This window comes from Erythrolamprus reginae, chromosome 2 (genome assembly GCF_031021105.1).
Source record: "Erythrolamprus reginae isolate rEryReg1 chromosome 2, rEryReg1.hap1, whole genome shotgun sequence".
In the NCBI taxonomy this organism is placed as follows: domain Eukaryota; kingdom Metazoa; phylum Chordata; class Lepidosauria; order Squamata; family Dipsadidae; genus Erythrolamprus; species Erythrolamprus reginae.
In genome coordinates, this window is record NC_091951.1 from 56,135,718 (window position 1) to 56,424,075 (window position 288,358).

The 288,358-nt window shown below is 41.1% G+C and overlaps 1 protein-coding gene across 2 annotated transcripts; it reads right to left on the reverse strand.

The window, feature by feature from the left end:
• Positions 1–2,754: 2,754 nt before the first annotated feature.
• On the reverse strand, positions 2,755–194,032 carry LRIG1 (leucine rich repeats and immunoglobulin like domains 1). Of its 2 annotated transcripts, none has more exons than XM_070738181.1 (19): positions 192,823–194,032; positions 115,763–115,834; positions 100,598–100,672; positions 68,889–69,026; positions 64,760–64,903; positions 60,936–61,079; positions 58,526–58,669; positions 55,412–55,555; positions 51,155–51,235; positions 40,347–40,418; positions 35,891–35,962; positions 33,483–33,646; positions 26,441–26,761; positions 21,611–21,892; positions 16,757–17,176; positions 13,662–13,787; positions 11,112–11,243; positions 9,501–9,785; positions 2,755–6,414 (listed from the first exon to the last, which is right to left on the reverse strand). In XM_070738181.1, the coding sequence occupies exons 1-19, from the start codon at positions 193,017–193,019 to the stop codon at positions 6,245–6,247; spliced, it is 3,183 nt and encodes a 1,060-aa protein (XP_070594282.1). In that variant the 5' UTR covers positions 193,020–194,032; the 3' UTR covers positions 2,755–6,244. The 2 variants fall into 2 exon arrangements, with proteins under 2 accessions (XP_070594282.1, XP_070594283.1); XM_070738182.1 differs by having other exon boundaries at positions 6,362–6,414; positions 9,482–9,785.
• Between the last annotated feature and the right edge of the window lie 94,326 nt (positions 194,033–288,358).

The window sequence follows — 288,358 nt, forward strand, 5'->3', positions numbered from 1 at the left end:
CAGAATTCCCCAGCCAGAAAATGCTGGCTGGGGAATTCTGGGAGTTGAAGTCCAGATATCTACAAGTTGCCAAGGTTGGGAAACATTGCTCTAGAGCAATGATGGAAAACCTATGGCACAGGTGCCACAGGTGGCATGCGGAGCCACATCTGCTGGCATGCGAGCCATTGCCCTAGCTCAGCTCCAATGTGCATGTCTGTGCTGGCCAGCTGATTTTTGACTCATACAGAGGCTATGGGATGGTGTTTTTGGCTTCCAGAGAGCCTCCAAGAGGATGGGGGAGTGGGTTTTTACCCTCTCCAGGCCCCAGGAAGCCTTTGGAGCCTGGAGAGGGTGAAACACGAGCCTACTGGACCCACCAGAAGTTGAGAAAGCAGCCAGATCCTGGCCTTCAGAAAGTGTCCAGGGGGCGGGGGAAGCTGTTTTCGCCCTCCTTAGGCATTGGATTATGGGTATGAGCACTCGCGCATGCACAATACTGCATGCCCACACTCTTTTGGCACCCAAGGGAAAAAAGGTTCGCTATCACTGCTCTAGATGCTTCAGAGAAGCTTCCCTGAAGGCAAAAAAATTATCCAAAAAAATCCTCCTTTGGGAAAATGCACTTCCGTTTTGCCATTGTGCTGTTTTTTGCATTCTGGCGGACCCTCCAGAGTGCAAAAAACCCAGCACAATGGCAAACCAGAAGTGCGTTTTCCCAAACTTCCAGTTTGTCCATTGGGGGGTTTTTTTTTTGCCTCTGGGGGCTTCAGAAAGGGTTGTGTGCCTGCACAGGGGGGCAGCACAGGCAGGGTGTGCATGCGTGGCGGGTAGGAGTGTGGGCATGTGCACGCATGCTAGCACACCCACACACACCCCTTTTGGCATGTGAAGCAAAAAGGTTCACCATCACTGTCTAAGTCATAGGGTTGTAAGGTTTTGATTGCATGCCACCATCAGGGCTATTTTGCATTGCATTTTAACTCCAACATATGAGGCTGATGGTCATGATGGTGCACCCCAAAGAGCTGTTCACCCTAGATTACTGTTATCTGCTTGGGTTTTGCCTGATAGGTCTACTTCCAAACCAAGCATTGATTTGTTGCCATTCCATGAGCAGGGGTGGCAAAGTGGTTAGAATGCAGTAGTGCAGGTTATTTCTGTTTACTGCTGGCTGCCAGCAACTCCCTGAAAAACAACGCTATACTTTTTACTGAAAAGTGGGCACTCTTCAACTCACGCCAATCTTATTTCCAGCCCAGATGTTACAGAATTGGACCTAAGGTATAAGTTGAGACTGTTTTTATTGCAAGGAACCACCGAATTTATGAATTTGGTGCAACTTTCGTGTCATTCAAATGAAGTCTTCAAGCTCAGCTCAACTCTGGACAGTGTTTTCTGTTAATGGGTATCTATTGTAATCTTCCAAATTAACACTTAAAAACCCCCCACCAGTTTATCTTACAGTCCTAAATTTTCCAAATACTGTACTACTGCATTCAAAGACTAATCAGCTCTGACTCTTTCAATAGGAACTGGATGATTCTGGCTGAAATCAGAATTAGAGACAAGAAAGTGGGACATTGGCTAAAATTGGCAATTAAATCGCCTCAAACTGATTAAAAGTAATATGTATTTCATTGAACTAGTGGAGTGAATGAATCAGAAATGGGCTATGTCCATAATCCTAACTGTCAGGTCTTTGGTGCTCTCCTTGATGTAAACCCTACTCATTCTTATTGTTGATGGGTTTTTTTTGCACCTTCTACAGAGTTTAAATGTCTCTTTTGAAGTGTGGTGACCAGAACTGAATACAGTACTCCAGGTGTGGTTGGACCAGGGCGTAGTAGAGTGGTATTAAGACTTCCCTGGTCTTGGAGTGTATCCTAAGCTGCATTAACAGGGGAATACACTCCAAGACCAGGGAAGTCTTAATACCACTCTACTACGCCCTGGTCCGACCACACCTGGAGTACTGTATTCAGTTCTGGTCACCACACTTCAAAAGAGACATTGAAACTCTGGAGAAGGTGCAAAAAAGAGCAACCAAGATGATTAAGGGATTGGAAACCAAGACTTACGAAGAGAGACTGAGGGAACTGGGCATGGATAGCCTAGAGAAAAGGAGGGCCAGAGCGGACATGATAGCAGTCTACAAGAATACGAGGGGATGTCACAGAGAGGAGGGGATCACTTTATTCTCCAGGGCACCAGAGGGCCGGACGAGGAACAACGGCTGGAAGCTGACCAAGGAGAGATTCAACATGGAGATAAGAAGGAACTTCCTGACGGTCAGAGCGATCAACCAATGGAACAACCTACCAGCGGACGTTGTGAACTCCAACACTCTGGACATTTTTAAGAGAAGATTGAACTGCCACTTGACTGGTGTACTATAGGGTTCCTGCTTGGGCAGGGGGTTGAACTGGATGGCCGTCATGGTCCCTTTCAACTCTAACAATAAATTAAATAAAATTAATTAATTAATTAATTAAATAAATAAATAAATATAAATAAATAAATAAATGTTGCCTAGTTGGGTAATAAGTAACTAGAAGAAAGCATGAAGAATCCCATAGTTTAACCCTGAATTATGGCCATTCAAATACAAGTTCCATTTGGCCACCCTAACCCATTATTAGCAGGTTCTGAAATAGTCATAGCATTTTAAAAAATCTTCAAAATCTAGGAATCATAGCAATGCAGAATTTCAATTTACTTCTCCCCAAACCAAATTATTAAAAAAGCGCAGATCAATGAATCAAGGCAGAATAATTGGTATTATAAATGAACCTTTATTAAAGACACTTAAATGCCATTTGTTAAACACTTGCAATATCTTTACAATGTATTCTCAATGTACAACATTGTACCACGTTAGTCTAATAAATAAATAACTTTTTACACACAAAAAAATTAATACTTCCTCTTTCACATTGCCTCTCAGAAGCAGCAGATTCACATATTTAGTGGAAGTAACATTGAAACAACTGTGTATCTAAAACTAAAATCTCCAAAATGTTAATATGGCAAGTGTGCTTAGCAATTCCAATGGTGATACTTCCCCTCCCCTATGCCTTTACCCATTTACCTTCATCTTTACCTAGTAACATTGTTCACCTAGTAACCAAACCTTTACAAGTTCACTTTTCTTTGGAAAGCACATCACTTTTTCTCTCTTTCTTTATGAACAAGGGGAAAAAATTACCCTGGATATGTTTCCCTTTTAGCGGCTCTGTTTTACCATCACCAAATAAGCCACAAATTGGCACCTTATATCATTGGACACCTATTCCAAAGTGCAAGTGTGTTTATTGTCTGGAGATAGGGGGGTGGTGAAATTATGCATTACTTCAGAAAGTCCAGCTTTAGCTAAAAAGCAGATGGCAAAACTTGTCTTACAAAGTTATAGGTCTCCCGCCAATTGAAGGAGAAGGAACAGTAATTTAATGGCATAGGAATCAGATATTTAAAAGCTCTCTCTTACTTAAAGGGAGAGAGTGTGTTTTACCACAGGTTTCCCTCGCCTCACAAAATTATGAAGAACACAGTACACCAAAACCTCTGGTTCTTCTCTCTCTCCCGTTGCTGTAGCAAAAGATACTAAACCTCACAACAGAGAAATAACCTGTGCCAGTTGGCCTTCTAATGTCTATTTAGAAAAATCTGGTTGTTAATGTTTCATTTAAAGTCAAACAGTCTGGTTAATGTAAGAACATACCAAAAAGCTTTCCTTGGTGTTTCAGAGCAGATTAAGTCTATTTGTCCCTTCCCACAAAGAAAGGCTTTCCTACATTATGTCCCTAATACGAACTAATATCCTAAACTAAATCGTGTTTCCTATCTTTAATTCTCTGAAACTGGCCTTTAAGTCAAGGTAAAGAAACTAAGGAGAAGAACAGACAGAACCTGATGCTGCCCTACAGACAGAAGTGGGCTGCTTCTGGAATGACTAATTGTGTGCAACTCTGTGGCTCTGGAACACGAGTGTGGGATCAAGCGCAATTTTGATTTTATTTATTTATTTATTAGATTTATATGCCGCCCCTCTCCGAAGACTGGGTGACCGAAGATTTCCGTACCTGTGCAGGTACCTGCGCAATCTCGCCCAGGGACGTGCATTTTGGCGAGATTGCACATGCGGGGAAGCAAAAAACGTCACCAAAATGTGCCCGCACATATGCCCCTGTGCGAGATTTTGCTACCTGCACAGGTGCGGGAAACAAAATGCGCTCGATCCCACACTTGCGCTCCAGAGCCACAGAGCTGCGCGCAATTAGCCGTTCCGGCAGCAGCCCGCCTCTGCCTACAGAGTGTCCTAACCTATGTTTACCAACTTTAAGGCAGCCTGAGCTGACTTAAAGAGAATGACTTTTGGGAACTACCAAAGCTACATAGGCAAAAATATCAAGAGACCACAAAAATTAAAAAAAAAAAAAACACAACCCCACTCTTAAGTTATAAAAACAGTTTTCATGTATGTGTTCACATTTGTGTCGAGGACTTAACTGAACTTAAAACAGTGTATTAAAAACTAAAGCAAAGTAGCCTAAGGTAATTCGTGCTTTTTAAATGATTTCCCTTGCTTGATAGATCTTTAAATCAACAGTCTCTCACAACACAAAAAAGACCTTCGGAATCGGAGCAACTATCTATGAACCTGAATTCTAAGTCTGGCTTGAAAAGGAAACTAGGTGTGTGTGTGTGTGTGCGTGAACGCAAATGGATTATTCATTGTGTCAGGTTACCGCATAAACAATATTAGCAATACATTTTGACATCTCTATAAATGGTGTCAAGGTGCCAAAAGAAAAAAAAACACATTACATTCCCACACATGAGGATGTCTCCTCTATAATCATCTTGCTCCTGGCTGCTTTTTCAGGTGACCTTTGCCATTTAATGTTTATTTATCTATCTATTTATTTATTTATCAAATTTCTAAGCCGCCCTGCTCCAGGGGACTCAGGGCGGCTTATAAGGTGGATGTTGTTCCACTAGGATCATTGCTAGTGCAATGAACATTTAATATTTAAATAGAAGTTGGGCTTTGACACAAGGTTGCAGGCATCTAAATTAAGGTTGACATTGGATAGATGGGCAAATATTCCAAAAGTCGCGAGGATGCTTCAATGTGCTGTCCTAAAAAAACCCCTATTGACTGCCACTCCCTTCTCTAGCGCAGGCCCAATTTACATCAACTAGAACCTCTGCCATTGATTCAATCAGGTTTCAAAAAGTAGGTACTGAAGATATTCTTGGACCATCTGGCTCCCCTCAACGTTAGAAGAGTTCAGTTTGCTTTTTAAGCTCAGAGCAGCACAATCGGGTGGGCTACTGCCCGGATGTGGGGGGGGGGGGGGACGGCAATGGGATACCGAAAATGGAGCTCCACTCCAGAGCACCCAATTTGCACTGAAAGACGTTGAAAGAAAATGCAGGGCGTCCTACATAAGCCATATCCACAGTGTGGTAGTAAAAATTTTGGTAGCCCTTCAGTATGGATTCACTAGGGAGCAAATCTACGGAAGACACATACTCTCAACAGAAATGTCACTTGTGCGTGCACATTTTTTGAAGGTGTAAATGTTCAGCAGTTGATGGTGTGCTGTGTAGAAGACTTCTCTCACACAACAGCGGGGTGACATAGAAAGGCCATTTTAATCAGTGTGATCTTCTCTATGGAAAGTTTGTGGTCCCAACTTCAAAGTTTTAACTGACATCAGAACTATTTGTCTTGGAGATGGCTGGGAAGGATTTTAAAAAGAGGGGGAAAAAATCCTTAACAATGAAAAAAAAAAGCGTATTGTCAACATAATTTCACTCAGTCACACATGCACCAAGGGATAAAACAATCTCTGTTAAAAGAAATATATATATATATATTTATATATTTATATATATATATATATATGAAAACTCTTATGTACACATTTGTTATCAAATACTTCTTTACATCGTAACATTTTGCATTCCTGTGCTTTATCTGCAAGCCAACGTGGAGCCACTGATCCTTCTCAGGGAAGTTTTAAAAACGATTTGCATGCGGGCATCTCAGAAACAGGGCTCTGTTCCCTTTACTCAAGCTTGCTTCTCGCACCTCACGGGGTTGTTGACTTTTCCTTTTAATTTGCAAAGCTGTCCATTCAGACTTTGAGGTAGAAGTAGCCTAGATAATTCTGTGCAAATTAAGTGGGAGAGACAAGAGGGAGCACGCTCCGTTTATTCGCACCTCCCCAAGTTTCCTGGGTCCCTTGTCAGCATTTCAGTGGCTGGACAGAGGGAGAGAGGTGGGTGACCTTGTCAAATGGCCATTGGAGACGAGCCGTGGCTGCACTTCTCCCCCAGGTAATGCTTCAGATAGTTCAGCACTTCCTTTTGCCTGTAACCGAGAGCCTTCAGCAGGCAATAAACAGTCACAAGGCTGTGAAGGACCTGCAAGGCAATAAAAAACAAGAACTTTTAAGGACAAAGTTTCTCAAACCGTGATGTTACCTCTACCACCCCCTTCTCTCTCTCTCTCTCTCTGTACAGAAGCCTAAGTATACAAACCGAAGGGCATTGGAAACCATTGTTTGGACTCTGTTTAAGTCTCCAAAATGTGTTTGTTTGTTTGTTTATTGTATTTATATGCCGCTCATTCCAAAATGGCCTCAAAGCGGCTAACAAGTTATAAATACAACAATAGTAAAAAAAAAAACAGAAAAAGAACAATAAAAGTCAACAATGTAATAAAACAATAATATATATTAAAAAAACCTATGCATACATTACAATCACTCTAATTCCCGGCCTGCCGGAAAAGCCAAGTCTTAACAACTTTCCAGAAGACCAGTAGGGAGGAAGACCAGTAGGGAGGAGATAGTGTGGATCTCTGAGAGCAGTTGATTCCACAGAGTCGGAGCCACCACAGAAAAGGCTCTTCCCAGAGGTCCCGCCAACCAACATTGTTTGAGGCTATTACATTGTTGAGGCTTGAAGTTAGTGTACCAACCATTAAGGCCAGCTTGGAGCAGGATTAACATCACCCTTTAGAAACCTGCCAATTTTGTGGATATATCAGACTTGCATAGAGGAATTACCTGGTCTCAGCTTTTCTCCTGAATATGTAGGCCAACTAAACCTTATGGAGGTCAAATCAATGTATTAGGACATCGATCATCAGTTTCTGAATTTTGTCACCAAATGTTAAGTTGCCCACAAGATCTCTATTGTAGGTTATTTGCACAATCTAACCACAGATAAATAGAGAAGGGCTTTTTCTACAGCCTGTTTTAATGTTCTTCCTTCTGCTTTATTGCACTTCTTACAGTGTTCTTACATAAAACTTCTTACATGATATCCCGAGAAATGCTTTGCTCTCTCTGATTATTTTCATATTTGGGGGTCAAACATGAACATTTTATGTTCCCTTTTTAAAGGAATGTTAATTCTTCATTTACAATCCAGATTACCAAATACTTTTTACAGAGCCATGCCACTACACAAAACTTTGACTTAGATTTGTTGTATTGTTTTATGATAATTTCTGGATAACAGGTTTACTATGGCAGTTCTTGTATTCCTTGCCAGAAATATTTTGGCTTCTACACTCCAATAGTCCTCCTGAGCAAAAATGCTGACTAAAAAAAAAGAATAAAACAACAGGAGCCAATCTTGATTTTCTATTTATTTTCCAGAGGGTTTCTATGTATTGCTAGAATAAAAAACTAAATATAAGATAACAATTCCAAAGGGAAAGGGATGGACCAATCTGAAAAAAAGTTCCAGGGCTACCATATCTGGCCTAGAAAAGTCCAAATGGTCACTAGATGGCAGCAAAGAGAATACGTAGTCATACCTAAGTTTCTGTCTCCCTCACCCATCTGCCATTTTAAATGAAAAGATATTTATTTGCATCACCTTTATTTTTTAAAATAACTTAAGACAGAGAACATAACTACCGTATATACTCGAGTATAAGCCGAGTTTTTCAGCCCCAAAAATTGGCTGAAAACCCCGACCTCGGCTTATACTCGAGTCACCACAAGAGGGCGCCCCGCCAGCAAGCTAAAGCCTCCAGACGGAGAGAAAAGCAGATTTGTTACAGAGATTCACTTGCGGCAGCAGGGGAAGGAGGAGGACGACAGCTCTTTCCTTTCCTCCTCCTCCCCCGCGGCTGTGGGCTAATCAGGCTCTCCTCATTTCCCTGCTGCCGTCCCAAGTGGATCTCTTTAGCAAATCTGCTTCCCTGCACAACACATGGGGCAATAAAGGGAGACAGAGGAGAGAGCCAGCAAGCTAAGGGGGGGGGGGGGGACCGGGACGGCATGAACCCTCTCCAGGCTTTAGAAGCCTCCAGCTGGAGAGAGAAGCATATTTGTTAAAGAGATCCACTTGGTACGGCAGCAGGGGAAGGAGGAGAAGGAGGAGGAGAGCTCTTTTCTTTCCTCCTCCCCGCAAGCTGTGGGCTATTCTGTCTCTCCTCCTCCTCCTTTCCCTGCTGCCGTCCCAAGTGGATCTCTTTAGCAAATCTGCTTCCCTGCACAACACATGGGGCAATAAAGGGAGACGAGGAGGAGGATCAGGGATGGGAGATCCAGCCAACGAGCCAACCAGCAAGCTAAAGTGAGGGGGGGGGAGAGAAACAGCATAAACTCTCTCCAGGCTTCTAAAAACTCAAGTTTAAAGACCCAGGGGTTAGGGTTAAAAATGCAAGAGTCTTCAAACCTGGAAAGATTAAGGCTTGTGGACTTCAACTCCTACTCCTGAAGTAGCATGGCTGGTGCAGGAATTCTGGGAGTTGAAGTCCACTAGTCTTAAAACTGTCAAGTTTAAAGAGCCCTGGGTTAGGGTTAGAAATGCATGTCTTCAAACCTGGAAAGATTAAGGCTTGTGGACTTCAACTCCCACTCCTGAGGTAGCATGGCTGGTGCAGGAATTCTGGGAGTTGAAGTCCACTAGTTTTAAAACTGTCAAGTTTAAAGACCCCTGGGTTAGGTTTACAAATAGGTTTTAGCCTGGTTGCTGATTGAGCTACTTTTTTTTACTTTTTAATTGTTTACCCTCTTTTAAATTTACAGAGCTAATTTACTGGTTTTCTTTAAAATAAATATTCTAAAACATTTAATCTACTGATGTCTCAATTAATGTAATTTTATTGGTTTCCATTTTTATAAGTTACCAGTAAGCCACTGCATTTTCTAACCTCGGCTTATACTTGGGTCAATAAGTTTTCCCAGTTTTTGTGGCAAAAACTGGTGCTGCCTCGGCTTATATTCAGGTCGGCTTATACTCGAGTATATACGGTAAACTAAACCTCTATTGTCACCATCACAATAATCTTGTGAGGCGACTGGCTCAAGATCACCCTGCTGGGCTTTCACACCAGAGATGGGACTAGAACTCACAATCTCCTGCTTTCTAGTTGGGTGCCTTCGCCTTTAGATTTAATGAGAGAGATGAGAGTGACTGTCTTACAAAGCTAACCTGGAAAGTGTGGGAGGTATTTTAAGAAACATACCCTCAAAACAGGTGCATACCTTTGCTGTCTTCTAGCGGTAGCTTGCTTGGGCAAGCCGCTGACATCCTGTCATGATTGCTAGGATAAACAGTGCCCCTGACAACGGAGTTTCTACTGTCCGTATTTAGAGGGCTGGAACAGTTCGCCGTCAGCACGCCATCATGCTTGTCGGAGTCTTTGCTACTGGGAGTATTTGGAGTCATGTCATCTGCAGCCAGAGAATAGTAATCTGGGCTCTTGGGATAAATGTTCTTGATGTCCACACTTCCATCGTAGTCGGTACATGCGGCAGGCAAGCTATAGGCTTGAGACAGAAAGGAGAACAAATGTAACAAATTGGAATTTTATTCAAGTAGAAGAAATTTGTTGTGAGCCGCCCTGAGTCCTCAGAGAGGGGCGGCATACAAATCTAATTAATAATAATAATAATAATAATAATAATAATAATAATAATAATAATAATGTCAGTACAACACAGCAAACGAGATCACTATGCTGGATTTCGTATTTCATCACCAGTTGGGCGCTTCCCAAGCACCTAGGACTGCGTGATGTAGCGGCGAATTATGTTTGCCGATCCTAGTAAAGCGGCCTTTTACAATTGACAGATGGAGGATTTGGTTCAATTCCAATGGTTTTCAAAAGTCCGCTGAGATCCTTTGGTACTGCGCCCAGCGTGCCAAGTACCACTGGGACCACTTTCACTGGCTAATGCCAGAGTTGTTGCAGCTCGATTTTTAGATCTTCATATTTCACTAATTTCTCTTCTCCTCAATTCTGCAGTATTCCTATGGTCACGTGATCAAAATTTGGATGCTTGGCCAATGGTTGTGTATGGTTGAAGTGCCCTGGGGTCATGTGATCACCTTTTGCAACTTTCTGACGAACAAACTCAACAGGGAAGCCAGATTCACTTAACAACGATGTTACAAATTTAACTGCAGTGATTCACTTAACAACTGTGGCAAGAATGGGAGTAAAATGAGACAAAACTCACTTAACAAATTTCTCACTTAGCAACATATATTTTGGGCTCAATTGTCAAAGAATACCTATCTAAATTGGAAGGTCTATGGGTCAATACATTTAATTAAAATAACGAGTGGCTATGAATATCAATATCAAAATCCACCTGATTCAATACACAGTATCGCTGACCCTTTTTGAAATGACAGGATCCACATATCACACAACATTTCCACATGTCTACTCCTCATTTCTACTTTAGCAACTCAACTTCTATTTGTCAATAATAATCCTTAAATAAGGATGGGGTGGAGCCTCTATTGGTTCTAGCACCTTGCTGGAAACGCTACAATATGTTTTCTTATTGTTGCTTTTCTGGTTGTTGTGAACTGCACAAGATCGTTACGTGTGTGAGAGACAGGCAGCTCCATAGGCTCTTTATATAAGTAAACAACGTTTAAGAGAACGTGTAAATTATACAACTGCAGTTTTCTACAGTATAAAGATTATTGGCAGTCTGCTATTTAGCAAAACAGCTGGAGAGAGCATTTCACTGACAAAAAAAAATGTGTTAAGACGAACGTTTTCCAAAGTCAAAACTGTTGCTAAGTTTGCTTTGTGTCTGTTTATGAAAAAAAATATTGAAGTGGCCCACTTCGCATACCTGTGTTGTCTGTAAGAAGCATCCTGTCGGGAACGTCTTCTTTCCAAGACTCTAAGCATATCCTTGGCTGTCGGTAAATGACAGAGTGAGTATCGCCCTCTGAATCCCTTCCTCTACTGAGCTGGCAAACACCTGTAACCAAATGATAAAGATGTTGTCAAACTGCAGGCATGGCTAACTTTTATATGAAGGTGATGGTTTGTTCCCGGAGCTTCTGCATAAAACGTATCAGGGAAGACTTAATGAACTCAATCTGTATAGTCTGGAGGACAGAAGGAAAAGGAGGACATGATCGAAACATTTAAATATGTTAAAGGGTTAAATAAGGTTCAGGAGGGAAGTGTTTTTAATAGGAAAGTGAACACAAGAACAAGGGGACACAATCTGAAGTTAGTTGGGGGAAAGATCAAAAGAAAATATTATTTCACTGAAAGAGTAGTAGATCCTTGGAACAAACTTCCAGCAGACGTGGTTGGTAAATCCACAGTAACTGAATTTAAACATGCCTGGGATAAACATATATCCATCCTAAGATAAAATACAGGAAATAGTATAAGGGCAGACTAGATGGACCATGAGGTCTTTTTCTGCCGTCAGTCTTCTATGTTTCTGGGTTGGTTTCAGAACATTTCGTTACTAGGCAACGTTTAACATCTTCAGCAGAGTTTAGAGGATGTCAGTGTTAGCGTTCTGTTTACAAGGGCTTCAGGTATAGGTAGTGAATCGCTATACAAGGACTAACTGTACAGTATTTATGTGATTATAATCAGCTTTACTGCCCCTGACGTCTTTCATGTCATAAGTTGAGTATTAACAGGATAACACAGTTGGAAGGAACCTTAGAGGTCTTCGAGTCCAACCTCCTGCTTAGGCAGGAAACCCTACACCACTTCAGACAATATCTTCTTAAAAACTTCCATTGTTGGTGCATTCTGGAGGCAAGGTGATTATTTTTCTAACTGTCAGGAAATTTCTCCTTAGTTCTAAGTTGCTTCGCTCCTTGTTTAGTTTCCACTCATTGCTTCTTCTCCTGCCCTCAGCTGCTTTGGAGAATAGCCTGACTCCCTCTTCTTTGTGGCAACCCCTGAGATATTGGAACACTGTATCATGTCACCCCTGGTCCTTTTCATTAAACTAGACATGCCAGTTCCTGCAACTGTTCTTCATATGTTTTAGCCTCCAGTCCCCTAATCATCTTTGTTGTGCTTCTCTGTACTCTTTCTAGAGTCTTAACATCCTTTTTACACCGTGGTGACCAAAACTGAATGCAGTATTCCAAGTGTGGCCTTACCAAGGCCTTATAAAGAGGTATTAACACTACATGTTAGAGGTATAACAAGCAGGAAGAGGGAGATTGTGATCCCCTTATATAGAGCGCTAGTGAGACCACATTTGGAGTACTGTGTTCAGTTCTGGAGACCTCACCTACAAAAAGATATTGACAAAATTGAACGGGTCTAAAGACGGGCTATGGTGGAACAGGTCTAAAGACGGGCTATCAGGAAAGACTTAATGAACTCAATCTGTATAGTCTGGAGGACAGAAGTGAAAGGGGGGACATGATCGAAACATTTAAATATGTTAAAGGGTTAAATAAGGTTCAGGAGGGAAGTGTTTTTAATAGGAAAGTGAACACAAGAACAAGGGGACACAATCTGAAGTTAGTTGGGGGAAAGATTAGAAGCAACATGAGAAAATATTATTTCACTGAAAGAGTAGCAGATGCTTGGAACAAACTTCCAGCAGACGTGGTTGGTAAATCCACAGTAACTGAATTTAAACATGCCTGGGATAAACATATATCCATTGTAAGATAAAATACAGGAAATAGTATAAGGGCAGACTAGATGGACCAGAAGACACAAAAAATACAGGTAGTCCTTGATTTACAACAACTGAGCCCAAAATTTCTGTTGCTAAGTGAGACATTTGTTAAATGAGTTTTGTCCCATTTTATGACCTTTATTGCCACCATGGTTAAGTGAATCACTGCAGTGGTTACGTCAGTAACAGGGTTGTTAAGTGAATCAGTCTTTTCCATTGACTTTGCTTATCAGAAGGTCGAAAAAGGGGATCACACGATCCATCGTCCAACCATCATAAATGTGAGCCAGTTGCCCAGCAGCCAAATTTTGATCACGTGATCATGGGGATACTGCAACGATCACTTATTTTTAGTGGCATTGTAATTCTGAACAGTCACTAAATGAACTGTTGTAAGTTGAGGACTAACTGTATATATACAGAAATGATCTGACGATCAGTGATAAACTCTACAGATTTAAGGTTTTTTCCTCCTTAGGCAAAACTGCAAATATAGGCTGCTGTTTACTTTACCCTACCTGTTTTCTTCTCTTTGGTTATGTGTCAGCTACCTGACAGTTGTCTAAGCCCTTTGAAGAACAGAAGAAACTGCTGAGGTTTTTTTCTGAACAGAAAAGCAATTTGTAATAGTTTTAATAAGTTTAGTTATGAGTTTTTGGCCTGTGTTTCTTGCAAAAAAACCCAAAACAACAGTGATACAACACTGTTTCCCTCCCCAAAACATACCATTGCTCTGGATTTGACCATTGGGCTGCTGGCCGTTCTCCACTCTCCCAACTATTTCCTGATGGTCTGAAAGTGTTCCCTGGGAGGACAGATAGCTTGGCACGTCAGGGGGTACAATAGTCTCATCTTGAAAAACAGGAAAAAGAGAGAAAAGTAAAGAATCAATGTCACAATGTTAGCAACAGTGTTGGAATTCAAAAACAACAGAAAACACGCTGGCTCAGGAATTCTGGGAGCTGAAATCCACAGGTCATAAAGTTGTCATAAATATCTAATCCTGATCTAAACAAACTGGGATTTGTGTAGAGACTGGTTCCAGGCACCATTATATTCCCAAATACAATATTACCGTATTTTTCGGAGTATAAAAGGCACCAGAATATAATATGCACCTTACTTTGGGGGGAGGAAAATAAAGGAGGGGAGAATCTACCCACCAGATATTCATCTGGTTAGTGTCCTGAATCTGTTCAGCTTCAGCACATTATTTGATCCCTGGTTAGGGCTGAAAAAACCTTTTTCAGAGGGAGCAGGAATGAAAACAAGCAGAAAAAACTGATTCAAATGGAGTAGCAATAAAAATAAATGCTGCAAGTCAGGAAGATTGTTAGCACCACGTTAGGGCTGAAAAGGCCTTTTTTCAGAGGGAGTAGGAATGAAAGCAAGCCTGCAAAGACTTGGGGCAGGAAAAAACCTTCTTCTGAAGGAACAGGAAGCTGGGAAGATTGTTAGCACCCAGTTAGGGCTGGGGGAAAAAAGCTTCCGAAAAGCTACATTCGGAGTATAACATGCACTCAAATTTTCAGCCCCTTTTAGGGAGGAAAAGGGTGCGTTTTATACTCTGAAAAATATGGTAAATGATGTCTGGATATGACATTAACCAGGAAAGCCTCTTATAGGTTACAGAAATAAGTAAAGCAGCATTCTGGGGGCTGTCCTAAACATTTACTCCTGTCATTATAAAGTTAAGTGAGATATTCCCACTGCATCCCTAATGAAGAGAGGATGCCACTGATTTGCTCTTAACTTGCTAGCCCAATCATGTGTCATAAAAATGAGCTGAGGGATGACTCATGGTTATATTAAGAAATAAGGTGTGCATCCCCTTTGGAGTCACATTTCAAGAGCAACAACTCTTGCCTGTACCAAAGGACTACAAGTTATATATCACATAACCAACCCAAAAAACACGCCTTCTCTTTTACGGTTCTGAGATAGGGCAGTTTTCATTTTTAGGTAATATCCCCTCTTGGTTGGCAAGTAGATTATCTTTGATAGAGGTGAGAGCACAGGGATTAACAAGCATCAGATAGTGACAAAGCTTATGTTCAAATGATTTCCGAACTGACCAATTTTATGGGAAAAGAGCATCATAGCAGGTATTTTAACAGCACTTCAATTTTTGAGCAAAGAAGCCTTTCTACAAAGCTGCGCTTCAAAATATCTTTAGCATAATAGCCAAAACTGCTGGTACACAAAGCGAAGCTTAGGGAATGTGCAAATCTCCTGGAGGGATGGGTTGGAATGTGTGAAGACAAACCTACAAGTTACGCAAATACTTAGCAATTCCACTTGGAAACACCCACTATATATGCCAAAGGACAAAGTTGCTTTTCAAGCATGGAGATGAAGCATCAGGGAGGCCATCTGGCCAGTATCAAACAGACAACAAGTGGTCAAAATAGGAAGCACCATATCCACCCCCGTCCCAGTTAAAAGCGGTGTTCCCCAAGGTAGTGTACTGGGACCAACGCTCTTCATTCTCTACATCAATGACCTTTGCGATTACATCACAAGCAACTGTGTCCTCTTTGCCGACGATGTAAAACTCTTCAACACCACCGATAACACAACTACTCTCCAAAAAGACCTTGACGCTGTTTCTGAGTGGTCTAACACATGGCAACTCCAAATCTCAACTAGCAAATGCTCTGTCCTACACATTGGGAAGAAGAATGTGAACTCCAAATACGAACTGAATAATCAAATTATCACAGATAATCCCCACTCGGTTAAAGACCTTGGTATACTAATAACAAAAGATTTAAGTGCCAAAGCCCACTGCAACAATATAGCCAAGAAGGCTTCAAGAGTTGTAAATCTAATCCTAGGTAGCTTCTGCTCTGGCAATCTCACACTACTTACCAGAGCTTACAAAACTTTTGCCAGACCCATCCTTGAATACAGCTCATCTGTTTGGAACCCATATCGCATCTCAGACATTAACACCCTTGAAAATGTCCAAAGATACTTCACCAGAAGAGCCCTTCACTCCTCCACTCGAAATAGAATACCCTATGAGACTAGACTTTCAATCCTGGGCCTAGAAAGTTTAGAACTAAGACGCCTTAAACAAGATCTAAGTATTGCCCACAAGATCATATGCTGCAACGTCCTGCCTGTCGGCGACTACTTCAGCTTCAACCACAACAACACAAGAGCACACAACAGATTTAAACTTAATATTAACCGCTCCAAACTTGACAGTAAAAAATATGACTTCAGTAACCGAGTTGTCGAAGCGTGGAACTCATTACCGGACTCCATAGTGTCATCCCCAAACCCCCAACACTTTACCCTTAGATTATCTACGGTTGACCTATCCAGATTCCTAAGAGGTCAGTAAGGGGCTAGTACAAGTGCACTAGAGTGCCTTCCGTCCCCTGTCCTATTGCTCTCCTATATCTCCTATATACCTTTCCTCTATTCCTATATCTCTTCTTCTATTCTTTCATTGATATATTCTATTCCTATATCTTCTTTTCTATTATTTCTTAGATATATTTTACTATGAGTATCTCCTCTATAACCTTCATCATGTATTTTACTATGTGTATATTAATATATACCCACTAAAACCCTCATTGTGTATTGGACTTTTATATCCTTTCTTTATATATAATAATTCATGTCTATCCTCTTCAATATGTATTGTGCATTGGACAAAATAAATAAATAAATAAATAAATAAATAAATAAATAAATAAATAAATCATTAAAAAAAAAAGAATCAGAAGAAAAACCTCAGTGGAGACGAGAATGTTATTTCTTATGACGTAGTGTCCTTGCAACCGAAAACAATGTTTTGGACTAACCTGTGTTAGTGACGCTGTATTCTTCACTCTTCTTTCTGGTCTGATAGATGATGCAGACCCAAACCAGAGACGTTAAAACGATGCTACAGACGACAGCAATCGTCATGATTCCAAAAGTGGTTCCGTCTTTCCGGCAGCCAATTGAAGGCAAGACGCTCACTTGGCTGTGCGCCCGCTCGGTTCCGACCGTATTTGAGATTTCACACGTGTACTTCCCAGCATCTTCCAACACCACATTGCGGACAATAAGCAGCTGGTTGCCTGGAGTAAAGTGATGCCTGTCGGTCACAGTCAGGGACTGGTCACCCTTCAGCCAGTTAATGCGTGGGGGTGGGCTTCCGGTCGCTTTGCATTGCAGGACCACCGTTTCACCGACAGACACCACGCGGTCTTCCAAGGGATGAGCCAAACTCGGAGTCTCTGCAAGATTATCAAAAAGAAATGATACTGTATAAATGACATCATCCTACTTCTGACGACATAGGAAGGACCATTCTGACATTCAGGGTTCTTTTACAAAGATACACACTCTTCCATTCTGAACTCCAAGTAGTCCTCACTTAATGACTAGTCACTTAGCTGACTTAACAGTACTTGTAACCTAGTTCCAGAATTACGATGGCTAAGTCTCTCCCCCCTCACACACACACCACCTCCATCACAAAATCAAAATCATCTTCAGCCTCATGCATACCACGTACGGTCAGGTCCCACAGAGTTGGCCTTCTCCAGGTCCTGTCAACCAGGCAATGCCGTTTGGCGGGGCCTAGGGGAAGAGCCTTCTCTGTGGTGGCCCCGGCTCTTTGGAATCAATTTCCCCCAGAGATTCGTACTGCCCTCACCCTCCCAGTCTTTCATGAGGCCTTAAAAACGCACCTCTGCTGGCAGGCCTGGGGCTAGTGAAATTTTAACATCTACCTTGACATTTGACCGAACGATGGGATGAATGTGGATCATTGGCTTTTTAAATATATTGGGGTTTTATAATGTAAATTATATGTTTTGGTATTTAAGTCTTTTAGAGTATTTTAATATTAGATTTCTTACATGTTTTGTATTTACTTGTCCTGAGTCTCAGGAGAAGGGCGGCATAGAAATCAACCAACCAACCAACCAACCAACCAACCAACCAACCAACCAACCAACCAACCAACCAACCAACCAACCAACCAACCAACCAACCAACCAACCAACCAACCAAATAAATAAATAGATAAATATACTGCTCAAAAGATAAAGGGAACATTCAAATAACACATGCAAGATCTGAATGAATGAAATATTCTCATTGAATACTTTGTTCTGTACTAAGTTAAATGTGCACAACAGAATGTGAAATTGTCAATCAGTGTTGCTTCCTAAGTGGACAGTTTGATTTCACAGATGTTTGATTTACTTGGAGTTATATTGTTTAAGTGTTCCTTTTATTTTTTGAGCAGGATGGATAGATAGACAGATAGACAGATAGACAGATAGATAGAGACAGACAGACAGACAGACAGACAGACAGACAGACAGACAGACAGACAGACAGACAGACAGACAGATAAATTTTGGATGCTTGGCAAATGCAGGCATTTGTCCCGTATCCTATCCTTACCCACTTGATTTATTGCTCCTGATTTTTAAATTTTGCCTCCTTAAATTTCATCCTCTTAATTTTCAATCTACTTCTCTAGGGCAGGGGTGTCAAACTTGCGGCCTGCAGGACAGATACAACACGCACTGGCCATGCCCCCCTCCCCGGTTTTAGCGAAGGGGGAAAAAGTGGTGATATATCAGGTGGCAATGTGACAACGCGGGTTTGAGATCCCTGCTCTAGGGGATCCTTTTGGAAATACAGTGATCCCCCGCTCGTTGCGAGGGTTCCGTTCCAGGAACCCCCGCAACGAGCGGGTTTTCGCGAAGTAGCGCTGCGGAAGTACAAACACCATCTGCGCATGTGCAGATGGTATTTTTACTTCCGCAGCGCTAGCGAGGAGCCGAAGATTGAGGACTCAGCTCGGAAGCTGCACGGGTGTTTTAAAAGGTCTCCGCCGGCATGGGGGGCTTCTTAGCACCCCCCCAAACCCGAGTTGGGGGTTCGAGAGGTGGTAGGAAGCCCCCCATGCCGGCGGAGACCTTTTAAAACACCCGTGCAGCTTCCGAGCTGAGTCCTCAAGCCAAGCGCAGAAGTTAGCCTTGAATCCCTTTGAATCCCGCCGCTTCTGCTGGATACGGGCGATGGGGGGGGCGAGCTGCCACAGCCCCTGGCTTCCACGCTGCTCGTCCCACCCACCGCCCGTATCCAGCAGAAGCTGCTGGATTCAAAGTGCTGCTGGGAGCCGCAGGCGAAAGGAGCTCGGGCATCGGAGCGCGGCGCCAGGCATTGTTCTCCGGACCCCGCCCGCTCAGCCCCGCGGCGGCCCTTTCCCTCTCCAGGCTGCGGGCGGGGTCCGGAGAACAATGCCCGAGCTCCTTTCGCCTGCGGCTCCCAGCCCACCGCCTGTCTCCTGCTGCCCGGTTTAGCCAGGACACGAGCGGCGAAATGACTTGGAGGAATGTGAAGCTGAAACCATTCCTCCAAGTCATTTCGCCGCTCGTGTCCTGGCTAAACCGGGCAGCAGGAGACAGGCTTTGAGTTTTGGCTGCGGGGGGAGAAGTAGGACTTTCCTAACTCCCTCGCCCCGCAGCCAAAACTCAAAGCCTGTCTCCAACGCGCGCTACGATCTTCCGGGCGAGCCAGGCTCAGCGGATCAAGGCAGCCGCTTGGGCCGAGAGGAGCCGGCCTTGATCCGCTGAGCCTGGCTGGCCCGGAAGATCGTAGCGCGCGTTGGCTGCACCGGCGGCGAAATCGCTCGCCGCTGCAGCCAACGCGCGCTACGATCTTCCGGGCGAGCCAGGCTCAGTGACGGAAGGCAGCCGCTTGGGCCAAGAGGAGCCGGCCTTGATCCGCTGAGCCTGGCTGGCCCGGAAGATCGTAGCGCGCGTTGGCGGATCAAGGCCGGCTCCTCTCGGCCCAAGCGGCTGCCTTCCGTCACTGAGCCTGGCTCGCCCGGAAGATCGTAGCGCGCGTTGGCTGCACCGGCGGCGAAATCGCTCGCCGCTGCAGCCAACGCGCGCTACGATCTTCCGGGCGAGCCAGGCTCAGTGACGGAAGGCAGCCGCTTGGGCCGAGAGGAGCCGGCCTTGATCCGCTGAGCCTGGCTGGCCCGGAAGATCGTAGCGCGCGTTGGCGGATCAAGGCCGGCTCCTCTCGGCCCAAGCGGCTGCCTTCCGTCACCTGATTGCTCTTCGCCGGCGGGATGCAAAGTGCTGGGGTGGGGGAGTGTCCTGACAGCCCCCCCACCCCAATGCTTCACCTTCCGCCGGGCAAGAGCGCTCGGGTGGCAGCTTCTTCTAGATACGGGCAATGGGCGGGACAGAGAAGCGGGGAGAATCAGGAGGCTCCTTTGGCAGCTGGGGGCTGCCCTGCTTTGTTGTTTTGGCTGCAGCGGGTGACAGGCAGCCTCCAGCCGCCAAAGGAACCTCCTGATTCTCCCCGCTTCTCTGTCCCGCCCATCGCCCGTATCTAGAAGAAGTTGCCACCCGAGCGCTCTTGCCCGGCGGGAGGCGAAGCATATGGGTGGGGGGGGCTGTCAGGACACCCTCCCACCCCAGCACTTTGCATCCCGCCGGCAAAGAGCAATAAGGCAGCAGCTTCTGCCGGACACGGGCAATGGGCGGGACAGAGAAGCGGGAAGAATCAGGAGGTTCCTTTGGCGGCTGGAGGCTGCCTGGCACCCGCTGCAGCCAAAACAACAAAGCCAGGCAGCCCCCAGCTGCCAAAGGAGCCTCCTGATTCTCCCCGCTTCTCTGTCCCGCCCATTGCCCATGTCCGGCAGAAGCTGCCTCCCGTGCCGATGTTCCCCGCCAAGCCCAGTTCGGCTTCCCTGGCTGCTTGGCCGGAGGGGGGGGGGCTCGGCCAAAAGGGGCTGGAGACGCAGCGATTTGCCTCCCGCCCCTCGCCCCTGTGCCACCGGCACGTCATCTTCCCTCCCAGACAAAAAGGCCGGCCTTTGGGGATGAAGGGGTGTGTTCAGCTCTGTGTCTCCAGCTCCTTTCGGCCGAGCCCCCCCCCCGGCCAAGCAGCCAGGGAATCCGAGCCAGGCTTGGCAGGGAACATCGGCACGGGAGGCAGGAGACGATCGGGCGACCGGAGCAGCAGCCAGGGAAGCCGAGCCGCGTATGGCGGTGACGGCGGCCGTCTCCTGCCTCCCGCGCCGATGTTCCCCGCCACGCCCGGCTCGGCTTTCCTGGCTGCTTGGCCGGGAGCTGGATGCTGGTGGTGGCGGAGGAAGGCGAATGCGGCTTGGAAGCTGGGAGGGGGGCAGAATATGGGAGGAGAGAGGCTTGCAATAGAGGGTGGAGGAAGCGGCCATGGGAGGGCGAGCTGCCTCAGGGAGGAGGATCGGGCGGGACCAGGTGGGGGCTGGAATTTCTCCGCCAGGGCGAAGGGCGGGCGAGCGGGTGCTGGGGAGGGCTTCTCGCCCTCCCGACAGCAAGAGGGGGGAGCGAAGGGCGTGGGCAGGCGAAGGGCGGGCGAGCGGCAGCGAGGAGTTTGCGTGGGCGGTGGGGAAACTCCTCGCTGACGCCAGCAAGAGGGGGAAGACCCAGGGAAGCCGCTGCCATCTACGCATGCGTGCCCGGCACGCATGCGTAGATGGTATTTTGACTTCCGGGTTGAAAAATCGCGAATTACCCTGTTCGCAATGGTCGGGGACGCAATAACCGGGGGATCACTGTATTGTTCTCCCCTCCCCCCCCCTCCACCCCCCCACCCCCCCCAGTAAAGACAATCGGCACACTTTTCTTTGATCCATAAGCATTACTTACCCAGCACGGTCAGGGTGGCGTTGGCTGACACAGAACCGGCAGAGTTCTGAGCGGTGCAGCTGTAGACGCCCATGTCGTCTAGCTTCACATCGGTGATGAAAAAGACGTCGTCGTCGGGCATGACGTGCATGCGACGCTCTCGAGCCGCAGGGAAGTCTGTCCCTCCGTCCTTCTGCCAGGCAATCTGCGGAAGGGGATGCCCGCGAGCAGCACACTCCAGCCGAGCCGTTGTTCCAGTACGGGCCGCAATGTCATAGGGAGTTTTGAGGAAAGTCGGCAGCACTGCGGAAAATAAAGAGAGCGGTTGTATCCTCAAGATGGTGAAGAATATTGGCTGGGCATCTCGAGTGCAAATAGGGAGTGGTGTAGCGGCTCTTGCCTCACAATCAGGAGGCTGTGTGTGTTTGATCCTAGGTAGAGACAGGTATTTCTCTCTCTAGGTACACTGGGAATGTATCTCGTGAAACAAACTCCACATTGGTAACAGGAAGGGCATCCGGGCAGAAAACACTCAGTTCCATTCAGTTGCCCACACTCTGCCCTGCAAGGGATTTATTTATTTATTATTTATTTATTATTTGGATTTGTATGCCGCCCCTCTCCGAAGACTCGGGGCGGCTCACAACAAGTGAAACAAATCATAATAATCCAATTAATTAAAATATTTAAAGATTTAAAAAACCCCATATACTAACAGACACACACACAAGCATACCATGTATAAATTAAACGTGCCCAGGGGGAGATGTTTCAATTCCCCCATGCCTGACGGCAAAGGTGGGTCTTAAGGAGTTTACGGAAGGCAGGGAGAGTAGGGGCAGTTCTAATCTCTGGGGGGAGTTGGTTCCAGAGAGCCAGTGCCGCCACAGAGAAGGCTCTTCCCCTGGGGCCCGCCAACCGACATTGTTTAGTTGACGGGACCCGGAGAAGGCACACTCTGTGGGACCTAATCGGTCGCTGGGATTCGTGCGGCAGGAGGCGGTCTCGGAGATATTCTGGTCCGATGCCATGAAGGGCTTTAAAGGTCATAACCAACACTTTGAATTGTGACCGGAAACTGATCGGCAGCCAATGCAGAGTGCGGAGTGATGGTGAAACATGGGCATACCTAGGTAAGCCCATAACTGCTCTCGCAGCTGCATTCTGCACGATCTGAAGTTTCCGAACACTTTTCAAAGGTAGCCCCATGTAGAGAGCATTACAGTAGTCGAACCTCGAGGTGATGAGGGCATGAGTGACTGTGAGCAATGAGTCCCGGTCCAGATAGGGCCGCAACTGGTGCACCAGGCGAACCTGGGCAAACGCCCCCCTCGCCACAGCTGAGAGATGGTTTTCTAATGTGAGCTGTGGATCGAGGAGGACGCCCAGGTTGCGGACCCTCTCTGAGGGGGTCAGTAATTCCCCCCCCAGGGTAATGGACGGACAGATGGGATTGTCCTTGGGAGGCAAAACCCACAGCCACTCCGTCTTATCCGGGTTGAGTTTGAGTCTGTTGACACCCATCCAGGCCCCAACAGCCTCCAGGCACCGGCACATCACTTCCACCGCTTCGCTGACTGGGCATGGGGTGGAGATGTAAAGCTGGGTATCATCGGCATATTGATGATACCTCACCCCATGTCCTTGGATGATCTCACGCAGCGGTTTCATGTAGATGTTAAATAGCAAGGGGGAGAGGACCGACCCCTGAGGCACCCCACAAGGGAGAGACCTCGGAACCGACCTCTGACCCCCCACTAACACCGACTGCGACCGGCCAGAGAGGTAGGAGGAGAACCACTGGAGAACAGTGCCTCCCACCCCCAACCCCTCCAACCGGTGCAGAAGGATACCATGGTCGATGGTATCGAAAGCCGCTGAGAGATCAAGGAGCACCAGGACAGAGGATAAACCCCTGTCCCGGGCCCGCCAGAGATCATCCATCAACGCGACCAAAGCGGTTTCCGTGCTGTAACCGGGCCTGAAACCCGACTGCCGGGGACCTAGATAATCGGCTTCTTCCAAGGACCGCTGGAGCTGGAGTGCCACCACCTTCTTGACAACCTTCCCCATAAAGGGAAGGTTGGAGACTGGACGATAGTTATTAAGTACGGCTGGGTCCAGGGAAGGCTTCTTGAGGAGGGAGCGCACGAGCGCTTCTTTATAGAGTGTTGGAAAAACTCCCCTCCCCAAGGAAGCGTTGGTAATCTCCTGGGCCCAGCTCCATGTCACCTCCCTGCTGGCCGAGACCAACCAGGAGGGACACGGATCCAGTAGACAGGTGGCGGAACGCACAGCTCCAATGGCCTTGTCCACTTCATCAGGTGTCACCAGATCAAACTCTTCCCAGACAGGTGGACAAGTACGTGCTCCAGTCACCTCGACTGACTCATTGTCAGTCGACTCTGTTTTACAATTGGAGTCGAGGTCGGCCCAGATCTGAGTGACTTTATCAGCGAAAAACGTGTTAAACTCCTCGGCACTACTCTGCAAGGGCTCCCCAACTCCCCCCTGGTTAAGAAGGGAGCGGGTCACCCTAAACAGAGCGGCCGGGCGGGATTCCGCTGATGCAATCAAGGCGGCATGGTACGCGCATCTTGCCGCCTTGAGCGCCACTTTGTAAGTCTTAATAAAAGCTCTTACAAGTGTTCGATCAGATTCAGACCTACTCTTCCTCCATAGCTTCTCTAGACGTCTCTTTTGGCGTTTCAACTCCCGGAGCTCCTCGTTGAACCATGGGGCTCTACGGGGTCTAGCGCCACGGAGAGGTTGCAAAGGCGCAATCCAGTCAAGAGCCTCTGCAGCAGCCGTGTTCCAGGCCTCCGCAAGAGACTCCGCCGAACTGTGGATGAGGGCCTCTGGAATAACCCCAAGCGCCGTCTGAAAGCCCTCTGGGTCCATCAGGCGTCTGGGGCGGAACATCTTCATTGGTTCCGCCTCCCTGCGGGGAAGGATTGGAGCCAGGAAGTCAAGCCGTAGTAGAAAATGGTCTGACCATGACAAAGGCAATGCTTCTAAGCCCCTTAGTCTCAGACCATTTCTCAATTGCTTGGAAAGGAATACCATGTCAGGTGCATGCCCTCCCTCGTGAGTCGGACCCTGTACTACTTGAGTCAGGTCCATGGCTGTCATGGTGGTTATGAACTCCTGTGCCAGCCCAGAGGTTTCGCCGAGTGACGGCAGGTTGAAGTCCCCCAGGACAATGAGTCCGGGGAACTCCACCGCCAACCCGGCTACCTCCTCGAGTAGCACAGGCAGGGCTGTTGACACGCAGCTGGGAGGCAGGTACGTGAGAAATAAGCCCACCTGAACCCCTAAGTCCAACTTCAGCAAGAGAGACTCGGAGCAATGAGTCCACGCAGGCATAGGCTCTCCCTGGCTATAATAGCCACTCCTCCCCCCCTTCCCTGGGGTCGAGGTTGATGCCATATCTGAAACCCGGCTGGGCAAATTTCAGAGAGAGGAACACCTCCCTCCGGGCCCAGCCAGGTTTCAGTAATACAAGCCAGGTCGGCCTCCTCATCCAGGATCAGATCCCGGATGAGGAGAGCTTTATTTACCACCGACCTGGCATTAAGCAGCAAGATTGTGAGGTGGTAGGTAGGAAGGAAGGAAGGAAGGAAGGAAGGAAGGAAGGAAGGAAGGAAGGAAGAGGAGCGAAGGAGAGAAGAAGGAAAGAAAGAGGAAGGGAGGGAGGAAAGGAAGGAAGGAAGGAAAGAGGAAAGGAGGGAGGGAAGGAAGGCAAGAAATAGGGAGGGAGGGAGGAGGGAAGGAAAGAAGGAAGGAAGGAGGGAAGGGAGGGAGGGAGGGGAGGGAAAAGGAAGGGAGGGAGGGAAGGAAGGCAAGAAATAGGGAGGGAGGGAGAAGGGAAGGAAAGAAGGAGGGGAGGGAGGGAGGAAATTTATAGGGGTGCAATTTGACCACAGACCTCAACCTCTTCATTCAGTGGAGCTTAAAGACCCTATGATGTTATTCAATTAAAACACAGGACTCCAAAGGAGTGTTTTGCGTCAATATAAGAAGTGTCAGACTAACACTTAGATGAAGGCAATGGGAAAAATCCCAGTGAGCCAAACCAATGTTTATAAAGCTGATGCATCTTAAATCTCACCACTTACGCAAGAGAATAGTTTTTACACAATGGCAAAGCAATCCTTTGTGCCATAAATTAGAAAGGAATTATTATTCGTGTTCACAACACTTTGGAGTCATTCCCCTTTTTGTTTAACACATTGGTTTTCAACCTTGACAGTTTAAGATGTGCGTACTTCCACTCCCAGAATTCCCCAGTCAACAATTCTTGTGAGTGGAAGCCTACCCACAACTTCGAGTTTTCAAGGTTGAGAAACACTGCTCTAATATTTACATCTAGAAGGAGAGAGGCTTAGATCACTTTCTCCAGGTTGGGTGCCTCCAGAGGTATGTGCTTTTAATGCTCAGAAACTCATCAAACCCTAGCTGGAGAATGTCAGCTACTCGGAGGTTCACATACCTGCAAGATTTTTGAGATAAAAGAAGCTGCTTCACAGCATTATAGTAAGAATAGGAAAAAAGTTAATTTCTCTAATGCAATAGCAACAGCATATACCAGTAGCAACAGCATATACCACTTCATAGTGCTTTTACAGCCCTCTCTAAGCAGTTTACAGAATCAGCCTATTGCCCCCAACAATCCGGGTCCTCATTTGACCCACCTCGGAAGGATGGAAGGCTGAGTCAACCTTGAGCTGCTGGTGAGATTTGAACTGCTGAACTACAGCTAGTAGTTAGCTGAAGTAGCCTGCAGTGCTGCACTCTAACCACTGCGCCACCCCAGCTCTTGTTCAAGCCACATTTTTACCCCTCACTCACCATTAACAATAAGCTGAGCTTTCTGAGAATAGGTAGAGCCAAAATGGTTGGTGATAATGCACTGGTAGCGTCCCTCGTGGGAAAAAGTGACATGGCGCAGGTGCAGAATGGTAGTGTACTCTATCACCACCCCGTCCCTGGCACGGACGTGGGCAAAGTTCTCCATCTCGGCGTGGTGCAGAATCTCACTGTCCTTCTTCCAGGCAAAAGTCATCGGAGAGCTGCTGCTACTGGCTGCGGAGCACGTTAGGCGGATGTCTTTGCCAAGGACAGAGATGGTAGTTTCCGGTTCGACAATAATTTTGGGTTTGGGAAAATCATCTGGAAAAGAAATAAACCGTCTCTTCTTTAAAAGGATGCAAGGCTATCCAAACATGCCAGAGAGCTTCCATTGGCTATCATTAAGAAAAGCAATCCATTTCAGCTAATCTCCGACAATGAAATTCAAATACAGTGGCACCTCTACTTATGAACTTAATTCATTCTGTGACCAGGTTCTTAAGTAGAAAAGTTTGTAACAAGAAATTTTTACTGTAGGAATCAATGTAAAAGCAAATGATGTGTGTGATTGGGGAAAGCACAGGGAGGGTGGAGATTCCTAGAGAGGCCCCACAGAGGCTTCTCCCCACCTTTTCCAGCCCTGTTTCCCCCCAGGAGATTCCTAGAGAGACCCTACGGAGGCTTCTCCCCACCTTTTCCAGCCCTATTTCCTCCCAGGAGATTCCTAGAGAGGCCCCACGGAGGCTTTCCCCCGCCTTTTCCAGCCCTGTTTCCTCCCAGGAGATTCCTAGAGAGGCCCTACGGAGGCTTCTCCCCACCTTTTTCAGCCCTGTTTCCTCCCAGGAGATTCCTAGATAGGCCCCACGGAGGCTTCTCCCCACCTTTTCCAGCCCTGTTTCCTCCCAGGAGATTCCTAGAGAGGCCCCACGGAGGCTTTCCCCCGCCTTTTCCAGCCCTGTTTCCTCCCAGGAGATTCCTAGAGAGGCCCTACGGAGGCTTCTCCCCACCTTTTCCAGCCCTGCTTCCTCCCAGGAGATTCCTAGAGAGCCCCCACAGAGGCTTCTCCCCACCTTTTCCAGCCCTGTTTCCTCCCAGGAGATTCCTAGAGAGGCCCTACGGAGCTTCTCCCCACCTTTTCCAGCCCTATTTCCTCCCAGGAGATTCCTAGAGAGGCCCCACGGAGGCTTTCCCCGCCTTTTCTGGCCCTGTTTCGTCCCAGGAGATTCCTAGAGAGGCCCCATGGAGGCTTCTCCCTGCCTTTTCCAGCCCTGCTTCCTCCCAGGAGATTCCTAGAGAGGCCCCATGGAGGCTTCTCCCTGTCTTTTCCGGCCGTTTCCTTCCAGGAGATTCCTAGAGAGGCCCCACGGAGGCTTCTCCCCACCTTTTTCGGCCCTGTTTCCTCCCAGGAGATTCCTAGAGAGGCCCCACAGAGACTTCTCCCCACCTTTTCTGGCCCTGTTTTCTCCCAGGAGATTTCTAGAGAGGCCCCACGGAGGCTTCTCCCTGCCTTTTCCTGTTACAGTTTCAGAGGCTAGGGTTTGTAAGTGGAAAATGGTTCTTGAGAAGAGGCAAAAAAAATCTTGAGCACCCGGTTCTTATCTAGAAAAATTCGTCAGTAGAGGCATTCTTAGGTACCACTGTATAGTACACTTTATCTCAATCCCTGTTCTCCATCTCCATTGCATTTTATAGAACAATGAAGGCAAACCTTTTTTGCCTCGGGTGCCAAAAGTGAGCCCACACCCACAATGCAATGCCCTCACCCCATGCCTGCATACAACCTCTCCAAGGTCCCTTCCAACTCTGTTATTTTGCTACATTACTTATGATTGCATGATGGTGTTTTTGACTCTGAACAACCAGCTCAAATTTAACTTTCCTGCTAATTATTTTGGCAAAATCCACCCATTTGGGAGAATAGATTTGCTTAAACAATCACATGGTTCATTAAATGACCACGTAATTAACAACCAGATGCTTAGTTTAATGACTTCCTTTATGACCATAGTAAAAATGGTCATAAAATCAAATCGGGTCACATGGTGACATGTTTAAAAACCACAATGACTTATGAGTAAAATTCCAGATACAATTGCAGTTGTTAAGTCAGGATTACATAGAAGATTGACGGCAGAAAAAGACCTCATGGTCCATGTAGTCTGCCCTTATACTATTTCTTGTATTTTATCTTAGGATGAATATATGTTTATCCCAGGCATGTTTAAATTCAGTTACTGTGAATTTATCAACCACGTCTGCTGGAAGTTTGTTCCAAGCATTTACTACTCTTTCAGTAAAATATTTTCTCACGTTACTTCTAATCTTTCCCCCAGCTAACCTCAGATTGTGCCCCCTTGTTCTTGCGTTCACTTTCTTATTATTTTCCTATCAGTTTCCTAATACATGCATTTACAATATTTGTATTTATGTGACTACTACTGCTTGTTTCCCTTTGCGTGAAGTTAAGTTGAACAGTAATAGACTTTCCGAAAAATACCAGAAGGAAGTTGAAACAGGGGATACAGGCCCTAAGAAACAACTGTGGGATAACTTACAATAAAATAGCCTATTGTAACCAAAAAACATATTACAAAATTACAATGTTAAAATCCTTTTTAAAATCTAAAAACTACTTTTCCATGACTTACCACTAATTTAATAATTCCAAGGCATGCAGAAAAATGGTGTGTGTGTGTGTGTGTGAGAGAGAGGTGTGGTATACATATAAGAGATACACGCATCTCTTATATAAAGCTACACAGAATGTCAATTCAGTAAGCAGCCAAATGAAAAATTATAGTACAGTGATCCCCCACTCGTTGCGAGGGTTCCGTTCCAGGACCCCCCGCAACGAGCGGGTTTTCACGAAGAAGCGCTGCGGAAGTAAAAACACCATCTGCGCATGTGCAGATGGTGTTTTTAACTTCCGCAGCGCTAGCGAGGAGCCGAAGATTGGGGGCGGCGCGGGTGTTTTACAACGTCGCAGCCGACATGGGGGGCTCGCTAGCACCCAACGAACCACCAACCCGGGTTTGGGGGGGTGCTAGCAAGCCCCCCCATGTCGGCGGCGACGTTTTAAAACACCGGCGCGGCTTTCCAATGAGTCCCGAAGACAAACGCGGAAGTTTGACGTTTGTCTTCGGGACTCATTGGAAAGCTCCGATCGTTTTAAAGCAGGCGCGCCGTTCTCCGCTGACTTCTAAAGCGGGAAAGTTCGCTAGGAGTCAGCGGGGAAGTTCGCTAGGAGTCAGCGGAGAACGGCGCGCCTGCTTTAAAACGATCGGAGCCAGCCGGCTCCGATCGTTTTAAAGCAGGCGTGCCGTTCTCCGCTGACTTCTAAAGCGGGGAAGTTTGCTAGGAGTCAGCGGAGAACGGCGCGCCTGCTTTAAAACGCGCGCCTGCTTTAAAACGCGCGCCTGCTTTAAAACGCGCGCCGTTCTCCGCTGACTCCTAGCGAACTTCCCCGCTTTAGAAGTCAGCGGAGAACGGCGCGCCTGCTTTAAAACGATCGGAGCCGGCCGGGCGAAGGGCGAAGGGCGAGCGGGTGGGCGAGCGGGTGGCCGGGCGAAGGGCGAAGGGCGGGCGAGCGGGTGCTGGGGGGGGGCTTCGCCCTCCCGCCAGCAAGAGGGGGAAGACCTAGGGAAGCCGCCCAGCAGCTGATCTGCCCGGCGCCATCTACGCATGCGTGCCCATAGAAAAAAGGGCACGCATGCGTAGATGGTATTTTGACTTCCGGGTTCAAAATTCGCAAATTACCCTGTTCGCAATGGTTGGGGACGCAATAACCGGGGGATCACTGTATTTCCCTTCTTTAATTACAGCCTTCCAGACTGCAAGAGGCTCTGTATAGGGGAAAGGATCCTTCACTTGGGAAATCCACATGTCAAAATGAAAGCAGGAGTTTCTCAAACATGGCGCCTGCCATGGGCAGCCTTGAATGACCATCCACGGAAGACAGGCATTCGTGTTTAAATTTGTGCCTTTACATCGGCCCAAGAGGTGACAACGATCACTGGTGCATTTAGACCAGGGGTAGGCAAAGTTGTCTCTTCTATGACATGTGGACTTCAACTCCCAGAATTCCTGAGCCAATCATGCTAGCTGTGGAATTCTGGGAGTTGAAGTCCACATGTCATAGAAGAGCCAACTTTGCCTACCTCTGATTTAGACAATCTGGCTTCCAATTTTACTAGTAGCATGGCTGGTTCAGGAATTCTGGGAGTTGAAGTCCACAGGTGATAAAGGGGCCATAGTTGCTCACCCGGTGTCTAATCAGGGGCCGATTCCCATTCACTTTTCCTGTGTGTGCACAGGTGCCCCAGTGTGTTTTTGCACACACTAGGGTTGCACGCACACTCAGGAGAATAGAAGCTGCATGCACAGTGGAACTTTTTCTACTGGTGGGACGTCCTCATTGGTATTGGTAGCAACCCAATACTGTGTCTAATATCTGGGAGGTGAGACTGCACCAGGCTGTAACGTTGGGAGAAAAAGGGGGTTGGTATCAGATGGATACAGTGTATAAGCTGGGCACAGCTAAAGCAGGGGTGGGAAATTTATAGTATCCCAAAGCCAAAACATCTGTGCCTCTGAAGAGGGCAGGCAGACAGACAAGCAATACTATACTACCTTCTAGCACATTCCATCCATGAGAGGGGGAAAAAACCGCATGACTCAGCTGCTCTGCCACAACCAGTAGCTCTCTGGCTTTGAGTGACAGGAACAGCCGTTTGTCCCTGCCCCTCACCCCTCGAAGAGAGGCAGTACATGGTTGGGGGAAGTGACAACTCCACAACTGCCAGTTGTTGCTAGACCGAGAGATTTTCCACAGCTTTGTCTAGCCTGTGGTTACCAAACTGCCATTTTTAAAATAAGATTAAGAAGGTGACCCCCAATAATAAATGTAGTTATTTTGGCATGCCGCTTAAGGAATTCTGGGAGTTGAAGTCCATGGATCCTCATTCTGCTGAGGTTGAGAAACACTGCTCTAATCTCATGCAGTACACAAGAGGAGGCTACAACCACTGTCAAATAGGATAATTGTCAGGCCCAAGACATTGTTTTGAGTTAGAGATTTGGCCTGCCACAAGTGAAATAGTACTGTGGTTAATTGGGGAGGGGTGGTTGCATGAGAGTGAAAGATACTAGCCACGACAAATTCTTTCCAGAAGATTTAAGGTCATCCTTTGTTCAGCACTAGCTGGAAGCACATGGGAGGAACGGGACATTGAGGGAACCGGAGTGGTCCATGTAACAAACTTGTGGCTGTGGGGATGAGGGATGAACCCTAACCTGGGTGGAGAACAGTAGGGCAGCGTTAGTATCGGAATAACTACAGTTTATAACCAACATGGCTCTGTTAATAAATCAGAACTTGGAAGAAGGCCAAGGTTTGGACTCTGATTTATTTGGAACGCTGACAATCTGGTTCCCTCAACATCCCATTCTTCCCATGTACTTCCAGCTGGTGCTGAACAAAGGATGACCTTGAATCTTCTGGAAAGAATTTGTTGTGGGTAGTATCTTTCCCTCTCATGCAACCACCCTTCCCCAATTACCACAGTACTATTCTAACTGTGGCAGGCCAAAGTCTCTCACTCAAAATGATGGCTTAGGCCTGACAATAGTTTCTTTCTTTCTTTCTTTCTTTCTTTCTTTCTTTCTTTCTTTCTTTCTTTCTTTCTTTCTTTCTTTCTATTATTATTATTATTATTATTATTATTATTATTATTATTATTACTACTACTAGTAGTAGTAGTACTATTACTACTATTACTACTATGGGTTTTTAAAAAAAATAAAATGTATCCCTCCTCCAAAAGAACCCCCCAAAGCCCATAGGTGACAGAATAATATTGCGTTCTTGCAAAATGGAGAAGATAACTTTTGATTCAATTGGGATATTTTAATCGGGGTGATTAATTGTATCTAATATTCTATCTAATTTCTTGCTTAGGTTTTATCTTATGAATATGCTTTGGGAAGGTTAAAAGTCAATGCTGAAAAAAAAAAGAGCGCTCTGATGTTATTATTCTCCATGCAAAACTGAAAAGTCTTTAAAATTTTAGTTCCGCCCCAAGAAATTCCTAGATCCACCCCCTTAAGACCTTCACTGCTGGTTCTTGAAAATTGTTAACGATCTTTAGTTTTTGCTTACTTCCTCACAGGAACTAATTGATACCAGTCCCATACACAAGTTGAAACCCCATCACCCCAAGAGCACCTGCATTAATTGTGCTGTCTAATTTGGAGCTGATGCAAGAAACTTTACCCTTAAAATCCCAAGTAGGCTACTGAAATAGGTATCAGATGAGTCTGTCTCACGACTAGCTCTGAGCTGCCACAAAATAAGATGCAAATTATTCTCCCATGCTTGTAAGGATTTTATTTTCTCTGGTATTGGCTCTCAGGCACTGGTACTGAAGCCCATTTTATGAAGTCAGCTTCCTTTTTTTCTGATGTCCTGTATTGATCTGATAATTCCTACTTATCCATTAAGATGAGTTAACCATGTTTTGAGTCCTCAAAACATTTTTTTTTTAAACCTAAAGGAATACACAAATAACAAATATAAGGACAACAAAAAAAGCTGGGAAGAGCCTTCCTTTAATAAGAGCAAATAGAATCATTGTTTTGTTTTGTGCTGGATGAAAAGTCAAAAAAAAAATCAAGAAAAAAAATCAGTGGCTGGTGCAGTCAAGGCAACTTCAACCAAGCTGGAACCCAATTTAAAACGAATCAAAGCAAGATATGCTATTCACAAAGGCTGTTTCTGCTTTCTCATCCAAGCTCTAACCCCTTCTATCATCAAATTTCCCTGACCACCAAATGAGTCCCCAAGCTCATTTGGGATCACTGCTCCCGATAGATGTTGTGAATATGATTTGCAGTTCTTCTCAATGATGAAGGCAAACCACAAAAGGAGATGCTACACTCCACTGCCTATGAAATAATAAGCTGACCACAAAATACATAGTCATTCCTGCGTCAAGGCTACCCTCCAAAGCAACCTCAAAATTACCATGCGGCAGCGAAGACTCACCACATACAAAACTTTCCGGGACCACTTCAAGAATACTTTTGCCCTTTAATGATTCCGGGTGGGCACAGGTGGCTTCCACAAACAGCTGTTGTTTTTTCTTGGTTAACCAAAGTGGCAACCACTTGAGCTGACAATCACAGAGGAAGCTCTCGCTGTTGATGCGGCTAGGAGAAAGCAAAGACAACAAGAAAAAGAACCAAGTGTTTCCAAAAGAACTTGCAACAGAAGTGTTAAAAATGTTCATAAGACAAGTGTGTGAAGATGATCTGCATTAGTTGCTATATGAATTATCAGCCTTGGACCAAATTCAACTCAATTCAATTTATTAGATTTGTATGCCGCCCTTCTCCGAAGACTCTGGGCGGCTCACAGAATAGATATAAAACAAAGCATATAGAAGAAATCTAAATTATTCGATATTCTATCTCCATGCCAATCCAACACATCTTTTTTTTTACCTGTACAGAGAAGGCTTTGTTCCAAATTCATTTAGTTTTCAAAACTGATTCATTTAAACATCTGAATCCAAACAGATTTATACAAGGCTACTGTCTGTAATTTTAATTTTACTTGGAAAAGGAATTTTAATTTTACTTGGGAAAGTGTCATATAAAGATATAGGTCCCAATTTAAGGAGACCATGGTCACATCCAGCAAGTGCTCATTTGATTGTTTAATACAATGTTTACATTTATATTCTGCAGTAGATAACATCCGGATAACCCCAATCTAATAGGCAAGTAATAACATTTCTGAAAGGGAGAAGTTCAAAATTTAAAGATGAAAAGATTACAAAAATAAAGTGTGTGAAATTCAGTATATAAGGAAACTAGTTTAGTGATAACCGCATATATATTTAATCCAGCATTTTCCTTTCCACAACAGCTATCAGAATTCTTTGGGAAGCTCTCAAGCACAGCATAAAGTATTGGGTATTTTGACAAATAATTTAGACTTTTACTGCATAACAGCTGATATGTATTAACAGGACAATTAGCTTTTTGAAAAATTCCCTAATTTACAGCTATTCATAAGTTTACCTATTCTTCATTAAGCTTTTAATTTATACTTAAAACCTAGCTTAGTGGTCATCAATTTCTTCTGAGGTAAATTTTCCAAATTACTTTGGAATAGCTGTGCCAATACTTGAAATGAAAATGGATATGCCCTTTAAATCTACAAATATCAGTTATTTGATAATCATGGGTTTACCACATGAATAAACTACCCCTGCCTATATTTAAATACAATAAAGATTAAGTGATTTGTGGTTGATTTTGGACAGAGCCATTTATGGATGTGTGTGTCTCCCTTCTTCAATAATGAACTTGTAAACTTAGCTTCTGGACATCTGTATAAACCACACACTATTTTAAAGAGAGGGAAAGGACAGAATTATATATGGCAAAAGAGAATGCGACAAACGAGATTCTGGCATAGTTGAAGTGACAAACCTGCTAACCTATTTGTAACTTTGAGTTTCACTGTTTCCTTGCAAATGTTTCATTATCCAACAAGGTAACAACATCAGTACTAGCAGCTGAGTAATGAAATGCCTGTAAGAGGGCAACCAATTTCCGAGAGCACCAAGAATCCAAGTTCATTGCCTAGTTACAAATATTCTCTTCTGCTGATAACATTTGTTAATTCTCCCCTTCTAAATGGGTTCAAGGGTCAAATTCAAAGACAGCTTATTACTGAAATTTCATCATACGGATATAAATATACTACAGTGTTCCCTCGATTTTCGCGGGTTCGAACTTCGCAAAAAGTCTATACCACAGTTTTTCAAAAATATTAATTAAAAAATACTTTTCGGTTCCCCCCCCCCAATACCACGGTTTTTCCTGCCCGATGACGTCATATATCATCACCAAACTTTCGTCCACCTTTAATAAATATATTTTTAAATAAACTTTAATAAAGAAACATGGTGAGTAATAATCTAAATGATTGCTAAGGGAATGAGAAATTGCAATTTAGGGGTTTAAAGTGTTAAGAGAAGGCGTGTGATAGTGTTCATAGCCAAAAGTAGTGTATTTACTTCCGCATCTCTACTTCACGGAAATTCAACTTTCATGGGCGGTCTCGGAACGCATCTCCCGCGAAAATCGAGGGAACACTGTATATGGTGTATATGGCCAGAGGATGGGAGTTTGGACTTCCTGAACACAATGCGAAAAGGCAGAGCTACAGCCCAATGAAATCAACCACAAGGAAGATCTAATTTCACTAGTTATGGAATTTTACTATTTGACATCTGCTCTCCTTCAAAAATAGCTTGTAAGAAGAAGATTGCAGGGAACAATGGAATAATTGATAATATGGGAAAGAGCTATTGGAGGGAGGAAATGCCACAGAAATGGACCAAAATACACAGCAAACACTTATTAGGATTCATTCCTTACAGTTCTTTCAGATTTTTCAGCTTTGTAAAGGCATCCTCTTGAATGGACCGTATGGCGTTATTCCCAAGGTTCCTATAGAAAGTAAAGCATTTATTTTAATTTATAGATGTACCGTGGTGTTACAAGAGTAACTCTGTAAGTGTAGGTTCTTTTAGTACAGCACTTTGTGATTTTTTCCACTTATTCGTAATATCTCTGATCCTAGTAAATAGAGGATGTGCAGAATTAGGGCCCGAATGCCTTTACGAATCATACTAACTTTAACAAGACATGTCATAGTAAATATCTCACCTGTCCACTTTCCCTTCACATCCGATTTCTATTAATTTTTTTTCATTTTACTAAATCCTAATGGTGATTAATAAAAAAAGGTCAATTTTATTATACAGACGGTCCTCGCTTAGAGATTGCCCTGTTGAGCAACCATTCAAAATTACAATGGCGCTGAAAAAGTAAACACTGGTTCTTGCATTTATGATCAGAGCAGCATCCCATGGTCAGGTGATATTTTGGGATTTTGCAGTCTTTATAACTTTCCAGTGTTCTGTGGTCACATGATCACATTTATGCACTTCATAGCCAATTTATGAGTAGCAGGGTCAATAGAGAAGCTGGCAGTAAGACCGAAAGTCGCAATCACATTATGTCTTGCTTAATGACCACAGGAGATTGCTTAGGGCAGGGGTGTCCAACTTGTGGGCCCCAGACCAGATGCGTCATGCACTGGTCATGCCCACCCCCATTTTAGCAAAGGGGAGAGAGTCGCAATACATAGAAACATAGAAACATAGAAGTCTGACGGCAGAAAAAGACCTCATGGTCCATCTAGTCTGCCCTTATACTATTTTCTGTATTTTATCTTAGGATGGATATATGTTTATCCCAGGCATGTTTAAATTCAGTTACTGTGGATTTATCTACCATCATGTGATGACATGAGTTTGACAGTCCTGTCTTAGAAGTGGTGGAACTGATGACATAACTCTATTGAGGTCATATAATATCTCGTTAACAACCACATTATTTATAGTTAAGCACAGACTCTCTGCATAGTTTTTTTGTTAGCCAGTTAAAATACCAATAGCAATAACACATAGACTTATACAGTGGTACCTCTACTTATGAACCTAATTCATTTCGTGACCAGGTTCTTAAGCTTGTAAGAAGAAGCAATTTTTCCCATAGGAATTTATAAATAAAATAAAATAAAATTTTATTATTATCAATGTAAAAGCAAATAATGTGTGTGATTGGGCAGTCACCACAGGAAGGTGGAGGGCCTGTTTTCTCCCAGGAGATTCCTAGAGAGGTTCTCCCCGCCTTTTCCATCCCTGTTTCCTCCCATGAAATTCCTAGAGAGGCCCCACAGAAGCTTCTCCCACCTTTTCTGCCCCAGTTTCCTCCCAGGAGATTCCTAGAGAGGCCCCACAGAGGCTTCTCCCTGCCTTTTCCGGTTACAGTTTTGGAGGCCTGGATTTGTAAGTGGAAAATGGTTCTTGAGAAGAGGCAAAAATATCTTGAACACCCGGTTCTTATCTAGAAAACTTCATAAGTAGAGGCGTTCTTAGGTTGAGTTACCACTGTATTCACAGTGTTTTACAGTCCTCTCTAAACGAATCAGCAGATTGCCTCCAACGATCTCATTTCACTGACCTTGGAAGGATAGAAGGCTGAGTCAACCTTGAGCTGGTTAGACTTGAACTGCCAAACTGCTTGCTGCCGGCAGTCAGCAGAGATAGCCTGAAGTACTGCATTTTAACTACTCTGCCACTACTACTCTTATAAGATACAGGTTAACTGCATATTATGCCTTGGAGGTACGTTATTCAGCACAAAAGAAATAGAATTTACTGCAGTTTATTCTTAATGTTATATATGAACTGGCCCATGAATAGTACTATTTTCAACCCATTATTATTTTAATAGCTTTAGGTGGATTTTTTTTAAAATAGTACATCTGCACACATAACTCCATTCCAATTACTTAGTAAATCTGCCAGCATTTTAAACGCAAATGTTTTTAGCATTTCATCTGGCCAATTGCTGAAAAACTGTACTTGAAGCAAAGAACATGTAGTATTTTAAACTTTAACCCCTTCCACCCACCTCTTTCCAAAGGAACCCCACTCCTCCTTCGCAATAAGATTTGGATAAGATAGAAAGAACAGAGGGAAGAGGATTTCAGAACTTCAGCCAACTACGCCGGGGGAAAAACAGCAAAGAACCAACTCCAACGTCTACTTCATATACCGGTAAACACACATTACAATTAAACTGTCTTTAATTGGCTGGTCCCCAAGTAAAGATGTCTTAGTTGTAATTTGTAGTCATTTGCACATGAGTAAAAACAGCAAGGATTTGGAAAATGAGCAGACATTTTAAAACAGGATCCAATCTCTGAAGAAGGATCATCCATGCCGTGGGGAGATTTTTGCAAAGACAAAAATGTAGGGAGAGAGAAAGGGGCTTCAATGCCAATTCTCTAATTCACTCTCTAGCCTGCCCTCTCTGTTCAAAAATAATTGTGTAAAAAAAAGTAACAGAAATGGCTCTTCTAAAATGGTGTTCTCCCTCTCTGGATTTTGCAAGTATGTGTTTAAAAAATTAGCAAGTACAAAAAAACAAGCAAAATGAACAATCCACAAGCAAACTAACCCCAGGGGTCTTTAGGACTCTTAATATTATAGACTTATTTTCTACCAAATTCTATCCTTAATGCCAGCAGAGGGAGTCAAAGTGAGGATGATGGAAGTAGAACTGATCTTGATCAAATTTGCCATCTATGTAAGTGGCAATATTTAAGGAGAAGAGATGTAAATCTTCTGATATTCGGCTACCTTTCCTGCCACTGTAGCCTAATTTATTGTAAATACATTCAGGCAACAGCATAGAAGAGCAATTGAAAATGCAAAGGTTACCTTTTTCCTCCCATCCTGCTAGCAAAGATAATGGTGAGATATTTTGACCCCCAACTTTTTTGTAGATAGCCATAGCGTTTAGATTTATATACCACTTGTTGTGGTTAGCTCTGGCCCTGCTCCTGCCCCAAGGACTGTGGATGTGGGGGAGACATCCACATGCTGCAGGCCTGCTTTGCCCCCCCCCTCCGGTGGAATCTGCTGATGAAGGCTCCTTTGACCAAGAAGACATGAGTGACAGGGAGGAGGAGAGTGTGGCAGACAGCTCAGAAGGAGATCAATTATCTAGCTCCTCCTTGGATTCAGAACAAGAGTTAATGATACAGCCACGCATGCGGAGAGCGATGCATAGGCAACAACAACTGAGAGATTATTATCAAAGAAAATGAGGCCACCTGTGGTTGGGTGGGGCTGTGGTAATTAGTGAGGCTGCTATAAAGAGCAGCCTGTGGGTTTGGCCATTGTGGAGGATTATCTGATCGTTGTGTTTCGTGACTGCTTTACTGACTTTGACTTTTTGTGTGCTGATTTTTCCCCGCTTTGAAATTAAACCAGAGCAAAGTGTGTGTCACTTTGTGAAAGAAGGACTGTGAATTACCTCACAGCTGCAAGCTAAGTATCACAGAACTGATAAGGGACTTGTACAAATTACCAGTTTGTTTGGAGACGAGTGCTCTTTGCTATACCAAAAGAGGGCTTGGTTTAAGTGCAGTTTCATGATAAAGAACATTGTTTTGAATTTTCAAACGTGTGTGTGTCTGAAATTTGTACCTGTGAATTTTTGGGAGGATTCTACCAGAGAGCCCGACAGAACGCCACTTCATATTGCTTTTACAGCCCTCAGAATCAGCATATTGCCCCCAACAATCTGGGTCCTCATTTTACCCACCTCGGAAGGATGGAAGGCTGAGTCAACCTTGAGCCGGTGGTGAGAGTTGAACTGCTGAACTACAGCTAGCAGTTAGCTGAACTAGCCTGCAGTGTTGCACTCTAACCACTCATCTAAGAGTAACATGAATATAAGCCCATTATTCATCCTGCCAAGCCCATAAATTAGCCAAACAAGGGAAATAGAAGTTGTGTGGCAAAAAGTACACTTGAAATAAAGAAAAGGGGTTGTATATGTACTGCGTCACCCCAGATACCACTAAGTGGCAAAGAAGAACAGAGCAAAAAAGATGCAATTTCAAACTTTTGGGAAGGGAGAATAATTTCTCAGGAAGGTTTAGATTTTTGTAAATAAAAGAGACATTTCAATATAAGTGGGGTTTTTTTTTTTAAAAAAGCAACATCATGTAACTGGTCATGTGTTCTACAACTTTCTTCCTAGCAGGGGTCAAGAAATAATTTTTTTAAAAAAGCAGAGCCAAAGTTGGAACTGACTTATAATGAGAAGGAAGCAGCTGGCTCTCAGGAAGGGAGCTTCTCAGCTTACAAAGATGCTATTAAATTGCTTGCAGGCCGTTGCAGCAGCCATTCCTGGCAAGCCTCCCCTTTCCCTCCCTCTCCCAACCTGCAAAGCCTTGTGGGTTACTCACAGGTGTTCCAGGGCCTCCAAGCCGGAGAACGCCTCCTTGGCCACAGACTTGATCTTGTTTCCAAACAGAGTCCTGCAGTTGCCAAACACCCAGCAAGCCAGATAAGCAGCAGACAGAGGAAGAGGAGGAGGAGGGAAGGGGGGGAGGGTGGTAAGAGAGGGAAGAGGGGAAGAAAAGACCCCAATTAGCGAGTGTCTATCTGATGAACCATCTCCATGTAAGGCGCTGGAAATACAATCTGTCGAGATTAAGGAAGCATACTCTCTCCCTTTCCCTGAAATTAAATACCTTTATCTTTATTAGAGCTTAAGAGTGATGATAGCTTTATCCAGGGCATTCTTTGTTGGGGTTAAGAAGTGCAGATTTGCAATGGAAAGTGGGGGGAGGCCAGTCGGGATGTGAGCTGACCTTGGCTTATCAGCCCAAACACCATTTAAACAAGACATTGGATTCTGCCACTGGGCAGTCCACCCTCGATCTTTTCCCAGTTTGCAATAAGTGGTTTTCAAAACAGTCCATGAAGTTTCAGACTTTTTCAAAGTTTCAAACTACACTTGGGAACAATTTGTAACACAATTTCTGTTGAGTTTGATTTTTAAGCTTTTTGATAGTTAATTAGTCATGCTGGTTTCAAAACTGTAGTTCGTTTTTTCCTACCACGTCAAGTTTTTTTCTCTACACTTTATTTATATATGTAATACAGTTAATTAGGCAACATGAGCATCAAATTGCATTTTTTACATAGCTATCCTGCTAACTTCCTGGAAAATCTTGGTGCAGTCAGTGATGAGCAGGGTGAGTGATTCCACCAAGATTTGAAGGTCATGGAGGCACCATATCAAGGTAGATGGGATGTACATATGATGGCTGACTATCGTTGGAGCATCAAGCGAGAATGTCCACAGATTAAACACTCCAGAAAAAGCTATAAGCAATTTTTTTACCTTAATATGTATAATTACCCTTTGATTAAAAAAAACAACTATTTGTATGAACACAATTTAACTTGCAGTAACTATGTATGAATAAAATTATTCTTTGTAAACAGTATATTTGGTTTTTACTTTACTTTCCTTTATATGCACAATTTGTATGACTTTTGAGGATATCCTGTAACTTTAAAAGTTGACATGATAGAGAAAAAATGTGGTTATTTTTGGATCCAGAGGCAAAAACTTCGTTGGAAAAAAGTCACGGATTTAAGACAACAAAATTGCTGTTCCCAAAATTGCTATAGATGGATCTTCTCCAGATCCCACTTTGATGCTGTCCTATGAGCTCTACTGGCGAGAAGATATCATAGGATTCCTCATTTACAGAGACTTTGCCGGCATGGATTTCCAAATACAAGGGCCATATGCGGTATCAGTTTCCTACCAGTATGTTTGAGAACACTGCACCGGTAGTAAAAATAGAGCTGCGTGCAGAGCTCTGGGTATCCTGTGGGCCCGTGTGAGTCCCAGCGAGATTTTGCTTCTACACATGTGCAGAAAGCAAAATCTCGTGCATGTGCGGAAGCAAAAAAAATCACTGATAAAAATCTCGCTGAGATGCATGCAGCCACCTGCCAGACATCTGGGGCTGCACTTGCAGGCACTGGTAGTGGCAGCAGCAACAACCCCCGCCTGGCCATATGGATACATTTTATATTTATTATTTTTAAGGGATTATTATTATTATTTATTATTACCAAAAACCAAAAAACACACCAAACAACACATTCATACCAAACATAAAACAAAGTATTAAAAAAGCTTGGGGGAAAGGTGTCTCAACTCCCCCATTCCTGGCGCTATAAGTGAGTCTTGAGCAGTTTACGAAAGACAGGGTGCATGGGGGCAGTTCTAATTTCCGGGGGGGGGGGAGTTGGTTCCAGAGGGCCGGGCCCGCCACAGAGAAGGCTCTTCCCCTGGGGCCCGCCAAACGACATTGTTTAGTCGACGGGACCCGGAAAAGGCCAACTCTGTGGGACCTTATCGGTCGCTGGGATTTGTGCGGTAGCAGGCGGTTCTGGAGGTACTCTGGTCCAATGCCATGTAGGGCTTTAAAGGTCATGACCAACACTTTGAATTATGACAGGAAACTGATCGGCAGCCAATGCAAGCCACGGAGTGTTGAAGAAACGTGGGCGAATTTTGGAAGCCCCACGATGGCTCTCGTGGCTGCGTTCTGCACGATGTGAAGTTTCTGAACACTTTTCAAAGGTAGCCCCATGTAGAGAGCATTGCAGTAATCGAACGTCGAGGTGATGAGTGCATGAGCGACTGTGAGCAATAATCCCATACTCACATATCAGAAGAGCATCATCAAATTATTCAACTGTGCAAAACTGAAGATTGCTCCACAATAAGCAGAGCAAACAACACAGCAAATTGAAGAGCCACCAAGGAGATTGGCCTTTTGTAATTCCTCCCTGGATAAGGAGATGACTTGGGCTTGGCCACAAGTGCTCCAGACAGTTGCTGCTCACAAGGGGGTTGCAAAATAGTGACCTTAGCATTCTGAGAGATGAAAGAATAGTCATTTTTTAAATTCAAACTGTGGTTAGAGGATACTATGTTCAGATATTTCTTTTTTAATCATGTTTGGAGAATGTGTCTTAACTACTTTTTACCCATTAGGCACCTTTGGGCTGACAAATTTAGGAATTTAAATATATGGAGGGGACAAACAGCAAAAAGATGAACTTAATGGATTTTTTGTATAATCAGGACTGAAATGATGTTTTTTATGCATTAGTTTATCAATAAGAGATGAGATATGGAAAGAGGTTTCTGGTATAAAAATGTGGTAGTATGTAATTTAAAATGTTTATAATCACATTAATTTTGTAATGAAAAAGCAAATTGCTTCCTTGTATATTTCCTTTCTTTTTCTTCATTATATTCTTATTTTTTCTTTCTTTACTGTTTCTTTCTTTTCTGCACCTTCTATTTTCTATTCTTTTATTTCTTTTAGTTTACAACTACAACAACAATAATTAGTACAATCTTTAATAACTTCCTTGCAATATATATTAAGTAAGAAGTGTACTTTTAAAGCAAAGGTAATGCGAGTCAATTCTAGCATAGCGTTTGGCTCTGCCTTCCTCATAAAGAAATCGCCGCAGAGAGACATTCAAATATTCTGGTCATGAAATCAAATCTGATAGATACTTGATTCCTACAATGCAAAAAATGTTCTGCTGGCGCTCCATAGCTTTAGCTAAATTGGCCCTGCAGAGCTTGGTTTTGGATAATATTGACAGTATTATTCTGTTACTTATCTGATTTCTAGCATTTTCATTTCTTCTTTTTTAAAAGTGCAATATAGCCCATCCTGAATCCTGATGACAGAAGAGATTAAACCTCTGCAACAAATTAATTCAGGAGGATACAGTATGGGGACTTTTGGAATGCTTCTTTAATTTCAGCTTTTTGTTAATTCCTGCAACTCTCCCCTGAATAAAGACACGAATAAAGCACAATTAGAACCTAGGAAGGTCAGAGCAACTGTTCAAATCCTATACACTATATTCAATGTATTGTGATTGTCCATAAATATTGAGATAGGTCTTCCATTAAACGGTACTCTTCGATGTCTATTTGGATAGCTCTATCATAAAGAAATTCGTATTCTGTACTTTTCTTGACAGTTTAAAAAAAAGAATGGAAAGAATTAAAATATTATAAAGGCATATTATAAATATTAATATTTTAATTCTTTCCATTCTTTCCTAATTTTAAAATTATTAAAGGCATATTATAAATATATTTATAATATGCCTTTAATAATTTTAAAATTAGGAAACCATGTGTCAAAATTTGAAATCTTTATGAGGAACAAGCTAAGTCACCTGCTAGTGACTTAAGAACACCATTTTTCACACCTATGAACATTGCCACATTCTCATGGTCATGTGATCAAAATTCAGAAACATGGCAACTGACTCATATTTATGACTGTTGTAGCGTTCCTGAGTCATACGATCATCTTTTGCGACCTTCTGACAAGCAAAGGCAATAGGAAAATCAGATCCACTAATAATTATGTTATGAGATTAACAACTGCAGTGATTCACTTAACAACAAAGTCCATAAAACGGAGCAAAACTCATTTAACAAATGTTTTGCTTAACAATAAAAAGTTTGGGCTCAATTGAGGTTATAAGTCAAGGACTATCTGTATACTGAGGAATGGAAACATTTGGCAAGTAATCTGTAGGAAAAGCAAAATATTATTTCAGTGCTTTATATAAATATTTATTTTATTTTATTTTATTTGTTTGTTTTGTTCTGTTCTGTTTTGTTTTGTTTTGTTTTACTTTACTTTACTTTACTTTACTTATTAGATTTGTATGCCGCCCCTCTCCGTAGACAATAACTTTGATGGGTGGATATTTTTGGCAAGAAGATACTTTATGTCTTCTTTGGTAAATCCCAATAGTTGAGAATGACTGATGATATAAAAGAACGGAGGCCAATTGGAGAAGTAAGCTATCCCAAATAAATCAGATTTCCTTAGCTGAATGTTGCTTTTCAATATAATCAAGAAGCAGCAGCAATTAGGTAAAAAAAGAAATTACAAAACAAGTTTGTACAATCTGTTTTCTGTGACAGATGCATCATCTGTAATCTAATCTTAAATTCTTACATACATGAATGTGTGTCTCAGAAAAGTAAAACAAAAAATTCCCCCACTCCCCAAAAAAAATCAGTAGTGAGAAGAAAGAAGTTACTCAGGATTTAAATATTTGAGGACTTCATAAAGATGCTTGGGACCTCTGACCGGTTTTTATAGATTAGGGTTAGAATATTCTTCGTGTTCCACAATTAAGATGTGTATATAATCCCTCACTACTTCGCAGTTCACCTTTTGCGGATTTGCTGCTTCACGGGTTTTCAAAGGGGTCTTAAACCCATTAAATGCATTGAAAATTTTAAATCCATTAAAAATTCATAAAATTCTTCTACAGTACTATTGTACTCTATTAAAGAAACTGGTAGGTGATAACATGTAGTTCCAGCTGAGAAACATTATAGAATGACTGTTTAATGCAAAGATGGGTTTTAAAAATCCAAATACATAAAAATACACAAAAAACTATCTTTCCTCTACTTCATGGAAATTCGTTTTTTACGGGTGGTTTTGGAACGCATCCCCCGCGAAAAACGAGGGATTACTGTAATTAGGTCATGTCTTGATTTAATTGTCTTGGTTTTACCCACAACTTGTAGATATGGCCATGTTTGTTTGTTTGTTTTGGGTCCCTAAGAAGAATGGAACTAAAAATCAGTCCCACACCTTTTGCTTTTTAAAAACTGCAAAGAAATACAATGTCTAAATAATTAGGGTTATTTCTAGACGTCACTTTTTGCCAGTGTAATGTTTTGATTGTTCTTTTGAGGCAATGCTTTAATTTAAGCTTGCTCTCTCCTCAGTGGAAAATGTCATCTATAATTCAGAGAAGGCTAACGTCTTTGCTTGTCCCTTGGTCTCCTGTTAACACCTCCAGTATGATGAACAAGGTGCTTGAGTACTCACTGCAATCTCCTTTCAGTAGCCTGTCCACACAGATCAAAAGAGGAACAGCTCTTAAAACTGTCTCCGAAACACTGAAGCAATTATTAATTCATGTGGAGGTTTCCTCTTAAGTGTCTCTCTCTCTCCCTCTCCTCTACCTATGTGTCTTTATGTTAATGCAGTAAAATGCTTCAATCTGACAGTTTAAACACGGTAGCCAGCCTATAAAAGTTTGTTTTGATTATTTTTCAAACAAAAGATGTTATTCATTTATATTTAAAAAAGTATATAACGACCACTAAAAATAAATTGGCTGATGTATACTTTATATTAAAAAAAATACATCCTGGAAAAAACATTGCATAAGAAGAGCACTATCATATAGGAAGATTCAAGAATAGATAAAGGTTGTTCCATAAGGACAAGGATAAATCTATTCAAGAGAGGGCAGACGATCAACTTCCCAGATCCTGACAGCTGTCTAAAGAACCAGGCATAGCAGTAGTTTCCAACCTCTTTTTGGCCATGCTCCACCTAAGCATCTCTAAGCCCACGTTTCTGCAACACTGGCTGCCGATCGGTTTCCGGTCACAATTCAAAGTGTTGGTAATGACCTTTAAAGCCCTACATGGCATAGGACCAGACTACCTCTGGAACCGCCTTCTACCGTATAAATCCCAGCGGCCGATAAGGTCCCACAGAGTTGGCCTTCTCCGGGTCCTGTTGACCAAACAATGTTGTTTGGTGGGCCCCAGGGGAAGAGCCTTCTCTGTGGCGGCCCCGGCCCTCTGGAATCAACTCCCCCCCGGAGATTAGAACTGCCCCCACCCTCCTTGTCTTTCGCAAATTACTGAAGACTCACCTTTATTGCCAGGCATGGGGGAACTGAGACATCCTCCCCCAGGCTTTTATATTTTATGTTTGGTATGTATGTGTTGTATGGTTTTAAATTGTTGGGGTTTTAGATATGTTTTATTTTAATATTAGATTTGTCTCACTGTTATATTGTTTTTGTATTACTGTTGTGAGCCGCCCCAAGTCTTCTGAGAGGGGCGGCATACAAATCTAACAAATAATAATAATAATAATAATAATAATAATAATAATAATAATAATAATAATAATAATAATCTCTAAAATCTCGGTGACATATAATTCTTACTATTCAAAAAGTGAACTCCTACTCATGTGGAGGAATCCTAAAAGGCCATTAACTTGGTTTAAACATTGCCCCCCCCATTAAAAATCAAGTTGCCCCCTGTGGGGCATGGGCCCCACATTGGGAACCACTGAGGTATATCATGGAGCCAATCTACAAGTGCAGAGCTCTTACTACAGAGTACCTATCTACCTTTTTTTAGATTTACAGTGGTTCTCAACCTTTCTAATGCCGCAACCCCTTAATACAGTTCCTCATGCTGTGGTGACCCCCAACCATAAGTCTAGCGCCGATTCTCCCAACAGAGCTTTAAGCTGATTGGCAGGAAGGTCAGAGGGACACACTCCCTGTAAACGCCTGATTGGTCGGATTGTAAAAATATGTTCCAAGGTGCCAGAATAGAAGCTTTAGTTCCTAAAACCATGGGAAATTTGTCTTTTCCCATGGTCTTAGGCGACCCATGTGAAACGGTCATTCGACCCTCAAAGGGGTCCCGGCCCCCAGGTTGAGAACCACTGTTTTAGAAGCTTAATAGTGTCCCAGATAAAAGGCATTCCTCCCATTCCCTACCAGCACTGATGATATTACCTAGTTTGGTAATGAAATGTCCACACGAAAACAACCAAGGTCAGGCTTAACTGAGTATGAATAACTTTCTCTCCTCTTCTCCAACCAAACACATGCGTGTGAGAGTATAGAAACATAGAAGACTGATGGCAGAAAAAGACCTCATGGTCCATCTAGTCTGCCCTTATACTATTTCCTGTATTTTTATCTTAGGATGGATATATGTTTATCCCAGGCATGTTTAAATTCAGTTACTGTGGATTTACCAACACGTCTGCTGGAAGTTTGTTCCAAGGATCTACTACTATTTCAGTGAAATAATATTTCCTCACGTTGCTTTTGATCTTTCCCCCAACTAACTTCAGATTGTGTCCCCTTGTTCTTGTGTTCACTTTCCTATTAAAAACACTTCCCTCCTAAACCTTATTTAACCCTTTAACATATTTAAATGTTTCGATCATGTCCCCCCTTTTCCTTCTGTCCTCCAGACTATACAGATTGAGTTCATTAAGTATTTTCTGATACGTTTTATGCTTAAGACCTTCCACCGTTCTTGTAGCCCGTCTTTGGACCCGTTCAATTTTGTCAATATCAGTATGCATAACCATAGTTACTAGCTCATGGGTTTTTTTCCAATTCCACAGCCCACCCACCAACTTTACTCTGTAGGGCATGTTCTGAAAGGAAAAATCTGCTCCCTCTCCCTCTTCAGAAGACACACACATACAAACACATCTCACAGAATTAAGGAAACTGATCAAACTAAGTTCTGATTTTTGTTCGCTGTGGCCTCTTCCTAGCTAGCTGCCTAGTATGCCAATTAGAGGGCACGGTGCCTTCAACAGACATAATGTTAACGGTAAAGGGGCATCAAGTGAGGGCCACTCTCACCTTCACGCATCTGTAATCATGTGAGGCCTAATATCGGAACAAAGCTAAGCTTTTAGTCAATTTCACAGTGGGCCATGTAATGGTCTCCTGCAGGCATATCATAGGATTAGAGGGAAGCAGGGATCCTCTACAGCTTTTCAATAAAAAGTAATCATCACTCATACATTTGGACACTTATTTAATGGAAAAACATTTCACGTTTTCCTTCAATTTTCCAAGGTTACATATTTATCTCAAATCACTTCTTAAGTATTTTTCTGGACAACTATGGCTCACAGTTTTGGGGCTTAAAACCAAATTAAATTACCATGCTATATTGGAAGTCATTTTCTCTTTTACAGAACAAAATCTTTACTTCACTGATGCTATGGATCCATATCTTCCTGTATTAAAAAGTACAAGACTATCATGGTTTTCAATTTTTCTTGTATGGTTTTACTACCTTTCCCTCACAAAAAAATAAGACATACCCTGATAATAAGCCCAAACAGGTTTTTGAGTGTATGGCAATAAGGCCAAGGGCTTATTTCAGGGATCAAAAAAATATAAGATAGAGTCTTATTTTGGGGGAAACACAGTATGTTTGTAGAATGGTGTCTCTTAATTCACAGCATCTTCCAGTTTTCAGTCTGTAAGTGGTTTATAGAATCGGCCTATCGCCCCCAACAATCTGGATCCTCATTTTACTGAACTCAAAAAGATGGAAGTCTGAATCAACCTTGAGACAGCCAGGATTGAACTCCTCGCAGTGGGCAGAATTTGTCTGCAATTCTTCATTCTAACTACTACACCAGAACGTCTGGGAAGGCATGCAAGAAATGTGACCTCAAGAAGTACAGCACAAGTTGGGAAGGAAGCACAAGAGGTGTGGCAGGCTTGGGCAGGTTCATGAGGGTATGTGAGAGGCCCCATTTCTGGTAAGATACATGGCACATGTTGGGTGTATGTGGGTATAATGTGAATGAGGCAGGCGCACAAGTTGGCATGGTTTCAGTGCAGAAGGGATAGGGGAAGCTAGGTGGTTGCGGGAGACTACCATAGAAACATAGAAGACTGACGGCAAATTATTTTATTTTATTTTATTTATTTTATTTATTTTATTTATTTTATTTATTTTATTTATTTTATTTATTTTATTTTATATTTTATATTTTATATTTTTTATTTTGTTTTATTTTATTTTATATTTTATTTTATATTTTATTTTTTTTATTTTTTTTATTTTATTTGTTTGTTTGTTTGTATTTGTATGCCACCCCTCTCCAAGGACTCGAGGCGGCTCACAGCATATACAAAAACTGAACATTAATATAAAACCAATTGATACTACATTTAAAAACAACTATTAAATTCAATTAAAAGAAAGTAAAACCTATCAAACCAATCATTCAACACTCATACTTGATGGCGTTCATGGTCCCTTTCAACTCTAACAATAAATAAATAAATAAACAAACAAACAAACAAACAAACAAACACTTAAAACCTTCATTGATCAGGGGGAAGATCTAAAAGTCCCAAGCCTGGCGGCAAAGATGAGTTTTTAAGCTCTTTCGGAAGGCGAGGAGGGTGGGGGCAGTGCGAATCTCTGGGGGGAGCTGATTATAGAGGGCCGGGGCCGCCACAGAGAAGGCTCTTCCCCTAGGTCCCGCCAGCTGACATTGTTTGGTTGACGGAACCCTAAGGAGGCCAACTTTGTGGGACCTCACAGATCGCTGGGATTCGTGCGGCAAAAGGCGGTCTCGGAGATAATCTGGTCCTATGCCACGAAGGGCTTTATAGGTCATAACGAACACTTTGAATTGTGCCCAGAAACGGATTGGTAGCCAATGCAGTGCGCGGAGTGATGGCGAGATGTGGGTATTTCTTGGAAGGCCCAAGACTGCTCACGTAGCTGCATTTTGGACAAGTTGAAGTTTCCGAACACTCTTCAAAGGTAGCCCCATTGCAGTAGTCGAACCTCGAGGTGATAAGGGCAATTTGCTATATTCCTCACTGATTTTATAGGGAAGTTAACAAGGAAGATTGCAAATGGCAATCATATGATTATAGAGAGCTTGGCAACCGACTGCAAATGTGAATGGGTTACCAAGCACTCAAATTGTGATCAAGGTACTGCAGGGGTTCTGGAAAGGCCAGAACTCTGAGGACTGGTCACAACTGCCAATTGATCAGCAATATTATAACTTGAAATAACTGCGGATTAAACGGTCATAGATCGAGGACTACTTGTACCAGCAGTATAGTCTCCCCTGGAACAAAAGCCGAGTGCATTTTTTGTTTAAAACATCACCATTTGAACACAATGTAAAGAAAAATCAAATGGATGCCCCTCATTTTCCCTGGAAGAAACAAAGCATCAGATGCTGAGAAATTTGTCAAGAATACAAAGCAAAACAAATTTATAATTTGAGGTTTGTAAAATAAGGCGTCTCTCTTTTATTCTCAACAGAAAAAAGCCCTCCTAAGCAGGGGGCAAAAGTATAGCCAGAGTTTGAATTATGGCCATGTGAGCTTCTAAGGCATGTACTATGTACTAGTATTAAAAAATATTTGCCCTGCACATAATAGATGTTCAACCGATGTCCCACTTTCTCCCATCCCACTCCTAATATAAACAGAGAGCTACAAAGTTGTTAGGAAAAAAACAACTTTTGTTTTCCAGAAGTAAAACCTATCTGATACTCACAGCATGCTTAAGTTTTCCAGGCCCGTAAATGCTCCACTGGTGTCTTCTATTGTCCCCGAAATCTCGTTATGATCCAGATTCCTAGGGAGAGGATGACAAAGGAAAGATCACAATCAATTTCCCAGTTTGTGAGCCCACCATTCAAAGAGGCTCACAAAGGCCAATCTTTAGGAAACCTTCCCCTAAAGACACTGCCTTTTGTTCCTGTAGCATAAAAGCTTTCGTCTGAAGCATTTGTGGAAAAACAGTAGTAATTTACTCTAGTTGATTAGACCTGGCCTCTTCCATATTGTTTTCTTTGAAAGGAAAATCCCACAAATCTATTCTCTGATTCTCTTCAACTGAGTTAGGGCGTTATTTCTCCTGGTGTTAAAAAGTGCAAGAAAAAACTTATTTCACACCTCTCAGAGTCTTCTTGGAATTGGGCAGTGTTAATAAATTCCATAAAAATCAATAGCTTAGAAATAAGCCCAAAGATGCTTTTATTTTAAAAGCAACTGGACTTTCTGGTTTTTCTGTAAGACGTTTCACTTCTCATCTCCTCTCCTCTCAAAAGCTTCTTCAGTTCAGCTTCTTCACAATTTCTTAAATGAGAAGCAAAATATATTAAAGAAAAATCAGAAAAGTCCATCCTGTCTTTAAAATAAAAGGACCTTTGAGACAACCGGGACCTAGATCAGAGGTCTTCAAACTTAGAAACTTTAAGACTTGTGGAATGGAAAATGCTGGCAGTTGAAGTCCACAAATCTTAAAGTGTGGTCAGTGTGGTAGGAAAAGCAAGTAGGATGCTTGGCTGCATAGCTAGAGGTATAGCAAGCAGGAAGAGGGAGATTGTGATCCCGCTATATAGAGCGCTGGTGAGACCACATTTGGAATACTGTGTTCAGTTCTGGAGACCTCACCTACAAAAAGATATTGACAAAATTGAACGGGTCCAAAGACGGGCTACAAGAACGGTGGAAGGTCTTAAGCATAAAACGGGTCTTCCCCGCCGCCCACGCAAAGGGGAAGACCCAGGGAAGGTTCCTTCAGCCGCCCAGCAGCTGATCTGCTCGGCAGCGCAGCAGCAGCGAGCAGACGAAGATCGGGGTTTCCCTGCCGCCCACGCAAAGGGGAAACCCTGGCTCCTCGCTGATGCCCCCGCTTGCCCGCCCGCCGCCCGCCAGCAAGAGGGGGAGAGATAGAGAAAGAGAGAGAAGGAAAGAAAGAGATGAGAGAGGGAGGAAGAGAGTGTGAGAGAGGAAGAAGCAAGATAGAGAAAGAGAGAGAGAAAGAAAGATGAGAAAGGAAGGAAGAGAGTGACGTCATCGGGTGGGAAAAATCGCGATATAGCGTTTCGCGAAGATCGAGATTGCGAAAATCGAGGGATCACTGTATTCGGGTTTCTTCCCGTGTAGGATTTGGAAGAAACGCGAATATACCAAGACCGTCATATTGACACATACAGATAGAATTGTCGGCTATCAATAAAATTAACTGCCTTGGAAATGGCCCTGGGTTGGGCCGAGAGGCAAATAAGGAGCTGTCATGTTCCTTCAATACACCAGGGTGATTCGACACAAAAATATGTAACCCTTCCCTGGTGCAGAGCTGAAGGGATTGGATACTGTAGCCTAGAGGATAATTCTCTGCCTTACAAGGCAAAGGTTGCAGGTTCAAGTCCCAGTGGGTATGGCTAGCTGATGAGGCCAAAACAAGGCCAAAATAGATCTATCCTAGTCTCCCTTAATTTTCAAATTCAGAAAAAAAAATGTGACACACACACACACACACACACACACACACACACACTAAAACTCTCATTGTGTATTGGACAAAATAAATAAATAAATAAATATTCCAGTTCAGTTTTCTTTGCATTCACTTTGCCTTTCTCACAGCCTCTGTTGCCAATTTCCTATTCTTTCTGGCTGGCTGGCCCTGAAAGCATACTGCCTTGTTAATCATTCTGCTGTGAGGTCCCTGGGACTGACCTCTATTTGAATAGCTTCTCATTTCAGCAGTTTCACACCCACCAAAGGCTTGTCAACAATAGATCCGTAATTAAAGCATGCCCAGCTCTTTTTCACCAGGTGCAGGGGCTGATGGGCCTTCCTCTTGATTCAATTAGAACTTGCTCTCCCACCCTCTTCCCTCTCTGTGCACTGGACACAAAAGGAGACCGGAGAATTAGCTGCAATCCAAACACTCTTTTCAGTTTGGGAAAGTCCTCCATCCCTTTTCTGTGCCAGCTGCCTAGGAGAAAGGCAAAGAAACATAAAGCCCATCCTCACTTCAATAAAAGGAATAAATAACTGCACCGTGCAGTAACCAAGGGGGGAAAGCCTGTGTTTCTTTTCCATTAAGCTCCGACTTCAAAAGAGCTTTGGAGAAAAGAATTTTAAGTAAGTAATTTGGAGAACTGTTCATTTGGTGGAAGGACATTATTTAAACACACACACACACACACAAGGTTTCTATAAAGTTATTCTGGTTTTCAGTTAAAGGTTTCACAAAACCAAAGTTATCAACAATTCTGCACATAGAATGGCTAGTCAGTAAAAGCAGAGATTCAATTAAAGAAGAAATATCCCCTAAGTACAGGGGTAAAATGACTCCTTGAACAAAACTCATGGCACTTTTCTTCCTTAGTTGCCTCTGGAGGCAATATCTACTAGACTGGAAGTTTCCCAGAAGCTCTTAAATAGAGAGAAGGTCATCCCCAGTTAATGTCCTCTCAGTACCAACAACTACAATGGTACAGTTTATCCACACTGTGTCAAATTTGGGCTAGACATCGTTGTCTAAAATTCTATGGAGATTCTCAGTCATTCAGTCACAAAGATGCTTTTTCCAAAAAGCAAGTGGACTTTTTGGGGGGGGTTTTCCCTTTAAAAACTTCTCATTCAAGAAGTTTTTCAGTTCTAACTGGTGGGGAATGGAAGGGTTCGTATCCTTTGCAGTCATCTGGTCATTAGTACTCTTCCTTTGTTTGAAACAGGAGTTAAAAAAAGCCATCTACAGTGGAACCTCTGGACACAACCATAATTTGTTCCCAAACCGATTTGGTCATCACCCAAAACTAATTCTGGAAATTTGGGGTTTACACACAAAAAAAAAAGGTGCAGAAGAGAAAATTGACCGTGGTGTGTGTGTGATATTTTTTTATTTATTTATTTTTGTTGGAACCCAATTTGGTCATGGTCAGAAGCATTTGTGACCAGCGGTTCCACTGTATTTCAAAACTGAACAGTCCTCTCTCAACAAAGAAGAAGGAATATGACACTATCTATATCCTATGAACTCAATCTGTATAATCTGGAGGACAGAAGGAAAAGGGGGGACATGATCAAAACATTTAAATATGTTAAAGGGTTAAATAAGGTCCAGGAGGGAAGTGTTTTTAATAGGAAAGTGAGCACAAGAGAGAAGTTAGTTGGGGGAAAGATCAAAAGCAACATGAGAAAATATTATTTTACTGAAAGAGTAGTAGATCCCTGGAACAAACGTCCAGCAGACGTAGTAGATAAATCCACAGTAACTGAATTTAAACATGCCTGGGATAAACATATATCCATCCTAAGATAAAATACAGAAAATAGTATAAGGGCAGACTAGATGGACCATAAGGTCTTTTTCTGCCATCAGACTTCTATGTTTCTATATACAATTAAGAGGCAAGGTGGTGCAGTGGTTAGAATGCAGCACTTCAGGCTACTTCAACTAACTGTTAGCTGTAGTTCAGCAGTTCAAATCTCACCATCAGCTCAAGGTTGACTCAGCCTTCCATCCTTCCAAGGTGGGTAAAATGAGGACCCAGATTGTTGGGGGCAATCTGGGTCCTCGCTTAGAGGGGGCTGTAAACTGCTTAGAGATGACTGTAAAAGCACTATGAAGCGGTATATAAGTCTAAATGCTATTGCTATTGCTAATCCAGTCCTTTCAGCAGTCCCAAGAATGTTCCATGCCCATTTTGTGTTTTAATTCAGGTGACTTTGAGGATTCGGATAAACTCCTAGTCCCCGCCAGTCAGCATTGCTTAGCTGACGGGACCTGGAGAAGGCCAACTCTGTGGGCCCTAACCTGCCGCTGGTATATATGAGGCAGAAGACGGTCCTGTAGGTAAGCCATGTAGGGCTTTATAGGTCATAACCAACACATTTGAGGTATTCATTGCCTAATTAAGAGAAGGCAAAAGCAAACATCAGACCTATTATCCCTTTTATTGTGCTCAAGAGTTAACCTGACAAACAAATAGGAAAAATGTAAAACTCTTACAGAACACGTAAGCTTTTGAGTCCCTTGAATGCTCCTTCTGCAATGTGACTGATGGAATTGTGACTCAGGTGAAGGATCTCCAGGCTTCCCAGATCTGCTAAACTTTCTTTATCCAATCTGGTTAAGTTGTTAAATGACAAGGACCTGAGGGGGTGAGGAAAAGAGCAAAATTTCAATCTGAAGCATTTATTTTTCCTTCTTATTGTCCTGCAAAATAATTTAGTTCATGAATATCCTAAATGTGTATTCTATGGAAGGAGGGTCAAGAATATCTAAGTCAGGTAAAGAATTTACTGTAAGGGCAAAATAAAGCCAGAAGCTAATTTATTTGATTTAACCCAACAGCACTTTCAAGTTCTCAGAATCTATTCACAGAGTTACGCCCAATTATTCCATTTAGTCATTGGCAAAATCAAAGCGTGCTTGCTTTCAGAGTGAGTTATCTTCAAGCTAACTGCAGGATCTTGGTTATACTACCGCAATCCTGCCAAAACATGGAAAGAATTGTCCATTTTTCTTTGAACCAAGTAAACAGGCATAAGACAAGATTCTCTATATCCTTCCAACAATTCGGAAGGTTATTAAGACTTGGCTTTTCACTAAGATGCTGGCATAGGATTACATAGACAGATAGTATGGAAGGACGGTATCTGAGCCTGCAATGAGGCATCCCATGGAGACAATTGTGACAAAGGGTTTTTGTTTTATTGCTTATTGTTTTAGAGTTGCTTGATTTATTGGGTTAATTGTTGCAAGCCACCCAGAGTTGCTTCAGATGGGCAGCCATATAAAGATTTTAAATAAGATCATGGAACTCAGGAAGTGCATAGAATTGGAAGAATTGCAAATCAGGGGCTGGCATTCTGTCATCTGATCTCAGTCCCAATAAACCATCAGTTCCAAAAACTTGTTATGTAAGTTGCTCTTTCCTTTTCCCAATTTTCTTCTTTCATGCATCAGAATAGGAACATTTGGGTGGAATTCCTAAGATGAACTTACCCCTTACAGAGGCTCAAAACTCCCTACCCTTGATTTGACTTGTTTCCCATTTCCCTTATACCTTTCTTTTAAAGTTCTCCAACTTCCTCTAATTTCAGCTAATAAAAGGTACATGGAATATGTACCTATGGCTTCAGCAGGAGGCTGAGTTGCATTTTAGTCTGTGAGCAACTTCATCAAATAAAAGCAATCTAAAATAACTATTTTTTATTTGTACCCTGGCACTAATTTTTGTGGAGTTGAGACAAAAAAAAAGAGGGAATGAGGCAAAAGTGCCAACTATTTCTTCTATTCAGTTTTAATAATATAGGCAGACCTGAACATATGGCCAAAATTGAGCCCAAAATTTCTGTTGCTAAGCAAGACAGCTGTTAAGTAAATTCTGCCCCATTTTATGACCTTTCTTGCCACAGTTGTTAAGTGAATCACTGCAGTTGTTAAGTTAGGAACATAGTTGTGAATTGAGCCTGGCTTCCCCATTGACTTTGCTTGTCAGAAGGTCACAAAGGGGGATCACCTGACACCGCCCCCCAGCACGCTACAATTTTCATAAATGAGATAGTTATCGAGGGTCTGGATTTTAATCACATGACCATGAGAATGCTGCAACAGTTGTAAGCGTGAAAAATGGTCATAGGTCAGTCTTTTCAATACCGTTGTGACATCAGACAGTCATAAATGAACTATTGTTAAGTCGAGGACTGCTTATGGTGACGTGTGGGATATAAACTTTAATGACATCTGCCAAAACAAGGACAGTCAAGACAGAAACATTTCTAAATTTTTTAAAAAGGGTATTTATTATCTCCTTGGCAAACATGTGGCATGTTTTTTGCAAACGTGCGCAGAGATAGCAATGGTATAACTACTGGTAGGAGCAACGGAAAGCTTTCCAAAAAGGCAAGGGACAACATAATTTAATTCCCAAGGAGACTGTGGTGTCATGTTATGAAGAGATGGCAACCAGTCAACATTATTTCCTCACCTGTGATGAAAGAATTTTTCAAAAGGGGGAACAGGGGGGTTACATAGAAGAAATCCAATGCTAGCAGATAGCGCTAAGCACAACTGTTTTTTTAAAAAAACCTCATAGTTGGCAGCAGGGGTTTTTTGTCAGAACTGTAGAGGCACATTTCTTTTTTTGACATCAACCAGAATTAGCCAAGAGCAAATTTCAAAATAAAGCTTTGCTGTATCCCTGCTGTATCAGCCAGAAAGAAGCACTCACATTTTGTACATCTCCACAGCCAGGGTAGGGAAAGAGGTAGATTTATTTTTTAAAAAAACACATACATTTTAATTCCAGGATTGGAAAGAAAAGCCTCTCCCTTAAGGGATTTGTGAACTCCTTTGTATTCTGCATAAATCTACAATACCTGTACTCCTTGATTGACTGAATGTGTATTCTTAAAAGACATTTTCAATAGTTTTCTTAACATTCCTTATCTGGCTATTTGGATAAAACTAACACAGACGTTAACAAGAGAAGCAAATGCTCGGGTTAAATAAAAAATTTAAAGACCTCTAGGGACATCAATTGATGTTCTCCATAGCATCACCAACTTTTTAAAAACAACATATATGCACGTACAAATGTATAAACATATGTGCATGCATGCAAACATTAAATTCATCTTTTATCTAAAGTTTTAAAAAGATTCAAAACTAAAATAATTATAATAAAAATATACCAATCAACCAAGCACAGTTAGATGCCAGAAAAAAGGTTTAAAAGCATCCAATAAGTAAATACTTCATATTTATCTAGGTTAATAATATGGCTTTTTAAGAGACGTCAGGGACATATAAGGCTTGCTAGTGATGGATGCTAACTGATCAAAATAATTTATCTAGGTGAAACAAACTTTTTGCTAGAAATGGTATTTGGGGAAAAGATACAACATAGTTATTGTGGAAGAAACAGTGCCTTAATATTCCCCAGTCACAAATTTTCTAAATTAAAAAGCAACATTTTAAAAGAGGGGAAAATAATTGCATTCTATAAAACCTGAATCTTCTAAAACTTTTCTCTCTTAAAGCACTGCCTACATTTACTGGAGTGCCCGAGTTTCTATTTTTATTTTCAACGGTTGCCTCCCAAATTAGCTAACTTACAGTTCGTTCAGCTTTTGGCAGAAGTTCCATCCAGCAGGACTGATACTGGATATCAGGTTGTTACTCAGATGAAATTGTTGAAGGGACACCAGGCCATACAAGGAGCCACCATTCACTTCTGTGAGGACGTTGTGCTCCAGGTGCCTACATGAAAAACCAAATTGGGCGTTTTAAATTGCACACAAACTTCCATTTGATTTTTTTTTAATACATTTTTTCTCAGGCAAAATGCTCCAAATCTGAAATTTCTTTATCATATTTAAGAAGAAAAAGCCACAATCCAAATAGCATTCTTATTTGATTTCTAGAATTATAGCTGACACAAAATTCCTTGCATGGCGATCCAATACCCTAACATTCTGTTACTGATAAAAGTAAAGACACCTCCAGGTCAAAACTGACATTTTATAACTGCAGGGAAATGCTCATAGGGTTCTTTTGGCAGTGAGATAGACGTGCTTTGCTGATGCCTGCTTCTGTGGTGTTTTCTGTAGTTTCCCAATGTAACTTAAGGATTTACTTTCTCCCTCCCTCCCTCCCTTTCTTCCTTCCTTCTTCACTCACTGCCTCCCTCCGAGTTCGACTTGGTGCTGCCCGCATCATAGGCCCTGTTTTTGAATCAAACATCTAAACAAGGGGTATATAACCATTTTGCAGTCTAGGTCTGCACTGGAAAAGGTATTCAGAGGCAACATAGCCTTGATTTAAATGAATTAAAATTAACCTAATGTACCATATTTTTCAGAGTATAAGATGCACCTCCCCCCCCCAAAAGAGACTGTAATTTGGGTGCATCTTATACTCCAAATGTAGCTTTTTGGAAGTTTTTTTTTTCCAGCCCTAAGGAGGTGCTAACAATCATTCCGGCTTGCAGGATTTTTTTTCATTGCTACTCCGAAGAAGTTTTAGGACTGCTCCCACCCTCCTTGCCTTTCGCAAACTTCTGAAAACACATCTATGTCGCCAGGCATGGGGAAACTGACATATCCCTAGCTGCTATGATTTACGTATGGTTTGTTTGGATTGTATGATTGTTTTTATAAGGGGTTTTTAAAATTGATTTTTTAAAATATTGGATTTGTAAATGTATTGCTTGTTGTGAGCCGCTCCGAGTCCTGGGAGAGGGGCGGCATACAAATCTTAATAATAATAATAATAATAATAATAATAATAATAATAATAATAATAATAACAACAACAACAACAACAACAACACAACAAAACAACAACAGCAATAATAATTACTATTATTACTATTACTATTACTATTACTATTACTATTACTATTATTATTATTATTATTATTATTATTATTATTATTATTATTATTATTATTACCTAGCCCTAGGCCTTGATTAGCCCTAAGCCTTTGCAGGCTTGTTTTTATTGTTACTCCCTCTGAGGATTTTTTTTCCAGCACTAAGGAGGGGATAAAACAATGTGCTGACGCTGACCAGAGTTAAGGATTCGAGCCAGATGAATACCTTGGAGGTAGACTTCCTCCCCTATTCCCCCCCCCCCCCACAACACTAAGGTGCGTCTTATATTCTGGTGTACCTTATACCCCCAAAATACAGTAGTTAACATGACTATTGTCCTTGTATTTAATCATTTCCTCTTCCTTTACATTAAGAACCACTACACTATAGCAAAAGTCTATATATGGTCTCCAGTGGTGGATTCCACTTAGCTTCCCTATTGGTTCGGAAGTGTGCATTTTGCAGAGGGAAATGACCCTCTGTGCATTCACAGAAACATAGAAACATAGAAGACTGACGGCAGAAAAAGACCTCATGGTCCATCTAGTCTGCCCTTATACTATTTCCTGTATTTTATCTTACAATGGATATATGTTTATCCCAGGCATGTTTAAATTCAGTTACTGTGGATTTACCAACCACGTCTGCTGGAAGTTTGTTCCAAGGATCTACTACTCTTTCAGTAAAATAATATTTTCTCACGTTGCTTTTGATCTTTCCCCCAACTAACTTCAGATTGTGTCCCCTTGTTCTTGTGTTCACTTTCCTATTAAAAACACTTCCCTCCTGAACCTTATTTAACCCTTTAACATATTTAAATATGTTTAAATATGTATGCACAAAGGGTTCTTTGCCAGCCACTTTCAAGGAGCCAGAGGACCGATTGGTGCCAGCTTGGGGAGCGGGGCAAATTTCTACCACCGGTTCAGGAAAACTGGTACGAATCGGCACCAACTCACCACTGATAGTCTCCCAGAAGTGAACCCACTTTGTTCATACGGACGGCCCAAAATCGGACGTTTCAGGCACCAAAAATCACATATTTGCAACCATGCTATGATGTGGGAGGATGATTTCCTTGGCACCCAAAAGAAAATGTCAAAAGAAATACAGTATTCCTTAAAATCTATCAGCATAACGTATTGACTTACAGAACCTCCATTTTGGCCAGACCCCAAAAAGCTCCATCGGTCAACTTGCTTATATTGTTGCGCTGCAGCTTCAAAACTTCTAAACTGTCCAGGCCATGGAATGTCAACCCTTCTATCAAACGAATACGATTCCGGTTTAACTCTCTGAAAGTGACCAACAACAAAGAAGGATGTTAAGTCAAATATTTCTCAATAGACTGATCTTCCAAAGCCAACAGCCAGGTATAGGTAAATTAGGAACAGGGTAGCACCCACTTATATTAGACCTAAAATATTTTGTTTATTTGTAAAAATTACAATTGAATTCAATGGCATTCCTTAGTGACCTTGTAAATATATCAAAGTTTTCAACCATAAGATTTTTATCACAAACAGAAGGCAGTGTGTATTGTATTTCTTACCAATATAGACATAATTGTATGCTATTAACATGTATTTCTTGTAGAATATGGTTCAAAATATTTGAATGTATTGAATTCTTTGTATACATATAGGACCGCACCCACCTGTGACCTCTTTTCCTTGCCTGAGTTTGTGCCACACACACCAGCATTTATTTATTTATTTATTTATTTATTTATTTATTCAAATTTGCGCAACATTTGTGCAACATGAACTAGGGATTCCCAAGACCTACCCCTCTGCGGCAATCCTACATTCCTTGCCTGGGAATCTTTTCACCACCCACAGAAGGCAGTATGTATTGTTATTTCTTATCAATATAGACGTAACTGTATGGTATTAACATGTATTTCTTGTAGAAAATGGTTCAAAATATTTGAATTTATTGAATTCTTTGTATACATATAGAAGAAATCAATCTAATTTAATTCAAGTTGATTAGAATAAAAATGGTTTACCTGGGACAATTAATAGTACCTGTATAGTCCATAGGTATTTGGCACATAAGGGTAGATTTCTACCTCTCCAAACCTTGGCTGAGATGGCCAATGGGTAGAGATTACTGGTACTATAATCTAAAAACATCTGGAAAACCACAGGATTTCCACTTCTGCCGTGTAACATAAATTTGAGATTTTGACAACAGGAAAAATGAATCTGTGAATCACTTGAACAGAAAAAGTCATCCAAGAGAATAAAATAAAGCTCTACAATTGTATTTGTGCAAAATTAGAAAGCAGGTATCATTCCTGGAGATGAGCAGATAATAAAGAAAATTTTGGACTGCGCTGAAATGAATAGATTAACACCAAGATTAAATGATAAAGCGGACTCATTGAACTACAAGACTTGGGGGAAGTTTTATAGAGGGTCAGAAAATGAATATAAATAAAGCAATCTGAATGTAAGTGAATGATGTAACCCAGATGTAACAAGCAAGGAGGGGATAGGGGAGGAGGGGAGGAAAGAAAATTTTAAATTGGAATTGTATTAATAGACAAACACATAAAGATAAAAGAAACAGATTAAAAAAGTATATGTGGAATAAAATGTGAAAAAAATGTGAGACTGTGTAAAAAGAAATTCAAGGTTACTGGAATACCATCCCAGAAAAATAGAGAAAGTACTGCAAAGAAAAGAGGAAGGGAAGAGAGGATAAAAAGAAAGAAAGAGGAGGAAAGAAGAGAAGAGGGGAGGAGAGAGTGAGGAGAAATGGCAGGAGAGGAAGTAGGGAAGAGGAGAAGGAGATAGGTTTAGAAAGACAAAGACAAAGGGAAGATAGGAAGAAAGAACGGCTGTATGAGATGAGAAGGGAGGGTGGTTAAAAATAGCCACCTTGAACTAACACTGTGTTCTCACACATCCACTGACACCTTCCTCCTCTCTGCTTCCTTGCACTCGTATTCACACACACACAATACCAGTGCCCTCCTTTTCTGAGCATCTCTGGACTTGCCCAAAGGGCCGCACCCACTAGTGACTTCTTTTCCTCGCCTGAGTTTGTGCCCCACACACCAGTCTTTGTGCAACATTCACTGGGCTTCCCAAGACCTACCCCTCTGTGGCAATCATACATTCCTTGCCTGGGAACCCATATGTCTTTGGGTTATGATGACAACCAGGACTGCCTGGATTGCCATTGCTAAGCGATACGGTCACATAATGTTGCCCTTTACGACTGCATCACTTAGCAACGAAAATCTTGATTCCAATTGCCATTGTAATCCAAGACTACCTGTATTATCATGTGAAATCTTACACTAACTATGCTGAATCTAGCCTTTTGAGTTGGGTTCCAAAACTTCAAGAAGGTAGCAAGCAAATGTTGATGCCAAAGGTCAATTATATGTACATAAAGCACTGTCACAGATGCAGATCAAATGCAGCCTAAACTGTACCTTGGCCAAACAAACAATAACATGTGTGCTAGCCATCAAAAGTACCCTATGTCTACCTAAATGCCAACTCCGCATTCTTCCCTCCGTGCAGTTTGAACACTGAATGTGAAAACAGATTGCAAGAAAGCGCTCTCAATTCTGCTTTTCTTTCATTGCATGCCCACAAAATAGAAACATAGAAACATAGAAGACTGGTGGCAGAAAAAGACCTCATGGTCCATCTAGTCTGCCCTTCTACTATTTCCTGTGTTTTATCTTACAATGGATATATGTTTATCCCAGGCATGTTTAAATTCAGTCACTGTGGATTTACCAACCACGTCTGCTGGAAGTTTGTTCCAAGGATCTACTACTCTTTCAGTGAAATAATATTTCCTCACGTTGCTTTTGATCTTTCCCCCAACTAACTTCAGATTGTGTCCCCTTGTTCTTGTGTTCACTTTCCTATTAAAAATACTTCCCTCCTGAACCTTATTTAACCCTTTAACATATTTAAATGTTTCGATCATGTCCCCCCTTTTCCTTCTGTCCTCCAGACTATACAGATTGAGTTCATTAAGTCTTTCCTGATACGTTTTATGCTTAAGACCTTCCACCATTCTTGTAGCCGGTCTTTGGACCCGTTCAATTTTGTCAATATCTTTTTGTAGGTGAGGTCTCCAGAACTGAACACAGTATTCCAAATGGGGTCTCACCAGCGCTCTATATAAGGGGATCACAATCTCCCTCTTCCTGCTTGTTATACCTCTAGCTATGCAGCCAAGCATCCTACTTGCTTTTCCTACTGCTCGACCACACTGCTCACCCATTCTGAGACTGTCAGAAATCACTACCCCTAAATCCTTCTCTTCTGAAGTTTTTGCTAACACAGAACTGCCAATGCAATACTGAGATTGAGGATTCCTTTTCCCCAAGTGCATTATTTTACATTTGGAAACATTAAACCGCAGTTTCCATTGCTTTGACCATTTATCTAGTAAAGCTAAACCATTTACCATATTACAGAGCCCTCCAGGAATATCAACCCTGTTGCACACTTTAGAGCAGTGTTTCCCAACCTGGGCAACTTGAAGATATTTGGACTTCAACTCCCAGAATTCTCCAGCCAGCAAATGCTGCCTGGGAAATTCTGGGAGTTGAAATCCAAATATCTTCAAGTTGCCAAGGTTGGGAAACACTGCTTTAGAGTCATCGGCAAATCAAAGTAAAACCCAGAAAGAGAAAATATGCACATATACACACGCACACACCTGACATAAGGAAGAAAATTTACGACATATATTCCAGTTAACAGATACTCAAACATTTCCCTTCTTTTCTTTTGGTTCTATTAAGAATGTAAACAGAATAGTCAATCCGGGGTGGAGCCACATCCAATTTTTATTTTATTCATGTCACAAAAGACCACTGGAATACGCTTTAATCAACATTTCACACATTCAATCTGAAGGATTGTGTATGGTGAAGTGTCCTTAGGGAGCTAAAGCTTGGCCAGTTATAATTAAACTGCACATTTCTACTCACAGTTGTGTTAGATGGGGCAGTTTGAAAGCTTTGATGGGAAGTTGAACAATTCTGTTTTTATTCAGGCGAAGCGTCAGCAGGGATCTTGACAAGCTGTTAAAAGCCTTGGTCTCCAGGACACTGATTCTGTTGCTCCCCAGGTAGCTGTAATAATTTACAAAAGAACATTCAAAATGGTTGTGTTGGATGTCTTGATTAGTCCCTCTTTATCTAAGCAGGTGGTGACATCAGACGTGCTGTTTTTCCAGAAACCAAATGTCTTCCCACTCTAACAACAATCAAGCCATTTTGTACAATTTATAGGCAGGTGATGATTAAAAGATTCCTCTGATACTGAAGCACCTGTCAGTCTGTCAGAGCTTCCTTTCCTACCTCAGTGCCTTTTGTTGAACCAAAGCTTCCAGAATTTTCTATTGTTTTTCATGCTTTGAGTTCTAGAGTAGGTGTCCAGATGAGAAAGAATGTCTATACAAGAATCAAAGCCAAACCAAAAGCAGAACAAATATACAGTAATACCTCATGATACGAACTTAATTGGTGCAAGGAGGAGGTTCGTAAGACGAAAGGTTCGTAAGACGAAACATTGTTTCCCATAGGAAACAATGTAAAGTCAATTAATCCGTGCAACCAAAAAAAACCCCGCAAAAAAAAGGCTTTCGGCGACTGCTGGGAAGCCGCGCGGCTGTTTTAAAAGGTGACAGCCGGCCTGGGAGGCTTCCCAGCACTCCCCCAAACCCGGGTTCGGGGTTCGGGGGGGTGCTGGCAAGCCCCCCAGGCCGGCTGCGACCTTTTAAAACAGCTGCGCCGCTTCCCAGCTGTCTCCTGAAGCCGAACGCTAAAGCCGAACTTCCGCGTTCGGCTTCGGGAGACAGCTGGGAAGTGGCACAGCTGTTTTAAAAGGTGACAGCCGGGCTTGGGGGCTTCCCAGCAACCTCCCGAACCGAACCCGGGGTTCAGAAAATTTTTGCCTCTTCTTACGAACTTTGTTCGAGTTACGAACCGGCGTTCGGGAGGTTTCTGGGAAGCCCCGCCGCCCGGCTGTCACCTTTTAAAACAGCCGCGCGGCTTCCCAGCAGTCTCCGAACGCCGGTTCGTAACTCGAAAAAAGTTCGTAAGAAGAAGCAAAATTTTTCTGAACCCCGGGTTCGTATCACGAGTTGTTCGTAAGACGAGGGGTTCGTATCTTGAGGTACCACTGTACATTGTACATGTATATTCATACATACCGTGTTTCCCCGATAGTAAGACCCCCCCGATTGTAAGACATATGGGGGGTTTCAGGGGGGTCGGCTAATATTAGCCATACCCCGAAAGTAAGACATATGTCTTACTTTCGGGGAAACACGGTATTGCGGGGGGGGGGAGCCCGATGACCCGCCGAGCAGGTGGGAGAGCTCGGCTGCAAGGCACAAAGGATTTCCCTCGAGAGAGAGAGAGTGGGGGATAGTCGTCGTCGGAGCGCTAAAGACCAGGGCAGAGAAAGCGCGAGCTGCATGCGGGAGAAGCGGAGGAGGAATCAGGCAAGCCGAATGGGAGCCTGTTCTGTGTGAGTCCGGTCCGGGTTTTGCTTACAGCCCCGGGCATTAGCAATAGCAGCGGCGGCAGGAGAGGCAGCCCTTTGCAATGTGGTCCGCCTGTCTCGGCACTTGCAGAGCGAGGATGTAGAAGTGGGTTTGCGGAGGAGTTGCTGGCGGGGAATGGAGCGAGGGAGGGCAGGGGAGGGATTCCCATTCGGCTTGCCTGATTCCTCCTCTGCTTCTCCCGCATGCAGCTCTCGCTTTCTCTGCCCTGGTCTTTAGCGCTCCGACGACAACTATCCCCCACTCTCTCTCTCTCTCTCTCAAAGAAAAGCCTTAATTTCGTAGCCATCGGCCTTCCGAGGCTGGAGTTCATCCTTTTGGGGGATTACGATCGCTTAATCCAAACCACCGCCGCTATCCCCCCCCCCCACGCGATTCCTTGCACCTTCTTCCCAACGTTATATCTGCGGTTCAGCCTCCTTCCCCGTCGAGAGAATTCCGATAGCAATACTAAGTTCTTTCCCTTTAAACACAAGCATAAGCACGCGACCCAAAGTAGAGATGCAAAACTTTTTCCAATGTAAGACATACCCCGATAGTAAGACATAGGGGGGCTTTTGGGGGTAAAAAGAAAGTAAGACATGGTCTTACTATCGGGGAAACACGGTATAATAATCTTTGGAAAAGACACTGGTGCTGGGAAAAATTGAAGACCAATGGAGAAGGGGATGGCAGAGGACGAGATGGTTAGATAGTGTCTTAGGCACAATGAACTTCAACTTCAGCTTCAACCGCAACAAGATTCAAACTTAATATTAACCGCTCTAAACTTGACTGTAAAAAATATGACTTTAACAATCGAGTTGCCGAAGCGTGGAACTCATTACCAGACTTAATAGTGTCAAACCCTAACCCCCAACATTTCTCCCTTAGACTATCCACGATTGACCTCTCCAGGTTCCTAAGAGGTCAGTAAGGGGCGTACATAAGTGCACTAGTGTGCCTTTCGTCCCCTGTCCAATTGTCTTTCCTTTATCTCATATATCATATATATTTTCTTCCTTTCATATATCTTCTCTATTTTTACATATTATTTTATATACAGTGATTTCAACTATTCCTTCTGTGCCTTAAAAAGTATGATACTTGCATCCAGTCAGATTTTCGCGGGTTCAAACTTCGCGAAACGGCTATACCACGGTTTTTCAAAAAATATTAATTAAAAAATACTCCGCAGTTTTTTCCCATACCACAGTTTTTCCCACCCGATGATGTCATATGTCATCACCAAGAGTCACTTCTCTCTCTCTTTCTCTTTCTTTCCTGTCATTCTCTGCTTCAATCATTTTCTCATTTCTCTTTTTTTCTCCCTTTTTCTATAATTTTTCTCTCTCTCTCTACCTTCCACTCTCCCCCCTCTTGCTCTCTCTCTCTTTCTCCCTCTCTCTCTTCCTCTCTGTGAGAACGCCTGTCCCCACCTCTTCTGCAGCCCCCTCGCTGATAGCTGGGACGAAAGCGCTCTCAGCTAAAGGACTGTGAGAGGGGCGGGGTGGGCATTCTCAAAGCGCTCAGAGCGGCTACCGGCCGAATGAGGAGGATGAGAAGCCGTAGCCGCCAGCGCTGCTGCAGGAGGACCCGTGTCCCAAGAAAGCCGGTGAGAGGGGTGGATCGGGCGGGCGGGCGGTAGCGGCGAGGGGTCCGGAGGCGCTGGGGGGGCGGGGGCAGCCGACATTCAAAGCAATCTTTGCCGGCCTCCGCACTTTCGTCGCTCCCTGCCCTAATTTCAAGCCCGGCTCCTTGCGCTGCCTCGAAAAAATGTGCGTGGACGTAGTTTTTGGCTGTCCATAGCCAAAAATTGTGTTTTTACTTCCGCACCGCTACTTCGCGGAAAATCGACTTTCGCGGGAGGTCTTGGAACGTAACCCCCGCGAAAATCGAGGGAACACTGTATATCACTTCATGTCTATTCTTTCCCATATGTATTGTGTATTGGACAAATGAATAAATAAATAAATAAAAATAAAAACTTGGAGTTTTGCAAATTCCAGGAGACAATGGAGGACACAGGGTCTTAGTATGCTGTCAGTCAGGGGTTCACTAAAAGTCAGAAAGGACTTAGTGACAACTAAATATAATATACTGAAAGTAAGACAACTGTATTCCATCTAGATTAAACATTGTCTTCTGGACAAATTAGTTTTGATTGCAACTTTTCATATTAGCTCAATATGAAGAGGAAGAGAGTGAGCAAAAACCAAGTATCTCTGTTCCATTCCTTCCATAATATGACCAATGAAAGAACTGGATATGGGAAATTATGTAAATCAGAGTGTCAAACTCATAGTCTGTAGGCTGGATGTGTCACCTGCTGGCCATGCCCACGCCCAGTTTAGCAAAAGGGAAAAAAGTTGTGATATGTCACATGACGACTCCGTGACAATGCGAGTTTGATACCCCTGACGCTGATGGACATCATTCATTTGAGTTTTAACCCACGTTATAATCGGTAACCCCCTTTTTAAAAGATCAAGGTAACCTGAAAGTCAGTTCTTCTTGTATAAATGAGTGCTTTTCCATAAAACATTTTAAAAAGAAAGAAAAAAGCTTACAGATCCTTTATGGGAAGCCCCACAGGGAAACAGCCACTTCGGATTTCTGTGATGTTATTTGAGCTGAGGTCTAACGTTTCCAGGGATACATAGGGCTCCAGCTGGCTGGCTTCAATGCCATGGATTCGGTTGCGATTCCTGCCACACAGAATGGAGAAAAAGACAGACGTAAATTCGCTTTTTGCCCTTCTGGGTTAGAATATAATAGTACATCCATACAGCAAGACACAGTTCTTTGTAATTGATCTGGCACTTTGCATCGGATGGAGTAAGGGAGTGCAGTAGAATTTAAAGAGTGGAGATAAAACTTGTTATTAGAATGGTAGAAATTGACGTAGATAAGCAGAATAGTGAGGAATTTATCCGGCGGAAACAAAGACCATTTTGAAGCCATACTTTTAAGACTATGATCTACTGACTACGGTATTGTTTATTTAAGCATCATTTGTTGAGTAAACAATAACTGGCTGAACCTATATTTGGTGCTTATCCATAAACTGTGTCTGATCTACTGTGGCTAGATTCACACATCACATTCTAACCAAACCAATACCCATTATGACTTAGCACCACGTATGAACCTAATCAAGAGTCCCTGCTCTTCACCCAGTCATTTACTATACAGTGGTACCTCTACTTAGGAACTTAATCCATTCCGTGACCAGGTTCTTAAGTAGAAAAGTTGGTAAGAAGAAGCAATTTTTCCCATAGGAATCAACGTAAGAGCAAATAATGTGTGTGATTGGGGAAACCACAGGGAAGGTGGAGGCCCTGTTTCCTCCCAGGAGATTCCTAGAGGCCCCACGGAGGCTTCTCCCTGCCTTTTCCAGACCTGTTTCCTCCCAGGAGATTCCTAGAGAGACCCCACGGAGGCTTCTCCCCGCCTTTTCCAAACCTGTTTCCTCCCAGGAGATTCCTAGAGAGACCACCACAGAGGCTTCTCCCTGTCTTTTCCAACCCTGTTTCCTCCCAGGAGATTCCTAGAGAGACCACCACGGAGGCTTCTCCCTGCCTTTTCCGGTTACAGTTTCAGAGGCTCGGGTTTGTAAGTGGAAAATGGTTCTTGAGAAGAAGCAAAAAAATCTTGAACACCCAGTTCTTATCTAGAAAAGTTCGTAACTAGAGGCGTTCTTAGGTAGAGGTACCACTGTACTACGTAAGAAAATTTAAGACAAAAATAACTACACACAGAATGCAAATCTGAGTAAAATCTGTATTCCTGAGTAATGTTTACATTGACAAAGATTGCAGTCACAGGCTGCCTTAGCTGAGATTATAGACTAAGCCAAATCAAAGATGCAAGTGACATTGTACTGCATTACCAAGTAAACAGGTGAGTCCTTGATTGAGTAATATTGAGTGGGAAGGCTAATCTACAGGTAGATATTCTTTGGGAGTACAATTAAGTCTGCTAGTTTGCCAGAGAAGCCAATATTTTCTCATGAATTAAGGCAAATATATGTGTCACAGGATAATGTCCAATCTGGGTCTGTCACCAGAACCAGTAGTTTAGTCTTCCAAGCTTTCGGACTCGTACTGGAGCCCATCCTCAGGGCTACATCAACATAAGGTCAGTGTTTGTCCGGGGGAGCGGGATGGGTGCGGCCAGCTTGATGTCACTCATGTCGCCTATTGAGGCCCGAGCACTCTGCCTGTGAAAATGGGCTCCCAAGCTCCGTTTTCGACTGCAACAGACTCCGGCAATCCTCTGCCAGTGAAAACAGAGCTTGGGAAAGCTGCACGCAGCTCTCCTGAGTTCCATTTTTGCTGGCAGAGGCCCTGCAGGCTGTTTGCTGTTTCCAAGGCGACCTCATGAGCTAGATCTAAGCACCCCATGAGCCAGATCCAGGCCCGATTTTGATACCCCTGTTCTGGAAAGAGCACACATTCTGCTAGAGAGAAGTTCTCTGAGGATGGACTCCAGCATGAGTCCAAAAGCTCAGAAAACTAAACCTCTGGCCCAAGTGACCACCCCAGATTGGATCTTCCTATATTTTCCGTCATCTCCCCTTCCCCTTTTTCAAGGGGGAAATGGGAATATATAGCTGGATGCGTACTTCTTTCTTCTATGCAAAGTCGAACTAAATCCAGCATTTTCTTCTCTTAATAAATTAAAAAAAGAGTGGAACATGAAATAACAAACGAGACGAGGCTTTTCATCCTACACCTATGGCTGAAGTTTTTTCAGTCCAGCTTAAGTTGCCTAAGAAACTGAATTTGGTTTGTCCCCAGAATTGAAGAACCTTTCTAAGAATCACATTAACACTTGCAATTTACATAGAGGCAGGACCTAAATCAGAAGGTAAGGTGTTGATGTTAAACTGCAGTGTGGATGGCGTGAGAAATGACAAAGTAAAACAGGTGGTGCTACTTCAAACAATCCTGGCCTTCCTAGGAATACCGAAGGTATTTTAGATGGTAAGATTATACTTTAACCCTGATGAGTAGACTGCGCTAAGTATCTGTGTGTGAATATTTATTGGAAAATCTTTCAGCAAGTAACATTACCTGGGAGGAGGAAGACTAACCTGAGCATAGAGATGATTAGGCTCCTCCATAATGGAGGCTATATCTGAAGAATGGGAAAGCAAGCTGAAACCATACTGTTGGCCTTCATCTAGGATCATTTTACAGAATTAGTCAGTGATTTTAAAAAAAAAAGTCTTAACAGAGCAAAATTCCACCTTCTGCAAGCAACAAAACCAAGCTTCAAATAACCAAAGAATTCAGCAAAACATTATTTTAATTCTGATGCAATAATTTTTCAGATCCATAGTTCTTCTGTGTATCATACAGTTCATCAATTGAATTTTCAACAACATTGTACTGTATATACATTCATTTCCCAAGAAACATATCACCACAAATGTTCTTATACATTTTCTATGTTTGTTTGTTTGTTTGTTTGTTTGTTTGTTTGTTTCTTTACTTACTTACTTACTTACTTACTTACTTACTTACTTACTTACTTACTTACTTACTTACTTACTTACTTATTGGATTTGTATGCCGCCCCTCTCCACAGACTCGCATAACCAACAGGACATTATACATCACCAATTTTGCATTATTCACTACCCATTTAATTGTACTCAACAATCCTCATGCTGGTTTATTTCTATCACATATTGCTCTTCCCAGCAATCCACAGTAAAAATTTAATTTTACACCTGTTCACTTTGTCATTAATTTTCATTAAGCCAACAAAACACAACTCTCGCTTTCACACATTTCTTAGTGAATAGCTAAACAGCAGAAATCTGATCCACGACCCTATAATTGAGCAGAGAGCCCCACTGCACTTTAAAAATTTCGTTCACTATTGCCTTTCACATTTTTTTTGAATAAAAACATTGACACGCAAAATATACATTCTTGCCCGCATACCACAGCACAATGGTGCATGTTATATATTGAACAAATGCAGGATTCAATGGATAAAACACCAAGAACTTTAAGACAATAATGTATGGAGGTGCAGGGGCTTTCCTCTTCTGTCCTATGAAGCAAGCAAGAACTCTTACAAATACAAATAATCTTAGTCCAAAGATATTTCACCAGAAGAGCCCTTCACTCCTCCACTCGAAACAGAATACCCTACGAAAATAGACTAACAATCCTGGGTCTAGAAAGCTTAGAACTACAGCACCTAAAACACGATTTAAGTATTGCCCACAAGATCATATGCTGCAACGTCCTACCGGTCAATGACTACTTCAGCTTCAACCGCAACAACACAAGAGCACGCAACAGATTCAAACTTAATATTAACTGCTCCAAACTTGACTGTAAAAAATAAGACTTTAACAATCGAGTTGTCGAAGCGTGGAACTCATTACCGGACTCAATAGTGTCAACCCCTAACCCCCAACATTTCTCCCTTAGACTATCCACGATTGACCTCTCCAGGTTTCTAAGAGGTCAGTAAGGGGCGTACATAAGTGCACTAGTGTGCCTTTCGTCCCCTGTCCAATTGTCTTTCCTTTATCTCATATCTCATATATTTTTTCTTCCTTTCATATATCTTCTCCTCTATTTTTACATATTATCTTTATATATATATTACTTCATGTCTATTCTCTTCCATATGTATTGTGTATTGGACAAACAAACAAACAAATAGTATTGATCAGAGAATCCTCAACTTGTTGCTCGAAAAAGTGCTTGTCCCAAGAGTGAATAGCTGAACACAAAACAATTTGTTTTACTCTGATGATAGAATGATCTTTGATCCAACATAAAATTAAGCCTGTGGAAATGGGAAGAAGAAAGTTTCTTCACAATCATGTGTGTGTGTGTGTGTGTGTATGGGGGGGAGAGGAACAAGAAAATTTGTGCCTCCTCTTAATTTAGAAGGTCTTTCAATCAGTCATTCCTGCCCTAATCACCCCAAGACTTGTCGACTGCAGTGTGCTGTGCACAGGGCTAACATAACAATCAGAAACTTCAACTAATCCACCAGGCAGTCAATGATGTAAAGTTGGAGACCACAGAAGGACATGCCATATTGACAAGACAGTTCTGTTCCGGAAGCTGTATTGGTTGTCAGTTTGCTTCTGGATGTGATACAAAGCTATTAACTATAAAGATTTACCTGCCATAGAGTCAGTTTATTTGAGAAATTACCTGTCTCCATGACTTCTGCCTAGCCAGCATGTGCCAACAAAACTGACACAATGAAGGTCCTTTGGACTCGACAGTGCCATCTATAAGAATTCAGAAAGTGTGTCTTCTCTGTTATGGTGCCTGCCTTCTGGAATAAAATCCTACCTGAAACCCATATACCCCCACCCTGTTGATATTCTGTACAGTAATTTTCTTCTTTATTTAATTCACACCTTTATTATTTTTATAAATAACTCAAGGTGATGAACACACACAATACTCCTTCTTCCTCCTATTTCAAACATAACAACCTTGTAAGATGGACTGGGTTAAAGAGGATGTGATTGGTCCAAAGACACTCAGCTGCCACCTTTTGTGCCTAAAGTGGGACCAGAACTCACATTCTTCTGGCTTACTTAACTACTAGGTCAGACTGGCTCTTTGCATTGAAGATTTGGTTGTCCTCCAGGCCTTGAGTTGAGTTGAGCCCTTTGTTGGATGTCTCCTTGTCTATGGCTGTACAGAATGACTGGATTGCATCTTGTTTTGTTTTGAGTTTTTATGCTGCATTGTATTGAGAATCAGTTGGAGTTGGTCAGTGACTGCATGAATTAAATAAATAAAAAAATAAAATCTACAATGGGAAACCTAGGTTTCCTAAGATAATTTACTAATAGTCAAAGGAAAATGGTACTAGCATAGTTTTTTTTGAATGATTTATAGGAAATTCACTTATTTTCTACCCAAACTATTTCAAATAGACAAAAATATGATACATGTGATAGGTTAATGTTTGCGTTTTAGCAAAGATCTCAGGATTTATACCTGGAACTGCCGGACCTAGGGCTAAAAAGCCAGGAAATCTATCTATTTACTTTCTTCAAACTCCAATGCCATTCAAATAGACCAGGTGGAATTGCAATGACCAATGGTACGCCTTGAGAGATTCCAACATTTCAAATGAAGAACAAAATTGGTCATAATAAATCAAGGATAAAACAAACATTTTAACTTCATGCCTACTTTTTGCTGTACAGGTAGTCCCTGGGTTAAATCATCCCTGACTTATGATGTTTTGTCGTTAGGACAACCTGGGGACAGCAGCGGAGCCGAAGCTCCCCCAAAGCCGCCGCTGCCACCTCCATTTGGGCGAGGGGATCTCCGTGATGGGTGGCGGCAGCTGCGGAGGCCCCCTCGCCCGAACAAAGGTGGCGGTGGCGGCCTTGGAAGCTGCAGCAACACAGCGGCAAGAAGGACCAGCTGTTGGTCCCTTGAAGCCACCACCGCCGCCTCCGTTCGGAATATTCTGATTTACAAGGAAATTCGGCTTACGACGCCCCATAAGAACGGATCGACGTCGTAAGTCGGGGACTACCTGCAATTTGTCTTAAAATGGAGAGAAATGCAGGTTGTCCTATGCATGTAATAATGGTTCACAGTAATAAATATGCATTACATTGCATTGCTCCACAAATGACTTCCAGCAAAACTAGGGAAAGTCCATCCTTTGAATCATGTCCTTTGCTTTTATTAATATCTCCAGTCTCCTATATTTTCCAAGGAAATTGCAAAGGCTGGTTGCAATGTGTTCATCAAGCAGGAATGACTATCCATAAAAGCAGGATATACTTTTCTTAGAGGCCACTGAATCACAAGGGCCAAAGGGAACATCTGGTAGATTCTGAAAGCTATTGCCAAAGCCGTTCAGGTACGGCTCAAATGCGTACTAAGAGAAGAACATGTACTCCTGATGTGCTTGGGTCAGCCACTATGAAATTCAACATAAACTGTGTGCACCAGCATCTTAATTAGTAGCAGCACTGGCCCTGGAGTAAGATCGTGGGTTTGCTTGGAAACACAAAGAAGAGGAGAGAGCCAATTCCCCTCCTTGGATTTCCTATCTGCAGGAATTTATGGATGTTTTATTCCCCTGGAATGAAGACCGGCTGCACAGACGCACAACCAATAATCACAACAGGATAAATGTTAAGCAGTGGGGTTTAAAGCAATCCGACACTAAGGAAAAGGTACCACTGGTCTGTGGGTGATTAAAGCAATCTGAAAGCTATTGCTAAAATCAGTGAGCAGCACTAGCGGAGTTTGCTGGTTGATTTTGGGCCAGTCATTCTGTCTTAGCCCAGCCCACCTCACAGGGTTGTTATTGTGGAGAAAATAGAAGCAGGAAGATGTGTTGGATATGTTTGCTAACTTGAGTTATTTGTAAAAATAATAAAGGGAGGGAGGGAGGGAGGGAGGGAGGGAGGGAGGGAGGCAGGCAGGCAGGCAGGCAGGCAGGCAGGCAGGCAGGCAGGAAGGAAGGAAGGAAGGAAGGAAGGAAGGAAGGAAGGAAGGAAGGAAGGAAGGAAGGAAGGAAGGAAGGAAGGAAATAACAGAGACTGAGATAGAATTTTAGTATCACTCTTATATTTTATAAGAATAAAAACCTACTGTTTCTCATCTATATGACCAAGAAAAAACAGATTCAAGAAGAATTCTGACCTGTTAATACAGAATACCATTCAGGGTAGAATATGAAAGTAGACAGGGTATATACTTTTTTAAAGTGTGAACAGTTCCTAAACAACAAAGATATTACCTAGGACTAACAAGAGTTAAGGGAGTAACACTATCATTCTTTCCAGATCAAAAGCATTATTGATTGTATAGCAGAGTCAAAAGAAAGAAAGAGAGAGAAAAAGAGAGAAAAAGTAATAAAAAGAAAGAAAAAAGGAAAGAAAGACAGCAATAAAGATGTTACTCTTTTAAATTGGCACAAGAGATTTTGTAATTTTTGGAAGCAAATAGTTACCCCTTTCAAAATAGATAAACTGGAGCCAAGGTACGTAACATTATTTGTTTGTATTTACATAACCGCAACCTTCCTGTGAGTCCTGACCAATCATCTTTCTTGAGTAAGAATAACAATGGTTCCGCTAAACTGAGAACTTGAGACTGTACGGAAATGAACGTGTGGAGTCAGTAATAATAAATGTGGTAAGCACTAATGGCAACAAGATGACTTAAATTGTGATAGCCAAGAATATTGTGTACTTTCATTTCCTTTCATATTAAAATTTCACAAAACTTCACTTTATGCAATTTTTCACAAGGCTGAATGACTCCAATTTTTCAATTTAGAGGAATTTCATTGGACAATATTTCTTAAGCTCATTTTGTGGTGAGAGGGGTGGCAAACAAATCTAATATAAACAAACAAAACAAAGTGTGTGTTGGGCTTAATCTCTGGCCTTCAGTTTGCACCAACCTGGATCTCAGAACCTGCTAACTATAGCCACTGTTAATGAGAGCAATTGGAGGCAGATGGTCCCAAGGAATTTTGAAAAAAGATTATATATTAGCAATAGCGATAGCACTTAGACTTATATACCGCTTCATAGTTCTTTTACAGCCCTCTCTAAGCAGTTTACAGAATCAGCATATTGTCCCCAACAATCTGGGTCCTCATTTTACTCAGCTCAGAAGGATGGAAGGATGAGTCAACCTTGATCCTGGTGAGATCTGAACTGCCAAACTGCAGGCAGCCGGCAGGCAACAGAAGTAGCCTACAGTACTGCACACTAACCACTATGCCACTGTGGCATATTGGGTTTTTTTTTTGAGGTAATCATTCCAATAATTACATATATTGTACTGGGGTCGGGCGGTAGGAAAAGCAAGTAGGATGCTTGGCTGCATAGCTAGAGGTATAACAAGCAGGAAGAGGGAGATTATGATCCCGCTATATAGAGCGCTGGTGAGACCACATTTGGAATACTGTGTTCAGTTCTGGAGACCTCACCTACAAAAAGATATTGACAAAATTGAACGGGTCCAAAGACGGGTACAAGAATGGTGGAAGGTCTTAAGCATAAAACGTATCAGGAAAGACGTAATGAACTCAATCTGTATAGTCTGGAGGACAGAAGGAAAAGGGGGGACATGATCGAAACATTTAAATATGTTAAAGGGTTAAATAAGGTTCAGGAGGGAAGTGTTTTTAATAAGAAAGTGAACACAAGAACAAGGGGACACAATCTGAAGTTAGTTGGGGGAAAGATCAAAAGCAACATGAGAAAATATTATTTTACTGAAAGAGTAGTAGATCCTTGGAACAAACTTCCAGCAGACGTGGTTGGTAAATCCACAGTAAATGAATTTAAACATGCCTGGGATAAACATAGATCCATCCTAAGATAAAATACAAAAAATAGAATAAGGGCAGACTAGATGGACCATGAGGTCTTTTTCTGCCGTCAGTCTTCTATGTTTCTATGTTTCCCACTCATAAACCCAATTCCTCTGTGGCTTTCAGCCCAAAGCAGCTATCTTGAGAATCCCTGCCTTAAAAAAACACTGATCAACAATGGAGTCCCAACTACATTCTAAGCTGGAATTCAGAAGTTGCTCTTCATTCTTTTATGTGTATGTGCTCATGGGCACACATACAACCCCTCCTCTTTATTTCAAGAATACTTTTTGCCACATGACTTCTATTTCCCTTGTCTGACTAATTTATGGGCTTGGCAGGATGAATCATGGGCTAATATTCATGTTACTCTTAGATGAGTGGTTAGAGTGCAGTACTGCAAGCTACTTCAGCTAACTGCTAGCTGCAGTTCAGCAGTTCAAATCTCACCAGGGTCAAGGTTGACTCAGTCTTCCATCCTTCCCAGGACAGTAAAATGAGTACCCAGGTTGTTGGGGGCAATAAGCTGATTCTGTAAACCGCTTAGAGAAGGCTGTAAAGCGCTATGAAGCAGTATATAAGTCTAAAGTGCTTTTGCTATCTCCAACAGAATGTCCGGCTGAAATATTAACATACATTTTGATGTTTCTTATGAAAGTTAAAGCACAGTATAAATCAGGGGTCCCCAACCACCGGGCCGCGGACCAGTACCGGGCCGCGGGGCATGTTGCACCGGTCCGTGGAGTCAGCAGCTGCCAGTCCTCCTGCCGCCGCCCCCTCCCTCCAGTGCTTCATCTCCCGCTGGGAAAGAGGCCTCAGGAGGCAGGTTCTGCCGGCCACAGGGCGATGGACGGGACAGAGGGGGGGAAGGACCGGGAGGCTCAAGTCTCTTTTGGCTTCTGCCGTGGCATGCCTTTGCATTTTTGGCTGGGGGGGGAGGCAGGAGGGCCGGCCTGACCCCCTCCCTCCAGCGCTTCACCTGCCGCCGGGCAAGAGAGCTTGGGAGGCAGGTTCTGCCGGCCACAGGGCGATGGCGGGAAAGAGGGGCGGGAAGGACCAGCACCCCCATGCTTAATCCCGCCCCCAACCACACCCATTTCCGCCCCCACCGGGCCATAGAAAAATTGCCTTGCTGAAACTGGTCCCTGGTGGAAAAAACGTTGGGGACCACTGGTATAAATCATAGGTGTCAACGTTGCTATCACGTGGCGTTCTGTGATGCTTTCCCCATTTGCGGAGCTGGGGGGAGTGTGGCCTGCATGTAACACATCCGGCCCATGAGCCCCCAGTTTCACAAATGACCCCCGGTATAGATAAATGACCTAAAACAAATGATTGGAATTTCTTGGATGTATTTTGCAGCTTATGGTTAAATAAGGTTCAGGAGGGAAGTGTTTTTAATAGGAAAGTGAACACAAAAACAAGGGGGCACAATCTGAAGTTAGTTGGGGGAAAGATCAGAAGCAACGTGAGAAAATATTATTTTACTGAAAGAGTAGTAGATGCTTGGAACAAATTTCCAGCAGACGTGGTTGGTAAATCCACAGTAACTTAATTTAAACATGCCTGGGATAAACATATATCCATCCTAAGATAAAACACAGGAAATAGTGTAAGGGCAGACTAGGTCTTTTTGTGCTGTCAGTCTTCTATGTTTCTATCAGTATTGACTGTCGCTACCCCAAAAGACTCAAATTACAGAGTATATATAAAATAAAACTATATAACATTGTTCTTTTTCATTTGAAGGGCAAACTGTAAAAAGCCTCAAATTCCAGGTTAAAAAGATATCATAATTCAATTGAAAAAGAACAAAAATCGTCCTGCTCTGGCAATGACGAGTGTACAAAACCAAACCAGTTTCTATTCATTTATATAGCATCTTCCTCAGAGCAGACCTCTACAAATGTTACACTCTCAGTTCTCATAAGGTATGCTTTTATTAACTGACAAAAATCCAATTAAAGGTCGGTTTAATCTAGTTCATGGTGATTGGAAGCACAGTTCAGCCAGGCAACTGACCATTATTTAGCTTGTCCTCTAGAAGGCCCAGGGGACAAAATAGCACCCCTAAGAAAATTCTACTCCCCAAATCTTATAATTAATAAATATATCCATCTGCTTGTTGATCATTGCAGAAAGAGATTTATTATTATTATTATTATTATTTAGATTTGTATGCCGCCCTTCTCCGCAGACTCGGGGCGGCTCACAACAACAACAAAGACAATGTAAGGACAAATCTAATAATTTAAAAAACACTAAAACCCCCATTATTAAAGCAAACATACACACAAACGTACCATGTATAAACTGTATAGGCCCGGGGGAGATGTCTCAGTTCCCCCATGCCTGACGGCAGAGATGGGTCTTAAGAACTTTATGAAAGGCAAGCACCCAGTTTACGGTATTTATTTATTATTTATTTATTATTTGGATTTGTATGCCGCCCCTCTCCGAAGACTCGGGCCGGCTCACAACAAGTGGAACAAATCATAAATAATCCGACTAAATTTAAAATATTTGAAGATTTAAAAAACCCCATATACTAACAGACACGCACACAAGCCTACCATGTATAAATTAAACATGCCCAGGAGGAGATGTTTCAGTTCCCCCATGCCTGACGGCAAAGGTGGGTTTTAAGGAGTTTACGGAAGGCAGGAAGAGTAGGGGCAGTTCTAATCTCCGGGGGGAGCTGGTTCCAGAGGGCCGGTGCCGCCACAGAGAAGGCTCTTCCCCTGGGGTCCGCCAACCGACATTGTTTAGTTGACAGGACCCGGAGAAGGCCCACTCTGTGGGACCTAATCGGTCGCTGGGATTCGTGCGGCAGGAGGCGGTCTCGGAGATATTCTGGTCCAATGCCATGAAGGGCTTTAAAGGTCATAACCAACACTTTGAATTGTGACCGGAAACTGATCGGCAGCCAATGCAGACTTCGGAGTGATGGTGAAATATGGGCATACCTAGGTAAGCCCATGACTGCTCTCGCAGCTGCATTCTGCACGATCTGAAGTTTCCGAACACTTTTCAAAGGTAGCCCCATGTAGAGAGCATTACAGTAGTCGAACCTCGAGGTGATGAGGGCATGAGTGACTGTGAGCAATGAGTCCCGGTCCAGATAGGGCCGCAACTGGTGCACCAGGCGAACCTGGGCAAACGCCCCCCTCGCCACAGCTGAAATATGGTTTTCTAATGTGAGCTGTGGATCGAGGAGGACGCCCAAGTTGCAGACCCTCTCTGAGGGGGTCAATAATTCCCCCCCCCCAGGGTAATGGACGGACAGGTGGGATTGTCCTTGGGAGGCAAAACCCACAGCCACTCCGTCTTATCTGGGTTGAGTTTGAGTCTGTTGACACCCATCCAGGTCACAACAGCCTCCAGGCACCGGCACCTTTGCACTACAGTATTTCCACTCTTGATTTTGACAAAAAGTAAACAAATACTATTTCTAGCTGGGCTAATGTCACTCAGGCATATTACAAAGCTCCTGTTTATTTAATGTGTGGGCACAGATGCTGACTGATTACCTCACTCAGGGCTTACATCACCTTCACCTCAGTCACAAGACATATACAGAGGAAGCCTCAGGTATCTTTCTCACCGGCTGGCAATCCATGTGTTTTTCCAGAGTTGACGTCCCAACCCTCTAGGCAGGCATCTGTGCTTATCCCAGTCATTTTCTCAGCCATCATCTGACCAATATGATGTTTTAACAGCTGCTTGAAACCCTCGACTTTATTTTTAAAAAGAAACCACCATCCTAATGGATAGAGCAGAATGCAGAATCCCTCGGTGATAAAAATAAAAGAAAAAAGAAAAAAAAGAAAAGAAATCCCCATCTAACTCTGTTCACTCCTTGTATGGGACTGTTTTAAGCCTGGTTAAATCATCATTAATCTTTAATTTACAACCCTGACTAAATGACTTTCCCAGAAGAGACGTGACTAATTTTGTTTGAAAAATAGGCCATTACAAATCAAATGCATCAATATAAATGATTCTGATTCAACTGCATTGCTTTTTCGAAATGGTTATTAGCTTAGATTTATGGTCTGCAAAAGAACGGGGAGCAAAGTGTTTAACAGGAAAAAGCAAACTTATATTTTAAAAAAATCCAAATACAAAACTAAAACTAAGAAACACCTTCGACAGAAGTAAATTCTAAAAATCACAATTTCTGAGCCATTTAAAATGCTATATTGCAAATTAATTTTTTTTAAAAAAAATGCTATATTGCAGACAGCCCATCTAGTTTGCCAAAAACTAAAGTCCTAGCCTCAATAGGGATGGTTTCTCCTCTTTATATCAAAGTAGCAGAAATGATAAAGCTTTTACTGAAATAAATTTCTAAAGATTTGTGGAGAGATAAGTGCCTATAATGTGCTATTTTATATTGCATAATTATGTTTTTTTCATTAACATCTTATCATGCTTTTTTAATCCTACAACAGCTATCAGAATAGCTTTTTACAAGTTGGGAAGTCATACAAATTGTTAAGTAAAACAAGATTTTAAATATGTCATAGAAAGGAAAGGAAATAAATTATCTTATGTTGTATATGATATAATCATAGTACAGTGGTACCTCTACTTAAGAACTTAATTCGTTCTGTGACCAGGTTCTTAAGTAGAAAAGTTCTTAAGTAGAAGCAATTTTTCCCATAGGAATCAATGTAAAAGCAAAAAATGCATGCAAATCCATTAGGAAAGAAATAAAAGCTCGGAATTTGGGTGGGAGGAGGAGGAGGAAGAGGAGGAACATAGTCGCTGCCAAAGGAAGAAGGTGAGGTGAATTTTTAAAATCCAAAATTTTAAGGCTAAAAAAAAAAAAGAGGGACTCTGAGCCGAGTTGATCTGGCTGGGGCAAAGCACCCCCTTTTGCCTTTCCATGCCCAGACGCTCCAGAAGGCAACTTCGCGCCGGGTGTATGGGAGGCAACGTGAGGGAGTCACCACAATGAAGTGGTTTATTCCCTCTCCAAGCGCCTAGGGAAAGGAAAATGCTCCATTCGCTCTGGGCTGCCAAAGCCTCCTTAAGCACCAACGAAAGGCTCCTCTGGCAGCCCAGAAAAACCTGAGATGGCCGAGATTAAAGAGGGAATGGCAGGAAACTGGCCAAGCCTTTGTGCCACTCTCAAATTTCCTGGGAAATTTTTCCAGGCTCAGGTTCTTAAGTAGAAAATGGTACTTAAGTAGAGGCAAAAAAATCTTGAACACCCGGTTCTTATGTAGAAAAGTTCTTAAGTAGAGGCATTCTTAAGTAGAGGTACCATTGTATTTTGTTTATCATTTAAAGGGATGGGAATCCTTCTTTAGAAAGATTATTTTGTAGTCTCAATCAATCACAACTTGTCTAGTTGTCTAAGTGCAAAGGAAATTAACATATCAGACTACCTCCTAGACAGAATGGAGCTTGTAGAGATTTAGCCCCGTATTTAACACTTTGTTAATACTTCCATGGTCACTTTAAACTTCTGTTAACACTTTCAAGACATACAAGATAAAAAGTGGAAAAGGTGGCCAGCTTCCTACACTGTTGAAAGCCCTTGTCAGTGACTGTTGTCAGAGAAACCATGAGATAATGCAGGAAGGGAATTGTCCATCTTTATTTCATTTTTACATCTCTCCGATCATGTAGACTTATAACAAGAAAAGCTTTCTGCATCTTTGAGCAAAATAATTGCATTAGCTGAAAAAAGACACAACTTTGAACATCACAAGTTTATTTCAATCTAATCTAATCTAATCAATATCCTGCAAAGCAACTGGGCAAAATTAATTTCTAAAATGGGTTCAAGAAGTTCAGAAACAGAACACACTAATTTACAAAGCAACTTTGTAATAATAATAATAATAATAATAATAATAATAATAATAATAATAATAATAATAATAAAAAATCTCCATTGGGGAGGTATGCAAGACTTCAGAAGGCATGATCAAGCAGGCTAATCCATCACATATTTTTCTGAAATAACTACATACAATCTCTCCTTGAACTGCCTCCTTTTCAAAGAATACAGTACACACATTTTTCTAAAGATATGTACAGTATTTTGAGGAAAGACTATAGTTTATCCATCATGAGAAAACAATTTTTTCCTACAAACTGTGTGCTAAAAAGTTGATTCCCCCCCCCCCCCCACAAGATCCTTCTAATATAAGATCGACCTATTGGACTATTTTTCAAAAACCCAAATGCTTTGTATCCAAATCTTTTTCAAAGATAAGATGAGAGGGTACAAACAGCAAGCTTTTGAAAAACTCAGCATTTCTATTTATGAGTGAGAGGATTGGGATAAAATATCAAAACACGCACACACGTATTTGTGTATATATATATATGTATATCTATATGTATGTATACTGCTCAAAACAATAAAGGGAACCCTCAAATAACACATCCTAGATCTGAATGAATGAAATATTCTCATTGAATACTTTGTTCTGTACAAAGTTGAATGTGCACAACAGCATGTGAAATTGATTTGTCAATCAGTGTCGCTTCCTAAGTGGACATTTTGATTTCACAGAAGTTTGATTTACTTGGAGATACAGTGGTACCTCATCATACGAAGTTAATTGGTTCCAGGAGGAGGTTCGTAAGGTGAAACGTTCGTAAGATGAAACAATGTTTCCCATAGGAATCAATGTAAAATCAAATAATGTGTGCAAATCCTTCAGGAAAATCCCAAACTTTACAAGGGAGCCGAACAGAGGGCAGGGAGGAGCAGCTAAAGGGGGCGGGTGGAAGAAGCAAGGCTAGGCTAAAGGGTGAGTGGGGAGGAAGAAAGGCAAGGGGGCACCCCTCCCTTTTCTTTCTTCAAAAGACACCGTTTCAGTGCCTTTGCAAGCACATTGTTCTCTGCAAAATCTTTCCTACTCCAAGCTGCCCCTCCCTTTTCTTTCTTCAAAAGACACCGTTTCAATGCCTTTGCAAGCACGTTGTTCTCTGCAAAATCTTTCCTCCAAGCTACCCCTCCCTTTTCTTTCTTCAAAAGACACCCTTTCAGTGCCTTTGCAAGCACGTTGTTCTCTGCAAAATCTTTCCTACTCCAAGCAGGCCCCCCCTTTTCTTTCTTCAAAAAAGGGGGGGGAAAGAAACCCCTTCATCCCAGCAGCAGCTGCTTGGGTTCGTAAGGTGAAAATAGTTCGGAAGAAAGTTCGTTAAAAGAGGCATTGGTAAGATGAGGTACCACTATTGTGTTGTTTCAGTATTCCCTTTATTTATTTATTTTGAGCAGGATATGTTATAGTATATATAGTATATTTTTCAGAGTATAAAATGTACCATTTTCCTCCCTAAAAGAGGCTGAAAATTTGGGTGTGTCTTCGAATGTAGCTTTTTCCAAGCTTTTTTCCCCAGGCCTAACTAGGTGCTAAGGATCTTCCCTGCAAAGACGGTTTTTTCCAGCCCTAAGTCTTTGCAGGCTTGTTTTCATTCCTACTCCCTCTGAAAAAGGCTTTTTCAGTCCTAAAATATCGGCTAAGGAAAGCAAAACCTCTACTTAGATATGAAACTTTTTCCCTAAAGCAATCTAAAGCAACTATGGAAATGGATTCTCATCTCAATACGTCAACTGACAAAGAACACCTTTGTTGTAATTCAAACAGCAATTTCCCTTTGAAATTCACCCAGACTATGAGCAAGTTATGGAGGAATTCTCTTTGTGACGCATAGTCCGAAATTGAAGATTAGACTCTTGGGGTTATTACAAACCAAAGAAAAAGATCATTAATTAGAATCAAGTCTTTTGAGCTGCTCAAGACACAGGTATCAAGACTTCCTTTGGTAAGAGATCCTTATGAACATTGTCTATATATTATGCAGATAGGCTCAAGCAATCCTCTCATTCCACTATTAAGAATGATACACTGAATGAAGATAAGAAACTTCCTCAACTGTGGCATTTCAATTAAGGAGGAGACCTGACAACCTCTTAACTTTTTGGACTTTGTGACAAAAATTTGGACTCAACTTATCATCACTGGTTCTTATACAAAAGTACAAAATATGTTGATGTTGATGATGCAACGTTTCTATCATGTCTCAATATTTATCAGTTGCTTTTACATTTCTATCATACACTGATTTTAAATATTTAAACAAAGATCTGGGTAATAATAATGATGATTTTTTTTCCAGCAATTGTGTTGATTTATTAGGCTGATATTTCTGCAGTTCCTTTGTTCTAATTTCCTGTGATTTAAACTAATATTTTGGCATTATAATTGTACGTGGAACGTTTTTTGTGCTTTCCTTTAAAAGAAGGAGCTACTACTTCCGGATATCTAGCAGAATAGTAATTGAGAGACATGCAGAAAAAAGTGACATTTGTAGAATTTTATTCGTTTCATTCATTCATTCAATAATTTTAGCCACTTGGTTCAGAAGCTGCCCACTCCAAAACGATTCTGGCCAGCTTACACAATTCAGCATACAGTGAGCAAGACTTATCTTGGTGAGCATTAAAAGGGTTAGCTGGAAAGTTCATGATTCTAAATTAGATTGGGAAGTTGGGAAAAAAAAGTCCTAGAATAAAGCAATGGCCAACATTTCTTATTATGCCAAGGTTCCATGAATGTGTTTATCTAACATACAAGAAGTCAATCTTGACTTGAAAACATTTTTTTTAATGCAATGCTCCATCTTTCCTGAAACTGCTGGAATTAGGAAGGCTTAATATTTAAATGCAGCATTGCCGACATATGATTGGTTAGGAAATCATAACTATTCTTTATGATGTCACAACTGACACATAAACTTGCACTCTTAAAAGGGAAATTGTTACCAAGCCATTATTAAGAGCATGAACACCTGAGGGACCAGACAAAATCAAGTCCGGCTAAGTCATCCAAGCTGCTCAACTGAACAGGATTTTCATTAAGGTACTGGTCAACATTGTGACATTAAATCGCTGGGCAGAATGCCTCATAGCGCCAAAGAACCCGATCCCATTCCTGTTTCTGATAATGTATCCCAACCTGCCAAGGTTGAATCGGAACAGAAAGAAGGTATTCCAGCTACCAGTGAGAAAACGAATGAAACAGAGAGCGAATCCATGGACGAATTATCAGTATCAATAATAAAGCTATCCTTAAATCCAGATAAAGAGAATAATTCTGATGCAGCTACTGATGACTTAACAGATCAAAAAAATGGTTCTGGTGACTCCTATTGTGAAGGGCAAATATCAGCGTTACCAGCTAATGGAGAACAATTAACAAATTCAGAAGTAATAGTGGACAACCAGCACGCTGACGATAGCACGATAAATAGAGAGCTCCAAGCTATTCTCCAGTGGATGGCTGCTTCCCATCTCAATGTCCCCAGCCTGACATTCATAAATGAAAACGACAATGAATTATCAAAGCTACCAGAGCTAGCTGAGAGAGCAGGCAACAAAGCATACACAGTGGGCGACATTCTCCAAGAGGTGAAGAGATACTTTGTGCAACAACATACACACCCAGCATTGGGAAATACACCTCCTTGTGGACTGCTGGACTGGCTGCTTGCCAACCTGTGAGAACCCAGCTTTTTCGCCTCCCTTTGTATTTCTTCAACTGTGCCCAGGTGCCCAACCACGCTTTTGTAGGAGCAGCAGATACCAACTCAAAGCACCATTGAAAGCTGCAGCGCACTAAGCTCAACTTGTCGCTACAATGGTAGCCGGTCAAGATGATCAATTAAAAACATTAAAAACCCAAAGTTCAAGAGTCTGACTATTTTTTTTGACAACTTTTGAAACTACTGATTAGGTTTTTCCTTCAGGACCTTCTGCAAAACTGGTCCTTTTGGGACACTACAGTTCTAGCTAGTATTGCCAAGGGACTACTAGTTAGGTCAGTATTTTTTGTTGATGCCGATATGTAGTTCTGTGTCATCTATCCAAGGAATCAGTCAATCCCTTTGATGAACTTTAAGTGGGTGGACAAGCTGGAACTAAATCAATATTTAGGTGGGATTGCTAGTCTGCAGGAAATCAGATTCTGAGTCTACAGTTCAACTTTTTTCTAGTAAGAGCTGCGTCAATGCATTCCTTTTTTCTAGAAAGAGTTTAAAAAGCAGGTTCATGGTTTGGAAATGGTCCAAGATCTCCAAATATCCCTCAATTTCCTAATGACAGCAATGGTCAGAAATATTTTCAACTGCGTTTTCAGTCAGAATCATCCTTAAACCAGTCAGATTGATTGCATAGGTCGGAGATCAGGCTATAGGCCGTAGATTGATTGATTGATTGATTGATTGATTGATTGATTGATTGATTGATTTATTTATTTTATTTATTTATTAGATTTGTATGTCACCCCTCTCCGTCATGGCAGCGTCACATGATGTTGCTAAACCGGCCATGGACGTAGACAGCACATGATGCATCCGGCCCATGGGCTGGGAGTTTGACGGCCCTGCCTTAGATGCATAATGGTTTAGTTACTTCAATGCATTCTGTGAGGGGCTATTCTTAGAGAATATCCCAAAGCTTCAAATAATTGAATAAGTTGCAGCTAGACTACCAATTGGCACAGGATCCTACAAGCATCTTATTACTGTAAAAATAATTGTATTGGGCATTTTCTGGACACAGTTCAAGATGTTAGTTTTAAATGGCTAAGGGCTTGACTACGTGAGATATTATTTGGCTATCTACCTTAATAATCTGCCTCTCCCAAGTTGTTTCTATCTGTCCAAATTGGTCCAATAAGATGGGCATGCTCCAGGTCCCATCAGATAAGAAATGACAGCTGGTGAGCCTCAAAAGAAGACCCTTCTCTGCCATGGGGGCCACCCTCTTAAAACCTTCTCCCTCTGGAAATCAGGTTGGCCCCAACCTTGTTGTCCTTTCATAAAGTCTTAAAGACCCGACTTTGTGCCTGAGACTAAGACCTCTACAGTCCCAGTTGTGTTGGTGATGACTGCTATATTTCTCTCAGCTATGTATTTTAACGGTTGTAATTGTGATTATAATTGTTTTCACTTTTATTTTAAATATTGTTTGCCGTGTATTTGTTGCGATAGACAGCCGTATAGACTAACCAAATGTATCTAGGCATGAAGATCATCGAAAGAACTCTTACAGATGCCCTTGTTCTCAAACCAAGGAATGCTTTCTTTCTGGCGTGAGATTTAATATCATGTTATTTAATATTACTTTATTACCAGGGCTGTGGTGGCTCTGTGGTTAGAATGCAGTATTGCAGACTAACTCTGCCCACAGCCTTGAATTTGATCCTGACCGGTTCAAGGTTTGCTTCCATCCTTCCAAAGTTGGTAAAATGAGGACCCAGAATGTTGGGGGCAATATGCTGACTCTGTAAACCATTTAGAGAAGCTGTAAACTTCTAGGAAGCGGTATGTAAGTCTAAGTGCTATTGCTATTTGTATACCATTACCTCTTAAAAATCTGAAGTGGTTGACCACAGATATTCCATTATTTCTGTTTCAAAAAATGCAGCAAGGCCTTCGTTTGTAAAACAAATCCTTTAAGTTGTATTAGCAATTTCATCTCTGCTAGTTTTTTCTTATAAACACAAAATCAAATAATATTTTGTATAAGCAACAAAATAAACCCATTTGGCTGAAGCTAACTGATTTGATACCACCCTTTTGAAGGAATTGGAGTCCTGGAATGGCTTATTTTAGCTGACTGCTATTATGTTTCTCCAACATTCTTGGAATAACTGAATGAAGTGAGGTTACCTTAAAATTTGCTAAAAACAGCCCTATATATAGTTACTACCTCAGCCAGTCTCAACATTGCTTTCCCAAGATTCCCCCTCTGAAAGCTAAATGTTTTTTTTTTAGAAGTTAAAATCAACCAACCAGGAAAGAAATAATCTTGTGTCAGCAGGAAACATGAAATTGGTAATTTTTAATTGGGACTGCATAGCAGGCTGCTATTTCCATTTTTTCTAACCACTGAATGCACTTTAGCAATCATTTTTCTAATTGAAAAACCATTTACAAAATCTATCTTTTTTGCTACAGGTTTTAAAATTCCAGTCTTGCAACTGGCTGACTGTTGTTGGGCTTAAACTGTATTCTGTAGGAAATGAAAACTGTTTTTGTTTCAAGCATAAAACTGTCCCACTTGGGATGTTATGGAACAGATGCATTCCAGTGAACAAAACTCAGCACGTTCTGAGTTCTGACGGAACAAAGCTAGAAAATGTTTGAGTGATTCCAGGAACAGGAAATAATGGGAACCCAGCATATATATTCCTTGCTTCTCCCAAATTTGCTTTTTTCCAAAAGGCAACTGGACTTAGAAACATAGAAACATAGAAGACTGATGGCAGAAAAAGACCTCGTGGTCCATCTAGTCTGCCCTTATACTTTTTCCTGTATTTATCTTAGGATGGATATATATGTTTATCCCAGGCATGTTTAAATTCAGTTACTGTGGATTTACCAACCACGTCTGCTGGAAGTTTGTTCCAAGCATCTACTACTCTTTCAGTAAAATAATATTTTCTCATGTTGCTTTTGATCTTGAGAAAATATTATTTTACTGAAAGAGTAGTAGATGCTTGGAACAAACTTCCAGCAGACGTGGTTGACAAATCCATAGTAACTGAATTTAAACATGCCTGGGATAAACATAGATCCATCCTAAGATAAAATACAGAAAATAGTACAAGGGCAGACTAGATGGATCATGAGATCTTTTTCTGCCGTCAGACTTCTATGTTTCTATGTTTCTAAGTCCAGTTGTCTTTTCCTTGAAGATGTCCAGTTTCTCATCCAAGACACTCCTAAAGAGAGAACTGAAGAAGCTTCTTGGATGAGAAGCGAAACACCTTCAAGGAAAATCAAAGTCCAGTTGCCTTTTGAAAAAGCAACTTCGGGACAACCATGACCTGGATGAGTGAGAATCTCCATAAACATATTCCTTGCTTGGCACTCTACGGCCTCTAGAATACAGTACATGGGCACCTGTTCATGCTAACTGCTATCAGATTCTCAACTTAAAGAAAATTATATAGAAGATGGTTTTTAAAAACATTTCTGAAAATACTAAAAGTATTCCAAAACTGAATTAATATTGGAAAAGCCAGTTACTTAAACATAGGTAACTCCAGGTAGCACACTCTTCAAATTAAGGGCTGTATCAGGAATTAAATATCTCAGCCATACCTTAACCAATTTCAACCATTAAAACCTTCCAATCTAGAGATAATAACCAAATTGTACAGATTTTATCATTTAAAAATACATGGTAAGAATGTGCCAGGTCAAGTCAAAACCAATGGCCCTTGGTTTGGAAGAAAAAGCCTTTTGCAACACAAGACTCTTCAGATATTTTAGGAAAATTTGCTACTAATTCTTGAAGGAAGCAGTCCCAACAAGTGGAAGAGAGTTAGGCAACGAGGACTGCTATGAAGTACCATATTTTTCACTCCATAAGATGTACCTAGGTTTAGAGGGAGGAAAATAAGAACAGAAATATCAAACCGAGCCTATCCTCTCATGTTCCAGCTCCGCCTAATCTCCTGCACTGCAAAAAAGACAGAAGAAGCAGGCAATGACAAAGACAGAAGAGGCGGGGCTCAGCACTGTAAAAGGACCCCATCATCATGGCAAAGGAACGGCACCATTTCCACCCACTTTTTTTGAGGGGGAGCATGTCTTATGGAGTGGAAAATACAATACTGTATATATTCTAGCCCAACAGTGGTGACAGGCCCTTTAAATTTTCCTGGCAATAAAAAATATTAAGCAAATGTACTGAGAACTGAACTACATCTGATTAAACCAGTGTTTCCCAACCTTGGCAACTTGAAGATATTTGGACTTCAGCTCCCAGAATTCCCCAGCCAGCGAATGCTGGCTGGGGAATTCTGGGAGTTGAAGTCTAGATATCTTCAAGTTGCCAAGGTTGGGAAACACAGGATTAAACCATGGCTTTCCTTGGGTTTATTTGTCTCAACCATGCTTGGGTTTATAAAACATATATTTGGGATATTAAACTTTTTGTGTTACTATTCAAAGGCACCACACGTACACTTCTGTGCATCCTGTAAACGGACCATTATATCTACAAATTAAATTCATTCATAGCTTCTCTCTTTTTTTCTGCTCTACCCCATCCATCCATTCCAAAGATTTACCCACCTAAATTAACAGTTCTCAGTTTTAGTTCTCCAATTGTTGAAGCCTTATCCCCACTAACAGTAACTAGCAGACCCATGATCAACAACTGTGAGAGTTTTAGTTCAATATCATCTGAAGAACCACATTTGGAAAACTGTTATTTTCAGTAAATGAAAGTGCTTATTTTTTAAGCACTTTCGTTTACTGAATTATGAATTACTGAAGCAATTATGTATAGTAGACTCAGTTCCTCCTATGATTTATTATCAAATGGTTTTGCACTCCAAATTCTTTGCCTCGTGGTCTATTGAAATGTCTTCCATTTTTCTTTCGGTAATCCAAAAATTTCAACATGGAAGACAAATTAATTTCCATGTATTCTGAAGCAGCAATAGTAGAATATGTAATTTGCAATGCATTGCTCATTATTAGACTAATCTAATTATAATTTAATGTGAATACATCACTATGCTAATGAATCTGTAAAGATCACCGGTGTTTTCCAAGAAAGATTTATGCAGTGTTTAGCAGATGAGTAGCTCTATTGATTTTGCCCTGATGTTTATTATTACAGCATGCTCCTGAGTCCTTTATTAATTATCCAATCTTATTTTCCACTCTGTTGGTAAAAGGAGAAAGAAACTAAATTTTTTAAACTCTTCTTATAACTTCTTCCTCTTCAATGTTTTTGCCTTAACACAACTATTAATAGCAATAACAATAGCACTTTGACTTATATGCCATTTCATAGTGCTTTACAGCCCTCTCTAAGTTTACAGAGTTGGCCTTCTCCGGGTTCCGTCGACTAAACAATGTCGTCTGGCGGGCTCCAGGGGAAGAGCCTTCTCTGTGGCGGCCCTGGCCCTCTGGAATCAACTCCCCCCCCCCCGGAGATCAGAATGGCCTCCACCCTCCTTGTCTTTCGCAAATTACTCAAGACCCACCTATATCGCCAGGCATGGGGGAACTGAGACACACACCCCCAGGCTCCTATATTTTATGATTGGTATGTATGTGTTATATGGTTTTTTTTAACTATTGGGGTTTTACTATTATGTTCTTTTACTATTGTTGTGAGCCGCCCTGAGTCTTCGGAGAGGCGGCGGCATACAAATCTAATAAATAATAAAAATAATAATAATACAGAGCCAGCATATTGCTCACAACAATCTGGGTCCTCATTTTACCAACCTCAGAGAGAATGTAAGTCTGAATCAATCTTGAGTTGATGAGAATTGAAATGCTGGCAGTTGACAGAATGAGCCTGCTATACTGTATTCTAACCACTATGCCATCACAGCTAAGCTGAAAGGGCTGAATAACAAATTTCAATTAACATGTTATGGTGTTTGGAGTTCCAGATACTCATATGTGGAACAACTGCTGTAAAAGGGACCAGTACCAGTACCAGTAACAGGATTAACATTAGGGCCCATGGCAAAGATCACCAAGAGATAAACGGGAGACCGTATGAATGCTAAGAATTCACAGATGACATTTGTAACACTCATTTATTATAAAGCAAATTCTGTTTCAGTGTTTGAAAGTGCAAGCACAGGTACCCTGTTTTTCCCAAAATAACAGGTACCCTGTTTTTTCCCAAAATATCTCCTGATAATAAGCCCAACCGGGCTTTTGAATGTGTAGCAATGAGGCCAAGCACTTATTTCAGGGTTCAAAAAAATATATAAGACAAGGTCTTATTTTCAGGGAAACAGGGTATAAACATTTCTATCTTAAACAGGGTAGCAATTAGTCCAAAGAGAAATGATACAAGAAAATTGGATAAGAGTCTTTTTAGATATTTTTTTCATTGTTCTCTGTTATGTGATTCCTGCAGATTTCAAATAAACAAAACCAAATCGTGATTTGATAAACAAAGCACCTACTCATCTCCATTTTCCTCCTAAATGGGAATGGTACAAGGAGCCAGCCATTCACTTACCTAGACATGTAATAAAATCCTGCAATTATTCTTTGGTCTGAAAACTAAAGTCTAATCAAGAAAGGAAAAATATGTTTTACCATAACAAGGCCTCATGATTTCCCTTAATTAGTCATGGAACAATTGTTTTAAGAATCAGTAATGCACAAAAATAAGCAATATAATAAAACGATCCTACAAGAGAGTAAAGAAAATGCAGACAAATTCGCCAAGTTTGCCTATCTTTCTCCTAAGCTGCTGCAGAAACAGATATTCTCCCTAATCACAATAGTCACTTATAATAATAGAATAACAGAACTTGAAGGGACCTTGGAGGTCTTCTAGTCCAACCCCCCTGTTCAGGCAGGAAACCCTATAGCACTTCAGACAAATGGTTGTGCAATCTCTCCTTAAAAACTTCCAGTGCTGGAGCATGCTGCTGCCTTATTCAAGAAGCAAATGGAGAAAGTTTAAAATATTTTCCTGATTTGCCATAAAATAACATCCTTCCGCCCCAATGATATGGAACGTCTGGCCCCGCAGATGTTTATTAATCGGAAATCCCAACAGTTCCAACGTGGACAGAGTTGAAGAAAGATGAGACCAGCAATTGAGCAATATCTGGAGGGCCACAAGTTCTCCCCACTCATTCTCCTCCTTGAATTCTGGCCTCCCTTTTCCATCTTGAAACCAATCAGTTGCTTAACATATGTAGTTAGTTAACATGTGTCTTTATTGGGGAAAACATCTGTATTGAACTCATCAGTTAGCAGACACTCTCACTGCTTAATGTTGCAAGTGCCAAATTGTCGGAAAAAATATTCTTTACGTGGATTTGTCCTGGAAGGCCTCAGAAATGGAGAAGGAGCACAGGATGAGTGTTATCATTTTAATCCCATTTTCTGGTATTTGTGAAGTCCTCAAAGGAGGCTACATGACTTTTTACTTGATTGTGTCATTGCCTGCTTTGCAAATCTATGGGTTTCCTTCAGCTCCCCTGGCTCACCTGCTAGTAATACAAAATCCTCAGGGGTCCTTATAAAAAGGAATTAAAGGAATTGGAACAATGCATGCCATAGAGAGAATTGTGCTCCTCCTGATCTTTTCAGAAGGCTTGTAAAAAATCCGTCAAGGTTCTACATAACAAGCAATTATTAACTAAGTTACAATGAGATCTATTCCTGGTGCATCTTTGGAATTTGCAGAGTTGTGTTTCAAAATATAGTCTCCACACTTTGAATTTCCTGCATCAGAATCACCACCAGGTTGTTGGTATTTATAATCTCTTTGCAGGTCTGTCTTTGGTTAACTCACGTACAAATTGTTTTCTTCTGTTCCCATAAAATCCTTTCCAAATGTTTGCTAGTGTTGGAGATGAATTTCTCTGGCAATATTTTCAAAGCAGAAAGGAAGAAAAATAAAATCTGTTCCCTAGTGAACAGTTAAACTGTAATACATGTCAGGCTCTGCCTCAATTAACAATATAGTATGAGACTGCTACGTCTAGAACTATGCTGAGATTTTGCAGGGAAGTATCATTTGTATTTTATGCTTTTACTTAAATGCTTTGTATCAACCCTAGGAAAAAGGTCCTCAACATGAATGTCCTCAACAGAATCAAACAGCTACATGTAAAGAATATGCATGAGCCCAAAACTGTAGAAATTTGCTAATCACCAGATGCAGATCTATAACCACTACAACTAAGAAACAACCCATTGTATTTAGTAAATGTCTACATAGCAAGCATAAGCACAAACACAAGGCAAGGAGCAACTGCAATTCCAGGACAGCTTGTGATTCAAGCTGATCATACCACAATTGTAAAGATGTTAGCAGAAGCTATGGTGGCCTTTGAAGGATTTTGTTGCAGGTGTTGGCCTAGTTGATTCTAACTGACCTACTAGGTTAAGGCATTCTGAGTGACTGCACCAAATGGACAGACCTCCCTGTTCTTTGAAATGCATACCATCTTCCCTGGCTGCATGGCTTCAGAAGAGGCTTAAAAACCAATTTTCTTGCTTTCCTTATTAGGATTTTTGCTGCCTTTTTTGGGGGGGGGGGGAGTGCAGAGATTTGATAGTTTTAGGTTGATTAAAGTTATACCCATGCCCTCATCACCTCGAGGTTTGATTACTGCAACACTCTCTACATGGGGCTACCTTTGAAAAGTGTTCAGAAACTTCAGATCGTGCAGAATACGGCCGTGAGAGCCATCGTGGGGCTTCCTAGATTCGCCCACGTTTCTGCAACACTCCGCGGCCTGCACTGGCTGCCGATTGGTTTCCAGTCACAATTCAAAGTGTTGGTAATGACCTTTAAAGCCCTACATGGCATTCGGCCAGAATACATCCGGAACCGCCTTCTACCGCACGAATCCCAGCGGCCGATAAGATCCCACAGAGTTGGCCTTCTCCGGGTCCCGTCGACTAAACAATGTTGTTTGACGGGCCCCAGGGGAAGAGCCTTCTCTGTGGTGGCCCCGGCCCTCTGGAATCAACTCCCCCCAGAGATTAGAATGGCCCCCACCCTCCTTGTCTTTCGCAAATTACTTAAGACCCACCTTTGTCACCAGACATGGGGGAGTTAAGATATTCCTTCCCCTAGGCCATTACAAGTCATGCATGGTATGTTTGTGTGTATGTTTGGTTTTTTATAATAAGGGTTTTTAGTTGTTAATAAAACAACTAAAAACCCTTATTATAAAAAACCAAACATACACACAAACATACCATGCATAACTTGTAATGGCCTAGGGGAAGGAATATCTTAACTCCCCCATGTCTGGATTGGATTGTTACATGTTGTTTTACCATTGTTGTTAGCCGCCCTGAGTCTGCGGAGAGGGGCGGCATACAAATCCAATCAATAAATAAATAAATAAATATTGTTATTTGAAAATTGTCAATGGAGCTTAGTGGCTCATAGTAGTAGTGGCAGCAGTAACTGATATAATTTCACTCAATGTGTTGGTTTCTACCATAAATTCTGTATAAATCGATGGTGAGACCACACTTGGAGTACTGTGTACAGTTCTGGTCACTGCACCTCAAGAAGAATATAATGGAACTGGAAAAGGTGCAAAAAATGGGCAACAAATATGATCAAGGAAATGGAGCACCTCCGTTATGAAACCAGGTTGCAACGCCTTGGTCTCTTCAGCTTTGAAAGACGGTGTTTAAGGGGTGACTTGATCGAAGTGTATAAAATCATGCATGGGATAGAAAAGGTGGATAGAGAAAAATTCTTTTCTCTATCACACAATACTAGGACAAGGGGACAATCCTGAAAGCTCATAGGTAAGAAAGCGAGGACAAATAAAGGGAAATATTTCTTCACCTAGAGGGTCGTTTGTTTATGGAATTCACTTCCAGAAGAGGTTGTGACAGCTGTCAGCCTTGATAGCTTCAAGGCAGGATTAGACAGATTCATGGATGCCAAGTGTACTGGTGGTTATTGAAACAGATGTCCAAGTGTTGGTTGAGGCAGGCAGGATTCCCTTGAGTACCACTTGTTGGGGGTCAAGAGAAAGGGAGGGTCTTGCCTTCTCTTTCTGCTCAAGATCCCCATGGACAATTGGTGGACCACTGTGTGACACAAAATGCTGGACTAGATGGCCTTTTGCTTGATTCAGCATGGCTCTTCTTATGTTCTTATTCCTTCAATTTTAGGACCTTATTTGCCATAGCTGTTAAGTGAATCCCTTAACAATTGCTCAGGGACTCACATGGTCATTAAGCAAACCCAGTCTCCCCATTGACTTTGCCAGTCAGAAGCCAGCTAGGAAGACCTCAGGTGATGATCATGTGACCCCGGGACAGTGCAGCCATCATAAATGCAGGCTGGCTGTAATCTGATCACGTGACTGTGGAGATGCTGTGATAGTTGTAAGTACGAGAACCAAAAGTATGTCCCTTTTCTCAGTGCTGCTATAACTTCAAATGGTTGCTAAATGAATGATCGTAAGTACCTGTACTCTTGTGATCGCAACTACCTGTACTCTTTATCATCCTTAATTTGATACTTAGCAGGGAAATTTTATTCAAATATAATTTTCAGGGTTGCTGGAGTAGAAGACAGAATTTAATCAAGTCAATCCAGAAACATATTGTTCAGGAATGTGTGGATTGTACTTTTAATGAAATTTTAATAGAATCTTCCACATCTGAAGATGGGGAAATACAGTAAAATGAAACAGGGGTCCCCAATCTATGGGATGCAGCACACTACCAGACTGTGGCCTGTTGACCACTGGGCTACATGAGTGGCTGGACAGTGAGAGTCTGTGTGTGCATGCTCACGTGCCCATTCGCACAAGCATCATGTCATGGGGATGCTAGCATCGCCGCTAGATCACATGGGTACTAGTGTTACCGCAAGCACTACCATTACCTGCCCCTCTCTTTCTCTCTGGGGCCAACCCAGAAAGGTTGGGGAACTCTAATATAAATGATTGGGGGCGGGGGAAGCAAATTAATTTTCAACTGAGTTCTGCAAACCTCAGTTATGACCTATAACTCATCTTCATTCCATCTCTCTTTCAGATTACATTTTAGTTATATATTCTAGATCAGTGATGGTGAACCTTTTTTTCCTCGGGTGCCGAAAAAGCATGTGTGCTATCGCTCAGGCACGAGTGCCCACTCCCATAATTCAATGCCTGGAGAGGGCAAAAAATGCCCCCCCCCCCGAGGCTGGAAAAGGCTGTTTCCCAACTTCTGGTGTGCCCAGTGGGCTTGTGTTTCTCCTTCCCCAGGCTCCAAAGCCTTCTCTGGAGCAGGGGGAGGGTAAAACGCCCTCCCCCATCCCCCTGGAGCCTCTTTGGAAGGCAAAAACGCCCTTCCCAGAGCCTCTGTGCTGGCCAAAAATCAGCTGGCCGGCACACACATGCACTTCGGAGCTGAGCTAGGGCAACGGCTCGCGTGTCAGAAGATATGGCTCCGCGTACCACCTTTGGCACGCATGTCATAGGTTTGCCATCACTGTTCTAGATAAAAGGCACTTTTAGAGAAAAAATTGATCGTGGAAGACTTTAGTTTAGTTTAGTCAGATTTGTATGCCGCCCCTCTCCGCAGACTCGGGGCGGCTCACAGCAATAACAATACAATGTAAAACAAATCTAATATTTAAGCTAATTTAAAAAACACCACAAATTAAAACCAATCATACATACTAGCGTACCATGCATAAATTTTATAAGCCAAGGGGGAGGGAACATGTCAATTCCCCCATGCCTGATGACAGAGGTGGGTTTTAAGGAGCTTAGAAAAGGCTAGGAGGGTGGGGGCCACTGTTCCCTGTAGGCTGCGCGGGTGAGCGCGCGCGCACCCCAAAATACCGCCCCGCGCGCCCTTTTCCATGGGCGCGCAGTCCCCATCCCCCTGCCAGCCTGCGGGGGGGCGGGGAGGCGCCGGCAGTAGAAGGCGCTTCCCCCACCCGATCCGCTCCCTTTCCTCCTCTTCCGCCGAAAGAAACGCGCGGAAGCTGCCTGCTTAAGCCTCGCGTTGCTCCACCCCGCTTCGTCCTGCCTGTCATCCTCCGTTATGTTTTCGGGGGAGAGCGGCGGGAAAGCCCTGTGCCGGCCAGGAAAGCCGGCTTTCTTTCCTGCACCTCTTTCCTGGGGGGGGGGGGGGAGTGGCCTCCCCCCCCCCCAGGAAAGAGTTGCAAGAAAGCAGCGTGTTTAAAAGGTGCGCTGCTTTCACGGAAAGCAAACCCAGCTTTCCTGGCCGGCACAGGGCTTTCCTGCCGCTCTCCCCCGAAAACACAACGGAGGTCCAGGATGACAGGCGAAGCGGGGTGGAGCAACGCGAGGCTTAAGCTGGTGGCAGAAGACCTCTGTTGTGTTTTCGGCTGGGGGGGGAGGAGGACCTTCCTGGCTTTCCCGGGCAGCTGGCTTGAGTCTTGTGCCGGTCAGCAAAGCCGGAGACGTGGAGAGAAAGGAAAGAGAGGGAGGGAAAGAGGAGAGGAAAGGAGGGAGGGAGGGAAGGGAGAGAAAAGTGAACGAGAGGGAGAGAGAAAGGGAGGAAGAGAGGAAGTAAGGAAGAGATAAATATAAAGGGAGAGAGGGAGAAAGAGAGGGAGGGGAAGGAAGGAAAAGAGAGAATGAAAGAGAAAAAAGTGGAAGGAAGAGAGAAGGAAAGAAAGGGAGAGAGAGAGAGGAAGAAAGCAAGCAAGAGAGAGGAGTGGAAGGAAGAGAAAGGGAGAGAGAAATGATAGAAAAAAGGGGGGAAGAGAAATGAGAAAATGATTGAGGCAGAGAATGACAGGAAAGAGAGAAATAGAGAGAGAAGTGACTCTTAAAGCATATGGTAAAAGCACTTAAATAATAACAGAGAAAAAAAACCCCAGCCCTCACCTGTTTTATTAATAGTTATGTTTTTGGATTTGCTGGTTGTTTTAGTTTTAATAGTAATAGAGTTTGGTTTTGTTTTATTATTAATTTCTTTTAATAAAAAAGTAGGGATTTTGTTTGTTTGTTTGTTTGTTTATTCATACATACATACATACATACATACATACATACATACATACATACATACATACATACATACTTCTATGGCGCCCAGTCCCAAGGGGACTGCCGCTCAGACACTATACTTTTCCGCCCACCCTGAAAAAAAATTAGACGGAACATTGGTGGGGGCAACTCTGATATCTGGGGGGAGTTGGTTCCAAGGGTCGGGGCCGCCACAGAGAAGGCTCTTCCCCTGGGTTACTTTAAGTACTTTGCAGGTGAGAGCAACAGAGGCCTTTAACTGGATCTTCAACATTTAGTAAGCTCCAGATGGTCAGATAGCACTGAATGTATTATAGCTAAAATAAGAAACACACAGTATACCTTGCACAGATTCTTCAAATTAAAAATATACTCATAAGAATGCTAATGCTGAGACTTACAGGAACAAGGAAGTTATGTGGGCTGAAGCTGCTCCCAGGGATGGAATGGCTGTCAGCTCATTGTTATTCAGTCGCCTGGAGGAAACAATGACAACAATAAAAAACCAATTAATTTTTTAAAATCAAGCATTTTTTTTTTCATTTTTGGAGAATCTTAGGTTGCTTTTCATTGCTTTCCGTCTGTCATTATTATTAACCTAGAAGCCCCGGTTGCATGAAGAAATGTGTCAGTGCGCTTCCTGTAATTCTGTGACTTTCCAGCCATGTCACTGCCAAGAACACTTGTAACAGAAACCCAGCTGCACATTCCATGCCTACTTTAGTTATTGCTAACACATATTTATGGAACAGCAACAAGTGCCAGCTCCCTCCAAGGCTGGGCAAACTACAGATCACGAGACACAGGCAGCTCCTGGGGAGTTCTGAGCAGAGCTCCTGATCTACAACCTTGTGCACAATTTCTTTAGATATATGTATTTTTTTAAATGGATGGCTTGAGGACAAGGAACTTGATTGCTGGACATGGTTATAGCCAAGATCAGGAATAGTAGTGACTGTAACCACAGTAGCTCCTGAAAGAAGGTTGCATCATTAGTTACGATGCAACGCTCTCTACATGTGGCTACCTCTGAAGAGTGTTTGGAAACTTCAGATCGTGCAGAATGCGGCCGCACGAGCAGTCACGGGTTTTCCCAGATATACCCATGTTTCATCAACACTCCACGGCATGCATTGGTTGCCGATTGGTTTCTGGACACAATTCAAAGTGTTGGTGATGACATATAAAGCCCTACATGGTATTGGACCAGATTACTTACGGGACCGCCTTCTGCCACATAAATCCCAGTGGCCGATCAGGTCCCACAGAGTTGGCCTTCTCCAGGTCCCGTCGACCAGACAATGTCGTCTGGCAGGGCCTAGGGGAAAAGCCTTCTCTGTGGCGGCCCTGGCCGTCTGGAACCAGCTCTCTCCAAAGATTCGGACTGCCCCCACCCTCCCTGCCTTTTGCAAGAGCCTTAAGACCTATCTATGTTGCCAGGCATGGGGCAACTAGCATATGCCCCCCCCCTTCTGACCATTAAAAGTTATGTGTGGTTATGATTGTTAATATTGATTATTTGAGTGTGTAATATAGATTGATTTTTAAGATAATGGGTTTTAGTCATAGTTTTAATTATTAGATTTGTACTTATATTGTTTTTATTGTTGTTGTGAGTCACCCCTAGTCTCTGGAGAGGGGCGGCATACAAGTCTAATAAATTATTATTATTATTATTATTATTATTATTATTATTATTATTATTATTATTAATTATTATTACTACAATGAGCCATCCAGAACTATCGTGCTAGGCAGTGGCCTCCAACTTTAGACACCACCATAGTTTCCTGCTTTAGATACTATTGTTAGTACTATGTACATAACTGGTTGGGTTTGGCAATATATAAACACGCTATCAATGTATGTTTAAATGAATTATAATACTATAGCTTTAAGAGTTAGTGTTGCAGTTAGCCATAAGAGGGAAACAGAAGCATCTCTCTCTCTCTCTCTCTCTCTCCCTCCCTCTCTCTTTCTCTCCCTCCCTCCCTGATTATTTTCTGCTGTAGAACTGTGTGTTCAAATGATAGTTAAATATATTTTGTAAGTAAAACTTATAATATTGTATATGTATTGACAGTATTGACTGATGTCCCTTTAGCAATCCAGGTTGGTGCTGTCCATTTTAGTAGGATGCAGACAGAGGGTGTGACTTTGCTTTGTAATTAGCATCTTATGCCATCTCTCTTTCTTCTTCACAATATTCATTCACTCAAGATGGCCTTATGGCTGGTTAGACACCATTGCAACTATTCTGTCTAAATAAGTCCATTAGTCTCATGAATTTGGGAATCTCACTGAATGTGGAGGGAGTTTGGTGTAGAGATTAAGACATCAGAGCAGAAACTGGGCAACTAGGGCTTCTAGATCTACCTTAGGCACAAAGAAAGCCAGCCAGGTAACCTTGGGAGAGTCCCCCCCTCTCTCTCTAAGCCCTAGGAAAGAGACAATGGGAAAACCATTTCTGAAATCTTGCCAAGAAAACTGTGGGACTTGTGCAGGCATTTGGCAAGAGTCAAAACTGACTGGAAGGCATAAAAAAGAGGTGGAAGATAAAAAGAGGTGGAAGCAATCAGTAAATCCCCAGGAGCTCAGCAGAAAGAAGGAATTAAGCAAGAAGAGGGATAAATTTTGCTTTGTTTTGCTAACCAAAGCATACACAACAGCTTAATGTAGAGCCAGACAAATAGCTCAGTTCTCCCAGTACTGGTAGTCTTCTAACTGGAAGGCCTGCCTATCATGGTTGCAAGTCATGATGATCATAAAATGAGTCACCCACATTTTACAACCTTCATTACAGTGATTGTTAAGGCAAACGCTACAGGCATTAAGCAAACCAATGGTTTACCCTGGGCCAGTTTTGCTGAAAAGAAAAAGTAAATGCCATGGGGTGTTTTTTCCCCCTTTGTTTGTTTTTTGCAAAAGTGTCATAAAATGCATTTGTGTCACTAGCAGGCTTAGAATGATAGAAACAGCCCTCAATGTGAGCCAGTTGCCCAGCGCCCAACCTACAGTCATATGACAAGGGAGGATGGTGGGGGGGAGTATGGCCATCAGAAGTTCTGAACCAGGTGATAAGTATCTCCAGGAAGGCTCATCAAACAGTTGCTAAGCAATGAGTCATAGGTTGAGAACTATCTGCTCCAATTACCTGCTCCATCAAATAGAAATTGGAAGGGCTGAATTTGTGATCTTTTTTTTTTTTTGCACAAGCAACGTCCTTTACCTCTTCTTAAAAAGAAAAATAATATACATTGTGTAAAAAAATGATAACATCAATAGTACTTTGATTTCAGCAAAGTATGCCCATTTAAATGTTTCTGTTTATTAATGGCCTTTTAGGTACATGCTGGGTATAAAATAAATACAAATAAGGGTTGACGCTCTAAGATTCAACCTTTTTTAAAGCGAAATTAATAGTGCAATTACAGTGGTACCTCTACCTACAAACGCCCCTACTAACAAACTTTTCTATATAAGAACCAGCTGTTCAAGATTTTTTTGCCTCTTCTCAAGAACCATTTTCCACTTACAAACCCGAGCCTCCGAAACTGTAACCGGAAAAGGCAGGGAGAAACCTCTGTGGAGCCTCTCTAGAAATCTCCTGGGAGGAAACAGGGCCAGAAAAGGCAGGGAGAAGCCTCTGTGGGGCCTCTCTAGAAATCTCCTGGGAGGAAACAGGGCCAGAAAAGGCGGGGAGAAGACTCTGTGGGGCCTCTCTAGAAATCTCCTGGGAGGAAACAGGGCCAGAAAAGGCAGGGAGAAGCCTCTGTGGGGCCTCTCTAGAAATCTCCTGGGAGGAAACAGGGCCAGAAAAGGCAGGGAGAAGCCTCTGTGAGGCCTCTCTAGGAATCTCCTGAGAGGAAACAGGGCCGGAAAAGGCAGGGGGAAGGCTCCGTGGGGCTTCTCTAAGAATCTCCTGGGAGAAAACAGGGCCTCCACCCTCCCTGTGGTTTCCCCGATCGCACACATTATTTGCTTTTACATTATTCCTATGAGAAAAATTGCTTCTTCTTACAAACTTTTCTGTTTAAGAACATGGTCACGGAACGAATTGAGTTTGTAAGTAGAGGTACCCCTGTATTAGATTTCAGCGTTTCACTCTTAATAGTATATAAGGTCTGTATGGAGCTACTGAAAGAAAGGTTACCTAGGTCCAGTGGTGGGTAGCTACTGGTTTGCCCTGGTTCAGGAGAACCAGTAGCGGTGGTGGAAAGCTTTGCCCACCCGCCTGACCATCATCATGGATGATCTGCGCATGTGCAGAAGCACTGCGCGCAAGTGAAGCACACACGCACATCTTTACAGTTCCATTCTGATAGTGAATGTAAGTGAAAGCCACTACTGCTTAGGTCATATAACCTGTTACCTTCAGGATTTGGACACCTTTTTGAATTAGTTCATTAATTAGCATTACATGTTTGTATTGTTGCTTGAAAACTGCCCAATTTCCTGGCCTCCTTGCCTAGCTTTAACCTTTCCAAAGAAGCAGTCAGAAAAGTTATTGAGGCTTCTTGCCTAAGAACAGGAGAGTTTCTCTAACTCTACAAGAAGTACATATAATTAGATCTTGTTTATTTATCCTGTTTTTTGTCTTTCCAAATAGCAAAGATTTCCAAACAGCAAAGATTCAAAATGGTTTGTTCTTTATTTTAATCGTATGATTCGCTATATCTGTAAAGCGCAGAGATGGGGAGAAAATGTTGCAAAATAAAACTAAGATCAGTTGTTTTAGCAAACTCTTTTGTATCATAGCATTTCTGTAATTATGAACATTATCTTTAAAAGTTAAGCAAGGCAAATGGTTACAACTGTTAAGAATTATACCTGATAACCAATGAATTATCAGCAATAGTTTATATCAATAATTTTTCCTTGCCAGCATCCTTCAAATAAAACAGAAGTTACAAAATGCCCGATTTTTGTATTAGCTGCATTCTCTGAGCAATGCAAAAGTTGGACATTTCGTAAACCAGTTTCAGTATTTATTAAATAAATACTCACTACTTAAAAATAAATAAATAACACCATCAAATCTGAAAGATGTTATGTTCAAGATATTCTAGAAGTATATGAAAGATAAAGTGGTATATAAGAGGACATCGCAGAAATGCATGCATCCAATTATCTATTATAAACCAAGAGCAATCAATTACAAATATAAACAGTTTTCTACAAAAAAAAATACATACGGGAATTTTCGTTAAATAAAACCTTCCAGAACAGGGCTTTTGGACCTCAGGGATCAACAATTTCATAATTTTAAATACCGTGGACCACTGGGGTTGGGTTGCCTTTCCGGCCTATCTGTCTGCTTCTGCAGACTTCCGGGTGGTATGAAACATAGAAACATAGAAGACTGACGGCAGAAAAAGACCTCATGGTCCATCTAGTCTGCCCTTATAATATTTCCTGTATTTTATCTTACAATGGATATATGTTTATCCCAGGCATGTTTAAATTCAGTTACTGTGGATTTACCAACCACGTCTGCTGGAAGTTTGTTCCAAGGATCTACTACTCTTTCAGTAAAATAATATTTTCTCATGTTGCCTTTGATCTTTCCCCCAACTAACTTCAGATTGTGTCCCCTTGTTCTTGTGTTCACTTTCCTATTAAAAACACTTCCCTCCGGAACCTTATTTAACCCTTTAACATATTTAAATGTTTCGATCATGTCCCCCCCTTTTCCTTCTGTCCTCCAGACTATACAGATTGAGTTCATTAAGTCTTTCCTGATACGTTTTATACTTAAGACCTTCCACCATTCTTGTAGCCCGTCTTTGGACCCGTTCAATTTTGTCAATATCTTTTTGTGGGTGAGGTCTCCAGAACTGAACACAGTACTCCAAATGTGGTCTCACCAGCGCTCTATATAAGGAGATCACAATCTCCCATGCTGGAGAGAAAGTGCCTAGTCCGGGCACACAACCTGAAAACTTCTTTTGTGTTCCTTCTCTCAAGAAGCTTGGTCAATCTGAGTGAAGGAAAAGAAAGACGAGCAGATAGAACCTTCAGAATAGATTTTCACCAGATCTGTGTCAATATGATATATCCAATAAAGGTATTCTCTGAGGAATCTACCTGCCTTGGAGTTTTGCTTGTTATGGGTCTATTACTTGGAACCCTGACAATGATATGGCCTTTATCGATACATACACAAAAGGAGATTATTATTATTATTATTATTATTATTATTATTATTATTATTATTATTTAGATTTGTATGCATGTGGACAACATAAACGGGCATCTTTTTATGAAAGAGCTCCACGTGAACATTGGAACATAAGTAGGGCTTTCAATGGTGACGAATGGCTTCATTCATGAATTCCTTCCTAAGGCTTGTTAATGCAAACAGGAAGGACCCCAGGTATATTCAATAACAGAAGCTTCTATAGGGTGTTGATTGGCAGGTATAATCTGGCAGGACAAGTTAGAACTTACTAGCAGTCTAAACAGTAAATTCTTGGTTGTTAGTTTATTTTGCTATTAAATATTGGCATATTGTTGGGTAAGGAGCTTTGACACATGGTCAGGAGCTTCTCTTAAATAACAAGCAAAGGTAAGTCATGCTGAGCAACACTCTAAAGCAACTACAGCTAAAAGCTCTCTTTCCAACCCTTTGATCCTGATACTATGTGTGGTAAGAAGGGGAAGGGGGAGTGCCACTCGGTATAAAATATTTACAACCTAGTTGCCAGGCTAATGTCATGTTGAAATGGATCCTATTTAAAAATAGCACAGTTCTCTTGAGAATTCACTGAAAGGCACTTAGATTTTACTCCTTTTTTTACGGCAAAATGGTTAAAAAAATTAGTTTGGGAAAGGAACTTTGTGCAATTTTGCCCTGATTAAGATTCAAACAAGGGTAAGGTTCTCTGAAATAATTAGACATTGTGCTCAAGTGTTCAGATTGTATTCAAGCACCCCTTTATGCCGCCAGGTAGGATAGTTCAACAACTTCTAGACAGCCACAAATTCTCACTCCATGTGGTGTTCAAAGAGCCTTGATAGATTAAAAACTGCATGGATTTTTATCTTACAAAAATAAATTGCTATAAAGGAAAAATGTCATTTCAAAAAGCAAATTGTAAAAAAGAGTGGAGAGGGGAATATTCAGACAAAAAGCAAGTTTCACACAACATAAAGTGGTCCAATGGTGTATGATCTCCAATGGGTGGGGTGGGATTTTTCTATTTATGATTTTCTTGTGGTCTTCATGCAGAACCAATTATTTCATTTTCCTTATTAATTGAATGGATTAATCCCATGTACAGTAATACCTCATCTTATGAACTTAATTGGTTCCCGGAGGAGGTTCGTAAGGCGAAAAGTTCGTAAGACGAAACAATGTTTCCCATAGGAAACAATGTAAAATCTATTAATGCGTGCAATTTAAAAAACCGCAAAAATGGCACTCCGCTGGGCGCCGCCGCCCGGCTGTCACCTTTTGAAACAGCCGGGGGGCTTCTCGGCGTCCTCCCGAACCCGAACGCCAAACCCGAACTTTTGCCGAACATCTGGGTTCGGCGTTCGGGAGGCCGCCGAGAAGCCCTGCCACCCAGCTCTCGCCTTTTGAAACAGCTGGGGGGCTTCTCACCGTTCTCCCGAACGCCGAACCCAGAAGTTCAGCAAAAGTTCGGGTTTGGCGTTCGGGTTCAGGAGGACGCTGAGATGCCCTGCCGCCCGGCTGTCAGCTTTGCAAAAGAGCCGCGGAGCTGTCGGCCGGTCAGGAGGCTCAAACGGAGGTGGGGAATCCCAATAGAAAATAGGCGTTGATTGCTTACCTGAACGCCTCTTCTCGTACGGTGAGCGGGTACAGCAGTCACATGGGTTGCTCATGTCCAATCCGGTGGAACTGAGCCTAGTGTTAAAAAAGCTTGCCGGATCCGCCCCTTCCCCAGAATTCGCGAATCCATAGACTAGGCTCAGCTGTGAAGCTCTGTAGTGTTCAACTCTTATTGTTAGAGGAAAAAGCATTATAGAAGGTAAAGAAGACACATACAAGGGCGGGAAGTGACTGCTGTACCCGCTCACCGTACGAGAAGAGGCGTTCAGGTAAGCAATCAACGCCTATTCTCCGTACTGAAGGAGCGGGTCCAGCAGTCACATGGGACATACCCAAGAGATGGTCCCTAGGGAGGGATTAGATTGCTATCGTGTGAGATAACGGATTGGAGTACCCTTCTGCCGAAGGCAGCGTCCGCTGAAGCGTAAGCATCAATCTTGTAGTGCCTGATGAAGGAATTTGGCGAGGCCCAAGTGGCTGCTTTGCAGACCTCCTCCAACGGGGCTTGAGTCGCCCAAGCGGCCGAGGTGGCTGCGCTCCTGGTGGAATGCGCTGTGATGTTCCTTGGGACTGAGAGGGAGGCCGATTCATAGGCCTTAGATATAGTCCCTCTGATCCAACGGCCTATTACTGTTGAAGACACTTTGGCACCCATGACTCTGGGGTGATAGGCTATAAACAGTGCTTCTGACCTCCGAAAGGGTCCAGTGCGTTGGATATAGATTCTCAGCGCTCTAATAAGATCCAGGGTGTGCCATCTAATTGCCAAGGGATGGTCTCGTTGGAGGCAGAAGGATGGTAGGACAATATCCTGAGTTCTGTGGAGCATGGAACTGACCTTGGGTAAGAAGGTGGGGTCCATTCGCAAGACTACCTTGTCCTGATGAAATTGACAAAGGTCCTGCCTGATCGAGAGGGCAGCCAACTCCGAAATGCGTCGTGCAGAGGTAATAGCCACCAGGAATGCTACCTTAAAGGATAGGTACCTGAGGGACGCCGATTTTAAGGGTTCGTATGGTGCCTGCGTGAGGGAATGGAGAACCCGTGGCAAATCCCAGGATGGGTACCTGTGGACCTTGGAAGGTCTGAGGTTGGCTATGCCCTTGAGGAATTCCTGAACTTCAGGGAAGGATCGGAGAGGCTGTCTGCGGGGACCCCCTAGGACAGATGAAATGGCTGCCAGATGACGCCGGAGGGTGCTGGTGGAAAGTCCTTTATGGAAGCCTTGCATAAGGAAGGAAATGATTCTGTGTATGGGGATGCACAGAGGGGAGAGACCTTCCTGTAGACACCACTGGTGAAACTTGGACCACGTGTGGTCGTAGATTCGATTGGTCGAACCCCTTCTGGCCTTTAAAATGACCTCCACTGAATCGGGGTCATGACCACGCAGTTCTAAGTCTCTCCTGATAACAGCCAGGCGGTGAGGTGGAACCACTCCGGGTCTGGATGGAATGAAGCCCCCTGCCGCAGCATATCCCCCGAAACGGGGAGTCGCCAAGGGTCCTGGACGGACAGCTGTTGGAGATCCGCGAACCAGGGCCGGCGGGGCCAATGAGGGGCGATTAAGATTACTCGGGCCCTCTCGGTGAGGACCTTGTGAATCACGTCCGGGAGAATTGGAATTGGAGGAAATGCGTAGAGTAGGCCTGGAGGCCATGGACTCCGGAGGGCATTGATTGCTTCCGCTCCCGGAGATGGAAATCTGGAAAAGAAGCGAGGGAGTTGGGCGTTCGCATTGGTCGCGAAGAGATCCAGGATTGGTAGGCCGAATCTGAGGCTGATTTGATGGAACAGGTCTTGATGGAGATTCCACTCTCCTGGGTCTATCGTTGCTCGAGATAGCCAATCCGCCTGGACGTTGAGGCTCCCCGAGATGTGGTCTGCTAGGAGCGACCGAAGATGTTTTTCCGCCCAAAGGCCTAACTTGAGGGCCTCCCTCATGAGGGCCTTGGATCTCGTGCCCCCCTGTCTGCAGATATGGCTTTTTGTGGCAATGTTGTCGGTGAGAATGAGAACGTGCCGGTTGGGAATGCGAGGAGAGAAATGCTTCAGAGCCAGGGAAACGGCTCTTAACTCTAGCCAATTGATTGGCCTGGAAGCTTCCTCCGGGGACCACGTGCCCTGGGCTATCATCCCCTGGGCGTGGGCGCCCCATCCCGATAGACTGGCATCTGTGGTGATGACAAATTGATCCGGGCACCTGAACGGGGATCCTTTGTCCATGGCCGGAGACTTCCACCACTTGAAGGATCTGCGAACACTTGGTGGGATGACAATGCGACGATTTGAGTTGCTGTGCCCCGATCTCTGAAAGGGTAATAGGAGCCACTGGAGTTCCCTAGCATGAAGGCGAGCCCAGGGAATGATGCCTATGCATGACACCATCTTCCCCAAAAGGGATGACAGAGTTACTATGGATACTGAAGAATTAGATAAAATGTTAGAAATTAACTCCCCTATACTGAGTTTTCTCTCGGGAGAGAGAAAAACCTGGGAGGATTCTGAATTAATAATGGATCCCAGGTGTAAGATGGATGTGGAAGGTTGGAGGTGACTTTTATCAAAGTTGATGGAAAATCCATGGTCCTGAAGGACTGACATGGTGACAGAAAGGTCTGTTTTCACTTTCTCTAGGGAGTTCCCATGAATCAAAATATCATCAAGATAACATAAAATGTGGATGGGAGACGCCCGGATATAGGCCGCCAGGGACCCCAAGAGCTTTGTAAAGACCCGAGGGGCCGAGGAAAGGCCAAATGGCATCGCCCTATACTGGAAATGCCTGCCTTGAAAGGAAAAACGTAAAAATTTTCTGTGGCATTTGGCTATAGGAATGTGGAGGTAGGCCTCAGTGAGGTCTAAGGAGACCATGAAATCTCCCGTGTGGATGGCGGCCAAAATAGAAGATAAGGAGTGCATCTTAAACTTCCTATATTTGATGAATAGGTTTAGCTTCTTTAAATCCAAAATAGCTCTCCAACCTCCGGAGGACTTTGGAACCATAAATAGGATGGAGTAAAAACCTAGGCCCTTCTGACCGGAAGGAACCGGTTGAATGGCTCTGATGGACAATAAATGAGAAATGGCCTCCTCCATACGGTTACAATCTGAGGAGGACCTGGGAGAAGGGCAGGAAATAAAACGTTTCGGGGGAGGAGAAATAAATTCTAAAAGAAGACCTGTTTGAACAGTGTCAATGACCCAGGGGTCCTTGGAGGTGAGACGCCAATTAGAGGCGAAATGGGCTAGGCGACCCCCTATGGGAATTGAGGAAAAATTACCATCTAGGTTTTTTTGAAGCCCTGTTAGAGGACGCTCCCCTTTGGAAGCGAAAACCTCTGCCCCTGGAGTTCCTACCTTGGGAACGAAAGCGGGGGGAATACTGACCTGGAGATCTCTGATAGGACGCCGCTTGATCTTGCTGGCGCCCTGGGCGACGAAAGGACTGCGTTTTGGTAGCCTTTTTTGTGGTTGGACCCAAAACTTTCTTCTTGTCCGTGGTTTCCGTGAGGAGTGGATCCAGAAGATCACCGAAAAGAAGGTCGCACTTTAAGGGTCCCTGGGATAACTGCCACTTCTGGTGTACTCCCGCTTGCCAAGGGCGAATCCATAGGAGTCTTCTTGCCGTTGTAGAAGCTGCAATAGACTTAGCAGAAAATCTAGTAGATTGCAAGGTGGCATCAGCCACGTACTGGGCAGCTGCAAAGACCTTGTTGAAGTCTTGTTGACCTCTCAAGTCATCGGGAGGAATATGCTGTTGAAGTTGGCGAAGCCACAGAAGCATGGCTCTGGAGAAAAAGGAAGCTGCTGCAGAACTTTTAATGGCCCAGGAATCTGCGGTGAAACCTCTTTTGAGCATTTGTTCAATCCGCTTGTCCTCTGGGCGGAGGACTTCCTCCGCTTCGCCTGGCACAGCCGCTGCCGAGTGAAGGATCTTGACAGGTTCATCCGGTTTGGGAAAGGATAGAAGCTCTTCATAGGAAGAGGAAAGTTTGTACAACTTTCTGTCCTTGGTGGAGGGATTAAGGCCAGAGGCTGGGAAATCCCACTGTTTGAGTAAAGCATCTTTAAACAATTTAGGCATAGGAATTACCTCGTTATCCTCCTGTTCCTCTGTGAAGTAAGGTAAATTCTCCTCCGGGGGATCAGTGGCAGTAGAGGCTTGTTTCTCCTGGGCCGCTAATCCCGTAGAAATTCTAGCTTTGAGGAGGAGAGATTTGAATAATTGAGAAGGAAAAATAGTAATTGGAGAAGGAACCTTTATTTGGGATTCCTCATCATCTGAGAGGCCTTGAAAGGGATCCTCATCATCCTCCATATCCTCATATTCGTCCTGAGAGGAATCTGAATCATCCTGAATAGGAGCTCTAACCGCTGGGGAAGAACCCAAGGGGCGGGAGGGACGAGGAGGAGGAGGAGGTAAGGGAAGCTCATTGATGGTGGAGAGTTTGGCATCAATGGCCTTGGACAACACAGCAAAAATAGATTGGAACTCAGGAGGTAAACTAGAAATATCAGCAGGAAAGGCAGAAGAATCCCTAAAGGCCTGGGAGGATCCTGGCTGGGGGGAATCTTCAATAATATCTGGTTCCTCTGGACCTATGCCCCATAGGTTAGGTTGGGGTCTGTCTAGGTTAGGCTCATCCAGAGATAACACAGGGACCCCAGAAGGAGGTAGATTAGAAGCCTCTGGGGGGTCTTGACTACTGAGTACTTGGGCCTGTACTTTCAAACGTTTTGCTGATTTGTCATGGATTCTTTGTAGGGCTAGGTCCCTTCTCTTCTCGGCCCTGGTGACCTTGGTCGAGGGGCGGGCCCCTGGAGAAGAGGAGGAAGAGGCCTGGGGGATACTAGTAATCTCATCGCCTGTAGGCCTGGCCTCTCTGGGACCTTTAGTTGTGCCTCTCTTGGGAAAAGTAGCCATAGTCTGACAATTAACAGAAGACAAGGCTGAGCCAATAACTGAATAATTAAGGAGAAGAATTTCAAGGACTTCCCAAGAGGAATGGATCCTGCTTCGAGGCCTCGAAGCTGCTGAGACTTGAGGGCAATCTGGGCAAACCCAGAGTTCGTGTCCCCAAATCCAGCGGGGCCAGCCTCCCTAAACTTTTTGATTAAGTAAACCAAGGCACTCTGGTTGGAGGCTTAGCCGGTGGAGAATTAAGCCTGGGCGTCCCAAGGCCCGCTCCGGGATCCACGCGGTGGACTGAGGCCTACGCGGCTGGCAGGAGGCCAACACGAGAGGCCTAAATTTAAAAAGGGCGCGAAGGCCTTCGCGCCGAAAAATCGCTCCGTAATATTCTTAAAGGGGAAGCGATCGACTAAGTCCAGGAGACTAGAAAGACGTCTCACTCCGCAGGAGGTATTTCTTAAGCCCTTTAATAATATACAATAATGAATCAATAAATCAATACTTGCACCAAGACCTCCAGGCCAAAGGATTAAAGGAATCCACAAGCGGCAGCGGGGATCGTACACGGCAAAACCGCCGGGGGAAAACGAAACCGCAACTTCTCCAAAGGAAAAAAGCCGAGCCACAAACGGCTGGCGCTATTAGTGCAAGTAAATAATAATGGTAAAACAATTCTTACTACTTTGAAGGAAAGGATCGAAGGGAAGGTGTTAGAATGTTGAACGAGCTATCACAATACAACCGCAGGATATGCGAACTGAGCGAATTCTGGGGAAGGGGCGGATCCGGCAAGCTTTTTTAACACTAGGCTCAGTTCCACCGGATTGGACATGAGCAACCCATGTGACTGCTGGACCCGCTCCTTCAGTACGGAGAATTCCATGGGCGGAGCTTTGACGTCACGAAGATGTCCTTCCTGGAGTCCACGTTTTGGCCATCACTGACCTAGGGACTATGGTCCGATTCCAAATAGTTCTGCTCTATCTCTCTCTCTCTCTCTCTCTGTCTGTCTATCTATCTATCTATCTATCTATCTATCTATCTATCTATCTATCTATCTATCTATCTATCTACCTACCTACCTGTCTACCTGTCTACCTGTCTACCTACCTAACTACCTATCATTTGATTTGATTTATATGCCGCACCCCTCCTGGGACACATTATAAATTGCGCTGCCTTCCATGTGCCCCATCACCAGTTCACAGTCAAAGTATCGACTTTACATTCAAAGATGTCCACAGAGTGTGGTTAAAAAAAGTCAAGATGGCTTTCACAATGGTGCAAGTGAAGTTCTGCACCTTAAGAGAACACTGTGGCTATCATGTTGGGTTTTTTCCCTTAATCATTTTTTTAAAAATATCAGTTGCTTGCATTCTTCACTGTGAAGCTGCAGCACCAAAGCTGTTTCACAAGAAAGAGAACGTTTCATTGATATGTGAAGGTAACAGTATATTGTTCAGCGTACTGTATGCAGTTGCAAAAAAGAGGTATCTAATTCATCTCAACTATAGCATCCGAATTTTGATCATGGGACCACAAGGATACTGTAACAGTCATAAACAGAAGGACCAGTCATAAGTAACTTTGTCAGTGCCAGCTTTCAACAAGCAAAGTCAATGGGGGAAAGCCAGATTTGATTGACAACCTCATGATTCACTTAACAACTGCACTTGCTTAACAACACAGATTTGGGACTCAATTGTGTTGTAGGTTGAGGACTATCTTCTTGTTAGAAATATAATTAACTATTTGAAATAGTTAATTGTAGAGCAATATATAATATATTATTATAGTGTATATGCCTGCACAGCAAGACACATGTTTTCAAAACATCTCTAAAGATTCATTATTTGTTTGTTTGTTTAAGAAATTTATATTGTTGCCTATTCGCACATGGCGACTCAAGGCAGCTTACAAGAATATTAAGGTAAAATAATTTGTTATTAATTAAACAATTATTTAATAATTTATTGCACCAGGCTTGAGGGTTTCAAGGAACAAATAAAACCTTGAATTGGTTCCATGGTTAACATTCACCCTCTTGTATTTTGTAGTGAGGTTTAAAATATTTTAATAATGCTTCTTTTTTTATATATTTGCTGTTCGCTGTCCAGAGTAATGTTTTACGGGAAGGGCAACTGTATAAATTCTCATCATCTGGATTACATGGTAGTGTAACTTTACATGGTGAGGTTACCGTTGGAAATGGGTCTGTCTATTATCCAGGTGTATGCTAGGAAATTAACTGATAGACAGGCAGACAGACAGACAGAGTAACGGGGCACCCAATTTTGTAATAGAATAGTTTTCTGCTGACTCAAGGATGAATAGCTCTTAACCAGCGTTGGGAAGAAGCTCTTTGTCTCTTCTGCTATGGAGCAGTGGGTGGGAGGGGGAGAAGGTAATTATTCTATAATACCAACATTATGCCTTTTCTTCTTGAGACAGCCAGAAAAGATTAGCATCAGATGTCACAGCAGAGTCTACTCTGTATTAGAGGAAAACAGATTCATGCAGCTTGGTGCGATTACCTGGCTATCCTTGGGATTATGAAATATAGTAGCAGATAGAACCAGGAAAGAAGAGACAACACCAATGATTTCCAATAAAGACACTGCAGTTTAATTGAGACACTGTGTTCTACTAATTGACTGTTAATTTTTTTAACAGCACCCAGGTACCATATGAAGGAAAAACAAAAGCTCAGATTTAATCTGTTGATGCAAGCTGGAAGAACAATGGAGTCACGTCCTAGGAAACTGTATACTTTTCCCGACTGCTATCCTAGCCAGAATGGAAGTGAAGACAGAGAGCGGCTAGGATGAAAAGTCCTTTAGACAGAAAAATACTTACACTTCCCGTAGTTTTGGCAGCTTTGCGAAGGCAGAAGGATCAATCTCGGTCAGTTTGTTGTGGCTCAGGTTTCTGTTTTAAAAAGAGACAGTAGTATCAGCAAAAGACAGTTTCTACGCTCAGCAAAAAAAATGGCAATCCTAATTATTCTGAATAATAAAAAAATAATAATAATAAAAAATAAGAGCAAAGGCAAGAAGAAGGGAAACACATGTTTACTACACTTATTTCCCCCACCCCCCCAAAAAGATGCTCCAGATGTGAGCTTTACCCAGGAATGAAGGAATACTGAGTGCTTCTGAAGCATTAACAGCGTGAAAGTGAACACAAGAACAAGGGGACACAATCTGAAGTTAGTTGGGGGAAAGATCAAAAGCAACATGAGAAAATATTATTTTACTGAAAGAGTAGTAGACCCTTGGAACAAACTTCCAGCAGACGTGGTTGGTAAATCCACAGTAACTGAATTTAAACATGCCTGGGATAAACATATATCCATTGTAAGATAAAATACAGGAAATAGTATAAGGGCAGACTAGATGGACCTTGAGGTCTTTTTCTGCCGTCAGTCTTCTATGTTTCTATGTTAACAACAAAACGGCTTAAAGCGTTCTCTCGATTAATTCAAAAGGTTCAGAGAGATCAGAATTCTGTTTTCCTAGAAGTGACCACTGACCTATTTCTAGACAATTCAAAAAACAGAATAAAAGAAACAGTGTTTGCCTATCTGCCACCATCAACTGTCATTCAGTCTCCTGTAGATTAAAGGTTTGGTAACCAGGGCTTCTGATAACTGGATTACAGAGCGAAGATGTTAATGTGGTGGTTGGTCCAAACGAACAAGTCATCGCCTTCAAATATCCCAAATTAGCGGGGCTCCCAAAGTGAACCCACATCTTCTGTTCCAAGCAGTTCAACTCAACTGATGCCCCAGCACACACATTTCATAATAGAGGCACTACAGTGTTCCCTCGATTTTTGCGGGTTCGAACTTCGTGAATAGACTATACCACGGTTTTTCAAAAAATATTAATTAAAAAATACTTCACAGGTTTTTTCTATACCACGGTTTTTCCCACCCAATGATGTCATACGTCATCGCCAAACTAATAATTTTTGCAAATAAATAACAAAAAATAATTATTGTTAATAATTATGTTTATAAATATCAGGATCACTAAGTGTCTTATTTAAAGGTGAGTACCAGTAATAATGGTGAGTAAATGGTTGTTAAGGGAATGGGAAATGGTAATTTAGGGGTTTAAAGTGTTAATGGATGGCTTGTGATACTGTCCATAGCCAAAAATGGTGTATTTACTTCCGCATCTCTACTTCGCGGAAATTCGACTTTCGCGGGCGGTCTCGGAACGCATCCCCCGCGGAAATTGAGGGAACACTGAATTTCCAACTACAGACACACAACACTGTAATGCAATCTGGTTTATCATAATAATATCATGGCCATATTATTTCTTCCAAGTAGCACTGCAGGAGAGAATGTTCTCAAGTCACTATCTCAGGAACTTTATCCTGAGATGCCTACCACAATCCAAGATTTTTTCCTACCCGTGTAATAACCTCTGCTGGCTTAAAGACATCAATGCAGGTCAATGGTTTTTTGTCCTAATGTGCCTCAGTTCGTGCTTACTTCTAGAGACTTTCTTCATTATAGTCTTTGATTTGCAATGATTCATTTACAATGGCACTGAAAGAAGGTTTCACACTTATAACTGTTACCTAATCAGGGTAATAAAACATCTGCAAGAAAACAAGGAAGCTCAGAAAGCACCAATGACTCTCTCATTTCAACCCTGAGCTACACATATTCTCCTTTATTGGTAACACTTATAACTGTGACAGCATGTCCATAGACATATTATTATGAGGTGGCGCAGTGGTTAGAGTGCGGTACGGCAGGCTACTAAAACTGACTGCTAGATCTGCAGGTCAGCGGTTCAAATCTCAACACTGGCTTCAAGGTTGATTCAGCCTTCCATCCTTCCGAGGTGGGTAAAATGAGGACCTGGATTGTGGGGGCAATATGATGGCTCTGTTAAAAAGTGCTATTGCTCGCATGTTGTAAACTGCCCTGAGTCAAAGGAGAAGAGCAGCATTAAAAAAAAAATTAATTAATTAATTAAACAAACAAACAAACGGACAAACAAATAAAACAATTGAGCATTTGGCAAGTATTTGTAACAGTTACAATGTCCTGGGGTTGTCAAGTGAATCATGCAGTTGTTAATTTAGCAACAGAATACAGTGATCCCTCGAGTTTCGCAATCTCGATCTTTGCGAAATGCTATATCGCGATTTTTCCACCCGATGACGTCACTCCCTTCCTTTCTCATCTTTCTTTCTCTCTCTCTTTCTCTATCTTGCTTCTTCCTCTCTCACACTCTCTTCCTCCCTCTCTCATCTCTTTCTTTCCTTCTCTCTCTTTCTCTATCTCTCCCCCTCTTGCTCTCGAGCGCCGGGCGGCACCCAGGGAAGGTTCCTTCGGCCGCTGATCTGCTCGGCAGTGCAGTAGCAGCGAGGAGCCGAAGATGGGGTTTCCCCTTTGCGTGGGCAACAGGGAAACCCCATCTTCGGCTCCTCGCTGCTACTGCGCTGCCGAGCAGATCAGCTGCGGCGGGCGGACAAGCGGCGGACAAGCGGCGGGCGGACAAGCGGAAAAGCGGCGGACAAGCGGCGGACGGACAAGCGGCGGACAAGCGGCAGCCGGACAAGCGGACAAGCGGCGGAAAAGCGGCGGCCGGACAAGCGGACAAGCAGTGGAAAAGCGGTGGCCGGACAAGCGGCGGACAAGCGGGCAGGCAGGCGGCTCCTCAGCTGCTGCGTCTTCCCAGGTGCGGAAGTAAAAACACCATCTGCGCATGCGCGGCCATGAAAAAAGGGGCGCGCATGCGCAGATGGTGTTTTTACTTCCGCACCACTACATCCCGAAAAATCGATTATCGCGAGGGGTCTTGGAACGGAACCCTCGCGATAATAGAGGGATCACTGTAGTTGTTAAAAAGAGCACAAAATTAACAACTGCACGATTCACTTAACAACTGTGAAAAGTTGTAAAATTGGGCAAAATTCACTTATTTAGCAACAGACTATTTGGGCTCAATCATAGGTTGAAGATTGCCTGCATTATTTTCTCCAAAGAACTTTATAAAGAGTGTTTGGCAGGGGAAAATATCCTGCTGCAGAAACTACAGTTGTTCTCCTAAGAGTTTATCAAGTCAAGATGAAATGCACTTGTTCAGGAGTATACTTCTACTTGGTCAATTCTTTCTTTCCCAATTTCTAGGACCTGCTAGGGTAGACATTACCAGGGTGGGAGTGTTTTTTTCTCCTTTCTCATAGGCAAATAAAATGCTATATGAATTTGGTTCCATCCGTGGATACAAACCATCATATTTCACTTTCCAAATATTTCTCACCATTTATGTAAGGCAAACCTTCAGTTTCTACACCTTACAAACCCATCCTTAAAATTGACATTTTACTGGCTAACGTTTTCCAATCCTACCATTAATAAGATGAATTTTAGCAATGTTGTATATTTTTCTTGGATTTGCATTTGAGATCTTTTAATAAACATATATACAAATAAATCAACTCCACAGGAAAGCCAAAACTACTTTTATTAAGCTTGGGTTTTTATTATTGGCTATAGTAACAGAATCTTGTAAGTCCAACTTGCTTTGTGTCTCCCCCCTTCTTATGAGAGGGGCTCATGAGAGAGATTTCTGTCTCAGCCATTTCTATGCATTTTCTGCTTATTTTGGACTTAATTTGCTTTCCCCCCCTCATTGCTTTGGTAAAGGTTCTTGCCTATTTCTGTCAAGATTATCTGCATCTTCTAGTTTTTACAAAATTAGTAGCACTATTTTCCTCCAACCTGGGCTAGCTGTAAATAGAAGCGGTGACCAAAATCTTAAAATAATGTTCTCCAATGCCACCAAAGAGATTTATAATACTTTACTCTGCTGTGTTTACTTGCAACTTTTATCATTTTGGCAAAAACCTTACCTTTACTCCTCAGTTTTCTGTGGGCCCAAGAAAATAATGACAGGGTTTTAGGATAAGCAACTATAGCATCTGTCTTCTGAAGCTTTTTGTGAACTTGTTAAAAATAGATTTGCTGGATCAGATCAAAAACTCATCCAGCCCAGTGTTCCGTTTTCCCATGCTGTTTGCTGGCAGTCCCCGAAAACATTGGGATCATCTCATTCCTTTTCTCTGGCAAACTTTATTCAGATATTTCATGCCTCTAAGAGAGAGTAGCATATACTTTGCTTCTAGGATGAAGAGCAATTGATAGCTTTATTGTTTTTATATTATCAACAGGATGAAGACCAATTAATACCTCTACCTGTCATGATATTATCAACAGGCTGATAAAGTCAAAATTACCAGGATCTTATGAATCAGAAGGAGTTATTTACACTTTTAACTCCTATCCTTTGCTTATTTTAGTGCAGCAATATCAATTAAAATAATGTTGTTGTTAGTTGCGAAGTTGTGTCTGACCCATCGTGACCCCATGAACAATGTTCCTCCAGGGCTTCCTGTCCTCCACCATCTTCTGAAGTCCATTTAAGCTCACGCCTACTGTTTCAGTGACTCCATCCAACCACATCACTGTCTATCATTCCCATCTTCTTTTGCCTTCAATCATTCCCAGCATTAGGCTCTTCTCCAATGAGTCCTTCCTTCTCATTAGGTGGCCAAAGTATTTGAGTTTCATCTTCAGGATCTTGCCTTCTAAAGAGCAGTCAGGGTTGATCTCCTCTAGGACCGACTGATTTGATCGCCTTGCAGTCCAATTCTTTGGTGTTCAGCCTTTCTTATGATCCAACTTTCACAGCCATAGATTGCAAATTAAATGATATACTAGTACTTATTATTAGAATATTCTTCATCAAGGCAAGCTACTCAGATAAATGTTATATAGAACCGGTTCAAGTCGGTGGGAAGTCACCTTTGGTTGAACTAAGACAGTTATTGGCCCCAAAATTCTTGTTACGTTCTTCATCCAAGAGTGGATTTCAACACAGGCCTTCTTGGTTGAGCAAGGAAGCAAGCAACTCTTATTTACCCTCTCAAATCCCTTACTACGTTGCTTCTGGGAAGGAGAGATGAACACGTATGGCTTTTAAACAACTTGTAAGTAGCAGCTTCCTTCTCACTATGCATACGTGTTACTTGGGAGATAACACTGCTATGATTCTGAAAGTGTGCCAGCTGTTAAAGGATAAAATAAAGCTAGCAAAAGGAAGGAAACCCTCCCCCCCAACAACCCCCCTCCCCTCCCCTCCCCACTGTTTTCAAAAGACCATTGGTTTTTTGGTTTTTTTCTCTGTCTGGGATAGAAATCAACATGGATTCAAAGAGGTTTATGTTGAATGAAAAAAAAACCACCAGCAAATTGCGACTTAAAAAATTCCAAGGTACTTCTAAACCTGAAACAGTATCTCCCAATCAAGAAGAGATTAAACAAAAACACAATTTGTCCGGCAAATCCCTTCCCTTTAAAAAAAAAACACGCAAACCAGAAAGACAGGTCTGAGCTGGTCTGCACCGTGAAGAGAAAAAGAAGCAAGTAACGTGGATTTTATTTTCCAAAAAGGAATGCAAACACGACTATAAAATTAGACACATTTGTTGTTAAGAATAGCATGTGTGTATTTTTAACTTTGCAGAAAGTTATTTCTGTCATATTCTTGTCATTTAAATTTTCATCAAGCTCTTTAGTGCCTTTGGAAAAACAAATAAGGAACATATAGTATGTGGCTGTTCAGTTTAAAAGGCAGAAGCATATGGTTTAACAATTTATTTATTTATTTCTGTTGTGATGAACTTTGATGTACCGTATTTTATGGAGTATAAGACGCACCTTTCCCCCTCCTAAAAGAGGCTGAAAAATTGGGCTTGTCTTATACTTTGAATGTAGCTATTACTAAACTTTTTTTCAGCCCTAATGAAGTGCTAAAGTAATCTTCCCTGCTTTGCTACCTATTTGATCTTCCCTTTGTCTTTTTTCATTGCTGCTCCCTCTGACAATCAGCGGAGTCTTTTTTCAGCCCTAACGAGTGAAGCTATTTTCTGTGCTTTCCTAGCAAAGCAATTTTCCCTTCTCATTCTTTCTCTCTGAAGAGAGAAGTGGAGTGTTTTAGAAACTGCTTTTTATTCCCCAACTATGGGATAAAACCCTAGTTGGGGAATAAAAAACCATTTCTAAAACACTTCACTTCTCTCTTCAGAGAGAAAGAATGACAAGAGCAGCCAAAAGGGAAAATTGCTTTGCAAGCACCTGTGCTCAAAACCAGCAAACTAATGTGCTGAAGCTGACCATACTAAGGACTAGCCAGATGAATACCTGCTCAGCAGATTATTTGTACCCTATTTTCCTCTGCAAAAACTAAGGTGTGTCTAATACGTCTTATACTCGGAAAAATACAGTAATCAATAATTGGATAACTCAGTCTAAATGAATTATAACTATTGAAATTTTAAACTGGGCCCAAATTATGTTGCTGTGCTTATCATAGTACAGTGGTACCTCTACTTAAGAACTTAATTCGTTCCCTGACCAGGTTCTTAAGTAGAAAAGTTTGTAAGTAGAAGCAATTTTTCCCATAGGAATCAATGTAAAAGCAAATAATGTGTGCAAACCCATTAGGAAAGAAATAAAAGCTCAGAATGTGTGTGGGAGGAGGAGGAGGAGGAAGAAGAGAAGGAGGACAGCCGCTGCCAAAGGAAGAAGGTGAGGTGAGGGGAATCAAAATAATTCAAAACTTTAAGGCTTAAAAAAAAAAAAAGAGGAGCACGCGCCTCCCATACACTGCCTCCCTTACACTGCGCCAGAGAGAGAAAGCCAAGGGGAATGGTAGGAAATTGGCGGGGCCTTTGTGCCGCTCTCAAATTTCCTGGGAAATTGTTCCGGGCTTGGGTTCTTAAATAGAAAATGGTTCTTAAGAAGAGCCCAAAAAATCTTGAACACCCAGTTCTTACCTAGAAAAGTTCTTAAGTAGAGGCATTCTTAAGTAGAGGTACAACTGTATATAGAAGGTCTCAAGTTAAGTCTGGGTTAGAAATTGCTTTGCAAAAGTCTAGAGAAGGATTGCCAGTTGGTATTTAAAAGAGTGAAATACAATGGCTTATTGGTATGAAATAAGTCGTGTGCTTCAATTCAAAACATAACTGAATTTGGCCTATTTCTAGTACAAAACTCTTGTGCCCAGACCAAGTATGTACAAGGACATACAGATGCCCTTGACAGTATATTACCATTGTTAATTGTGATGCCTTCCTTGGCTGCTATGCATTTTAATGTTTGCAGTTATGGGGTATTTGTTTTTTAGGTGATATTGTTCACCTCCCAGAGTCATTTGTTGAGATGGCTGGCTACACAAATCAATTAAATAAATAAATAATAAAACAGTTGCTCCCTGCGCACCATATGTTGTTTCAAGCAGAGCAAAATATTTAAATTGTTTTAGAAGCATATGCTCGAAAGAGTCCGTTCTGTCTTTCCAGCAGACTATTTCAAATTAAATACAATCTGAATTGAAAGGTTTTGCACATGCTTGCTAGAACGGAGTTTGCATTTGAAAACCGTATGTCTTGGTATATGCAACCCTATACAAGTTCATATACGAAACAGCTATATAAACAATCTGATTTAATTATGTTGTATAAGAAGCAGAGACATCTATCCATTTACCGCAGTGGCCCTCAACTGTTTGGGCATCAGGGATCAGTTTTGTGAAGAGATTTTTTTCTATGGATCGGAGGGGGAAAGGTTTCATGTATTGCCTGAATCCTGCATATGGGACTTTGCTTGTTTACGTGGCCTGGTTTCTGGCATTGCTGCAAACTGGTATATAAAAGTTTGTGGCAAAAATCACACACAGATGACTGATTCAGCTGGATTCAGAAACTACTTTATAAACATAGTAACAGATGAATTTACAATACCATTAGCAGAGTTCTTCTTCAACCAGTAACAGAGAGCAGAGAACAGTTAGTTTCATTTCAGCAGAGAAGACAAACACAGAGTGCAGAGAGAGCAGGGTGAACTGAGGCATGCCCCGCCTTCCTAGTTTCACTTTCAATTCTCTGCATAGACTCAGATGTGTTTAGCTCCCATTGGCTGACTTAGTTGCTATGCCTATTCATTGGCTAATCTTTTGACCATTGGCTCTACCAGTTCATGAATATCTTAACATGGTGCCAGTCCACGGACCAGGGGTTGGGGATCTCTGATCTACAGCATTCTCCACTTCTTATGTCCATGGAGATTCTCAATTATTTAATGGTCATGGGTTGTCCCAAAAGTGCTTTTCCAAAAAACAATCGTACTTCCTTGTTTTTTTGTTTAGGCAGGAGGTCCCATCATGGCACATATATAGTCTGGGCTGAGATTAATTCTGTCACCTAATGTGTTGTCTTGTAGCAGTCATTTCTTCATTACTGTGACAGCTTCCATTGCGACAGGTGAAGAATAAAGTGACATCCTAAGAAACCATGGTCTCATCTGAATCCAGTTTTAGTTCCCAAGTCTTGCTGACAAAGTCCAGTCTTTTGGGGCTCCACTTCGTATTCGTTTTATTTGAAGATTTCAAGTTAGCCTGCTCTTTGCATTTTCAGGAAACTACTCTACAGCTCCTTCCACTAACAAGGTGGGTGAGTGACAGCTAAGAGGAAGAAGAATATGTCTTGGCGCCAAATGTCACTTCCATTAAACATTTTGTCAGCCTTTGTCCTAATCCATCTTTTCATCATTTCCATCACAAAAGGAACCAGGAGCCAATAGAAGAGAAAATTAATAGTTAAGACTATGAAGTCCTTGGCACTGTCTGAGTGTGGTTGCTTACTGGCCGATATTTGATTACCAGACTACAGGTAACATTTTATAAAGATGTTGGGTTATGAAACATCTGCAAAGAAACAATCAAGCTCAGACAGCACAGAGGTTTTTGCAAAACCAGGAGCCTTGAACAATCAACATTTCACAAGAGGGACCTCTCTACTTATCTGCCCAGAGGGAACTCCCTTGCCTGCTGCTTCCTGAATAGATCACCCCACCCAAATCCAAGATATCTTTATAGATGCTTTAGCAGAGGAGAATCTGGTCCACACATGGCTGGACTTCCTGGATTAACAGAACCTGCAGCTTTTTAGACAGCCTGCCACCATGCCTCTCAACCCATTACATCAGTTCGCAGATGGAAAAAGGCCCTTTGTGATCTCCCTTTCTCCAATGCTTTGCAGAAGAGATTCTGGGACAGGAAACGGTCTGATCCAGAATCAATTCCCACACCCACTTTTTTCAGAAATAGACATTTCTTTATCAAAAGCACCAGGCAGAATCAAGATGTCTTGCAGGATTCGATACCGATCTAGAATCCTGCCAACCAGGAACAGTGGGCCTAAAAGGATTACACGTTCAAACTTAATTCCATTCCACATGAAATGTATACAGTATTTTGACGTCAGTGGATAAAAAAGGAACGGCCACATCAGATTAGATATTTAATGTATTTTGGCCTTTTGGGAGATTCTTGTACAATAGTCTTCAAAATGAATAAAATAGCAAGATTAGTCGATATCCATCCTTTTTCTCTCTCTTGGAATCTGTGTTTTTTATAGCATTTGAAAAGGCTAAATAATTTTATGCTTCTTATATTGTCTTCTTAAACTGTAATTAGCATTGATGGAATCTTTTTTTCTTTATTCTCTCTTCTCGATACTCTGATTTTAACAGAATTGTAATTTTTAAACACATTAAACTCAGATCAATGTGTAGAAACAAGACAATGTATTAAGATTTATAATAACATAATGAAAAGAGGCAAAGTGTACAGTTAGTTCTTGTTTTACAGTCATTTGTTTAGCAATCATTCAAAGTTGGAATAGCACTTTAAAAAATGACTTATGACCGATCCTTGCATTATAAAATAGAATAGCAAAGTTGGAAGAGAATAGGCGTTGATTGCTTACCTGAACGCCTCTTCTCGTACGGTGAGCGGGTACAGCAGTCACATGGGTTGCTCATGTCCAATCCGGTGGAACTGAGCCTAGTATTAAAAAAGCTTGCCGGATCCGCCCCTTCCCCAGAATTCGCGAATCCATAGACTAGGCTCAGTTGTGAAGCTCTGTAGTGTTCAACTCTCATTGTTAGAGGAAGAAAGGTATAGAAAGGTAAAGAAGACACATACAAGGGCGGGAAGTGACTGCTGTACCCGCTCACCGTACGAGAAGAGGCGTTCAGGTAAGCAATCAACGCCTATTCTCCGTACTGAAGGAGCGGGTCCAGCAGTCACATGGGACATACCCAATAGATAGTCCCTAGGGTGGGATTAGCTTGCTATCGTGAGAGATAACGGATTGGAGTACCCTTCTGCCGAAGGCAGCGTCCGCTGAAGCATAAGAATCAATTTTGTAGTGCCTGATGAAGGAATTTGGCGAGGCCCAAGTGGCTGCTTTGCAGACCTCCTCCAACGGGGCTTGAGTCGCCCAAGCGGCCGAGGTGGCTGCGCTCCTGGTGGAATGCGCAGTGATGTTCCTTGGAACTGAGAGGGAGGCCGACTCATAGGCCTTAGATATAGTCCCTCTGATCCACCGGCCTATTACTGTTGAAGACACTTTGGCCCCCATGACTCTGGGATGATAGGCTACAAAAAGTGCTTCTGACCTCCGAAAGGGTCCTGTGCGTTGGATATATATTCTCAGCGCTCTGGTGAGATCCAGGGTGTGCCATCTAATTGCCAAGGGATGGTCTCGTTGGAGGCAGAAGGAAGGTAGGACAATATCCTGAGATCTGTGGAACATGGAACTGACCTTGGGTAAGAAGGTGGGGTCCAGTCGCAAGACTACCTTGTCCTGATGGAATTGACAAAGGTCCTGCCTGATTGAGAGGGCAGCCAGCTCCGAAATGCGTCGGGCAGAGGTAATAGCCACCAGGAAGGCTACCTTAAAGGATAGGTACCTGAGGGACGCCGATTTTAGGGGTTCGTATGGTGCCTGCGTGAGGGAATGGAGAACCCGTGGCAAATCCCAGGATGGATACCTGTGGACCTTGGAAGGTCCGAGGTTGGCTATGCCCTTGAGGAATTCCTGAACCTCAGGGAGGGATCGGAGAGGCTGTCTGCGGGGACCCCCTAGGACAGATGAAATGGCTGCCAGATGACGCCGGAGGGTGCTGGTGGAAAGTCCTTTATGGAAGCCTTGCATAAGGAAGGAAATGATTCTGTGTATGGGGATGCACAGAGGGGAGAGACCTTCCTGTAGACACCACTGGTGAAACTTGGACCACGTGTGGTCGTAGATTCGATTGGTCGAGCCCCTTCTGGCCTTTAAAATGACCTCCACTGAATCGGGGTCATGCCCACGCAGTTCTAAATCTCTCCTGATAACAGCCAAGCGGTGAGGTGGAACCACTCCGGGTCTGGATGGAAAGAGGCCCCCTGCCGCAGCATATCCCCCGAAGCGGGGAGTCGCCAAGGGTCCTGGACGGACAGCTGTTGGAGATCCGCGAACCAGGGCCGGCGGGGCCAATGAGGGGCGATTAGGATTACTCGGGCCCTCTCTGTGAGGACCTTGTGAATCACGTCCGGGAGGATTGGAATCGGAGGAAATGCGTAGAGTAGGCCTGGAGGCCATGGACTCCGGAGGGCATTGATTGCTTCCGCTCCCGGGGATGGAAATCTGGAATAGAAGCGAGGGAGTTGGGCGTTCGCATTGGTCGCGAAGAGATCCAGAACTGGTAGGCCGAATCTGAGGGTGATTTGATGGAACAGGTCTTGATGGAGGTTCCACTCTCCTGGGTCTATCGTTGCTCGGGATAGCCAATCCGCCTGGACGTTGAGACTCCCCGAGATGTGATCGGCTAGGAGCGACTGGAGATGTTTTTCCGCCCAAAGACCCAACTTGAGGGCCTCCCTCATGAGAGCCTTGGATCTCGTGCCCCCCTGTCTGCAGATATGGCTTTTTGTGGCAATGTTGTCGGTGAGAATGAGAACGTGCCGGTTGGGAATGCGAGGAGAGAAATGCTTCAGAGCCAGGGAAACGGCTCTTAACTCTAGCCAATTGATTGGCCTGGAAGCTTCCTCCGGGGACCACGTGCCCTGGGCTATCATCCCCTGGGCGTGGGCGCCCCATCCCGATAGACTGGCATCTGTGGTGATGACAAATTGATCCGGGCACCTGAACGGGGATCCTCTGTCCATGGCCGGAGACTTCCACCACTTGAAGGATCTGCGAACACTCAGTGGGATGACGATGCGTCGATTTGAGTTGCTGTGCCCCGATCTCTGAAAGGGCAACAGAAGCCACTGGAGTTCCCTAGCATGAAGGCGAGCCCAAGGAATGATGCCTATGCATGACACCATCTTCCCCAAAAGGGAAGATAGAGTAACTATGGATACTGAAGGATTAGATAAAACGTTAGAAATTAACTCCACTATACTGAGTTTTCTCTCGGGAGAGAGAAAAACCTGGGAAGATTTTGAATCAATAATGGATCCCAGGTGAGGAATGGAAGTGGAAGGTTGGAGGTGACTTTTGTCAAAGTTGATGGAAAACCCATGGTCCTGAAGGACTGACATGGTAACAGAAAGGTCTGATTTCACTCTCTCTAGGGAGTTCCCATGAATTAAAATATCATCAAGATAACATAAAATGTGGATGGGAGACGCCCGGATATAGGCCGCCAGGGACCCCAAGAGCTTTGTAAAGACCCGAGGGGCCGAGGAAAGGCCAAATGGCATCGCCCTATACTGGAAATGCCTGCCTTGAAAGGAAAAACGTAAAAATTTTCTGTGGCATTTGGCTATAGGAATGTGAAGGTAGGCCTCAGTGAGGTCTAAGGAGACCATGAAATCTCCCGAGTGAATGGCGGCCAAAATAGAAGACAAGGAGTGCATCTTAAACTTTCTATATTTGATGAATAGGTTTAGTTTCTTTAAATCCAAAATGGCTCTCCAACCTCCGGAGGACTTTGGAACCATAAATAGGATGGAGTAAAACCCTTGGCCCTTCTGACCGGAAGGGACCGGTTGAATGGCTCTAATGGACAATAGATGAGAAATGGCCTCCTCCATACGGTTACAATCTGAGGATGACCTGGGAGAAGGGCAGGAAATAAAACGTTTAGGGGGAGGAGAAATAAATTCTAAAAGAAGGCCTGTTTGAACAGTGTCAATGACCCAAGGGTCCTTGGAGGTGAGACGCCAATTTGAAGCGAAATGAGCTAGGCGACCCCCTATGGGAATGGAGGAAAGATTACCATCTAGGTTTTTTTGAAGCCCTGTTAGAGGAAGCTCCCCTTTGGAAGCGAAAACCTCTACCCCTGGAGTTCCTACCTTGGGAACGAAAGCGGGGGGAATACTGACCTGGAGATCTCTGATAGGAAGCCGCTTGGTCTTGCTGGCGCCCTGGGCGACGAAAGGACTGCGTTTTGGTAACCTTTTTCGTGGTTGGACCCAAAACCTTCTTCTTGTCCGTGGTCTCCGTGAGGAGTGGATCCAGAAGATCACCGAAGAGAAGGTCGCGCTTTAAGGGGCCCTGGGATAACTGCCACTTTTGGCGAACTCCCGCTTGCCAAGGGCGAATCCATAGGAGTCTTCTTGCCGTTGTAGAAGCTGCAATAGACTTAGCAGAAAATCTAGTAGATTGCAAGGTGGCATCAGCCACGTACTGGGCAGCTGCAAAGACTTTGTTGAAGTCTTGTTGACCTCTCAAGTCATCTGGAGGAATGTGCTGTTGAAGTTGGCGAAGCCACAGCAGCATGGCTCTGGAGAAGAAGGAGGCTGCTGCAGAACTTTTAATGGCCCAGGAATCAGCGGAGAATCCTCTTTTGAGCATTTGCTCGATGCGCTTGTCCTCTGGACGGAGGACTTCCTCCGCCTCGCCTGGCACAGCCGCTGCCGAGTGAAGAATCTTGACAGGTTCATCTGGTTTGGGAAAAGATAGAAGCTCTTCATAGGAAGAGGAGAGTTTATACAACTTTCTGTCCTTGGTAGAGGGATTAAGGCCAGAGGCTGGAAAATCCCACTGTTTGAGTAAGGCATCTTTAAACAATTTAGGCATAGGAATTACCTCGTTATCCTCCTGTTCCTCTGTGAAGTAAGGTAAATTCTCCTCCGGGGGATCAGTGGAAGTGGAGGCTTGTTTCTCCTGGGCTGCTAATCCCGTAGAAATTCTAGCTTTGAGGAGGAGAGATTTGAATAGTTGAGAAGGGAAAATAGTAATTGGAGGAGGGACCTTTATTTGGGATTCCTCATCCTCTGATAAGCCCTGGAAAGGGTCTTCATCCTCCTCTACATCCTCATATTCATCCTGGGAGGATTCTGAATCATCCTGAATAGGAGCTCTGACCGCTGGGGAAGAACCCAAGGGGCGGGAGGAACGAGAAGGAGGAAGAGGTAAAGGAAGCTCATTGATGGAGGAGAGTTTGGCATCAATGGCTTTGGACAACACAGCAAAAATAGATTGGAACTCAGGAGGTAAAGTGGAAATATCAGCAGAAATGGCAGAAGAATTCCTAAAGGCCTGGGAGGATCCTGGCTGGGGGGAATCTTCAATAATATCTGGTTCCTCTGGACCTATGCCCCATAGGTTAGGTTGGGGTCTGTCTAGGTTTGGCTCATCCAGAGATAACACAGGGACCCCAGAAGGAGGCAGACTAGAGGCCTCTGGTGGGTCTTGACTACTGATTACTTGGGCCTGCACTTTCAAACGTTTTGCTGATTTGTCATGAATTTTTTGTAGGGCTAGGTCCCTTCTCTTCTCAGCCCTGGTGACCTTGGTCGGGGGACGGGCCCCTGGAGAAGAGGAGGAAGAGGCCTGGGGGATACTAGTAATCTCATCGCCTGTAGGCCTGGCCTCTCTGGGACCTTTAGTTGTGCCTCTCTTGGGAAAAGTAGCCATAGTCTGACAATTAACAGAAGACAAGGCTGAGCCAATAACTAAATTATAAGGAGAAGATTTCAAGGACTTCCCAAGAGGAATGGATCCTGCTTCGAGGCCTCGAAGCTGCTGAGACGTGAGGACAATCTGGGCAAACCCAGAGTTCGTGCCCCCAAATCCAGCGGGGCCAGCCTCCCTAAACTTTGCAATTAAGTATAACCAAGGCACTCTGGTTGGAGGCTTAGCCGGTGGAGAATTTAGCCTGGGACCCCCAAGGCCCGCTCCCGGATCCACGCGGTGGACTGAGGCCTACGCGGCTGGCAGAAGGCCAACACGAGAGGCCTAGGTTTTTTTAAAAAAGGGCGCGAAGGCCTTCGCGCCGAAAAAATCGCTCCGTAGAATTTTTAAGGGAAAAGCGATCGACTAAGTCCAGGAGACTAGAAGGCGTCTCACTCCGCAGGAGGTAATTTATAAGCCCTTAAATATTTTTCAATGATAAATACTTGCACCAGAACCTCCAGGCCAAGGGATTAGAAGAATCCACAAGCGGCCGCAGGAATCGTAACCGGCAAAACCGCCGGGGGAAAACGAAACCGCAACTTCTCCCAAGGAAAAAAGCCGAGCCGCTTTATTTCTTTTTTTCTTTTAAACGGCTGGCGCAATTAGTGCAAGTAATTGAATAAAGACAATAAATCTTACTACTTTTTTGAAGGAAAGGTCGAAGGGAAGGTGTTAGAATGTTGAACGAGCATTCACAATACAACCGCAGGATATGCGAACTGAGCGAATTCTGGGGAAGGGGCGGATCCGGCAAGCTTTTTTAATACTAGGCTCAGTTCCACCGGATTGGACATGAGCAACCCATGTGACTGCTGGACCCGCTCCTTCAGTACGGAGAACTTAGCGGTCTTCAAGTCAAACCCCCCGCTTAGGCAGGAAAACCTATACCAGTGATGGTGAACCTTTTTCGGTTTGTGTGCCAAAAGGGGGGGAGCGTGGGGGAGTCATATGCCACACCCATAATTCCATGCAGGGGGCTCCCCAATCATGCACATGTCGTTCTCCCCCCCCCCCCCCGCTCCCAGCAAGCAATGGCACGCCTGTTTTTCTCTCTCCCCAGACTTCAGAGCCTTTCTAGGAGCCTGGGGAGGGCAAAAACAGCCTTCCCTGCCCATCCCAGAGGCCCTTCGGAGGCCAGAAATGGCCTGTTTCCCAATTTGGATCCGAGCTCGCATGCCCACAATATATGGTTCTCCATCATGGTCCTATACCATATCAGACAAATGGTTGTCCAATCCCTTCTTAAAAATTTCCAGTGTTGGAGCATTCACAACTTCTGGAGGCAAGTAGTTCCACTGATTAATTGTTCTTTCAGGAAATTTTAGTTCTAGGTTGCTTCTCTCCTTGATTAGTTTCCACCTATTGCTTCTTGTCCTGCATTGGAGAATAGCTTGGCTCCATCTTCTTTGTGGCAATCCTTCAGATATTTGAACTCTATCGTGTCCTTCTTTTCATTAGACTAGGCATACCCAATTATGGCCACTACAACATCCCCATGTGATCAAAATTCAGCTGCTTCGCAACCATATATTTATGACATTGGATCATATGATTGCCATTTGCAACCTTTCCAGGCAGCTTCTAACAAGCAAAATCAATGGAAGAAGCTAGATTCACTTAATGACCACCTGATTCACTTAGCAACTGCAAACAACTTAAAGCTTAGCAAACATTGCCAAAAAAGGGTCATCAAATCAAGAGCAGCTCACTTAAGAAACACCTTACTGAGCAACTAAAATTCTGGTCCAAATTGTGGTCAAAAGTAAAGGATTACTTTTAGAAAGCTCTCCCTCCATTTGCAGCTCAAAATACTCAAAAATATCCCAATACACATTTATAGCCATGAACAATATAGAGGAAATGAACAGGGATTTTCTTCCTGTCATAATACTAGAAGATGGGGGTCACCCTAACTTACTGTCTTACTGGCAGACAAGAGACAAACAGGGATAATATCTTGGAGAGTGCTCTGAAAGAAAATCAGATAAATTCACATAACTCCATTGACATTGTATTCATCATGATACCTAAATCAGAGTCCGTTTGGAGTGAACGGTATACATACATACATACACACACACACACACACACACACACACACACACACATATATACCGCTCACTTCAAATGGACTCTGATTTAGATATCGTGAGGAATACAATGTCAATGGAGTTATGTGAATTTATCTGATTTTCTTTCAGAGCACTCTCCAGTAAGACAGTAAGTTAGGGTGACCCCATCTTCTAGTATTGTGACAGGAAGAATATATATAATATTTTGCATGTCTATGCGACGTTTCGGTGAAATCACATTCACCATCATCAGGCTGAAGTTCCAAGCTTCGTGCTGTTGTAAAATGGAATGTTTGCAACTGTCATTTCTTCCTAGTATATAGTGTGGGGGTAGAGATTTGGTTTGAATGTAGCAAATAGAGTACACGTGCACTGGAGTGCCTTCCGTCCCCTGTCCTATTGCTCTCCTATATCTCCTATAGCTTTCTTCTATTCCTATATCTCTTCTTCTATTCTTTCATTTATATGTTTTATTCCTATATCTTCTCTTCTATTATTTCTTAGATATATTTTACTAGGAGTATATCCTCTATAACCTTCATTATGTATTTTACTATGTGTATACCCACGAAAACCCTCATTGTGTATTGGACAAAATCAATCAATCAATATATATATACATATATACATATATACATACATACATACATACATACATACATACATACATACATACATACATACGGCTGTGTTCACCCTAGCACAAGGACAAAAGCACCAGCCTGAAGATGACGAGTGAGACCTCATCGAAACGTCACCAGAAATCTCTGAAAACTGTATCGGAAGAAACCCAAATATGCCAAGACTATATACACTATATGTCACCTCTGGGTAGAGAAGACAATATTGCTGTCTACCAGCTGCTGATGTGGCCACATGTGTGCTTCCTTGATCTCTGTTGGAAAAATAATGACAGACCAGATACATTTTTGCAGCTTGCCTTCAGATGTTGTGGGAGCTTCATCACTGGAAGCTTTCAAGAACAGACTGGACTGCCATCTGTCAGAAATGGTATAGGGTCTCCTGCTTGGACGAGGGGTTGGACTAGATGACTTACAAGGTCTCTTCCAACTTGTTATTTTGTTAAGCTATACCCATCAGAGTGGATTAAAAATTGATGATTTTTTTTTAAAAAAAAGGATTTAAAAATTTTAAATCTGATTTTTTCATTTAATTTTGATTCTTTTATTTTTATTAAATGTTTTTTAATAAAATGTTTTTAGATCAAAAATCTATCTAAAGAAAGTTTTCCATTTAAAATACATTAATAATTTAGTTTGCTCAACATGAAATGGAGCTTAGTTAGTTATGTAGCATGAGGAAATATATTAGGATTTGGTGAGTCAACAGTGGGTCAGAGGAGTTGTTGCTGCAGGACAGAGATGACAGTTGCTCTTTAAAAATTATGATTTAAATCATGTTGATTTAAATCAAATCCTCCCAGATGCAAAAGAAGCATTTCTCTCTGGACTGAATACCAGCTGATGGTGAAAAGAACTGAGACAATATGACCCCTCGGATTCACGTCTGCAGGGAAAAACAAGCTTCAGTCTGATCCAAAAAGATTCCTAATATTGTAGCCTCAAGGGTTGCTAGTTTTCCAAGATTAATACCAAACAGTTCTGTTCTAAGATGTTCATTTAAAAAATTGGGTATTGGAAAAGATCCAGAAGCTGCCCTGAAATGAGACTGGAATGGGATGGAATGGGATGAAGGGAAGGGAAGGAATAGGAAGAGAAGGGAACAGAACGGAACAGAATGGAACAGAACAGAACAGAACATTATTGGCCAAGTATGATTGGACACACAATGAATTTGTCTTGGTGCATATGCTCTCACTTTACATAAAAGAAAAGTTCATCAAGAATCATAAAGTACAACACTTAATGATAGCTTTGCCTACCTATGTCCTACCGAGTCTTCGGAGAGGGGCGGCATACAAATCTAATAAATTGAATTGAATTATGTTTTACATAGCTACGTACCTATCCATGGTGGGTGGGAGTTTTGATAAATATTCAGACTATAATTGATTTGGTATGTTGCACGTGGGTTTTTTAAAAGCAATGGAAATAATACAGGTTGGCGGAACTCAACCATCCAAGTGAAAACTGCAGAAAATGTTATCACAAACACGACCAATTTAATGAAGAGATTCATTTATTCATGGTTACGTTCACACACATGATGAGCATCAGAGTCGACTAATGATAAAATGAAATGTACGGATTTCATGAGTAACTTGAATTGGGCCCACAAACGTCTTTCCTTAAATCCGGTTAAAAGATGGAGACTATATCATCTAAACCAAAAGAAAACAATGGAATAATACCAAGCATCCTCATATCATTTAGATTTTGCAGTTATGCATTTCTTCCATAGTCCCATGTATATGTTTTTAATAATTAGAAGGCTTTTTATTTTTTGTTCAGAAATAAAATCCCACTGATTTCAGGAGGTCTTTTCTTCCAAGTATGCATAAGTAAGCATCCAACTGCAGAGTCTGAAATCTATTACGAACTGGTTACATTCTTAAGACACACTGTGTGTTTGTGCAGGTGGTGATGGTAGTAGGGGTGCTGTTTAACATATGTGCATCCATCCCAAAAAATAAGCCTTCGGTATTATTTTTTTTAAGTATAAGGCGTAGATCTGCACAACTCCCAAGTCAAAAACAAACATACCACCTTTGAGCTTCAGTTCTCTGCAAAATATAGTTAAATCCTACATTTCAATGGGAAAATGGATTCTAAGTTTTTAAAAAAATCCATATTGAATTCAGAAGTAGTACGGTCATCGAATCAGATCCTCCTTAAATACAAAAAGTCCACTTTTAAGGCAAACCTGTGAAGGCTCCTTGTTCAGAATTAATTTAAACCATCAGCCAGTTTTACATGCTGAAGAGCAAAACATTTATCAAGAAAGCAAACAAAAAAGATAGGTGTGAACTGTTGAGGATTATTTAGTTTTGAGTTGATCTTTCAAACATAGGCAACTGAACTAGTTAACTATTTCTATGAACGTAAGAACATTGACTGAAAAAATGCTGGTTGAAATTATTTTGCATTTTTGGCACCAATCAGCAACACAAGAACAAGGGGACACAATCTGAAGTTAGTTGGGGGAAAGATCAAAAGCAACATGAGAAAATATTATTTTACTGAAAGAGTAGTAGATCCTTGGAACAAACTTCCAGCAGACGTGGTAGATAAATCCACAGTAACTGAATTTAAACATGCCTGGGATAAACATATATCCATCCTAAGATAAAATACAGAAAATAGTATAAGGGCAGACTAGATGGACCAGGAGGTCTTTTTCTGCCATCAAACTTCTATGTTTCTATGTTTCTCGGACACAGAATATCTTAGTTTATTGCAGTCAAAGACCCTAAGACAAATTCTTAGCAAGTAATTGTTCTGAGACTCAATTACTACGGGCCAATGGAATTGATAGCCAAAGTCATCCATTATGGGAGATGTCATAAAATTTACAAAATGAAATGCACATTTTTATTTTGGAAAGGCTGTTTGTTAAGCTTGCACCAGCAAAAATGCATGGATTGCCATAAAAGTACATAGGAGAAAGGGAGGGAGAGAAAGAGGTGAGGGCTGTAACATTTCAGAATTAACAGCACAGATGTTCCAATCTAACTATTCCCAAACCTCAACTTGACGTCATCTTTGAGCAAAAGAGAACAAAATGAATCCACTTGTTTTGTAAACAAACTTGTGCGCAACATGCAGTTTAATTGTTACCAACATTTCTCCATGTAATTTCGCACTTGGGCAAATCGGAGTAAAGACACTGTCTTCCCTTAGAACTGGGGAACGGCAAGGGTTCGCTTATGGTCCCAGCCAGAACCTTTTCCAGTCACTGAACATGGACGGGTCCTGCCTGCTTCTGTGAAAACGAAACCGCAAAACAAAACAAATCAGCAGTGCTATTTTGGAGAATAGACACAGTCGCTCCTAAGGATATTAACTTGGATTTCCTGAACAGATTTCTCTCCCTCTCTTCGTGTGTAGCAACCAAGGAATAATCTATAAAATTATTTCCTACAGCAAGGACATGAAAGGCTGAATGAGGTGTTTTAAATGCTCAAATTAGTGACATTTCTCTCAGAACAACATCCACAAAAGAAACACACTTAGCATAATCTTTCCTCAACATTCCTGACTATCAGGTTCACAGTTCATAGACGATGCTCCAGATCTTTCCTTCTTTTCATGGCAAAATCAGAAGAAGAATAGAATAGAATAGAATAGATTTTTTATTGGCCAAGTGTGATTGGACACACAAGGAATTTGTCTTGGTGCATATGCTCTCAGCGTACATAAAATAAAATATAGATTTGTCAAGAATCATGTGGTACAACACTTAATGATTGTCGTAGGGGTCAAATAAGCAATGAAGAAGCAATATTAATAAAAATCTTAGGATATAAGCAACAAGTTACAGTCATACAGTCAACATGGGAGGAAATGGGTGATAGGAATGATGAGGAAAAAAAGTAGAATAGAAGTGCAGATTTAGTAGAAAGTCTGACAGTGTTGAGGGAATTATTTGTTTAGTAGAGTGATGGCGTTCGGAAAAAACCTGTTCTTGTGTCTAGTTGTCTTGGTGTGCAGTGCTCTGTAGCGAGGGTAGGAGTTGAAACAATGTGTGTCCAGGATGTGAGGGGTCAGTAAATATTTTCCCCACCCTCTTTTTGACTCGTGCAGTATACAGGTCCTCAATGGAAGGCAGGTTGGCAGCAATTGTTTTTTCTGCAGTTCTGATTGTCCTATGATGTGTGTGTCGGTCCTGTTGGGTTGCAGCACCAAACCAGACAGTTATAGAGGTGCAGACGACAGACTCAATGATTCCTCTGTAGAACTGTATCAGCAGCTCCTTGGGCAGTTTGAGCTTCCCGAGCTGGCGCAGAAAGAACATTCTTTGTTGCGCGACAGACGAGGAGGATTATTTCTTGACTGTGGGATTCCTGTCCATTGAAAATCTGCCTAGGAATCCCACAGCTAGTTCTCCTTGATGAATTACGAGTTAGATAAAATGTTAATTAGTTGTAAAAGATTTCCTTACGGTTGTGCTCTATTAGCACAGGTCTGTCTAAAATGGGCTTTTTTGGAATGTCCGCCAGCTAGAATGTCACACTGAGAAAGCGGTGTAAATGGAAAGCAGTATAAAATATTTCAAACAAAGTGTGTTTCAGGGTTCTGAGAGTTGGTGCCAAGGCAAGCAGTTTCCTTCTTTGTTGGAGTACACGGAGCTAAAGTTTGAAGGTTTGTCTAGACAGTTTCTGTGCAGCAGAAGCGTAGTCTAGTATTGCATGTGGGATGAAGCTGGAACAAATAAGACCAACGGCAAGAATAACAGAATGCAACAGCTTGCCAAATTATCCATCCCTGCATCCCTCCATCCCTGTTATATTTTGCCACAAATTCTTGAAGTCTAGCCACAAGTAACACAATAATTAAATTTCACCGAAAGAAAATAATTCAGAATAGTAGATATATTAGAACAAATTGCAACTGCAGTCATATGCCAGGATTTCACCTTCCTCCTTTGGTGCCTTCCATTTAGTCTTGACTCCTGGTTACTGCCTGGACACGTCCCTGCAGTTTTCTTAGCAAGATTTTGCCCTTCCCTCCTTCCTACCGTGTTTCCCCGAAAATAAGACACTGTCTTATATTAATTTTTGCTCCAAAAATTGTGCTACGTCTTATTTTCGGGGGATGCCTTATATTTCTCAAATAAGACAAATTCACAGGCAGAAAAGCTGACACCCCCAAAGAAAGTGTACCATACGGTACACTGATTACGGTACGGTACCTGTCACACACACAAACGATGGCACTTATATGGTATAACAGTATACTCCCGCTATTGCAGCTTCCGGCCACCAGAGGAACTACAGTCTACGCACTGAAGTGGAGACTGTAATGGCGGTGAGACAGCAGCAGACTGTGTCTGCTGTACTGGACGGTACAAAGCGATGGACGGGGCCAGCAGGGGACGCCACATTATAACGGTACCGCTATGAACAGCTTTGAATGGTACCGTATATTTTTCCACCGTACCATATGTAAACTTGACTATGCCTTATTTTCGGGGGGTGCCTTATATTAGCAAATTCTGCAAAACCTCTGACATGCCTTACTTTCAGGGTACATCTTATTTTCGGGGAAACAGGGTAGAGAGAGTGGGGGACTGGTCCAAGGTCTTTTTGTGATCTAAGGCTGGTACCTTAATCACTGCACTATACTGGATTGAAAGTCTGTTAAGAGTCACAGAAAATGTGGAAGATAAAAAAAGGATGCAGCCTGGTGCAAAAAGAAGGCAACCTATTTGAATTCGCCAGAGAGTATGACTACTGAAAAGATCTTAACAAGCCACCACTCTTCTCCTCGGCAAAAGCAATAAGTCACAAGAGAAACATCTCATGGGACACAAGGAGAGACTGTGTCAAGACTAAACAAGTGATTATGAATGCAAAATAAATGAACAAACATTACAAACAACTATCAAATTATAAAACCAACATTATAAACCACACCTGCAGCAATAACAAGAGCTATTTTTAGCTTGGTGAACTATTATTTTTGCTCACAGATACTCATGCCTCTATCTATCTATCTACCTACCTACCTACCTACCTACCTACCAGCCTGCCTATCTATTGATACGCCGCCCCCTAGGGAACATGCCTTTTTTTTTGCCGCAGGAAGCAGGGGGGTTTTGCACTGAACAATAGCACACAGCACAGAGTAGGAGAGGGGCGGCATACAAATCTTATTATTATCATCATCATCATCATCATCATCATGGGAATATGACACACCTTAAGAGACACCATAGAAAAATATTTAACAGGGATGAAAAGAAAGGAGGAGAGAGACGGAAATAATGAGACAAACGTAAGCCTCCCGAAAGCTAAGATGAGGAAATATGACCAAGCGTTTGTAGCGCTTGGCTTCACTGTGACTATGGTGGGAGATGAGGAAAGACCGGTATGTTTACTGTGTCTAAAAATGTTGGCAGCGGACAGCAGGAAGCCAAGTAAATTAAGGCGTCACTTAAATACATTACACCCCAATTAAACTGATAAGTCGCTTGAGTTTTTTCAGTGGAAATATGCTGAATATTGCAAACAATCATCCCGACGGGGAGTTGGCGGGGTCGCGAAATGGGGTGGGGCATATCAGAAAATAATTGAGAAACACTGCCTATCTTGTGAGTCTCCAGAGAGGGGCGGCATACAAGTCTAACAAGTTATTGTTGTTGTTGTTGTTGTTGTTGTTGTTGTTGTTATTATTATTATTATTATTATTATTATTATTATTATTATTATTATTATTATTATTTTGGAAGCTTGCCTTAACTGTGTTGTGTGTCAGCCCCTACCTTATGGAGCAGCCTTTCTCTCGAGATCCAGTCAAGCCCTACCTTTTTAACCTTCTGGAAAGCTGTGAAGTCCTGGCTATTTTCTCAAGTGTTTGGGACAGGGTGAAGTCAGAGTTGGAAGAGACTGCTGTGGATTGCCTCCAGGGAGTTTGGGTGCGGCACCAGGTGTTTTTGTTTGCTTGCATTGGTGTGAATCCATTCTTTAAGCGATACTGTTTTATATTATGGCTGTGCTCCATGCAGAATGCTGGCTTTTACGCTGGACAGCCATAGATATATTTTGAAATATTTGGAAGGGGATGGGCTGTCTTTAAATATGACAAAAATAAATAAAATTACAAAAGTGACAGACTTTCCTCACATTTAGGGAGTTATTTTTGCTTTTCAACTAAGGTGGAAAGATTGCAGTAGTGCAGAATACGAGAAAAGTGTATTTTGCATTCATGGCTGGTTAGTTAGTTAGTTAGTTAGTTAGTTAGTTAGTTAGTTAGTTAGTTAGTTAGTTAGTTAGTTAGTTAGGTGGGTAGGTGGGTGGGTAGGTAGGTAGGTTGGTAATTCCTCAATCTGTCCAAGAAAACTTCAACCACAATACAGACAGTCCTCAATTTAGAACTATCTGTACAATAACAGTTCAAAGTTGCAACAGTGCTGAAAGAACTGTTACTTAAGTTCTCTAAATCACCATTCCCCAACCCTTGGGGCTTGGGAGCCCAGTGAGGGGAGGGAAGGGGAACTTGACCACACGAACGATCCACCAGCGTGTGTACGCAGCCCTCGCAGGAGCAGCAGGCCAATTTACACAATTTGACTTGTGTGAGCAGCAGGCTGGCACATGTACCCACAAGTGCCCATCATTTGTGCAAGTTAAGCTACCTGTATGCTTAACTTACGGGACCGCCTTCTGCCGCATAAATCGCAGCGGCCGATTAGGTCCCACAGAGTTGGCCTTCTCCAGGTCCCGTCAACCAGACAATGTCTGACAGGGCCTAGGGGAAGAGCCTTCTCTGTGGCGGCCCCGGCCCTCTGGAATCCACTCCCTCCGGAGATTCGAACTGCCCCCACCTTCCTCGCCTTCCGCAAGAGCCTCAAGACGTATCTATGTCGCCAGGCATGGGATAACTAATATATCCCCCCCCCCCCCTCTGACCATTGAAAGTTATGTGTGGTTATGATTATGTAGTATCAATTTTTTTTTAAGGTAATGGGCTTTAGTTACAATTTTTAATTGTTAGATATGTATCTGTATTGTTCCATTGTTGTTGTGAGCTGCCCCAAGTCTTTGGAGAGGAGCGGCATACAAGTCTAATAAATAATAATAATAATAATTATTATAATTATTATTATTATAATTATTATAATTATTATAATTATTATTATTATAATTATTATAATTATTATAATTATTATAATTATTATAATTATTATTATAATTATTATAATTATAATAATAATAATTATTATTATTGTTATTGTTATTATTATTATTATTATTTGCCACTTGGGCAGCGCAATTCTAAATAGGCCACAGGCAAATAGGCCATTAGTGGGCTGTAACTCAAGGATTGAGGACCCCTGCTCTAAATTATGCCCACTATATCAATCACATGATTGCAATTTGGGCATTTGGAAACTGGATTTCATCTACAAATGGCAGCAGCCTCCTGTAATTTTATGATCATGATTGCAACCAGGTGGGATTGCATTTACTGGCCGCTACCGGTACGCTCTCCTGAATCGGTGCAGATGCAGGTGCGCCCCCCTCAGCACCATGACAGGCGCACCGGCACCTGCATGGGTTCTGCACATGTTCAACAAGTGAAATATCGCATGAGGATGCTCTTGCGTGTGAGATTTTGCCTACTTTTGGTGATATCTTTGCTTTTGCGCATGCACAGAGCAAAAAACCTGCCAAAAATCGGTGAAATCTTGCATGCGAGAGCATCCTCATGTGAGATTTTGCTTGCTGCACATGCGCAGAAGGCAAATCTTGCATAGGCACACACATACACGCATCGGGGTGCGTAGAGGCGTGTACATCTCTATTTCCCTTACTGGAGCCCCAATCCCAGCTGTACTGGCTGCAACCCATTACTGATTGCAACCTTTCCAGTCTAGGCAGGCAAAATCAATGGAAAATCCAGCAGGAAACGTCATGTGTCACAAATGTGAAGTCTTGCTTTTAGCTATCATGGTGATTTGCTTAATGATGAACTTTTTTGGGTCCCAATGATAAGTTGAGGACTACAATTGTCTAACTAAGGTATCACTAAAGTAACCCGGACCTAGGATTTGCCTCCAAGCTGCAAAATTACTGTAACTCACAAAGCAGTGGTATAGGCAAAGCTTTCACCTCTAATGTTCTAAAAAAGGAAAACATACAATCTTGTTTTTCTATCCTCTCTTTAAAAGCATGGTTCTGCCATTATGCTTATATTTAAAAAATGAAAACTAAAAAGTACTCAAACCTAAAATGGAGCATTTTTTTAAAAAAAAGGGTGTCCAATTTCTATAGCACTGTGCCTTGTCTCCTTCTAAGAAATCCAGTCCTCCCCCCCCCCCCCCATGGTAGGATTTTATTACTAATAAAGCATCGGGGAATATGATACATTCTGCAAAATAAAATGACATACAGGGAAGATAACCGTTGAAGATATTCAGAATTCCTTCCTTTCCTTTCCTTCCCTTCCCTTCCCTTCCTCCTTCCTTTTCTCTGTGTTTGGGTATGCATATTTATTATTTATTTATTTATTTATTCAACTTCTATGCTGCCCTATCCCAAAGGACTCAGGGCGGCTTATAACAGTATAAAATACGAAAACAATAAAAAGAAATCAAATATAAAATCTGAGTTATAAAAACTTAATTAAAAAGCCTAATAAACATGAAAAACTAACCTAATATGAATACTAAACATTCATACAATTTGGCCATGGTTGTTGTTGGTTCATGGCCCCCAGGCCTGTCGGGAAAGCCAGGTCTTCGTGGTCTTAAGGAAAGGCCAATAGGGTGGGAGCAGTACAGACATCAGTGGAGAGTTGATTCCATAGAGCCAGGGTGCCAACAGAGAAGGCTCGCCAACCTGCATTGCTTAGTTGACGGGACCCGAGGAGAGTGTGCTCTTAAGGTTTCTGGGAGGTATATGGCAAGAGACATACAGGGCTTTATAGATGATAACCAACACTTTGAATTGTGCCTGGACACTAATAGGAAGCCAGTGAAGCTCACGCGGCTGCATTCTGGACAATTTGTAGTCTCCAAACACTCTTCAAGGGTAGCCCCTGTAGAGCACATTGCAATAATCAAGATGGGAGGTGATGAGGGCCTGAGCGACTGTGCGTAGAGCCTCCTGATCCAGATAGTGCCACAACTGGTAAATCAGACTAACCTGGGCAAAGGTCGTCCTGGCCACAGCTGAGAGGTGGTGAACAGCTGAGAGGTTGGTTATGACCTATAAAGCCCTTCATGGCATCGGACCAGAATATCTCCGGGACCGCCTTCTGCCGCACAAATCCCAGCGACCAGTTAGGTCCCACAGAGTTGGGCTTCTCCGGGTCCCGTCGACTAAACAATGTCATTTGGCAAGACCCAAGGGAAGAGCCTTCTCTGTGGCGGCCCCGACCCTCTGGAGCCAACTCCCCCCAGAGATCAGAATTGTCCCCACCCTCCTCGCCTTTCGCAATCTCCTTAAAACCCACCTCTGTCGTCAGGCATGGGGGAACTGAGATATGCCCTTCCCCCTAGGCCTATACAATTTATTCATGGTATGTTTGTGTGTATGTTTGGTTTTATTTTTTAATTAGGGTTTTAAAAATTATTTTAAATATTAGATTTGTTATATGTTGTTTGACTATTGTTGTTAGCCGCCCCGAGTCTGCGGAGAGGGGCGGCATACAAATCGAATCGAATCAAATCGAATCAAATCAAATCAAATCAATAAATATCAACGCTCAGCTGTGGATCTAAGAGGGCACCCAAAGACAAATTCCTTGTGTGTCCAATCACACTTGGCCAATAAAGAATTCTATTCTATTCTATTTTTTGCAACCTTATGATGACCAAAGTCAACGGAGAAAGCAGATTCATTTAGCTATGTTTTTTTTATCAATTCCACAACTGAAGTGATTCACTTAACAATTGTGGCAAGAAAGGTTGTAAACTCACTTCTTAACAAATGTCTTGCTAGCAACAGAAATTTTGGGCCTAACTGTAATTGTAAGTCAACGACTTAAGTGTACAAGTGTATCTTAGCCATGCTATTTCTAGCTCATTGTCCAGTCCCACCCTTTTTTTCCACCGGGCTCTATCTGTACATAGTTGTGTCATTGTGACAGGTTTATTTTCTTGGACTTGGATCACGGCCACGAGTCTGTGTCTTTCGGCTTCATCATAACTGGCAAGGTGGAGCCCCTAAATTCCAAATTAACAGACTCAGTCCTTAACTGATTGGACAAGGTCAATCCATTCTGGATGATGACTCTACCCATTATGGTTAATGAAAAGGATCAGCAGTGTGCTATATAAGAAACATCAATCCCATACTGTATGTTGATCTTAAGCACTCCACAATAATTGTTTGTCCGATCTATTGCACTTTAAAATGAAAGCCAATAAATATATAAATACATAAGCTAATGAGAGGACAAGATGAAATGGAATAGCAAAACTGGGCAAATTGTATATAATTCTTCCTTGGTGTCACCCATAAGTGTTTCACAATCAAAACATTGGAAACATTTTGGCATTAAAAAAAATACATCAAGTTAAAACAGGATCCAATTTGTAAGAACAGGCATTGAATACCACTTGAAAATTTAAATGGAATGCAAAGAGCTTCCCAATATACATTCTAAACTGAGTCATTCATTTATTTTAAAAGTGTCAAGCCTGATCAACAACCATACAGATAGCTAGATATATACCTTGAGGGATTTCAACACCTGTGTGTAGGTGTGCACGTCGCAAGCAGAAATGAGATAACAGATCATTTGTCACTGCAGCTGTTCTCCAATATCAGATTGAGATTGATAGGATTTAAAATGAAAATCAGCAGAATAATAAATGTATATTTCACGGCGGACCATTATAGCCCCAATCTTTATTTCATGTTGGAAGATAATTTAAGAGTGCAAGTTTGGGACAAGGGCAAACAATACTGTATGATAGCATGATATCAACTATGATACATACAACTTACAGCCACAACTAAGAGCAGAATTTATGTTGACAAGTGAGAAATTTGTTAAATGAGTTTTGCCCCATTTTATGACTTTTCCTACCCCAGTAGTTAAATGAATCTGGCTTTTCCAATGGCTTTGCCTATCAGAAGGTCACAAAAGGTGATCGAAGAAGGACCCCCAACTGTCATAAATCTGAACCAGTTGTCAAGTATCTGAATATAAATCACGTGACCATGGGGGGGATATAATGGTCAGTGTGAAAAATGGTCATAAGTTACTTCTTTTTAATGCCGTTGTAATTTCGAACAGCCACTAAATGAACCGTTGTAAGTAGAGGACTACCTGTATTACAATAGAAGGAGAATATTTTAAATATATGCCAACAGTTTATGGCGGTGTTTCTCAACCATAGGAACTTGAGAAGGTGTGGACTTCAGCTCTCAGAAATGAAAGATGGAAAATTCTGGGTGTTGCAGACCACACCTCTTTGAGATGTTTGGTTGAGAAACACTGATCCAGGGGATAACTGGGAACAGGAGTCTTAAAACATCACAAAGAGCCCCATTGGAAGGTTGTTCTAGATCAGTGATGGCAAACCTTTTTTTTCCTCGGGTGCCAAAAGAGCGTGTGCACGCACTACCGTGCATGCGTGAGTGCCCAGACCCATAACTCAATGCCTGGGGAAGGCAAAAACAGTTTCCTCTGCCCTCCGAAGGCCTCTGGAGGCTGGAAACGGCCTGTTTCCCAACTTGTGGTGAGCCCAGTAGGACCATGCTTCACCCTCCCCAAGCTCAAAGGTTTCCCTGGAGGGTAAAAACGCCTTCCCCCGTCCCTCCAGAGGCTCCCTGGAAGCCAAAAACATCCTCCCAGAGCCTCTGTGCAAGCCAAAAGTCAGCTAGCCGGTACACATATGCATGTTGGAGCTGAACTAGTGCAACAGCTTGCGTGCCAGCAGACATGGCTTCGCGTGCCACCTGTGTCACCCGTGCCATAGGTTCGCCATCACTGTTCTAGACTGAATAAAAAGTAATCATCTCCAGATTTATTGCTCCTTGTGATTCTAACTCCAAATCAAATCAAATCTTTTTTTTTATTTTTTTTATTGAATTTTTCCATTGAACAAAACATATAACATACCATCAAGAAACCATAATCAAAAACCAACAACAATTACAACAATCAACGTAAAACAAAACAAAGCAACAAGCGGGGGGGGGGGAAACCCAGAAATGTATATTATACTTATTTCATGTTTTGTGGGTAGTAAGAAGAAATTAAGGAAACAAAAGACAAAAGTCTAATTTTCATTTGTCGTTCGGCTAATAATGGATTATCGGTGTTCCATCATTCTTTTGGTTAATTAAGAATTTATCTATAGGTTTATTATTTGTTTACTGCCTTATGTTGAGGTTATCTTTAGTATTGGTAACTTAAGAATTATTATTTGTATACATAAAGTATATGTGTATGTATAGTTAAATTCATTGTAGTTTTCCAAATGAAATATTAGATAGAAAAGAAACAATAATCTTTATTGTCAATGCACTATCTATAACCGTGATGGCACCCAGAGCCATATAGGAGGGCACATGAGACTTTTCCATGTTTCAGCACCAGCGTGCTGGACAAATGATTTTCACCGCTTCATCCTCTAGACATTTCAAGGAAGCTTCAGAGGCAAAAAAAATCCTCCAATGAACAAACCGGAAGTTCAGAAAAACACACTTCCAGTTTGCCCCATTCGGGCATTTTTTTTTTCACCTTCCAGCAGTGGTGGCTTCATACTGGCGTGGTCCGGAGTGCCACACCGATAGGAACCCACTGATGCAATTTTCAGCAATTTTTCCCAACATCTCCTGAGAAGGAGCTTCTCAGCTGTGCTTTGGGAGAAGACATTAAGACGTGGGTGGGCCGGAGGGCTTCTTCCGACAAGGAGACGCCGGAAAAAAAGTAGCCAAATATTGCATCAGTGCAAATGCAGAGCCCGGTGAGATTCAAACTGCCCAACTGCACGCAGCCAGCAGTCAGAGGTCAGCAGTAGTAGCCTGCAGTACTGCACTCTAACCACTGCATCACGACAGCTCTTAAAGATATTATGTTTTGGTACTGAGTTATGTTTATATGCAATCAATGTCCATTGATACTGAAACTTTTTCAGCAAAATGTTCGTCTGTGTCTCTTTTTACGCTAGATTTATACCAGGGGTGAAATAAAAAATTTTCTCTACCGGATCTGTGGGCGTGGCTTGGTGAGCATGGCAGCGGAAGGACCTCCGGGACCATCTTCTGCCGCACATATCCCAGCGGCCAATTAGGTCCCACAGAGTTGGCCTTCTCCAGGTTCCGTCGACGAAGCAATGTCGTCTGGTGGGGCCCAGGGGAAGAGTCTTTCTCTGTGGTGGCCCCGGCCCTCTTGAACCAACTTCCCCAGGAGATCAGAACTGCCCCCACCCTCCTTGCCTTTTGCAAGTTGTTGAAAATTCACCTTTGTCGCCAGGCATGGGGAAATTGACATATCCCCTAACTATCTTGGTTTATGTATGGTTTGATTGAGTTGTGTGATTATTTTATTATAAGGGTTTTTAAATTGTTTTTAAATATTGAATATGTACATTGTTTATTATTGTTGTGAGCCGCCCCGAGTCGTCGGAGAGGGGTGGCATACAAATCTAATTATTATTATTATTATTATTATTATTATTATTATTATTATTATTATTATTATATTGCAAAATCTCCATTCCCTCCCCACTCCTGGGGCCAGCCAGAGTTGGTAGTTGCCGGTTCTCTGAACTACTCAAAATTTCCGCTACCAGTTCTCCAGAACCTGTTAAATTTCATCCCTGGTTTGTACCAATCATTTCAAACATGTGCTGCCACGTGTTCCAAAGTGCATCTTTTCAAACTGTTAAAAGCAGCCTCGTCCTTTGCTAGGCTCATATAGCTGTTCGCAGATATCCTGAAGGTGCTTTTCCAAAAGGCAGCTGGCCTTTCTTGTTGTTTTTTTAATTTGAAAATGTTCCGCTTCTCATCCAGGTCACGTTCCCATGTTGAAACTAGTTCTTTAAAGTCTGTGCATGTTTTAAATATTTTTTTAAAAAAGAATGTCAACATGTCAATAAACAAATACGCCATACTCAGATTGCATGACTTACTTCCCTGAGAAAAAAGCCAAGACCAATCATCAAAATGCAGACCAAAAAACCCCTCCAAAATAAAAACCCCACCCTAACAAAGAAAGAAAGGCTGGGTTCCTGAAAGGTTGCCAAGAAATATCTCTGAAACCATCATTACTACCAACTTTTAAAATAGGAAGTAATAGTGGCAGCCATCTATAGTCGTGTTCACAGATACCAGACAGGGAAAATTACAACAGAGGGGGCATCTTATGAAATAATAGGCCTGCCAAAATCTGTAGTTTGGTATTTATCATGTAATGTTTTGCAATCAGCTCTGAAGTTCTTAGGGAAAGAGAAGTGTATATAGACCATGGATTTCCAAACCTGGCAACTTTAAGACTTGTGGACTTCAACTCCCAGAATTCCTCAGCCAGGAATGGAAAGTCCACAAGTCTTAAAGTCACCAAGTTTGGAGACCCCTGGTCTAGACCAGGGCTCTGCCACCCTGTCTTGTAGTAGGCTGCCTTGGTTATTAGAATGATTTCCCTGGGTTACACTCCAAAAAAGTAGGGGGTCAGCTAGGACAAAAACTAAATTTGATTTTATTTCATTAATATTTCCATTTATGTTTAAAGTAAGAACTACCGTATGATTTACTCTCAGGCTTAAACTGAATTCTTCCCCCCTTTTGTCCAAAACTATAATTTGATAATTAACTTTTAGAAACATGGCTTGTTGAGGAATCCTGGGAGTCGAAATCCAGAATCTTAAAGCTGCCAAACTTGAGAGATCCCTTGGCCAAGAACATCTGGAAGGTGACTTCCGTGCAGTGTGAATGCATCCCTGAGAGAGGGTATCTGTTGGGTCTGAAGGACATTGATGGATTCAGTGAAACCAGATCATTTTCCAGATGTGAGTGGGATGGCCCTATAGCAGTGATGGCGAACCTATGGCATGGGTACCACAGGTGGCACACGAAGCCATATATGCTGGCACACGAGCTGTTGTCCTAGCTCAGTTCCAACGTGCATGTGTGTGCCAGCCAGCTGATTTTTGGCTTGCACAGAGGCTCTGGGAGGGCGTTTTTCGCTTCCAGAGTGCCTCCGGGGAGATGGAGGACAGCATTTTTACCCTCCCCCAGTTCCAGGAAAGCCTTTGGAGCCTGGGAAGGGCAAAAAACAAGCCTACAGGGTGCACCAAAAGTTGAGAAACAGGACATTTCTGGCCTCCAGAGGACCTCCAGTGGAGTGAAATAAGTTGTTTTGGCCCTCCTCGGGCATTGAATTATGGGTGTGGGTATTCGCACATGTGCGATAGTGCTTGCCCACGCTCTTTCGGAACCCGAGGAAAAAAAGGTTCGCCATCACTGCCCTATAGGTTCATAAATAAATGTACAACCTTGAGAACTATCAAAGGAAAAGGAAATTGAATGCAAAGCTGGTAAGAAATTGTGATGGGCACGAAATCATACTCTACAAAAACAGCTTTCACTTGAACTGGAAGCACGACTCTAACTTTACCAGCGAAATCAGCCTCTGATGCATTTGTTTCGCTTGTTAAATGTGCCCACATCCCAAAGGATGTTTAAATCCATTCCATAATTGTGAACATGTAACAAACTTTAAAAGAGATTGAACTGTGAAACTTAAGCTTTTTGTTTTGATTGAACTGTGAAACTTAAGCTTTGTTTCTCATTACGGTAAGTGTAAGCTAAAATCCTCAAATAAGAAGTACCTGTGCCACAACAAAAGAAAGGAAGTTGATGACGTCCACACAATGTTGGCAATCAGATGCCCCCACTCAACCCCATGTGCAGATATCTTGGGACCACAATCATGATTAGTCTAAAACATGAAAGTGACTGCAAAACCGCTGCAACAAGCCTTTGGAAACTGTAAATTGTCCTACTTTTGCTCAATCCTTAATTCCAGAGTCAAGATCTTTAAAAAGGTCAAGAATAGACAGGTAAGTCCTCAACGTATGTCCATTATTGAGCCCCAAATGTATGTTGTTAAGTGAGAAATGTATTGAGTTTTGCCACATTTGTTAAGCGAATCACTGCCGTTGTTAACTTAGTAACACGGTTGTTAAGTGAATCTGGCTTCCCCATTAACTTTGCTGGTCAGGAGGCAACAAAGAGGGATTGTGTGACTCGGGAACACTGTGACTGTCATAAATACAAGTCAACTGTCAAGTAAGTGTCTGAATGTAATCGCTACGGGTATTCTGTGATGGTCATAACTGTGAACGATAGTCATAAGTCACTTTCTTCAGTGATGTTGCAACTTCGAACTGTCACTAAGTGAACTGTTGTAAGTCAAGGACTGCTTGTATCCCAACTAATATTGCTGATGATATTAAGAAGCTACCTGAAAAAATCACTTTAGAATGCTCTGCCTTTAAAAAAAGTGGTATCAAATAGAAACATAGAAACATAGAAGACTGACGGCAGAAAAAGACCTCATGATCCATCTAGTCTGCCCTTATACTATTTCCTGTATTTTTAACTTAGGATGGATATACAGTATGTTTATCCCAGGTATGTTTAAATTCAGTTACTGTGGATTTACCAACCACGTCTGCTGGAAGTTTGTTCCAAGGATCTACTACTCTTTCAGTAAAATAATATTTTCTCACGTTACTTCTGATCTTTCCCCCAACTAACTTCAGACTGTGTCCCCTTGTTCTTCTGTCCTCCAGACATAAATAGATTAGTCTTCCAAAGATAGCAAGAGTAATAGCACTTAAGACTTATATACCGCTTCACAGTGCTTTACAGCCCTCTCTAAGTGGCTTACAGAGTTGGCATATTGCCTCCAACAATTTGGCTCTTCATTTTACCCACCTCGGAAGAATGGAAGGTTGAGCCAACCTTGAGCCTGGTGGGATTTGAACTGCCAAATTGCAGGCAGGCGGTAGGCAGAAGAAGTGGCCTGCAGTATCGTATTCTAACCACTGCACCACTGAGGCTAAAATGTATTAACAGCATTAGAAACATAGAAACATAGAAGTCTCACGGCAGAAAAAGACCTCATGGTCCATCTAGTCTGCCCTTATACTATTTTCTGTATTTTATCTTAGGATGGATATGTGTTTATCCCAGGCATGTTTAAATTCAGTTACTGTGGATTTACCAACCAAGTCTGCTGGAAGTTTGTTCCAAGCATCTACTACTCTTTCAGTAAAATAATATTTTCTCACGTTGCTTTTGATCTTTCCCCCAACTAACTTCAGATTGTGTCCCCTTGTTCTTGTGTTCACTTTCCCATTAAAAACACTTCCCTCCTGGACCTTATTAGCATTTAGACTTCTATACCGCTTCATAGCGCTTTACTTTAATAATCAGCCAAAAGACTAGACTATGGTTGACATCCTGACATTTCCCTATATAAATCTCCCCACATCCAGAAGAACATCACTGCATCAGTCCACAGAGTTCCTAGCCAGCCCATTGAGGAAATTGCAAAAAAATTCCGGAGCAAGCAGTAATTTTGACTTCTCCAACTCATTGCGTGTCACAGCAGGAACGGACTTGTCTCCAGTTCCAATTAGTTATCTCAACCCAGCACCTGTATCTCAACAGTTGGACAATTACTAATCTGTCACAGTCTCTCAAGTGGGTATCCTCCCCCAGCTCAGAGAGCAGGCCCTTGACACCTCCTTTACTGTAAAGCTGTCCAGAGCAATTACCTTTCTTGGCTAGATAGGCCTGCGAACACACAGCCGTCTAATTTATAGCCGCTGCAGTCACAACAGCAGGATAGTCCTGAGGGCAGAGGTGGCAGGGAAAAGGAATCTGAAACTACTGGAGAAATGTAGCAGGATTGAAGAAGTGTTGGATGTAAGGGTCTCAGATTGTTCCCTCCCCTCGCCCTAGGCGACACCACGGCAGACTTGTCTCTTTCCAAACATGTAGCAATGGCCTGAGGGTATTACGTGACTGCCATTATTTATCCCCTTTACAGCTACCTCATGCATTAGCTTTTGATCAGAGATCAAATATGAAGTGTGAACGTTATAAACAGGCCCCCTCACCAAGGCGGTGCAGGTGAGGAAGTCACAAAATGGATACAAAGGTCTCCGAGGTGAAAAAACGACAAGCTACAAATACGGGCTGGTTTTTACAGAATGCGTGAAGTTGCATGAGTCATGACACCTCTCCTTCAAAACTAAAGTAGAACTATTCTGTCTTCCCATGCAGGGAATCCATCTCTGCATCTCGCCTGAAAAGTCGCTAAACAAGTTTGTTACATCTGAATATACATGATATACGGTAATAAGAGAGATTTGTGAAAATGGGAATACATTGTGCTATGTAAGGCAGCGGTTGGTGGGATATGTCAACAGAAAGTAATGAGTAATGCCCTTCATGCAGTGGCATTCTCAACTCAAGAGATACGCACAAAAATGTACACAGCTAGTCCTCAACTTAGAACCAGACATTTAGTGACTGTTCAAAGTTACAACAGCACTGAGAAAAGTGACTTATAAGCAGTAAAGGGCAGCCAAATTTTTCCTGGCACACTGTGGGTGTGGCTTATTTTGTGGGTGTGGCTTAATGGTCATGTGACTAGGTGGGAGTGATTGCCGGCCATGTTATCTGGTGGGAGTGACTTGAACGATCATCATCATTCAAGTGAACTGTTAAGTCCTCGACTTACAACCTTACCAGTGTCGCTTTCTGGGGTGACAACTTGCTTCGCGTTTCCCGCGCTCTCCTTCCTGGGTCACCCCCCCCCCCGCCTCAGGCCGGGTAGCTAGGCGAACGGGTGATGCCAGAAGCATAAATGTTGCCAGCGCCGCTTCCACCCATGCCTTCTGCTAGCACCTCAGGCGGGAGGTGGCCACGTGAGCCTGGAGGGGAGCCAGGCAGGAGAGAGGGAAGCTTGTCCGAGGCCAGGAAGGAGGAAAGAGGAAAAAAGCAAGGAGCGCAGATGCAGCAGCAACAGCAGGGAGGAAAAGGAGAGCCGAGCCGAGACCAGTAATCCAGGAAATAACAGCCGCCAATCAGCTGCAGCTGTGCACGCATCTTCATTTCGGCCGTTGGAACTGCGTTCCACCCCGTCCTGCCTGCTGCCCACCCCTGCTTATGAGTCTGCAGAGATTCTCAGTCATCCAGGTCATGGTTGTCCCAAAGGTGCTTTTTTCAGGAGGCAACTGGACTTACTGTTTTTTCTTTGAAGATGTCTCACTTCTCATCTAAGAGTCTTCTTCAGTTCTATTCCCCACTATCCTGTCACAGTTGAAGAAGCTTCTTACATGAGAAGCGAAACATCTTTTTAAAATATATATATATATATTTTTATCCACAATTTTCATGTATACATCAATACGTATACCTTAAGAATATGACAACAGTACACACATTTTCTAATCAATCAAAATTCCACACCTTATTTTAACACTTAGTCTTGCTGTTATTGATCAGAAGCGAAAAGTCTTCAAGGAAAAAAACCAAGAAAGTCCAGTTGCCTCCTGAAAAAAACCACCATTGGGATATGACTTATGACTCCCCCCCCCCACTTATGACCATTGCATCACCCCCACAGTCATGTGACCAAAATTCAGCCGCTTGGCAACTGGTTCATATTTATGACTGTTTCAAGAACCTGGGGGTCATGGGATCCCCTTTTGTGACCTTTTGACAAGCAGATTCACTTAACCAGTGTGTTTCCATCTTAACTGCAGTGATGCGCTTAGCTGTGGTAAGAAAGTTTATCAAAATGGAACAAAACAGTTTTGCTTAGAAATGGCAATCGTGGGCTCTACTGTGGTCGTGATTTGAGGACTACCTATATGCATGAAAGGCTACCAATTTTTTTACTACCACACTGTGGGCGTGGCTTATGCAGGATGCCCTTCGTTTTCTTTCAACATCTTTCAGTGCAAATTGGTGCACCAGTTGCGGCCCTATCTGGACCGGGACTCACTGTTCACAGTCACTCATGCCCTCATCACCTCGAGGTTCGACTACTGTAATGCTCTCTACATGGGGCTACCTTTGAAAAGTGTTCGGAAACTTCAGATCGTGTAGAATGCAGCTGCGAGAGCAATCATGGGCTTCCCAAGGCATGCCCATGTTACACCAACACTCCGCAGTCTGCATTGGTTGCCGATCAATTTCCGGTCACAATTCAAAGTGTTGATTATGACCTATAAAGCCCTTCATGGCATCGGACCAGAATATCTCCTGGACCGCCTTCTGCCGCACGAATCCCAGCAACCGGTTAGGTCCCACAGAGTTGGCCTTCTCCAGGTCCCGTCGACTAAACAATGTCATTTGGCGGGACCCAGGAGAAGACCCTTCTCTGTGGCGGCCCCGACCCTCTGGAACCAGCTCCCCCCAGATATCAGAGTTGCCCCCACCCTCCTTGCCTTTCGCAAGCTCCTTAAAACCCACCTCTGTCGTCAGGCATGGGGGAATTGAAATTTCTCCCTTCCCCCTAGCCTTATAGAATTTATACATGGTATGCTTGTATGTATGAGTGGTCTCTTAAATTGGGGTTTTTTAGATTATTTTTTAATATTAGATTTGTTACATTGTCTTCTTTATTGTTGTTAGCCGCCCCGAGTCTTCGGAGAGGGGCGGCATACAAATCAAATAGATAGATAGATAGATAGATAGATAGATAGATGGATGGATGGATGGATGGATGGATGGATGGATGGATGGATGGATGGATGGATGGATGGATGGATGGATGGATGGATGGATGGATGGACGGACGGACGGACGGACGGACGGACGGACGGACAGACAGACAGACAGACAAATAAATAAATAAAGTGCTCTGGGGTGCAGCTCCATTTCCACAGCCCCAACTGTGTCCCCCCCCCCATCTGGGCAGTAGCCCACCCCTGCCTATACATGATCAGAGAAAGAATAACACATTAGTGTACCTTAATAAGTATGAAATTGACTCTACCAGGGGAAAACCATTTACTCAAAGTTTGTATATTAATAAAAATTATAGGCAAAGTTAGAAAAACAATCATGAAACTATAGTATCATATTTGCAGAGATTTGTGAATTGCTGTGGTAATGCGATGGGTAGGGGGAAGGATCCTAAAAGCTGGGGAGTAAGTGGAACATTGAGAGAAATGTATATGACAGATTTGTTCATTCTTGTTTGTGAGATGTTGATAGGCCCGGTGGAATTTGATTAAACCTGGAAAGATTTGTTTATTTTAAATATTTATATTCTCCCCGATACTAATCCTAGGCAACTAGTTTCTTAGAGCAAAAATCAAAACATGTACTCTCAAATCACTAGAAACTCTTTTTGTGTCTTACTAAATTTAGAAAGGCCAGTTGCAATCTTACTCAAGAGATTGGTTTTATGCAGGAAACCAAACTCCATAATTACTATTGGATTGTGACCACGTAGTAAATTAAGGTTTCAGGAATACTACATAGCAAACTGGCGCTCCGCACATTCAATTTTACCACAACACTAGAATAAAATCAGCTGTAAGATGAATAACCTGCCAGTAAAGTGATCACAGCTTAATTGACTACTTTCTAATCATAATTTAGACAACAGACATCATACCGTGGCTAGTTTGAATACTAACCTAAAAGGTTAGATTCAGACCCTGTACCTGCAGATATACACTGCAGATGTAAGTCATACTTTTTATACCTACTACAAATTCCAAGTTGCTAGCAATAAAATAACAAATTGGTAGCCCTAAAAATCAACTGCAGAACCTATTCGTTGCCAATACATGTAAGTAGTCCTTCACATAAATCACAATTAGAGGTGGAATTTGTTGAAAATTGTTGAATAATACCCAATTTTACAGCCATTTTCAAGACAGCTATTAAACAAACACCATAATAGTAAGTGCAGTTTGAACCATGTTTTGCTGAAAAAATAGCAAATTTTTTTTTGCAAATCACGACTTTTTACATTATCATCTGATTACAGAATTTTGCAGTCAAGCATGTGACTGCAGGACTCTGTAATCAGTTGCATATGCAAGTTGGTTACTGAGTGCCCAAATTGTGATCACATGGATCATGGGAGTGGTATGACGGTCCTAAGTATAAGGACCAGTCATAAGTGCAAGGACCAGACTTTTCCCAGAACCATTGTAACTTCAAACTGTCTGTAATGAATGAATGGTTGTAAATCAGAAACCACCTGCATATTAAAAAAGGAATTTTTAAATAAAGAGCATCTAATGCAAGGTGAAACATTAACCCATTTTAACCCAATTAAATCTGAAGCGCATTTTTAGAAAGGAAAAAAATTCTGAGAGATTATTATAATGTAATGCACTTTAGCTCATTCAGACCTAAAGAACTGAACTTCAGTAATATGGTAAAACTATTATGTCCATGCTATTTAAAAAACTGCAGTTATACTACATGAATTAACTTATATTAACCTATTCTGTAGACATTTCAAACAGATTTGGATCTACCTGGTATTTTTGCACAAATCTCTGAGGAAGCTTGCCCGTACATTATGAAAACATTTCAAGGTGACCTAAACCAGGAGTACCCATGATATATCAATACAAGCACGGGCAATGAGATGTTAAGATTATGTTCAACTGGGTCACTGATTGAATTTGTGCACAGGTTTAATTCACAGGTATATAACCACTTTCAATTTGGGACCAGGGAAAAGAGCAAGCTATACCTTAGACACAGTGGACTTGCTTTATTTTCCCTTACTAAAGAAAAAGCTGAACCACAAAAGAGAACTTTTATTCCACTTGTGCAATAAACTCCTTTCACCAATATCACTTCACACACTGTGGAGTGCAAAGTTCGTAAGACTGATATTGTTGGCTCTCTCACTTGCTAGTTCTTGGCAACCAACAATTCTGCTTGGCTGTTCATTAATACAAAACCAGTAACATTAAAGGCTTTGTTCTATTGTTCTAGAGAGGATTTTTCTCCTTATTAGTACTGCTCTTGTGCAAGACAAAAACATTTTTCTTCAGCATTATTACTAAAAAAAATAACAATAAAATTTGAGGCACTTGCTGCTGTTGTTTAACCTAGCCTTGCAAACAAATCCTCCAGTACCACTACTGAATTGGAATTACAAACTTGACCAAAGTATTTTTAAGAAGCACATTTTGTGCTGTATTCATATGCTGCACCTAACCTTTGCAATTTCCTACAGGAAATTTTATGGTTCTTAAAACAATTTGCATCCACATAATGATATGGCATCGTTAAGTTGCTTATTAAGGTTACAAGTGCAAGAGGCCACAAAAACCACTTTAGATCTTTGGTTTAATTCAGTCACATGAAGGGCTAAATTAAATGCATGCCTATAGGCCAAGAAAACTCAAACAAGCCACAACCTATTCTTTTTTTTTTAATGATCAGTATTCCTGACATGGAGAACAATTGGTGGTATTTTCCAAGATTAATCCTAACAACCAAATAGTTGAAGACTTTTCAATATTGGAGAAAGAATTTTAAGGTGATATTTTGCTGGCTACCAAACTTCCGCACAGCATCTATAAGGAGAAAAAACATCAGACAGGCGTAAAACCTCAACATGCACAGGACTTCTCAAGTCTGCCTGGGAAACCCATTTATTTAAATACACTGCTCAAGCATGCAACTAAAAGTTATCTTCATAAAATAGATCAAGAATAATTACTAATCTACTTAATCTGCTTAGAAACAAAGACAAAACTCAGCATGTATATAGTATTTTAACTTTTGCCAAATATTTATATCAGTAGTCCTCTATTGACAGCCATTTGATGTTACAACACTCGCCCCTCCAAAAAAAAATATATATTTATGACTTGTGCCAAAGATCCAATCCCCACCTGCCTTCCATGGTCATGTGACTGCATTTCAGGCAACCGGTCCACATTTTATTGCCATTTGCAATAGTCCATGGTCACATGACTAAGATTTATGACACTTTTGCCCCAAACCAGCAGTGACTTCTTTTTTTCAACAACAAAAAAAGCCGAGAAGAAAAGAAAAGAGAGGAGAGGAGTTGGAAGGGACCTTGGAGTCTTCCAGTCAAATCTCTTGCTCAGGCAGGGACAATATATTTCAGACAAACGTTGTCCCATCTCTTCTTTAAAACATCCAGTGTTGGAACATCTGCAACTTTTGGAGGCAAGTTCTTCCACTAGTTAACTTGTCAACCCTGGAGCCATCTTGGCATAAATGTTCTAACTCTCAGGAAATTTCTCCTTAGTTCTAGTTGCTTCTCTCCTTGATTAATTTCCATCCATCACTTATTGTCCTATCCTCAGGTGCTTTGGAGAATAGCTTGACAGCATCTTCTTTGTGGCAACCCCTGAGATATTGGAACACTGCTATGATGTCATCCCTAGTTCTTCTTTTCTTTAAACTAGACATACTTGATTCCAGCAAGTGTTCTTTATATGTTTTAGCCTCCAGACCGCTAATCTTCTTTGTTGCTCTTTCTAGAGTCTCAACATATTTTTTACATTTACAAAACTAAATGCAGTATTCTAAGTGTGGCCTTACCAAGGTATCATAAAGTGGTATTAACACTTCAGGTGATCTTGAATCTATCCCTCTGTTTATACAGCCTAGAACTGTATTGGCTTTTTTTGGCAGCTGCTGCACAATGCTGGCTCATATTTAAGTGATCGCCCACTAGGATTCCAAGATCCCTCTCAGTTACTACTATTGAGCCAGGTACCACTTATACAATTTCCTGTGCATTTGGTTTTCCTTGCCTGAATGTAGAACATTATTTTTTTCACCATTGAATTTCAGTTTGTTATATAGCACCCAAGTTTCTCAAGATCATTCTGCATCTTAAGCCTACCTTCTGGAGTGTTGACTATGTAGATGGTTGAGTGGTTCAGGGTGGGGAATTTGTAGTGAGTGGGACATTTTATTCTATTTTTTATTCTTTTTTTTAAATTTTATTTACCTATTCTGATTTTATGTATGGTGGGACTGGTCTCTAGGTGTCACACAGCTTTCGTTGCCAATGGCAATTCGTTGTTTTGACAATGACAATAAATTTTTTATTATTATTATTATTATTATTATTATTATTATTATTATTATATAAAAACAATGGGGATGTGGATTCACTTAACAACCACTGCAAAAAAATTTGTAAAATTAGTCATATAAATGATCTGGTTTACAACCATCATGATTTAAAATCATAATGGCAAGCTCAATTGTGGTTGAAAGTCCATGAAATGTTCCAACACCTAAGGTTTCCAAGAGACTTCAAGGCAGAGATTTAACAAGAGTTCAGACTGCAACTGTTTTTAAATGTTTTTTAAAATGTTTTTAAATGTTTCCTGCTTACAGTTTAATTAACTACAGTAGCCTCTATATTACATACACAAAAATGAATCATTCTCACTTAGCTGAAGAGGTTCCTGTTTGATCTTCAAGACTACGGTAACTATCCTAATTTTTTTTTCCTCTAGCACAAGCACCTTGCATTTCCACTGCTAAAAGATTTTTATTTTATTTTTTGGCCTCCACATGTTTCTCAGCAAGGAGTACTTCAGTTCATGAACACATTTTCTTTGTTTCCCAAGGATTAATTCTCCTATGCTGCTGAGGGGGTCAGTTCAGATGGGAGTCTTAAATCAATTGTTAAAACCATCCTACTTCCAGACATTCTCATGCCAGTATATAATTGCCGTGGGATAGACAGCTGTATAAATTGTATAAATAAATACATTTCCACCTGCAAATAGTTTCTTAAAGCTATAGTGTGAAATGCACGCTGAAGAAATGGATGTGCAGCAAAGAAAAATAAATTTTTCCATATCGACAACTGGAGAACTTTCAAATAAGTCGTCCAGATACACCTCATCTTGATTTCATGGGATTCCCTGGGACAAACCCTTGTAGAGATCTGCCTACTAAATAGACTTCTCCAAGGTCAATTTTTTAGCCCCTACAGTTCAAATTATTTCTCTCCTGAATAATCTCAGTGCAAAAGAAGAAGAAAAATGCTGAATTTTCTTAACGAACAGGTGATTTGTTTAATAACTATACTGAATCTCCTAATAATTGTGGCAGAAAGTAAAGTTCTCCTATATCTCCTATACCTTTCTTCTATTCCTATATCTCTTCTTTTATTCTTTCATTGATATGTTCTATTCCTATAACTTCTATTCTTTCTTAGATATATTTTACTATGAGTATATCCTCTATAACAGTGTTTCCCAACCTTGGCAACTTGAAGATATTTGGACTTCAACTCCCAGAATTCCCCAGCCAGCATTTGCTGGCTGGGGAATTCTGGGAGTTGAAGTCCAAATATCTTCAAGTTGCCAAGGTTGGGAAACACTGCTCTATAACCTTCATCATGCATTTTACTATGTGTATACCCACTAAAACCCTCATTGTGTATTGGACAAAATCAGTCGAGAGAGAGAGAGAGAGAGAGAGAGAGAGAGAGAGAGAGAGAAAGAAAGAAAGAAAGAAAGAAAGAAAGAAAGAAAGAAAGAAAGAAAGAAAGAAAGAAAGAAAGGGTAAAATCAGGGGCAACTCACTTAACAACTTCCTCGCTTAGCAATGGAAATTTTGGTCTCAAGTGAGGCCTACCTTAGGCTAACGGCGCCCCAGTTTCTTTTTAACCCTCATACATTCCCACATGGCTCAAACAGCTGCAGCAATAAAACTCTCCTATCTGTGGAATCAGATCCAACAGCATTCCAGAATTCCTAAATATAACAATTCTGAAATAATACAATTAATGTTAAATAAGCGGATATTAAGACATTAGCTAAACCGTTTCACTCTCGAGGAACTACTTCAGTCAATTACAATGTGGTAGAGAAAAGAGATTTGGATCAAATTAACCCACCCACCCTGCTTCAAGTTGCGACTTCTTTCTTGAGATTCTCAGTGTCTCAACTCAAATTATCATTCCGTGCAGCTTCAGCTTTCTTACCACACACGCACCACGAGAAAAAGAGCGTAAAAGAAAGACCATGCGTGTCCTTTACAAGATTTTCTTTACAGAAAGGGAGAGAGAGATATATTTCTAACTCCGCAAATGGTTACCAGATGGAAAGGAATGTGTAAATTCGTGAGGCTGTATAGACAATGAAGGCAATTTCAGAAAGCATCTTCTTCTCTTTTTTGGAGAGGGGTGGGAAGGAGAAGGGGAAAGAAAGAAAAGCCAGGCTGATTGGCTCAGCTGAACAAACGTTTGTTTTCAATTATATTTCAAATTCCTCTAACAATAACTGTGTGGCGTCTGGCACCAGCTCATCACAGCTTTTGAAGTGGTTCTCCACTTTTAACAGAAAGGGGAGAGGAGAGGCAGAAGGGAGTCAATCAGCAATGTCAGCTTTTTAAGTTCTCAACTTTTTTTTCCCCTCCCACCCCCCCAACAAAGCAAACATTGGAGAACTATGTGGACTTCCCAGCTAAAAATGTATACAGAAAAGGAGAAAAGGTCTACAGGCCAGAGTTTTGTTGGGAGCTTTACAGCATATATATATATATATATATTAAAAAACAAGCCCATATCCTAGGATAAAATTGCTCTTCTTAAAGCGTGAAAAGAGCTGCCAGATCTAACAGCAAAATACCAAAACAGAACCCTTGCAGGTACGATCTGGGGCACCAAAGATTTCTTTTCATAATCATCCCTTGGAATTATTCTGGAAACTGTCAGAAGAAACACTGAGCTCAACCTCCCCTCTCTAAGCTGAAATTTGTTTCATCTACTTAAACCCTCAAAAGGCAGCTTACAATATCAAAATGCTAAACAAAAGCACACATAATCGAGCATCAGTTTATTTAAAACATACCGGGAGGGGTGGGTGGGAATGGGCTGTTGCCTTCCAGATGCTGTAGTCAAGGGGTAGGCTAAGTTGGCTCTTCTATGACTTGTGGACTTCAACTCCCAGAATTCCTGAGGCAATCATGCTAGCTCAGGAATTCTGGGAGTTGAAGTCCATATGTCACAGAAGAGCCAGCCCTGCTAGTAGTCTAAACCAGAGATAGGAAACGGTGGCCCCTTTATGACTTGTGGACTTCAGCCCCCAGAATTCCATGGCTGACTCAGGAATTATGGGAGTTGAAGTTCACAAGTCATAAAATGGCCATTGTTCCCACCCCTGCTCTGCACCATCATGGTCACAATTCCTGCCTGTTGCTGATAGGTGTCAATGGTAAAGTCCAAAACGCTTGAAGAACAGCAGTTTGCCTGGAATGAGGTCCAGCAGATTGAGTCCACCCTGATGGTGATAATAGAAGCAGGGGGTAAATCCTCCTATAATGATTCTTCCCAGGGAGGGAGGAAAAGACATCCTTGAGCCAATTTGAAGAAGGTGGTTTTGTGGAAGCAACTATGCAATGCTCTTGATAACAATAAAAAAATGATTTCTTTTCCTTCTTCCAAGCAGTATTTTCCTTTCTTAGCCCAGCTTACAGTCCTCTCATCAAGCAAACCTTGGCTTCCCAAGCCAGCCAAGAAAGAGGCATCCTCGAGGTTCGACTACTGTAATGCTCTCTACATGGGGCTACCTTTGAAAAGTGTTCGGAAACTTCAGATCGTGCAGAATGCAGCTGCGAGAGCAGTCATGGGCTTACCTAGGTACGCCATCACTCCGCAGTCTGCATTGGCTGCCGATCAATTTCCGGTCACAATTCAAAGTGTTGCTTATGACCTTTAAAGCCCTTCATGGCATCGGACCAGAATATCTCCGAGACCACCTCCTGCCGCACGAATCCCAGCGACCGATTAGGTCCCACAGAGTGGGCCTTCTCCGGGTCCCGTCAACTAAACAATGTCGGTTGGCGGGCCCCAGGGGAAGAGCCTTCTCTGTGGCGGCACCGGCTCTCTGGAACCAACTCCCCCCGGAGATTAGAACTGCCCCTACTCTTCCTGCCTTCCGTAAACTCCTTAAAACCCACCTTTGCCGTCAGGCATGGGGGAACTGAGACATCTCTCCCTGGGCACGTTTAATTTATACATGGTATGCTTGTTTGTGTGTCTGTTAGTATATAGGGTTTTTTAAATCTTTAAATATTTTAATTAATTGGATTATTTATGATTTGTTTCACTTGTTGTGAGCCGCCCCGAGTCTTCGGAGAGGGGCGGCATACAAATCCAAATAATAAATAAATAAATAAATAAATTTACAATAGCTCACTTGTAGTTCTGTAACCGGGAGTTGAAGTCTACACATCTTCAGGTTGCTAAGGTTGAGAAACTTTTGAGAAGGGAATAGGATCTGCTCTATGAACAGCTTTTTATTTTGTCTTGGGTACAGTAGTCCTTCTCTCACACAGAAGCTTTACCTGTCAATCTCTTCACTTCTGCACATAGAATGACAGAAAAGTTAATCCTGTTCTTCATTTCAGCTGGCCCAGGCCTGCGACCAACAGACAAAAGAGACAGATAGGGCCAGCAGAATTCTTAACCGCCCTGAAATAATATTATTTCATAGTCCTGAAATAAGTTAAATCCTCAAGGAATTAACTAGCAGTAAATCTGTAAGAGAAGAAAAATATGAGGCTCGATGGAACCAGACCAAATATTCCAGACTTTGTCTCTTGAATTGGACCAAATAAGCCTAATCAGTTCAGGACATTGTTTAAAATGTTTTGTCTAGATAAATAATAAAATAAAACTACAATTCTGCCCAGCAAACACAAACTTGTTACATAAGAAATGATGTTCATAGTGTGTGCAAAAGACCTCAGCACTAATTCTCTGAGATAGGTTCAAAACTCAATCTTTAACCTATAGGGAAAATCAAAATATGAACAGTGTGGCTAATTCTCTGATCCTATTTCACCTCAAAATCACATTCTTCCAGCTGTATTTTACACCAACAGCCAGAAAACTTTTAAGCAGTTAGCCAGAATAGTGGTTGGGCATACACGGAGAGGCAAGACAAATTGGAGTTATTTTCTACTGGTTATTTTCTTTTGTATAACTCAAGGTTTTCAATCCTTTCCCAACAAGGCTTTTTAATTTGTCAGAACATTGTTCTTTCATCAACTCCCAAAGCAATACAAAATCAGCTTTCTACTACTGGTGATGGCCAAAATATTTCATATTCAAGATGCCCTGAAATCTGAAATTGTGTTCCGATTTCACCAGAGATTTTCCAACACTTTCAGAAATGTTCCAAGAACTTGAAAAAAAAGGTTCTGAATTCAAAAGAGTAACAGTTTCTGGCTCAGAAGATTTCTGCTAAGGCTCAAACTTCTTTGAATGCAAAAATTAACTGAAATATGAAATATTCTCAATTTGAAATGCCTTAAATTTATTTATTTATTATTTATTTATTATTTGGATTTGTATGCCGCCTCTCTCCGAAGACTCTACTTTATTCTCTACTTTATTCTCAAGAATATAAACTTCAGTGTCAACACAGGAAACAATCTGCATTCACTTAGCGATCTTCTGAAGAACAGAAAAATAAAGGGATTTATCTCCATTCTTTCAATACTGGGCCCAATTCTACATAAAACAAAAATGAATAATCCATTCAGGAATTCATCTGAGAATGTAAAAGATTTTAAACTGGATAGAAAACAAGGCTGCAGAGACACACACAATTTAATCACCCAAATTTCCGCAGGTTCAGCAAAATATCTGACAGATGGCCTTATTTGCCTTGGCTTGAACTAACCATTTGCATAATCCAAAAGTCTAATAAAACAGGCTCCAAGACAACAGAAAGTTATATTTGTGTTCAATGAAAACAAGCACAACTTTCCTGCAATATTTGAAGGAACATAGTAAAACAAGCCAACACGACAACATAACATATGGGCCCTCTTTTAATCCAATAAAAATCATCCACATATTTTTTATTTTTTATTTATTATGTATTGGATTTGTATGCTGCCCTCTCCATAGACTCGGGGGGGGGGGCTAACAACAGTGATAAAAAACAGCATGTAACAATCCAATACTAAAACAACTAAAAAAAACCTTATTATAAAACCAAACATACATACAAACATACCATACATAAATTGTAAATGCCTAGGGGGAAAGAATATCTCAGTTCCCCCATGCCTGATGGCAAAGGTGTGTTTTAAGAAGCTTACGAAAGGCAAAGAGGGGGGGCAATTCTAATCTCTGGGGGGAGTTGGTTCCAGAGGGCCGGGGCCGCCACAGAGAAGGCTCTTCCCCGGGTCCCGCCAAATGACATTGTTTAGTTAACTGGAGGCGGAGAAGGCCCACTCTGTGGGACCTAACTGGTCGCTGGGATTCGTGCAGCAGAAGGCGGTCCCTGAGATAATCTGGTCCGGTGTCATGAAGGGCTTTATAGGTCATAACCAACACTTTGAATTGTGACCGTAAACTGTCACATTATATTCCACTCTTTATCCAGTTTGAAATTCTCTGCATAGCTTGACCATTTTCACAGAATAAACAATTTCAGGAAATATATTTAAGTGAAGGGGTCTCCGAACTTGACAACTTTAAGACGTGGACTTTAATGCATGCTGGCTGGGGAATTCTGGGAGTTGAAGTCCACAAGTTTTAAAGTTGCCTAGTCTGGAAACCCCTGTTTACGAGCAATCATATCCTTTTAAAAGAATTTGCTTGCTTCAAAGAAAAAGGTATTATGTCCCAGTAGTGGAAATGAAAGCAAAACTAATGAATGAATATTGAAAGTACATAATCTGGGCATGCATGGAGCAAGGAGGAAAGAAACAAAGATTATCAATAGCCTATGGCAGGAATCCCCAACCCCAAGGCTACATCCCAAAGGAAATGGATGGATATATACTGCTCAAAAAAATAAAGGGAACACTCAAATAACACATCCTAGGTCTGAATGAATGAAATATTCTCATTGTTCTGTACAAAGTTGAATGCGCACAACAGCATGTGAAATTGTTTGTCAATCAGTGTTGCTTCCTAAGTGGACAGTTTGATTTCACAGAAGTTTGATTTACTTGGAGTTATATTATGTTGTTTAAGTGTTTCTTTTATTATTATTTTTGAGCAGTGTACAAATACTTGGATAACCACACAATGTTAAAAATGCAACAGATGCATTAGGTTTCAGCAGAAAAAAGATACTGAATTTTCTTAGCTTGGGGTAGGGAAGAGAACATTAAGTGCAGCAAACAGAAGATGGAGATGTTAAAAAAAAATTGGAAACAGACACTGAAACAAAATGGATGAATAAATAAGTTTTAAGACTGAGAGGAAGGTAAAATATCTGGGCATCATTATGACAAATGAATTGTATGTTATTTTAATATAACTATATTAAGAATTGGATGAAGTTTAAAAAAGACATGTTAATATGAAAGAAACCACAGCTGCCATTGCTGGAGATAATTTTCTATGATGAAAATAAATGTTTTGCCTTGAATTATGTTTTTGTTTCAGACAATGGATGTATTCATAGTCATGGAATCGACACACTTGAACATCTACTGCACATTTATTGGTCAATAAATATTCTCTGGATGTTAGTTGGGGGAAAGATCGGAAGCAACGTGGGAAAATATTATTTTACCGAAAGAGTAGATGCTTGGAACAAACTTCCAGCAGACGTGGTTGGTAAATCCACAGTAACTGAATTTAAACATGCCTGGGATAAACATATATCCATCCTAAGATAAAATACAGGAAATAGTATAAGGGCAGACTAGATGGACCATGAGGTCTTTTTCTGCCTTCAATCTTTTATGTTTCTATAAACCGGTCTTTGGAAAGGGGATAACATGCAGTGTAACCTCCAATGCAGCGGATACAATTGTTATTTTCGGCTTTCATATATATATTACATGAAGAGCTGAAAGGATTGGATACTGTAGCCTAGAGGATAATTCTCTGCTTTACAAAGCAAAGGTTGTAGGTTCACATCCCAGTGGGTATGGCTAGCTGATGAGGCCAAAATAAGGCCGAAATAGATCTATCCTAGTCTCCGTTAATTTTCAAATTCAGCAAAAAAAAAAACATGTGATATATATCACAATAAATAAATAAATAAATAAATAAATATTTACTTACTTACTTACTTACTTACTTACTTACTTACTTACTTACTTACTTATTGGATTTGTATGCCGCCCTTCTCCGTGGACTCGGGGCGGCTCACAACAAACATAGAATACATAGTAAAACAATTTGATCCAATTAATTACGATTAAAAGACTTTAAAAGATCCTATAAACCTAAAAATATTCAATTTATCATTCACTCAATAGGTCACTCTAAACACACTTGTTGGTCAGGGGGAGAGATCTAGTGGCCCCAGGCCTGGCAGCAAAGATGAGTTTTCAAGCTTTTTTGGAAAGCAAGGAGGGTGGGGGCAGTGCGAATCTCTGGCAGGAGCTGGTTCCAGAGGGCCGGGGCCCCCACAGAGAAGGCTCTTCCCTTAGGCTCTGCCAGCCGGCATTGTCTGGCTGACGGGACCCTGAGTAGATCCACTCTGTGGGACCTCACCGGACACTGGGATTTGTGCGGCAGAAGGCGGTCTCGGAGATAATCCGGTCCTTTGCCATGTAGGGCATAGGACCAGATAATAACTCTTTGCTAATTGCAAACTACTTTTGAGATTCTTGAAAGGTCAGTGATTCATTCTGAAGCTCTGCACCTGCTTTCATTTCCAGAACAACTTATATTGAACCAGGAATTATCTGACCAAGCCTAGCTTTTTCCAGCTGGAGATACCTATTGGCTTTAGAGGCGATCCTGAGCATGCATGTTTCGATAAACGGGTTGTATACTTAATGTGCCTTACGAAGAGGCGATAGAATTTCTCGGTAGTTATGTTTTTAAAGAGGAAAGTTTTCTATTCTTGGTTTGGGAGCTGCTCTCTACGTACTGAGACCTAACCAATAACATGCTATGCTGCTCTTCCAAGATAAACATATTACATGAAGGGGGTAGTAATGTTCCAGCTATATAGCTGACATGCTTCAGTAGCCACAAAGTTACCCAAACAAATGGAAGCAAAGGAATTCTGAACTGGATGTCTGGAAAAATAAACAAATCCCACACAAGACGAAGGAATCTGGGATAAGACAGACCATGACATGCACCAAGTAGCATGTCAGAGTATACTGCAAGCCAGTTTGGGTTTGTTTACTTGCTTGCTTTTAAAATAATAATAATAATAATCCTTCGATTCCATAAATAATTCCAGCTCATGTCACAAGGTTTTCCTTATCCGCTAAGAAAACTGTTTTTCAAGAAAACTCATAGCATGAATGGATGTTTATATCGCAATTATAAGAGGCAATACTTCTCTAAGAATATATTGAGTTGGTTTCAAGCTATACTGAATAACTATCCCTGGAATTGCATCTGATAGCTCCAGTATTATTTGTGTATTATTTATGTTGTATGCCGCCCTGAGTCCTTGGAGAAAGGCAGCCTAGAAATCAAACAAATAAATAAATAAATATTAAGTGATATGATAGGAAATTTCATAATCATGAAAGCAGAACTATGGAGAAATTTGGATGGCTAAATTGAGGGAATGCACCATATTTCCTTCTCCGAGTCTCCGGAGAGGGGCGGCATACAAATCTAATAAATTATTATTATTATTATTATTGTTGTTGTTGTTGTTGTTGTTGTTGTTTATTTCTTCATTATTATTATTATTATTATTATTATTATTATTATCTTTGATGTTAGTTTGTTTGCTTGCTTGCTTATTTATTTACTTATTCATACATTCATGTAATTTACACAACCACTCCATCTCACATCTGTGAATCTGGGTGGCTCACAGCAGTTAAAAAAATGGCAAAGAAAGCAATGAACAAACTAAAAAAAATGAAAACATACATACAAAACCATATTACCAACAGAAGAAAAAATGTGTAGCTCGGGGTTGAACTGGGGGATCCTTGGTACCCTCTGATCTTGTTTGGTTGCAGACATTTTATTATCCAAGTATGTAACATTATTAATGCCATCAAAACTATGCTTAAACCATTATTAAAAATTCTGTGTTAAAACATATACAGCAGCACAGTGCAATCCAGAGGCATGTTATTCCCTTCAGCTAGGGAGTGTCATGTTTGTCTGCATGGACAGCTAGACAAATGCAATAGCTAAATGAATAGTTAAATCCATTAAAATAAGGCATAACAATAAGATGTTGATGAATCTTATTGTTGTGATTAATCAGAACAACTACTGAACAGGTTGTACACCACAATCAAATTCCCAGGATTAATAGCAGAGACATACATATCTTCAGAGCCTTCTGAAAAGGCCAGAAATTTACCAGTTTTGGTCTGATTTCTAAAATGAAGGTTTCACAGGTTCCACGTTGTTAAATAAAATTTTAAAATGTCATGCCATTCCTTAAACTTTCAAAAGTTTAGCATTCTCGTGTGAAACCAAGTGAAATCAGATATAAGATTTTAGTTATCTTGGAAATAACTTCAGAGTCAGGTTTGCCAAATTCTAATCTAATCTATTTTTATAATATTTGGATTTATCCAGTTGGATGTTCATTTTCACATTCCAAAGATCCCATAACCACTAACGATTTTTTAACTAGTCTATGCAAAGAACTACACCTAAATTGTCAGCTAATAGAATAGAATAGAATAGAATTTTATTGGCCAAGTGTGATTGGACACACAAGGAATTTGTCTTGGTGCATATGCTCTCATCATACATAAAATAAAATATACATTTGTCAAGAATCATGTGGTACAACATGATTGTCATAGGGGTCAAATAAGTAATGAAGAAGCAATATTAATAAAAATCTTAGGATATAAGTTAGGTAGGATTCAGTCTCATCCATCCTATCAATTTAATATGCCTACTCTAGGCAATGATTTAATCTGGAGTCAACATTATAGCAAGATTAGCAACAAATAATCGTAAAGAGGAATTAAGTCCTCAAACAATAAAGACAGATGTTGCCAAAGCAACAATGAGGTTTGGAGGATTCAGGAAGTCATAGAGGAAGCTATTGAAAACCATTTGAAGAAGCAGGATAGAAAGAGCATGGATGCCTTTGAATTTTGGTGTAGGAGAACATTCCTGAGAATACCATAGATATCCAAGGGGGCGGGGGGAAATAGAGCATTGAACAAATCAACCCAGAGTTGTCACTCAAGGCACAAATGAGCAGGTCCAAATAACTGTACTTTGGACACCTTATATCAGTGATGGCGAACCTTTTTTGGTCCGCATGCCAAAAGGGTGTGTGTGAGTGAGTGTGCTAGCATGTGTGCATATACCCACACTCCTTCCATTCTGCCCCCCCCCCATACATGCACACATACCCCATGCGCATAGGCCTTACTGAAGTCTGGTAGGTGAAAAAAATGCAAACCAGAGATTTGGGAAAATGCACTTCTGGTTTGTCGTGCTGTTTTTTGCACTTTGAGTGTTCAGGGAAGCTTCCTGAAGCTCCGGAGCAGTGTTCCCTCTAATTTTTTTTTTGGGGTGGGCGGAAAAGTATAGTGTCTGAGCGGCAGTCCCTTCGGGACTGGGCAGCACAGAAATAATAAATAAATAAATAAATAAATAAATAATAAATAAACAAACAAACATAGAAACATAGAAGTCTGACGGCAGAAAAAGACCCCATGGTCCATCTAGTCTGCCCTTATACTATTTTCTGTATTTTATCTTAGGATGGATATATGTTTATCCCAGGCATGTTTAAATTCAGTTACTGTGGATTTATCTACCACGTCTGCTGGAAGTTTGTTCCAAGGATCTACTACTCTTTCAGTAAAATAATATTTTCTCATGTCAACTCCGGGGGGAGTTGATTCCAGAGGGCCGGGGCCGCCACAGAGAAGGCTCTTCCCCTGGGCCCCGCCAGACGACATAGTTTAGTCGATGGGACCTGGAGAAGGCCAACTCTGTGGGACCTTATCGGCCGCTGGGATTTGTGCGGTAGCAGGCGGTTCCGGAGGTACTCTGGTCCAATGCCATGTAGGGCTTTAAAGGTCATGACCAACAAACAAATAAAAAACCCACCCTGTTTTGCCTCAGAGAATTTCAAAATAAAATACTGTACTGTGTGTCTGTAACAGTGAGCTCATAATAGGGCAACTCTATCAATATCAAAATGCCACTTAAATAGTTGAGCTAGTTTCAAACTAGATTTTGATTTTCTTTCTCTCTTCCTTACTACCATTCTTTTTCTTTCTCTTTTCCTTCCTCTCTTTTTTCTATCTGTTTCACTCTCTTCCTCTCTTCCTCTCTCTCTCTTTCCCTCTCACTCTTTCCCTCTCGGCTTCTGGGCAGGTTTGGAAAACTCTGAGTTGATGATGATTTTTAAATGAGCGATTGCTCACTGCTCAGCTTAGAGGGAACTATGCTCCGGAGTGCAAAAATCAGCACAACAGGCAAACCGGAAGTTTGGAAAATGCACTTCCGGTTGCCCATTGTGCTGTTTTTTGCACTCCGGGGCTTCAGGAAGCTTCCCTGAACCGTCTGGAGAGCAAAAAACAGCACAATAGCAAACCGGCAATGCATTTTTGTGAACTTCCGGTTTGTTCGTTGAGTAATTTTTTTGCCTCGGGGCTTCGGAGAAGCTTCCCTGAAGTGTCTGGAAGGTGAAATGGTCAAAAATATTAATAAATAATAATAATTTATTAGATTTGTATGCTGCCCCTCTCCGAAGACTCGGGGCGACTCACAACAGAACAATAACACGATACATTACAAATCTAATAATAAAATTTAAAAATCAATTTAAAAACATTAATAATCATAACCAGTATTATAAATTCACCAACTACACAATCGTACACATTCAACCCAGTCCATCATACAACAGAGGTTGGAAAACACAACAAAGGGGGTGAGGTAATTATCCCCATGCCTGGTGACAAAGGTGAGTCTTCAGCAGGCTCTTCCCCTGGGCACCGCCAGCCAACATTGTTTAGTCGATCGGACCCGGAGAAGGCCAACTCTGTGGGACCTAATCAGCTGCTGGGATTCGTGCGGCAGAAGGTGGTCCCGGAGGTATTCAGCTGGCCAGTATACATATGCATGCTGGAGTTGACACAGGGCAGTCTTGCATGCCCTCTGATATGGCTCTGCATGCCACCTGTGGTACGCATGCCATAGGTCAGTGATGGTGAACCTTTTTTTCCTCAGGTACCGAAAGAGCGTGGGTGTGCACTATTGCGCATGCACAAGTGCCCACACCCATAATTCAATGCCTGGGGAGAGAGAAAACAGCTTCCCCCGCGCCCCAGAAGCTCTCTGGAGGCTGGAAATTGCCTGTTTCCCAACTTCTGGTGTGCCCAGTAGGCTCGTGTTTTGTTCTTCCCAGGCTCCAAAGGCTTCCCAGGAGACGAGGAAGGGTAAAAATGCCCTCCCCCATCCCCCTGGAGGCTCTCTGGAAGCCAAAATGCCCTCCCAGAGCCTCTGTGTGAGCCAAAAATCAGCTGGATGGTACACACATGCATGTTGGAACTGAGCTAGGACAACGGCTTGCGTACCAGCAAATATTGCTCCGCGTGCCACCTGTGTTCACCATCACTGCCATAAGTTCACCATCACGGCCTTATATGAAAACCAAGTTCTCTGAAGCAGCTTCCAATCCTGGGAAAAGTAAAAGATAAAGTACCAAGGTGGGTGTACTTATTTACAGAGCTCTGATGCACCAAGTTGGGGACAGATCTCTTCCTAGAGAAAAACCTATATATCTTCACTTGCAATCTAGTGATGACGGCACTGAAAAAAGTGACATGATTACTTTTCAGAGTTAATAATTGTTATGTGATCAAAATCTGGGTCCTTGGCAACGGGCATATATTTATGAAGGTTGTGATATCCTGGGATCATGTGATTACCATTTGTGGCCTTTCCAGCTAGCTTTCAACAAGCAAAGCCAATGGGGGATTCCAGATGCCTTTAACAACTGCATGATTCACATAACAACTGCTCTGATCCATTTAACAACTATGGCAAAAAAAAGTTCATAAAATGGGACAAAACTCACTCAACACCTATCATGCTTATCAATGGAAATTAGGGGTCATTTTGGGGGCTCAGTCATATTCATAGTCCCTAAGAGTTGACATTGACTTGATGGTAGATAATAATCAAAATCACAATGTATTCTTTGAAAAACCACCCTGAAAATTATGTTTTTCTAAATTAATCGAGGAATCAGGAATCAAAATCACTTGCTTTTACATTTTAACCAGTAGGAAAGCTATCATAATTCAGCTGAGCATCATATGTTTTCCATGGAGAAAACTTTTCTTTCTATGGGAAGGAAAAAACTTAGCACCTAAAGGAAGTTATAATCTTTATCCTATTATTTCTTTGTATTATGAGCTGCAGTTGGCACAGTGGTTAGAGTGCAGTACTGCAAGCTACTTCTACTGATCACTGGCTGCCTACAATTTGAATCTCACTAGGGCTCAAGGTTGACTTAGACTTCCATCCATCCAAGGTGGGTAAAATAAGGACCCAGATTGTTGGGGGCAATATGCTCACACTATAAATTGCTTAGGGAGTGCTGTAAGTGGAATATAAATTTAAGTGCTATTGCGATCAACACGAAGAAGGGAGTTTCAGCCAAGTATCTTTTTTTGCAATAACAGAACCCAAATCTAGCGCTTTCTACTTGCTTTCTATGTACATTTACTTTTACTATTGAGCTTCTACATAGTTATGAGATGAAAACCCAACCCTGCTTTATATGTGCCCATAGTTGAATAAATTTGACAATAAAAGATCCAGACCAGTCTCTGTACAAATGTGTTGTCATTGTTCAATCGCTAAATCATGTCCAACCCTTCGTGACCCATGAACCATAATATGCCAGGCCAGCCGGGTCTCCACCGTTTCCTGAAATTTGCCCAAATTCACGTTCATTGCTTCAATGATACTATCTAACCATTCTGTAGAAATTAATATACCATAAAGTCTGCAGGGAATGTACAGATATCTAAATTATGATCACAGTTTCAGAGGTTAGTCAGCACGTCAGCTGATCAAGTTGGCACATAGAAACATAGAAGATTGATGGCAGTAAAAGACCTCATGGTCCATGTAGTCTGCCCTTATGCTATTTCCTGTATTTTATCTTAGGATGGATATATGTTTATCCCAGGCATGTTTAAAATTAATCCAGGAATCAGGAATCAAAATCACTTGCTTTTACATTTTAACCAGTAGGAAAGCTATCATGATTCACTCTGGATTTACCAACCATGGTTGCTGGAAGTTTGTTCCAAGCATCTACTACTCTTTCAGTAAAATAATATTTTCTCACGTTGCTTCTGATCTTTCCCCCAACTAACCTCAGATTATGCCCCCTTGTTCTTATGCTTAGCATTCAGCAAGCATGTTGAACATGCTACTGATCTCATTATTAGGACTGATTTTAAAAAGCGAAATCCCTATCTGTTACTTGCTTTCTAAACCCTATTTCCCCGCATTCCTCTTGGCTTTGAATTCTGATCTGCTAAGACAACGACAAATCAGAGAGCCCCCATTCAAATGCAACTTTCAATGAATCACATTTGGACCATTTCAATTAGCAAGACGGAATGGCCAAGCAACACATGCCAATATAACTTGGTTGCTCCCAATAAACCAAAATTGTGACTGATCTCGATGAACTTTTAGAGCAGGGCTGAGAAACCCATGGCCCGGATGCGTCACATGCTGGCCACGCCCATCCCCGGTTTATCAAAAGGATGCCGCCATAACAACACAAGTTTGACAACCCCTGTTCTAGAGCAGTGTTTTTCAACCAGTGGGCCGTGGCACACTAGTGTGCCGCGATACATGGTCAGGTGTGCCGCGAAGCTCAGAGAGAGAAACAAGAGAAAGAAAGAGAAAGAGAGAAAGAAAGAGCAAGAGAGAAATAAAACAGAGAAAGCAAGAGAGAGAGAAAGAAAGAAAGAGAGAGAAAGAAAGAAAGCAAGAGAGAGATAAAGAGAGGGAGGGAAGGTGGGAGAGAGAAAGACAGAGGGAAGTAGGGAGGGAGAGAGAAAGAGAGCAAAAAAGGAAAGAATGAAGAGAGAAAGAAAGGGATGGAGAGAGAAAAAAAGAAGAAGAGAGAGAAAGAGGGAGAGAGAAATAGAGCGAAAGGGAGGAAGAGAGGGAGATAATTTTTTTGTCCAAACTTTTTTTAGCCATCCCCCACCCCTCAATGTGCCCCATGGTTTTGTAAATGTAAAAAATGTGCCGCGGTTCAAAAAAGGTTGAAAATCACTGTTCTAGAGCATGAGATTTGAAACCCAAAGTCTCAGTATGACTATCGAACCCTAAAATTGGGCCCCAAACACTGAAAAAACACAAGTACTTTCCCCCCCAGACACAGAAATAGCTTCATAAGTCATTAAAAAGAAAAGCTCCAGGTAGATGACTGGTATGACATCAATGGGTCACTATTCCAAATAGTGATAATCCACATAGAGGAAACAGCTGGGAATCTCTGGCATGAAGGAAGGTTTCCATTGGCCAACAAAAATATGAGAAAACAAAGACATGGAAGTGCTGCAGCACAGGCCATAGTATAGATTTCTGAAGTATAGTTTCTAAACTAAGAAATCTGTGTTTCTTAGCATAATCTGCTATTATGCACCATCTGTGTATGGTTAATCAACAGATATGGAACCCTAAAAGGATTTCTTTTCTTCTGCTCTTGCTTCCCCAAATGTATTCAATTCCACTTGCTTTAAAAAAAGAAAACATTTTCTTTATCAGTAAAGATATCTTCTCATTCTTTCAAAATCGCTCAAATACAAATGCCACAATCATACGATTGGCAGAACTTTAGAGATTTGTTTCTCTCTTCTGGAATTCCACAGCCAGAACAAATGAAATCTAAGTACTGATTGAGTCAAAACCGACGATTTCTTGTGAAATGAAGTGATAACAACTGAAACCCAGCTCGTTTTGGATGGTATTCGAGTTGAGATCTCACCAAACTCCAAGAGCTAAACAAATTAATTCAATCAGTTCAAATTATTTGAGAAAGCACCGTTCAAAGGAATGTGTTCCAGAGCTTAAGAGCAAAATCAACACCACATGAAAAGGCTGGAAACTAATAAAGGTGGGTGGAAGGACACCAGAAATTATGGCATTTCTGTAATCACAAAATAAGCTATAAAATGGGAGTTTGAATAAGTTGTCCTACACCTCAGTAAACCTGCAGCAATTACTAAAAAAAAGTAAAGCTGAAGAAGCTTCTTGGATGAAAAGTGAAACGTCTTCAGAGAAAAACCAGAAAAACCAGTTGACTCTTGAAAAAAGCACCTTTGGGACAACCATGACCTGGATGGCTGAGAATCTCCCTAGACATTTAGCGATACTGAAAAAGTAAATAATTCACTGTTGGCCATCAGCAATGCTGTTTTGAAGCCAGACATGCAAGTTTGGATACTTTCAGTCTATATCTTATTTCTTAATGTACAGTGTTCCCTCGATTTTCACGGGTTCGAACTTCGCGGATAGCCTATACCACGGTTTTTCAAAAAATATTAATTAAAAAATACTTCGTGGTTTTTTCCCTATACCACGTTTTTTTCCATCCGATGACATCATACGTCCTCGCCAAACTAATAATTTTTGTAAATAAATAACAAAAAAAATAATTATTGTTAATAAATAATTATGTTTATAAATATCAGGATCACTATTCAATGGTGAGTACCAGTAATAATGGTGAGTAAATGGTTGTTAAGGGAATGGGAAATGGTAATTTAGGGGTTTAAAGTGTTAAGGGATGGCTTGTGATATTGTCCATAGCCAAAAATGGTGTATTTACTTCCGCATCTCTACTTCGCGGAAATTCGACTTTCGTGGGCGGTCTCGGCACACATCCCCCGCGAAAATTGAGGGAACACTGTATATGAGTTTTTTTAAAAAGATATCAAAAGATTCCAAGTTATAACGGGAAACTGACAACTTAAGCTAGCATGCACACACACCATATGTTTGTTATTCCCTAAAGCAGAACACCTACTTTGACTTCACCCACACCTGGCAAATTGCAAAATCTTTACTCACCAATTCTCATGATATCCAAAGCATTAGATGCCCTTAAGAAAAGTGGGAGTCTTCATGTACCCAGATATATGAATAAAAATCCTATCACTACTACCCAAAAACAACTAGATCTAAAAATGTCCAATCTCAATAGCAAGTCATGTTGTTTTTCCAAATTGTAGGAATTTTGGAAGAAGTAGCACTCAAATATGCAGCAAAGTGAATCAATGGAAAAACGATTAATGCGTGCAAGCCCAAAATTCACCCCTTTTGCCAGCCGAAGCACCCGTTTTTGCGCTGCTGGGATTCCCCTGAGGCTCCCCTCCATAGGAAACCCCACCTCTGGATTTCTGTGTTTTTGCGATGCTGCAGGGAAATCCCAGCAGGGGAATCCCAGCATCACAAAAACGAGCGCTTCGCTGGCAACGGAAGTCCGGAGGTGGGGTTTCCCAACGAAGAGAGCATCAGTGAAATCGCAGCATCGCAAAAACACCGAAGTCCTCGAAACCCCACCTCCGGACCTCTGTGTTTTTGAGATGATGCGATTTCACTGAGGCTCCCCTCGCTGGGAAACCCCACCTCCGGACTTCCGTTACCAGCGAAGCACCCATTTTTGCACTGCTGGGATTCCCCTGCAGCATCACAAAAACACAGAAGTCTGGAAGTGGGGTTTCCCATGAAGGGGAGCCTCAGGGGAATCCCAGCAGCACAAAAATGGGTGCTTTGCTGGCAATAGAAGTCCGGAGGCGGGGCATCCCAGCGGCGGCGGTGGGTTCGTAAGGTGAAAATAGTTTGTAAGAAGAGGCAAAAAAATCTTAAACCCCGGTTTGTATCTCGAAAAGTTTGTATGACGAGGCGTTTGTAAGACGAGGTATCACTGTATATTGATAGTTCTATTTTATTTGCTTTATTTATTTTATTTTCATTTTTATCCATTCATGCTGTCCTGGTTTTGTTTTATTTTGCTGTTGGTTGCCTGTTACAGATCAATGCCATAGGAATTCAACAAATCAATTTTGTCTCGAACATACCTTGTTTGTTTCCCCGTTTGCTTTTTGCAGTGGGAAAAAACAGCTTGGGAGGGACTTGCAGAGAACTATTTTTTCTTGAAATCCCCAAATTAGAAATATCAGGTCAATGGGAGAGATTATTAAAAGACTCAATGGACACTTTAGTCTATATAAGTCCCCCCAAACATCACCAATTTAAAAAGTTCAAAGCTACCCATGGAGCCTAGAACTGTGTTGGGGTTTTTTGACAGTTGCTGCACACTGCTGGCTCATATTAACATGGTTGTCCACTAGGACTCCAAGATCCCTCTCACAGTTACTACCTGTTGAGCAAGGCACCACATATACTGTACCTGTATACCATATTTTGTTTTCCTTGCCTAAATGTAGAACCTTACTTTTTTTCACCATTGAATTTCATTTTGTTAGATTGCGCCCAATGTTCAAGTCTGTCAAGATCCTTCTGTATCTGAGCCTATCTTCTGGAGAGTTGGCTATTTCTGCCAGTTTGGTGTCATCTGCAAATTTGATGAGTTACTCATCTATCCCCTCATCCACATCATTGATGAAGATGTTGAAGAATACTGGGCTTAAAACAGAGCCTTGGTTCTGCATACTTCCCTCCATGTAGATATATTGCCTGACCTTGCTGTAAATGATGTTCCTGAAGAAGGAGCAGGATTTGACTCTTTAGATGATTCTTAGGCAAAGTTTACTGCAGATTTTAACATTTTTGTTGCAATGGAATACTTTTTAAAAATGTCCTGAAGATTACAATCTTCAAAAGAGCAATACACCTAATCATTAAGGACTTTTTACCAGGCCCACAGAAGACTTAGCTCCTATAGCTTAAGTGACACAAATGCCAACTTATTTTAATACAAACCTGTGCAATAAAAACAGACTTTTCAGAGGTTTAAGCTGCCTGAGCAGAGGGCTAAATTCCATCCATTGCCAGTTCTCTTCAATTTCCCTTTTTGTTGGCTAATGAGCCAGACTCTCATACGCGTAGATGCACAAAGAGGGGAAAGCAGTTGTGTTTGGACAACTGGAAGCCATTTGAAGGATTGTATTTCATAGGGCCTCCAACCAGGCTGCCCTCCTATGCTATCCCGTTTTATTACCTCTGATAGTATTTGCAGATCAGCAGCTCCCTAATCCACTACCTACCACTGTTGGTGGGGGAAAAAAATCTTCCTCTGTTGGTTTTCTGCCACCCAGAAAAAAAAAAGTTAGATAAATGTCTCTATACATTCTGCGTTCCTAAAGAAACAGAGGGTAAAATTGGTGATCTTCTTTATAATTGGAATACAGTGGCTTCCAGAAAAGCAACATTCTCACACAATGTGTTAAAAGGTTTATTTTTAAAAAACAAAAATGTCCACAGTTAAAACGATGACAAGCATCACTTGAGCTCTAAATTATGGCAGAATCACATTTATTTTATTTATGTGCTGCTTGCATCACTAACCAACTCTTGCAAATATATAAAAAGATTTAAACAATTTAATTAGGTCATGTCTGACTTATTAAAGATAAAACTTCCTAGATTCTTGTTTTGACTTATCATACTAGGCTACCTCTTTGAGTATTAATTGTTGAATACTGACTCCATTTTAATAAAGGTTTGTTCATTTTCTTATACAGTAACAGACAAGCAGTACATCAATTTTGTTTACTCTATTTTACAAAGCCTGTAAACCTTTTATGTATCTTCTTTTTTTGGCTTCTAAATGTCTATTAAAGTATTGTTGTTGTTGTTATTACTATTAAGAAATAATTTGAGGAGCCACCCAGAGTTTAACACAGATTGGGCGGATACATAAACATTTTAAATAAATAATTACAATAAACACTGTGCTGTAGATTTCTATCAAAACTTAATCTGGCAATGAAAATTAAGGAAAACCTCCCAGCTCACATGTATACTGCTCAAAAAAATAAAGGGAACACTCAAAGAATACATCCTAGATCTGAAAGAATGAAATATTCTTATTGAATATTTCATTTGCACAACTATTCCATTTGCACAACAACAATTGACTGTCAATCAGTGTTGATTCCTAAGCGGACAGTTTGATTTCACAGAAGTTTGATTTACTTGAAGTTTTATTCTGTTTTTTTAAGTGTCCCTCTTTTTTTTTTGAACAGTGTATTTTCACAAACTTGATGATTATTAATAAATTTCTATAATAATAATAATAATAGATTTGTATGCCGTCCCTCTCCAAGGACTCAAGGCAGCTCACAACAACGATAACAACACAATACAATACAAAACCCAATTGCCATGACTGTCAATTGAACACTTCACAGCTGTTTTCCAATAAGCAAAGCCAATTGGGAAGTTGGCAGGGCAATTGCAAGTGAAATCTTGCTTGAGGTCTGCATCACTGTGACAGAGTTGGCAGCTCCAAATTTATTTATTTATTTATTTATTTATTTATTTATTTGATTTGATTTGATTTGTATGCCGCCCCTCTGCGCAAGAATAATCCGTACAGCAGGGGTGTCAAACTCGCAGCCTGCAGCCCAGATGCATCACATGGTGCCCATCCCCACATGTGACTTAGCGAAGGGGGGAAATCGCGATACGTCCCATTACGCCACCATGACTGGAGTTTGACGCCCCTGCTGTAGAGTATTATTTGTCTCAGAGTATATATAGTTCACTTTTTCTTCATAGGGTCTGCTTGTTTATATTTTATCTGAGCAAGCCTATGATGTCGTGCCTGATCCTTGCAGACTCGAATACGAGGGGTTCTTGATGCTCTCTGAGCTTAGTTTGTTTTCTTGCAGGCATTTTATTACCCATACTAGGTAACATTATCAGTGCTACTAGCAAACAAACAAGCTCAGAGAGCACCAAGGAACACTCATACTAAACCAGAACTATGAGGGTCGCCCAGAAAGTAATGCACCACATTTTTTTTCTTCAACAATTATTTATTGAACACAATGAAACTTACACACAAGAAAGAATAGAAACATAGAAACATAGAAGTCTGACGGCAGAAAAAGACCTCATGGTCCATCTAGTCTGCCCTTATACTATTTTCTGTATTTTATCTTAGGATGGATATATGTTTATCCCAGGCATATTTAAATTCAGTTACTGTGGATTTATCTACCACGTCTGCTGGGAATTTGTTCCAAGGATCTACTACTCTTTCAGTGAAATAATATTTTCTCACGTTGCTTTTGATCTTTCCCTCAACTAACTTCAGATTGTGTCCCCTTGTTCTTGTGTTCACTTTCCTATTAAAAACACCTCCCTCCTGGACCTTATTTAACCCTTTAATATATTTAAATGTTTCGATCATGTCCCCCCTATTTAACATTTAAACATATTTAAATGTTTCTTCCACACTCCCTATTTTTCCATGTAATCTCCATCCCATTCTTCCTCCAGCGAGACACAAGGGTGTGTATGCCCTGTCAGTACCACTCCTTGTTCTGGTCACGAAGCCATTTTTGCACTGTGCAAATCACCTCTTTGTCATCCTCAAAATGTCTTCTGCAAATGGCATTATTTAATGGCCCAAACAAGTGAAAGTCTGAGTGAGCTAGAGTTTGTGATTGTTCCCAACAGTTTCTTTCTCCCCAGTGGGAAATTCAGTGACGACAAGCTGCTTGTAACGTACATCACTTACAGATGCCATTTCGAAACATTGCTGCAGCTACGCTCTGTCTGAAGAAAGGGAAAATTTAAACACGCACTCCTGACAATTCAAATAATGTACAGTATATCTAAAGTTTCACATTCGTATCATTACTATAGGCTGAGAAAAAAATGTGGTGCATTACTTTCTGGGCGACTCTTGTACAAACATTCTCCTTTATTGGCAGACTTGAATATGCTTGATTTTTAGGTTAAAATAGCTCATGGCAAGAACTGATTTGAACTGTGAGCGGATTTTCCTACAGCCAAGTGAAATATACTGTCACTGGATCCATTTATACTTTTTATGTAATCTGAGAAAAACACTTATGTGTAAGAGGTTAGGCACTCGAACTGTGTACCATCCTTAGTTATAAAAGCTATTCTCTCGCACTGAACTGAACTGCTTGAATGGGCTTACACAGAAATGATTCTTGAATGGGCTTACATTAGTAATGAAGCAGATGTCCACCTACCAGGATTTTGCTCATTTTCAGTGGAACAACTTAAAGACACATTTGTGATTCATAAGGGATTGACTTCTACCAATGTCTGAGCCATGTATTTTTTATATATAATGGTCTCACCCATTCATGTCAGAGTAATTTGTTATTTTCACACTAGATCTGGAAAAAAAACACCATTGTCTAATCTTTTCCCAGAGGGAATTTTTCTATAAATCACCAAGGATTTCAGCTTGTAAATTCTGAACATATCTAGCTCACATTTCCTAACCTGTATGAGATATAGCTAGATATCAGATGTAGCTAGATATGAATAGCCAGTTAATAAAACTCAATCTACAACTTTGGAAACAAAGAAAAGCAACAATCATTTACTCCTTATGCACCCACACAACTCTTAAACCACAATCACTCAAAATCACTTCCTCAGTTATGTTTACATCAGAGGTGCCAAGCAGCCGGAAAAACAACAGGGCCAACAAGCCATATGGTGTAACAATGGTGTAGCAAATGGTATAAGAGTCTCACAGAGGCTATGGAAACACAGCTTTAAAAAAGGTCCTTTTTCAAAAATAAGTTGCTGGTCCATAAGGCCATTTTAGAATTGGAAGTCACCCAGTCATTTGGGTGAAAATGGGCAGCTGTAAGAAAATGTATGTATGAATGAATGAATGAATGTCCAAAATGTCCAAAATAGTGTAGTGTGAGCTTCTACCATTTCATTCAACAACTTTCTTTCATAACTGATAATCACATCTTCCCATTTATTATTCATCCTCTGATCATCGCCCCTACAGCAGTTTCGCTTCTACATGCTTTAGGACAGAAGTCATGATCTTTCTCATTTAGGTTCCAACAGATAAACTTTTCAAGTTCAACAATCTGCTCTATTATAAACTGCCACAAGAAAAGCAACAGCTTGGAAGTACAGTGGTACCTCTACCTAAGAACGCCTCTACTTAAGAACTTTTCTAGATAAGAATCAGGTGTTCAAGATTTTTTTTGCCTGTTCTTAAGAACCATTTTCTACTTAAGAATCTGAGCCTGGAAAGTTTCCCAGGAAATTTGAGAGCAGCATGAAGGCCCAGCCAGTTTCCTGCCATTCCGCCTTTAATCCCGGCCATCTCAGGCTTTTCTGGGCTGCCTGAGGAGCCTTTTGGTGATGCTTAAGAAGGCTTTGGCAGTCCAAAGCGAACAAAGCATTTCCCTTTCTCTAGGCGCTTGGAGATGGAATAAACCTCTGCCAGTGCCCAGAGAAAAGAAACGTTCCCTTCGCTCTGGGCAGCCTCAGAGTCCCTCTTTTTTTAAAGAAAAGCCTTAAAGTTTTGGATTTTTTTTTTATTCCCCTCACTTCACCTTCTTCCTTCGGCAGCTACTGTCCTCCTCTTCCTTCTCTTCTTCCCACCCAAACTCCAAGCTTTTATTTCTTTCCTAATGGGTTTGCACGCATTATTTGCTTTTACATTGATTCCTATGGGAAAAATTGCTTCTACTTGCAAACATTTCTACTTAAGAACCTGAGCACGGAACGAATTAAGCTCTTAAGTAGAGGTACCACTGTATTTGAATATTTTGGTTATAAAACACATTTCACAGCTAATCTACTTTAAGTACACTTTCTTCCACTGAAAAGTCATTTTACAATCACTACTATGATCTCACATACAGAGTTACATTGTTCTTACATCAGCTTCCAGCAAAATAGCCAATGTTCGCTTTCTGCAGCACAAACAATAGATGGCACCTGAAAAATGTTGATCTATGTAGTTCAGCCTTGCATAAGGATATATGGACTCTAAATTCTTTGAAGAGAACCTCATAACAAGATCTATGCTTCCTGGATACAATGGATACAAAAATAAGAAAATAAAATGGAATCAGTTTTTTCTCAGAGAATTCTAAGTGGATGCAGGAGCAGCTGATCTTAAGAGACCTCTGAGGTTGATCCAAAAGCGGCAACTCCTACATTCCTTGGCAACTATTCAGTTGTACAGAATACATACGTTTTTGACATATTTTGCTCTGAAGACTGAAGTTTAAAGGACATCCGGATGGGGAAAATGTGTGTGCTTTTTTAAATCAATTCTAAAAAAAACCCCAAACGTTTCCATATTCTGAAATGAACCCGTTTATAAGAACAAGGATATTTGTTTGGGTATGTGGGAATAATTCAGCTGCCTATCAAAAAGGTTGTTTCCTTGAAAACGTGTCCTTCACCCTTACTGCTCCTCCCTTAGCACACTCTCACTCAAGCCCATTCATTCTTCACCTTTCAAACTTCTCCTTTGTAAGTGGTTCTGGATCTATTCAGTTGCAACTCCCTTTGTATCTGGCCCTTGCGTTTCAAATTGCAATCACTGTGGGGAGGGAAAAGCCAAGAGTGATTAAAGGCTAAAAAAAGGTTTCCCAAGAAAAGAGGATCCCAAACAGTTTGCTCTTAGATCCCAAAATCTATTAGATTGAATGGTGCTTCAGAAAGGGCTAATGAGAGCTATTCAGCAAGTGTTGTAACCAAGGCACAGATAACTTATTCTTGCAACATCCCTTGAAAAATCTATGGAAAGAGTCTTGGTAGAACTCATCTGGAGGTCATCTGGCTGGTCCTGGGCCCCACAATCTGGCCTAAACATAACTACTACAATACAGGTCTCATTCAGGCTTTCTCTCCGGAGAACAGCCAAGGCTAACACATTAAAGGCTTTTGAAGAGAAAGGTCAAAGCACACATGGGCTTTAATAACAAATAAAACTAATTAAAATAACGCTGTTATTTTTTTTTAAAAAAACCAAATGTGTAAATGAATGTAAAAAATGAAGATAGAGATGCATTCGGAATTGCAAAACGGTGCATAACCAACAGGATGACAGTCCAAAAGAAATATGCTTTTGTACATTGTCAAATTTAATTTTCAAATTAAAGAGAATTCTGCATCTGACTTTCCTCAGTGGTGCACGCTGGCTCCCTTCTGCTTCTCCATTCTGCATTAAAGTGTCAACAAGTGTCACAAATTAGCACTATAAAATCAGGAAAGATAAGACATAAAATTGGAAAATGTTAAGTTGTAAAAATGAACCATTCTAATGTAATAGATTTTCCTAACCATAAAAAGATTTAATGCCTGTACTTCCAAGCATATTCACTCAAACTATAGTGAGACACACACCTATTATTATGCCTGCTATTGGGGCTACAGCTGCAGACCTAAGATGTAATCCAAACCAGATATCCTAGGAACATGTATAGTGTCACTTACACAAGTCATTGGTGTATTCTTGTTTAATTAAACTGAGGGCCTGAACAGATCTCAAGACTGTGATCCTGAGTAGATTTTCATAGGAATAGATCCTTTTCAACCCAGGAAGGCATACCTTCAATCAGGTTCCCAAACCTCTTGATGAAGTTTTAGATTATCCATTAACCTCCAAACATTATATTAAAATAATTTAACAAATACTACGATAACTAGCAGTACTGCAAACAATAACATAAACTCCTGAGGTATTCCCATCAATCTTTGGTGGGTCAATACTAAACACTTAAAGGGACATGGTGGCTCAGTGACTAAGACACTAAGCTTGTCAATTAGAAAGATAGGCAGTTTGGCGGTTCGAATCCCTAGCGCTGTATAATGGAATGAACTCCAGTTACTTGTCCCAGCTTCTGCCAAACTAGCAGTTTGAAAGCATGTAAAAATGCAAGACCATCTCTGGTGAGAAGGTAACAGTGTTCCCTGCGCCTTCGGCGTTTAATCATGTCATGGAGACGTCTTCGGACAGCTCTGACTCTTTGGCTTTGAAATGGAGATGAGCACCGTCCTCTACTGTCGAGAATGACTAGCACATATACACAAGAGAAATCTTTACCTTTTTATTAAACACTTCCGAGAACTCTGCTTTAATAAACAATTAGGAATATACCATTTTAGGTTTTACCATGACTTCTCAGAAAATTAAAGAGCCAAATTTTAAAAACCTCAATACTTCTATCATCTATCTTGATTCTAGAGCTTTTGGGTGTTTCTAATAACATTGGGACAACTTCTAGGCATTTCTAAATGTATTCCTAGAGGTAACTAAATAGCAAACTACAATACCTTTATCCAGTAGCATGATTTCATAAATACACATGCCCATCACAGTATAAATCAAGCAAAAGACTTCATTCAAGATTCCCTGAATGTAACTAAGGAAGGGGGTCACATTCTAAGACTCAATGGAAAATTTACGGCCCCCAACTTCAATAGAAGCCTGTGAAATATGTACCCCATTGAACCAAAAGCAACATCAATCCATTTGTATAGGCAAGCCTATAACTCATTAAATAAATCTGCTATGCTCACGCAGACAAGGGAGTATTCCTCCAAACATATCTCCGTATATCTTCTTTTGGGGCAAATCAGATAGTGAAGTCCAGTAAAAGTTATACCTCTATCTATGCCTGTTCTGCCGGCGTGTCCCAAACGCCCATAATTTCAGGGTAATTAGTCCAAAAAGACACATACCACACGATAGAAGGAAAACCAAAAGTCTTTATCAACAGAAAAGCAGAAAAAACTCCCTTTTTAAATGTCAAAGGGATTTTCTGGTACACACAAGGCACAGGTTAAATGCAATCCAATTTCTCACCCAGTAACTGGGAACTTGAGTCCAATTCCAAAGTCCAGAAAATCCACACACAGTCTTGAACAGGGAAACAGCAAAACCACGACTATGAATCAGATAAACTTCCACAAGACTAAACCAGCAGGCTGCTCTTTTTATCTGTAGCACTAATTACAGCAGCCCCACCCAACCACAGGTGGCCTCATTTATCTCCTGTAATAATCCTTCAGTTGTTCTCTCCTATGCATCACTCTACGCATGCGTGGGTCCGTCATACGTTCTTGTTCAGAATCCAGGGATGATAAGGATGATTGATCTCCTGGGCTGTCTGCCAAACTCCCCTCTTCCCTGCTACTCACGCTTCCTTTGCCAGAGGAGCCTTCGTTGGGAGATTCTATCGGGGGCAAAACAGGCCTGTGGCATGTGGATGTTTCCCCCACATCCACCTCCACATTCCTTAGGGCAGGAGCTGGGCCAGAGCCAACCACAACATATGCCTATGTAGCATAAGCATGGATGGATTCTTCACACAAAAGCGAAAGAATGTACACTAGCTTTCTCTAATACAGGTAGTTCTCAACTTACAACCATTCATTTAGTGAGCATAAGAAGTTACAACAGCACTGAAAAAATTTGACATGACCATTTTTCACACTTGCAGCATCTCCATGGTCACATGATCAAAATTCAAAAGCTCAGCAAGTTGCTCATATTTATGACATTTGCGGTGTCCTGGGTCATGTGATTGCGTTTTGCGACCTTCTGAAAATCAAAGTCAATGGGGAAGCCAAATTCACTTGACAACCAGGTTACTAACAACTACAGTGATCCAATGGAGCAAAACTTGCTTAATAGCTGTCTAAGCTCAGCAATAGAAATTTTAGGCTCAATTGTGGTCGTACGTTGTGGAGTTACTTGTATAACAATAATAAAATAATAATAAGAGCATCAAGATTTCCCTCTTAATAAACATAAGGGAAAACATAACAGTCAGATCACCTTACCAAATTTTATGATCATTACAGGATTCAGAATTTTTACCACAAATCCTAAAAGGAACAAATCAGGGAAATGTAGGAAAAGAAAAAAATGAGATCAACCTCTGAGAGTTTGCCATACAAAGAGAAATTTACCAGTGCTAAAAACACAAAATTGGAAATTTTCATGGGAAGTTTGGATAAGGGCTGGGGTAAGAGGAAGAACTGAAACTTTTAATGCTAGCCTTTGATCTGCTGAGCTATATACCAATCTGATCTTTGGAGATCACGCCTCAATTTAATTCCATTCATTTATAGACTCTGAAAATTGTTGATTCATTGTGCCATTTTTTGCTCTCCCCAGGCTTCAGGTGGCTTTTCTGAACCCTGAGGAGAACAAAACACAGCCCAACAGGCCTACCGGAAGCCTGGAGGCTTCAGTGAGGCCTGCACGTATGCGCAGGGGGCAGCACTGTGAGATTGTGCTCACGTCTGGCAGGGCAGGTGGGGGGGGGTTGTGTGCATGCGTAGGGGAATTGTACTATGGGTATGGGCAACGCAAACGCATGCTATCATGTGCACACACACCCTTTTGGCACTCGAAACCAAAAAATGTTCATCATCACTGGTATAAGATCTCCTGCCTTGAGCAGGGAGCTGGACTAAATGACCACTGAGGTACCTTCCAGTCCTTTGATTCTATGTTCTATGTTCACATAAATATAATAAACTGCAAACTATGTCACTTAATACAAATGAGTTACAAAATAATATGAAGCACCTTGAATTAATATACTAAAGCTTTCCCATGTTTTTAAATGCAAAACAGTTCTAAAGTTTCATGTTGAAGTAGGCCACTTTGTACCATGTGTATGTAAATGAACTGATGCTTGCTTATTTATTTATTTATTTATTTATTTATTTATTTATTTATTTATTTATTTTAAAAGCTTAGAACTTTGCATTGACTCTGCAGGTACAACATTTATATATAAATATACAGGTACCTATCCAGAAGGAAACAATAAATCACACATAATTATGCCAAGGTGAAAGTAAAGCTGAAATCAAAGACATCCCAAAGACATTCCCCAAGCAAGAGGCCTCTTTTTCAAATGCCCAAACCGATTTCATGCAAGACCTTAAGCTACAGAGTGATTTGCTGTTCTGCGTGAACTCTGCCATAATGATTTATAAACTATGGTTTATGTCAGTGACTTGTGTGTGAACCCAAGCAATTACAGTTTATTCCATAAGCTATTGTTAAGTAAACCACAGCTTTGTGTCATGCATGAAACCAGCCACGGGAAATTTATAAGGGATTTCAGGTGATGTCATACTTCTGGTCCAAACTGGATACAAAGGCCCCCAACTCCAATTAATAGAGTTTACTAGCTAGCATGCACAATCCTGGTGAAACTTTCACAGGAATAAACAAAGACCACTGCCACAATAGTGCAGACACACAGTAGGATACTATGGTCATCAACAAACTGGGCATCCAAGCATGAGTTAATGTAAATATAATGTAATAAAATCAAAGGAGCTTGTTTTAATAAAAATATCCTTCATACATGATAGGTATCTTGCCTGTCAGACAACACCCACAGCTTTAGCACCACTGGCAATGAATTAACAATCCTAAAATCACAATCAAAATAAAGTTGGCACACATGAAAAAGCCATCTGTCCTCTTGTAGCATAGTATTAACTCTGAGCAATTAACCTTCTTAAATAGCAAACATATTGTGGCTGAGAATATTGCTGGCTTTTAGATGAAAGTTTAAAACAAAACCTTAGCAGATTACAAGAACCAGCCGTAAGAAGTAATCACTGTTGTGGTTAACACAATCAAAAGATCAACCACTTCCGGATCTCTGATGGCAGAGTATAAGAGATATACAGTACTCAATTCTGACTTTTATGTATGTTGCCTAGAACTCTTTGAGATAGGGGTTAGTTAATACTGAGACAGGCAATATTACACTCCAGGGACTGGCAGCTCAATTATAATCCCATTAATCTTAGTTTAAAAATGACTCTTAACACTCCACATTTGCAGTGGATATGAAGTCATTAATTCATTAACACTCATGCAAAGACAATGAGGTTTACATGGCCAAGTAATTTATATAACATCAATAAAAGCAGACATCAAAGGAGGAAGTGTAGATTTTATTCAAGAATGTGAGCTGCAAGCTTTAGCTTTGGTACTTTAATCACTATCTTTTTTCTCGTGAAATGAGCCTTTAAATCATTTTTAAAGCCTGGTTAGGTATCAAACTCCCCATGACAAATAAAGACATCTCTCTCTCTCTCTGTCAAAGTGATTTTGTCCTAATTCTGCTTCTGGGGTTGCCCGTAGGTTTCAATCTAGGCATAGCTATATCCTATTCTGTTAAGGTGATTTGACATTTCTCAGGTTACAGTCTATGCTAAAGTGCTCTAACATCTTTAAGTAGAACACCAGATCCATGTATATTTGAGTTGACTAATTCTGTTCAAAAATAGTTATTACAAGCAGCAATGAAAAATTCATTTTCCAGGGATGATTTTAAATGAATATTTTGATCTTTGATATCTTTTCTTATGAAGTTCTATCCTTAGACATTTACTAGCAGTTTTCTGCCTAAGAAGGAAGACTGCAGTCCTAAGCATATTTACTTTCAAGAAAATGCATCCTTGTACATGAGTTATGATGAGAATCTGAATGCACCAGTTTAGAAAAAAAACATGTTTTATTCACCCATATTTTAACATGTGAACTATGATAGGCATATGGATCCCCAATCTCAGGACATCGTGAACTAAGTACTGTAATTACTCAGTTGAGACTCATCAAACTATTTAACAGATAACAAGGGTCCAGTGTGCAGTAACCAAAGGAAAGGAATTTGGCCTACATCTGCAAACCATTTAATTTTTTTCTACAAAAAAGTCAGCTTTCTTCACTTTGGACTGCAACTATTAATTCTTTAAGGAAGCATAAAGAAGTGGCTTAGACAAGTAGAATATTCTTTGTCTTGTAGAAGCAAACAGCAATCATTTATCCAATTGCCTTTAAATTTCACCACTGAAAGAAGAGATAACCTTGTCCCTCCAGAAGAAAAAAGTTGAATAACTAAAGCTTGGTGTGTTTTTTTTAATGTATCTGAAATTGAACACTGTATCCATGCAACATATAAATAACAATATTATGACAATCAGTAGATGACTCTCTATAAACCCTTCCATTTGACAATCTTGAGTCTCCTAAGCTTGTGCAGTAATTTTAAGGAGCTCTGTCACATACAGTCCTGGGACCTAATCTTGGATTTTAACCAGGGCTATTGTAGGTAAAATGTAAGAGGATATCCATATTTAAAAACATGGTGTTTTCAGACCTATTATTAAAATAATTCTAATAAAAGAATCCTGCCTGACCACCTTCAATGCTTATTTCAATCATTAATCAGAATTAATTTTTTTCCTGGACAAATGACCTTCCCAGGCATGTCCAAACCAGCCAGGTTGCATAGGATTGCAAGATGAACCAGGAATATAGGACCTTTCAGAACAGATACATGTTGAACAAAGCAAATTAAAGCAGGTATGTCCTGTACTCTCTCTTTCTCTCTCTGTGTGTATACATCTATCTCCCTGCGTATATGTGTATGTTTATATATATGTATTGTACATACATACATACATACATACATATACTGTATATATATATATACTGTATATACATACACCCACCCACCCACCCACCCACACATACATACACACTGCTAAAAAAAATAGAGGGAACACTTAAACAACACAATATAACTCCAAGTAAATCAAACTTCTGTGAAATCTAACTGTCCACTTAGGAAGCAGCACCAATTGACAATCAATTTCACACTGTTGTGCACATTCAACTTTGTACAGAACGAAGTATTCAATGGGAATATTACATTCATTCAGATCTAGGATGTGTTGTTTGAGTGCTCCCTTTATTTTCTTTGAGCAGTATATATCCTTCCTGCTAAGAGAAACTCAATTGAGAAATTCCCCTAATTACTGTTTTATGCATGATTTGATTGGGTTGTGTGATTATTTTATTAATAAGTGTTTTTAAATTGTGTTTTTAGATATTGGATTTGTACTTTGTTATTATTGTTGTGAGCCGCCCCGAGTTCTTAGAGAGGGGTGGCATACAAATTTAATAAATAAATAAATCTAATAAATAAATAAATAGAGAACTTCAGGGAGGACAGAAGGAAAACATTGTGAGTTTGCAGATTTGGGGGAGGTGTCTCATGAAGTAGGAATGGGCAACAACCTGGCAGCCACAGAGTCTGAAGAATGAGGGGGTGAGGTGTCTCCTTTAAAAGTATCATTCTGAAGAGAGTCTTATCCTTAGAAGGGGAATGGGCAGCTTCCACTCCCTCTGGGTTACATCTCTTTGAGGATGTGAGAACTCTCTACCCCCAAAGGGATGTCAGAGTTAGTTGCTCAGCAACTAGCTACAACTAGATATGTCAACGAAGGGGGAAAGGCACTGTTACATTAATCACCCACGGCAAAGAAGAAAGGATTAGAAACTGCCCTTCACGAAGGGGATGGAGACCTGTGGGGGGGAAGCATTGGGATCTAAGGCAAAATTTCCAAACCATCTGCCATGCCTATCCAAAAAAAAAAAAAAATCCCCAAGCCAAAACTTTGCAAACAGGCCACTTACAGATGAACTATCCAGGTGGGCAGTTCCAGAGGGACTTTTTCCAGTCCCCGGTTGCTGCAGTCCAAAAGGTCCCCCGTGCAGCTGCAGTTGGAGTCACACTCCACGCAAGAGCCTGTTCCCACGAGTGTTTGGAAAATCACCAGCAGAGTCCACAAGGCACCTCTGAGGGGCCCAGAAGACCTCGTCTCTCCCGCCATTTTGTGTCCTTGTGGAAAAGCCGGGACCCAAGAGCATGCACAGAGTGGAAGCGCCCAGCCAAAGTTTCAGATTCTTTAGTGGGGAGGACTGAACCAAATAAAAGTACCACTCGTGTTGTTGTTGTTATTGCTGTTGTGGTTGTCGTTACCCTTTCTTTCTCCTAGACCCGCGCTCTTTTGCTCCGAGGTCGGCAGGCCTCCAGAGAAGCACTTGGTTAAACCATGGCAACCTCAGTCCGAGCACCGGCAAACTCCTTTGCAGTTTCCTCGGGCAGTTCGATCCCGGTGCAAATAAAAGGGGGGGGGGGCGCAGCGCCGGTTCTTCCGCGCAGCAGGATTTTTAAGAGCTTCCAAGGCCGGGAGGGAGGCAAGAAGCAAAGCTTTTGGCACCGGCAAGATCTTCTCCCGGGATCGCTACTGGCGGGCTAACCGAGGGACCAGATCCTGGGCTGGGAAAAAGGAGCCCGCATCTTTTCGGCTCTGCAGGCTTTGCCGCGCCTGGGCCGAGCCAGGGAAAGAAGCTCCACGCACACCCAAAAAAGTTCCTCCTCTTTTTTTTTTTCTTCCTCCTCGCCTCCTCCGCTGCGAGGTGAGACTGAGCCCGAAAGCTCGGCGGGGCAAAGTTTTGCAGCGAGCGAGGGAGACAGCAACGCCGATGCCGGGCCCTTCTCTCCTCCGAGGATCCGACACCTTTCCCAAGCACGGGCGAAGCGGTGTTCGCTCTCTCTCTATCGCCGCCTCCGCAACTTTCCCCTCTAGGCTTTCCTTGCTTTGGCTCTCCTCCTCCTCCTCCCGCCTTCTCGGGACTGCTATGCGCCCCGTTCGGGAGCAGCCGAGACGAACAAGCGCGCGATCCTCTTGGGGGAGGAGGGGCGCCGGCGCAAGTCGAGTTCACCTTCGCGTCCCCCGCCTCCCAGTCCGCAAAGTCACTTTTTCAGTCCCCCCCCCCTCCGATCGTCAGTTGCCCAACTCAAAACCCCACGTTTGGACCCATTGCAACATGTTCCGTCCCCTTCCCGCTTTCTTATTGGCTCCCGGGCATTCCGCGGCGTAAGCCCGCGCGCTTCCCGATTGGACGGCAGGCCCTCCCTCCCGTTCGGATATTAGACAACGTTCCATTGAGGTTGGCAGGCCGTCAATCCGAGGCGAGAGGCCCCGCCTCCCTTTCCCACCCAAGGTGTGAAAGCGGGGAGGCTCCCGGTTGGATCCGAGTGTCTTAAAGGGGAAGCGCGTTTATCATTGGGGAGAACCAAGCGGCATCTTCCTTACTCGCAAGGTTGAGTCGGTGTCGGGATTCCGGCCTTTGAGTCCTAAGAAACCCTTGAGCTACGTATGGTAAAGCTAGAAAGTCCTTCTCGCTACCGATTGGATTATTGGCATTTTAAATAGAAATTTAATTTAGACACCAGAAATTTCCAATCGGAGACAAACGAATGAATACATACATACATACTGTACATACATGTATACATTTTATTTTATTTTATTTATTTTGTCATGTTTATGTGCGCCCCCAACTCCAGCAGGAGTCTGGACGGCTCGCAATAATCCCAAAACTAAAAAAAAAATAGAAAATGTAATCCCGTAAAAACAGCAAATGACACCAAATACATAAATCACTTTAAAACCCGTGCATTCACTCGGTAGATATATAACGCGCGGGTTGTATCTGGGTGTTTTGCTATGGGACGGGGAAGGGTTACAATTAATCCCACGCAGTGAATAAGAGAAGATTCCCACGACAGCAGATTTAATGATTGTTTGGATCCCGCGCGATTAGTTGACGTTGCTTATTTTGGGAGGGTTAACGAATCTTGGCTACAAAAATCCGGCCGATCGCTAGAGAAAGAGCAGCGGAGCGACACAGAAAAATGATGATGATGATGATGATGATCATTTATTAGATTTGTATGCCGCCTGTTGTATCCTGAAATGGCTACCTTGTAACGCTGTAAATAGTTTGTTCCTCTTTTCCAGCGCTGTCTGAGCCCAAGCAGGAAGTCGCTCCTGATTGGCTCAGACGCGGCCGGCTCTCGCTTTGGCGGGAACCGCAAAAGTATAAAAGAAGCGGCTTCTCCCTGCAGAGCCAGTCGGTACTCGCTGAATTGTCACTTTACCTTGCTGAGCTGTCACTTATTCTCTGAGCTGAATAAAAGTACCGATTGCTCAAACCCTGTCTCTGGGTCTACTTCACTGGCGACGAACGAACGGAAGAACTTCGCGTGCAACATGGACAAAATCCAGATCGGCCAGGCTCCAGAACTTTTCGATGCCGAGAAAATGACTTGGGACGAGTACATGGCCACCTTCGAGATATTCCTCGAGGCGGCGGGAATGCAGGACGCCGGAGCCGATCGCAGACGGGCTATTTTTCTAAACTACTGCGGCGCAGAGATCCGTAGACTTGCCCAAACTCTCACCGAACCAGAACAAGCAAGAGCCACAGCGTGGGACGTCCTTCAACAGAAACTAGCGAGCCATTTTAAACCAACCAGACCAGCCGTGGTTTACCGGCATCAATTTCACATGATGGCTCAGAGAGAAACCGAGTCGATAAGCCAATTCACAACGCGGCTTCGAACGGTACTCGCTCAATGCAAGTTTCAAGATCCGGAAGCTCGCCTCACCGACGCCTTGATTTTCGGCATGAAGAACCACACAGTGAGAAGTAAACTCCTCACCGAAGATGAGCCGACTCTACAAACCGTAATCAAATTAGCGCAAACCGCGGAAGCAGCCGACGCAGCGGCAAGAGAATTAAAAGAGCACGGAAGGCGAGAAACCATTGCCAAAATCGACGCCGAGTCTCCCAGCGCCATGGGAACAGACGTCCGCAGCCAGCCAACTAGCAACGGGGACGACTGCCTCCTCCTGCAAGACCAACCGAGACACCCTAGAGCTACTCATCCAGCCCCCTGCGCGGGCTGCCGGGGAAATCACCAGCGCCATCGATGCCCGTTCCGCGACACCACTTGCCGCCGTTGCAACCGGAGAGGCCACATCGCCATCGCATGCAGAGCAACGGCACCAGAAGAAACTTTTGCCACACAACAATACCAGCGACCCCAAAACCACCCCCCCCAATCGCGAGAAAGGAGACCGTTCCGCAACTCGGGTCAAAGGAATTACCCCACCGCTAACCGAGACTACAATAGAGGTAACTCTCAATATTCCGTGAATAACACGGCAACCAAAAAGGGGGCTAAAATTGTTATCTCGTTGTTGCTAAATAACCAGCCTTGCTCAATGGAGCTAGATACGGGTTCGAGATATACCATCATGCCCTGGGAAAAATTTAAGCTATATATGCCTAATGTGTCTGAGGCTGACCTAATTCAAACCTCTTTGGTGATCAGAGACTTCCAAGGGGGGGTAATCTCGGTCCTGGGAACTGCAAATGTACCTATTGTATTTAAGAATGTCAAATGTACCCTTCCCATGCTTATTGTGACGGGGGCCAAACACTCCCTGCTAGGGCTAGCATGGATGGAACCGTTGGGGATTGAAATTTCGGGTGTGTGTAATGTAAACTGTGATATTATGCCTAACTTTGTGAAAGAGTTCCCTGAAGTGTTCAGCCCCACCTTAGGATTGTATAAGGGAACCCCCATATCTTTCTCTATTGACCCCAAGGTCCCACCAGTTAGACTGAAACCTCGCAGGGTTCCCCTCCCGCTTCTCCCCAAGCTAGACTTACAGCTGGACAAACTCATTAGTCAAGGTATCTTGGTCCCTGTGGAACAGGGGCCATGGGAAACTCCCATAGTGACACCCCTGAAGCCAGATGGCTCCTTAAGAGTTTGCGCTGATTACAAATCAACCCTGAATAAGGCACTCCAACACCACCCCTACCCCATTCCGGTTGTGCAACAACTCTTACACTCCCTGGGGGAGGGGAAAAGGTTCGCAAAGATCGACCTGGCGCAGGCTTACCAGCAACTTCCGGTCGATGAACAAACAGCAAACGCTCAAACAATTGTAACGCACAGGGGGGCTTTCAAATGCACGAGGTTACAGTTTGGGGTGAGCATAGCCCCAGGGATATTCCAGAGCATCATGGAACGCCTATTGTCAGGGGTAAATGGGGCCATCCCATATTTTGATGACATCTTAATTGCAGGGGAAAACCAGGAACAAGTGAACAAAAGAATAAGGGAAGTACTTAAGAGGCTACAGGACAAAGGGTTACGAATCAAGCCTGATAAATGTGTCTGGGGAACTAACAGTATTGAATTCCTAGGATATAAAATAGATAAGGAAGGTATCCACCCCACAACTGAGAAGCTGAGAGCAATTAGAGAAGCCCCAGAGCCACGAGATAAGAGTGAGTTGCAAGCATTTTTGGGCCTCCTTAATTTTTATTCCGTTTTTTTAAAGCAGAAGGCAACAGTAGCAGAGCCTCTCCATCGTTTACTCCAGAAGGAAGCCCGCTGGACATGGGGGAAAATTGAACGTGAAGCCTTTGCTCAAATAAAAAATTTACTAACTTCTAAAAGTGTAGTAGTCCAATATAGTGCCTCACTACCCATTAGGCTCACGTGCGACGCTTCGCCGTACGGCATAGGAGGAGTCCTAGCTCACGTTCTACCTAATCAGACAGAGGCCCCAATAGCATTTTTTTCAAGAACCATGACCAGCACGGAGAGAAATTATAGCCAGTTAGACAAGGAGGCTCTGGCATTAGTGGCAGGGGTAAAGAAGTTTCACAATTACATTTTTGGAAGAAATTTTGAGCTAGTCACTGACCACAAACCCCTACTAGGCCTGCTAGCCCCCAACAAGCCCACTCCACCTTTTATGTCTCCAAGACTAATCAGATGGGCCCTTTTCCTCTCTGGGTATCAGTATGAGCTCACCCACAAGGGGGGGAAGGAAATCAATCATGCAGACGGCCTCAGCAGATGCCCCATAGCAGACCTGGTAGAAGACCCTGTTCCAACCACAGACGTGCTAATGATAGAACTCGAGGAAAACCCACTAACCACAGCAAAAGAGGTAGCTGCACACACGCAGCAAGACCAAATCCTGAAACAAGTAGTGAACTGTGTCCTAAAGGGATGGCAAAATGATATGGTTAAACCTGAATTGTGTGATTTTAAGAACAAAAGGCTTGAATTGTCATATGTAAAAGGTTGTTTGCTGTGGGGGGATAGAGTGATCATCCCCAAACGCCTAAGGGAAAAGGTACTCAGAATGTTACACGTGGGCCATCCTGGGATTGTCAGGATGAAGAGCCTAGCAAGGGGGCATTTATGGTGGCCAGGGCTTGATGCTGATATTGAAAGTTGGGTTTCAAAGTGTGACCCGTGCCAAGAGTCTAGGCCCAATCCCCCCAAAACAACTCCGGCTGAGTGGGAACAGCCTGCTGGCCCTTGGTCTAGGATCCACATTGATTTTGCTGGCCCAGTGGGGTCTCAGTATTTCCTAATAGTGGTTGATGCTTTCTCCAAATGGTTGGAAATAATAGCAATGAACAACATAACCACAAGTGCCACTATCAAGGTATTGAGCAGACTGTTTGCATCCCATGGTTGCCCTGATCTATTGGTGTCTGACAATGGACCACAACTAACAGCCAGGCAATTCGAATTATTCCTAGATGGCCTGGGGGTCAGACATGCCCTCATCTCGCCTTACTCGCCCTGGGCTAACGGGTTGGCAGAACGTTACGTAAGGGTGGCAAAAGAGGCATTGCACAGGTCAGGCCCTGGAGATGTGCAACAGAACTTGGACCAATTCTTATTAACCCAGCACATTACCCCTAACTCGCACACACATGTAAGCCCTGCAGAGTTATTGATGGGGAGAAAGTTGAGGTCACCACTAGACAGGTTAAACCCAAGGTTCTGTTTGAATAATAACCAAATGTGCATAAAACCAGAAAGAGAAATGTATTTGGGTCAAAATGTATATGTAAAATGCTTTGATGGAAATGTAAACTGGATGAAGGGAATTATTGTTAAGCAAAATGCACCCAAGACTTATATTGTTAAACTGGAGGATGGTCGTTTGTGGAAACGACACATAGACCACATTCGGAAACGAACTGAAAACCAATTGCAACAACCCGCTGACTCGGACTCTCCCCCCTCAACAGACTTTTATACATTGCCCGAACTAAGAAACACGCAGAGAGACTTATCGGGCCAGGGGGAACCATCCAGCGACGCCGAGCCATCCTCGTCCTCCGAGGCCTTCGTTGGGCCCGCCAGGCCTAGTCCGCCGCACCGGGAGAACAGCGGCGAGCCATCCTCCACAGTCAGTGGCGAAGGAGAAAATGGACTGCGCAGGTCAGCGCGAGAGTCTCGAAGGCCTCACCGATTGGACGACTTCGTCACGTGGCTTTCTTGATGGATGGGTCCAACTATGAGGGGAGGGGTGTTGTATCCTGAAATGGCTACCTTGTAACGCTGTAAATAGTTTGTTCCTCTTTTCCAGCGCTGTCTGAGCCCAAGCAGGAAGTCGCTCCTGATTGGCTCAGACGCGGCCGGCTCTCGCTTTGGCGGGAACCGCAAAAGTATAAAAGAAGCGGCTTCTCCCTGCAGAGCCAGTCGGTACTCGCTGAATTGTCACTTTACCTTGCTGAGCTGTCACTTATTCTCTGAGCTGAATAAAAGTACCGATTGCTCAAACCCTGTCTCTGGGTCTACTTCACCGCCCCTCTCCAAGGACTTTGCTTTCACCAAAAAGCTGTCAGAACCGTGTAGAAGATTTCTTGCGGTTCTGCTTCAACACTTGTTTGATTCTGATAACTCTCTTAACTATACCCGTATATGTGTAAAAAAAAAAAAAAGTATGCTGAGTTTTTCTGGGTCCTTAGGAAATATCTGTGAATTTGGATCGTGCCCTTTTAAAAAAATCCACTGCATTTTAATATTGGTTTTTCTTTAGGAAAGCAGTATTTATTTATTTATTTTAAAAAGGAAATGTTTTGCACAGCTGAAACGTCCAAGAATGCTTGTATTGCAGGCTTCCTATTATGGAAGAGAGAAAAGATTCAATACCCAAACATATACAGTATTTGAGTGTTTCTATTGCCTTTACCATAATTCCTCTCCCATTGGTACGATTTCATGAGTGATCAAATAATCATTTTGGTTCTGAAGTTCCTTCTGCAGCTGCTGTTCCTCCTCCCTTCTCCCTTCTCTCCCTTCCCCTTTCTTTGCAGGGCTAGCTAGGCTATAAGCATTCATCTGGCATGAACCAGACAATGAAGACCTGGCAATAATCAGCTCCAAGGACCAAACCCAAAGTGACCCAAATTAGATGAACAGAGAGGAAGCCAAAGACATGTAGGATCAGGAACACAAATTATTTTGAGTGTCTACCTAAAGCCATTGGGGAAAGTCATCCATCAGCATGGAGCAACAGGAACATCAGTACACAAGCACACAACAGATACAAACTTAAAGTAAACCATTCCAAACTTGACTGCAGGAAATACAACTTTAGTAACCGAGTAGTCGATGCATGGAATTCATACCTGACTCTGTAATATCATCACCTAACCCTCAAAACTTTATCCGTAGACCATCCACTGTTGACCTCTCCCAATTCCTAAGAGGTCAGGAACGGGCATGCATAAGTGCACTAGCGTGTCTTCCGTCCCCTGTCCTAATGTCTCTCTCTTACTAGTATCATGTATATAAAAATTGTTACATCTTTGTATACTACCAATACATACTTGACTAAACAAACAAACAAAGAAACAAATAAATGGTTGTATATCTCTGTCCCCAGCCATCAAAGTGAAGTTGTCAAGGTTTTACTCTGGTGTCTGGAGGAGATAGTAAGGATAGTGGATGGGGAAGAACTATCCCATTGTTTGTAAGCAGTTGTCGGTTTGAGCCTCTCTCTTTGTATCTGTTGTGTGCTTGTGTACTGATCTTAGAACTGGAATGCTTGTGTACTGATCTTAGAACTGGAGAGCTTCATTCTTGGGTCTGGGTAGGATTACACTCAGATTCCGTGCACAATCTGGTCCTAGACCAGTGGTGCCAAACAATGGCACATAGACTCATAGCTCCTGCTTGAGCAGTATGTGGCTAGGGAGATCTTCACATCTTGTATGTCATTCCTGAATTAGGGACTCTCCTTGTGGTCATTCATACCTTAGTTCACCTCCTAATTGGACTATTGCAGGCTTCATGGGCCTGCCTTGAAGATCATTCAGAAACTTCAATTGTTCTAGAATGTGTTATGCTATATGCGCATAACACCTGTAAGCTACATTAGTTCTCAAGGTTTGTTCTACATGTTCTGGCAAGAGGGCACAACACACTGTAAGTGTCCTCTTATGAAATCCAAGAGACATACTTTCCCTGTAGCAGCTCCTGATCTTTGGAAATATATTTTCCCCAGCTTGTGATTGGCCCATAACCAAAGGTGGGCGTCACATAATATAACAACCAGTTTGCCTAACAAAACCAGCAGCAGCCCACCTCTGGCCATAACCCTTTAAGAAGCAGTTAAGACTTGGTTTTTCTCCCAGGCTTTGGAGTCAGGTTGAGAAAACTCCCCAAAGAATAAAAATTATGGAAGTCTTCTGTTCTGTTCACTATATTATTTGTATCAATTATGGTGTTATTTATGTATTTATTTATTGCTTGTTTGCTTGAATATTTCTTACAGCAGGGATGGCCAATGGAATATTCATGAACTGGGAGAGCCAATGGTAACAAAGTTTGCCAATGAATAGGCATAGCAACTAAGTCAGCCAATGGGAGCTAAACACATCTGAGTCTGTGCAGAGAATCGAAACTGGAAACTTAAGCTTAAGGCTGGGCATGAGTCACTCTGCTCTCTGTCCACTTTGTGCTCTCTCTCTGAACTCTGCTGAAATGAAACTAACTGTTCTCTACTGCCTGTGTGTTTACTTGTAACTGCATTGAAGGAGAATTCTGCTAATGCTATTGTAAATTCATCTGTTGCTATGCTTATAAAAAAGCTTATGAATCCAGCTGAATCAGTCATTTGTGTGTGCTTCTGGTTTTGATTCTTATGCAACAAACTTTAATAAACTGTGGCCTCTTTACGACCTGGAGACTTCAAACCCAGAATTCCTGAACCACATGGTCTACTCAGACATTCTTGGAGTTGACGTCCACAGCTCATAAAGTAGCCTAGAGTTGGAATTAAGCAATCATATAAATATAAATGTAGAAATAAATAAATTCATATGATTGAAGCTTGGCGTTCTTTTTTTCCTATGAGTTGTGTCATGGCTTTGAAATTCAGGAAAGTGGCTGCTGTCCTGAATTTTGACCATCTCCTTGTGGACATTCCAAACAGAGAAGATGATGGGTGGGGATGTGGATGAACATCTGGACAAGACCAATATACTCAACCCTTCACTCAATGTATTTTTAGGAGGTTTGATGAAGAGGGCTACAGTGATTGGTGTTACAATCATCTGTAAGTTTCATGGCTGAGTAGGAAGCTGGAAATCCCATCACATAGCCAGGCAATAAAATCCAAGTTTAACTTTGATTTTGTAACTTAAGCAAAAGGAAACCAGCTGGATTCCAATGCCAAGAGTCAAATTTGACTCAAGCAAGAATACCTCTTCAACACTGTCTCTAAGTATTCTGAAAAAAACAAACTCAATAGCCAACTCAAACACTAGACTGAAAAGTAAGGCTAGTGTACATAATTTGTAACAACCTAGCTCTGTCTAAATTTAATTTCAGTGATGATCTCACAAGACGGCATTCAGTTAAAGTCTCTTTCTTAACACCTTTAGTTATTGCCAGGATTCATGAATCCTGTGAAAGTATTTAACCAAGTTTCCTGAGTAAACTGAATTTGGCTGGGTTCTTACATAATTCCTGGAGAAAATCTTTGCATGTAGTGGGTAAGAGTTATGACCAAACTGATGGCATATATTACAGTTAACATCAAAACATAGCCCATAGTTTACAGGCAAAATTATTTCTCGAATCATGCTGGGTGGTACGAAATAAGGTGAACTTTGCAAATCCTAAATTAAGGTTTGTTAAATAAGCAGCAACTGGCCAGTTCCTAACTTGAAAAGAAAAAGTAAACCATGTTTTATAAACCGACAGTATGGGTAATCCTCAACTTACAACTGCTTGTTTAGTGACCGTTCAAAGTTACAACTGAAAAAAGTGACTTATGACCATTTTTCATAGTTACGACTATGACTATAATTTTGATCCTCATGGTCATGTGATCAAAATTCAGACTCTTGGCAACTAACTCACATTTATGACGGTTATAGTGTCCTAAGATCACGTGATCAACATTTTGCAACCTTCTGGCAAACAAAGTCTACGGGAAGCCAGAATCACTTAACAACTGTGTAACCAACAAGCGCAGTGATTTATTTAACAACTGTGAAAAGAAAGGTTAAAAAATAGGGCAGAACTCATTTAACAAATGTCTTGCTTAGCTACAGAAATGTTGGACTCAATTGTGGTTGTAAGTCGAGGATGGCCTGTATCTAATTTCTCATAAAGCCCAAATGCAATCTCATTGTATCTCAGTACATTGTGTGAACCCAGCCATTGTGGCTTATTGAACAACATTGGCTTAATAATAGATTATTATTTATTTTTATTTTTATTATTTATTTATTTTGTCCAATACACAATGAGGGTTTTAGTGGGTATATATCTATATACACATAGTAAAATACATGATAAAGGTTATAGAGGAGATACTCATAGTAAAAAATATTTTAAAAGATATAAATCAAATCTATGGGATGGCATAATGTGTAAAAGCCAGTCACTGAGACATGCAAAGCATTAAGTATCATGAAATTCTATATAATACTATTTAAATAAAAATAAAAGCTGGAATAAACCTCAAGGAGAGGTTTAGAGGGGAAATGCATAATATATGTTCAAATTCTGCAATTGCCAGGTAGTAGCTAACACTAACGAGTCTGCGGAGAGGGGCGGCATACAAATCTAAATAAACATAAACATAAACATAAACTTTTGCTCTAAAAGAAAGAATCTAGCCTTGATGTAAAAGAAACACTTGCCTTTTTTTAGTGTCAATCTAAATTTCTTAATTGGAGGCATTGGGCTGAATAGATATGAATGCTTGCAGGGAAAGAATCGTGTTATTCTGGATTTTTTTTCTTTTGGCACACAACTCAACATGCAACTGCTGAAGCTGATAGAAAAATGAGTTGTATTCAGTGATTAAGTTAAGTAATAATAAAAAGAGAGAGAGAAGAAAACGATCCTTGTGTTCTCCAATATATGTTGGGCTCTGTGCCGGAAAATATTCGGGCTCCGGATGCAAACAATAGGCATCAGATCAGCCTTAAGCACCATCTGGAGGGAAGAAAGCTTTCCTTTCTTTTCCCACTACACTACACAGAGGCTGCAACCTTTTTCCTACTGAAAGTCCCCATGAAATTATAATTGCATTATTCAATATACTCATGTCTCAAATTAGGCTGCATGCCGTCCTGCATTTCGGGTGGCCTGAATCCCACAATATCATATTCCTCATCCTTATCTGGCAGCAGAGGTGAGCTGTAGTCATGCAATGTTTTTGAAGTGTGTGTATTGTGTTCAAGAGCTGTTGCACCTGTAACTGTTTTATTCATTATTTTATTCCTGTTAGTATGTCTTGGTGCGAAACCTTCGACATACAATATGCAGAGTTGTTGCAGCAGTGTAGATAATGTGGGTTGCCAGACAAAGGCTCAGACTTAGTATTAACAATATTACAAATATACAATGATATAATACCAATAGATTACAAACCGCATACAGCAAGAATAATACAGCTCACAAGTAAAGATATCTCAAAGTAACTTCCCCCAAAGGGAACCGTGCTGGCGCCCCAACCAGTAAACATTCTTAAAGATAAAGTCTTTACTTTCATAGACCAACATTGTTAGTTTACTATATGGCAACTCAAAAGTAGGTTATGTACCATGTACTAACAATTCCTTTATTAGATAGTTATTTTATTGGTAGTGCAATGTGGCAGGCATTCCTTTTACCTTTTCCTATCAGTGCACATAACGGTGTGTTGCATGAGCCTATCCAATTTGCTCAATTTTAGTTCCATGCATGTTCAGAGGGACAATTTTACTTCCATGCATGCTCAGAGAACTGAAAAATCACCAAAAATTAGGAAAAAAATATGGCGGCATGCACAGACCTGCACAGACAGCAAAGGAGCCATCATCGGGGGCTACATACTGGAGCACCCACACTAGACCACAGCAGTAGGAACCCACCTCTGCAATGTGGTGAACATACCTAATACTTCTTCCTCTTCCTATTTTTCTCACAGCGACAACCCTGTGAGGTGAATTGGAGTGAGAATGATTGGCCCAAAGTCACTCAGCTGGCTTTCATGCCTAAGGCAGGACTAGAATTCACAACCTCCTGGTTTCTAGGCCAGCCTCCTGGTTTCTAGGCCCTTAACCGCTACACCAAACCAGCTCTAAAACCAGGATCCAGAGCAATCCATTTTTCCCATCATAGGACCTCTACCGCTGGTCAGAAATACAGTAGTGTTCATCAAGTACAGTTTCTCTTGAAAAAAAGATGAATTGAATGGTGCAAACATTCAAGATGCAAAGAAAAAACAATCACAACCACAGCAAGAATTGATGTTAAGTACTAGACTTCGAGAACCTCGAGAAACAAAACAATACTATAAGTAGAAATGTACTCAGATGTTAAAATATTTTCAGTAAATGTAAATGGATTGAACCATCCAAGAAAAAGAAAACAGATATTTTCCAAACTTAAAAAACAAAGAGCGCAAATTATTATCTTACAAGAAGTTCATATTAAAAATACAAACAAAGAGTTATTACATAACTCAAAATTAGGTAATTTGTTTACTAGCTTAGCCGACAAAAAAAAGAAGAGGGATAGCTGTTTATATAAATGAAATGATTGAGGTTAAACAACTTTATAGTGACAATGATGAAAGAATTTTAATGTTGCAAGTAAATCTAGAAACGGGACCTCTTGTCATTATATCAATCTATGCTCCAAATGAAAACCAAAAAACATTTTACAAAGAATTACATGAAAAAATAGTAGAGTTATCCATTGAAAATATGATTATAATTGGAGACTTTAATGCAAGAGCTAATAGCCAAATGGATTATTCAGGTAAAAAGGAAGACAAGAAAAAGAAAACAATTTTACCAACAACATAAGCACCCCTCCCCAATTTATGAAATTTGGGGGCTGGTCTAGGGGGCACACACTCTGAAGGGGGAAAGCACAGAAATAAATATGTCATTGTCCTAACCTGCTTGCATAACTTTATCACTTGCCAAATTGAAATTTGGAGGTGCTCTGCTTACCCTTGGTTTTTCTATTTTAGTGTTTCCCACGAAGCCAGGTGGATATCTTCAACCTCCCCACAGGAAATTTAAATGAAAACTTAATTTACCCATGTGAGATATGTAAGATAATGTGGAAAAAAATAGCAGTCAACTCTTATCAAGTGCAACATTAAACTAAATTCAGTTCCTGGTATCTTCATGGTCACATCAGAGTAAATATAAAACCTTTGCCTTCTTCTGACATGTTTTTGATATATTGGTTCCCGATGGTATGTATCTTTTGATTTGTTTTCAGTTTTATTTATGGGCTCTGCCAAGAATCATCCATTGTGAGTGGGGAAGTTTTATAAATTCCTGAAACAAACACATATGTTTCCATTTCCCAGTCTCATTCTAGCATATGACTGTAGAATTTCTCAATGGTCTTCCATTCAAATACTAACCAAATCCAATTTTCTCAAGATGTTTTGTTTTGTTTTTAATTTGGCTTCCCCCTCCCCACTCTCAGATCACCAAAGGGTAACAGACTCCCCGAGTGGGATTTTAAACAGTTCTAGGAACATTAGCAGCCGCTCTGGGGATGCAGTAAATATTACAAGAATTTTCTTAAACATCTGAGCAATAGATTTAAATTGTATCCCAATATTTGCACTCTAGTGACCATTAAAGGGATATATGCACCCGACTGATGATCCCAGAGAGGGGTGGCATACAAGTCTAATAAATAAATATAATAATAATAATAATAATAATAATAATAATAATAATAATAATAATAACAACAACAACCATAACCATAACAATAACAACAAAACAACAACAACAACAACAACAACAATAACAACAACAATAATAATAATAATAATAATAATAATAATTTTAGCCTTACTGATAGTATTGTAAACTCTCTTTATTTCATTTCACTTTATTATGTACATGTATCAAATTTGCTTTATTCAGTAAAATAGTAACCCTCCTATTATTTTGGCTCTGAAACCGTTGACATTTTTGGAGATTAGCTTGCTGGGACCTGGGTGGAACCTGGATACAGGAAAGTCAAGCTTGCATTGAAGAAATTGAGAGAAAGGACTGAAGGTTTGGCAAACACCCAGGTGAACATGAAGTCATGCCTACCCTTTTTACAGTACATGCCTGGGCAATTTTGCTTTATTGGATCATGTGGCATCACTTAATTTTTTAGCATGATGTGGGGAAAGAATCGCGCAGGGGGAGAAGTTTTGTACAAACTAAATGATAATAGTTAATAAGCAAGATACTTAAGGGGAAATGCAGATGCTGGGTACCACCATGTCCCATTAGCAAAAATGTGCTGCTGAGACGCTGGCTATGTGCAAAGTCAGATGACTCTTTTTCCATCTCGCAGTCTTTGGCAGCCCATCAAGCTGTCTGTCTTTGGCACTTGTGTTCCACCTATGGGCCACACACAGTCGAGGACGCTGAGGAGCCAAAACCAACAGTAAGTTTTCAGAGATTTTTTATTTTTTTTGCACTATGGGAAGTGCATTGTGCCACCTGCATTACTAACCTGTCAGCATCAAGACCATTTAATTGCCGGACCGCTTCCCAGTGATGATTTGGCTGCCACTACCTCTCCGTATTTCCCAGGAGTCTTGCCTGGCAAGCCTCATTTGTGTACACAGCCTCTCAGGTTGATCTTATTATTTGGGATCGGAAAGGATTTCCCCCTCCCCCTTCCGCAGAGTGGATTGACGGATGGCTCTTCCAAGAGAAACCAGGGAGATCCACTGAAAAGAGCGTTAGATTTGGATTCAGTTGCATGGTGCCATTCAGTAGAATCTCACCTCCGCCCCCACCATCTGCTTCCTTAGTTAAAGAATAATATTGAATTGCTTGCTTTGTTTTTGCAAAAGAAGAGCAGACATGAGCCAAGCGAAATATAAAAACGCTTTGCTCATGTGTAGACATAGACATAAACCATTTTGACAAGGCGGGGAGGGGGTGATTCAAATCCAGGATGGGCTTGAGCCTTGGAAGATTTGCTTTCCAGAATCGTTGTCCATCCTCAAATGACCATTGCTTGCATTTAGTTTTTTGTACAAAGCTCGATATCTATTTGCAAACAAACAAACAAAATCAGATTATTTGTCACTGCATACCAGCTCCAAATTCTGGGAAGGAGGGAGGGACCTTTTTGGCAAGTCCTTCCCTATTCCAGTAATTTCTTTGATCCTATTCACTTACCTTAGTTTCTGCCTTCCCCTTTCCTTATTTCTTCAACTTCGCCAAATGTAATCCATTTTCTTAGCCCTGTTTACATCTTTTAATTGACTCCCCACCATCACAAATTTATAGAACATTAGAAGCTGCAAAGGGGTAGTCTGTAGTATTTGCCCCCAAGTAATAATTTAATAATAATAATAATTTATTGGATTTGTATGCCGCCCCTCTCCATAGACTCGGGGCGGCTAACAACAATAATAAAAACAGCATGTGACAATCCAATAATAAAACAACTAAAAACCCTTATTATAAAACCAAACATACACACAAACATACCATGCATAACTTGTAATGGCCTAGGGGGAAGGAATATCTCAACTCCCCCATGCCTGGCGGTATAAATGAGTCTTGAGTAGTTTACGAAAGACAGGGAGGGTGGGGGCAATTCTAACCTCTGGGGGGAGTTGGTTCCAGAGGGCTGGGGCTGCCACAGAGAAGGCTCTTCCCCTGGGGACCGCCAAATGACATTGTTTAGTCAACGGGACCCGGAGAAGGCCAACTCTGTGGGACCTTATCGGCCACTGGCATTCGTGCAGTAGCAGGCAGTTCCGGATGTGTTTGTGTTTCATTTTCAAGGACTATTATGAGAGGCAATAATTTATTATTAGGGTCCCCCCCCCATGCATGGCCTGTAATGGCTGAAATGCCCCCATTGGTGTCTATTGGAAACCTTCCTGCTGAAATAAATGTTCTGGTCTTTCTCCATAATCTGGGAGAATCCGATCTGAAGAGTTATACTAATTCCAAGGCATAACTTTGTTTTAAGGTTTGGTATGCTCTGTGTCAACACACTGAGCATGATGAAATTGTTTATTTGAAGAATTTCAACATTTCAATTAATCTTTCTCCACCCCAAATCAATGGGAAAGATGCATTGCCATTGAGCAATGGCTCTGTTGCCGAGAAAGACAGTTATGCTTTGTGCACAAAGGTGCACACACTACACTGTTGACTAGGTTCATAAATACACATTTTCAAACAATACTTTGTTGATATCAAATAACAATTAGATACTTATTTCATGCTACATCTCATTCAGAATGGGGGGAACAACAAACAATGTTAATTTTATTACATGCTTGACCATAATTTATGTGAACTCAACCATTATGATTTTGGGCATTATGACTTAGTGTGATCATTGATGACTACATAGTTTTAATGTTGAGTTGAGTCTGCTGTTTATTTTTGTATTGCTAAGTTATTTATTACTTTTATTTTATAGTATTTTTACCTTGTATTCTTAAGCCAAAATGATCCAAATAATAGCAGAATAGGTTAAATAATAATAGAATAGTCTCTGGCTCCAGGTGTCAGTAGGGAGAAAACAAATTCAGACATCAAGTGAACACAAGAACAAGGGGACACAATCTGAAGTTAGTTGGGGGAAAGATCAAAAGCAACATGAGAAAATATTATTTTACCGAAAGAGTAGTAGATCCTTGGAACAAACTTCCAGCAGACGTGGTTGGTAAATCCACAGTAACTGAATTTAAACATGCCTGGGATAAGCATATATCCATCCTAAGATAAAATACAGGAAATAGTATAAGGGCAGACTAGATGGACCATGAGGTCTTTTTCTGCCGTCAGTCTTCTATGTTTCTATTTTTCTGTTTCTATCAAAAATAAATTTAATAATCTACTAAAAACAGATCGAGAAAAGGAGGTGAAAGCAGTAAACTTAATTTTGCTGGGAAGCCAAATGGAATGTTCCTCTTCATCCAAGACTCCAAAGAGAGAGAAAATTGATAGAATGGGTTCTTCAGCAGTCATCAAAATAGCTCTGCATCTCTTCAACTGTAGACTGAGCCCTTGACTGCTCAGCATGTGAAATATCATGCTAAGCTGCTTTTGATATATTTACTTTGAAAGACAGAAGATGCACAAAATTGGAAAGGGGAAAATATCCCCAAAGAAGAGGAAGTTATTAAGAAAATATTAGAATGCGCTGAAATGGATATGATGACAAGACGGTTAAATGACCAAGAAGAAACAGAATATTATGAGATATGGAATAAAGTGTATATATGGATAAATAAGAAGAAATATTAAAATAAGAAATAAATAAATAAGAGAATTATATTAGCAGTGTTATGATTTAAGATTTATATTAGAATTAGTATTGTTATGTTTTAAGAGTTATGTTAGGTTTAGTTTATGTATGAAAATTTATTATATAAGGTAAAACAAATTTCTTATTTTCATTTAAAGTAGTAAGTTGAATTTAAGTATTTTTTAAATGTACTCTTTTTCTGTATTGAAATTTTACTTCTAGAATAAGCGGGGTAGTTACAACCCCACTTTTATGTTAAATGTATGTTTGTTAGTTTTGTCTATTTTAAAAATTAATAAAATATATTGAAAGACAGAAGATAAATGTTTTGGACAAAGAACACAATTGAACCATCCTTCAGTTGGAACTGGCCAAAGAGATATCTTCTCACAAGGTTGGGGGCATCTTCCCTAACTCACTGCTTCCATTTGTATCAAGATTGCTTCTAGAATTCCCAGGACTTAGGCCAAGCATCATGCTGACTGGAGAATCCTGAGAGTAAGCTTTTATATTATTGAAAAGGAATTCAGTTGGGAAAGGCTGAGGTAGAGAAAGCCAGCACAGTGATAAGTCTAGTGAAAAGATGCCATGGTATCTTCACAATCACGAGCTACCTTCTAATAGTTAAGCAGCAGAGGCATTGTTTATTTAAAAGACATCCAAGATGTTGGCCAACCCATTGAGCAAGTGATCTATTGATATTTGTGTATTCCGTTCACAGCCCCTTGAAGTCCAGCATGTGGGATAGCAATGCATACAGTATTGGACGTAACCTTGGCAAAATTAACGTCTACAGATTTATAGTAGCTGTAATTCACACACCAGCCTTGATTATGCCACAAAGGCTTATTTCTTCGCCGAGTCTTTGAAGATTGTTAAGTGCATAGACTGTCCTTTCTCTGTCCCCCCAATGTTTTGATTCTGTTCCCACGGTACAGGACAAAAAGAGAAAGAGATGCTCACTGCAACAGTGCATTTCATTGGCAGCTGTACCCACAAACCACTTAAGACAAATTACTTGGATTTTAGTTGCTGTAGTGCCATAGAAATCAATGGAGTGAAGTTGGCGGGCATCCCAAAATAATGGTGTGCCAAATGTAATTCCTATAAAGATGTCTTCAAACTGAAAACTTCATTTCTATCCTGTCAACGCTCCATATCACACCCACATGTGAACCCACAGATAATGGGAATAAGGCTGCAAACATTTTAAATGTTCTCTAAAAGCATCCCTCTCTACTAAAACTATATTTTCTGGCCAATAAAATAGAGCTTTCCTTCTTTTCTGGGTTTTTTTTTCCTGCTTATGTCCTTTTTTCACTTTCACTTTTATTTTTAGATAAATAAAGTTTGGTTGAAAACTGATGCAAAGTTCAAGTGCTTAAATCCCATTGAATTTAGAAGGAATTTAGATGCTTAATTCCATATAGGTAGTGCTCAACTTGCAACCAGTAGCCTAGTGACCATTTGAAGTTATGGTAAACTTCCAAAAGGTACTTATGACCCAGATTCAAAGCCCAATACCCCCCTACAGCAGTGATCGGCTGCCAAAAGTTTTATTGCCACACTGTGGGCATGGCTTATTGTGTGGGTCATGTGACCGGGTAGGGCTGGCTTGCCGGCCATGTGACCAGTGACTTGACAATCATGTGACTGGGGATGGCTTAAAGGTCATGTGACTGGGTGGGAGTGGCTTACCAACCAAGATAAATGTTCAAATAGGTGCTTAGACGCTTTTTGAGTTGATTAAGTCACATTGTTTGAATAGCCACAAAAAGGACAGTAACGTTTTAAGGTTTTGTGCTGAACCCTCAAGATTCAATATAATAACAGATTAGGCAAGTAGCTCAATTTTCTTTAATTCTAGATAATGATTAAAATGATTAAAGCATTTATGGGTGAAGACATACTATTTAATTTTTTCCTATTTTAAAAGTAATGAAGGATCATACTAAGGTACTAGAGAAAAAAGGACAATAAAAAAACTATTAAGTATTCAATAAATAGTGCATAAACCTACTGCATTGTCCCCCCAAGGGGGCAGCAGCCATTACTGCCCTACAGTCCCATGACTGCATTTTGGGTGCTTGACAACCAGCCTTCATTTACAGCCATTTGTAGCATTTCCCTCTAAAACAGGCATTTGCTCCTGGTTTCCAGCAATAAAACCATCCATAGCAAACAATGAGTCCCCTTAATGATTGCAATGTTTGCCTAACAATTACTGCAACCAAAATTGTAAAACCAGGAAGAGTTATGTGATGCAGCCTCAATTACAGACGTAAATTGAGGACTACTTGTATGCTAGGTTAAGACATTTGTCATTCCTTCAACAGGTTTAATAGTCTGAATGCTAATTCTAAACTTGGGAAGCAAGCTTTCCTTTCCCTCCAGGTTCTATCAACTTCAAATGAAGTATAATAGATGAAGCAAATAGTGAATTTTCTTAATAGTGGAAGGTGTATGTGTCCTTTTGTTTTTGTCCATAATGTGCCCATCTGACTCAAACCTTATGTTACTACTTGACTCATGAGAGTATCTATTAAAAGAACCCATGCCATTATTAAATGTTCTTTTATAGCTCTGGCCACTTACGCAGCTTCTGCTCTGGCAATCTCACGCTACTCACCAGAGCCTACAAAACTTTTGCCAGACCTATCCTTGAATACAGTTCATCTGTCTGGAACCCATACCACATCTCGGACATCAGCACCCTTGAAAATGTCCAAAGATCCTTCACCAGAAGAGCCCTTCACTCCTCCACTCGAAACAGAATACCCTATGAAAGCAGACTATCAATCCTAGGTCTAGAAAGCTTAGAACTACGTGGCCTAAAACACGATCTAAGTATTGCCCACAAGATCATATGCTGCAACGTTCTACCTGTCAATAACTACTTCAGCTTCAATCGCAACAACACAAGAGCACGCAACAGATTCAAACTTAATATTAACCACTCCAAACTTGACTGTAAAAAATATGACTTCAGCAACCGAGTTGTCGAAGTATGGAACTCATTACCTGACTCAGTAGTGTCAACCCCTAACCCCCAACATTTCTCCCTTAGACTCTCCACGATTGACCTCTCCAGGTTCCTTAGAGGTCAGTAAGGGGCGTGCATAAGTGCACCAGTGTGCCTTCCGTCCCCTGTCCAATTGTCTCTCCTTATCTCGTTTATCTTTTCTTCCTTTCAAATATGTTCACCTATACTTTTATATCTTTTCTTCTATTCTTTTCTTTACTTATATTATTACATATCTTTCTCTTCAATGTGTATTATGTATTGGACAAAATAAATAAATAAATAAAATAAATAAACTTTATGTTTTCAGATTAAGTCTCGCCCTTGGCAAGTGCTGCTGACCTGTTTCCTTGCATTTAAACCCATCCATTCATATTTTCTTTCCCCTCCAATTTGCCACTCCTACTCCCCCTTGTGCTGCTTCTATTCTGTGCAAGCTAATTATTTCTCCATTCCTTCAAGAACTGTAAGGCCCCCTAAACTGATGGCCATTTCCAAATTGATCTTTCATGTCTAGTAATATCTACTGCTAAAAAATAGGCTCTGGCTAAAATCAGCAGGCAGATTAACACTTGCAGGCAATTTTCTGCTTAGAACTTTACCCTAGCATTGTGTGCAGGGGATGGTGGACATTGGTAGCCGGAGTCTAGCGACAAATCACTTCTGGGGACTTAAGACAGGATTCATACCATCCCTTCCTCTAATTTCCACTTACAACTACTACCTGTTGAAATTGTTTGATTTGAAACATGATGACCGGCTTGGATCCCCCAGTGGCTAAAAGTAAACTTGAGCCTGGATTTTCTCCATCCTAGTCCAGCACCCTAGTATGGTGATACGATGACCTGTCCAATATACCATGGTGTATTGGTGCTGATGGATGATCTCTGGTGGTCCCAGGACAGGGGCTTGTCCTCTGTCCTGGTGCTTCTTGATATCTCAGTGGCTTTCGATACCATCGGCCATGGTATCCTTCTGCACTGGCTGGAGGGGTTGGGAGTGAGGGGCACTGTTCTGCAGTGGTTCTCCTCCTACCTCTCCAGTTGGTCGCAGTCAGTGTTGGTGGGGGGTCAGAGGTCGAACTCTAGGTTTCTCCCTTGTGGGGTATCTCTCCCCCCTGCTGTTCAATATCTACATGAATCTGCTGGGTGAGATCATCCAGGGGCATGGGGTGAGGTATCATCAGTATGCTGATGATACCCAGTTATACACCTCCACCCCATGTCCAATCGGTGAAGCAGTGGAAGTGATGTGCCGGTGCCTGGAGGCTGTTGGGGTCTGGATGGGTGTCAACAGGCTCAAACTCAACCCTGACAAGATGGAGTGGCTGTGGGTTTTGCATTCTATCTGTCCGTCCATTACTTGGGGGGGGGATTATTGACCCCCTTGGAGAGGGTCCACAACTTGGGTGTCCTCCTCAATTCACAGCTAACATTAGAGCACCATCTTTCAGCTGTGGCAAGGAGGGCATTTGCCTAGGTCCGCCTGGTGCACCAGTTGCTGCCCTATTTGGACAGGGAGTCTCTGCTCACAGTCGCTCATGCCCTCATCACCTCGAGGTTTGACTACTGCAACGCTCTCTACATGGGGCTACCTTTGAAGAGTGTTCAGAAACTCCAGATCATGCAGAACACAGCCGCGAGAGCTATCGTGGGGCTACCTAGATTTGCCCACGTCTCTTCAACACTCCGCGGCCTGCATTGGCTGCCGATCAGTTTCCGGTCATAATTCAAAGTGTTGGTTATGACCTATAAAGCCCTACATGGCATTGGACCAGAATACCACTGCACGAATCCCAATGGCCGATTAGGTCCCACAGAGTTGGGCTTTTCCGGGTCCCATCGACTAAACAATGTCGTCTGGCGGGACCTAAGGGAAGAGCCTTCTTTGTGGTGGCCCGGGCCCTCTGGAATCAACTCCCCCCAGAGATTAGAATTGTCCCCACCCACCTCGCCTTTTGTAAGTTATTGAAAACTCATCTTTGTATCCAGGCATGAGGAAACTGACATATCCCCCAACTATCTTGGTTTGTACATGGTTTGAATGGATTGTTTGATTATTTTACTATAAGGGTTTTTAAATTGTTTTTCAAATACTGGATTTGTACACTGTTTATTATTGTTGTGAGCCACCCCGAGTCTTTGGAGAGGGGCGGCATACAAATCTAAATTATTATTATTATTATTATTATTATTATTGTTGTTGTTGTTGTTGTTGTTGTTGTTGTTGTTGTTATTATTATTATTATTATTATTATTATTAATCTTGCTTTGGGAAGGTTGTGGATATCCATTGAAAATGGAATTTTCTACTTCGAACATGGTATTTCATCAAATCATCTGGGAAGGTGGCAGCTGCAACTTTAGTATGATGATTAGGGGACTCGAAACCAAGACTTACGAAGAGAGATTGAGAGAACTGGGCATGGACAGCCTAGAAAAAAGAAGGTCTAGAGGGGACATGATAGCAGTTTACAGATACTTGAGGGGTTGCCACGGTGAGGAGGGGGTCTCTTTATTCCCCAGGGCACCAGAGGGCCGGACGAGGAACAATGGTTGGAAGCTGACCAAGGAGAGATTCAACCTGGAAATAAGGAAGAACTTCCTGACGGTCAGAGCGATCAACCAATGGAACTGCCTGCCAGGGGAGGTGGTGAACTCCCCAACTCTGGACACCTTCAAGAGGAGATTGGACTTCCTTTTGGCTGGGGTGCTGTAGGGTTTCCTGCTCAGGCAGGGGGTTGGACTCGATGACCTAACGGTCCCTTTCAACTCTATTAATAAATAAAATAAATAAATAAATAAATGATAGAAATTGGCAGAGAATGATGGGTATCAGCTTGTATTAAAGGCTCTGGAAAGCATATCCAAGCTGCCATTCACCTTCCATAAAGTATTAAAAAGGAAGATAGGCCGAACTATGGTAGAAGATGATTGCAGCATCAAATGCATCTTTTGATGAGGCTCATACTTAATGTGTGACCCATTAAGATTGCGCTCAGCTTGATGGTTCACATCCAAATCTCTTCATACACTTGGACTGATTTCAGAAAACACAGGGGTGAGAGATAATTGCCAGCCACATGCAGGATCTGTCAAGCTATAATCAACATGCTTCGTTTATTCTAATTGCTTCACTCAAGATACTTACTGTGTGTTTTAATTGGAAAACAATTTACCAGTACACTCTTAAACTGTAATTCATATTTTATGTGTGTTAACTAGATGATACACCACCACATTTGGATTAAGGAAGACAATTTTGGTACTAAATAAATAAAGAGATACTAACTTACTGTGAACTTCAGTAATTAAACCTCTATGTGGAACCTTCTCAAATGTTCTTTCCATTTCAGCCAAAGCTCTGAGCCTTTGGAATCTTGCATGTCTAAATTTGCATTTATTATATACTTTAGAAGTCTTTTAGGATTAACTTACTCAGAAGAGAGTCATCATCACGGCTCTTTCCTCAATCTGGTACCAGGATTTACATCTGAAATATACCAAACACAATCACAAAGGTTGTAACTTCAAGCCTCTGCGTGTACCAATATTCAGTCCCTAAGGTATCATGTAAGCGATAGGTCCAGACATGTTTTTTTCACTAGAAGGCTGTGAGAGAGGGGAAAAAGAGCAGCATGGACAAAGAAGAACTGGGAAAAATGGGAGACATAAAAAAGAAATTAAGGAATAAGAAAGGCCACAGTGCAGCTTTTGTCTTTTCTACTATCTTCTCTTTTTCCATTAGGTATGATGCTAATTTTGTTTGGTCTCCATTTTCTTCTGGCATGGGAGTCTGCGGAGAGGGGCGGCATACAAATCAATCAATCAATCAATCAATCAATCAATCAAATAAATAAATAAATAAATAGTACCTGAGTGAATTTTTTTTAAAATGCTCACCTCGGCTGCCTGATAACAATAAGTGCCATCGGTAATTTGAATAGAATAGAATATAATTCTTTATTGACCATATGTGATTGGACACACAAGGAATTTGTCTTTGTTTCATATGCTTTCGGTGTACATAAAAAGGCAAGATACATTTGCTGAGAATCATAAGGTACAACATTTAATGATAGTCATAGGGTAAAAATAAACAATCAAATCATACTTTGCTGCTTGTATCCTTACGATTTATATTGATTGATTCAATATAAATCAGTATAAATGGAAATCAATCAATATAAACCATAAGGATACAAACAACAAAGTTACAGTCATGCAGTCATAAGTGGAAGGATGTAGGCAGGGGTGGGTTCTAACCAGTGAAGGGCTACCAAAATTTTTACTACCACACTGGGTGTGGCTTATGCAGGATAGCCTGCGTTTTCTCTCAATATCTTTCAGTGCAAATTGGGTGCTCTGGGGTAGAGCTCCATTTTCGCTACCCCTCTGTGTTCTCCCCCGCCCAGGCAGCAGCCCAACCGTGGTTCTAACTTACCTTGTCACCAATTCTCTTCCTCCTGCACTGCATTGCAGTGCGCGCGCATGCACAGTGCCAAACATTTGCATTTTTTTAAAAAAAAGCTGAAAACAATATTGCGGCATTTGTACAGTTTACATATGCACAGAATAAAAAAATCAGCAAAAAATTCATATATATGAATTCATATATACGAGCCCCTGGATCAAATCCCAGTAAGGGTATGGCTAGCTGATGAGGTTAGAATATGGCCGAGATAGCGCTATCCTAGTCTCCCTTAATTTAAAAAAATTCAGCAAAAACATGTGATACATATATATGCGATATAGATAGATAGATAGATATAATGTGTGTGTGTGTGTGTGTGTGCATATATATCCATGTTTTTGCTGAATTTTTTAAAATTAAGGGAGACTAGGATAGCGCTATTTCGTCCTTGTTCTAGCCTCATCAGCTAGCCATACCCTTATTGGGATTTGATCCTGGGGCTTCTGCCTTTTAAGGCAGAAATATATATATATGGATTATATATATGGATTATATATATGGATTTTATATATATATAAATATATATATATATATATATATATATATATATATATATATATATATTTGTTTTCGTAAATTTTCACGGGTATATGTATGTAGATTGTTCTGAGTTCGGGTTTTGCCCTGTGTAATGTTTTGCATGTCTATGCGACGTTTCGGCGAAATCACATTCACCATCATCAGGCTGAAGTTCCAATCTTTGTGTTGTTGTAAATGGAATGTTAGCAACTGTCATTTCTTCCTAGTATATAGTGTGGGGGTGGAGATTTGTTTTGAATGTAGCAAATAGATTGGGTGATTATGTTTCAGTGATCTGATTGGTTGGTGTAATCTTAGTTATTAGAAGGAATGACATGGAGATTTTTATGAAGTGTTTTGTTTAAGGCTGATTTCCAAATATAAAATTCTAAAATCATAATTATTAGAAGGATTGACATGCTGATTATTATGAAGTGTTTATTTTGTTTAAGGCTGGTTTCCAAATCTCTGGCAGGCGGGAGGTATCATCTCTTTTATTTATACAAAGGGGTCTCCTCTCAATTTCTATAGCTTCTAGAGAAATTCTTCTATATAAATTCTCTGTTTTGTGGAGTAATTTAGTTTTTTCAAAGTCAATTTCGTGCCCTGTTTTTTTAATGTGCTGGACAAGGGAGGAGGTCTTTTCTTCTTTTTTGACTGCATTCACATGTTCTGCTATGCGTTGGCTCACTCTTCAGTTAGTTTGTCCAATGTATGTGGCTGCACATGTTTTGCAAGGGATTTCATAGATTCCTTGGTATTCCAATTGGATTTTATCTTTGGGGCTCCTTAGGATATTAGATATTTTTTGGTTAGTGCAAAATGAAGTTTTGATGTTATGTTTGTGCAGAATTTTACTAATTTTATCCGTGGTGTCACGGATAAAATTAGTAAAATTCTGCACAAACATAACATCAAAACTTCATTTTGCACTAACCAAAAAATATCTAATATCCTAAGGAGCCCCAAAGATAAAATCCAATTGGAATACCAAGGAATCTATGAAATCCCTTGCAAAACATGTGCAGCCACATACATTGGACAAACTAACTGAAGAGTGAGCCAACGCATAGCAGAACATGTGAATGCAGTCAAAAAAGAAGAAAAGACCTCCTCCCTTGTCCAGCACATTAAAAAAAACAGGGCACGAAATTGACTTTGAAAAAACTAAATTACTCCACAAAACAGAGAATTTATATAGAAGAATTTCTCTAGAAGCTATAGAAATTGAGAGGAGACCCCTTTGTATAAATAAAAGAGATGATACCTCCCGCCTGCCAGAGATTTGGAAACCAGCCTTAAACAAAATAAACACTTCATAATAATCAGCATGTCAATCCTTCTAATAATTATGATTTTAGAATTTTATATTTGGAAATCAGCCTTAAACAAAACACTTCATAAAAATCTCCATGTCATTCCTTCTAATAACTAAGATTACACCAACCAATCAGATCACTGAAACATAATCACCCAATCTATTTGCTACATTCAAAACAAATCTCCACCCCCACACTATATACTAGGAAGAAATGACAGTTGCTAACATTCCATTTACAACAACACAAAGATTGGAACTTCAGCCTGATGATGGTGAATGTGATTTCGCCGAAACGTCGCATAGACATGCAAAACATTACACAGGGCAAAACCCGAACTCAGAACAATCTACATATATATATATATATATATATATATATATATATATATATATATATATATATATATATATATATATATATATATATATAATCCAAAACAAAAGATGGACTGGAATCTACAGAACCAGCTCCCTGACATCACCAGAATGTGAAAGGTGAATTTGCTAGACTTTTCAATAGAATACAACCAAATATTTTCTCTGCTATTCTAATGGGGATGACATTTTTCTGAATCATAAAAGATTGAAGACATGTAAAGGTGAAGCCTTCTTGGAAATGATTTTGACTTTTGCTAGCTTGATAAGCCAACATAACGGAAAGGATTTGTTTGCTTTCTTTGGAAAATGTGGATCATTTTTTGGTCTTCCTCGTCTAACCGATTGGATTTCCAGGCAATCTCCCAATCATAATTAGGGTTGAAGCTGCTTAGCATTCTGATATCATCAAAGAGCATCTAAATGCTGTCATCTACTTGGGGAATATAACCCAGTATCTTTTTTTTTTCAAAGAAGGCAGAATGACATCATCTGGAAATTCTGACTTGTGGCAAATAAATAAGCAGGAATAGTTTTCACATTTTCTTATTGTTTGTGGTAAGCAGGGAAGAAAAAGAAAGGGAAAAATAGATTAGCATGGACTATTCAGATTTCACTTGATTTATGTGCGCAGATATTTTTTGTCATATTAGGGAAGGTCATCATGACCATGGCAGTTTTTTATGGATAAATAACTGCAAGGTTCCTGATAACTTCCTCTTAAACCTGTGTTCAAACTGGATTTTGATTGGAAGGCCTTTATAAAAAGGATGATTCTACTCAAAGGACATGCAGATTATATCCAGTGTGCTTATCAACTTCAGATGGCTCGAAAATCTACAAGACACTAGAATAGTTTTACAAAATAAAGCTGCACTAAGAGAGAGGCATTTAAAATATAAAGAAAAAAACAAGAATCAAGTTTTCAGAATATACAATTGTGAGACAGATTCTAGATTCTAGACAAATTATATTTACTTAATCACTCACTCACTCACTCACTCACTCACTCACTCACTCACTCACTCACTCACTCACTCATTAATTCATTAATTCATTCACTTTGTCAAGCATGTATTAGATCAGTGTTTCCCAACCTTGGCAACTTGAAGCTATTTGGACTTCAACTCCCAGAATTCCCCAGCCAGCGAATGCTGGCTGGGGAATTCTGGGAGTTGAAGTCCAAATATCTTAAAGTTGCCAAGGTTGGGAAACATTGTTATAGAGGATATACTCATAGTAAAATATATCTAAGAAAGAATAGAAGTTATAGGAATAGAACATATCAATGACAGAATAGAAGAAGAGATATAGGAATAGAAGAAAGGTATAGGAGATATAGGAGAACTTTACTTTCTGTCACAATTATTAGGAGATTCAGTATAGTTATTAAACAAATCACCTGTTCGTTAAGAAAATTCAGCATTTTTCTTCTTTGGCACTGAGATTATTCAGGAGAGAAATAATTTGAACTGTAGGGGCCAAAAAAATTGACCTTGGAGAAGTCTATTTAGTAGGCAGATCTCTACAAGGGTTTATCCCAGGGAATCCCATGAAATCAAGATGAAGTGTATCTGGAGGACTTATTTGAAAGTTCTCCAGTTATCGATATGGGAAATTTTATTTTTCTTTGCTGCACATCCATTTCTTCAGCGTGCATTTCACACTATAGCTTTAAGGAACTATTTGCGGGTGGAAATGTATTTATTTATACAATTTATACAGCTGTCTATCTCACTGGGGAATTCTGGGAGTTGAAGTCCAAATAGCTTCAAGTTGCCAAGGTTGGGAAACACGGTATTAGATAATAGGTATAAAAACATAATTTTGAACACATGAAATGGATATGAATAAAAAAGAGCATTAGGACAGTAAGGCTAGACATGAGGGTGGGCTTATGCACGTCCCTTAAAGACCTCTTAAGAATGAGGTGAGGTCGACAGTAGACAGTCTAAGGTTATAGTTTTGGGGGTTTGGGGAAGAAAGAGTCAGAAGAAGAGTCAGGTAGTGCATTCCAGGCAGGGGTGGATTGCTCCCGGTTTGGCCTGGTTCTAAGAACTGGTAGGACGGTGGTGGGAGACTCCCCACACCTGCCTGGGACACTTCTGCACATGCGCAGAAGCGTTTTGCATGTGCGTGAAACAAAAGCAAAGGGTTTTAGAGCCCGCTACTGATTCCAGGCATTGGCAACTATGTTATTGAAGTTGTATTTTCTGCAATGGATTAGTTTACCAAAAGTATGCATCTATTGGGTGCTTGTGTATTGTTGTGGTTGAAACTGAAGTACCGGTATTCATTGGTAGGTAGGACATTGTAACAGATAATTTTATGTACTATATGCTTAGGTCGGACCAAAGACGGTGAAGTTCTAAGTTGTCTAGGCCCGAAATTTCAAGTCTGGTGTCATAAGGTATTCTGTTGTGAGCAGAGGAGTGGAGGACTCTTCTCGTGAAATATCTCTGGATTATTACTGGATAGAACAGCAACAGGAGGTGTTTTTTTTAAAAAAAAAAGGCAAGGGAGACTTTGATATTGATCTTATGTGATCTGTGAAGGACTGAAGGCAGTGGGTTCTTAATGTACAAACCCAGTTAAGAATCCTGGATGATCGTTGGCAAGTCAGTGGGTGGCACAGAGAACACTGTGCTGTTCCTCCTTCATAGTTGTTCAGCAGATAACTGAAAATGTCCAAGCTCCAAAATAAAGGAGCCAGCAAGTCTGTCCGCTTTTTAACTAACTGTGCTTCCACCACAATTTTTGCTTCCATCCCTCCTTATCTCTAGCCCAAGTTTCTACGTTTTTCATGATAAATGAATATATATACTCTTGCATTAAATAATATAATTATTTTTTTCATGTACTACCCAATGTCCCTTAAGTTTAGATCTCTCATTCTGTCCATTTATTTATTTATCACATTTACTGTGTATAGCTGTGCATCCCACTAAAAGTGACTCTTTTATATATACATCAGCGTTGGTTTTATCCCGGTTTGGATCAGTTCTTAGAACTAGGAGCGCCGGCAGCAGGAGGCTCCACCCACCCACCAGGGATGCTTCTGCGCATGTGCACGAGTGCACACATGAACTGGTAGCAAGATCATTTGCAATCCATCACTAGATATACATGTCCCCTTCTCTTCCATCTAGAAATTCTCCTTTTTTAAACAATTTTTTAAAAAGAAAATATAATCTTTATTGAAGATAAATAGGGAAAGGGTATACATAAAGTAAAAGGACTATGCAAATATTGGTACAAATGTATAGGAGTTTTGAGTATACAGTTATAAGTCAAAATACACACACACATATATATATATAAGGAAAGAAATCTAAAGAGAAAGAGAGCAGGAAAGAAAAAGAAAGAGGAAAGAAAAAGAGGGTAAAAGAAGACAAAAAAGAAAAAAGAAGAAAGAAAAGAAGAAGTAAATTCATATCTATAAATTTATCAGATGTCGTAGATGTTGTCAACTTATCTGTTGGCCCGATTACTCTACAGATTTTAAGATCTTTACAATCAGTATAAATGAAAAGTTTGAGTTTCTAAACTTGAGTTGGAGTTTAAATTTTTGTCATTTTGAATTTGTTCATCCTTTTATCAATGATTCGTAATGTTATTTCATGGGTTCGTGGATAGTTGTTTGGGTGAAGGTTAAGAGGGTCATGATGGAGTTGTAAAAATATCTTGAAGGGACATCTAGGTTCATAAAATTGGATGACTACAATCTAAATAAAGATTTTGTAGTGTGAAAATGTGATCCTCTCTAGTAATAGAATACAAGTTAGCTGTATTTTCTAATTTAAGTACTTTTTTGTTTTGTGACATGCTAATAAACTGTGAACTTTGCCAATAGCAGGAGACAAGCTGAGGACTAGTGATCTTTCTGTTTTTACCGCCAATCAGACATTTCTTTATGTTTCAAAATCTTCCCCTTTAGTTAAATTTGCAACATTTGTTTTATGGAAAAGTTTTGGAGCTTTCAAAAACCAGCACGCTCTTGTGTTTGAGTCTAATAAAAACATTGTCTTAATATAGATTTTGCATTTGTTTATCTGGCCATGCATCAATGTGGGTATTCTTATTTGCCCATTTTTTTAAATTAATATGGCTGTTTTTTTTGTAATGATCAATAATTGGCCATTCATATCTATTAAATGCACATTCTCCATTTTATATGTTGCCAGGAGCTCAAAGACACACACGGTTCTCTTCCTTTCTTCCCCATCTTCCTCATTTTGTGCTTGAAACAATTCTTTTGGGGGATTATGCTAAGAAATAATGTATGGGCCCAAAATGAATCAGGTGGGTTGATGGCTGAACTGTTGGGTATTTTGATTACTATTAATATTATTAGTATTAGCAGAGTTCAGCTGGCTTAATTTGCAGTGGATTTAGCATGGCAAGAAATCAACATGTGGCTGAGAATCCCATTTGTTAGCAATGAATGATCACTCCTTCATAAAGATGAAAAGTACAATCTTTACTTACAATTCTGTTGATTCATGCAATTACAGATTGCAGGCAGATAAGCTTATATTCCAGTCCATATTAATAACTTCTGGTTGGTCCCATGTGTGAGGATGGCTTTGGATTTCATCTCACACATGTGTCCTCAACTGAGGACAATGGAGCACATAGGAGATAGAAGGAGGTGAAAAGAAAAGGGTCATCAGGGCCTAAAGAGGATGAGAAAGGGGAGGAGCATCTACTCTGCAGAAGTTTATATAGTCTGTAGAGTACCTGCCCCTTTTGGTCATCAAAAGGTGACACACTGGTCTGTTAATTGTGACCTGACTATAGAGATGGTGTTTACAAGACAGTGCAAGCATGTAGTAGAGTGCTGAAACCCAACATGAACAAGACTTTGAACTGAGGTCTTCCTACATTATCCACAGCAAACTCTTATCAACATTATGCTGGTGAATCTGTTTTGATTCGCCTGCCGAAAGTGAGTGTGTGCGTGTGCTAGCACATGTGCCTGTGCCCACACCCATTCCCTCCCCCCACATGGACACCCCCCATGCTTCCCCATGTGCATGTGCACAAACTCCCCACCCCACACATGCGCACAGGCCTCATTGAAGCCTGAGATGGTGAAAAAATGGCCAAATGGGCAAACTGGAAGTTTGGAAAAATGGACTTCAAGTTTGCTCATTGTGCTGTTTTCCACACTTCAGGAAAGCTTCGTGAGGCCCCAGAGTGCAAAAAACAACACAACGGGCAAACCGGAAGTTTGTTTTTCTGAACTTCTGGTTTGTCCATTGGGCTGTTTTTTGCACTCCAGGGCTTCAGGGAAGCTTCTCTGAAGCCTCTTGATGGCGAAATGGCCTTCCCCAAGGCCAAAAATCAGCTGGCCAGTGCACGCATGCATGCTGGAGCTGACATAGAGCAATGCCTTGCGTGCCTTCTGATATGGCTCTGTGTGGCACCTGTGGGACGCATGCCATAAGTTCACCATCATTGTTATATACTGTATATTATGCAGCTGGGGAGGTGCCAGCAATTTCAGTGAAGAGTTGCAAAGACCATAAATGAATTGGAATCTAAAGAGACATCAAGACAGCCGATTGAGCTGCTCGAGGCTTTCAGATTTTCAGCTGGGAAACAGGAAACGTATAGCTTGGTGTCCATGATGTCAACAGATGTTTTTTCTGGAAAGCTTTCCCATGCAATGTGGGTCAAATGTTGACCCATCTTACAAACAGAGATGTCTGAAGGCACTCTTGAGGTCTTTTTTTCTACAGACCCTCTCTGTTTGTCTGAGTGTATGTGCATGTGAATGATTACACATCTGGTTCATATTTGATTTGAACAGATGTTTCCATCTTCAAAGCTTGCCCTATACATTCTTTCTTTAAATCAACACACCAAAAGACATCTTGAAGGTGCTTGGCTTTTCAGAATGAAGAAGAATATACGGTATATATATATATATATATAAAAATCTCTAAAGTTTGTTTTAACTTCTGGCTTGTCCACTTTCCTGAACACTCCTGAACACCAGCACCTTGTTAAAGGTGAAGTACTCACCTTCTTGAAACTTCTGATGATACCTTCATCATGTCTATCTGGTGAGCGTAGTTGCCTGCTAAAGATTTGTTTGTGCAAGTGGTTGTTTGGGTGTGAGGGTTATGCCCAAAAAGAATACCTGCTTGAAGAATTCACTGGGGAACAGCAATTTCATTGTCTTAAATCTGTGACTTGTTTTTGAGTCCTCGGAGCAGGGCAGCATACAAATCCAATAAATAGATAATAATAAATAAGCTAAATTTGGCCTCTGGATCAAAATATAACCACAGTTTTTGTCTATCAGATCATCTTTTTAAGCTACAGGATACCCTCAAAAGTCATACAAATTGTTCATATAAATGAAAGGAAAGTTAAAAACTTACCAAATATACTCTTTACAAAGAATAATTTTATTCATACAAAGGCTATAATAGTTACTGTAAGTTAAATTGTGTTCATACAAATAGTTGGGTTTTTTTAATCGAACAGTAAAAATTAAGGTAAATTTTTTCACTTATAGCTTTTTCTGGAGTGTTTAATCTGTGGACATTCTCGCTTGATGTTCCAACAATAGTCAGCCATCATATGTACATCCCATCTACCTTGATATTGTGCCTCCGTGACCTTCAAATCTTGGTGAAATTGCTCACCCTGCTCATCACAGACTGCACCAAGATTTTCCGGGAAGTTAGCAGGATAGCTATGTAAAAATGTAATTTGATGGTCATGTATATAAGCTGTAGAGGAAAAACTTGATGTGGTAGAAGAAAACTAACTACAGTTTTGAAACCAGCATGCCTAATTAACTATAAAAAAGCTAAAAAAATAATAATCAAACAACAGAAATTGTGTTACAAATTGTTCCCCAGTGTTTGTAACTGGTACCATGCTATCAGTGCTAATCATGAATCCCATTTATCCAGTTTGAGCTATAAAAATAGAATAAGCATGTTTTAACAGGGCAGATTTTACTCTGCTGACAAAGTCTGATCCACATATTATTATTCCTTTGCAAAGAACGATGAGCAACAGAGTATGGTGAAAAGAAAACGGTATCAGGTAAGGCAAGTAGATTATCCTCTCTTTAGATTCACTTTCACAAAGAAAAATGGAACTGTCAGGTCAGCTATAAATATTTAGACACAAAGATTGCTTTTCTGGGCACTCGGAAATGGGAATAGCACTGAGAAGCGAGGCCCTGGGTGATAACAACTGGAAAGTAACACATCAATAGCAACCGCTATTCAAAGAAAACAATCTTTGTGATCGAGCTATTGACTTTGTAGCATCACCCTCTTTAGCTCATCAGCATGCATATCAAATATGTTGCTGCAGCCAATCAATCTTCATGGTTTTAATTGTCTCCTAGTGGGATGTAAAGTTATGATATTATTGTACAATGCCTTGAGTTGGCAGTAAGGAGGGAGAGGGGGGAAGAGAAATCTTGCTATAGTGGTACTTCTACTTACAAACTTAATTCATTCTGTGACCAGGTTCTTAAGAAGAAAAGTTTGTAAGAAGAAGCAATTTTTCCCATAGGAATCAATGTAAAATCAAATAATGCGTGTGATTGGGGAAACCACAGGGAGGGTGGAGGCCCTGTTTCCTCCCAGGACATTCCTAGAGAGGCCCCATAGAGGCTTCTCCCCACCTTTTCTGGCCCCATTTCCTCCCAGGAGATTCTTACAGAGACCCCATGGAGGCTTCTCCCTCCCTTTTCCGGTTACAGTTTTGGAGGCTTGGGTTTGTAAGTAGAAAATGGTTCTTGAGAAGAGAGAAAAAAATCTGAACACCCAGTTCTTATCTAGAAAAGTTTGTAAGTAGAGGCATTCTTACGTAGAGGTACCACTGTATATGAATATCTATATTGTTGCAAGTTTGAATGTATGTAATAGAGTTGAATCCCTATATTCTTTTAAATTTGTTTCTGTTGCTTCTGGTACTATAATAAATAATTTGTACCTCAACAGAATGGTCTACTGATCTTTGGTTTAAATGATTGGTTGGATAAATTTCTGAGAGAGATTTGTCCTACAACAGAAATGCCAGAGAAGCTAGATTAGATATGGAGCGGGTCGGTCAGCGTTTGAACGAGGTCGAAGATTTCAGTCCCGCAATAATTCAGAAAAATTGCCCGCTTCCTGTCGGCTTCGGCTTCTCCCATTCCTGCCGCTTCGAGAAAAATTTCGAATTTTGCCATGTAGGCGTCCCATGACGACTTTTCGGGGTCGAAGTAGTCGGGAGCCCGGCCGATCTGGAGGTTGTTCATTCTTGACACGTGGATTCTTCGTTCTCTCGTCGCCAGTGAAATGAATCAGACCAGTCAGAAATGGTAAAGACGGTTCCGTTTATTCAGCTCGTAACAAGTGACTCCAGCCTGGAACGCGTCTTAGCTGTCAGTGTCAAAAGCAGCTCTATTTATACTTTAAAGGCTCGTGCCTAAAAGAAACGGCCGTGCGTCTTAACCAATCAGACGCGACCTTGATTTATTCACATTTAAAATTTACAGAGACAGTATTTTTACAGAATTTCTTTTTACAGACTTAACAGAGCTGAAAGTACAATTTTGCTCTTGCCTTCACTATGGTAAAAACCTCTCTGTCTTTGGAGTGAAGATGACAAACTAAAGCCATACTCCAAAATTCAGGTGGTGTCACGACAAAATAAAATTTGTTTTCATTCACTTTTTCAAATTTAACATACACAATTATTTACTGTAATCAAATGTATTGTTAAAGTTGAGTTCATGCTTTTCATTATTTTCATTTTCTCCCACAGCAAAGATTTTGGTTTATCATGTCAAAGCATTTCATAAGGCTCAGAAGAAACGGTTTTTCAGGAGTATGTTAGAGTTGATGTGGCTGTTTTGATTATTTGAATTATGGGCTATGAGATTTATGAATTTAATTATGTTTTTAATATGCTTTTATATTTTGTTTCTTGTTTTTAAGTTAGAAACATAGAAACATAGAAACATAGAAGTCTGACGGCAGAAAAAGACCTCATGGTCCATCTAGTCTGCCCTTATACTATTTTCTGTATTTTATCTTAGGATGGATATATGTTTATCCCAGGCATGTTTAAATTCAGTTACTGTGGATTTATCTACCACGTCTGCTGGAAGTTAGTTCCAAGGATCTACTACTCTTTCAGTAAAATAATATTTTCTCATGTTGCTTTTGATCTTTCCCCCAACTAACTTCAGATTGTGTCCCCTTGTTCTTGTGTTCACTTTCCTATTAAAAACACTTCCCTCCTGGACCTTATTTAACCCTTTAATATATTTAAATGTTTCAATCATGTCCCCCCTTTTCCTTCTGTCCTCCAGACTATACAGATTGAGTTCATTAAGTCTTTCCTGATACGTTTTATGCTTAAGACCTTCCACCATTCTTGTAGCCCGTCTTTGGACCCGTTCAATTTTGTCAATATCTTTTTGTAGGTGAGGTCTCCAGAACTGAACACAGTATTCCAAATGTGGTCTCACCAGCATTCTATATAGTGGGATCATAATCTCCCTCTTCCTGCTTGTTATACCTCTAGCTAAGAGATTGTTAGATTGTCTTTTGTTGTTTTTGTATGTTTTAATTGTTTAACCTAAACCATTTACTTACATCACCGAGAGTCATATGTATGTATCAGTGAAGGGCTGCAACTTTTATTACCACACTGTGGGTGTGGCTTATTTTGTGGGTGTGGCTTGCCAGCCATGTGACCAGACGGGAGTGGCTTGACGATAATGTGACTGGGGTGTCATAAAGGTCATATGACTGGCTTAAAGGTGGCCAACTTGACGTCACTCATGTCAAGGGCTTGGGTTAGGGTGCCTGGCCTCTCCTTGCCTCAAAGAGATACAATTTCCCTATTTACTATTACTGAACATCCAAAATATACTATTTAATTCTATGTATATATGCCGTATGTGTACATACATATTACCACAGGAACACAAAAATATACATTATCTACTATATAAACTGTATGTGTATGTACACACACACACACACACACACACACACAGCTCTTCTAATATTATACACATTCAGCCTCATTTACTGTGATAGGAAAAACATACCCAGAGCCCAGAAGGGAAAAAAAGAAAAAAAAATCAATTTTTTGTACTGGTTCTGCATACCTGACGGTACCCATAGGAGATCATCACTGATATGAATGTAAGTATGTATGTATGTATGTATGTATGTATGTATGTATGTATGTATGGATGGATGGATGGATGGATGGAGACTACATAAATTTAAGTAATAAATAAATACTTTTCACTGCCTTTGGAATTAGTTTGACCCACTCTAGTGATCATTTCCATCAGTGATCTGTTGATCCAGTGAAGTTCCTGAGGTGAGACATATCCAGAATTCATTCTGAACCCCAACAAAAGATCAATGAGAAAGAGCCCCCACTAAGTCCATCTTGATGCCAAAACATCAAGCATGAGATTTCTTTGCAACTGCAGTTAACATGATTTATTTTCAAAAGATAAATATCAATTTAGGAAATGGTGTGGTGCAATGTAGTCTGGATTTTCACGAGGGAGGGGCTGCATTCCAAAGAACAAAGAGACAATGGGAGAAAGAAAGTTAAGAAGGTTCCTCCCTAACAATTATCAGAATATATCAATAGAGATGCAAATAGTTACTTTAATTTGGCAAGGTCTCTGTCTATAGGTGAGGAATAATAAGGAAACTGCTCAGAAATAATTTTACGTGTCTTTCTTAGTTCTTGGGACCTGACAGATAGAAGGAACTAAGATTACCACATGATGTACATAGGGAAAAATATTACTTCCTTATTTCAGTCACAGTGAAAACTTCCGTTTTTCTACCCCATCTATTGGGTACATCATTCCTATGTACAAGATTGGAATGATGTATCTTGGAACAAACTTCCAGCAGACATGGTTGGTAAATCCACAGTAACTGAATTTAAACATGCCTGGGATAAACATATATCCATCCTAACATAAAATATAGGAAATAGTATAAGGGTTTGGGTTAGGGTTAAGGTCCCTTGCCTGTCCTCGCCTCAAAAGAGATACAATTTCCCTATCTATTTACTATTACTGAACATCCAAAATATACTATTTAATTCTATGTATATATGCCATATGTGTACATATTACACACAGGCACACAAAAATATACATTATTTACTATATAAACTGCATGTAGTATAAGGGCAGACTAGATGGACCATGAGGTCTTTTTCTGCCACCAATCTTCTGTTTCTATGTTTCTATTGTTTATTTAATGGTGGTGCAGAATCAAGGAGATATCACCGGGTGTCCTACTTTCTATCTCTATTCTGCTGCTGTTATGTTTATGCAGGCTTAAAACTGAAACAACAACGGTTACTCATTTTGGAACTGTCTGTGCTAATCATCGACAGTGTTGTTTCTAGTGGTTCTGGAAAATTCTATTCCTTTGATAACATACAGGTAGTCCTTGACGTATGACTATAACAAAACATATCCATCATGGTCATAAATTGGGTCAGCCATGTGATCAAACCAAATTTCTGACCATTTTGTGGCAGTCGTTAAGTCTTAAGTGAACCAATGGTTCACTATGGGCCAGTTTTGCCAAAACCCATAAGTAAATAACTGTCATAAAACTGGTTCATGCGATTTCAGGATGCTGTAAATGTGGGTTAAGGCAACCCAGTTGCTAAGATCCCATGGGTGGAGGGTGGGGGAAGGAACTGTCAGAACTTCAAAATGGAGTCATATGTACTTCAGAGAAGGTACATAGTACCTTTGAACAGTTGCTAGGCAACCAGCTGTAAGTTGAGGCCTACCTATAGCTACAGATAATATTAATTCTTGTCTATTCTTCATCTCCTTCTCTCTGCTTCTGCATTCTTTTCATCTCATTTTTGCCAGTTAACTGTTTGGATGTTTGCCGATTCTTAATAAACAAACATTAAACTGCATTTTTGCTTGCCGAGATGAGTGATGCAATGTGATTGACTGGGAGTGCACTGGGTTCAAATAAAATTGGAAATCACCCACAGAAATTCCCAAGGCCACCTTGCTATTATCCATCAGAAGAAGAAGTAAGAATGGTAAATTTCTGTCTCTCCAATGGTGAAGAGCAAATTAGCTGACCATTGAAACTCCTTGTGCAAAATCATCTCATTAATTGTGATAGGACTGTTAAAACCTGGTCATGCTTAGTGAGCCATTTCTCACACGCTGAGTAGCAAAACCTGCTAATTTACCCTCTCAAGTTCCAGTTGATTGATCGGTCCCTTCTGTTTTGTGACACTTTTCACAGACAGATATGAAGTAACCTATAGCAGTGTTTCCCAACCTTGGCAACTTGAAGATATTTGGACTTCAACTCCCAGAATTCCCCAGCCAGCGAATGCTGGCTGGGGAATTCTGGGAGTTGAAGTCCAAATATCTTCAAGTTGCCAAGGTTGGGAAACACTGACCTATAGAAACGTTCCAAATATTTAGGAGCTCTTCAGATATATGAGACATGCTTAGCTATCAACTTCAACATTTCCCCTGGAGTTGTTATTGACTTTGCTGCTGCACAAAAGAATACAGAAGATCTACTGTAAATTTTTGCAAATGAAAGGAAAGAGACTCTTCCCCATATTAGGCTATTTAGGTGTGCCAAAATGCACAACAATACCCCCAGCTTTCCAAATACAATATAGTAGTTCAATTATTCTGGGGGGGGGGGGATCACAATGTCATGGAGTATGAAAATCACCACAAAAGTACCAAGACCAAACTACCCAGATTCACAGTTTTGTTGGATGCTTCTGAGCCTTTTTAGAAGCCTGAGGAGAGCAAAAACGGTCTTCCCCACTTCCCCGGGGAAGCCATTTCTGGCCTCCTGAAGATCAAACGGGAGTCAATAAATGGGTCATTTTCTGCCTCCAGAGAGCCTCCCTGGTGAGGAGTCAATTTTTGCCTTCCTCAGGCTCTTAGAAAGGCTCTGAAGCCTAAGGAGAGTGAAAAACCGGTGTGTCATCATGTGCCGGGAGTGGGGTGGAGGTGTTAGAAATATAGAAGATTGATGACAGAAAAAGACCTCATGGTCCATCTATTCTGCCCTTATACTATTTCCTGTATTTTATCTTAGGATGCATATATAGGATGCGCTTCTACGTGGGGCTGCCTTTGAGGGGTGTTCGGGGGCTTCGGGGCGTGCGGAGTGCGGCTGCGGGAGCAATCATGGGCTTTCCCAATGTGCCCATGTTGCACCGGCTCTCCGCAGTCTGCATTGGTTGCAGATCAGTTTCCGGTCGCAGTTCAGAGTGTTGGTTGTGACCTGTGGGGCCCTTCATGGCACCGAACCACATTATCTCGGGGACCGCCTTCTGCTGCACAGGTCCCGGCGACCAGTTGGGTCCCGCAGAGTGGGCCTTCTCTGGGTCCCGTCGACTAGAGCAGAGGTCCCCAACCTTTTTAGCACCAGGGACCGGCTTTAAGTTAGACGAGTTTTCCACGGCCCGGTGGGGGGGGGCTTTGGTCATATGGGGGTGGGGTTATGGAGGGGTGGAGCTTAGTGACGCAGCCCTCCACACTTCTCCACAGGGCGGGGAGAATGAGGAGGCTCCTTTGGCGGCTGGGGGCTGCCTGGCTTTGTGATTTTGGCTGGGGGGGGACTTAGGAAGGTCCTACTTCTCCCCCCCCAGCCAAAAACTCAAAGCCTATCTGCTGGATACGGGCGATGAGTGGGACGAGCGGCGCGGAAGCCTCTTGCAGCAGCTGCCACAGCCACCGGCTTCGGCGCCGCTCGTCCCACTCATCGCCCGTATCCAGCAGATAGGCTTTGAGTTTTTGGCTGGGGGGGGGACTTAGGAAGGTCCTACTTCCCCCCCCCAGCCAAAAACTCAAAGCCTATCTGCTGGATACGGGCGATGAGCGGGACGAGCGGCGCCGAAGCCGGTGGCTGTGGCAGCTGCTGCAAGAGGCTCTCGGCTCTCGGGAGAGTTTAACAACAGAGGCTCTTTGGCTGCCCGGGGCGCGCGCAGGCGCACACACGCACACACAAAAACATAACCCCGTAGATGGGAAAAGGCTGGATTCTTTCTCCCCATCTCTTCCATTCAAGGGAGGCTTCAATAGACTCAGCCACCAAACAATAATAATAATAAAATCAGCGAGCGCCAACCATAACCCCCCTTCTTTATTTTTCAACCTCGAGCGGTTCTTTTCTCCTCGCTCCAGAAACTTGGCGATCGCGCCCCACCGCCGCCACCTCCTCCGTTTCCCCCAACGGCAAGCAATCTAAACGCGGGAAGGGCATTCCGGCGCTTCCCTTCAGCCTCAGAAGCCCCCTCGACGCTTGGCGGGCTGGCGTAGCTACGAACGGGCATCCCCCCGCGAGCGGGGCGGCTGCTGTTCTCTTTTGACCCTCGCCTGGAGAAAAACATGAAGAGAAAGAATCACTTTTCGGCGCGCGTTACGATCCGAGATCTTGCAAGTGGGGGCACCTGCTGCGGATGAACTGTGGCGGCTGGAGGGATGGTTATGAGGGGAGCAAGCGAGGAGAAGAAGACGGGAAAAGGTCTCCGGGTGGCCCCGCTTGGCTACGTCTCCCTCCACGCAGGATGGGCTTTGGGTCTCCGACGCCCTCGCCCGTTCCCTCAGCAGCGATGAGTGGGATGAGCGGCGCGGAAGCCTCTTGCAGCAGCTGCCACAGCCACCGGCTTCGGTGCCGCTCGTCCCGCTCATCGCCCGTATCCAGCAGATAGGCTTTAAGTTTTTGGCTGGGGGGGAGAAGTAGGACCTTCCTAACTCCCCCCCAGCCAAAATCACAAAGCCAGGCAGCCCCCAGCCGCCAAAGGAGCCTCCTGATTCTCCCCGCCCTGCCCGACGCCCCACCCTGTCCTGCATAATGTCCTCTGCCGGGAGGGCAGCGGCGCCGTGGACCGGCTGGAAAACCCCAACGGCCCGGTCCCGGTCCGCGGACCGGCGGTTGGGGACCTCTGGACTAGAGAATGCCGCTTGGCGGGACCCAGGGGAGGAGCCTTCTCTGTGGCGGCCTCGGCCCTCTGGAGCCAGCTCCCCCCAGAGATTGGAGTTGCCTTGACCCTCCTTGCCTTTTGTGGGCTACTTAGAACCCACCTCTGTCACCAGGCATGGGGGAACTGAGATATTCTTTCCCCTAGGCCTTTACAATTTTATGCATGGTATGTCTGTATGTATGTTTGGTTTTTATATTAATGGGTTTTTAATCGTTTTTATTATTGGATTATTATTGTACGCTGTCTTATTATTGCTGTTAGCCGCCCCGAGTCTCCGGAGAGGGGCGGCATACAAATCCAATAAATAAATAAATAAATAATAAATAAATAATATGTTTATCCCAGGCATGTTTAAATTCAGTTACTGTGGATTTACCAACTACATCTGCTGGAAGTTTGTTCCAAGCATCTACTACTCTTTCAGTATAATAATATTTTCTCATGTTGCTTCTGATCTGTTCCCCAATTAACCTCAGATTGTGCCCCCTTGTTCTTGGGTTCACTTTCCTATTAAAAACACTTCCCTCCTGAACCTTAGTTAACCCTTTAACATATTTAAATGTTTCGATTGTGTTCCCGGTCTCCGTTCCAGACTATACAGATTGAGTTCATTAAGTCTTTCCTGATAAGTTTTATTCTTAAGACTGTCCACCATTTTTGTAGCCCGTCTTTGGACCCGTGCAATTTTATCAATATCTTTTTGTAGGTGAGGTCTCCAGAACTGAACACAGTATTCCAAATGTGGTCTCACTAGCGGGATCATAATCTCCCTCTTCCTGCTTGTTATACCTCTAGCTATGCAGCCAAGCATTCTACTTGCTTTCCCTACCGCCTGACTGCACTGTTCACCCATTTTGAAACTGTCAGAAATCACTACCCGTAAATCCTTCTCTTCTGAACACCAGGTGTTATTCACACATGCCCAGAAGGGGCCGCATGGAATTATGGGTGTGGGCAAGCATGCACACAACCCCCCATAGTCCCCACTTTTGGCACACAAACTAAAAAAGGTTCACCATCACTGCTTTAGGACATTGCAAAATCATACATTTTAATGAAACTTTATTTCCATTGCCTTTTCAACAGCATGCTGATAAAAGTATTCTTGCACTTTTATTAGATCTACATTGTAAAAAGGCGGGCCTCTAACATTGCTAGAACTTGCAAACAGTTACACAAGGCAGTTCTTCACTAGTCTAGGTGTCCTTTGCCTGAAACAAATGGCAAGAAGGCTAACAACAAAGCCTGAGCTGTTTTGGCCGGTTAACTTCAGAGCTCAACATTTCAAAATCTTTAAAGTAGCCCGAAAATTGGCTAGACTGAATTCAACATCTTGCCGACACCTAACGGGGTACATTTTTATAATTTACTTTCTGATGTCATTTGTTTAAACTAGAAATTGGGGGTGGGTTGAAGAGTGGGGGGAGTCTCTTTTCTTTTTAAACATGAGGTCATGCAAGATAAAAGTTACAGACAATTGCCCACGGTAAGCGCAGCAGGAATCTTCCCTAAGAATCACACAATTGATTGGTGAAGCAATCAATCATCTTTATTTCCTAACTTGTCAGCAGCCCCTTATCAAAGATAGCTCTTTTCAGAGGCTCTAATAGCGGAGTGCAAACAAGACTTCAAAGGCCATTGGCCCTGTGACAAACCGAGGAACAAAGTTCAGTTGAAAGCAATATTTCTCATCAGTGGATGTGTCAGAAATTCACGTTTGCTGATAAGCTCAGAAGTCATATCTGAACATCCATTTGGAAACTATATGTCAACACCGGTATTTGCAGGGTATGTGGTAAGTGCCCTGCCTGTTAAATTCTGTTTTCAGGATAGAGTTCTGATTTGTCAAATCTAGTCTGCCAAATTTAATCTGTTTTTTAAAAATGAATGCCTTTATATGGGAGCAAATCTGGGTCATATAGGGTTGGCACATGCTTTATAACCTTTAGGAATGAGAAAGAAAAAAACTTCGGTTAAAGAAAAAGAAAATATCAATAAAAGCTTTGCATGCTTGCAACAGACCAATTTTTTACAGGGCTTCTTATTTATTAGATTTTTATTAGATTTGTATGCCACCCCTCTCCGAAGACTCGGAGACTCTTGGATCAGGAACGGTTCATACAGCATTGTTGAACATATGGTCATCCCAAAAAGTTTCACATACACGCAACTAATCTTCAGTTAGTCTGGTTTAAACTTGTCAGTCCAGGGGTGGGCTCCATTTACCTTTGCCACTGGTTCACATTGTGACGTTCGCATGTGCGCGTTCACTCTGCTCACAAGTGCTTCCCATCATGCAATTTTGCTTCCGTGCATGCTCAGTAGCAGGATTCAGCTGGAAATACAGCTGAGGACCTGATAAGCTATGCTTTGAGTGAAGAAATAACCTGGAGGTAGGCGGGAGGGCTCTTTTTCAAGCAGCAGAAGAGGCAAAGCCATCCAAACATGAAAACATTCACCAAAAATTCCACAAAAAAGATGGCGGTGCCCAACCAAAGTGGATTTGTGATACCACCATCACGTCACCAGTGGGTTGCTAATGGTTCAGGTGATCTCATCCAAACTGGGAGGAACCCACCCCTGTCAGTGACTATACTAACCTTGTAGACTGTATTAACTTTGTAGGCAAACACATCTATTCACAAATTCAGAATTTTATATAGAGAGATGTATACCAATACATATATTTATCTAGGCCAAGTGATGGCGAACCTTTTTTTCCTCGGGTGCCGAAAGAGTGTGGGTGCATGCTTTCACACATGCGTGAGTGCCCGCACCCATAATTCAATGCCTGGGGAGGGCGAAAATAGCTTCCACCCCCCCAGAGGCCCTCTGGAGGCCAGAAACGGCCTGTTTCCTAACATCTGGTGGGCCCAGTAGACTCGTGTTTTGCCTTCCCCAGACTCCAAAGGCTTCCCTGGAGGATATTATAGCAGACAATTTTGTGTACTATGCTTAGGTCAGATCCAAGGAAGGCCTGCCTTCTTCGGTGCTACCAGTGCTCCCTCTGATGCTGTTGCAGGTGTGCATGCCCCTGGCAGGCGTGGGCACACCCATCAGCACAAGATTTTGCTTCTGTGTATGTGCAGCTAGCAAAATGTTGTGTGAAAATGCTCATGTGAGTGAGATTTTGGTGATTTTGCCAATATTTTTGCTTCTGTACATGTGCAGAAGCAAAAAATTGGCAAAAATCACCAAAATCTCACCCATGCAAGCATTTTTGCGTGAGATTTTGCTTGCTGCACATGCACAGAAATGAAATCTTGTGTGGGGGGGTACGTGTGCGTGCATTGGGGACACACAGCTGTGCATGCATCCTGAAAATCGCTATCGGAACAGAGCACCTTACTGTTCCGGTAGCAGTCCATCACTGGACAGATTATAGATGGCAGAGCTGTCAATTGTCCAAGCCCAAAATTTCAAGTATTTATTTATCTATCTATCTATCTATCTATCTATCTATCTATCTATCTATCTATCTATCTATCTATCTATCTATCTATCTATCTATCTATCTATCTATCTATTAGATTTGTAAGCCGCCCCTCTCCGTAGACTTGTGTAAGGTGGCATAAGTATGGTGGCATAAGGTATTATATTGTAAGCAGAGGAGTGGAGTACTCTTCTTGTGAAATACCTATGGACTCACTCAATTGTATTAATGTCTGATATACAATGTGGATTCCAGGCAGATGAACTGTATTCAAGAATTGGTCTGGCAAAGGTTTTGTATGCCCTAGTTTGCAGTACAATGTTACCTGAGAAGAAGCTTCGCAAAATTAGGTTAACAACTCTTAATGCCTTTTTAGCAATGCTGTTACAGGGAACTCTGGGGCTTAGACTGTTTGAGATGAGTACTTCTAGCTCCTTGAGAGAGTGAGGGTTGTCTACGAGATCTTATCCAGCCAGCTTGTATTTGGTGTTCTGATTTTTGTTGCCATTGTGTAAGACAGAGCATTTGTTGGTTGAGATTTGAAGTTGCCAATTGTTTCAGCAATTTAATTTATTCCAAGGTCTGATCTAGGCTCAGGCTGATAGGAAGATAACAATTGTATCAGGACCTCTTGTCTAAAAGTCCACATAGAAAGATATTATCAACATATCTTGTCTAGAGAAGTGATTTGTGATTAAGCAGACTTTGCAACTTGATTTTCTTTAGGACTAAAATTACTCCCAGCACGTTGGCCGATGGTGATACTTACCAAAAGTTCTGCAAATCACTGTGAAAACGTTAGTTTTGATTATTGCAATACAAATGTGTATTCCAAATTATTCCTTAAGCATTTGGTCAACATTTTCATGAAGAGAAAAATAAGGAAATATCATTTCTTAGAAGGACAAGAAGCAAGCTTATGAGCTCCACTAATTAAAATCTGCCTCTGTGAAAAGTAATAGCATATTGTCCAATTAAGAAAACTTCTAAAATATATTTGCTTTAGAATTATACATTAACTGTTAATAATAAATGTTTTCTGGGTACCATACGTCTTCCTACCAAAAGCTACTTTTTCAGCAGTGGTGGGTTGTAAATAATTTTGCCACAAGTTCGCACGCTCGCTTCTGTGACACTTCTGCGCATGCACAGAAGCTTCAGGGCTGGGTGGGCAGAGCCTCCTGCTGCCGGCGCTTCCAGTTCTAAGAACCGGTCAGAACTGGAAGCAATCCACCACTATAGTTCTGGAGTAATATACAAGTTCACTCTACATTTCCAAATGCTATCTTTGGTCCAAGAAATGTTAGTTCAGGGACACTCAGTCCCTAAAATGTTGCCAGTACAGTATTACTCTGCCCCAGTACTACTCAGAAACTATTAGAATCATAGTACACCAACTTAGACGTGAACAAACTTTAATTAATTCTTGAAGATCTACTAATTTGGATATAATCTACATCAGCAATAAATACACAATTAAATTACTATTATTATTGATTTCTTAAAGTTGTGTTGCAGATTACTTCTAGCAGTTCAAGGTATACCATCCATAGTGCTGCCTCTTCTAATTTTTCCCAATTACTCTGAATTCAATATAACTTTAATAAATAGTATGTCAAGGTTCCAAGTAACAGACCAAAATCAATCAAAACTCTGAGGCCTAGAATTTTTTCAAAGTATGAATTTATTAGGAATGTCATATTGGCACAGCTGGTGAAAACCTGACTCTGAAGGATCCAAGGTTTTCCCCACCCAAATAAAAGCCCAAAGTTCTTTTCTCCAGGTCACGCATCCATCATATGGTCCAATCAGATCACAGTCCAAGTCTGGATGACATAAGAACATAAGAAGAGCCATGCTGAATCAGGCCAAAGCCCATTGAGTCCAGCATTCTGTGTCACACAGTGGCCCACCAATTGTCCATGGGGATCTTGAGCAGAAAGAGAAGGCAAGACCCTCACTTTCCCCTGACCCCCAACAAATGGTACTCAAGGGAATCCTGCCTACCTCAACCAACATAGAGGTGGCACATGGTCATCTGTTTCAATAACCACTGATACACTTGGCATCCATGAATTTGTCTAATCCTGCCTTGAATCTATCAAGGCTGACAGCTGTCACAACTTCTTCTGGAAGTGAATTCCATAAACCAACAACCCTCTGGGTGAAGAAATATTTCCCTTTATTTGTCCTGTCTTTCTTACCTATGAGCTTTAGGGAGTGCGCCCTCGTCCTAGTATTGTCTGATAGAGAAAATAATTTTTCTCTATCCACCTTTTTTATCCCATGCATGATTTTATACACTTCGATCAAGTCACCCCTTAAACGCCATGTTTCAAGGCTGAAGAGACCAAGGCATTGCAACCTGGTTTTGTAAGGGAGATGCTCCATTCCCCTGATCATTCTTGTTGCCCTTTTTTGCACCTTTTCCAGTTCCATGCCTTTTTCCATGACTTTTGCCCGTGCCTTTCCAACATCAGGTAGAGTGTCTTTGGCTCCCATGGGAAATAATACTAATACTAATACTAATACTAATACTAATAATAATAATAATAATAATAATAATTATTATTATTATTATTATTAATTAGATATAATTTATTAAATTTTTATGCCACCCCTCTCTGTTATTTTGACTACACATCTCCCAGCTATCTCTAGCTCCCCACTCATATTCCTTCAGCTCCAACCAGCCTTGCTGTGGCAGCCCTGAAGATACTCCAAAAATGGCTTCAGGGCCAACATAGTAATTGTCCCCTTAAGCTTCCATCTCTGCAATCCTAACTCAACTCTTTGACTATTACAACATACTGGCCCTGGAAAGACAAAAGAATATTTGCCTGACCTTGTAGGATTAGACAACACCTTCTTCAGAATTATCATGTCTTTGCTGGTAAGAATAAGGGACATCAAATGCCTCTGAATGCAATCCTGTTGTGCAAGCAAGTTTATTTGGCCAAGCACTTCTTCAGCTATCTGCAACTTCAATCCAGAAGGATTTAAAGATAAGTACCAACACTTTGAATTCTGTTCAGAAGTGGTAATCAATGAAGTTTATTTTGAAGCTGGAAGAATATGTTCCCACCACTTGAATCAATTAGCAATGGCAGCTGTTCTTGGGGTCAACTGAAACGTCTTTGATAATTTTCAAAGGCAGGGCCATGTAGAATGCATCTCAGTAATCTAATTCTCATGCACATCAGTAGTTATGAATTGTAACATCTAAGACTCAGAAATGGTATCCATTGGATAAAGGAATTTGTCATGACTGATCTTGCGGCCCTTGTCTAGAAAGATATTCATGAAACTTGTGCAAGCTCCCATTCCTTGCTGCAGTCACAGTGCAAATGTAATTGCAGCTGGAAAGATTTGACAGCTCCAGTGATTGATAGCATGGGAGGAAACTTTTTTTTTCTTTTTCCAAAATATCATTGCCAAAGAAGCACTTCCTTGAAACAAGCCATCTGGATCCCTCATGATCTACAATTAAACAGCAGTGCATACGTTGCATGAAAAATAGTATCTAAGAAGTTTTATTAACATACTTAGCTATGATGTATCTCTCAACTGGAAAGCGGAGATGTGCAGAATGTGCAGAAATAAAATAAAATTTATTGTATAATGCTGCATCAAGGAATGAATGTACATTTTCCTTTTATTTAGGGTGTCATTTTGACCACCAAATGTGAAAGGCTCAGTTGGTTTTCTTATAATGCTTATTAGCATCTTAAATTGTGATGCTTTAAAAATCAACCAAATTGCAGAGATTCAGAGTTCTTCAGTTGAATTTCTTCAGCTACTGTTTCAATTTTGGTTCAATTCTTAAGTGATCGATAGATAGATACCTCAATACTCACCATTCATTAGTTCTGGTAGGCATGATGAGTACCAAAAATAAGGAGCACCAATTTTTTCCTATAAGAAATAATGTATTGAGTCACAAGACATCAACAAGCTCTAGTTTGTGCATTGAGTACCAAACAAAGGATAAATACTGGGACAAAAAGTTTGTGTCAAAATGCATTGAGTACCAAATTTGATTAATTTTAAAGAAGTTGAGTATCATGTAATAGTAAAATCTAATACAAACTAAATTTAGAGAAACAAAGAAGAAAGAAAGAAAGAAAGACAAGGAAAGAGAAAGAATGAAAAAGAAAGAAAGAAAGAAAGAAAGAAGATATGGTAGTTGAAAAAAGATACTATGTTGTGTAGTTCATCTTTAAACATGGAGGTGGCTCTGCAGTCCGAGTATATGAGCATAGGATCTAACACAGTGAGGGTACTGGAAGTCCATTGTTGTAGTAATCGTGAGTGTTATTTTGTGTTGCTGTTCACAATTTACTATTAGTTTTTGGCAGCAACTGTTTTCAAAGCTGGTGAAGGCTTCATCGCCTCAAGCTTGCCAGCAGGTTCTGTCAGCCACTGCAGCTTCTAGTTCCCTTGGCTGGATGTCACAGTCGAGTAAGGTTCCTTAGTGTCTTGTAGTGCTGTGTGGCCAATATCAAGGTCTCTTCCAGACTCCAGTAGACTATAGCGCAACTGGAGAGACATATGGCAATCATCCATTTTGATGATGTATCCTATCCATCTCATCTGGACTCTGATCATCAGGGACTCAATGCTGGTTGATGCCACATGATTCCAAACCTCCATGATGGAGACACAATCTTGCCAACAGATGTCAAGAATGGATCAGAGAGTGCACATGTAAGACTTACCCAGTTGTTTGATGTGCCTTCAACAGACATCAAAGTCACATGAGTCACATCCATGTAGGAGGCAATAGATAGTACAATTATATAGACTTTTAGCTTTGTGGAGATACGGATGTTATGTTGATTGAGCACTCTAGTACACAGCCATTCCAGTGCCTAGCTGATTCTGAAGTAAATTTCTTTGCTCAAAGACTCATTACTCAATATAGAAACATAGAAGACTGACGGCAGAAAAAGACCTCATGGTCCATCTAGTCTTCCCTTATACTATTTCCTGTATTTTATCTTACAATGGATATATGTTTATCCCAGGCATGTTTAAATTCAGTTACTGTGGATTTACCAACCACGTCTGCTGGAAGTTTGTTCCAAGGATCTACTACTCTTTCAGTAAAATAATATTTTCTCATGTTGCCTTTGATCTTTCCCCCAACTAACTTCAGATTGTGTCCCCTTGTTCTTGTGTTCACTTTCCTATTAAAAACACTTCCCTCCTGAACCTTATTTAACCCTTTAACATATTTAAATGTTTCGATCATGTTCCCACTTTTCCTTTTGTCCTCCAGACATATGATGCTTCCCAAGTACTTAAAGTTGTCAGATGATGTCTTCAACAGTGATTGTTGGTTCTTCAGACTTGATATTTGGCATGGGCTGGTAAAAGTACTTTATAAAAGTACAAGTAAAAAGAGAGACAAGAAAAAGAAGAAAGAGTAAAATAGGAACATAATAAAGGAAAGAGAATTATAGGAAGAAGTAACTTACAACTTACATCGCAGCAAGTATAAACAATATTATTAAGTTAACACCTTCCATTAAAGTATATCAAACAATATCTTCTTCCCATATCCTAATTATATATAATATCAACACAATTATCTGTATCAATTCTCAAAGAGTTGATTAGTTGGCAATGGGTAGGAAAAATATTGCATTTTCTGTTAAATTAAACCAATGCCTTCAAAACATTTTCTTTCATTACTTGAAACAACTTACCAGAAAGTCTGTTGTATTAATGTAGGTATAACTGCACAGAAAACATATGGGTTTATGTGTCATTATTCAAAGAAAAATCACTTTTACCCAAATTGGGGTAATTTATCCATGTTTGGGAAGCACTGAAGTCAACACTGAAAAGTTTTAGAGAGCTGAACTTGTTCCCCTAAAGCTGGACTATAGCAAGGTACAGCTGGTGAATTTTCTGTATATGCTTGCTAGATTTCATTCTTTGCAGATTGGTAGTTTAGAGGAGGACCCAATTGTGGACCAGTAATTTAATTGGAGTTGGTGAAAGGTGAAGGTTTTCCTTTTTCTGGAAATAAATTTAGAGATGACTCATCCATGTCAATGTCCACACATCATACCAGTTATATCCAAAGGTAGGCTGCTAAGGTGGAACGGTGGCGTGTGCTCACCCCCATGGCTCTGAGTGCTAGCAGAGTCGAGCACAATTATGCTACTACATCTGGGCAGGGAGCAAAATTGCACGTGGACATGCAGGTAAGCTGGTATTTCGGTGCAGCTTTTTGCTTCCACGCACACAGAAGAAAAAAAACCTGCACCAAAACACGGGTGCACCTGCGTGTTCGCACACAATTTTAGTACCTGCCCAGGTGCAGTAGCATAATTGTGATGGACTCTGCTAGCACTCAGAGCCACAGGGGTGAGCACACATCACCGTTCCACCTTAGCAGCCTACCTCTGGATATATCTCTAGAAGGCAAAATCATGAAACTGAGTCTCGCCCATGTCATGCAGGAAAGCAAATGTGTTTGGAAGAGTTGATGGTAAAAGGAAATCAAGCTGGAACACAGTGGCTGGACACCATGAAAGCTGACACCAGCTCATACAACAACTCAAAAAAGTAGTACAAGCTCAGAAGAGGCGGAAAGAGCTGGATCATAGAATCACCAAGAATTGGACACAAATGAATGGATAACCATCACTTTATTATTATTATTATTATTATTATTATTATTATTATTATTATTATTATTTATTGGATTTGTATGCCGCCCCTCTCCGCAGACTCGGGACGGCTAACAACGATTAAAAAAACAACATGTAATAATCCAATTTAATAAAACAACTAAAAACCCTTATTATAAAAAACCAAACATACACACAAACATACCATACATAATTTGTAATGGCCTAGGGGAAGGAATATCCTAACTCCCCCATGCCTGGCGACAAAGGTGGGTCTTGAGTAATTTGCGAAAGACAAGGAGGATGGGGGCCGTTCTAATCTCTGGGGGGAGTTGATTCCAGAGGGCCGGGGCCGCCACAGAGAAGGCTCTTCCCCTGGGGCCCGCCAAACGACATTGTTTGGTTGATGGGACCCGGAGAAGGCCAACTCTGTGGGACCTTATCGGCCGCTGGGATTCGTGCGGTAGAAGGCGGTTCTGGATGTATACTTCCTTCTACTCCTTATCATCATCACCATCATGTCAATGTTCTTGATGGAGTCCTTGCCAAAGGACAATTATATAGGGAAGATTTTTAAAATCAATTTTGAAATTAGCTCCAGGCAAAGTGCATTTTGGGGTTTTTATTTTTAGGTTTTCTCTTTAAAAGCCTTAAACCTTTTTAGACATATGTAAAGGTCCTAAATGTTTTCAAAGTGAAATGTAATTAGGGAAGCGGTTTTGTCAAATGTACTTTTAAAAGCTTTCTTTGAAGGTTTTTAGAAATATTTCAATTTCTTTTTAAAGGTAAGCTGAATGTGAGCCCAGCACAAATATAGAGGGCAGGAAACATTTTCCAATATTGGGCCAGTTGGAAAAGGGATGTCTGCACATATTTTAAAATTTATATTAACGAGTATAATCCTTTAAGGGGCACACAGGCAATAATTAACATATATACATGTAAAGGAATTTTAGTATGAAAGTAATACATAGGCAATAATAGCATATATATTATATATTATTGTAATAAATTTAATTAAAAAAAATTCAAAAATAAACATGCAAATAAAAGTAGTGCAGATAAGAACAAAAGCATTCATGATGGCTGTCAAAAAAAACAACAACATATAAAACGGAAGGGCAGCCACACCTGACTTTTAACCATCTTTGGGGTCCCACAATGTCAGAGAACCAAGTCGCTATATTTCTAAGTCAGCTGCATTGTCTCTGAATCTGTGGTGAAACTAATGCAGTGGGTTATAGCTTTTGGGAAAATGTTTAGATCTGCAGAGTTTGTGGGCAGTCTGTCTATTTTTACTATATATCTCATTCTTGGGTTCAGAGCTTCAAGGGAAAAAAATGGTTTGAGATTTGTTTCTACTCTGCCTCAGAGAGATTGCTGCAGGTTGTTTGTTTGTTTTGCAGACAAGTGACTGAACTATCAACCCACCAGGAGTGTGACAGCAATAGTATTTTTACTCATATACCACTCCATAATGCTTTACAACACTTTTTGAGCTGTTTACAGAGTCAGCATATTGCCCCTAACAATCTGGCTCTTCATTTTACTGACCTCAGAAGGATGAAAGTATGTTTCAGGTCAGAATCGAACTCTTGGCAGTGGGCAGAGTCAGCCTGCAATACTGCATTCCAACCATTGCACCACCAGGGCACTTTAAAAGATATTTCACCACAGTAGCAGGGAAGGCACAATAAATGTTTCAGAAGAAGCCCTCCCTAATTTTCTGGATCGCAAAAGTAAAGGAGGGGAAAATATTTTGAATTTTGCAAGACTGATGTTAGTCCAGGCAAGAAGCACATCCAGAAGTACAGTTCTCTCTTTATTGTACAATTACATGAACAAACCTCCTAAGACCCAAATAATTTCTCTTTACTTTCCTTTTACTCCATCACTACAAAGGGGTAAGAAAAAATATACAGAAAAGAAAAAGAAGCAGAAGAAAAACAAAACATATTTTTACAATAGTAGCAACCTAGTTGGTAAATATAGAATTAAACCTTGACTATATGAAAATATGTTAATTTTTCCATTGTGTCAATAGGTACAGTAGCTGGTTTGTAAATAAACAGCAAACACATATCTGCAAAGCAAGATTCTTATTATTGTAAAAAAAAACACCCTCCCTTCCTCCACTATGCTCATACATAGATGTATTTTAAAGTTTTAAAATGAATTCCAAAACACATCCACATTTTAAAGAAATATTACCAACCTTAATGATGTCAAATCAAACCAAAACAAAAATGGGACAAATTCTTATTGTAAAAATTTTCTCCAATAAAAGAGAATATTTTTAGCTCAGGATTGAAGCTAAAAGTTTTCTATGAGCTTGCTAATTTTCTTGCACTGAAGATATTATCTAGTTGGTTAATGAAACAGCCAACATCAGAAAGCACCAAGGAGACAAGTGTGTTTCTTCAATTGTTTTACACAACTAATCCTTCAGCACTAATCTAATGTAATCTAACAAACATGAAAAAAATAATCTTTGACTCAACTTCATAGAAATATTTTTTAACATTATTTGAGACTCTTAACCATAGATTTCACATGATAGGATACTCCTGTTTTGTTTTGTCTTGTCTGTTAACTGGCGTGTCATATATATAGATCTAATAGAACTATATTAGTAGATCTAGAACTATACTAGTCTCCCTTCATTTTCAATTCAGAAAAAAATATGTCACATCCACACCCACATGTATGATGTATGTATGTATGTATGTATATATGCATGCATGCATGCATGCATGAATGACTCTGTCCACTAATTTCACAGTCACAAATCCTGGATTCTCTGGTAATTAGCCAAGCCTAAGAAAGGCCTGATTTTAGAAGGTCTCAGGATAATCTACATATACCAGCTGCCTAGGAGTTTCCATTTTCAAGATCAGGACACCAGGATCAACAGCTGTCTGTGTCAGCTAAGCTACAAATCTCTTTCTATCTCATCATTCTATACATATTTATGCAATCTATCCAACATTTCACTGTCTTATCAAAAGGTCTTCATTTTTATTTGGCTTCCCAGTATGAGTTGAAAGATTTCAGCTTGTATTCATTATATGAAATGCATTTATTTTGGGCTGGAAAGAAAAGAAAACTGCTATGATATATGACTTAATGCTGTCTAAGTAGTGAAATTCCAGATTTTAGATCTACATTCTCATGAAGGCAGCATAATTCCAATACTTCATTCCAAAGTTCTTAAAGCTAATGACAATCCAATGTTAATAGTGGATACAACACATTTTTAAATCCTGGTAGTAATTACAAGGTTTCACATAATGGTAATCCATCTGGACCAAATTCTTAAATCAAAGCATGCTTTAATACTGTCATTCTGCAAATTTAGAAAACTCACATTCCTTTTGCAGCAACTCATCTAATGTAGAACGTGATTAGCAATAAGGTGTTTAAAGTAGTACCAGGTCTATTAACAGTAGCCTATGAATACCCCTCCAAAGAAAGAGGATTTATCTGAAAATTTCAAACTTTGATTATTCTAAAATGTAGATTTATTCCATGAAAAGATATCAAATTCCTCACGATTTGATGTGCTAATCAGGAAAGAGGGGGAGGGGCAATAAAAAAGCCAGGATGATGATTACAATTGTGTGATTTGGTATGTGTGTCAAAAACTGCACAAAAACACAGTGGGATGAGACTTTGATTGCACAACTATGGCACCATCTTGAATTTGTTTTGATGGGCCTATTCTCTGAGGAAGATGGTTGGTTAACAAATATAAAATATAAAAAATGTAAATAAAATAAAGAGTAGAGGGCTTCAGAATATGAAAAATACAAAATTCTCATGGTCAATTGACTGATAAGGGATGCTTGTATCATTATGTGCCAACCAGTTTCTTTCCTGATATGGTGCCCTGATATTTATACATTAGTTGCATTATCAGTCGATGGATTTCAGTTGTAAATAATCAAACTGAATTGGATATTTGTAGGACTAATTTGTAAATGAATGTTTTCTTCTCATTTTTATATTGTTAAAGTTCTGTTTCTGGTTTCTGAGTGTATGAGATTTGTAGCAGTTCTGAAATGAGTCATCTGAGAATAATCTACAGGGTGATTTATGTCTTACACACACACACAAACGCACCTGTCTCTGTGTTATTTATATTTAATATATAAATGACACATCTTTAATCTAGAGTTTAAAGTAAAGTATTCTAAATATCAGCTGAGGATACAGTATTCAATCCAAATTTGTGTGGAAAGCAAGGTGAGTTATTTTCCAAAATCATTTAAAATGACAGAGTCACCTTAGATTTGCTAAACAAATATGGTAATAAAGGCAGATTATCTTTTCTATCTAACCTTGCTAGAGAAAGGTGGTGGTGGAAATTAAATTCATGATTCATCTTCCTTGAAGATAATTATAGTGTTATCTCTCCTACTTGAGGAAGGACTGTACCATGGACAAGGCCCCACCTTCATTTCATAGCATAACTGAGAGGATTGTATCCAAAATCTTGGACTGATGTTACCAATTAGTACAAAATGTAGATAAATAGACAGAGCTTTCTTTCAAAACTGAATGCAGTACTCTAGGTGTGATCTAGGCTTTATAGAGTGGTATTAGTATCCCCCTAGCCCTAGATTATATCCCTCTGTTAATGCAATTTAGGATTGTATTGGCCTTTTTCGCTGCCACTACACATTTCTGGCTCATATTTAGTTGGTTGTCCACCAAGACGCCAAGATCCTTCTCGCAGTCGCCAAGTGTGGTTTCACCCAGTTTATATGTATGTCTTTAGTTTTCCTTACCTAAGTGTAGGATTTTACTTTTCTCTGCATTGAATTTCATTTCATTTGTTTGGGCCCAGTGTAGAAACACGTATATTGTACAGCATCTTCCATAATCATAAAAATCCAGATTTTTGTCAACACACTCAGCTGTTTCATAAATGAAAATTGTGTCATTACAATGGTAGAAGAATTATACGCAAGCTTTCTAAAGTATATTTGTTAGTGGCTTTAAAAAGCAATGTAGCCTACTCAGTTCTTTCGGCTTGGGTTGGCTCATCGGCAATTCTGAAACTCTTCTGTGGATATTCTTGCAAAAGTGGCTGCTGTCAAGCTGGTGCAGAGGTTGATGATAAATCAATGGCTTGCCACACTACCTGTAGAAGGCCTGATGTTTATGGGAACTTGGGAGGGGTGATTTCATGATGGAGCAGATGCAGGCAGAAAGCATTATTTCGAGAAGTTCAAGGCCATCATATATCCACCACCTGGGTGGAAGCAGAAGGAGGGGTTGCCATGCTGGCACAACCTGAGTGGGCAATGTGGCAAGTTTGTGTGTGGGGGGGGGAAGGCATGTGAACTTTCAACTTGGTGGGAAGCTCAGATATGGTTTCCCCAGTGTAGGTGCCAGGATAGCTCCAGAAATAAATTGGAACTTTGAGGAATACCTTGACTTGAACTCTGATTTATATTTGGATGTTGCTTGGAACCTTGACAGCTGCTACAGGAAACCAATTGTTTTTGAAATGCATTCACCAGAAAGCTTTGTGCCACCCCTTCTCCCTCCTTTCCTCTGGATGCCCTGCACAATTTCTTACCTTTGTCATTTTTCCAACAGGTGGGCCCAGTGCCATGCTAAACACTCAGCTTTAGCAACTCATAATTTTTAATTTTTAAAAAAATTAAATGAAAACTTATGCAAAGGCATTCTTGGAAGTAAAATGCCAAGGGTGGTATTTGCAGACACATTGGCACCTTCGAGATGCCACATTAGGGACCTTGGTTCAAACATATTTTGTAGGTTATCCTAAATAGGGGTACTTTCGCATTGGGGTTTTTCTCCAAACACATCTCTTTGAAGTTTCTCCTGTTCTGGATGAGGGGGGGGGGGGAAACCCTCACATATTTCTGGAAAGGTGTATGTCTGCCTTTGGGCAATATAAAGAGCTGTTACCTTTCTCAGTTTCCTTTCTTTCCCTTTTTCTTTTTATGCTTTCAGAAGGCATCACCCACACTTCAGTGCAGGCACAGTTTCTGTATGAACTTGTTCTTCATTCAAGTTGGCATCTTGTGGATATTGATAAACAATTCTTCAGGCAAAGAATGGAGAATTGAAACACAGATTCAGGTTCAAGTCTGTCATGTCAAGATAATTTTGGATAAGAGGATGAAGGGGGCAAGGGGGGAAAAGAAGTGTCCACCAGCTCTATCTTCCTGTTTGCTTTCTGTGTCTTTTAAGTGTGGGAAGAGAAGAAAATCTGCCCTCTCTACAACCCTTGGCAAATTGCTGCATTGCATCCTGGTATCTCTTTGTCTGTGGATATGGGTGTGTACTGATGCATATAGACTAGGAAAAACAAGGTCTTCCCAATCATTAAGTATTGTACTTCATGATTCTTGACAGATGTATCTTTTCTTTTATGTACACTGAGAGCATATGCACCAAAGACAAATTCGTTGTGTGTCCAATTACACTTGGTCAATAAAGAATTCTCTTCTCTTCTCTTCTCTTCTCTAGAGACTAGATGACTAGATGACTAACAAAGTACCTTCCAATTCTTTTAATCTGATCTAATTGGATCTGAACAACTGTTATGCTGCACAAAACCATCCTTTCTGGTTAATCCTCTAGGAATACAGTAAAATTGTCTACTACAGGAAGCCTTCATGAGCATTACTTGTGAAGGTTTCCAGGCAATCATGAAGTCATGAATTCCCTCAGCTATCTAACTTCTATAAAAACTTTATAGACTTTATAAAGATTGTGGAAGGTCTGACATATCCAGAAGGAGACATAAAAATGGCCCTTTTTTTGGACAACCAGTCTAGACAGCTGCAATAAGAAAACCCATGGAGATTTATGCAATCAGGGCCTTCTGGGGGGAATAAAAATTAAACTGGCAGCTGCTACCATGTGAATGAAGCCCAGTTCTTTTTTTAACAGTTGTAATGCTTACCTGTATGGTCAAAATAACCAGAAATGGTCAAGAACTGTTCTCCATTCCCAAAAAATTCGAACCAGAAATGACATGTAGCACTTGCAGATACCTAGATTTCGCTTAAGTATAAGAAACAAAATGTTCTGACTGTAAGATTGGTACAACAGTGGAATATGGAGATTGTGTTTTCTGAATCTCTGGGATTTTTTTTAAACGAAAAGGCTCATAGTACCTCTTCTGGATAGTTTAACTGGTTTGCTGAGATTTGCAATGAAGATCCTTGTGGTCCTCCCCAATTCTTCAATCCAATAATTCATGTAATAAAGAATAATTTATAAATCACAGTGGCTGGGTGTTAGAAGATGTTTGTTCTCAGGATGTCTGAATCCATATGGGGATGTGGATACTTCCTATTAGGAAAATATATCAAGGGTTCTGACAGCTAATACCCTGTTATGAATCGAAAAGGTTTGGATTAAGTGGAAGTTGTACTTGGAGAAAAGACTTGGAATGACTTCTCTGAATAGGTAAAGTTTCCTGCCAATGAACTGAAGGAATCATTGAAATCTTTCTTACATGGCTTCGTAAAAAATCATTGTGGATACTTTGTTAGGGAACTTTGGAAATAAAAGAAACAAGGAGGTGACTAACAAAGAAATGAAAATGATGGTTTGACCGGGCATAATCTTGGTTTAGGCATAAGATAGAATTCTTTATTGTCCAAGTACAATTGGCACACAAGGAATTTGTTTTTGTTGCATATGCTCTCAGTGTACATATAAGAAAATATACATTTGTCAAAATCACTTGACAACACTTAATGATAGTCCTAGGGGTCAAATAAGCAATGAGGAAACAATCAATTATTAATAAAAACCTTAAGGATACAAGCAACAAGTTACAGTCATACAGTTATAAGTGGGAGGAAATGGGGTGATAGGAATGATGAGAAAAAACTAGTTGTAATAGTAGTGCAGACTTAGTAAATAGTTTAACAGTATTGAGGGAATTATATGTTTAGCAGAGTGATGGTGTTCAGGAAAAAACTGTTCTTGTGTCTAGTTTTCTTAGTGTGCATTTTGAGGGCAAGAGTTGAAACAGTTTATGTCCAGGATGTGAGGGGTCAGATGAGTACTATGATAGCATTCCGACGATTATCTTGGAATTGTAAAAAATCTTGATCATTGTCCCTTTATTTAGTGGACGAGGAGCTTCTATTGCAAGACAAGCTGCTCTCTATCAAATGGATAATGATTGGGAAAGGCAACCAAATAATGGACCTTTGCACAACACTTTTAAGTCTTACACAACTGCTGAAGACAAGAGCACTTATAATTGCTTGAGGATTATCTCTGTGAGAAAAAAATAGAGACAAAGGATCAAGCTATTGAAATGAGGTGGAAGCAGGGCAGTATCTCTGCATATCAGATTGTTCCCCTATGGCTTATTTTGCTCGGGCTACGCAACCCCAGAAAAGTTGTAAGGATGGGAAGACACTGAACAGATCTTAAGGCATTCAAAACAGTCTGGATCAATCTCAGATGCTTTTATATTGGGCCCTCAGAAGGAATGAGACATTAAAGGCAGGTCCTCTGGAAGTTGCCTAAGATGTTTGTGAGGTTGGCTATTTGAAAACGGATCCTAAGATAAATAATTTGGCTCTGTTACAGATAATCATGATAGCTGAAAGGACACCAGAGATTTCAGGTACGAAAACACGGGGGCTATTCAGATGAAGGTCAGGTCTTATAAAAAAGATTTGCAGTTGGAGCCTTAGTTGGAATCATCCTTTGGCTTTTAAACACTGAAATCTTGAATAAACGGAGCCTGCACAATGCAATCTTTGTTTGAAATTCAGTTGTAAGCTGATGATGAGTTGTGGCTTTTAATAACAAACACCAACTGTTTTGACATTTTTACCTTTTTCCAAGTATTTATGTAAGCACAAATATTTTTGTTTAAAATCTACAGCATACAGTTAACATAGAACAGTTCACTTTTGAAAACTACGGCATTTTTGTTTCATTGCGATATTGTTTAATGAAAAGGCTAATTGTGTTTTAAAATGTCCTATAGCTGAAATGGATAAATAACCTTTGCCGGTTAAGTTTCTGTCTTGGAATGAGGTGAGGCAAACTGTTCCATGCCTGCGCCAAATTCTCCTCTTGTAGGCATGAAGCTATTAGTGGTGTTGCTGTCTTTTCTAGAATGCCAAAACCATGAACATTTTAAATATTAAAATACTAGAATAGCCACAGTTCATGAGTCTAGGACATTAATGGCAAACCTTTTTTGGTTTGCATGCCAAAAGTGTGTATGTGGGTGTGCTACACATGCCCACACCCCTTTCCTCCTCCCTCATGTATGCACACCCACCCTACGCAGACCCCCTGAAGCCTGGTAGGTGAAAAAAAATGCCCAAATGGGCAAATCGGAATTTCGGGAAAACACACTTCCATTTTCCGTTGTGCTGTTTTTTGCACTCCAGAGGGTTCAAGGAAGCTTCCTGAAGCTCCGGAGTGCAAAAACAGCACAACGGGCAAACTGGGAATTGGGAAAATATACTTCTGGTTTGCCCATTGGGCTGTGTTTTGCACTCTGTGGCTTCAGGAAGCTTCCCTAAAGCGTCCGGAAGGCGAAATGGCCTTTTTCAAGGCTGAAAATCAGCTGGTAGCTGGAGTTGAAAAATGGCAAAGTCTTGCGTGCCCTTTGATATAGCTCTGTGTTCCACCAGTGGCACGCATGCCATAGGTTCGCCATCACAGGTCTAGTATAATGTTTTGAAAATGATTGAATTTCACCTTCCTTTAGAACAGAGCATTTTATCTCCCTTTAGGTGTTCTTGCCCAGGTAAATCAGAAACATAGAAACATAGAAGATTGACTGCCGTTATACTATTTCCTGTATTTTATCTTAGGATGGATATATGTTTATCCCAGGCATGATTAAATTCAGTTACTGTGGATTTACCAACCAGGACAATTGTAGCTTTAGTGTGATCACCAACAAAGAGGATTTTCCACTTCATCAGCCTCCTTACCACATTTAAGATGTTGACTAGGCTTGTAAAAATCTGGATTACCCTACAGTAAAAGACAGCAAATATTTTTTGTTCAGTATCTGCCTTTTACACATATGCTTTTATCTAGTGTCCATTTAAAATTTTACAGACCATACCTAGTAGTGTTAATGTTGACCAGTGGGCAGCTTTAAAATAAGAGTTAGGGTTAGATCAGGTTCTACTCATATAAGGGCAAGACAATTTCATTTTTCAGCTGAGACAGCAAAACGTCTTGTGATGACTCTTGAGATAGTTATGTCTATTTTGTTTTGTGACCTGCTGACAGATAGAATGACTCAGTGTAATATAACGAAAGAGACAGATATGGCTTTCTGTTTAATTCAGCTCATGATCCATTTAATTTTTTGTGAGTGGACCAGGCTATATGTAATCAAATTATATCGTTAATTCTAGTGCTTTGTTTTGATTATATAAAAATAAGTGAATAGGTAATCTGATGGCTAGCTTTTAATTATCAGGAGAAAGAACTACAAGTCTAGCATGGAAACATGGAAATATTTATTTATTAGAAAGAGTAAAAGAGTAAAGCACAGACAAACATTTTGCTCTTGTAATGTTTCATAAAAAGAAAAGAAAATGCACGGAAATGTTGAGCAAAATCTAGTTTCTAAGATCAATTAAAGAGGAATGGGGAAAGGAAGTTGCAAGGAATGGACTCTACAAGTAATAGACAAGGGGAGAAATGGAAGAACAAAAAAAAAGTGAAGCAAAACTTGTTCATGCCTGATTATTTACTGTTTTCCTCTAGTTCCAGCTACTATAACCATCACATTCTCTCCTACCAGCTTTTCTTTTGCTAAAAGAATGGTTTTTTTTGCCTTACTGTGCATCTGTATCTTTTGGGGTTCCATCTCAGAATACATAGCAGAATAATAGGAAAAGCCTATCTATTTATTTACTTCTCTATCTTGGATATTTCCACATATTCTGTTTGAGTTACTTTAGGATTTACTTGGGAATGTCATGATCCTACCATATTACCCCTGTTTGGTGGTTGAATCCAATGTAATTCTCATTCAGAACACTAGAATCAGTTCTGTGGATCAGGTGGGTGGTCCAATTCTATTTTGCAAACCCCTTTGGTTCCTGGATTTCAGCCACATTCATTGACCTTCCAAGAGCAATGTGGCTTAATGCCAGTTTCTGTCTCTTCTTGCAACTCCTGAGATTCCCCCCCCCCCCCTCCCAAGTGAGCCAGATGAATGAACCTAAGATGCAGTAAGACTTTCTTTCTCTCCTTTTTTCTGTACAGGGGTGTAAACATAAACTAATTTATTTCACTTGCACTTGGCTTGGAGTAATGATGAGGATATTTCAAAATTGTGGCAGAGCGAGACAATAGTTGGCACTCTTTGTTGTCATGTTTATAAGTCAGAAAAGTGAAGTAAAGAGGATCATCTTCAAATAACTTTGATTTGGGCTTTCAGAGTGGCAATTATATTATCAAGCAGCAGCTTTAGTATGGACTAAGGAATGGATGCAGCTAAGTAATAGAGAATATTGACAATTGAGGGACATGATTTCCAATTAGGATGGCATGCGTTCATATGGGATGAGAAATATAAATCTCATGCATATTTTAAGAGACATTTGGTTAGGCACGCATTATTGCAAATTTGGCAGAACATCAAAAAACAAACATTATACAAAGATTCAAAATTGGATTTTCACAATTGAAGCCATAAAACATCCAAGTTCAAAGATAATTTGACAAAATTATACCATATAAAGAGTTATTAGAGAGAAATTTGAAAACTAGGGAACATTTAACTGAACATAGGATAAACCCTTGACTGGTGGACTTATACACAAGTCCAAGCCAAATATCATATCGACACTAAAACCTACTAATTTCAGAAAAAAGCTTAATAATCTTGATAAGATATTATTCGGTACTGATGAAAAATTAATTGGTAAAATCAAATAACTTTGAAGGAACTGGGGAACAACACAGGTAGTAAAATTATTTTTCATTTTAAAAAATCCTGAAAAGTAAAAAGGACAAGTGTGACAGTAAAATCTCTACAAAAATTACAAGGCAAAATGGGAGAAAACATAGACTTGTTAAATTATACCCAAATGATACATATCAAATTTATACACAAAAATTATGCACAAGAATAGAATAGAATAGAACAGAACAGAATAGAATACCCTAGTTGCATAGGGGTATACTGTTGTGATCGGAGAGTGGAGGGCTCTTCTAGTAAAGTATCTCTGGACATTTTCTAAAGTGTTTATGTCTGAAATTTATTTATTTATTTATTATTTTATTTATTTATTAGATTTGTATGCCGCCCCTCTCCGTAGACTCGGGGCGGCTCACAATACAATAAAACAGTTCATGACAAATCTAATAATTTACAATTTAAAATATTTTAAAAACCCCATTATTAAAAAGACATACATACAAACATACCATATATAATGGGAGCTGGTTCCAGAGAGTCGGGGCCGCCACAGAGAAGGCTCTTCCCCTGGGGCCCGCCAACCGACATTGTTTAGTTGACGGGACCCGGAGAAGGCCCACTCTGTGGGACCTAATCGGTCGCTGGGATTCGTGCAGCAGAAGGCGGTCTCGGAGATATTCTGGTCCGATGCCATGCAGGGCTTTATAGGTCATAACCAACACTTTGAATTGTGACCGGAAACTGAAATGCGGTGTGGGTGCCAGATAGATGAGCTGTATTCAAGGATTGGTCTGGCGAAAGTTTTGTATGCTCTGGTTAGTAGACATGGAAGTATTTCAGTCCTCAAGGTTTTTGTCCAGTGGTTGACATATTAGAAAGAGGTTATTTTGGGGAGGGGTGGATTATGGAAAAAAGGGCTCAGGTAATTTTTTTTTGTTATAAAAAACAGAGAATGTCCTCCACTGAGGATAATCATTCGAGACAATTATGAACAATATAATAAATATGCTTTCAAACAAAGCTTGACTTCTGGTGACTACATGCATGAAGCTCATGAAGCTAGAAACAACATAGAAGCGGTTTGCCATTGCCTTCTCCTGGGGCGTTTTTTAATTAATTCCTGATCTATCTCATAGGTCTGGCATTCCTGATAGCGTTCAAGCCAAGTATTAATAAGGCCCTATACTGCTTAGATTTCAAGCCCAGACAAGATCTGTTAAGGGCTGTTTCCTTCAACTCGGAGTACTTTTATACTTGTTACTGGAAAGGAAGATGCATCTGAATTAATTAACTCCTCTTTCTACCTCCAATACCCCCCCCCCCAAGATTAGTCAGAAAAACAATCTGTTCCATTTGTTGTGTTCTCACTGATTCATATGTTAAGTGTAGAGCAGGTGAAGAAAAAATGGAAGTGAAAAGGCTTGAATGCACGTCTGTCCAATGAACATGTTAAGCTTATTGGACAATAGGTTCCACTTATGGATCAACATTCTGCATAATATTATTCCAGAGTACAGAAGGTATCCCAGGACTAGCAGGGTGTGGCAGTGGGAAAGTTTTTTGATAGATGAGCAAGACTCAATGCATGACAGACACCAAAAGCAGCCAAGTTTCCCACAGCTGACAGTGCAGAGAGTGGACCCAAAAATTCATTTGATTAATTTTTTCATGTCTTGCATTCTGGTGCATTGGAAAATGGATTGATCCCGTTATCTTTGTGGTAGCCTCTCAAATATTGGAACACTGTTATCATCTCTCCCCTAGTTCTTGTTTTCACTAGAATAGGCTCTTTGTGGTCCCACATATCTATCTTCAAATAGATTCATGTTGGTAAAGTAAAACTTTTATCACAATATGTAAATAATTTTTGCAAACATTGCATGGGATACTTGCTACGTACCACTTTTGGAAATGAAAAGCTGATTATATGCAATGTATGATTATAGCAAAAATCTATTTCAACCATTACATTGTCTTCCCATTCTTTTCTCTTAAATAATGGTAGACAAAAAGCTAATTTTCTGAATACTGGACTACATAAGCCACTCTCACCTATGGGATGTTTTCTAATCCGAGTTTATAGAAATCTAAAGATTAAAGTGCAGGAATTTGATCAGAATTATTCCTAATATTTTGTTTCTGTAAAGTTTTTTTTAAGGTAGAGCCCTAGTAATACATTTGTTAAACTAGACCCAAATGTAGAATAAAATGCTTCAACACTGGAAGTTTTTTAAGAAGATGTTGGATAACCATTTGTCTGAAGTAGTGTAGGGTTTCCTGCCCAAGCAGAGGGTTGGACTAGAAGACCTCCAAGGTCCCTTCCAAATCTGTTGTTGTTGTTATCTTAAAATCAACTAACTTGATTGATTGCATCAATTTCAATGTATTTACTCCAAACATGATTAAATTTAGATCTAGCTTTATTATTTTTTATTCCTTTTCATTTGTAAGCCTGTTATTCTTTTTTGGCCAATGAGCACAGGGAAGAAATGCAAGCTTACATCTCCTAAATTTATTTATATCCTTTCATTTCAGCAAAAGCTTTAAACAGCAGTTATGTTTGTATTCATGAAATTTCTACTGAAGGTCAAGGAAAATGAAATGGGTTTTCTTCTTGCTCCTCTTTGCTGTGAACTTGGTGTGGATGTTAAAACTTGAAAACGTCTGAAGAAACCATTTCACTAGAACATCTCAAAAATGAAAAAGACTTCTCAATGCACAAGGCTTGTCAGCCCAACCGATAGCTCAGGTGAGCAGTCTAAATATCTTGTGATTTTGTTACAGTTATCACAAAAGGGATACACAATCTTGTTTGTGTTCTTTCCCAAAACCTTACCTAGATTTAAACAGGCTGCATCTTGTTTTTTCTTAAAAAATTACAGACTTGCAGGGAGGCAGAAGTTTATCTCTTATTCCAATGTGATTAAATCCAAAATTTGTCATCTCCATGTGCTGTGCTCTTGATGCTCACATATTATATAGAGATAGCATTGTTCCAATGCTAATTGTCCTTATTTGTTGCACAAGAATAAAGCCAAGGACGTGATTACTATTCATTATTTATGGTTCCCAGCAAAACAATGCAGGAGATAAACAGAAATACTGGGGTTAAGATATCTGTGGACTACAGAAGAGAGATCTAATCCATCTGTATTCTGATCAGTTGAATTATAACTCTCATCATTTTCACATCCATGAGTGAAGAAATACACCAGCAGTGAATTAATTAACCCAGGGATAAGCAAAAATCAAATCAAATCTTTTAGCTAACTTGCTAATGGCAAACAGGTGAGGTGGTAAGAGAAGATCTCGTAAAGCATTCCCTGCAGTGACAGAATTTAAGGAGAAACGGTGCAAAGGTTACATGTTTGAAGAATAAAGGTGTGAACTGTATCCTGGATTTTCTACTTTGTATTGAAGTCTGGACATGTTCTGAACACTCCTCCATTCTTTATTTGAAACCAGTTTATTGACTGTTTTTGGCACTGGAAATAATTGGCACATAGTATACACAGTTTTCCACACCACCCATAACGAATAGTATAGTTATCAAATGGGAATGATTTCAAGCTAATTTACATCGGTGTGCTACACATTTGCACCTGCTTAATCAGACCAGGCATTCACATATTGCTGGTTGTGAGCATTTCATAATGGAGCCAAATCATGTTGATATGGATAGTGAGCTTTCCTGACAAGTAGTACTGCAAGTTATTTCTTGGTGGGCCTCCTCTACCCACAGGCACAATGTCCCCAATCTCCATACATTTTGCTGTGGGGTTTTTTCCTCTTTTGAACATAAAAGGGGGGGGGGGAAGCAATTCACAGATGCAAATCAACTATGCTAAAATTTGTATTACAGCAAGGTAGCAGTTACACAAAGAGCCAAAGCTACAGATCTGGACGTGTAAATGGAGAAAAGTGTGATGCTATGTAAGAATGACCTAGGGCAGGGATAGGCAAACTTGGCTGTTCTATGACATGTGGACTTCAACTCCCAGAATTCCTGAGCCAATCATGTTAGTGCAGGAATTCTGGGAGTTGAAGTCTACATGTCATAGAAGAGCCAACTTTGCCTACCCCTGACCTAGGCTGAGATATGCTGCCTTGCCTAGATAAGAGACATCATAATCTATAGCTGGATAGCAAGTGGACCAAGAAGTGTCTCTCCCTAGTTTCTCAGGCTGTAAAGAGCCAAGGCGAAAAATATACTTGCATATTTGCAACATTTAGTCAATGTAGGCTTACAATAAAATAGAATTAACTTGCCTAGTAAAGTTGACAGGGAAAGAGAGATTGGAAGGATTCTCACTCACCAATGTGAAATGGCCAGCCTCAAAGTTTACACAATTCAAAATTAATACAGAAGTTTCACAACTCATCTGGACTAGAAATTGTGTCAAAAATGAATTGGCTGAATTGTTGTCAAAGCTGCTAACAGTGTAATTAAAAAAAAGGTAAAAACACTGACCCAGGTAACTACAGACCAATCAGTTTGATTTCTATACCTGGAAAAATACTTTGCCACTACCTAGAAACAAATAAGATAATATCCAACTCCACATGTATGCCACATTGCACATGTGTCTATCCTTGTGCATGGTCCCCCCAGTGGGCTGTTTTTCACCCTCAGGCTTCCCTGAAGCCTCCAGAGGGCAAAGAAACTGACCAACAGGCAAACCATTCAGAAAAATGGACTTCCTGTTTGCCCTTTGGACTGTTTTTTGCACTCCTGAAGCTTCAGGGAAGCCTCCTGAAGCCTCCAGAGGATGAAAACGGTATTCCCCAAGACTGAAAATCAGTTGGCCAGTGTGCGGATGCGCAATGGAGCTGACATAGGGCAACATCTTGCGTGCCCTCAGATATGGCTCCGCGTGCTATCAATGGCACACATGCCATAGGTTCGCCATCATGGGTATAGAGTCTCCTGCTTGGGCAAGAGGCTAGATCTGAAGAGCTCCAAGATCCCTTCCAACCCTGTTATTCTTTTAATATTCAGTCAAGTATATTTATGGGGCTTTGATTAATATGCTGCCATTTTTACTTGAAGCCATCTATTTGCTGTAATACTCGTCTGGCAACACTATGTCTTCTGCCAATGTTTTTCAAGATTATCAAATTTTGAACATGTTTGCTGTTCAAACAAATTGAAACAAAATCACTGCAGAGGCTACCAATTCTGAACAATGAACTGCTGATATAGGTTATGATATTCTTAGAAATCAGTGAAGGGCCGCTCTTCTTATCTGCTGCCAGAGGCCATCATGGGTGCGTGGGTGCCCATCGGTCGCACACACACCCCTTGGCGTGAGATTTAGCTTCTACTCATGCACAGCAAGCCAAATTTCATGCGAGGATGCATGGGAGAGGGGGTTTTCAGCTATTTTCATCTATAGTTTTGCTTCCATATATGCGCAGAAGCAAAACAATTGGTGAAAATAATAATAATAATAATAATAATAATAATAATAATAATAATAATAATAATAATAAATAATTTATTAGATTTGTATGCCCCCCCTCTCCGAAGACTCGGGGTGGCTCACAACACAATACACAATATACAAATCCAATATTAAAAACAGATAAAAACCCTTATCATAAAAAAAGTTCATCACACAACCCAAACAAAACCATACATAACTTGTATTATCTAAGGGGCATATCAACTTCCCCAAGCCTGGCGACATAGGTGGGTTTTTAGGAGCCACAGAGAAGGCTCTTCCCCTTGGTCCCTCCAGACGACATTGCTTAATCGAGGGACCCAGAGAAGGCCAAATCTGTGGGACTCGTGCGGCAGAAGGTGGTCCCGAAGGTATTCTGATCTGGTGCCATGTAGGGCTTTATAGGTCATAACCATTACTTTGAGTTGTGACCGGAAACTGATCGGCAACCAATGCAGGCTGAAACATGGGCATATTTGGGGAAGCCCATGATTGCTATCACAGCTGCATTCTGCACGATACACTTTTCAAAGGTAGCCCCGTGTAGAGAGTGTTAAAGTAGTCAAACCTCGAGGTGATGAGGGCATGAGTGACTGTGAGCAGTGACTCCTGGTCCAAATAGGGTCGCAACTGGTGCACCAGGTGAACCTGGACAAACGCCCTCTTCACCACAGCCAAAAGATGGTGCTCTAATGTTAGCTGTGGATCGAGGAGGATGCCCAAGTTATGAACCCTCTCTGAGGGGGTCAGTAATCCCCCCCCCAGTGTGATGGACGGACAGATGGAATTGTCCTTGGGAGGCAAAACCTACAGCCACTCCATTGTGTCAGGGTTAAGTCTGAGCCTCTTGACACACATCCAGACCCCAACAGCCTCCAGGCATAGACACATCACTTCCACTGCTTCACTGACTGGACATGGGGTGGAGATGTACAGCTGGGTATCATCAGCATACTGCTGATACCTCACCCCATGCCCTTGGATGATCTCACCCAGCGGTTTCATGTAGATATTAAATAGCAGGGGGGGGGAGAGGATCGACCCCTGAGGTACCCCACAAGGGAGAGACCTAGAGGTCAACCTCCGACCCCCCACTAACACCAACTGTGACTGACCGGAGAGGTAGGAGGAGAACCACTGAAGAACAGTGCCTCCCACTCCCAACCCCTCCAGCCGGCGCAGAAGGATACCATATCGAAATTGGCTGAGAGGTCAAGAAGCACCAGGACAGAGGACAAGCCCCTGTCCCGGGCCCACCAGAGATCATCCATCAGTGCAACCAAAGTAGTTTCCGTGCTATAGCCGGGACTGAATCCCGACTGTTGAGGGCCTAGATAATCGGCTTCTTCCAAGGACCGCTGGAGCTGGAGTGACACCACCTTCTCGTCAATCTTCTCCATAAAGGGAAGGTTGGAGATGGAAAATAGCTGGAAACTTGCTCACACGTGTATCCTTGTGTGAGAATTGCCTTGTTGTACATGTGCAGAAACCAAATCTCATGCGGGTGCAGTGGGGTGCAGTGGGGGCATGCAGCTGTGCCCACATCTGGGATTTTCCTACCGAAGCTGTACACCTGGAAGCACCAGCTGCTGCCTGTCAGAGCTAGAAATGCTTTCAGAGGTGACTCATCTATGAGCTGGATGAAATAAAAGAGAGCTTCTCAACACCGTGCAGTAAGCAAGCCTTGTAGTGAGAGAATAAATCATCAACTAAAAGGTGTCAGCAGCCTCATTCTTGCACATTGACTTGTAGAGAGCACCACACACTTTAGAAGGACTCAGCTGTGGCCGAGCCTTTCGATATGTCAACGTAAAAACTGCAGACCTGGCAGTAAATCTCAAGGTCCCAACAGCATTCGAGGGAAAGGAGAGTGCTCCTCTGTGAACACCAAGTTAGTTGGAATAGGGAAAGAGGGGGCGGGGGGGGGGAAGTGTCATAGAAATAGAACAAATTAGAGTTGGGCAGTTACTATCACTTCCAATTTTGTCCTCTTCCTAAAGAAATCTAGGCCTAGATTAGCAACCTGGATTCTACAACATGCAAAGAACGATTGTAGGAATTGGGTATTTATTATTATTTTATTATTATTATTATTATTATTATTTATTAATCTGATTTATGTGCTGGCCTTCTCCGAGAACTCAAGGCAACTGACAACATATAAGGAAACAATATACATCCTAAATCCAATTAATTTAATAATCTTTAAAAAACCTTGAAACCAATTAAAAAACTCTCATACCCATTCAGTCAACAAGCTCAAAATACATTAGGTATACTAGGTGATTTGATAGCATCAGGGGTTGGTTCCCACTTACCTTGGCCATTGATTTGCATCACGACGTTTTGCACATGTGTGTCCCCTCATGCAATTTTGCTTCCGCGCATGCTCAGTAGCAGGATTCAGCCCGAAACACAGCTAGGGAGCTGATTAGCTGCTCTTCAGGTGAAGAAATAAAGGTCAGAATTAACCTGGGGCCAGGCGGGAGGGCATGCTGTGGGCCAGTGCTGGTACACAGGACTAGAGGACTTACAAGATACTTTCCAACACTGTTACTGTTACTGATAAGTCTGTTGTGGGAACAAAAAAGAAAGTGATTTGTATCAATTCTCATTATTTCTCTTCAGTCCCAGAATGGGTCATCTCTGGCAGAGAATTTGGCAATTATTATTTTTCCCACCATTAAACAGATGAGTGTTTCTGTCAACCCCCCCCCCCCTACTTTCCATGAGGAAAGGAACATGGTTGGATACAATTCTCAATCCAGGGGGAAATTGGAAGGGATCATGGGGATCATTGAGTGCAGTGAAGGACTGCAAAAAATTTTACTACCACATTGTGGGCGTGGCTTATTTTGTGGATGTGGCTTGCCGGCCATGTGACCAGGTGGAGTGGCTTGATGGTCATGTGACTTGGGGTGGTTTAAAGGTCATGTGACTGGCTTAAATGTGGCCAACTTGATGTCAGTCACGTCAAGAGTTTGGGTTAGGGTTAGGGTAGCTGGCCTCTCCTCGCCTCAAAGAGATACAATTTTCCTATCTATTTACTATTACTGAACATCCAAAATATACTATTTAATTCTATGTATATATGCCACATGTGTACATACACAAAAATATACATTATCTACTATATAAACTGTGTGTGTATGTACACACACACATGCACGCACAGGTCTTCTAAAATTATATACACTCAACCTCATTTACTGCGATAGGAAAAACATACCCATAGCCCAGAAAAGAAAAAAAGAAAAAAAATTTCTACTGATTCTGTGTATCTGACCAAAAATTGCTACCGGTTCTGTGTACCTGACCATACCTGTAGAAGCCCATCACTGACTGGATGGCATCAGAGATATACACTGCTCAAAAAAATAAAGGGAACACTTAAACAACACAATATAACTCTAAGTAAATCAAACTTCTGTGAAATCAAACCATCCACTTAGGAAGCCACACTGATTGACAATTAATTTCACATGCTGTTGTGCACATTCAATTTTGTACAGAACAAATATTCAGTGAGAATATTTCATCCATTCAGATCTAGGATGTGTTCCCTTTATTTTTTTTGAGGCGTATACAGTGTTCCCTCTAATTTTTTGGGGGGGTGGGCGGAAAAGTATAGTGTCTGAGCGGCAGTCCCTTCGGGACTGGGCGGCACAGAAATAACAAACAAACAAACAAACAAACAAACAAACAAACAAAAAACCCACCCTGTTTTGCCTCAGAGAATTTCAAAATAAAATACTGTACTGTGTGTCTATAACAGTGAGCTCATAATAGGGCAACTCTATCAATATCAAAATGCCACTTAAATAGTTGAGCTAGTTTCAAACTAGATTTTGATTTTCTTTCTCTTCCTTACTCCCATTCTTTTTCTTTCTCTTTTCCTTCCTCTCTTTTTTCTATCTGTTTCTCTCTCTTCCTCTCTCTCTCCTTCCCTCTCGGCTTCTGGGCAGGTTTGGAAAACTCTGAGTTGATGATGATTTTTAAGTGAGCGATTGCTCACTGCTCAGCTTAGGGGGAACTATGGGCGTATATAAAGCCTCTGGGTAGCTAATGATAATTATGGGCAAGAATAGTTTTCATGTGTTGGTTGGTGGCTTTGATTAATTTCAGTCAGTGAGAAATAAAACCTTTCAGATTTGATCGCAGCGACTACTACACAATTCAGTGCTGGCTGAACTCCAGCCCCAGCTGGTCACTTACAAGAATTTTTTAAGGTCAGAGACTTTTGTGTAGCTGTATGATTTCATAGAAAGCAGCGATGAGTGTCAACATGCTGTTGCCAACTTCGCTGCCAGAGTGAAGTAATTTCTTGCAGATGACAACATGCTGCCTCAGATAAAATTCTGGTCAATACCCAAATAGCAAGACCACATGGGAGATGACAGGAAATCCATAGTGAAAGGATCAAAATCCTTTCCTTAATTAGCAGCACATAGAAAGAAGTAGTACTCTAATTTCACTAAAGAACCATACAGGTGAGAAGATTTTGGTGTTGTTCCGTTTCTTGTTTTTCCAGCTATATATCTGATAAGCCCCATTCCTGCATAAAACTGAAGTACAATATTTGGCAAGGTGTGAATAACAGTGTATAAAGTTTTGGTTTGTATCTGAATAGTTGCCCTTAGTTTAAAATGTGTGTCAAATAGATTTCCATCCACTAATTCATATCACTATTCAGACAAGTCACTGGATTATTATTTATTTTACTGGATACTTTGTCTTCTGTAATACATATTAGTAAATAGTATTATTATTATTATTATTATTATTATTATTATTATTATTATTATTATTATGTCAGTACAACACAGCAAATGAGATCACTATGCTGGATTTCGTATTTCATCACCAGTCGGGAGCTTTCCAAGCACCTAGGACTGCATGATGTAGCGGCGAATTATGTTTGCCGATCCCAGTAAAGTGGCCTTTTGCAATTGACAGATGGAGATTTCGTCAATTCCGATGGTTTTCAAATGTCCGCTGAGATCCTTTGGTACTGCGCCCAGCGTGCCAAGTACCACTGGAACCACTTTCACTGGCTTATGCAAGAGTCATTGCAGCTCCATTTTTAGATCTTCACATTTCACTAATTTCTCTAGCTGCTTCTCCTCAATTCTGCTGTCTCCTGGGATTGCGATGACGATGATCCATACTTTCTTTTTCTCCACAACCACAATGTCTGGTGTGTTATGCTTCAGAATTCGGTCAGTCTGAAGTCGGAAGTCCCACAGTAGTTTTGCTTGCTCATTTTCGACCACTTTTTCGGGCTTATGATCCCACCAGTTCTTTGCCACTGGTAAATGGTAGTTCCGGCACAAGTTCCAGTTGTTGTTGTTGTTGTTGTTATTATTATTATTATTATTATTATTATTATTATTATTATTATTATTACTATTATTATTATTATTATTATTATTATTATTATTATTATTATTATTATTATTTAGATTTATATGCCGCCCCTCTCCGAAGATTCGGGGCGGCTCACAACAATAAAAACAGTACAAATCCAATAGTTAAAAGAATTTAAAACCCTTAATATAAAAGCAATCATATATCTCATACAAACCATGCATAAAACAGAACGGTCCAGGGGAATCAATTTCCCCATGCCTGATAACAGAGATGTGTATTAGGGAGTTTGCAAAAGGCAAGGAGGGTGGGGGCAATCCTAATCTCCGGGGGGGAGTTGATTCCAGAGGGTCGGGGCCACCACAGAGAAGGCTCTTCCCCTGGGTCCCGCCAGACGACATTGTTTCTATTAGTAGCATAAGCCTGGGATAATGACATTTTCCTGTCATATGTTGCAATTATTAACTGAGGAAGAATGAAAAAATAACTATTAAAAATGTTAAATGTTGATGTTTAGATGTAAAAAAAAATAGTAGCCACCTTGGTACAATGTAGCATTTTTTATTTGTTCAGCAATTTAATTTATAAAAAGTGTTTAAAACATTTTCTAGTCCACAAAAAGCTGATCACATGAAGAATAAATTGAAGTATTCTAATATCACTTCAAATACAAATAGGTGCCACAGAGAAATTTTAACTTTTGAGCAGAAACAATATCAGCAGCTCTGGTTAACACCACCGTTATCAACAGTATTAAATATTGCAAGCTTATCTTTAACAACTTATTTCAAAGACAGAAATGATTAAGACCAACAAAAACACATTTTTGTCTAATACTGAAAGATTTCACAGAAAATAGCTCAGCAAATTATTTGCAGAGGCTTTTCTGTGGCTAGAAACATTGAGAAGATATTCCATAGTTTTTTAAATGAGCTTTTCCTGAGAAAAGAGAACAAGTAAAAAAAAATCCCTTTCCCAATTTATCCTCGATAGCAAAAAATAAAAATAAAAATAAAATAAATAAATAATCCCACCTCCAGTATAACAAACTGGGCTTAAACTCCCAAGAGTCTTTAATAAATCTGGCTGGGAATTCACAAGTGTATAGTTCCATCAGGAAGGTGTCAGGCTGCAGAATGGTGAATTATTTTTTTACTCTTCCATTTTTTCTTACAATTTTAAGACAAGTCAAAAAAAAATCCAGCTTTTTAGGCACACTTCAATGGTTTTATACTGAAAAAGTCCACTGGATCAACTGTTCTCCCTCTTCTTTATTATGCATCCTGAAATCACAATAAATTGAAATTAAAATATATTTCATGTGCCTAATTAGTTGTGCTTGGCCTGACACATTCAGTAGCAGATTTCCTGGATGTTTTAGATTTTCTGGTTGACTTTGGCATCAATATCTTCCAAGATGACAACTGATATGTGAAATACAGTTCTTCCTGAGATAACAAAACAATTGATAAAGAGACTGAGAGACAGGGAAGGTTCTGTACAAATCCAAGACACAATTGTATAATTTATCAAGCAAAAAGCATGTTTGTTTGTATGCAGCAAAAATTAATTCCTTCCTCTTTTTAATATTGCAAATATGTGAAAACACCTTTTCTGTTACTGGTGGATCTGATAAAAACTCTGAAATAGACGGTGGAGTTTATAGTATAGTTCTCTGTATAAATAATGAAAGGACTCTATGGTTTAAGCATTTCCAGATGTTATAACCAGGTAATGGCTCTGCAAACAATGCTAAATATGTGTTGAGTTTTGACCTGAAGGGAAAAAATGTACTTTGGTGTAACACAGATGATACTCCTTACAAAAATTATTTCATATTATCCTAATCCTGGTAGTGCTAATCATCTAGTGGTAGGAGGTTTGTTTTCTGTCTAGAAGGTGTGATACACTGCAGTTACTGTCTGTGATTTATGACTGTAGTCCTGGGGCATAATTATGTATACTCTGCAGTGATTTTTAAGGCTTTTGTTGCCCAGCAAGACATGATGTAAAAGAGAGGAAAAGTCTCATTGTTAATTGTAACTATGCTGTAATACAGTGTTTTTCAACCAGTGTGCCGCGAGACATGGTCAGGTGTGCCGCGAAGCTCAGAGAGAAAGAAAGCAAGAGAGAGAGAAAGAAAGAGAGAAAGAAAGCAAGAGAGAGAGAGAGAAAGAAAGCAAGAGAGAGAAAGAGAACAAGAGAGAGATAGAAAGAAAGAAAGCAAGGGAGAGAGAAAACAAGAGAAAGAAAGAGAGAGAAAGAGAGAGAAAGAAAGCACGAGAGAGAGAAAAGGGAGGGAAGGAGAGAGAGAGAAAGACATAGAGGGAGGGAGGGATGGAGAAAGAGAGCAAAAAAGAGAGGAAGATAGGAAGAGAAAGAAAGAGGGATGGAGAGAGAGAGAGAAAGAAAGAGGAAGGGAGAGAAAGAGGGAGGGAGAAAGAAATAGAATGAAGGGGAGGAAGAGAGAGAGAGAGATTTTTTTTGTCCAAACTTTTTTTAGCCCCCCCTCCCCCGCTCAATGTGCCCCAGGGTTTCGTAAATGTAAAAAATGTGCCGCGGCTCAAAAAAGGTTGAAAATCACTGCTCTAATAGACTGTAGATTCTGGATACTGGAACACTCCAACCAGCATTTTGAGCGTTACACCCTTTCTTTTTCCCTCCCAATATGGCGCTTCTACTTCAAATCACAAATTCCTCTTCATTATTATATGTATTATTCTGCTTTGTTCTGCACTTTCAAATTCATTAAATCCAATATGTAGGTAAGTATTTAATAATCAATTTACTTTTAATAAGGTAAAGGCAATTTCAAGTTCAAATGTCAATATTTTTTCTTTAAAATAAATTTAAAGAAATTCTTTAAAATATATGAGCCGGGGTGGCGCAGCAGGTGGAGTGCTGTACTGCAGGCCACTGAAGCTGACTTGTAGAAATGAAGGTCGGCGGTTCAAATCTCATCACTGTCTCAAGGTTGACTCAGCCTTCCATCCTTCCGAGGTGGGTAAAATGAGGATCCGGATTGTGGGGGCAATAGCCTAGCTCTGTTTAAAAAGTGCTATTGCTAACATGTTGTAAGCCGCCCTGAGTCTAAGGAGAAAAATAAATAAATAAATAAATAAATAAATAATAAATAAATAAATAAATAATAAATAATAAATAAATAAATAAATAAATAAATAGTCTTTCCAAAACCACATCTTCTTTAAAACTACCAAAAAACTTATTTTCTCTCTTAGTTCTCAAAATGTTTTCCTCAAAGCATTTAGGATATTAGTATATGTCCCGCTGCTAATATTTAGCTTCCTTATTCCCCCCCCTCAGATTTTTTTGGGTCTCTTTCTTTTTCTTTTAAAAGGCAACAATCCCAGATCACAAATCACTCACTTTTCCTTCCTGCTCAGTCTTGCTGTTCTGATCTTCCTTTGGCTTTGTGGCAGCCATATTTTCTGCCTCTGCACCATGTCGTCAGGTAGGGGCTTTCCAGTTCAGGAGGGGGAGGTGTGGCTCCCCTCTTCCTTCCTGGTGTCCCCCTTTGCTTTGCCCCCTCTCTGGAAGGGACCGGGACCCTTGGGTGTGGGAGTATTCAAAGCCAGCTCTTGAGCTCGTGGTCCAGCTTCCGATGCCACTAAAGGAAAAACCAGAAGTCTAAAAAGAAAGGCATTTATGGCTTTCCTAAACCTTAAAAAAGCATGATCTTTGAACATTTAAATTGAGATTTAAAATGCGCTGTACATGGGGCTACCCTTGAAAAGTGTTCGGAGACTGCAAATAGTCCAGAATGCAGCCGCGAGAGCTGTCACGGGTATACTAAGTATACCCATATAACACCTGTGCTCCGCGAGCTGCACTGGCTTCCTATTAGTCTCCGGGCACAATTCAAGGTGTTGGTTATTACCTATAAAGCCCTATATGGCTCAGGGCTAGACTATTTATGGGACCGCCTCCTGCCACATACCTCCAAGAGACTAATAAGAGCACACAGTTGGCCTTCTCCAGGTCCCGTTGACTAAGCAATGCTGAGGGGGAGGGCCTTCTCTGTGGCTGCCCCGGCTCTATGGAACCAACTACTCTCCGATGTCCATACTGTTTCCACCCTATTGACCTTCTGCATGGCCATGAAGACCTGGCTTTGCCGGCAGGCCTGGTGGCCATGAATTGTACATCTTCCATGGCCAAACTGTATGAATGCTGTGTACGAATATGATTATGACTGTTTTTCTTATATAAATGGGTTTTATTACAGGGTTTAGTTTTTAGATATTATATTCAACTTCTTTTTATTGTTGTATCTTTTTGTATTGTATTATATTATTTTGTAATCTGCCCTGAGTCTTTTGGGATTGGGCGGCATTGAAATTGAATAGAAGTCGAATAAATAAAATGTTTTAAACTGGAAGCATTCAGAGGGGAAATTCCAAATCCTAGATGCCTATCATTGTGAACAGAATATAAGAGGTAAATATATATATAGTTAATCCTTAACTTGCAACCATTCATATAGCAGGGCACTGAAGAAAGAGATTTATGATCAGTACTAGCACTTATGGCTATCATAGCATCCTCATAGTTATCTGATCAAATTTTAGCTCTTGGCAACTGGCTTATAGTTACGACAATTGTAGCATTCCGGAATCATGTCGTCTCCATCTGCAACCTTTACAGCTGGTTTCCAACAAGAATCTGGCTTTCCAATGGGGGAAAGCCAGATTCATTTAATGGCCATGTGAGCCACTTAGTAACTGCAGTGATTTGCTTTACAACTGTAGCAAAATGTTATACAGTCCAACTCACTCGCTTACCAATGGAAATACTATAATCCCTTAAAAGATTGGTTGGTTTGCTCTCTGAATGCCATTGTTTGACACTAATGAAAGTGGGACATCATGAGCAGATACTCTGATGTTTGGAGGTTCTCCACAACACACAAAATAATTCATGGACTTTTGGAATGTGCCAAAATGGATACGCTAACCAAAAAATTAGAAGGGATTCTTATAGAGTTTGGGACAAATTCTATAATTGGTTTAAACAAAGAAACAATTAAATAAGTGAAATCGAATGCAAGGTTTAAAAGATTAATAATTATTATGTTTATCTCTTTCCTCAAAATTGGAAACTAGATTTTCTCGCTTTTTTTGAAGTCTTTTTTTAAAAAAAATATTATTATTCTCTTTCAAGACAAAAATGAGGGGCGGCATATAAGTCTAATAAATTACTATTGATGTAAAAACATATAAACTCCGTATGTGCTTCTAACAAAAATCGGGATACAGTATAGACCATCCCAGATATGTATATTTCTCCTTTATGTTTGTGTGTTTTTATATGTCTGTTTCATTTTAAATTAAAAAAAAAAATTCACGGACTTGTGGAATGGTTCATTTGCAAAATATCTCACAACATTCCCAACCCCCAACCTCACCCTGTAATCCTTGGCCCATGGGGGGGAAAAAACAGCTTTCAACTCTCTAGCCCTTGAATTCTTCACTCCACCTCTTGATTCCATCCCAGATGACATATGTGGTATTTATAGACAGTGTTTGTCCAAGCCAAGTGGTTAGAGATGAAAATGCCAGAAGAGCTGCCTTTTGTAACAGTGTGAGCGGCTTGTTAGGATTAGTCACTGTGAGCTGCAGCACATGTGTGTTGTCAGATTTCCAAAGCATGATCGGTCCTACATGTAGAAGAGGTAACTTTCCATGTGCCTTTTCCAACATGGGATGAAACTACAAGAAGTAGGCTTTTTCTTGTTGTTAAATAAATTAGTCTTTTATTGGCTCCCTTTTGACTTCTACTCTTTGAGGTCCTATTTATCTTTTAATTTCATGCTAGGTCTGTGGATATTATGCTCGTGTAAATCAAATCAATTTTTATTTGGTCATAGATCAGAAAAATTGTATAAAAATACATAAACACATTCCTAACTATGTAGATCTCCCAACAGGAAAAAAAAAATGAACGGATGAGAATTCCCAAGAAAATCAGAACCATTTCTACTAGTGAAGCCCAAGGCTCTGAAGGATAATATTCCGCCAGATAATTACTACCCTGAAAAGAATTTATCTTCTGAAAAATGAAGATTAGTCAATGAAATAAATTCATAGAAAATTCCTGTACAGGAATTAATTGACAGAAATTCACAGCTTCAACTTCAAGCTATCTATGTGGACCTCACTCCATTCCTAAGAGCTCCATTAAGGGGAGTGCATAAGTACGCCAGTGTGCCTACTGTTCCTGAGTTACTGTCTCCCTTCCTCTGTACTTACTTTCTTTCTTTCTTTTTATGTTTATACCTATGCCTGCTATCTTGTTCATGTTTGACAAATAAATAAATAAATACATAAATAAAGTAAAATATAAATAAAGAAATAAATAAATTCACAGACAAATTTATCTGTGTGACACAGACACACTTCAAAATCTGTCTATATATCAAGTATCTATCTATCTATCTATCTATCTATCTATCTATCTATCTATCTATCTATCTATCTATCTATCTATCTATCTATCTATCTATCTATCTATCTCAACTATCTATCTATCTGTCTGTCTGTCTGTCTGTCTGTCTGTCTATCCATCCATCCATCCATCCATCCATCCATCCATCCATCCATCCATCCATCCATCTATCTATCTATCTATCTATCTATCTATCTATCTTTTATCTATCTATCATATATCATCTATTTTCTCATCTATGTGTATCTATCAAATCAATATCTCAATTTAATCTCTATCTGTATTATATATATATATATATGTATATGTATATATATATATATATATATATATATGTGTGTGTGTGTGTGTGTGTGTGTGTGTGTGTGTGTGTCACATGTTTAAGCTGAATTTGAAAATTAAGGGAGACTAGGATAGATCTATTTCGGCCTTATTTTGGCCTCATCAGCTAGCCATACCCACTGGGACTTGAACCTGCAACCTTTGCCTTGTAAGGCAGAGAATTAACCTCTAGGCTACAGTATCCAATCCCTTCAGCTCTGTACCAGGGATATATACACATACATACTACATGTATTTATCTATGTATAAATCCCCCATCTATCCCACATCTATCTGTCTGTCTGTCTATCTATCTTCTCTCTCTCTCTCTTTGTTGTAGATATAGACTATATTACAAATAGGGTAGGCCAAAGTAAAAAAATTAAAAGAGCAATAACCATAATAATGAATAATACATTCCTTTGCCAGTGGACATGCCACAAAGATTAAACATAAGAACAAAATGGCTGGCATTGGCCTCAGCAGGAATAGGATGCTTCCATTATAAAGGAAAACCTCAGGCCCTTTAATGAAAAATGTTTGAAAATTGTAGCAAAAAGTTATGAAAACTGGGATCGCTGTATGATGCAAAAACTGAACTACTGTTGAATTGTGTAAGATTATATCCAATATATGAGATTTCAAAGATAATTCAAAGTGGCAAACATATCTATTTCTCCTTCTTCCTCCTATTTCCCCCCAAAACAATAACATTGTGAGGTGAGTTGGGCTGAGAAAGTCATCCAGCTGAGTTTCATGCCTGGTGTCTTAACCACTAGACCAAACTGGCTCCAGAAACATGTAGATACTTTGGTATTCTTTAATTATATTTTCCAACTAGGGTAGGAGGGGTGGAAGGTGATAAGGATATATTATAATTTAGCAGGTGGCATTTTGAACATATTTAACTGTGGGCTCAACATGGCCTCTGTGGATACAGTGACTTTAGTCCTAGATTTGTGTGGTAGGTCAAATAAAATGAATGTGTTGCAATCATATAATGAGAGACCTACTGTATATTTAAAATAACTCTCCAAAGCTATTTGGGGAAATCTGTGGGAGATATTTTTGGATCTAACAAAGATACAATATTTGGAATCCAGAGAATATATTATGGGTACTCTCTCAAAAAAAGCTGGCAGGAGGGATTTCTCTGTTTATAAATTGTCTTCATGGAGTCACAACCAGTCACAAAATAATCATGTGGCTACTTGTTTGTTTAACGTCTTGCTAGAGAATAATTTCAAACTTCCTTACTCTTTCTGTTTTTCCTGACTTTTTGTTTCTGAGCACAAACTTTTCAGACAGATGACAAATTGTCACTAAATGCTTTGTTTAAAAAAGTTTTTCAATCTCTGGGGCTCAGAAGCATTCTTATAAATAAAGATGGTAGTAAGAGACTGGCACTTCGCTTCACAACATTTTTTTTTAAAAGACTAGAACCATGAAAGTTGAGGTACCACCATTGTGAAAAGTTTCCACTGATTAAATAAGCCTCCTGATTATCTCTGATTTGCAGTTTAGAAGATCACATGGCATGTTTGTCCCATTATGCTATTATCTTCTGAAGCATCAGAAGAAAGGTCTTTCATACAAGACAAAAGTTGCAATTATGGTTTATTCAACAATCCAAAATTAAAGCAGTTTAGCCTGCTCTTTTTCTTTCCCTGTACTTGAGAGATGATCAAATGTGGCACAGAATTCACCATTCTGATGTGTGGCAACTTCTTCTTGAGGGTGGAGCCAACATCTAAGTATGGGATGACATCACCCATTGAGCTAATCAGGACTGAGTCTGAAAATTGTGTGTCTCTGCCACTGTCCTCATTTCCCCCTCTTTGACTCAGTCCTTGGCTTGACAGGATGTGTGTTCCATTTTTTGCAACTTGGACCATTGTTTTTATCCTGTTTTACAAAGAACTGTGAGTTACTGTGAGTTTCTGCTATGAACACACATAGCCCGCACTGTGTTGACAGCGGCAGAAACTGCAGCTTCTGCCACCTTCCCTTCAACTGAGCCACTAGCTGAGGCCATATAGTCTTCCTGAAGGAGGTTCCTTCCTCAGCTTTGGCCCTGGGTGCTTCTGGCTCCAACCATTTGTATCAGCTGCATTAGGTTCAGTGGGCTTTGCTGGCATTTTGGAAAGAACATAAAATCTATCCTAAAATATGTATTTCACTGTAACAAACACAGATTATCAGAAAAACTCTCCCTGCTCTCCTACATACACGTATATTATGGCCCCATCATTTTGAGCTCTTATCCCCTCCCAAAAATTGAGCATGGCCCTTGGTCATTGAAAGGCTGTTCACCCAAACATGTTTACAATTACAGGTGATCCTCAACATATGATGATAATGAAGCCTGCCCATTATGGTCTTATGTCATAATGGTTGTAAAACTTTTAAAACAATTAGGATCCTTTTTGAAATGGTCATTAAGTGAATTGCCACAGTGATTAAATGAATTCTCAATTGTTAGCAATTGCCTTGGTCATTAAGGAAACCAATGGTTCCCTATGGGCATGGAAAACTAAAAGTGAAATGCTGGTTTGGGGCAAAACTGTAGTAAAACATGGTCATATAACTGTGAAATGCTGCAAACATCTCTACAGTTCCTATAAATGCAGCTATATTGCCTGAAGTATAGAGGGGTGCCTGACCATTGAACATTCAAATCTGGATTGTAAGTCCCCTTTTTTGGGTGAGTCATAACTTTGAACAGTCAATAAGCTAGGGGTTCCCAATCTTCAGTCTGTCAATCGGCACCGGTCCGTGGCATGTCAGTAACCAGGACATACAAACAAGTGAAGCCCCATCTGTAATATGTAGGCAACATACAAAACCACAACCCCTCCAACCCAAGGGAAAACTGCATGGAACCTGTTGTGTACTGATGTACAGAGTAAATTTGCATAGCCACTCCTGATTGGTGATTGTAGCGGCAACAGAATTGAATGGCTGCTACTGGCTGGCAGGGTTTCAGGAAAGCCCTTAAAAGTGGCTTCCCTGCAGCTCACCAACAGTTCTTTCTAAGTAATAGCTGAAGCTCAATAAAGGTGCTGAACTGTTCTACATCTTGACTCTTCATTCCCATGCAAATCTAACCGAACCGAACCTTGGTGTTCAAAAAGTTGGAGGCCACTGCACTAAGCGACTCTAAGTAGAGGAATACTTCTACTGTAAGATTGCTCTTCATGTGAATTCTGCCCAGATAATTCAATATAATCCATGAAATGAATTATCTAGGCATTTGGGGGAATATCTAAGGTCAAAATAAGCATTCAGTGCATTCAATCTCACTCTCTATGGTTTGTTGGGTGTCGGTAGTCAGTTAATGGCCATTTGCAGTTGTAACAATTTCACCCTGGATGGTGAAAGAATAAAAACTGTCGTTTAGATTTATGTAGGGGATTATGGGAAAGTTTTGGAAATTAAACCAATCCAACACATAAAATTTTGAGGATTATGTGTATAAGAACTCCTGAGCTTGTTAGGTTCCCTCAGAGATGAGAGACTGTGAACAGGGAATCCTTGTTCTTTGGAACGCTCCCAGTCTCATCACATAAGCACCCCTCTGGGGCCCCTTGTCTCAGGAGGTCTCTTGAATGCCACACTTTGGGTAGGAATGTGGGACTTGAAAGCAACATTCCTTTGCCCTTCAGCACATCAGTCTTCCCTAGTGAATAGTGCCCGGAGTTCTTTGGCTTGTTCCATATGGAACAATTGATCTCTTCACTAAATTTGCCAAGAATAATCAATTATTTCTGCTGGCTATAAATTATCAGCCTCCTCCTTCACCCTCTTTAAAAAGAGAGAGAGAGAAGAAGGAAGAAAGGAAGAACAAGTCAAAAAGAAATAAAGGGGTGGCTATAAAGCAAACATCTGTCACAGCCAACGATGACCAGAAGTGGTTTAGCACTGCGGGAGAGAAAGAGGCGCAGAAGGAGCCTCAAAGCTGTTTTCACCTGTTCGTTTCTCAGGCCCTCGAGTTCAGCAAGGACAATAAGCCATTTCAGTAGTACTGTAGACTCTTCTATTGCCATCAAGGAGATCAGGATCTGTTCATCTTGATTGAGAACCAGTCAGTGCAATCCTTTGCACTGAAGGATATAGCTCATAAATTCCAGAAGTCTCTGGGTCTGGCTCTATTTTATTTACTTTATTCATTTTGTCAAGTACAGATTGGTAGTATACAAAGATATAACAATGTTTATATACATGATACTAGCAGGAGAGAAACATTAGGACAGGGGACTGGTGCACTTATGCATGCCCCTTACTGACCTCTTAGGAATCAGGTGAGGTTAACAATGGATAGTCTAAGCATCACAAAAGCACATTCTACCAGATCTTCTTCCTTACTGCCAAGGGATGCCAACAACATAATATCATATTTTTGCAAAGGCTTAAACATGTTACATTCACTTCTGAAATGCACTTTTTATTTGAAACAGAAGACTGGCACAGAAAATGGCTCACTGTTTGGAAGTACCGGTATAAAGGCAACTTGTTCATATTTCATGTTTAAACCCTAAGCTTCTAGCTGTTTGCGGTCAAATTATCCCTTCTTTTCTACCTTAGCTGCCACTTTTCCAGCAAGAAATTGTGTTCTCCCTTTTATATCTAGACCAAATCATTTATATCGGCATTGAATCAAATAAGCCTCCTTCTTGGGCTGTAACAGTGTGACTGAGAGCTGCAGGTGGAAATAAGATGGAAGGTGCAGATTACTGTGAAAAGGAATCACAGGAGGTGATTTAATATTAGGAATGCTGCCAAGGAGAGGAAATTTCCTTCATTTATTTGCTACAATCTGCTTTCTAAAGATAACTTATTGTCAGAGGCAAGTGTATTAGGGAACGCCTATGGATGTCAGATGTGAATGCTGTATGCAAGAAATAAATATGGCAATTACCATCACATGAAGTCCTGCCACTGTTCTGTCATAACCTCGTTCATGATGGTTGATCACATCCCTTGCAGATGTCCTTGGGCCAAGGGAAGACATCAAGAAGGAATTACTATTTTGATTGGATTGGGACCAGGCTACTTTCCTAAAAACAAAACAAAAACAAATAGAAAATTGACTTGCTGTAAAGTCTATAAAGACTGCCCAAAGTCATTATCCAATTAGTTAGTAAATACATCATTCAGGATGCTGTTTTAAAGTCCTCCATTTCCCTGTATGGAAGGTTGTAGAGAGCAGGAATATTTGAATGAATCAATGGATTATCATTCTTGCACCTCAATAGTTGCCCTTTTGTGAATGGCCAGCCTCCCAATTAAGTAGACATTTTCAGAGAATCCATTGACTTGCCCACAAAATCCAGTATGTTCCAGCAAGAATTCCTTTTCTACTTCTGTACAACTATTGCAATAGTAGAAGCTTATATTGTTTGGATTCCCCATCTCTCTTCTCTCTGGTCTAAATTTAGTGAGCTACTTCTATTTTTTAAATCAAACTTAGGGACTGGGCCATTTGAACTGACTTCTTGGAACAAATCAGTGGAAGGATGGAAGAACTCCAGAAAGGTAGAGTTTTGACACAATAGTTAACTTCTTGGTGGCATGGCTTTTTGTTGGCCTATTTCTTCTGGAAATAATAATCTCATGGATTGTTTCACAGCAATGTCTAAAACTGAATTTCTAAAGTTCTAACCCACAACAAGAAAAAAGCAACGTGAGCAAATATTAAATGTTTGATTTCTACCAAAATGTGAAAGATCTTTCTCTTTCACCAATAATGTCAAAGAAAAACAAACTAACACGGTCTTGGCAATTTTCTTCCTGAAGTCTGCCAAATCATTGCTGTCATAGTTGCACTAATTGTAGAGTTGTTCAGATAACAAGGCACAAATCCATTCATTGGACTTGACCACTTGACAGGGCAAACTAAATCAAAATCGAGAAACTATTGAAAGGATCAACTAGATATCCAAGGGAAAACAAAAACAGAAAACATTGTTCTAGCACTGACCACTCAAAACTGAAGATTTTGAAGCCCAAATTCCTGGAGTTCAGCTAGGTTCCATTGGCAGACATTTTGGTTGCGTGAAGTTACATTTGATATGTGTTGTGATTCTGGAAAGAAAAGACAGCTACCATAGTCTATTATTAACCTTGGGTAGGGTGTACTGTAGGCCATATCATGCCTCTCCGGGTACTCCTTATGAGGCAAATCCTACTTCTGAGTAATTCTTTACTTGTAAGACTAGAACTACTTTTGCCTTATCCTTGAGATGCAATGTAGTTGGTTTGTTTTTGCCTTAGTGAGGAGCATAAAGATCACATCAGCTAGCCTTCCACCAACATTTGATGTATAACTCTCTTTACAGAAGTTTGCAGTATATAAATAAAAATGAATTTTCTCTTTGTGAGAGTTGGAACTTTTAGTGCCTTATTGAAAAATAGAATTGTTGAGCATGAAAACCTGACCATAGGCCCATGTATTTGGTGCCTCACAAATCAGAACAGATATGTATTTGTAGAATTTGTGTGAGGGAGGAAATCAATCCATTTGGTGTTTTATTTTATTTTATTTTTTCCTATACTTTTTGAAGTTAACCGCTTCAAATAGGGATTTTTCTAATCTCAAGGAAGTGCTGTGTAACTATGAAAGGAAAAGATTTGATAAACATGATTTTGGTTTACAAAGGAACTTTTATCACACTTTGTTTCCTCTGTTATCTAACAAGGTGGGAGGAGATCTGGAACATGAAAGACTTTATCAAAGTAAAGGACAGTTTAGGTTTGGGGTTGAATCCAAAGCACACTCAACTTACATAAAAACACTCATTCATTTCACTCATTCGAGTTATTCATTATGTAAAATGACTCCCACTTCTGAAGGTCAAATTAGAAAAAGGCAAAGTTTGCAATGATTTTCATAAAACTATGTTAATTGTATTATGTTGATCACCTAACTCAACCAGAAAATCTCAGAACCCTACTGGGCTCAAATCGAGCAAATCACAATGAATTTTTCTGTCTGGAACATAGAAGATATTAATGGAACATAATAAAGCTCAGAGCTATTCTGGATCCAGCTTAGGAAGACCTAAAAGTATTCTGGACTTCAGTTCCACAAAAACTAGACCCTTCTCAAACTTTATAAGGTTAAAAGTGGGGAGAAAGAAAGTTAGATAAAGAAACAAATGAATAAATAAATAAATACTGGTAAATGCTTTAGTTTGTATAGGGCTGGAAATGATTTTGGAAGTCCAACCACAGAAGTAGGAGTCCTCATCTGCTCAACCATCTAGCACAAATGGTTATCCAATCTTTTGTGGAAAACCTTTGGTTATACCCAGAGATGGGTTTCAGAAGGTTCAGACCAGTTCTGAAGAACCAGTAGTGGATATTTTGAGTAGTTCCAAGAAACAGTAAATACCACCTCTGACTGGCCCCATTCACATCTATTCTCTGCCTCCTGAGTCCTAGCTGATTGGAAGGAAATGGGGATTTTGCAGTAGCCTTTCCCTGGAAGAGTGTGTGAATGGAGATTTTACAATAACCTTCCCCGGACATGCCCACAAAGCCATGCCCACAGAACTGGTAGTAAAAAAATTTGAATCCCACCATTGGTTATACCTCATAACTCTGGGAGACAAGCTGATCCGTTGCTTAATAGAAATTCCTCCTTATTTCCACTTTGGATAGCTCTCTGATGTCCTTCTACTCATTGCTTTTTTGTCCTCAGATTCTACCCTCAGATTCTATGGAGAATAAATTGACATCCTCTTCCCTATGGCAGCTGCTATGATGTCTCCCTTCAGTCTTCTCTTTGTTAAATAAATATACCTAGTTATTTTAGCCATTCTTCACAGGATTTGGTCTCCAGACCTAGGTATGAAGATCTAATGTTTCTCAGAAGAGGCAGTGCATGGACTAAACATATTACCTGGTCTATATGTAGGTTCTAGATCTATATGTAGGTTCTTTCATGTTAGAGATACTGTACATGATATTTTCTGAGCTGAGTTTTCACCTTTGAATGGCAAAATGTGAGGCCAGGACAAAAGTTAAATTCAATTGATTCAAATTATTTTTCCTTGTAATTATAATTAAAATGTATTTAATTAAATATAAGAACTATGCCAGCTCCGCAGCCATACTGTATACTGTATATATTTTATTTTGTTTGCAAGATGAGGAGATGATACAAGGTGAGGAACCAATTCAATAAAAATTAGATATCTGGAGCTGGAAAGAATTTGCCGATCATGGATATCAACATGTACTGGGAGGCCAAACTTTTTAGCTTGTTTGTACTACTTGCAGAAACCTAATATTAGTCAGTAAAATAATGAGTTTGTGTCTTAATTTTTACCCGACTCAATTTTTCCACTGAGGTGGGATAAAAAATGCTCTGGGCTGAAAGACAGGACATGGACCAGCTACCTAGCTAAGTAAATCTGCTTTTGGATTTTTTGAAAACACCCAGGAAATGAAGCTCCTGGATTCATCTCATACACATGAGGTTTAGAATGTTTTCAAGTGATGCTTGTTGGGTGTCTTGATGCTTACTTTACTGGTATAAAGCAGCAAACCTCAAGCATCACTCTTTTTCGAAACAGCCAAACAAGAGAAGGTCTTGGATGGTGATTTCTCTCACAATGCATCAATTGAATTCAATGGCAATACTCCACTAAGAATCCTATGGTGACTCATATATTTGTGTAAGAACTTCCTCATATTACCCTTAAAAATGTAGCCAATGTTTTATTTTATTAACTATTGCTAGTTTTGTGCCTTGCTAGACTTCATAAAGACTCCCATTGTAAAAAAAACCTCACTCTTTTGTACAGTTTTTCAAGTAATTGCTTTTCCATCAAAATAAATGAGATTTTTGAAAAATCTGTGCCAGAAATGTTGAACATCACTTAGAATAGCATTTATCAATTTTCAAGGGTTCCCGAGGTAATTTTTCAATAGTATTTATTTCCCTATCAGAAGAATAACTAGAACAAGAAAGGCTACGTGCTCGTGGTCTTACGCATAGAAATCTAGTCACGTGGAGACATTATGTTCAAAGTAAATTTACTTAGTAAATACTGTTGTCATGAGAGAGTAAACAAGTAGCAATGGGTATAATAAGAACTAGACCAATGCTTTGTGTACAGCTGTATGTAATGAATATTGAAATGTATAATCACTTTACCCTGTGAAGACATACAGTGCAGAGCCAACAGGTAGTGTAATATACACAATACTGAATGTCTACCATGGCACTCTTAGGAAAGGAAAACACACAAATGGAACACCACATTCCACTTGTTAAATGATGCAATGTCCAGGTGAATATTTAATGGGCCATGGTAAAACTTGAATGACATGGTACAGTCCATAAATAATTATGTGAAACAGATAGAACAGAGCCTCTTTTTATAAGAACCTATTACCAACTTGCTTTGTGTGATGTGTGTTTGTGTGAATAAAATTATTTTTAGTTTCTCTAAGACAAACACAGGTCATTTACCAGGTTTAGTTAACAAAACAAAGAGGCTGAATCCAGACTTCAACAATAGCTTATTGTATTTTAGCATTTTTAAAGTTTTTCAGTCTGAAACTACCGTATTTATTTATTGATTACATTTGTTTGTAATCCATCTCATGGCAAGGCATTAGAACTTAGAATAACTTTGTCGCTTTGAATGTACACTAATCAGCATACATTAGAATGAAATTTCATTTCATACAGCTCTCTCTCACCTCCAATATACACATATAGATTCTCCGAGTCTATGGAGAGGGGCGGCATACAAATTTAATAAATAATAATAATAATAATAATAATAATAATAATAATAATAATAATAATAATAATAGACTCAAGCTCAACCCGGATAAGACGGAGTGGCTGTGGGTTTTGCCTCCCAAGGACAATCCCATCTGTCCGTCCATTACCCTGGGGAGGGAATTATTGACCCCCTCAGAGAGGGTCCGCAACTTGGGCGTCCTCCTCGATCCACAGCTCACACTAGAGAACCACCTTTCAGCTGTGGCGAGGGGGGCGTTTGCCCAGGTTCGCCTGGTGCACCAGTTGCGGCCCTATCTGGACCGGGACTCATTGCTCACAGTCACTCATGCCCTCATCACCTCGAGGTTTGACTACTGTAATGCTCTCTACATGGGGCTACCTTTGAAAAGTGTTCGGAAACTTCAGATCGTGCAGAATGCAGCTGCGAGAGCAGTCATGGGCTTACCTAGGTATGCCCATGTTTCACCATCACTCCGCAGTCTGCATTGGCTGCCGATAAATTTCCGGTCACAATTCAAAGTGTTGGTTATGACCTTTAAAGCCCTTCATGGCACTAGACCAGAATATCTCCGAGACCGCCTTCTGCCGCACGAATCCCAGCGACCGATTAGGTCCCACAGAGTGGGCCTCCTCCGGGTCCCGTCAACTAAACAATGTCGGTTGGCGGGCCCCAGGGGGAGAGCCTTCTCTGTGGCGGCACCGACTCTCTGGAACCAACTCCCCCCGGAGATCAGAACCGCCCCTACTCTTCCTGCCTTCCGCAAACTCCTCAAAACCCACCTTTGCCGTCAGGCATGGGGAAACTAAACATCTCCCCCTGGGCACGTTGAATTTATACATTGTATGCTTGTGTGTATGTATTTTAGTATATGGGGTTTTTTAAATTTTTCAATATTTTAATTAATTGGATTATGTATTGGATTGCTTTTCACTTGTTGTGAGCCGCCCCGAGTCTTCGGAGAGGGGCGGCATACAAATCCAAATAATAAATAAATAAATAAATAAATAAATAAATAAATAAATAAATAATAATAATAATAATAATAATAATAATAATAATAATAAGCCCATTAAGAAGACAAGATAACCAAATAAATACATATGCATATACTACCCACATATATTATATGACACAGAGAAACGATACAGTCTAGTTCAGATGTATACATGTACATGGTGAGAAAAACGAAACTTGAGAGTTTACCAGATGGATGGCCTAGGAATAAAGCTGTTATAGAATCTGGTAGTTCTGCTAGCAATACTTTGAAATCTCCTCCCAGAGAGGACCAGCAGAAACAGACCATGAAGTGGATATGTGGGGTGTCTAACAATGCTTTGAGCTCTAAGCACATAGCACTTATGAGCAATATCTTGACTGACAGGAAGAGAGCTTCCTATAAACTTCTCGACTGTCCTTACTATGCTCCGTGTGGACTTTCTATCTGAGGCACTGCTGCCACCAAACCAAACAGTGATGCAGTTTGTTAAAACTGCTCAACTCTGCTCATTCAGGTACAAATATGTCACAATATAAAACTCTCAAATCTCTGTATGAAAAACCAAATCCAAAATGCTCTTTTCAGTTCTTTTCAGATCTGCACTAAGAGACGTGCCAGGTCAGCTATAGAAACATAGAATATTGAGGGCAGAAAAAGACCTCACGGTCCATCTAGCCTGCCCTTATACTATTTCTTGTATTTTATCTTAGGGTGGATATATGTTTATCCCAGGCATGTTTAAATTTAGTTACTGTGGATTTACCGACCACGTCTGCTGGAAGTTTGTTCCAAGCATTTACTACTCTTTCAGTAAAATAATATTTTCTCACATTACTTCTAACCTTTCCCCCAACTAACCTCAGATTGTGCCCCTTGTTCTTGTGTTCACTTTCCTATTGAAAACACTTCCCTCCTGAACCTTATTTAACCCTTTAACATATTTAAATGTTTCGATCATGTCCCCCCTTTTCCTTCTGTCCTCCAGACTATACAGATTGAGTTCATTAAGTCTTTTCTGATACATTTATGCTTAAGAACTTCCACCATTTTTGTAGCCTGTCTTTGGACCCGTTCAATTTTGTCAATATCTTTTTGTAGATGAGGTCTCCAGAACTGAACACAGTATTCCAAATGTGGTCTCACCAGCACTCTATACAGAACAGCTATGACTGCTTCTTCTCACATAATACCAGCAATTGCACTCGAACACTGCCCAATCAACTTTTGAAGGCAGGTCTGCTCTGATTGTGGTTTGAAGCATATTGTAAAGCAGGTAAAAAGGGGCAGGAGGCCTGTCATGTATACACTAAATTCAGACGGGAATGCCCATCCATACAAGGTATAGTATCATCTTGACCTTGAAGTAGATACACTTCCTCATCTGAAGGCCCAAGACCAGCTGATGTAATGTCTGATAACTGGCAACTTCAAATCTCAACCAACAATTGGTCCGTGTTATGCATTGGCAAAAAGAATCAGAACACAAAATACAATCTTGGAGAACACAACCTTATAGATGACCCTCACTCTGTCAAGGACCTTGGAGTCACCATTCCCCGTAGGCTGCGCGCCCCCCAAAATACCCCCCGCACCCTTTTCCATGGGCGCGCAGTCCCCATCCCCCTGCCAGCCCGCGGGGGGGGGGGCGGGGAGGCGCCGGCAGTAGAAGGCGCTGCCCCCGCCCGCCCGATCCGCTCCCTCTCCTCTTCCGCCAAAAGAAACGCGCGGAAGCTGCCTGATTGAGCCCCACGTTGCTCCACCCCGCTTCGTCCTACTTGCCATCCTCCGTTGTGTTTTCAGGGGGGGAGCGGCGGGAAAGCCCTGTGCCGGCCAGGAAAGCTGGGTTTGCTTTCCGTGAAAGCAGCGCACCTTTTAAACATGCTGCTTTCCTGCATCTCTTTCCTGGGGGGGGGGAGTGGCATCAGCGCCACCCCTCTATGAGCAGCAAAAGCCTCAGTGACTGGGCTCTGTCATTGAGGCTTTTGCTGCTCGTGGAGGGGAAGGCGCCGATGCCGAAAGGCAAACGGCGCGCCCCGCCGCTTAGGCTTTTGCTGCTTCTGGAGGGGTGGGTGCCAATGCCAAAAGCCTCAGCGCCGTTTGGCTGCCGGGGGCTGCCGATTGGCTGCGCGGGTGAAAAAGCAGGCAGAACGCGCGGCGTTTCCTCTCGGAGAAAAAAAGCCGAGCAGTGGGATAGAGAGAGATTGAAGCCGGGCTAGCTGAGCCTCGAACATTTGAGCGATTGTTCGATCAGGGAGCTTCTCTCTCTCCTCCCTCCTCTCCCCGTCTTCTTCCCTCTTCGCTCGCTCCTCTCGGGACCGCAACTTCCCCCCCCTCCAGGAGCAGCAAAAGCCTAAGCGGCGGGGTGCACCGTTTGCCTTTCGGCTCCGTCGCTTAGGCTTTTGCTGCTTGTGGAGGGGGGGTTGGCGGTGCCGATGCCAAATGCTTTCCCTCCACGGTGGGGGGTGCAGGGCAGGCACAGTCATCCCCAGGAGACAAAGAGGGAATGAGAGAAAGGAAAGAGACAGAAAGGGACTGAGAGAAAGAAAAAGTGAGAGATAGAAAGGATAGAGAGAAAGGGACTGAGAGAAAGGAAAGAGAGAGAGAGAGAGAAAAAAAATAAGAGAGAGAACGAGAGAGAGCAACA

Bases quoted from the DNA above. Each gene is read 5' to 3' on its own strand.
- LRIG1 (XM_070738181.1), bottom strand. From the start codon at position 193,019: ATGGCGGGAGAGACGAGGTCTTCTGGGCCCCTCAGAGGTGCCTTGTGG. The intron at 100,673-115,762 runs GTAAGTATTTTT...TGTTTCCTCCAG, and splicing joins CTGCCAAAACTACGGGAAGT to GCGACTGAATAACAATGAGC. The intron at 55,556-58,525 runs GTAAGTTAGCTA...TCACCCCCTCAG, and splicing joins TGCCAAAAGCTGAACGAACT to GTCCTTGTCATTTAACAACT.